The sequence below is a fragment of the Anser anser genome, assembly GCF_964211835.1.
Source record: "Anser anser genome assembly, chromosome: 1".
Lineage (NCBI taxonomy): Eukaryota > Metazoa > Chordata > Aves > Anseriformes > Anatidae > Anser > Anser anser.
The window spans coordinates 38,487,494-38,775,851 of record NC_139720.1 but is presented as its reverse complement, the minus strand read 5'-3'; the positions used below and the strand labels follow the sequence as shown (position 1 = coordinate 38,775,851).

Below are 288,358 nucleotides of genomic sequence, written 5' to 3'. Positions count from 1 at the left end.
TGCAAGTTGTGAGCAATCTCTATCATGCCTCCGCAAGGCTCATCAGCCTGGACTCTGTGCTGCAATACATTTTGGGGGTTGGCTTCTATCTGGCTTGCCCATTTCCTCCTGAAAAGCACCATGTAGATGAACTCATGCTCACATGGCATTGACTTACTCTGCAGCATCAGGCAGCGGATGCAGCCAAGTTAATGAGTCAAATTCAGGTTACTAATGGACACAGGTTACTAATGGACACAGCCGAATGACAGCACATCAGTCTCAGGGTGCCTACTGCAGAGCTCCAGGAACCACATCACCTAGTGCAATGGTTGATGTGGTTCCTGGAGCTCTGCAGTAGGCACTGCATATTTCTTGTCCATGAAAGACCGCAGGTTTCAGTTTGTATAGCTTATTTAGGGCCAGTGAAACAATTACAGAAGAAAGAAGAAAAGCAAGACCTCTAGGGTGAAGCACAGATTACGTTTCTTTTGCAACACGTTGCACCAGCTCTGTTGCACAAACGGACATCTCCCTGCTCAGACATGCAGAACAATCCCTGGAAATGCAAGCATTGAAACTGGGGAATGTTTGCCCCAGAGACATAGAAAGTTGAGTGTCACAGCCAGTAGCCACATCTGGACCAGAGCGGCTTAGCCTGATGCAGCATTCATTAAAGCAAATTCACACTGCTCCTGCTCCACAGTGGGTATCGTCCTGCATTTGCTACAAAAAGCATGGGCTTATCTTTTGAAGAGAAAGGATTAACATTGCTGAATACATTGAATGAGGAGTTTTAAAAAACAAAATCTGACACTGTTATGCTGAGGAAGAGTAATGCACTGACCCTGTGTTCTGGGAGTCTCCAGAGGCTGGGGAGGGAGCTCTGTTAGCACTCTTAGAGTAAATTTGGGAAATGTTCTTTTCAGCATATTTTGCAATGTAAAAATCTTCCCAGCAGTAAGGCAGTAAATGAAGACAGAACACAGAAGTCTCTGGAGGCACTATCAAAATCCAGCTGGGCATATACCTGGGGAAGAAAACTGACACAACTCCGAATGACTTGTAGGAAGGGGAAACAAAGACAAGTGACATGGGAATTTTAGAACTCCATAATCCACACAAATGCTATAATCCAAGCTGACCTGCAAGGGAAGCAACCTTGGCTCTCTCTTCCTATTCACCCCCATCCGGTGTAGATCATGTGCTTTCAGATACACCACACAACAGTGGCCACCTTTCTTCCCTTCCCAGAAGACAAGCCAATGATTCCACCTGGCCGAGACAGAACTTCTGCTGAGATAAGCACATTTTTTGCACCAGCCTTTCTGGAGAAACATAAACTCCATTCCACAGTCAGGGAGATTTCATCCAACATGCAACTGTCTGTCACATCATCAGCATGACCATGCCTGCCTTTTTGAGAAACTTCATCAGAATCCAAAACTTCTTGGGAGCCTACACAATTGACTCTTTGACACCTACTTAAAGACAGGCCAGCAGCAGAGCTCATGAAGAAGGATTAGGAGATGTCTGCAAAAGAAGAAAGGTGAGCTGTTGGTTTGGGGGATGTTCTGCAGTTTGGAAGATGCAGTTCCTCTTCCTTGCTCTGCTAGGGCCCTCCTAGGAAACCTCAGTTACATCAGTCTGTTTCTGCAGTCCCTAGATCCGCTTGGCAATGTATTGCCTTGTTCACACTTCATGGACATCTGAGCTGCTTGCCGGTCAAACTGCCATTAATGCCTTGGTATTTTAAGGTATACCACCATCAGTATGGTTTGCCCTAAGACATTATGCTGTTCTGGCCTGAGCCATCTTCACTTTCTAAGTATTTACCTCTTACAAACACCATGAGTGAAAGCTTGTAATTGCCTCAAGAGCTAGAAATGGCTGCAACTTCGGTTGGTCAGCATAATGTCTTTCCATTATGCAAACATCTTGTTTTTCTGTTTGATATCATGCATAGGTGATGCAGCTCATTTGTTTCAGATTTGATGTTTGGTTCAGCTGAGGCAAGAGCCTGGATACAAATACTCAATTCTTGCTCTAACGCTTCAGTTTAAAAGCTCCCTGTAAGGTTTCACAAACTATCCTTGGCCTTCACAAAGCAATCAAGCCCAGCGAATGACTTCTGCAAATTGCCTACGCTGGAAAATGTGCAAGTCAGTCTAGACAGAGTTGAGCTCATAAGCAGCAGTGACTGAGGAAAGCACCACTGTTCTCTAAGGATTTTGCTGAAACCCTAAATATTGTGTTAATTATTGATGGTGAGAATACATCTCAGATGTTGCTTGAACTACGTTTGTAACCAAGCTCTTCACTAAAACTCATCAGGTCAGCACTGAGGCAATGACAACTCCAGAGCTTTAGGACATCAGAGCCAGGGCATTTGAGCTTTAGGTTTTCTTTGCCTCCTCTGCTGTTGCAGTGGGAACAGCACTAGCCCTCAAGGCAGAGGATGAGGCGTTCAGCTCTGTGAAATGGCTCTGGGGTAGGTCACGTTGAACTGGTGCTCGTGTTATTTCCCTCCAGAACGTGAGCAGACAGGCCCTAAGGCCACAGGGCCTGCAGTGCTGGCTCCAGCAGCCCTGAGGAGCTGTCTCAGCTCCCCCACCATAAAGGACTTGTTTTGGCAAAAAGCACCTGGGGCAGACCTTGGTCTGGGGATTGTTCCCATTTTGGCTGTGCTGCAGATTTGGGAAGGAACGTGACGGGTTTGTCTTCCTGTCAGCAGCTTCGGTGTTAAACTAGCTGTTGAGCTACAAAGTGGTGATGCAAAAAGCACAGCAGCACAGGGAGCCTGGTCAAAAGCAGGTGTTTCTAGACACCGAGCAAAGCCCATCCCCTGCCCTACATTTCTGTCTAAGCTGCAATATAGCTTTACTTGTTTATGGGAAAAGCCCTGTCAGCCAGGAGCTTTAAATATAATTTTGCAATCATGGTAAGTCTCCAAGACGAGCGTCTTTTTCATACAATGTGATGAAAAATACAGCAACCAGGCTCCACGGGGACAGTGCCCTTCACTGCAATTTAGACACCCCCCGGTTTAGCACCGCTCCGGGACAAATCATTTTCAAAACTTCCTTTTATGCCCACAGGTTGGGAGACACTCGCAGCGGCAGAGAGCTCGATACTGGGCCTGATCTAAAGCCAGTCCCTCGTGCTCCGTGCCCGCACAACATGCCCACCCCGGGCTGTTTCTGCGTGCCCAGCCGTCGTGAGGGCTCCAGGCCCGCAGAGCGCTGCCAGCGAGAGCACGTGCACGATGACAGACAGCTCGTCTACCGGCAGCGCTTGGCAGCGCTGAACGATTTCACAGAGGACGCTCCCATCTGTCACCGTATTCCGCAGCAGAACCTGACCTCGCTAACACTAAGGAAGCCCCAGCAGATTAACATTTAATGATGCTTTCACTTTCAGCCCTTGTAATTTTTCATCTTTCAGAAGGCAGACAGAGAAGAAGAAGAAAGTCATATATTACGCACAGCATGTGGGTCTTCTTGCAACCGCCTCCTTTAATATGCTTGACTTAGACAGGTTAGGATTTTTTTCTTCTTTTTGCATTGAAAAGAAGTTTCTCTACATGTATTTTACTCCAGAAACAGAACCTGTCATAATCAGCTGCTTCTTGTGAACACAGACAGTTTTTGTTTTGATTTGTGTAACTATGATATCTAATTCAATTTAAATAAGTCAAACAAGGGGTATGATTCTTGGTAGCTCTCTGAACAGAAGCAAAGAAACTAAATACTCCTTCATCTCCAGGACTCACTCCAAACTGAGTGAGATCCTTTGGGTCAGCCTTTTGCTGTCTTGGAAAATACCCTTAACCACATAACCTAATGCAAAAAGACGCACTGAAGGGAGAGTAAAGTGACCCAGAAACACAAAAATTTTTCAACCTTTTGGCAAAGCAGTTCTATTGATTTTTGTGTCTTCTGCTTGCGAAGTGTTCAGCTTGTGCCCTGTGCTGAGGAGCGTGCGTGGCCAGGCCCAAAGGCCTGCTCTCCCCAAGGCCTTGGTCCTTCAGCCATGCGTGAGGAAAGACCAGTGAGCACCACATGGAGCACCAGCTGAAGGTAGTAAGACCCTCCACAAGCACAGAAGCCCACTGAAGAAACAATACTATGGTATGAATGTTCAAGAACATGCAGTTAGAGGTTGAACCTCTGAGGATCTGGACTGGAATTTGTGGGAAAGAGTGAACTCAAACAAGGGTTTACATGAGGAAGCATAGGGACAAAAGCAGCCTCCTGAAGGAGGGAGAAATGCAAAAGCAAGCAGATTTCAAGTTGCTGAAAAGGCCTGGAAAATACGGGCAAGGATTTTGAATTTGGCATATTTACTAAGAGACAAGGCAAAAGATTGATCCTCAAAGCAAGCAGATCAAAAAGGAAAGTGATAACTGTGAAAGGGATAATTAGGCTGCTTTGGACATGATTCTGCAGGGAGAAGAAAGCTGGGAATTCAGGAAACTAAAGGGTAAGATACAGAATGAATAATACCGTGAGTAAGTACTGAAACCACAGCCTACCCACCATGTGCTCTATATTAAAGAAAATACCTGAAACAGCAAAAGTCTGATTAAAGACCTGCATAGTCATGGGAAAAGCAAGTCAATTCAGTAACTTTTTTTTTTTTTTTAAAGTAATGCCCATTAACCTTCAGCATCCAGACAACCAGTGCTCACCAGCATCCTAACAGGAAGGAGAAGGTTACCACAGCAGACTGCTAGTATAACTGTCTATGCCTAAAAAAATTAGAGCTTCAAAAACTGTTATAAATGCATGGAAAACAGACAAGGGTAAATGGGAAAGAGGGAAAGCCAGAACTGACTTTTTTGCACCCACGACCCTCCAAAGTATGAGAAAGGGAACACTGAGGATTAAAATCACAAATTTGTAAGGCTGCAGCAGACTCCAAACCAACATAGAAAATAAGAAACATGACTTCAAGGCAAGGCACCCTACACAGGCTCATGAAACCTGCAAAAGATGAAGGAAGAACAGTTCCCTTCACAAAAGTCTAATTCCCAAGTTTCACTCACGGAAGACCTATTGCCAGTCAGAGCTTGTGTTTGACTGTTCACATCACAGCAGAGAAGTCTCACAAGAAGCCTCCTTTTTCTTGGTGTAATGGAAGGCCATGACTTTAATGCTGCTCCACGGCCCATCTCCATCCTACCGCTCTGCAGGCTGGATACCCCCGCAATGGTGAGAGACATGCTGAGCGCAGGGGTATCATCCTCTAGAGTGACAGAAAAACTTTTAAAAAACTTTGGGGCCCAGACTCTTCAGCAAATTTTATAGCCCTTGCTAAAGCAGAGTTTGAAAGGCTATATATTTTGAATAGTAAAAATGTGTGGTTTTAGTTAAGTGCAAAAATGGAAATAAAAGAGGAAAGCCTAAGATCAAACTTGACTCCCTGTAGCAAAATTCTGAGGTATTAGTATGCATTATTCTTTATACTGTGGCAGCAGTCACAGGCGTCCATCATCATTTTATGCTCACTCTGCCCCTATTCTCCCTCAAAAATGAGTGCATTGGCACAGCCCCCATCAGCAATATACCATAGCGAAGGGGAAAGTGCAGCGAAGACCTGTAGGTAGATCCCTCTACCTGTGGAACACTTTTACTGCCTACTATCCTTAATAGTAGGGTCTTGGCCAAAGTATAGGTGTCATAACTATGGAATATAATGGGTTAACCACCCCTAGGTCCAAAGGTATCTAAATGCCTTAGCAAGAATATTTGTGCTCTACTTTATCCTCATGAGAAATCAGGAAAAGATGGATTATGCTTAGTTACTGCCTCATTTTGTTAAAGAGAGATAATTGAAAAAACACATGCAAAAGTGATTGCCTAATCATCACATCAAATTAGTTAAAAAATAATCAATTCATTGTGATCAAATAGTTGTTTACCAAAAAAAAAGCAACAACACACAGAGCGCATTCATAACAAGGTATACTCAGGAACATCACTTTTTTGGAGTGAACCTCATTGAGTCTGAATAAACAGCCTTTGTGCAAGGAACTTCACAGAGCAAGGAGGGCTGAGGCTGTGCCCAAGAAGCCTTTGGATGATTTTTTTCAGTTAGAGCATCTTTTCTGCTGCTCCATCACCTTCCATTTGAGGAGATTTGTCGTCCCTTTGCTGTGCATCCTGAGGAATGTCTGACGCCCAGATCCATGCTCCCCTTCCCAGCAGCAGCCTGACCCCTTCCATTCTCCCTCTGTCCTTAAGGTAAAGGCAGCAAGGGTCCACATGAGGAGCTCGCATGGCTCTACCCCTCTGAAAAGCAGGATTAGGCCTATTGACAAGGAAAGTCCTCAGTCAGCCCTATCCCCTAATAACATTTTCTTAATCAAGGTTTTCACTGAGGACATGTGTCAGCCAAACATGTGATGCATTATTTGTAAGTAATTTAATCTGAAGAGCTCTGTTCCAAACTTGTCTAAGGTTCTGTCCATAGAACAAAGCATTCAGGACACGACTTATTTTAGGCATCAGCAATATGCTTTAGGCAGAAATCTCGATTTGTAAATATTGCATTCTGCTCCAGCAGATTTCCTTTCTGATAGACCATGACCACTTCATAACTCTAGGACAGAACCATGAAGATTAATAAAAAGCAGAAAGAGGATTTTAATCAACACAGCCAGCTGGTCTGTGGTTTAGATTATGTTGTGGAAGGGAAAGTGTAACATTAAGATTGAATGAAAAATGCAAAACACTGATTACCCCGCAGAGTATCTCTGCAAGCTAAATTAACATTAAGCTCAAATTTGCAAATCCTGTGTTTATATTACTGTGTGTAGGCAATTGCAATATATTTAACATCAACTAGAAATTAAAACATCCGCCTTGAAAATAATGAGTTTTGTTTTAAATCCTATTCATAAAAGTCAGTTTCCCTTCCACCCCTTGCTAAGAAGATGACCTAGTTTAAATCCCATCCTTTAGAAGTATTGCCACAAGTCCCCTTTTCGGAAGGAGTAAAGCGGCTCGCGGGATGGCTGGAAAGCAGCTAGTGAGGGAGGAGGAGAGCGAGCTGCGAGGAAGAGCAGGAAGATGAAGGCTTTCCCAGCGTAGGGGCATGCAGCCAAGGGACGGGAGCTGTGGCCTGCAGGGCACCAGCCCCAAGTGACCAGGAGAAGCCCGGTGAAGACGGCTCCTCAGAGAGGAGATGACCTGGGAAGCCAGCTGGGGCTCCTCGCCTGCAGATGTGTGCTGCTGCCAGCTGTGGAGGGGTGGCGGGAGAAGGCCGGGGGGAAACACGCTCGCTGGGCCCGAGCCAAGGAGTAACAAAAGGCGAGTGTACGCGCCATCGCCACGTCGCCCCGCCGCGCCGACAGCCCGGCCTGCGCCAGCGCCATAGCAACCGGGGTTAAAATTGGGTCAGGATTGCCAGTGTGAAAACGAGTATTTTGAACGTGGGGCTTGTGCATGTGCTGAAAATGTTCGCTTGAGTGCGATTTTGACAGAAAACATGCTATTTGGGGAGCTGCAGCAGGCAGAAGAGGCTGTATTTATGAGGAAGGCAGGCTGCCTGAAGTGCTGTGAGGGCGGTAATTTTTTCTCTTTCTTTAACCTACACAAGACATGCTGGGGCTGACCAAAGTGCCTGAACACCTCTTGAACCTTACTGCCGCTCTGTCTGTGCCCAAGCACGCCCCGTGCCCAGCGCTGCTCCAGGAACAGCTCAGGCCAGGCTATGCAGCTGCCCAGGACCACTGCCCTGAGCACGAGGGGCTGCAGGCCCGAGGACAAAATGGAGATAACCTAGGACTGGGACATGCTTGTGCCTTGGCCCTTCCTTAGAAAGCACTCTCCTTTCAGCCAAATGATTTTGAGAGTGTGGGACATAGCCAGCAGCTGTCGTGGCAGGTATTACTCGGCGGCTTGCAAATGTTAATCAGAATTATTCGTTCCATAGTGAGCAAACTTGCCCCTATCAGATCAGGAAAAAAAAAAAATACCATGCATGCACAAGGCTGGGGGATGTTGAAACTTAACAGCAAAAACTGTTTCTTCCAATCGCCACTGTCCAAAATCTATATATATATGTTCACACTTTTGCAGAAGAAACATCTCTGTAGGAGACACTTATGTGCAAGCTGAACAAGAATTTTGAGTTAATGTACCAAGACCAAAGCGTTCAAATTGAAAAGCTAAAGTTAGACATAACACAGCCCTCTCCAGGGCACCATGAAGGTGGGAGGAAGCAAACATTATGTGGCTGAAAGATCCATGGAAGACGGCAGAATGGCTGGGATTTTTGCAGTGGTACGCTGTCAGGACACAGGACACAAATCTGTAAGAAATTTAGTTTCTTTGTAGCACAGTTTAGCTCAGACATTAAGTGAAATGAACTCATTTTTATGGTACTCTAACACAGTTCAATGGAGAGAGCAAGAGTAAATGTGATATAAAGCCATTTTTAATTTTAGGTTGGATTGCCTCAGGTTCCATCGATGCAATGGATTTGTAAGCTAAGAAGTGAATGATTCCTGAGTGAGCAACTTCTTAATCTGTGGGTAGAATTTAACCTGCTAACAGTTCTTAATGCAAATATTTTTCTGATTCTAGAAAGCAAGTTATGATCCTAGAAAAATATAGATAGGGAGGACTTTGTGAAAAACTCATCTCCAGATCTCCCTTCAGACCTGTGCTGTGCAGGCCTCCAAACTCAGCTTGTAGATTGCTAGCTTCTCACAACAGGCTCGCATCATCTGACCAGGGCAACAGGAGTGCTCCTCTCCGCTTACCAGGCCTCTCTCAAATGAAAGAGAGAGTTGTTTTATGGGAACTGAGCTGCAGGCAGAAAGCAAAATGCTCCTTCACTCACAGCTGCACACAGCTTCAGCTTTGGTTGTGCTTGTACACAACGCGGACTTATCCGCCTTCCCAGCTGTGGACTTACACCCTGGAGTCACTCACTCTTGCTCCTCTGCCTTGTACTTGGTTTCCACAGGGTGACCATACAGATTTTTCCCTTTAGAGCCTCTTCTCTTAGTGCTTTCAATAGATTTCAGGTGTTTGCTCAGCTCTTGCTTAAAGTGCCACTGCCACTGCTAGATAAACTGACCAAAAGCCAGGCTACGTGGTTTGTGTTAAAATCAAGTAAAAATGTGAATTGTTACATTATGTTCTTGGCATGAACAGCATGGTTTGAAATCCAGCTCAGATGGTACCAGATCACCCTATTTTAGGTCCAACTTCGCCTCCTGCATTTACAGCTGTGTGCGTCACCCAGACTGGAAGTTTGCTTTGCCTCAGCTCCCTTTCAAGTTAGGGGAAAACATTCTGGTGATGTCTGGGGTCTCTACAACTCAGCCACACATTGTGCTAAAAGAGGTAAGGGAAGGGGGGTTTCTTGTTCCAGGGAGAACATACATAAAACTTTAATAACTTGTTATTCACAAAATCTGCTTCAAATTGCATTGTAATTACCACTATTAACATTTGTTGCAACTTTATCACTGAGAAAACAGAAATGGCAGAAAAACAACTGAGATTCCCCAGGCTCAGGGAAGTGAGGACTCAGCAGATACAGGAGTGAGAGTCATTCCTAGGCCTTCCATTTACCTACGGAAGTGGACTTAATCTGGACATGCACATCCGTGTTTTGGGGGGGGGGGGGGCTGGCACTCCTTGGGCTTGCCAAATCTGCCGTACGCACATTGTGCAGCCAGCCAGAGCTTGCCTGGGCAGCTCAAAGTATTCTGAAAACGTTATCGAAAGGGGAAGGAGAATTAAAACAGTTTCTGGGATTTCCCAGGTGACCAACGGCCTGGGCGACTCTCACACCAAGGAGCCATGATGTGAGCATAGGCCAAATCACACATTGGGTGTCTCCTCTGGCGCTTTGGGCCCGGAGTACGTACTAAACTGTACATGCACAGAGACCATCGGCAGCTGCCGGTCATACAGAAATCCCCAGCAAATAACAAAGCTTTTCTAACTAGACTAAACTTCTCAATGGAAAAAATAGGACATATTCAGGGGTGCTCAAGGTTCTGTTACACTATTATTTCCTCCTGCCCCCCTCCAATCCATAAACTTATTCAGAGGTAACCCCACTATGATATAATTAATGTCACAAAGGGACAGAAGCCATCTGATCCCCATTCAAAATGATCAAAACACTACTGTTAATATGTCACGCCATTTAAAAAGTCTGTCAGCTCATTGTCACTCACAGATTTTCTCAGGAGCCTGAATACTATTAATCACAGTTTTTCAATGCCAAGTATTTCATTTCTGCCAGTTCCTCCCTAGCTCTTGCCAAGGTGGATTTTTGTTACCTCGGATGTGTTGGAACATAGCCTTTGTGCAACAACTTGTCATCTGAAATCTGAATAAAATCTTCAAGAGTACCTTACCAAAAACATGTGACAGGAATAAAGAAGGAGTTGAAAATTTTTGAACTGGCAAAGTAATTTGTAATAAAATCACTGCTTGTTTTCTCACAAAGAAAATATTTGCTGCCCCACATGCATCTCACCCCAGACTGTAATCGCAGGAAGTGTTTTGATGACAGGAAACTTACATGGGAGCTTATATTCTCCTACTTCAGTGCTCTGTGCCACTGAGAAGAGTATTTCAACCCAAAACAGTGTGATGAAGAACAAGTGAGTCTAGAAATGTACTATTTTTGGTTCAAAATGCACATGCATGATCATCTGGGACCCAGCAACACTTCTTAGGAATTACTCTCAAGTACGGACTATAAAAAACTAGAGGCACGAATTTGTGATACTTTTGGATGTGGAGTTAAAAGTACAGTTAGTCTCTGGGATCTTGCAGAACATGTCATCTACATTACAAATACTTCCCAGGCTAAAAAAAAAAAAAAAAAAAAAAAAAAAAAAGAAGGAAACCCTATAAGGTTTAAGGTCAATGCAGTGAGTCATATAAGGAAAAAAAAAAAAAGCCACAACCCAAAGCCAAGGACATTGCAGTTAACCTCAACAGAAATACATAAGTCTAAAAAAATCAGTAAGAAGGTTAAAGGAAATCAGTTAAAGGAAATCCAGAAACGGTGACAAAAGAAATGCCAAATGAAGCCACAGAAACAAATTATACTCTACCATTTCGTTGTCAGGCAAGAAATACACAATTAAGACACATGGGTGTATACAAAGACTGCGGTCAGTTCATATTTAGAGATTAATTTTCCTTCCTAATGCTTTCCTTCCACTGCTAAATAAAGAATTTCATTCAGAGTAAGGTTGTTCACATGTTAACTTTTACATTATAAATCTTTGAAAGCCTACAGTCTCTCCATTTTATTTACTTTCTCTTCTCTACACAAAATGAATGATTGTTCTAGAAATGCCTCACGATGCCATTTATACTGCACTTGGTTATTACATCTGTGCTGCTTTTGTCTGAGTAACTAATTTGAAATTTCATTCAAATAGCTTTGCCTTAAAAATATATTTCCTAAATATAAACAGAAAGATTTCTGCCATGCAAGTGTGTATCCACACTCATCTTAGAAAGCTGTGCAGGCAAGACATTCTTCTTCTCAAATATTTCTCTTCTTTCATCACACTAGCACAAATCGCAACCACCAAGAAAAGAAAGAACCTGAAATTAGGAGTAAATACTTCATTCCTTCTGTACAGTTTAAAAAAAATAAAAATAGCTGAAACACATCTCATGCAAACAGCAGCAGCATCATTAAGTTGCACAAGTGTAATAGTAATGATGGTACTACTTTCTGAAATGGAAATACAAACACTGGAACTGAACTGCAGTTCCCCAATTTACAGCACATATTTTAGAGGGCACTTGCACAGTGCTTCACTTCCCTCTGGAAGTTTTGTTTGGTCTTAGTTTTGTTTGGAAAAAAAAGTGGATTTATATACAAAGGGCAGCAGATACTAAGAGAAAGTAAAGGTCTGCAGGTCTCCTGACTGCAAATAATATTTTATTATCTTACCGTCTTATGAAGACTAGAGTATATCCCAGCTCAGCAGAGCTCCTACCCCCTTCTTTTTTTTCTTTTTTTTCCTGTCTGTTGTATGTACAATATCATGCCACTTCACTAAGATCAATGAGATTACTTGTTTACACATCATGTACTCGATTGTCTCATGTCCTTTTAGAAACAGTTCCTGGAAATGCAGAGCTATGGTTGTGGTTGAACAACGTTTTATTTTTCTCCTTTTTTTTTTAATTTGAAAGCAAAACAAACAAGAAAGTGCCATACTTCTTGATAAAAGCTTTACAAAATACAGGGCCATACACAAGTCTCTTTTTCATATCAAGAGCTTCATTGTTGCTTTTTTTTTCCCAAGAACGGAACAATTGGCAACATTTTAGTTACACTGCCGATAAAAATAGAAGTAGTAATCAGTAAAAAACATTCCAGCAAAATAAGGATCTGTTGAGCAGCTTGCAAAACCCTGCAGAAGAAAAAAAAAAAAAAAAAGGAGATTCATATAAGATCTTCTGTCAGCTCCAATGATACTTGTCTTTTGCTGTGTTCCCATCCGAAAAGGGCTTACCGGTGCGGCTACACGGAAGTAGTATGCGCTGTCATACAACCTAGCTACAGGCAGAGTCCAAATATGCTGACGTCCCTAGATGATAAATGAGAGAGAGAGATTAGATAACCTTATTTCACATTCAGCCGGAGAGAGGGATAGGCTGTGGAAACATTTCATTGATAAATGCAGTGCAAAGTAATTGCGATAACAAGACTTGAAAGCTACAGTCGGAGCATATAAAGACAAAGCGCTGACTTTAAACCTTGCAACTGGGGGTTTGCTCTGATCAGCTCTGTGGAGGAACTGACAGACATCTGGCTCCCAGCAGCTCGCAGCTGGCTCTGAATAACTCTCTAACTCTAGTTTTCTAAGCAAACTCCACTGCAAGTAGAGATTGTCCCTGATGTGCCAGGTGGCCCAAAGGCTTTGAGGTGTAACAGCAGCAAATTGCGATGCTGCTGTTTTTGAAACAGTGACATTAGCAGTCCTCAGTAGGCAGTGAAAGTTCCTCTGTATATTCTGAAGATACCAGCAGCATTTTTGCTCAGTGTTTCAAAAACAGCTGCAGGAAAGATTTCACTGTACTTTTGACTGCAGTGACCTGTCATGTACAAATGAAATAATATGTTTTGTATCCGAAATTTTTATGCTACATTGAATGAAATTCAGTCCTCACCTCTTGTTGACCTAATGATCCATTTTGGTCTGCCCATAATAACTTTTATTTCATCAGTTTCTAGTGCCTCCTTCATCTTTCCTTCCTCCCTCCACCTTCTGACACATTCTCTCTGTTGGAGATGGTATGTTCACATGATAAGACTTATATGAGAATTGCTCAGAGTCTAAATGATTGCCGTCCTGCCCTTTGGTAAGGAATAAGCCTTCCAGTCCTTAGGAAAATCTTCTTGAAAAGAATTATCCAACCAGGCAGCATTTCTGTTCCGAGTCATGTCAAACTTGAATGCTGACTGCTGCTGGAGGCTAGTGAGCTTTAGTCTTTTGATGTAGATTTCAGGTTGACACAGGAAATCTCTTTGACAACTTTTGGCGGTAAGCTTGAAGAATATTTCTGCATGGGAAAACTCTCTAGGTCTGACTTAATATTAAGGACTGTTAGAATTACGGCAGACAGGTCAAAACTTGGACAACTTATTTACTTCAGTCTGACAGCTTTGCAGCAGCTGCAGAGAAGCCTGTAACTTTTTGCAAAGACATTTGAAGAGTTTATCAGAAAGTCAGCTTAAGGACAAAGGTACCCCAACCGCTCTAATTTGTCAAAGCAGCAAAAAAGTAATTTAAAAGAATTAAGAACTTATCATGTGTGGTACCATAGATCAGAAATCTAAAGAAGACAGTGAAATGACTTCATCTTCACAGAGGTTTCTCCTACAATGTGTAGGAGAAATGCTACTGTCCTTGCTTCTGCCTTTCCCACTGTTTTAGCCAGAATAAACATTTCCAAGCAATGTAGATAAATCCGAGGACCTGGTCACATGAAAATGTCTTATATTTCCAGAGAATTGGAAGGGAATTTAAAGTCTTCAACAATTTACTGGGAAAAGTTTGCAAGCTCAGCTTGCCTGGGAAAAGCCAACATGTTTTTACAGCTATTATTCCCATCTAGACAATCAAGAGAATGAAATGAAAATATCTCTTGCTTTTACACTGAAGAACTTTCCCTAGAGAGATTTATTGGTAAAATCCTGTTTGCACAGAAATAAAGGGGAACACTACTATTGTTTTCAGGGAATTCAAGGCCTAAAAATTGGAATTTACTACCCAAAAGACAATAATGGAAAAGTACAGTAGATGACAGATTGGAGAAATCCTAAGGCCCTGGGTGAAAAATACTCCTATTTCTTAACTATCTCTGGAGTTATAATGTGTTATAGTGGTGAGTTAGGCTGGCATAGGCTCAAAACTGTCATTGTAGAGAGTCACTAGACAGATTTTTATAAATTTCAGCAGAAAATTGACTCCTTCAGAAAGAGTGCATCCTAGTTATCTCATTATGGCCATGCCAAAACTAGCCAAGACTGGCAGACTCAAGGCACCATTTCGATTTCTACTGCTTTAACCAAGATCAGAATTTTGCAGCCATTAATTTTATGAGTCAGGTTCTCATGGTGGACAGCTTCCTTTCTCCAAGTGACCCTAAATGAATTATTGTTAAAACAAATTTGACTAGTTGACATCACCTACCCTCCTTTCCAGACTTTGGACTTTAAGATCTTCATAGTGTCTCTTTATCGTCTCATTCATTCCTTACAATCAGTGGTGTGTAGGACTATCCAGTACAACTAGATATTATGGCAAGTCTTTTCCACCTTCCACATCTCCCTCTACTCCAGAACGCATCCACACAATGTTGCTTGAATCAAGGGATCATGACATTTTTAGCTAGGAGATCCTGAAGCTTTTATGAAAAACAAACAAGTCTAATAGAAGGGACATTCTGGAGGGCAAGGAGAAAGGTGAAAGCTAATCCCAAATTATTTCAGCACTGTATGGCTTCGACAGCCAAACCTGTCAGAAAACTGAACACTTTTTCGTACATGGCGTTTTCAAACAGCACAGTACCTTTCATGTCAGAGATGAAAAAACAGCCATGTGGTGGGCAGTATATAAGAATGATCCCCCCAAGCCAGAGTATTGCTGAAAATATATTACCTGTGTGGTTTCTAAGAAATCTTTCCCATTGCTTTGTCTTGCAGAATAATAGGAGCAATAATTTCCAAATGTAACTTTGCAGAGAAATACAATTAATGGTTCTGTGGTGCTTCAAGAAAAAAGAAAAACAAGGATCTACCCCATTGCTCTTAAATAGAAGAACCATACATATAATACAATATAGACACAAAGAAAAATTCCAAAGACTTGAACTGTGGAGAAAGAAAGCAGAGGAACTTACTTCATTGGTTAACATGAAGAAACCTGAGACACCAGCCTCTAAACTTGTCCCACTCCCTCCCCCAGAAGGAGGAAGCTTTTGTATTTGGAAACCTGGGTGGTCTTTGCAGCTGTTAAGATAAATCTAGAAAAGTACAGTAAACTTCCTCAAACTTTAAGCATGGTCATACCAGAAACTATCATATTTGGCTTTTTTGTACAAATTAATGGTCATGACATGCTTGAATTGCACGGCTTACATCATACGTAGGCATATCGTGCCTATGCCAGAGGGTACTTGGGCATCTAAACACAACAGCAGGCAATCTTATGAAAGATGAACCCACAATAAGCCTTCAGACAGGTATCTATATAAATAGCTCCCATTTGTCACTGTACACATGCAAATATGTCATTAAAAGGAAGTAGAAAAATCCCATTGTCTGGGAATACAGTGATAAATCGAATTTCATTCAGAATTCTTCAATAGCAAAGACCCTGTGGCCATACCTTCTCCAAACTATCCCTAGAGAGCATCAAGCATTTCCTATCTTCCCAGATGGCTTTTCTGAGAAGAGTATAATATAGATTGAAAATGTCCCTCCCCCCAAACCACAAACCAATATTCAGCATAAATTCAGCAACTGCTTCAGTGAAACTCTGAGTATGATGTATTAATCCCTGCATGGGTGGGTTGCGTGATTAGTTTATAATGGCATACACTCAAAAGGCAAATTTTCAGTTGTAGAAAACAAGCAGGCACTTCAGGAGTACTTTATATTTCCTCTTATACAAACAAGGAGGATGTTTACAAGGGTAATACCCAAAATCAAAAGACTGGACCTAAAGACCATACATAACTTCACAGATCACTGTATTGAAGAGACAGGATTCATGAAGTGTCATCAAGCAGAGTCCTTGGCAGCTATTCCGGTTATCACTTTCTTTTATCAGAGATGAACCCCAAATGAAATCAGCAAATAACTACTATCAAAAAAAATGAGCCACTATCATGGAAAATGTATATTATATTTAATTGTACTTACTTGATTTCCAGTGAGATTTCTACATCCATGGGTGTGTACTTGCTGACAGGAATAAGATAACTGTAATTTCCAGACCTGAAAAAGGTGATATTAATGCACATAGGATTTAAAGATAGGTAGTTTATTTGTGAAAACATGGAAATTGCATTTAAATTTAAAAAGAAAAAATATTTAAAGATAGGAAAAATGCATGCACATGAGAGGAAACAACTGTGGGAAGAGACAGCCAGTTAGCCATGCCACATTAATGGTATTCTATTCCAGTATAATAAAGCATAATAAAACAATTTACCTACCTGCACTGTGGGTTTTTACAATAGTGACTGTCAATGCGTTGCTGTGTTTCCAAAATCTGTATGGAACTGACTGTTGTATCAATCCCTAAAAATATAAAGAATAATGTTTTCTTCTTGTTTATTTCAGAAATCTTAAATAAGAGTATAATAAAATTGCAGTGGCAGCTACTCCCTTGCCTGCCACTACAGGAGTTGCTACAGGTTTAAATCAGCTCTCAGTAAAAAGCCTTTGTTTGATTGCCTTCATTCTGCAATTACAGGGGAGATAAAATGTTTGTTGGATTCACAAAGACAAATATGTGGGCACCTAATACTGTAATATTTTCTTTTGAGCAGACATCGAAGGCTGTTTTGATGGCAGTCCAAGTAGCATACAAACATGGCAATGTTCATTTTAATGTACTAGAAGCCACACTCATGCAAGCAACTGTTAATCTCAAAATCAGTATCTTTGCTGAGAGAAATAATCTGGAATGGAATGAAACTTGTTTCTTCTTTTGTGTGCAGAAAAAACACCGAAGTCTAATGAATATTACAGTTTTTTCATAAAAGTCTGCCATTGACTTCTAAGAACTTCTCAGAGTTCTGTAATAGTCTACGTATAAGAATAACATGAAATATGAATCAAAATAGGCTCATCTAACCAAAATATGTATGCACTTTGATCCTAAGTAAACTGTGGCAATAGGAAGGACTACAAACAGTGCTAACAAGCTACTACTGTATTGATAGCTTCCTAAAGCTTACATCCTGAACCTGGAAGAACTTTTCTTCCTGTGATACTTCGGGCCAGCATCTCTGTGCCATGCAGGTATTCTCTAAGGTGCCTAGTTATGGTGAGCAGAAGAGCACAGCCACAACGACATGGCTCTTCCCTGAGGCAGATGAGCTCTGTGGAGAGCTAGGTGGCAAGAACCAGTGTGCTAGCAGAGCTGCACAGCTTCTGCTTTCACAGCTGGCCTAGGAGTCACTGCAGGGCAGCACATCCTGCAGAGCTTATTTCCTCTGGATACACCTACGGCATCTGATCAGCGTAGGCGCATAATTAGGCAACATCTCAGAACCCTTTGCTGGCCCTCTTCAGTCTGAATTTTGAAGGTCCAAAACCAGAGTGAGGTGAACTGGTTTAATCCCCTGAGTTGGCCTAGGCTTTATCCAGACTCCAGCTTTTCCCTCAAGTATCCAAGTGCTGATACTTCAAATCTGGCAATGTGGTGAAGAAAGCACGTGGAGGACATGGTTCAGCAGGCCTAAGCCTGCTGTCCGCATTGGACTGGGAACGCTGTTTTTGCGGTTTTGTTCCTCTGTTCTGCAAAAACAGTTCCCTTTTCTGCAGAGGAACTTGATTATTGGCTAACCTGAGCTCTGATTATAAAACACCTGTGTGATAATATATACTCAACTTTCACCATGCATATCTCCACACGTACAAACGTACAATTGACAGATGGAAATTGAGCATGTTCGTCTCAAAGAACTAGCACAGAAGAACATTTCCCTGTGACGCAGCATCTAATTAAAACATGTATCATAGTAATGCTGCAGAGGCCCCACTCTGAGGTGTACATCCACTGTAAAATAATCAGAAGAGGAATGATTGTTCCAAGATCATCCCACTGCGGGCATAACCAGGCAACAAGCAGAACCTGTGTTCTGTTCCTCACATGGCCCTAGGTAACAACCTGCTTTAAGTGCATGTCAGTTTATAGATGTTTTACCATGTAAGTATTGCCTAATCTTTAATCAAACCTTTTTAAACAAACAAAAAAGATCAGGGTGACTTGCGGAAAATGGACTCCGCAATCAGTAAGATTGTAAAGTAGGTATGTTTATTCAGCGCTGGGCAGCACGGGGGGTAGTCCCGCCAAAGTCGTGCGCGCCTGACGCGGCAACTTGCCTTGGTTATATGCAGTAAAGAGTTACATATGCATGAAGTTTCACAATATGCCTATACATATTCATAACCTGTCCCCGCTTCGTATTAAAATTAGTTCCAAGGAGTCATTTCCATAAACTCCTCCCATCTGCGCTTGCGCAGTGTATTCTGGTGGTGGTCATCGGGGGTCGTGGGGATGAAGATTGACGACTCTTCCTCATCACCGCTAGTTGACCTCGTCTCTGCGCAGACTCAGTTGCTTCTTGGATCTTGTCCATCCACAGGACCAGTTTCTACCAGTTTCTTAAGATAGGCTCACACTCTTATTAAGAGACTGACCTTGGTAAAGGGGCCCAAGGCTTCTTGCTTTAATTAATTTGCACAAGCACCATAGTTAGTAAAGACACTAAGTAGGATCCTAGTTTCATGCCGTCAGCACTCTATCTCTACTTGATAAGATTCCCCTAACTCCCTCTCTCAGTCCGCCTTTTTCTAAAAAGTTAGTAAATTATTATATTCTCCTAACTCCCTCTCTCAAGGGCATCCACAAAAATATTAAAGATTAGGTATAGTTCTCCTCATACAGAATGAATGCCAGAACATGGCCTGAGAAGATATGTAATCAGCAGCGACACATCTTCACAAGAAAAAAAAAAAAAAAAGTTTTTTCAGTTCATAATGGCAATGCACGGTCAACAAAAGGGGAGCCTGAAGTCAAGCCATATCTCAAAGAACCTCCTTTCACCTCCACTAACACAGGTAGTATCGGGATCCTAAGGCAGAGATGGCCCCCTTCAGCAGCTGATGTTGACCTAGTATCCGCTAGGTCAACTAGGCCAAACCCCGAACGTTTCCTTTACGCTCTTACCATGCATCTCCTGCACACAAATGCCATGCTCGTATGCTTAAGCATTTTACTGTATAAGAGCAGTATTGAACACGTTACATGGTTTTAGCTCATGAAGAAAAATGACACTTGTTGTTTTATTGCATTTGAAGCCATGTTTAAAAACTCAAGAGAGAGGGCAGCCAGAATGTCTACAAAAATCTAATGAAAATATAAGAATAAATTGGAATGACAAGAAAATTACAGTGAACCTCAGGTATTTAGTAGAGTCCTAAACTCTAGTTTCCTGTAATGACCAGTTATAATTTAAACTTCTCTAAATTCCAGTAACAGAATTCCAAGTCTAAAGGCAGCCTTTCAAAGTTATACGGTTATACATTTCAACAGTTAAAAAAATAATATGGACTTACAGTCATTTCCAGGATCAAGTCTTCCATCAGGTATTCTGTCTGACTTTCTTTCAGGTAACATGTTACTTTTGTTTCCTGCGAAAGAAGGTATATACAAAAGTACCCGAGTTAGCGTTGCACAGTTGTAACAGCAAAATATGAATACAATTCCATAAGATACGTTGTTAATTATCTCTTAGATAAAGGTATGCAAAATCAACAAGAGAAACCTTCAAAATGCAAACGACCTCTACTCAAAAGACAACTACAGACAAATGACATCTGTAGATAACAAGAAACAAGATTCTGAAATTCTACAGGATATCTAAAACAATTCAGAAAATAGCCTACTAGAAAAGATTTCCTCCCACACACAGAATATCACATATTGTTATAAAGGCAGGGCGAAAGTCAACATCTAGCCAGGCGCTTCAGCACAACTCTGATCATAAAGCCACTCTTTCTTATTAGTGAGAAAATGAGTAAGTAGGCATCTGCCATTCAAACATAGGCCAGAGGAACAGCTTAGCTTTTTGAATTTGAGATGTAAGACACTGAGAACTGACCCAAGACATTGTGCTTCAGGCACAGAGGGATGAGTCACCAAACTAAAGAAACTAATGCAGAACTCAAACAACATAATCACCACATTCACTATGTCACCTCTGCAATTTCTAACACTGAACTAGGCTGTCAAATATAAGTTGATGGATTTTTTACTCTGTTAATTTTCTCAGCACTTGTCTAGAAAAATGAACGTTAAAGTATCTTTTGAATAATCATCATGTAGTACAACCTGGGGAAAGCAAAATGCCCTTCAAGCCCACAGGAGATGGTTTAAGGCTGGTCTTGTGCTTTTACGTTAATTGCCAGCCAAGAATCTGCCTAGAGGAATGTTACCAGTAAACTGGCACCAAGAAATGTTTATTTTGCCTAAACTAACTTGCTTCATCAAATACCATTTTATTTGGGGAAAAAATGGGATTGTGTATTTACAGAATACTGAAGTACTCCATTCCCGTGTTTTCCAAAGAAAACATTCTGATTTCAGAATGACTGTTTAGAACAGAAGTCACTATTTCAATATAATGAAATTTACTTTACAAAAGTAAGGATCAAAATGCATCATTCCACTGATACTGAAATAAGACAGCTAGACTGACATTACTGTTTATTTATTTATTTATTCCAGATTTTGGCTTTACTTTTATTTCGGTATTGGGAAATAAGAAAACTCAGACTTTTCTCATGCTAGTAGGTAACTTAGAGCGTGGAATGACATTAATTAACAACTGGAATCTGAGGACCCAGAAGTGAAGTAATACAAAATTCAAAAAATTAATAAATAAATTGAGATCTCCATCAATTTTGAGTTTTGTTACGAATTAGTGATACTGCTGCTAGTTACTCCTTGCATCCATTTTACTTACTCATCATACAGACCTGCCAGTTCTACCAACTTAGATAGTAACTGTTGCATTTAGCAGCCAGTTATTGTCCCATTCCTTTACACTGTGATCTGCAGTCACACACCTAGAAAAATGGCTTCTGAATGCATGGCAATCAGTTATACACCCACAGCAGATCTTGAGACAGATCTCAGAAAGGTTTATTCACTCCCTTGTTCTCCCTTTTAATTTACACAGTAGTTGTCACATCTTCCTTTCCCTCTCTTCCTTTTTTTTTTTCTTTTAATAGTTTGGATGTGATAGCAGTGCACTGACTGTTCCCTGACATTTTGCATTTTCATTAACAGAGAACCATTCTGTAGGAAAACCTATATCCACTGGTAAAGGCAGAAGATTTTTCACTAAAAGAATGATGTTCTCCCTGTAGATAAAATACCTCAGCTATGCAAGTGTTGGCAGGTATACTTATTACATACTCTGATTTACTAAACATTTAATACTATGATTCTTGGTCTAGCAGATGATGGAAGAACAGTGTTAAGTGGGTATCAGAAATTTGTATAAAAATTAGGACAAAGACAGATTTACTTCATTAATATTTCATCTGTTTAAACTGAATCAGTAACCAGCATAGAAATTTATTTTTCCTTGTTTCTGTACTGTTCACAGTATTACTATTTCACTGTCCCATAAGCTGATGCAATCCAAATAACACCTAGAAAACTGGTCCCTGGAAGCAATTTTTTAGAGTTCTAGTTGCCAATCCAGAACATCAGGAACTAACAAAAAAGCAATGTAGTAGTCTTCACCTCTGTCACCTACAGTAACTCCAAGGCCTCTCTCAAAGGCCCTTGTGGATCTCAAAGACCCACTTTTATTTATTCAGTAACAAATACAAAAGTACAGGCACAACTAGAATGAAAAGATAACAACAAAACTCTTCAGATAAGATTCAGATTAACTTATCCAATAAATCTGATATCCTTTTTTTTTTTCTCAAGTGCTATCTGGTTTTAACTCAGGTGAGTTGGAATATTCTATAAGCAATATGGAAAAAAAAAACTGCTGATGATTTCTTGTAATAGCATCTTGCTAGGAATCCGCAACTACCTTCTGAAGGTGATAAATGTAAATACAAGAAGTTGGCTGAAATCCACCAGGAGTCCTCACCAGGCTTTTATTGTGAGAAAAGAGACACCAAGAAGGAGCAACACTCCAAGAGAAAGTAGGAACAGCCTCTGGTTACCAGGGACACTTAGCAGAAATGGGCGAGCAATGAGCATTAATGAGATGGAAGCAGAGAGAAGAAAAGGCCCAGATGCTGAAGGGTATTCACACTCTTCATTTCCACTGAAGTCAATAAGAGTTAGAAACTCTAAATCCTTCAGAAATTCCAGCTCTTACGACAAATAGAGCATGAAGAAAAGCAGCTATATTAAGGTAGACTACATAAAAATGTGCTGAATTTTTGCTTAATAAAATTTGTCTTGCTTATGAATGCTTTTGTTTCTTCTTGAACACTCCTAGTAGAGTGATGGTTAGACCAGATTATCTTGAAGGTTTTTTCCAACCTTAATGATTCTACAATAACAGTCTTCTCCTCAACAAATTTGAGATGCAAAGAATTAGGATCTACAACAGGTGCACTCAGTAGCGGTCTGCACCTGCACCAGTATGGCAGAACAATAAGAGGTCTGTTGAAAATGCACTCATAAATTAGCATGTAATTCAAACAGTTTTAGCTTTCCATGAATCAGACTAATCAGCTGATCCTAAAATGCCCACTTTTTATCTTGATTATTCCCCATACTTAATGTTCAGCTTTTTCTTTCAAAAACATTTTCCTTTTCATTTACCTTGGCTACAGCTACATTAAACAGCTTGTTGGCTTTCCTTCTGTTTGGATTTTGTATTGACATTGTTACCTTCTGTCTGGGGACACATTCAGCTTCATTAAACTTGTGCAGATCTGAAATCTTTCAGTAGCTTGTGTACTGTGTTGATTTTTCACTCCTGGATCCACACTTAATGCTATTTGGAGCATAAGACCTTGGGAATGTAATGCTTTGTGTATTGTTCTTATCTTCTCTTTCCACCTAATATCAAAAGCAGCCAGCTGGGGATAGAATGTTTTCATATTTCATTTTCTGCTGTCTACAATTCCCTCATTTGTAAATGAGATTAACGTCTTTTTAATTAATCAACACTCTTTCAGGTTTCAGACCAATACAAATCACTTAGATATATGACCTCTTGAAAGCACTGTACTGAGCTCTATCTGCCACAGGGCTTACTGCAGCATTAATCACAATAATCACAAGGACCACTAACATGCAGCCTGTCTGCAGACAACAGCACTTTGCAGTATAAAAAACGGCCAGTGAGTGAACCCCACTGAACCAGTTCATGTGGCAAGAGTTTCACAGCAATTGGCAACGCCTGCCCTTGTAGAAATTCGTACTTCAGAGGCCGAACTGTGTCCATCCCCAGTTTCACCTTAACTTGTCAACTATGGTTGATGCAAGAATTGTTCTCAAGGACAAGAAAGGAAGAGTATGGATGCTGGGTTTAGTAACACTAACGCTTCTAGACATCAACAGTATCAAGGTCTAGGATTGAGGAATACTGATTACAAAAACTTGTACGTACCCTCGTGTATAAACTCTTTCTTATAAATGTTATAAAATTTGTAAACAATACACCTACTCATATATTACACACATAACGTATTGCAGACAATATCTGAAAGGGAATTCATTAGAGTAAAAGTAATTTATTTCATAGAGCTCTGCCTTCAAATAACGTTTCTCTACTCAAAAGCCCTGCCTGAATGAGAAGTTATAACTAAGCTTTATGTCTTCCTGTAGTTGAATTTCTGTCTCTGCCCACAGAAAAGATACAGTATCACCACAGTGTGACACTATTAAGTGTTTTGGTTTTTGTTTTAAATATGTTCATCCACCCTCTGCTATGCCCAATCAATTCCTGGCCAATTGTACCCAAAGGTTAATTAAAGGGATTAGTGACTTTCTGGTTCACATCATATCGTTTACCACGAATAGCTAGCAAGAACAGTGACACCTAACAAAACATTTTAGGACCCAGAACTCTTGAAAGTAACCAGGCCAGATTTTTCAAAAACATACTGACAGAAGTGATGAGTAGTTATATCAGCAGTTCTGAAACGCTGTGGACTAGGCATTATCTTACAAAGCTAACGACATTTAAAGATCCCTGCTTCTTTCTCCACACTCTTCATATAGTCTTTATTCAAATAGCAAATAATAGAAATTCACATTTCAACTTACGTTTCTCTTCTGCATCAGTTTTCTCATAGATTTGGTACTTGACTTTTGGTTGATGAATTGGACAACAATAGACCTTGTCACAAGGCAAAATGTCACAGAAATTCACTTCAGGAATCCTGCTGATGGGGTGCGTGCTCTGAGAAATCGTGCTTTCCTGCAATGCTAAAGAAAAAAAAAGACATAATTCTCACTAGTGCTGTGTATCTATTAGCATTTTATAGTAGCATGGAAATTGAAAGCTTGCTACATGTATGCAGACCAGCGGAGATACAGTACCTGCTTTAGTGGTAGAGGGAAAGATTACAACAGAACTTGTGGAAGTGCTGATGAAGAAAAGCAAAAACAACTCATTAAGAAACAGACTTCATAGCTGTGGACCAAAACAGGTTGGTCCACAGTCTAATACTAATACTAATTCAAATACTTGCCTGGAAATATGATGTTTTTCAAAATGTCTGTCATGAAGACTAAGCACATAAAGGGTCGATATTGTCAAAGCACTGTAGAAAGAGAATTATTCTGTAGATTTACATCTATCTCTTAAGTAACATAGTACTAATAACACCCTGACAACACTTTATCCAAATGCAGTAATGTAAAAGTTAACTATCTGATCACTTCCCCTTTAGTGGGAAAAATTCTGACTGAATTTAATATTTTTTAGATGAGGTACTTTTATACAGCTAAATTCAATGCAAAATATGGTCAATTCTTTCATTGCAAATAGAATCACAATGCCAGTTCAAAGTATTCAGTTCACGGAGAGACTGTGAGCCACAGGTTTTGGGACTAGAAACAGAAAATGGCAATCTCAAAGTCCCAGGCGTAGTTTCCTTCCTATGAGTCCAATGCCACAAGTTAAACTTTTAGAGTGATAGTACTGCCCACCACACTGGGGAAAAGTTCAGTTTCTTTTCACAGAACAGAATCACTCTGCACTTCTGAAGCTGAACTTAGGCACAGAACAATTGTATAAAAAATCATGAGTCCAGCTTTACATCTGTAGTATCAGCCGCTGAGTGCACTTGAGGTGCACCATATATTTTGACATAGACATGGGTTGGTTGTACATGTGCCACGTGCACATCTCACTTTTCTAAAACTATTTCAAATTTGCAATATTACCAGGCATATTCACTATTCATTTTAATATATTTTGTCCCTTGAATAGGAAGTGTGAGAGAAAAAAAATAATCTCACTCATCTTTCTGATAATTTAAAAAGGGAAAGGAGAAACAAGGCAACTTTTGATAATTAGTTGTTACCATAGTGCCATAACAGCAACCAAAGCTATTATAGTCACCCGGAAAATCTTCCTGGAACAAGACTTTTTCCTCTTTGATAAACAAACCTAGAAAAAAAAATGTTTGGTCAAATTAAGTGGCATATACCTAAGGTACTACTACTAGATTAAGAAGTACTACACTAGTCTGACTTAATCTTTTTTCTTTCAGAGGAACCATACACATCATTCTTATACAGAGGTCAACTTCTAAAGAGAAAAACTTAAGTAATGGCAGGCTCCCTAAAAGTGTAAGAGTGCTGCACACTGTTGACAGTCTGGGGATACAAACATTACACAGGAAGAAAGGATGGATAAAAATAACAGCTCCTTCTCTTTCCTTATGCCATTTTTCATACTCTTCAAGTATTTTAAAATCAAATGAAGAACTCTGTAAGGAATGGCCACATCCAAAAGATGAGCAACTTTCAGTATATGTTTAGACTATATTAAACCAAGCGTTGGTGTTCATACAGAAGAAAGGCACTTTTCAGACAAGCAGAATGATCTTAGATCATGGAGCATTTGATTGTCCTTATAGAACAAAGAACATTTAACCTGTTATTTTCTCTTGCTCTTTGCACTGGCAAAAGAAAGATAGGCAAACGTGCATTGAATCACCTTAAAGAACCCGGGAAGATTATCCTGAAAAGGGTCAGCAGATATTCCTAACTAATTCAGTCCCTGTTAAAAGGGCTCTTCCCTTTTATACAATAATATGGGCAAGAGGTAGTCATCCAGCAATAGCAAGGACATCCTATTTAGGTCTAAACCACCTAAAAAACAGTATTAAACAATACAAAACAGAAGATGCAAACAGCAAACCACAGAGAAAGACTCATCCAAGAAACTAAGCTGAGGAAGAATTACCGCTGTGTGTACTTCCAAACTGAACTTTCAAACTTACATTTCCATGTAAGGCTGCACTGCACCACGTGAGCAAAGTAACTGGCTCAACAATTCCCTCCTGATCGTCTCCTCCTGCACACCATTACACAGTATGTATCTGCCCCACACACACAATGTATAGACAAAAAGTAGAAGTGTCTCATAAATATTTTCTATTTCAGTACAGGGAGCTTTTAAGCTTCTAGCATGATACTAAATAATTCTACCTAAGGGATTTTATTACATTTTTAGAAGCATGAAAACTTTCACCTATATTTCAGCACTTCCAAAAACTCTCTTATAGGCATATTTCGCATATTTAGTTTCACTCACCTTGCTGGATTTTAGCTGGGCTGATTTTCTTGATGGCAAAAGACTAGTGGCTCGACTACACCTGCTGTAAGAGAGGAGATCTCCCTGACATTCAAATGCTTCAGTAAGTAACAAATGAAAAAGAGATTTTTCAATAGAGTGTTAATGTAATTTGCTTTTGCAACTGCACCGTTTAAAAAGAGAAAGTCAAAAGAGTCATCAGATTCGTTTTCAAGAACAAAGGCCTCCAGTTAACACATTCAGGTGAATGCTATTACATGCTACATTTCATTTCAAAGAAAGCTTGGGAAATGGTTTAGAAATTGGAAATGCCCATCACTTCCACTGAAGTACTAATGAAGATTCTTTACTGCCAAAGAAGCTCTGCAGATTTCTCTTAGCATTGATTTCAAGGCTGCAGGGCTGTAACTGGACACAATCTATACTTGATTTGCAAAACTGAAGTAACTACAGAAATGACTGCAATTTAACAGCCATTTCACATATTAATGTTGTCAGTGATTTAAAAAACAATAAGCATTTTGCATTTTTTCACAATTTTAATGCTGGAAATGAACTGAACTCAACTGTCAAGCAAAATCAGTTTTCATTTCTACCACAGACACCACTTCATTAATTTCTGTGACAACTATTGGAGAACATTCCAGGCAGACATACCTGACTGTGCTCCCTCCGCTGATTGTGGACTTCACACTGCTTAACCGTTTCAGCCTGGCCAGTTTTCTATTCCACTGTTCCAGTTCTTCTATTCTGACTTCAAGGTTGTTGGTTAGTTTGCAAAGCTGTTTTACCGCACCTACATTCTCCATAAAGATCTGATCCTGAGAAGGAAAAAAAAGACAAAAGCAGATACAGTCCATTTATCAATCTGATGCAACAACCAGTAATGCATACAGAATTCACCTATGGAAGGACATGCTGAATATTTAAAATGCTAACACAAGTTAACTCACTGTAATTGGGAGGTCACTTTGGCTATAAAATCCCTTGGCTAGATTGTAAAAGTGCTTGTGTTCAATTTGCAGTAAATTGAAAATGAGGATTTGCAGAAAAAAAAAAAAAAAAGAAAAGAAAAAAAAAAAGAAAAAAAAAAGCTAAAGGGCTTTGTAGACCAAGAATTTAAACTGAATTTTGAACTTATACTGTGCTGAATTTTGAACATTGAAGATGTCACAGCAAGCATCTACTATTTGATTTGTAGTGTTGCAGTTGTTACATTGATTTCAAAACCCCCTAGCAAAATATAGGTCCAACTGTTTACCTACGGGAGAGACTAACCTGGCTGAAACAAGCCAGAATTGCTATCCATGTCCCACACATAACTTGAGCTATACAGGAATCAGTGAGACAGGGAAAGATCCAAACCAGAAAGTCAAGCTGTGATGGCCAGATGCTTCAGCCTCTTTAGCACCTTATAGGACTCCTTTAAGTCCTAATACTGGGTGATCAGCTCTGCAACGAACACAGTTCAGACACAGTCCATTTACTCTATGCGAATGTTTTGCTCAGCACAAGGAAAAACCTTCTGTTCTACCCTCTGATTATCATATAGGTATCAACCTGATGCTGGAGAATTCCTCAGTACATACATCCAGGTAATAAGGATTTTACCCATTTCTGAGCCAAAAATAGTTACTGACCCACTACAGGAACATAGTAAGAGCATGCTCTCATTGCTGTGCTTGGAAGAACAGCTTTCTCATCATACTAACAAACAACCAGACTGTTGCTGTTGGATGCTACCTTGGATGAAGCTATTACTGGCATTTAATGTTGCTGAGTACCCCAGCCTATTCAAGCCATGGAGAATTACAGTAAAAGCAGTTTTGCCATTTGCCTTGTAAATACCACACACGCCTTTCTTTTAAAGGTGACTACCTTCCACAAAAATGGACAGTACTTTGTATAAACAGAACCACAGCACAGGTGCTGGTGGTAAGTTGCAAACTTCTCTACCACCAGAAGACCAACGTCCCGCTTACTAAGGAGTGACTTCAAAATAACCATGTGTGCCTAGAACTGGGAGATCAATTATAAAGTCACTCATCCTCATATCAATGGTATGTAGCAGCCACCATTTCCATTCTCTTCAAATCAGGTATGAATCTCTTCTAGGTGACTTCAGGTAAATGAGAAAATGGCTCACCTGGAAAAATGAAGGAATACTTTCTTTGGGGGGGGGAAAAAAAAGGACTGATTAGAGTTGTACTGCCTCATTGATGACAAAATACTCAGCACTGTGTGGTTGAGAAGAAAGATTCTTGTCCCAAAATAGCAAATTTTCACACAGATAATATATTTTCCGAGAATATAGCAGAGCCTGGTTCGAACTTTTAATGAAATCAACTAGTTTTACAGAGATTAACAGCTCCACACAGGTAACAGACAGAGACACAACCACACCAGTCAATATCATGCTTATCTTGAACTAAAGTTGGAATGCAAGGTAAAATAGTTCAAGACCTTATCGCCTGCCTGACTGAAAGCAAAGATATAAAGCACTGTCATCCACATATCCTTTTATTACTTAAGGGACTGAGATACTCTGATGATGGGAGCTCCAGGTATTTAGAGCAGATATTCCACCTAAGATATCAGTTGTCCCACAGCTCTGAATTCAATATACACCCTGATGTGTTAGACACAGATCTCTCTCCTGCTCCTGTCTCCCTCACCAATGTCACAGAATTGACATTCACATGCTCTGTAACAGGTGCTAGGAGAAAGAGCAGAACGCAAGATAGCACTGCAGTAGTTTACCTAACCTTATTAAAACAGGAGGAAAATTGTTTGTGAAGTGATCCCACCTAGCCAAGTAGTCAAGAAAAAGCTACCTAGTAAATACGCCACCACTGTTACAATTCATTCCTGCTTGGGCGACATTCATAGCAGAATGACACCCTGCAGGGTGCAGGAGGCTTTCTCCATCTCCATCACATCACTGGATCAAATTCTGGTAGGCACTGCCCAGTAGTGCCAAGCTACTGAGGAGAAAGGCAACATGACAGGCCCAAAGGGCAGAGCTATGAGGCACTGTTACAAACAGTATGTTGTGTGACACTTCAGAAAAAAAAAAAAAAAAAAAAAAAAAAGAGATATTTCTATCAGATACATTTTGCAGCTTTTTTTTCCCCATTAAATCAAAAGCTCAATCGTCCCACCAAAAGTTTGGTCAGAAAAAAGCTGACTACCCCAAAGCAATTTTCTGAGGACTCAAAAAATGCAAACAATGTTGCAGCTCTTACACAATGTAAAATGAAGGGCTAAAAGGCAAAATAAACCTAGTGTCAGTATCTTAACACCAGTGCTCTCCTATAACAATCTAGAGATCAGCTAGAACTCTGACCAAATAGAGCAAATTTTCTAAGTCTCTTTTTCAAAACTGTCTCCAGAAAGCCCCTCTCCCCTGTTCAAGCAGACAAAGCCCATTTGTTCATCTTGCAGGAGGTAAACCTTGTCAGACTTAGCATAAAAGTAGAGTGTTCTTTAAGTAGCAGATGGAACTGAAGGATTAAAAACAGTCTGGACTCCTAAAGAGAGGAGAAAGAGGGGGCTAGGGAATGGTCTGACTTTTCTTGGCTGTTCTCCACGCCTCCCCTGACCTGTATTCACACACTGACTGACAACAAAAAGACCCTACTACCACTTCCATCATGCCCACAGGGAAGCCCTGAGAGCTATAAGCTACAACAAGCAGGATATGGAGCAAGTTTTCTGTCACTGTCATTAAACTACTCTTTTCCTGTAAGCCATCTGAAAACTTATTATTCACATGGGTAACATGAATGCTGAGACGTTCAAGAGAATGCTCTTTCCACAGTTTCATTGAAGGTGTTTAATTCATGAGACCTTTATATGGAATACTGCCTAGCAGATTTAACCTATGAAATTAATTTTCTCGTAACCTATCAAAAGAAGACAACAGAAAATGTTGATAAATATGTTCTCCAAGCTTGTTGGTGTAAACTTGTGTTTTCTACAGAATAGTGAGAGAATGCTTGATTATAACGAATAAAGAATCTTGTTCATGACATCATCCAAGCAAGACAGGTCACCCATCTGGAAAACCTCCCTCTTTCCATTATCAGCTGTCAGCGGTATAAGGCTGGGAAGTGGTCCCTGACCTGCAGTGAACCAGCGCAAAACAGAGGGGCCACTCTGAGCAATGTTCTGGGCAAGAGATGTCAGCAGTCAAGTGTGACTGGACTCTGACTGACAGCACCTTGCAGTCCTCTTTCTACAGGAAAAGTAGGGGAAGAGAGCACAGGACAATGGACTAAGGCACTGATTCCAACCTATTAGCATGGCAATTACTCTGTGCACCATAAGCATGTTATAGTAGTGTAACTTTGAAGTTATAATAAATATTTCAGATAGACAAAAAAAAATTCCCACAGAGCACACACAATTAGCAGTTGCATTTGGTGTGATTACACAAAGGTTTCAAATAAGGACATTTTTATTTAACAAATGGAATGCTATCATTGCTTAACTCATTTCTGGAGCATTGAATTAACTTCAACACTTACACTCAAAAGAATGTTTTGGAGTCCCACTTGTTGGCCCAATGCTATAAAATCACTATCCAACTTTATTAAGCAAATTTGAAGTTTTTTGCCTTTTGTCTGCTGTTGTATGGTCATTTGACCAGATGATCTTGAAGGTCATTTCCAACCTTAATGACTCTAAGATTTCAATGTAAATACTTTCTGGCTTTGAAAGATCCAGCCATTTACTAACACCTGATGGTTCAGTTTTCCTCAATGATTTGCCAAAGATTACTTTTGTAAGTACATGTGCAGGTCTACATCTTTGTATAAAGCACAAGTGGCATGTGTGTATAGCTCCACACATGAAAGGAAACATCTAAATGCGCACCTCCACTTTCCCTCTCAAGGCCATACCTTGTCAACCATGAGGAAGTTTTCTATTTTTTCTCCATCATTACAAGCAACATCTCCAACTTCTCTAACAGCTTCAGGTAAAAGCTCCTTCACTTCCTGGGCTATTATTCCTGTTCACAAGATAACAGAAACAGAAGTCAGGAAATGTAGCGATGTACCATTGACCATCGTTGTGTGTTTAAGTTGAGTTGTCAATCGTAAAAGGTGCAGGTAGGGCCAAATATATTCTAGAATTTCTCTGTGGTAGGAAAATCCAGAATTTCACTTTTTTTTTTTCTATTCTACAGAAAACAAACAGAAACATTGAAAGTTCCATTCCCATTTCTCTGCCATAAGAACAAAATTGTTTCTGATCATGTACTTCATTGTCATTAAACCTTGAAAAATCATCTTCTACCTTTGATAATTGAAATAGAATTTGGAAATATACCAAGAATACTTAATTTTGGCACCTTCAACTCACAAGAGAAACACAGCAAAGTAAGCAATTGAAGTATACTAGAAATGAAGATGAAATAGCAGGGTGTTAAAAGGCACTAGGGCACAATGAACAACAGCAGAACTAAACAAAAAATGGGAACAGAACTGACTGAATACCTGTTTCATGGGTATTTTTTATTCCCATAACAGATGCAAATTCAGGCTTGTAGTCATACTCCACCAGCCTCATTTGTGTTATTCTTCTCAACTGCTCATTTGTATCAACCTAGTTGGGCAAATACCAAGATTCATGTGTTGAGACATTAAGAATGGTTGTGGCATCTAGGGCTTCACTGATAGAAACAAGCCTGATATGGCCATTTGGCTAATCTTTGCATCAAATAATACAAACAATCTTCCCACTCCCCATGAGCAGAGTGCTGTTTGTATTTGTATTGCCAGTTACCCTTCAGCCCAACAACTCCCATTTACATATACCCTCAGATTCTGTGGTCAGCCTCTTCCGAAGACCACAGGCCATGGCTGTACAGAGCACACTGGTATGCCACATTTCCTTAGGCTAGCATTTTAGCACGCCCAAGATAAAGACGCGGCTTCACATGTCAGAACAATGATCCATACACATGCCGTGTTGCAAATGTAAATGCCCTAAATACTCCATAGCCCTCACCTCCCGGATATTCTCTTTCGCTCGGCTGTCAGATGGATGCATGACTCTGCCCATAACTTTTGCATTTCCGCAGACAACCAGTGCTTCGTCTGGTGCATCTGTGTTAATTCCTACTCGACCATGACAGACTACTGTCTCTGGAACATGTCCTCGCTGCCACAGTACATCACTCTCATTCTCAAACTGCCCTGGGTTAGATGCCTGGGAGAAAAAAATATATATTTAAAGATATAGCATAGATGTACTATTGCTTTATTCCATTAGCAATTCAGGGAAAATAAGACAACAAATCTTTAATATTTAAATTGTATTTGTGAGCTTTTTTTAAAACACTAACATAAAAAACAGAGTGGAGTCGATCCTAAGTAATTGTTTCTGCTCATAAAACTCTGGCCTCTTTGCTCTTTCCCCTGGATTCTATTTTATTATCACAGTAAGATATATTATCAATGTTCAAAGCTTTTCAAAGTTTAACTTTGACTTTATGCCATATAGCCTTCCTCAATTTTTCAGCAACTTTTAGCTGAGGCTGGAAATCAGAAAAGAGAAAACAGTCCAGAGATTAAACACATGTGGTTCAAAAATACATATTTACATATTTATGTAATTTTACATGCTTTGGCCATACTTGTTTCATTCTTTTACATGTAGTTTCATGAACTTTTCCAGCATGTACCAAAAGCCTGTACTGAACAGATGAGAGGATCAGAGATGATCTTGTTTGAATTCACAGGTCCTGTTCTCATAAATAGATGCTCCAAACCATAAACGTCATGTATAGAAGGTTTCTAGAAATAACCCTTAAAAATGAGTAAGTGGAAAAAAAGAAGCCTAACTACATTACCTAAATGGTAAATTACCAATGTAATTGTGAACCACTTGTGGAAAGGGATCATTTTTTCCCTGTTTATACTGCACCTAGCACAGAGGAGCCTTGCTCCACAACAAATATATTAAAACTAGGAGCAGGAAGGGAGATAGGAAGAGGTAGTGAGACCACTGCCCCTACCCGTTCCCTTTTCACAAGCATCAAAACATTTTCTGGGGAGCCACAACCATGTAAGAAGAATAGGGCTTTGTATTTCTTTTCAGGCCTATTCTATTTCCTGCAGTAATTCTGCAGCAACGTCACACAGACAATCACCTCAGCACAATTGAAGGAATGGAGAACTGTGGCGCAGGGGCAGAAAGGAATCCAAAATCTGCCCAGGGCTACAGCTTGACGTACATTTCTTTTGGCAGCAGGACCAGCACAGGCAGCCCACTCCCCATCATTCATCTCCACCTGCCAGCCCTCAGTTGATACCCTGACATAGACCAGGATGGAGGAACCAGCCTGAATTAAAATCAACCAAGCAAAAAAATTAGACTTGTTTTTAACACAGATTCATCCCCTTTTCAGTTAAGTGCAGGACCCCAGAAAAGCAGTTGTACCAAAACGACTGAGGAGGAGTGTGGTAACAAGAGCAAGAATTCTGATAGGAACAAAAATGAGTCAAGCATGGTTTATCCAGTGCTGCCCTGAAATGAAATGTACCTCAAACCATAGCCCAGGAAATGCTTACCTTGTTGTGAGCATTTTCACAATAAAACACACACACAAAAATTAAGTCACTGATCAAAAGTCATTTGACATTCTAAACAGCTTAAGTCTTACTAATATGCCTCAGAAAGAAAATGGAATAATGAGGGTTTTTTTTCAGTTATTTGTGGTTTTGAACTGGTAGAAAACAACGCTTAATGAAAAAGGCAGGAACAAATTTACTTTCTAACAGCAATTTCTGCAAGTTACAGTTACCAAATGAGTTTTGCTTTTGGCAACTGAGATACTGCAGTATAAGATACATTCAAAACCTGTTTGCTAGGTTCCAGAGACCTGCAAAGTCTATAAATAGCAGTTCCTGGAGAGGTCACCATCTGGACAAACGAATAATGATGACTATCTGTTTTACCAAATGTCGTTTTCATTGAGGGATCCCAGAATAAATGCATTCACAAAGTCTCTAAAATCCTCTGTAATGTTTAAAAATAATTCACATTAGAAATTCCATGTCAGAGAAACAGTCTTTCAAAGAACACCAAAAAACAAAGGAGTGTGTATAATTAGAAAAGGTATTTGTTTTCAATAATTAATTTAGTCAATTTATTTACCTTTTTTTTTTTTACTTTGAATTCAGGCCTCCAAATTTGAGTCTGAGCAGAGTACGATTGTGACAAGAAGTTCACAGTCATCTGAGGGAGTCTCAGGTTTTCACAAGGCTTTGACATCTATAGTGCATGGTGTTGTGCACTTACCACTGTTTGCCACAATTAGAGCATGATCTGATATGCCTGATAACCACTATTCAGCTGGTAGTTTTGTTACGTTATATTTCAGTATATAAAGGGCCAGAACAGGAACTTCTTTCTCTTGCACAGCTTTGCCACTTTAAAGGAACCAGTGGCTGGCTCAGGTTACCCTGCCATCCACTAAAACCCTTTCAGACATCTGGAAAACTGCCTTTTTTTTTTTTTCCTCCAGCTTTCCTGTTGACATTTTCACCACTTCAAATCATAGCCAGTGTTGTTCCTTCTGCTTTTCTGCCTTATTTTTCTTTGGCTGGAATAGTGGACAGGTTTGCAAAATCCCTGTTCAAAAACCCTGCTCTCACATGCATTGAAAAAAAACATTATTCATTGAAATTTTAAAAGACTCTAACATTAAAAATGGAAGAAAAATATAAATTTCTAAAATCTTTCTAACTCTTCTGCAGTTACACAGACTCCCATGTATGATTCGCATGAAAAAGAGGCCAGAATAAAAATGTTTTGGCAGCCCTAACCTTTGCTTTGCAGGGCCTTCTCCAACCAACTTACACTGGAGCTCTGCACTTTCTCACTTTTCATACCCTAACCCTTTCTCTAGGTAGTGCCCAGGTACAACACAGACCCCTTGTCTTTGGCTCACACAAAAAAAGCCCACCTGAAAGCTCTGGGCAGCTCTCATGTTCAGCTGGAATCCCTTTCTAGCCCCACTGATATTTCATCTTTCCACTTTACCTCTCCCTTTAAAACCCAACTGGAACCCTAACCCAAACTGTAGGGAGGAGATATGTTCCTGCACGGCATTCAGCTTAGGCCCAAACAAAACTTTGCTGGGACAGAAGACCTTTTGCAGCGCTCTCCTTCCTTGTACGGCCCCTCCATAACTCCCGTTACATTACAACACTGGGTTTTTTGTCTCTTCCAAGTCTAACTCTAACTGTAGGTTAAGGCTGAATATTAAAAGGAGAGCTTTATTTTTCAAACCTCTGATCCACATAAAGGTTGTAAGGATGAGAGACAAATTCTTCCTTTTATTGTTTTGAAACATATATTGCAACCACAAAGTTAAGAGCTCAGACACACTGGAAAGTGCTAGACATAGGTCTTCATCTTCCCAGAGCTGCTTCTTTGCTTGCATTTTTTTTTTAATTCTCATTGCCCCTTGAAAATGAAGCATTCAGCCAATGAAAGCATTTACCAAATTCCTGACAAGTCCAGGCAATTGTTTCACCTCAAAGGAAAAACAATCTGGAAAAATCAACATATTCTGTATTCACAACAAACTTTCTTTTTAAAGTCTTCTATAGCCCACTTTTAGTGTTTTAAAATTTGGTAATTATGAGATAGAAATGTATTCATAATATATGCAACAGGTTTTTTTGTTTTTTGTTTTCTCCATATTTTTTATTCAGTGGTAATTTTTTACACTGGAGAATCACTCCCCATAGTCTCCTGTGAGTATTAAAACAGTAAATGTGAAAGTAATATAAATTTCTACCTACCCTTACAATGATCTTTTCAGAGACATTTGCAGACAGCAAGTAGAATTGATCCTGAGAGACAGCATACAGTCCAACCACCAGCATGAAGTATCTAATTTGAAATTTATTTCATGAAGAAAAAAAATGAAATAATGCCTTGTTGCAGAAGAAAATGAGATGTTTTAAATACAACTGCTACTGTTGATACATAAAAAGATAGACAGAACATTTTAAAAATATGTTTGTTACAATATGAAAGAGAAAATATTTGTTCCACTCTCAAGTAATATGCTCTTTCAATCACACAAATCACTGAAAATGAACCAAAAAAAAAAATCACAAATTTAAGTAATGAAGACTTAGGGATGAAGAATCCTCTTTCTCCAGAAGAAAATGACTGTAATTTGGGATGGGATCTTTTGGCTTCCTCAGTATCTCAGCCAACAACACTGTGGCTATGATTTCCTGAAACGATCTTTAATCATGAAGATATTTTATTTTTTCATTTGTTTGTTCTCGTGTCATTCTGTGACTCTAGAAGAGAAGCCTTTAAGCAGATCTGAAGTATCACAGAATTTTAAACAAATAGATCACAGGATTTGGCAACACTGAGATTTAGATTTTTAACACACTTCAGCTCCACTCTAAAGTAGATGTTCTTTTTTCCACTTCCCACACACAGGCTAACAATACCTTTGGTCAGGATTAGGTTTCCCCTTTTTTCTCATGTTATTTGCTGTTGTTTCACTGAAATGCAACCTTCCCAACGTTACTTTAGTTATCTGGTCCCCTGGCAGATCAACTCTAAAACACGAAAGGAAACAAGATTAGGGAAATAACTATTCAGAGATCTCCCTGGATCTACCCAGATTTCCTCAAGCTCATTCAAACAGTTTTAAGAAAAGCTGATAAATGGAAAAATAACAGAGGTACCCCAGTAAAAATGCAGCAACCCTGGTTATAAAAGTGCATAAAAATCACACTGATCTTGTCAAGGAGATAAACATACACGATAAAGAACCAGGAATGAGAAACTGCTCTTATTAGTAGGAGTCTTTGCTTCTCGGTCTGTTTGTACACAGTTGTGAATATAATAAAACCATATGTGCACCATATGATGAGAATCTGTTGCTTGCCAAGGGCAACATTGCTTATTATTGGATTTGAACTTACATATTAAAATTATAAAAAAAATTACTGTTTGACTTTTTTTTTCATCTGCATTTAATTTGTGTGTCTGAAAACATAAAATGTATATATATATGTCTCAAATACATAGTGGTACCACTCTTGTAAGTAATAAATAATAAGATTAAAGAGTTTGCATGGAGAAAACAACAGGCCACCTGCCACCTTCTAGTCTACTATAAGTGAAAATTCCACCATTGTCACACATGAAACAATTGACATGCACCCAGAATCTACTTTTCAGTATGTAAAAGGAATAATAATGCTATGATGGAGTTAATTAAGTGAAAATACAGCTCTTTGTCCAAGTTCAAAATTCATACTTCTGTAGATTGTATATTGCAGGCTTTATCCAAACACTGTCCTGTCAAACTTGACAATGTCTTATCTTTTTCTGCTGTAAGACTTATTCAATTATTTTTAGAGAACAGACCAGCTGCAACAGGAAACACTTAGAAAAAAAACAAATACTGATTCTGCTGCTGACTAAGATGCAGAAGAATGGCAGACAGTTCCCAGGAGAAGTTGCATGTATGTTTCTATTCGGGCCACTTCCCATTAGAAGCACTGCAAATATGTCTCATGTCCACGTAGTCTCATGCCCCCACAGAGCAGGAACATTACTTACATTTCTTAGGATGGGAAATGCATCCACCATCCAGCTCCAGTACCATACAATAATGCTGCTAGCTGAATGCAAATATTTAGGATGGGCATTTGTAAAGCTGCTTAATTATTTCCTTAATGAAGGGAGACCAGGTATATATTACTACTGCAATTTTATGTACTCACCGGGAACAGAATTTGAATAAAGATCAGAAGATGGATTAGAGATACTATGAGTTTCCAAGAAAGAACTACATCAAAGTTCAGCCCACTCTATTATTGAAATAAAATTGAATAATTTTCTCAAAACTCTTACCTAACAGGATGGAAAGTTTTTTTGCTTCGATCTGTCTGAGACTGTTCGATAGCAATAGTTTGATTTGGAGTCTCCACCTATCAAAAAAAAATCAAAAATGACAAGAATACTAAATTTTTAAAGATATAAAACTTGCAATAGAAATGAACAGGCAAACTGTGCAATCTCTCTCATTCCTCATATAACTTAGTAGAAAGTAACATGGGAATATACACCTACTCAACTGACACTTGATCAATGTTCTGTTCTAGCTAGTCTAAAGTCCCAAATCATTCTTGCATATAATTTGAAAGAAAACAGAAAATAGAAAAAGTGATACATTAATTTGCAAAAGAACATTTAATTTCTGAGTCTTGACTGTTACTGGCTGGTTCTATTTCAAGTCATAAATGTCATTTTTTTAACATGAGAACCAAGCCTACATAAAGCAGTCCAGTAAGTTATTTTAATGTAAATTTCGGTACCTTTCTGAAATGGTACCAAGCAGCTCTTTGGTGCACAGAGGAATATATGACAATAATACTCACTAGTTTATTCTGCATTCGTGTTTCAGAGAGTGCTAAGCAAAAAAACTACAGGGATTTTTTAAATAACTAAATGTTGGTAGCAAGTAAAAAATGGTAAAATCTTTCAGAAAGAAGAAAATCTCATATTACTTCTCTATATGCAAGATTGTGGACCCATATTAGCCAGGAAGAATTTGGTTCTTTAAATGAAAATTGAAAACCTGACAAGAAGAAACTGGGCTATTGTGTTGGTTTTCTACACGTGAACTGTTCAGGAAAAATAGATTTGATTATTTTTCTTTGCTTTGTGATTTTTCTCAACACATCTTCTTGGTCAATGGATAGACTGGCCACCTACACACCAGCTGGTGTCACTGCACTGCCCACAGATGGAAGAAAACTTCAGCCAGTAAGAGAGAAACCATCAAAACCACATGCCAGACAAGCATTACACCTTTCAGCATGTACCAAGCACAAGCAACCATAAAACATCACTCCACCAGAGTACCACACAGAAGTCATTAGTAATTTTAAGAGTTGTCTTTTGCCAGTACTTGGACAAAAATGATTATGAAAAGTGTTCGCTTCAATTATTTACCTCATTATGTGGATAATCACGTACTAACATTAAAAGTAATATACGCAAAGAAGATAAATACTTGCCCTTATTCCAAAAACTTTCAAGTAAAACTTTTCTATTGGTTTCATCCCTAGCTGAGTTTTGACATATTTTGGATGTCCAGTGATTCTAATATGGACTGTGATTTGGAAATGATTCTTCTTCTGGCACACAAAGGCATCATCCACTGTTGAAAAATTAAATCCTTTGTCTGTGACAATGTGATATTCTACAGCAGGTCTATGAAGACAAGAAGAAAGAATAGCAACCATAAGTACACATATATTTGTATCTCAAGTTCATACTTTTTATGTGGACTGAAAATCCTTCTGATTTTTACTGACAAAATGTGTGGAAATGAGTGGAAATATACCTTTACAATCACTGGTTCAACAGATATTTTCTTCTTAGCCTCTTAGAGGTGTAAAAATGAAAATGCATGTAAAACATACGGTAATTCTCATCTGACACATTAAATGTTTGGAAACCAGAGGTGGGAAGGCTTACATAATCCTCACTTACAAATCTGGTATAAAGGAACTCTGTGCACCAAACCTTTTAGCACATTCAAGAATTCATTACAACATTGCTATAAACAACTGAGTTGAACTACTGCTGCAGACAGCAATGTGCTAACAAAACAGCAAGATTCCCTATTTTTTTCCTCATTTCCCACACCAAGATCTTCTGCAGAATCTGCTAGGGTTAAATAAGCCTTTACTCAAACTAAAAACAAAGCTGTAGATAACTATGGCCAGACCATTATAAAACTCTTCAATAATATTTTCCATCCTACCCCAACTAACAAAACTCAATTCCATTTATTTCAAAGGACCAATCTGTCACCCAAAGAGTATTCTGTCCTTATAATTCACAACAGACAAGGAAAGATATCAAAAGATCTTTCTAAAAAGCCAGTGAACTCACCATCCCAGCAATGTTCTCTGATTTAAGTGATGGATAATTCTGAAATAATAGGACTACATGACAAAGCTCTCATATGGACATTGGCCTGTCTTGCTAATGAAAGTTGGATAATGATGATCTCTCGTCTGATGCTACTGTGAACCTCTCATTAACACAACTACCAAAGATAGCTTTTCAGAACTTATTTGCACATCATTGGTTGGAAGAATCAAAACGTATTTACAATTTACGAAAAATGTACAGACTGTTATGTTTTTATAAATGATGAGTAAGAAGTCCCTTTCAAATAATCACAAATTATCTGGTGCAGGGAATAGAAAGAAAACTACTTTAAAACTACTTCTAAACTATGAAGTCATATTGCTATTAACTCCTATTCCCACTTAGAACAAATCTGTGGCCTGTGCCATAAACTACAGTGCATCTTGGAACAACAGCTCTGCCATTGACCTCACTTAAATGTAATACTGACTTTCTCTGCAAGTAGTATCTTTGCACAGTAATGGTAACAACACACGTATTTGGATGTTTCAGTACTCAGCAACTCATTGTCTTATCTCTGTTGATACAAGCCACCAAGAAATGTGAGTCTGGAACTTCAATTTTAAGTGTATGGGAATCAACAAGTAATTGGGTTAGCAGCAGGAAAGGAGTCTCCCACCATTAACTCACAGCTCAAATGAAATGAAGGCGCAAGAGAAGTTGGAGACCACCTCCATTTAGACGCACACTTCATATCCCAAACATATTTGAAGCACTGTGAGGTTTCTTGGCCCGTCCAGCTCCCAAGGAGTAGAAAGGTGCAAACACTGAGCTGTCTGCTCTCTCATCATGTCAGTCCCTCAGGAAAAGGGTTGTGATGTATGTTACCCCTATCAGACAGTGCAATAACAGGGAATGTGAGTGTCCAGCAATGACACGGATAAACTCCAATCTGCCATGAGCGCTTTTAGCAGCTTGGGCTAGAGGAAACTTAAAATTTACTATTTACTAAGTCCTGTGGAGACATTAACAAATTGTTTGCACCAATCCTGGGGCACAGACCAGACACTGTAGAAGGGCCTTTGTTAAAAGGGATCATGCACTAAATACTAGAATGGAGAAAATCTGGGATGTAAAGTGAACTTGGAACGGCCTTTCCCAGATCATGAGGCAAAAGAAATGGTTTACAGTTTTGATTTATACAGAAAAACTCTAAGTCTTTGACTAACGATTTGCACATTATACATATATAACTATAGTTATAACACTTTGGTCATGTGAATCTAGAAGTAATAGTATCTTCTATTTCCATTTCTTTAATGTTTTAGGCCATTATATGCAATATGCTCAGTAAGTATTTCCACTAATGTGCTTGACAAAAGAAAAAAAAACTATAGGTATTTATGTTAAACTATTTTTTCTTTTGCTCCTAAATCCCTGAAATGAAATCAGAAAACCTAGCACGAATTTCAAGCAGTGTTTAAAGTTCTGCTTATCGGATACAACCGCAGATTCATAACCCACCACTGCTATACCTCCTTCTTCAGTCTTATATTCAGAAAGAACAAGGAATGTCAATTGTAGCATTTATTGCTGTAAAACCACAGGACCAGGGAAAAAAAGTAAAAAAAAGAAACACTTTTTCCAAGTGCAATCTTCAGTGCTTACAGTTTTTCATAATTAGAGTTAAATAAGCTGTTCCACTGAGAAGTTTGGTACAGTTGCCATGTTAGAGCTTGATAGCATTTTTCCAAAGCAGCATTCTGTCCATCACTGTCATATTCTTGCACCTCAACTGCACAGTCCTTAAGAGTTGCTGTAGAGAGAGAGAGACGATTCACTGATTGTAACTAGCAAAAATCCTGCATTAAAATTTTGATATATTTACATACATATAAAGCACAAAAAAAGCACTAACACACAAATGTATTGCAAATATATTTAAATTTTATTTTCCTTTGCAGCTATTCCAAAAGATCCTGTTATATTACCTTGCCACACAAAATAAAATTTTTACCTTTCCTAATTGGCAAAATATTGTACAAGTAGCACTTCCTATTATCTCCCAAAGGATACATAGTTTCCCTTAGGAAATAATAATAATAATAATTAAAAAATAAATAAACAGCCCGCAATGGAAAGCTGAACATTTTATTCTAAACCGCAAGTTATCTGCAACATTGCAAGAAGCTGTGCAAGAAGCAAAGTGGGACAAAGACAGATAAGTGCAGTGAAAGAAGCAAAAGAATTACAGATGTTTCCCATTCTCTCTAGTACAGGTTTAAACTGAATATACCCCAGCTCATTGCAGCAGGTACTTAGTTTGAAAGATGAAGGCACAATTTTCCAATAGCAAGCACATTCACCACTGCATCTGGTTAACTGGTTAAGCTTACTGACTATATATAATAGCATTCTGAGATAAACAGGGTGAACCATAATTCATTATACATTTCATGATGACAGAGGAGAGTGTGGTAAGAGTGACCACATTCTCCAATGGAGTGCCGTAAGGATGGGAGAAAATATGTCAGTGAGCATATAAACTAAGATCCATGGTCTGTGGCAGCACATTGACAGAGACTACTGCTACAGCAATAATTTCAGGCCCAAGCTTCATTTGCAAATCCCCATTTCAATCAAGGGCAAAAATGCTATTAAAAAATAACAAAGAAATTCACACCTCATTCCTAAAAGATCCTCACCATGACATTTTTATCAATTATTGTGTTCTTCTTCCAACTACAAATGGGTTGGCAAGATTTTATCATCACAGACTCCCAAAGAAAACATAGTTCAAAGTTGTGTCTTTGAGTGTTAAAAACAGCACTAACGATTTTAGCTAGAGAAGTGTCTGTTCTGGAACTACTTATCTTCTTTTTTACAGGAGTGATAGACTCACAGAACTAGTCACAATCAAATAACAAGTACCAAAGGAAAACTAACCTAGTAAATCCACTTGTCACTCATTAAAAAAAAAAAAAAATCTAAAAGATTGATTTAATGCTTAAATATAACTTACACTGAAGAAATAACACGAAACTTTCAGATTTTCCACTAACAGACATGGCTGAAAATTCCTCAGATAAATTGTTTATCACAAACTGTTGATTCACAGACAGCCTCACACTTCACAGAAGCTGATGCACTTCTGTACATGGCTGATAAGGTTTTTTATATCAATTGGTATAAGTTTAGCATATTTATCTTGATAAAAAACACAGATTAAGTTAATTTGGAAAAGGGGTGGAGAACACAGTTTTTACCAACTTGCAGAATTTTCTACACTTTGTGGAAAAAAATATACAGTTGATAAATTATATCATAAAGGGAAAAATGCAATCTGTTCTCTCACCCACTACATTAATACCCTGCTAAGCTAACCCAAGTTTCTATGCCCAGTCAACTTTTGCCCACCAAGCAAGTCAGCAGAGTATGGTACCATCTGCAGGCTCATGCATGGAGAAGGGCAGAATATTTTGTTTGGGGGGTAGTCAGTAAGCAAAGACCTCTAACACTTCGTCTCTCTCAAATATACATAGGTCCTAATTTAAAAAAAAAAAATGAAAATGTAAATTGTTTCAAACCTGGTAGTGGAGTACAGATGGTTAATACCACTACCTTTTCAGAGCCACTAGGACATGTGCTCTTAAAACATTTACTTGTCTATGGTATGAAACATTAAATTCCATCTTCATGCATCTGCTTACCTTGACTGCAACTGTTAGACCAGACTGGAGGATCAGTGTTATCTCCCAGTAATTGTGATAACTTCCTTTTTTTGCCTGATGCTGTAGAAATACTTTTTTAAAAATACATTACATTACTAATTTCAGATGGAATACAGATATTAGAGTTATTACAAGAGAATACCCAGGTATCTCATTCTAACTCTATTGTCACCCAAATTTTGATTTACCAGGAGCAGGAGATTGATTTTAGCTTTTTTAATCTGAATTATGCAAATTTTCCTTCCAAAACATAAATTAGAATATTTTTAATTTCATATGAATAGAGAACCTGATCTCTTCAAGTCTACAGAGTGCATACAAGATAGGGTTTTATTGTTTCCTGATATCTGCATTAAAATCATACCTTTTTCTTAAATAATTTTACTTCACTGAGTGTGAACTCGCTTTTCTTATACAGAAAACAAAAGACCAATAGCTATTAAACTAATGCGTTAATGATGACATCTCTAGGCAAAACTGGTGGGAAACAGTTTTCCCCTTTCCTAGAAACTGAAATTTTAAAATCTGCTCCTTTCTGCAAAGGGAAAAATCTTATTCCAAAGTTTTGATATGATAAAATATAATATGGAATGTCCCGGCAGATGGTCACTCCTTCTGGAAGTGTTTAAAAAAAAAAAAAAAAAGCAAAGCTCAGGTCGCAGACAGTCCTGGCAGATACTGAAGAAAAAACATAAACAGTTTCACCAAGAAAACTAGCCCCAGCTTCCTTTACTCACATCACCAAAGTAGCACGTAATTGAGCTCCCAGGAAAGCAGGAGACAGAGAATTTGCAAGCCCAGGACTAACACTGATGAATTTGGATTATCTCCCAACATCCGGGGAGGTCCCCCTCTGGTATGCATTGGTCAATTCATTCTTACTAGGTATCATGGTTGGATGCCTGCGCTACCCAATGTATTTGAATTAAGCATCTGGAACATGTTGGTGGATAAATATGGCAGATGGTATATGACTGCCATTTCACTTGCTTACATTTATATGACTTTTTTTTTCTCATGTCGGAACACTTTCAAGACCCTTATGGACAAATCCCTGTGGAAAGCATTGCAAAACACCTAAATATTTTTATAATCCAGTTACTAACTTCCTGTTGATCCCTCTTTAGCCTTGTAAATTTCTTAGAATTGAAGTTCATTCCCACACATTGTAATCCTAATTTTAATCAAGATGTTTAAAGAAGCCTCAAACATAAGTGTATCTAACATGTCTAAACACTGCCATCCTGTGGAAAATCCTGCACCCACAGGGATTTTACACCAGTCTTTAACCACGTCTTCTATCAGCTCCATTTTTTTCTGCATCTGTCTCATCCCTTGCATAAAGGTTTTATCATTTACCTGGAAATCTGAGGTACATTTGGTTGGAAGTATGAATAATTGAAACCCAAACAGCTGGAGGATGTAGAACTATTCCATGGGGGCACGGTATTATCTTTCTTCAGACAGGAGCCTTGGGGAATGCTGCAGGGATGCCCACTGGTGTTAGGGTCAGGAAAAGTCTCCAGGAACCTGCAGGGGAGCTTGCTGGGTGCCACAGCCGATGGACATGGGAGTGGAGGCTGCTGCCCACTTGGCCACGAAGCATCATTCCAGATGGCTGCAGGAAGCAGACAGATAAAAAAGGAGGTAGAAAGAAAAGGAGCTGGAGACCTTCCTGCTAGCTTAGGAGAGGCAGAATTCACGTCACCTACTCTTGAGCTGCGGTGGAGAGCATGCTTCCGACCCAGAGTCTGGCGGGGAGTCTGGCAACTGGCTCTGCCTGGGGATGAAAAATAAGTGTTAATTTTTACTGGGAGAAAACAAAGAGAATGCTAAAAGCAGTTGGAGGGGGACCACCAAGCTACTTAAAATGGTCTTTGGGGAGTCATTCATCACCATGGCTGCTGCCCTTTCTCACAGGACCAATGTCACTTGCGCTTTGTCAGACATCCCCTCTGGCCCTCCGCCTCTCCCGCTTGCAGGGACGCCCCACAGCTGCCAGCTCTTGCCCAAACACCCCTCCCTCCGGGGCAGGGGACTCAAGTCCTGAGTGACCCATGGCAGAGCTGAGGAAAACCAGAAAGGGGTGAAGAGTGGCAAGGAGGAGCCATTACACACCACCATCCCACCACAGGCCTCCCGTCACCTCACAGGAGGCAGTGGGAGGGACGGAGGCAAGGAGGGACTGGAGAGCAGGAAAGAGGCAGAAGTGCTCGGCTGAAACTGAGCCTTGGAAAGTCTGTGTGGAGGAAGTACGTTTAATTGTTTATGTTCTCTTTATCTCAGTAGCCGAGTCACTGATCAAAAGTTTGTGCTAATTGGCAATGAATTTAAGAAATGAGGCTCTTCTGCCCACAACAAAGAGTGCTCACAAAACGCAGACCCGTGCAGCAGCACACGCAGCACTGCCACAAAGCAGCTTCCACGTCACCCGCCGTGAAAACGCCTGCTGAGTAACACTGTGCTGTGCCAAAGTCAGGCAGAGCCGGGCTGCTTTCCGCTGCGTACAGCTACGCAAGCAAGAAGCTCATCTCCCAGTTCACGTTACATGAAGCGGGAAGCTGGGCCATCTCTGCAGCAGCTCCGGTTTTTATGCTGACAGCCAGCACCATTGCACAGGAGTAACGCACTCAGCGCCCTGGTGTGAGGCAAGGTCTCTACGTGGCACAGCACCTTCAGACCCAGTGGGAGCATGGCAGGGAGCAGGTGCACAGACAAAACGAGGTGGAAAGGCAGTTATGTTCCGAAAATCAGTAGCAGAGCCAGGGCGCTGGAGGCATGACAGAAGAATCCTGGCTGGGAACCCAGAAATTCCATGTGATCCACAGCCACCTCCTTGCCAAACCCCATAGCCAAGCATGAAAGATTTCTCTTTTAACAGCCCTGCTGGGAGAGGTCATTATGAAAGCACAACAACATAAGTATGCTTTTGCCTATCTCTGATTTTTAAAGTATCACAGTATCACAGTATCACAGATTTCTAGGTTGAAAGAGACCTCAAGATCATCGAGTCCAACCTCCGACCTAACACTAAGTACTCCACTAAACCATATCGCTAAGCTCTACATCTAAACGTCTTTTAAAGACCTCCAGGGATGGTGACTCCACCACCTCCCTGGGCAGCCCGTTCCAATGCTTAATAACCCTTTCGGTAAAGAAGTACTTCCTAACATCCAACCTAAAACTCCCCTGTCGCAACTTTCGCCCATTCCCCCTCGTCCTGTCACCAGGCACGTAGGAGAACAGACCAACCCCCCCCTCTCTACAGCCTCCTTTAAGGTAACTGTAGAGAGCGATAAGGTCGCCCCTGAGCCTCCTCTTCTCCAGGCTGAACAAGCCCAGCTCCCTCAGCCGCTCCTCGTAAGACTTGTTCTCCAGACCCCTCACCAGCTTGGTCGCCCTTCTCTGGACTCGCTCGAGCACGTCCATGTCCTTTCTGTAGCGAGGGGCCCAAAACTGAACACAGTACTCGAGGTGCGGCCTCACCAGAGCCGAGTACAGGGGGACAATCACTTCCCTAGCCCTGCTGGCCACACTGCTTCTTATACAGGCCAGGATGCCGTTGGCCTTCTTGGCCACCTGAGCACACGGCTGGCTCATATTCAGCCGACTATCAACCAATACTCCCAGGTCCCTCTCGGCCAGGCAGCTTTCCAGCCACTCATCTCCCAGCCTGTAGCTCTGCTTGGGGTTGTTGCGCCCCAGGTGCAGGACCTGGCACTTGGCCTTGTTGAACTTCATACAGTTGACCTCAGCCCATCGCTCCAGCCTATCCAGATCCTCCTGCAGAGCCTTCCTGCCCTCGAGCAGATCGACACACGCACTTAGCTTGGTGTCATCTGCAAACTTACTGAGGGTGCACGGGACGCCCTCATCCAGATCATCGATAAAGATATTAAAGAGGACCGGCCCCAGTACCGAGCCCTGGGGGACACCACTAGTGACCGGCCTCCAACCAGATTTGACTCCATTCACCACAACTCTCTGGGCCCGGCTATCCAGCCAGTTTCTAACCCAGCGAAGCGTACGCCAGTCCAAGCCACGAGCAGCCAGTTTCTTGAGGAGAATGTTGTGTTCCTTTTTTTTCTTTTTTTTCTTTTTTGTTACTAAAAGAGATAAATCTCTGAAAACAAGAACTGTTTCCTTTCTGAAAAACTTCAGTAACGCTGTTCTGTACAAGAATATGTTTGTCTGTGCTATTTTACTGTGCACCTTCCTCCTGATTTTCACAGGGAAACTGAATGCTTCCTTCTGCAGCTGACACTTGGAGCTTTGCTCTCAGTTTACAACTCAACTCATGTCCAACAGCTCAGCGTGTTCACGTGTTTGAGATTTGAAAAAAGTTTCTTGATTATTTAATCTTTGGCCCATATGCTAGATTATGTTATAGTATATACCCTGTTTTGCTTTTACACTTTTAGAATTTCTCCTATCAGACAATGTAAAAGATTACTGCCTTAGAGAGAGATGTGGAACTAGAGCATAATTTAAACTAAGCCAAGTCTTTCATGAGTAGTTCACAGCAACAAGTGGGTGTTCTCACGCTACATAGCAAAACCAATTCATTGCTTCTGCATTGAAAATGGGAAGAGCATAAGTCATCAGCAGGCTGCTACAGCGAGGCTATGCTCCTGGCTTCAGTCAGTTGAGGGCACAGGGCTGTCACATCTCCTATTTTATTTCAAGTTTTTCAGCTCTTTCTGATTACATTCTCAAAGCAGTTTAAAGGAGAGAAAATCCTATGCCAACACGCAGCCACTCAAAGGACATATAAGGGTTCCTCAATTGCATTAGGGATGATGGAGGTTCAGAAATTGGCTCTTAATCCTTTCAGGCATTCCTATAAATTGTAGGCTCAAACACTGCTTCGAAGCTCTTTTAAACAGATGATGTTATTGTGTATGCTCATGCTTAGCACTACAGCTATAATATCCACGTAATGTACCTAAGCTACATGATACCAGATATGTACATATATATTACTGCTATATGTTTTTGTGTATGAAGGCAACAGTTGCACTTTAAAGTTGTCATAAAGGAGTTTGATAATCTGTTTAATCTGATACTTGTTTAGCCATACTAAGAACAAAGGTTTTTCATTCTTCTGTTATGAGTGTGGCCAGTGAGAAAATCAAGTAATTATTCATGATTTAGAGCAGGTAGAAGCCTATTTAGCCCACTGTAATTAAATATGTGCAATGCCAAGTATGTACAGAGTGAAAGGTCCTGTGGGCCATTTAATTACTGTAAAAACATCCACTTTTGCTTTGCTCTTGGCAAGTGTCAGCCGATTAATCATATTTTACATTTAACAACAATCATATGACAGTTGTCTAGATGAAAGGTTTGGGTTTGAAGTCTTGATAGACCTGCATTGCATAACTTTCCACCCTTAACCATGACCCTTTGCATTACGTAGCCTTTGTAACTCTGAAAACAAGTCTCAGAAAAGATTAATGGACAGCTTCTTTTTTCTGAGTGAAGCATTAGGATAAAAAGAGCAGACCTGTTCCCCTCAGACATGGAGGTTTACATTAGTCTCTCAATTTATTATACATTAATCTCATTTATATCGTTTATTCTGAATGTTAACGCTAAAGCAGTACTTAGTTATATTAAAAAATAACAGCTTTGCATTTAAGGCCATAATTAGTATAACAGTTGTAAATTATCCCAGACATCATTGTCATCCATTCTGCTGAACTACAAGACCACCGTATTTCTGTTAATATCTGCAATTTATATTTCCAGCGCTTACGCAGTTTCAAGTAATTAAAAAAGTATACCACAATCCTATTGAAATTAAGAGATTTCAGGTCTGACTGTTGCATTCAGATTTTATGAATGTGCTACTGAAAACAAAATTTAATTTGCTGCTCTAATACTTACAAAGTTCCAAACTCTAAGTCACTACTGATGAATTCTTCCAGCATACTTGTATCCACCATGGGGTTCTCCAAGGCTCTGTGGACATCTTGCCCTATAATTAAAGATGTCAAAAAGACAAATTCTGAGAGTGAAATTTGTACAGTCAACAGTACTTTAGACTGAGTAATGCTGCCCACTGTCCCACACAAGGAAAACAAAGTCAGCCCTGTCCTAGCAGAGGTGCGCACCTCATGTGTGACATATGGGTTAGCCTTTTGTTTAGAAATATAGTCACTCTGGGGAGAAAGGATGACAGGAAACGCAGAGCAAAAGAGAGCATACAGGTGAGGGTGGAGATGTTGGAGCTGCACCAGGAAAATACCAGTTTGTATTTGTCATTAAGGCTTCACTGAATTATCACAGCAAGAGGATGAGGGGCTCCCATCTGCAACTGGAAAAAAAAAATGGGTTCTGAAGATAACTTCATACCCTTTATGTTGGGATCAAAACAGGTGATTGGGCCAGATGTTGTCTCACAGAGATCCACTTTCTGCATTGGTATTGCCAGTGAGTTTCTAATAGTTTTAAGCTATTCTAAAATAATTTAAAAATCCATTGTCCTAAACTTAGATTAAGGAAACAGAAATAAAGCTTTAGAAATGTTAAAGGAATTGATAGCTTCATAGTCTTTGCCTAGAAAAACAAACAAACAAACAAAACAAACAAAACAAACCAGCCCAATAACATGTTAAATGTATTAATGAGCGGAAAGTTTCAGTACTTTGTCCTTTGCTGCTTAGTTACTGAAGGCTATAAACAGATTTTATGATTATAAAGTCTGTGGAATTCCTGAGTTCTTTCCTAGCAAGTCAAGCAAGTCAGACGGAACTCTCCTTAAAGAAAAGAAAAGAAAAACAAACAAAACTACTGCGCAGGCTCACCAGCTTTCCAGCAAGCCTTCTATAAACACAGGTGTGTTCAGTCAGAAAGCAAGCAAGATAAGGAAGTTTAAGTTACTGCTTTCTCCAGCCAGCCACTGGAGCTGGATGGCCCTATCCCACTCCTACACAGGGTAAAGTGGAGTAGCCTGTAAATCGTGGCTCAGCCCCAAGTGGCTGACACCATTTCCCCTTAACTCTGCAGCTGTCTGGGAAAACATGAGGTTAATCACTCTCATTAAGCACAGGAGCAGTAACTGCCTTTGGTGCTTTAACAGTCTTCTCGCTGTACTAGCAGCAGACACATGCGTAACAGAAGCCATAAGGTTTCTTCTCTTTTTTCTGTTGTCTCTGTTTCATGTGGTTCTTTCTTGATCCAGTGTTTAACTGCAAGCAGCATCTAATACCTGCTTTGACCACTTTGCACAGGAACTCCTTTGTGTGTGTGTGTCTGACTACATAAATTCAAGTTGCTCACAAGTGTTTCCAAAATAGCTTTGTGATCATGGGTGAATCTAGAAATTGTTTGCTTATTGCTGCTACAGGCTGAATTCTAGCTGCCGTTCGCCGTGAGATTGCAGCTTGCAGGTGTGCTGGTAGGTCTTTGCATCCAAACATACCAGCATTGTATACAAAGCTGTTCTCCACACATCAGAGAAGAGCAGATTCAATAGGTGTAGCAGACTTACTTGCCTCAGCAACATTGTGATATGGAAAGTCTTGAAGGAGTAGCAAACAAAGCACTTTTCAAAAACAGCTTGAAAGTACACAGGGGCCTGGCTTTCTTCAACAACCTCCCTAAAACTTGAACTCCTGTTCAAGTAGCCTGGCCCTCATGCATAATGAAACAATCCTGTTACTAATGTGTTTTTCCTGTTCCACAAAACCAAGAATTGCTTTATTTTGATCAAGATCAGAAACAAACTCTTTTGAGGTGCAGCTCTGAAACAAAAATGGACAGGGTCTTTGATACGGGCATCCCACAGTCCAGGGATTATCCCTCTTGCTTAGCGATGACAACAGCAATACGCACCATTCCCTCTTAATCTCTACATTTTGCACTAACAGTTAAATGGGTAGGAGGAGAAGGAAGGAATAAGTAATTCTGTGCTGGGGGAGGAAGGAAGCACACCAGGAAGACAGCCCACCGCTAATGAACGTTTCGTGATGCTGATGTACAGAAGAGCCACAGTGCATTTGGCTGCGCTGTAGAACTTCTCTCTAATAACCATCCTTTTTTCTTTCTTTCTGCATGTACATTCCTTTTCTGTGCCAGCCTGTGCTTGCATTGGCATGTTTCGTCAGAGGAGGATCTGCTGGATCATATGCAAATGTATTTAAAACACTGGCATCCGTTTCACAGGCTTTGAAACATGGTAAGCACTTGAAAGGTACGGGCCTGGGGATGATAAAGCGCACTGGCATTTTGATTGGGAGTTTATTTACTGTTCTTGTTGCTCCCTGGTAGTGTGCAAGCCAGTTACCCAAAGCCACTACGAGGGCAGAGAGCTATGTGTGTGTACACGGATAAGCTCTGCTGAGAGGCCCCTGTGCATGTACAGCTTCCTGCACCAAACCGCGTGCTTGGCTCGGTGCTGCCAGGGGACGTGCAGCATCAGCAGCCCTTATCAGCATGCACACAAGGATCTCTGCTCCCAGGCCACACTCCACCGCACAGTCTGCCCAGCCATCCTCTGGGAAGCGTCCGCACTGGGTGACTCGTGTCACTGTGCAGAGGACTGCCAGCTACTCAAGGAACCAGCAGAAATAAGCTGGCGCCTGTGAGGGGCAAGGGGAAACGCAAAGGCAAGGCGATATGGTGACTGGGGTTTCACACAGGGCTGCTCACAGAACAGACTGCAGTCATAGGCAGCATAGGACTATATTTTGACCATTTCTCCATCAAAAATCCAACAGATGTTCTGTTGCTCTGTCCCATTTGATCTGAAGTCCCAAACCTCTCTTCTACCACTGCCTTGTTTCCCTGTCCATTCCCCTATTTCCAGCCACTTGCACCGCAGAGTAGGCTGATCTCTGTCCTCCCTGTCTGACGGTGACTTGGTTCATACATCCCTTTTTGGCAGACACCTCCTTTCCTCCAGCCAGGAGGCTCCAGTCACATTTTCCCCTATACGCTCCTGAAGCCAACAGCTGCAGTCTCAATCCCTCAATATCCTGCCTCGGTAAATTCTCTCAGCACTTCCTCGCAGAGCCTTACTGCATTTAAATCAGTTACCTCCTTTTCACTAGTATCTAATGCAAAGTGAAGGATGGGGGGCACAGAACCAGAAACTCCTTGCAGTTCTTTTTATGTCTTTCCTGGAGTCGCTGTTTCAGAGGAAGTCACACACAGGTCTGAATTTGGCACGAAGCATAGCCACTGCTTTCCAGATGAACACTAAACTGATCATTACTTGACATTAGAAGAGGTATGCCAGGAAGTTCCCAGCCAACTCTAGCTATTTGTAGTAAGATTTGTGTCAAAACCTCAGCTATTCCATACAGGGAACAATCCTTAAATACAGCTGAAGATGTATAAGTGGCTCATAAAACACATTCAATGCTAAGTATTACTTGCCTACTGAAGGACAAATTCATAAAGCTTGCTACAAAGCCTTGCACCTTGAAGGAAATGTTTTCTTGGAATTAATAACTAATTTTCATGTGGAGATATTGTACCACTAAAACACTTTATGGGCCACTATAAAAGCTCAGTGAAAAGTCCAGTTGAACTTCATTAAGGTAAGTCTTGCAGTAAGGTAAGTCTTACTCAGGGGTCTGATAATTCCTTAACTTCCTTCACGCTAAAAGGATTCCAAGTATTGCTCACTGTTTAAATTATTAAGATAGTCCTGATCATTTTGACTGGAACAGACTGGAGTCATTGATAGAAGCTGCTCAGCCATCAGGGCAAATGACACGGACCTCAGGCACATGGCAGCAATGAGCAGAAAACGGTTAAGGACAAAACAGCTTCTATCTGGAGGAACTGCAACTCGTGAGGACATACCACAGACCACAGTTATTCAGTGGCAGGAAGATCTACAACACTCCAGCAGGTAAGGAGTGAGCTTGTGTCAAGATAGATGGCTTTTCCCCCCAAATACCAACATTTTCCAGAGAAACAGAAATCTCAGTGAGTACTTTTAAGTTCTCAAGTCATCTTTTTTTCCTGTTTCAATCTCTCATCCTTAAAATGGTAGGAGAGGCCTTTGGCTTTTTAAGTGTTTCATTTTTAATGGCACGTTTGTTCTGTGGTTTAATTCATTTACCAAACCCCCAGAGATATTCAGTGTTATCCGCGCAGGAGCATGAGTACAAAGAGGTGGTGATTCCACTATGAGGAGACTCCTTTAGAGATCACAGAGGGCACTGAGCCCAAACGCACATCTCAGACACCTGAACATAGCTTCTAACAACAGCAAAACAGGAGAAGGCTGAATTTAACAGCATAACTACTTTGGCCTACATTCTGTCTCACCTTATGGGTAGCATCAGCAGGAATAGATTGCTCTGCTACAGATGGTCAGGCAGAAAAGCTAACGAGCAGCTCTGCCCTCCCCTTCACAAATAGGAAGTTACTGATTCAAAAGTCTAAATGTTTTAATAATAAAAGTATTTATTTCAAGAGAAATCATGGAAAAGTCTTAGATCAAAGATTAAGTGTCTAGTGTGAGAGGAATGAAATGAGACAGAAAACTTTCAGAACAGCCACACCACAAGAGAAAAGCCATTTTCTTGAATGAGAAAAAGCCAGGGTCAAGTCCCAGCTAGAGTCACATCTAACCTAAGGCCTATTGATTATTGAAAGTAGTGATTTACAGGAAAACAATCATTACATTATCTCATTTTCCTTGAAAACTTCTTCAGACTGTCCTTCTCAATACTGCAAATGCAAGTTGATCTTATAATGAGTGTCAGAACAAATATGCACTGTTAGGAACTAAAGCAACAGGGAAAGTGGGATTCTTTTTTGCTCATGAATTTCAAATAATCCAGCAAAACATTATAAATGTGCTTAGTTGCCAGCTGATCCATTTGGAAGCCAAAGCTGAAGCACTGATGAATCAGAGACTTCCTCAGCGGCAGCATTTGAAACTTGATATTGCAAGACTCAGCTGTTTTGTAGCCTTGAAAGACAATGTTCCAGCTGCTATGACTAATCTCAGAGGCCACTAAATCAGACTTAGCAGTTTATTGCTCCTGTCTCATTTGGAAGCATTCTAAAGCCAAACCACCAGCCGCACTGCTAAGCTGCAGAGAAGCAGTCAAAGTTGGCCTTACATTCAGCGGAGTAAGAAAGAAAAGAATGCGAGCCGTCCTTTAAATCAGCCCACTCCCTTTTGAAATTTACCTGTGGTTTAACAGCAAGAGGGCTCTAGCCACTTACATGTTGAATGCAAGAGTGACTAGCTTCTGTAGCCTTGCCATACGTCTACTGTCAGTGTCCAGACAATGAAATAAATGTCATCCCCACATGTTGCATCACCTTTGCAGACCTTTGTCATATTCTAGTTCTACACAGCAGAACCACACAAAAGGAACATGACTTTCCAAAATGTTTCGTTTTTTTCTGTGATTAAATGGAATTGACAGGGTTTCTCCCCCCACCCCCACCCAGACGTTCTACCTAACTACCTTCTAAAGAGAGTTAAATTAGTCATTCTAGAATTACAATTAGTACAATTACAATTAGTATTTCTAGCTAAAGAGCTCACACAGCTAAAATCCCTGAAATACTTTCTACCATCGTAGTATCACCACAGAAGACAACCAAACCCAGCCCACACTTCCCAGAAAGCTGTTTCCCAAGGAAATTCCTAAAAGGTTTTCTGGTAATCAGCTTTTTATGTACTTCATATCCAACACTATTTTGAGTATTTAACGGCTATGCAGTACAGTACTTGAACAAATAGCTTGATAAAAACAAATATCTTGCTGAAAGCAAATCCAAGTTTATTAGCTTTTGATCTTTGTGACTTAAAGTGAACTTATGAAACATGGTATGAATTTTGTAATATCCATAAAAAACACATTTGCCTGCTAGCAGCCCTAGATTGTGTTTCACTGATTTAAATTTCTTGGCTTAAAAACTATTCCTTGAGGAATGCAGGCAGACCTTCATTTCCTAGACTGAAATCAAAGTCAAAAGTTAGAACTGCCACCTTTCACCTAGTGCAAGCCTAAATAAATACATAAATACATTTTAATTTTCTTTTAAATTTAAATTTATTTTTTTATTTTAAAATTAAAAATAAAATTTAGAAATTATTTATATTTTACTTTTTTAAAAAATATTTAGTGGAAATTAAATGCTGGCAAACAAATGTTGACCATTTTAGCCAACAGAAAGGGTAGTTCTAGTTAAGACTGGTAACAGATGAAGAATACCTGCAGAGGTAGGAGAAGGAAATGAAAATATAGAAATAAAAGCTTGGATTTGAAAGGTTAATATTAAAAAAAAAAAAAAGAAAAGCAAAGTGAAAATTAAAGCAAGAAAAAAATAAGATTTAGATAGTGAAAAATATGTAAGCCTTTTAACAGCTATTTTGAGTAACATCATGGCAGGGCCTGTGATGCAGTTTGATTAATGGATCTGGTAGAAAGCAAATTTTGTGGTAAGAGAAAGGCAAGGGACTGACGGGTCCTGCCTGAATGTCAAATGTCTTTGGGAAAAAGGCGTAAGGACAGATCCCAGCCAAAACAAACAAACAAACAAAAATATTGGCTTTTAATTTCTCAGATCCAATTACAATCAAATAGCTTCAGAGGAATTTTGAGTGGAAAGAAAACGCTCTGTAACCTGACATGATGAGGTAGAGTAGGGAGGGAGCTCCCCAACCTCATGAAAATCACTATGGCTGCAGAAGGGATAAGTTGCGAGGAGACCTCAGCCACTTCCTGGTTTTCTTCCTGACAGTTACCAGCACTGCACCACAGGATCCACCTTTCCTTTGTTACTCTCCCCATAATACCAAGAAAAACACATTGCAGTGCATCTACACCACTTGTACTGTTTCTTTTTGGTATTGCATTACATGCTACTTTTGGATAAATAGAGCTTCTGTTTCGGGGCGTTTTTTCTTCTTCTTCAATCAATCCCAAACAGTTGCTGTATTTTTGCTGCCACAACAAATTGTTAAGACTGTGCCTTAAAACTAGACTCTTACCTTCAAAGAACTGCTGCAGGGCCTCATTTTCTCCCACCACGTCCATGACAAGCCAGGAGAAGCGTTTTGCTTTCCTGCTGCCTGAAGAGTCCTGCTGAGCAAAACGCCCTGTTTCTCTTCCAGGTGATCACAAATGCATAAAGGAGCACATCACGCTTTTGTCAGAGGTTTCAACTGACTTCGTCCCAGCTACTCTCATTCCTTCCTAACTAGCATCAGGATATGCTGAAACCCTGCTACACGTAAAGAAAAATTTGGTAGGACTTTTGAGGCAAGGTGAAGGCGATGTCCTTTCCTCGGTTTAATATGCTTAATGTTCTCGTATTAGGGACCTTTGGTCCCAATACTAATCACAATTACACATGCGCAAAAATTGCAGCAATAAAAATCACTTGTCTTGTCTCTGTACTTTCACACAGGTGATGCAATTGCAAGTATTGGTGAAAGACCAAGTGCTCCAACAGTTGTAAGTGCAGGGCCATCGGTGGATTCACCATACGCACCGTCCCATCTAAGCAGCTGAGCACCAGGCTATCCAACTGCTCTAAGAAAAGTTCTGTCTCGCAGCACGGTCTCCTTATAGAGAAGCAGACCTTTTACATTACTAAACTACAGATGAAGCTGTTTGTCCCAGGTAGCTTTGAAAAGCCCAAGGGAAGGCTAGGTATTCAACTAATGTATTTAAAGCCAGCAGCAAAACGTGTTTCACTTTGTCTCACTTGGTCTTCGTAAATCGGAGATTGCCCCTGTTGTGTCATCCATAAGCAAACAGGGGAAAAACATTCAGGTATTTTGAGTAGGTATCTGTAAGATACCTAATTTTTTTTTTTTTTTTTGCATTTGGTTATAAACAAAAGCTTCAATGAAGTCAAGAAATATGGAATAAGGCCATTTTCTAAAGTAGTTGCATTCACCAGACAAGTACCTGTCGTGCAGTTGTTACAAGCCCAGACACTCATAGTGGCATGGGTTTCTCATGATAGACAGCTTATATTAAAGATTTAGAAAATAATTTAGGGAAAGAAATGTGAAAACAGAAGCCAACTAATTCAGTATTTACCATACATCAATGCAATCAAGCCAAACAACCATTATCACCTAAGTTGTACATCTCTGTAGTCTCTAGTACAAGAAAATAGTCTCTTGTATAATAAACTTTAGATACATTTTGTCTTGAGACTATCATGTATAGAAAAAAAAAATCTTTAACTTCTTTGGTTAAATGAGCAACATTTGTAAAGGATTATTAAGTCAGAATAGCAGCAGCTACAAACTATCATTTAATTACTATTATATAATCCTGGAAACAGTTTGGTATCTTTATGTAAACTAAGTATTAACGACCATTTAGGAAGCATTTCTGAGTCAACAAATACAATTTGTTTTCTAAGACTGAATAAAACCAGGTTCCTTAGCTTAACTGACCTAAGAAACAACCTTTTTCTAACAGCTGAAGCTAGAATTCTTCCACGTTTCTACAGCAGGAACCAGTAGTAGCATCTACCCAGTGATAGGAGATTGGCAAAAAAATATTTAAGACTGAAATTGCCTGAGCTGGACATAGTCGATTACTAGTAAAAGATTTGGGCTCGGTTGTTTGTTTTAGTCTTAATATGGAAATGCCTGGTTGATGCTAACACTAACAAAAAGCATTTTCAGGCACTTATCCGTGCACACAACACAAATATGGTATTAAATTTTGCTCTTCATTCTATCTATTTTTTAAAAAGGGTGAGGGGACGACAGACTCCAGTAAGAAAGTGATGAAAAATGTTATTTTTGTTTGGCATCAAACAGAAGAAATCTGTAACCTTTAAGATGAGACGCTTCTTTTTAGAGAACTTCCATAAGCTTCCATTTTGTGTGTTTGCCCCTTTACCTGCCACTGCTTTAACTGCAGAAATGGCAATCGTGATCAAGACTAGTGTTTTTCTAAAAGGGCTTTTATATAACAAGTCAACTTGTGTTGGGTTTACGTGGCAAGGTTTTTTGGCAAGCTGCAGGGGTGACCTCAGTGAGAAAAGTCCAGCAGCTGCCCCATGTTAGATAAGGGCCAGCTCCAGACATCTCCAAAGGGACCTGCCTCTGCCCAGAGCCAAGCCAGTCAGTGACACTGGTTGAGCCTCTGTAAGGAAGGAAAAACTTTTTCCTCAAGAAAAGTGTACAACAGCAGCTGGGAGAGAGGAATGAGAAAATGAGAGATGCATCCCTGCAGCCCCCCAGGTCAGTGCAGCAGGAGGTGCTCCAGGCAGGCAGCAGCAGTTCCCCTGCGGCCTGTGGAGAGGCCCCTGGTGGAGCAGGCTGTCCCCCTGCAGCCCACGGGTCCCACACGGAGCAGATCTCCACGCCGCAGCCCGTGGAGGAGCCCCCGGTGGAGCAGGTGGATGTGGCCTGGAGGAGGCTGCGGCCCATGGAGAGCCCCCGCAGGAGCAGGCCCCGGGCCGGAGCTGCAGCCCGTGGAGAGGAGCCCACGCAGGAGCAGGGGTCTGGGGGGAGCTGCCGCCCGTGGGGGACCCGTGCTGGAGCAGTTTGCTCCTGGGGGATGGACCCCGTGGTACGGAGCCGTGTGGGAGCAGTTCTTGAAGAGCTGCTGCCTGTGGGCAGCCCCCGCATGAGCTTGACAACTAAGGAGCAGCTGACAAAGTGCTATGGACTGGCCACAACTAATGTCACATGTGAATTACTATCAACATGTTAAAGAAACTTGTGGAATAGATGTTTTGCAGATGTAGACAGCTATGGAAAACTGATGAATAAAACAGGGAAATTGGAAATTTCAAAAAAGTAGAAAAATCATTCAAAGAAATAAAAAAAAAAACTAATGAATGCAAATCAGAGGGAAAGAAAAGTTTTTAGTGGTCAGATTTCTAACTTGCCTAAGTAAGAGCCAAAGAAGGACCAAGGAAACTTCATTGTTCCTTGATGTCTGAAAAGCATCGTACTTTAGTGGGAGAGGACAGCCCAGTTTATTATGCTGCTGACTCTTCACAGTATACAATTCTCTTCTATTGCTTTAAAAATGAAAAATATAGGAAAGCAGCACTTACAAGAATACCAAGTTCTCCTAATTGTCTGTTAACTGTATTGGCATACATACATACAGAAGATACATACATGCATCTAAACACTACATTGAGGAAAATACCAGACATTCATTCCTTCATCATGAAATCATCTCAGTGTCACAGCTTGGAATTACTTAGCTTTCCAGGGAGGTTCGCAACATTCTGCATCGCAAAGAACAGACAACAGGTACTGCTTCAGACTAACATTTATTTAATCAGAAGTTTTGTTTTTTAATGTAAATTACAATCACTAATACACCTGCAAGTGCTTACCACATTTGTTCAACTAGATATTATTATTATGTACGCATATACAGCATAGGTCAGTTTAAAACAATCACAGTACTTCTTAGTGCAATCTGCAAAAGGAGAAAGATCTTGGACCCACTTTGTGGAAATAAATATCAAGTGACAAAAAAGATTCCGAAATTTTAGAGTTATGTATATTAAATGAAGTTCATGCATGCGCAAGAGTAAAAAGATTTAGAGTTCTTCCTTGTAGTAGCCAAGTTTTGCTAGTGACATCTCTCTTCTCAGCTGCATAACTTCCCAGAACATCTGATCCACTGAAACAGATAAAAATATCATTAAACGCGAGTTAATATTTTAACTGAAGTATACACATTGCCTCAGTTTAAGGAAACTTTAGAAGTAACAAACATCTAGTGAAACCAGAATTAAAATGTGAGTGCTATTTATGATTGTTTTTGAAAAAAATATTTTATTTTGAAAATTCTAAGAGATAGTCCAATTAAAAGACTAAATTTCAGGTTATTTTTTTTTTTTTAATTGGGGAACAAAACTACATCAGTACTTCTTTTCAGCTTTAATTAATTGCAGTGTCTCAATATAATTGTCCTTTCCATTGATTCATTTTTCTGTATAATTAAAAGACTGCAAAACGAAAGAACTTGTTGACTAAGTAAAAATTTTCATCACAAAACCTATAATTTTGTTGTAATTTTTCCATTCGATCCTTCTTCCTCCCTCTTTTGTTTTTCCTACCAGAAATCTGACAGCAGCAATGAATTAGGGAGGAAAGACTTTTTTTAATTTCATCTGTATTTTGCCAAACACGATGAGCCTGATGCATGCCTTATACAGCTAAACATCACTGCAACACAAATCAAAATAATTGAGCATATAATTATTCCAGACAAAAATTATTTCCATGCAGTCAAGATTATGATGTAGACTGAATACAAAGGTTATTAACCCGAGGTTAAGGTCTCCTGTACCATATTTCAAAAAGCATTTTTGCAGAAGTGAACTCCATCTCAAAAATGATACGGTTTAGCAGAAGAAATATGAACAATGAGGACAATTAGGGGTGCCCACATTCTTCTACAGATGTTGTTAGAATATTTATATAAAGCTACAAATCCAAAATTTTTTAATGGTAAAGATGACAATCTGAAAAAACCCAAGCCCAATTTTTTGTTACTTGTGAAGAATAAATAATTCTGATGATGCTGAAACCATTTTGATGGATAAAACACTAAGTCAATTTCTTTATCTCATTAGTAGTGAGGTAAACAATTTTTAGTCAAAACTATATATGCCTTTGTACCGGGTCTGGCTGGGAAGGAGCTAACTCTCCCCCAGCAGCCCATACAGTGCTGTGCTCTGTGCCTGCAGCTGGAACAGCGTTGACATCGCCCGGATGCTCTGCCTATTGCCGAGCAGCGCTGGCACAGCATCTCCCCAGCACAGCCCCAAGGCCAGCAGGCTGAGTGAGGGACATCAGCAGGGCAGCTCACCTAAACCGACCCAAGGGATGTCCCATACCGTACGGTGTCACGCTCAGCAATACAAGCTGGGGAAGAGCGAGGAGAAGAGGGGGGTGGAGACAAGACACTTCTGTTACGGAAGCATTTGTCTGCCCACACAACCGCTGTGTGTATTGAGGCCCTGCTTCTGGTGGCTGAACATCACTTCCTGATGGGAAGTGCAGAGTAACAGTTTTCTCCTTTTCCTTATCCCCAGTCTTTGCTTTTTTTTTTTTTTTCCTCCTCCTCCTCCCTTTTCCTTTAATTAAACTGCTCAACCTGCAATCTTTTGCTTTTTTCCCGATTGTATTTCCTCTCCCTGTTCATCTGTGAAGGAGGAGGGAGAGAACAGCATGGTGGAGCTGAGCCACCCATTGACAGTTAAACAGCCACAGTCCTTTTGTAGGAAGTAAAAGCCTTTACATATAAACCAGATTACAGCTTAAAATAATGCGTTTTCAAGGCCTTCTCCAATGACAGTAATTCAGTAATAATTACCACTGTCTGAAACTTTTATTAAAAGTAATTTAGTATACGTTTAGTATAATATATATATATATTTAGTATATGTAGCTTTTTTGGTCAATTCCATGAAAATAAATCCCTTTAGAAAGGAAAGTAAATAGCACTGTTTGGGTAATGAACAGTCTGTCACCTCAGGAATACTTCAGGTTAGATGTGGGACTTTGGTTTATCTGAAGTCCTGAGCTCTTCAAAGTGGGGAACATCGGAAGAGATTACTATAGATCGAAATACACAGTGTATTTCTAAAATCCAGCCACACAGCATATACACTTTCATAGCCATCTACTTTTATATGGACATACTGAAACCAAATAGCACAGTTAAAGCAAATTTCCGATTCACTGCCCAGATAAGAGTTGAATAGGCAGCTGTTGGATATGCTGTCCTGACAGGAACAAAGCAGCCAGGTAACTCTGGTGGGAAAAAATAAACAGCCTGAAGCAACAGCAGTAAAAATGAATTTCCCTTTTGAGTTGTGGATGGAAGAGAGGTGCAGTGAGAAATGAAGCCTTACATTAGCAGCTACATTCATGAACAGAGTCTTAATCAAGAGACCTTGCAAAGCCACATCAAAGACCAAATGCTTAGTTTTCAACTGCATTCAGATAAACGATTACAGTCTGATTTCCTGCTTTTTGTTGTTGTTTCTTTAAACAATGTATCCCAAAAACACTGTCATCCTTGTCAGTTCTCCCTGAAGGACAGATTGACACGAAGGGCTGCCTGAGTTCTCAAGGCACAAAATGAGAAGAGATGTGCCAATTCACAAGGTGAACAAAGAATCCAGATCAAGCCAACTGAAGATTTTCTGGTCCCTCTTTCCAATGCAACATTTTTCTTTTTTTTTTTTTGGAGTGAAATTGCACATTATTCCATGTGTTGGAACAAGAAAACAGACCTTGTTTTCAAGCTTGAACAAGAACAAAACAATGTAACTGGAAGAATAAAACAACGTACAGCGATAAAAGGCCATCTTTCCACAAATTGTGAAAGAGCCTTCATTTTTGAATACCGTATAGAAAAACTGTCACTTAACTCGCCTTGTCACAGAATTTTTCATGAAATTTCTTACTGAATAATGTAATTTTTAAATGGACTAAAAAGCAGTTTTTTCTTTATAATTTCATGGGAGGGTAGGTATCACCAAGTTCTCATAATTAAAATCAATAGCAAGTTTTAGACACGTGCACTATGTAAATTTCATGTTTATTCAAGCAAAATACAATTTACTACTCACCATCTTGCTGTTTCAACAGTCCTTGCTGTATATATCGGATATATGTAAAGAAGTTGCACACAGAAGTGATCTGAGACGATATAAAAATAATGGTGGTCAATATTTCGTATAATGTTACGGAAAAAATACTACTCAAAATTAAATCATGCTAAATTACTTACCCTGTAACGACAAAAAGGAGAAATGTAGTAGTAGCTGCTTGAATCTCCTAATTTGATTCTATGCTTGCATGACTTGCTTTGTCCACTGAGAGCACATTTCCTACAAAATATAACATTTGCATAATTTAATAAACAAATCTGACATTAATGTCTAACACCCACATGTATTTAAAGCATTAATATAATTACTTTGTATTAGCTCAGATACTCAAGTTTCTGCCTTAATGTAATAATTGTAACTTTAAAATTATGTTGTCAACTATTTTAGCTTGACAAGGACTAATTTTGTTTCAACACCAGTGCATCGTGATATATTTCTGATTTTTAAATCTTTTGTCAGCTTTGGTCAGGTACTTCCACATTCACTAGTTCATGTTTGACAGTCTGGAACAATGGCAACTCCTCAACTCCTTATGTGTGAAATAAACTTGGTTTAAATTATCTATTCCAACTATTAAACAGATTTTTTTTTATTTTTTTATTTTTTTATTTATTTATTTTTTTTTTTTTTACAAATTTCTGCTTGATGTTGCATGTCAGAAAAGATCCAGGCCTATAGAATAATTCTGAAGCTTCTGAAGTCTCTGTCAGATGCATTCCAAGATAAGCTTCGCATTTATGCCCAAGCTGAAATCACATTTTTTACTTTCAGTGTATAAAAGTTTGAGGCAAAGGAAAACAGGTTGCTTGAGAATAATTCTTTCCATTACCATTTTTCCATTTTTACCATATAAAAAGTGACAATAAAATAAATGTACTTTTTCTGGTCCTGTTCCTGTATATTATACAGGATCAAGGAAAGGTCATTAGTCACCAGGAGTTTTCCAAACAGAATTCATGAAAAGGCACAGAATTCAAAATAATTCTTCCAGCATTCTTTTTTCTAAAGTTTGACGTCTCTTGAAGAAACTACTAGTAATACAATGTAAATACACCAGGAATGTGATTTACTTGGAATTTCTATATTGCAGTATCTCGGATGAACTGGGTTGTCATGGTATCCACTGTTTCATTGATTTTGAAAGCTGCTGGCTCTTCTCCCTTCCATTTCTATCTCATGAAAGAAGGGAGCATAAGAAGAAGCAGCCTTTCAAAAGTGAAACAAAAATTATTAAGCTTCTACAGTTCTAAACAGTCGCCCAGAGGCCCTTTTAAATAGTCTGCAGCTGGCCCACAAAATCATGCAAGGCAGGAGAAAATTGAAGAGTGTATATGATTTTCCACAGTAATTTATGAGAACTGACAGAAGTCCATTGATCCAAGAAATACTACAGTGGCTGAAGCAAGCTGATCACAATTACAGCCAAGCCTTTGTGAGCAGGCAAACAGATTTTTAATGCTAAGAAAATAAAGCCCTTTTTTCCCTTCTGGCAACAGAACTACCTTCTATATGTTATCTTCCATCACACCAGGTTAAACGCTGGCATGAGTTACTACTAATGGCTGAGTTCTGCACCGTACAGCTTACCGCTTCGTTCCCCGTGGGGACAATTACTCGAATCCTGTGGGGAAACCCAGCTGTCTTTTGTTAAGGCAATACTTCCTACACACCATCACAGGCACTATTCAATAACTTTTGTATGTCGAGAACCTTTCTTCGCTATTATCACAGCTCCCTGCCCTCCACTCTTTGTTTTGCTGTTGAGCAATTTATTACCTGCTATTTTATGCATCTGTTCCCTCTATCCTCCAGGCAATTGTACAATAAAAAGAATTCCTTTAGGAGCATTATTCTAATTGCCATTAGTATTTATTTACACTGCTTGTCTACATTACGCTACCTATTAAAGAACATGGTTTCAATAAAAATAGTGATTTTCACCATTTAAAATAGAAAACATGAAACTGCAAAACTGCTACTCTGATTAAGTAAAAACCAAAACAGCTGTTTCCCATTCGGTGCCAGCAATATTTAAGACAAAGCACATTTGCTGTCAAATTAAGCTTAAATACTGCACATTCCTCACCTCTTACTTAACTACAAACAATAATATAGAAGTGTTTGTCACTACGTGACAGTGGGAAAAGCAAGAAAAAATATATACTTTTTTTTTATACATCTAAAGTAACTAAAGTACAGTTTGCACATGGATCTTTCAAAATATTAATCTATGCCCAGCCAACTAGTTTGGATTACGTTGGAGAAAAAAAGGTTAAAAATCTCATTAAACTTTTGACTGATGCAAACGAGTGCCCTCTTGGAGTACTTTATCAAGATGCAGGAAAGTTGCTTGAACCACAACAATTTTAGAGGAGTTTGCCAATTGCTCTTTAATGACACACTTGTTTCAGTAGCTTCTTGCTGTCCCCATTCTCTGTGGCAGCTCATAGTGGTGCCTCTTGGACTTGAAATCACCACCCCTTGAGTAGCTCCATCACTTGTGGTTAGGCCTTCTGACTGAGGACTGTTACAGCTCAAAGAACACATTTTCTGGTGACAGTAGTAAGCTGAAGAATATCTGAATGCCTGAATTTTGTTGTCTTTGATCCTTACTAGCTTAAGTCGTAAAACATAATATTCATTTTATACAGATTCTTTAGAAGGAGAAGTAAAAACTTTCTTTTAAGTGTTAAGTGTATTTTTTCTTCAACCCAGAAATAATGAGGAAAAGTGAGAATTAAAAAACAGTAGTAATGACAAAGAAAAAAAACTAGATGAAAACATTTTGATGCAAGTCTTCTACCAGAAATCTGAGTCTATCAAAATAAGTATTACAGAGAAATGTTAACTTGTCCAAAAGATCTCCAGCAGAGAAGCGAAGACTTTCTCAAAATGTGGAAGGTTCTGTATTAACAGTGGCTTTGTTGCTTAACCCTGACATACACTAAAGCACACTAGAAATCTCTTCCTCTCCACGTTCATCAAAGCCCCAGTGCCTCAGGCAAGTCTCTCCCACCTAACCTTGTTGTCTGCATCAGTACCTGACATCAAGTCTTGCCTCAGATTCCTCTAGGACCATTCCAAACTTTCTAAATCAGCCATCTGGTCATTCATCCACACTTCTTACTTTAGGTTTAAACTCATCCTCACTTTCAATCCCTCTTCATGACATTCCTCCTGCTCACATTCAGACAGTTTATTTTACAAATCTCCTCTCATATCCCTCAGCTGACTTTGCCACTCTGCTACATATGCCCTCCATTTCTTATACCATAAATATTTCAAGATGTCTGACATTCAGCCTGTAATACTTCTATACCTATTTTTTCATGATGTTTTCCAGGTGATAGCCTTAGTTGAAAAGACTTCATTTTTAAGTATCAGGCTGGTCTTCACAGAAGTGAATGTTACTTTTACTTCACCTAGGATGCACTGACTACAAGCAGCTCTCCCAAACAGAAAATTTATCTTAAAATGCTAATATAGAACAAACCTTTACCATTTAAGTTTAGTTGCTTACTTTCACCATAAAATTTTGAAACAGCAATCTTGAAATCTGAGATTTTAAGAAATATTTACAAGTTTAAGATATACAAATTTCAATGAGGTGATCAGTTGATAGCAGTTTTCTCAATCCAAGTTATCTCAAATGAGTGCAGATTCCCCCTCTGTCTGTTAGCTTAACATACTTTGGTCCCCCACATTCAACTGCAGAAGCTTTCACAAATCGAACAGGTTGCAAGCCAACAGGTTCAATGCTCAGAGTATTGTTTTCCACAGCTTCCAGAACAGCTGAGGCCAACTGCAAGAGAAATTTAGAAAGCAGTTAAAAACAGCTCAGTGTTATCCGTTGCCTCAAAGCAGTGACACATTTCTGCCTTTGTAAAGTTAGGAAAACTGAAAAAGTCAACTCAAACAGAAATTCAATTACAAATGAGATTTTGCCTGTGCCATACACAAGAGGTCCCATTCCCAGGCTCCAGTTTGAATTCTGCCCTCTAAATAACCCTGCCCTCCCTGAGGCAAGATAACTGCTTTTACAGCATGGAATGTTATGCTTGACTACTATGCTAACTGTATATTCAGTCATTCCTCATAAGCCCAAATAGCACGTACAATTGCACAAGCAGTGTTTCTTTCAGATAGTGGATATGGCACAAACTTTGCTTACTTTAAAAATTGCTCTAATTTTATTAAGTTCTATGGAAAAACAAAATGATGCAGTATGACTTCTATACTTTGCCAAAAAAAAAGTAAATATTAGTCCACTTTTTCAGCCAAAGATAGCTTTAGAATGGTGTTCAAACAAGACTGAACAATATATGGAAGAGCCAACAGGCTACTGTGACTTTGGAACACTGGCATAGTTAAAACATCCCCTTCATTAACGTAAAGAACTGAACTTTGTTTATTATTTATAATCACACAACCATTACACACTAGAAATATGCTCTTTTTGCTTGACTGGACTCAACACTTGCCCAAGACTACTGTTTAAGTATGCACAAGTAATACCCATTACCTTGATTTAGAAGACTGTACTATTTATGTTAGCAGTTAAACATAATTTTGTGCCCACATTCCTTGCTACTAATAGAAATATTTTTCAATTGTACTTTAAATGTTTTAAAACTAGAACGTTATGAAAGAAATTCATACAAAATACTCTTCCAATACCATTTACCAAATACAAAACAAGATTACACTTACACACAAGAGTCTACAAAGAGATAATGTGATACTTCAACTATTCAGAAAACTGCATTCCCAATTATCCAAAAACATAATACATGTGTAATTTATTAACTGCACAGTAGTTTGCTGTTATTCAAAGGAAAACAGAAGTTTGTCACTATGCACAGCATCTGGAAACAATAACTGGTATAGCTGACCAGTGCTAGAAGACTCATTCTCTCCTTAAGAGGAAACACGATTCTACAGTAACTGTATCACTACTGAGGTGGGAAAAAAAAAAAAAGTTGCTGGGAAAGACAGCGGGGTGGCCTACTTACACATACTGCAGAAGTAATTTAATTCCCATAGTAAGAAAGCAAACTTTTTAGTGGGTGAGTTTCATATGATGCTCAAGACCAACCATAATGAACTGGTATACAATTCACTAAAAGATCATGCACACTTCTGGCCAGAAAGTAACAGCAGATGAAAAGCACGGGAAAAGTGCACACACCATAGAAAAACAGATAACTATCCTGAAAAAAATACAGCCTTTTCCAACTGAGACTTTTAATCTTATTAAAAAAAGTCTTATTAAAAAAAAATCAAGTTGGAGGGCTTTAAAATTTGTTATTACTTTATTAAAGATCTACAAATAAAGTTCCTTTCCTCTGGAGAGTGATACTACAACTACAGCCCATAAATGCTGCTTAACAACAAAGAGTAAGTACAGCAGTTGCAGCTGGAACCAGTTCCACAGTAATCCCAGGATGAGTAAAACACCATTCCTTCCTCTGTGTTGGGGAAAGCAGGGAATGGGAAAAATCACACAGTCACATCATTCGTTTAATCTGAAACCATATTCCCAAAGTGTCCCTGCTGAATCACTTCAAATCCCAAAGTCTAATTCCTGAAATTCAAACCTCTCTTCAAGAAGATACCCAGACTTGGCCTTCCACCTGCTCTGATTGATGGGAGAGAAAATAGGGCCACAAAATTAACTGTGTTGGGCTCTATAAACAAGGGGCAGCAACAGGACACTGTGTCTACTAAACAGTACCTTGGACATACTGAGGGAAAACCTACCATCCATTCCTACAAACACTGATTCTGCTAGACAGCATTAACATCTAAAGGTGTAGATAATCTCCACCTATGCGGCCGTATCTAGAAAAGCAAATGGTGAAGAAAAAGTGATTTATTTCAATACTCCAGAATAATCTTAGGTACTTCACTATAAACTGTCATACCGTAATGGAACACAAATGGTAAAGCTTCATATGAATAGATTTTAATAGTCAGTTAGCTTTTTAGGAAAAAGCTTTTTAAAGGAAAAGTATCTGTGACAACATTTAAACTGTTTACCTCACTTTTTGAGAAGGTTAAACATGGAAAAATATCTTCCCGATAAATTTTGTCCAAGAAAGGACATGTTCTGTCCATAGTAGGCTCATCCTTCCAAGATCTGAATTCGTTGTACAAAGATAGGTCAGCCTAAAACACAAAGATTCACATATTTAGTACTGTAATTATCACACCGGATTTGATCATCTACAAATATCCACAGGTAAATAATGAGCCTGAAGACTGTGTCTCCTACCACACTGAAAGAATATTACTATGCCCCAGCTACAAACACCTCCTTAAATTCACTTTCCTAAGTTATGTGACACCAACCTGACGTGCTCAGACTGGCTTTGAGATTCTGTTGACACAGACTTCAGCGCCTTTTCCCTCCAACTGGTTGTCAGATCCCTTTTCTGTATTACAACAGGCTTACATTCCCAAAACCAAAACCTAAAGGTATATGGAGAGATATAAACTGCAGGCCAAAGATAGGTCAGGAAGGTGAGGAGAATAAAACCCAAAGATGAGATGCAACAAATGGAAGAAACAGTCTTGTAGAAAAAGTGCCTCTAGAAATGGCAGGAAGTCATGCAGAACAAGGAAAAAAAAAACAAACTGTAGTCAAAGCACAGAAGACAAACAAAAAGATTACTAAAATGGAAAAATTAGACGCAGATCTCAATGCTGTTCCCACTGTGAGCTTCTTTGCCACTCCACTCCAGAGTAAGAGGAACAGGTGAAAGTGCAAAAAGGAGGAGTGAGGATGAAAAGCAGTATTTTAAGAGAATGTATTTTAAAGAAAACCCTAGACACCAACAACAAAAATTAATACTGCTTTTACAATATGCATCTTAAAAAGCAAATGTGATTTTGAAGTCTTATATTAAAAACAAATAATGTAGATGAGATAGTGAAAAAGGGAAAACAATGTAAGCTAAAAATCAATTTTGATTTTTAATTCATTTTAAAAGATCAGAACCAACCTCTTTTAGTCTTTTATTCTTTACCATATTCTTTATTCTTTCTCTGAACTCCCAGCACTTTACCATTCTTTTACACGTTTCAGGGAGTACTTTTGTTTCTTTTTTTTCTTTGAAAAAATTCTACAAAAATTAGACTGCAGGTTTGTTTTCCAGTAGAGCTACTTGCCTTGCACTCAGGTACAATCAGGACCGACCATCTTAATTAAGCTTGTCCACAAACGTTCTGGTTGCTAGGCCACCAGCCTCATTCCATGAACAAAACTCAATAGGTGTAACTTGCTCCCTAAAGGAGCATTTCCCATACCTTACAAACCACTTTAGGTTTGGTTTTAAAATGAGTACAATCAGGGGATATCAGCAGAAAAATGCTATTTTAGAATCGTACAGTATAAATCAAAAAGTTATAATGCATTTCTTAGCAACTACTGGCTATTTTCTATATCTACCTCAATTTACCCAAACCTATAATTTATAAATAAGCTGCCTTGAAAAAATTGCTCAGTGAATATAGCTTCCTGCTCTTCCTTTCCAATCTACAGTTACGTGTATATCTGCTCCCTACCTTTACTTGCACTTTCACTAAATCAAAATTTTGATTACCTGCAATCAAATACACAGCCAATTGTAACTACAATTTTTAAAATTTTCATGTTTTAATTTTACAATAAAAAAAATTAGAGAAACATTTCAGTTCTTTGAAAAATAAAAAAACACTGATGCATTTAGCATTTACACTGAGTAGATGTTACCTGCCTGCCTAAGATCCAAGCAGCTATTCAGCTTGCCTAAAACATGTTCAATAGCAAAAGCAGTAGACACATCTACGTATCCTTGAGGTTATTCCCACATACTAGGGAGTAGTTATCCGGGATGCTGGCACCCAGAGGTTAGTTTCCAAAGGTTTCTCATTAGAGGGAATCATTAATCGTTGTCCACCATTCATCTTCCCCCTGTCACCTGCGATTGTATAGATTGTTGCTCTACCTTCAGAGTGTCTCAATGTAAAGAGCCCTAGTCTCCCTACACAGAAAGGCTTCTATTGCTTAGATCACGTCATACTTCTTTGTATTTTCATTATGTCCTTTCTGAGATGGAGGTATCATAGCTGTGTGCAGAAATGGATGCATACATTTACCTCCCTGTTTATACATCAGTGTAACACTTTTTGTTTGCCATTTGTTCCTTTCCTAACAAATCCTAAGCCTCTGTAGGTCTTTGATCATCACTGAACACTGATACGGTACCTTTAGAGAATTATCTACAAGTACACTGAATTTTTTTTCCTGCATCATGTAGCTAATTCCAAGCCCACAACTGCACGTCTGCTATAGTTGCCTTTTTTTTTTCTAGGTATATTACTTCTCATTTATTGATTTTGAAGTTCATCTGCTGTTCCACTACCCATTCACTGTCATGAGATAGACCCTTCTCACAGCTCTTTGGGCACTTTCAGATACTACATTCTGAGGACCTGAGAACCAAGCTATTCCCTCAGTACTTCCCCATTCTCAACAGCATGAGCAGATAAAAACAGAGGCCTTCTGGGACTCCAGTGGTAACTCTTCTCTTCTTCAATAAATTATCATTGATTCTGTTCCCTCCCCCCAACTCCCTTTCACCAATTATTGATCTACAAAACAATGACTCCTCTTGTGACAGTTTTCTATGAAACGTTTATGAAAGCTTATGAACTTCCAGTGGTGGACTTTGTTTAAAAAAAAAATAAGCAACTAGAGCCTGCCGTCCAGTTACACTGTTCTTATACAGTACCTACTGATGTGTGTAAAACAGTCTTTCATTAACAAAAATATCTCTTCAATAAACAGTATTGCAAGATTTAGTATATACTAGAGAAAAAAACACTGAGAAAAAACAATAAAACTTGCTTATTAGCAAAAAGAGGACAATCCTCACCTCTTTGCAGTCTTTTACAATTGGCTGCATCATAGTAAGGTCCTGATGACTGCCACCCATAGCACTACTTGTACTCTTGTTTCTTGCATGCCCTTTCTTAAAAGGAGTTTTGACACCAGACTGAAGCTCCTTAGTTGGAGATGTCGGTGAAGTAGACAGCACTAGCGTTTTCAATGCTGCTACTTCAGCCTGAAGGACATCAATCTTGAAAATAAAAATGGAAAGTCAAACAAAAATATCATATTAGCCTACAAACGTGTTAAATCATTTAACAATTTCCAGTTACCTCTGTTCAAATCAAAATTCCATTTTCCAGCAGTACTAACACAGATCCCTATGCAACTGCGTATTTTAATAACACTAGCTTCTTGCACACCTTGCTAGCTATCTGATAAGATTCCGAAAAAGACTCTACATCTGTCAGTGTTAGCTAAGAACAGGTCAAGGCAACACAGAACAACTCAGTATATATTTTAATACTGTATGCACATCTTTTTATTGTTCACACTATAGTTTTAGAACTATGTGGAAAGACAAAGCAAGCAAGTTGGAAAAAACTCACTTTTCCCTGTGCTTCTTTTAACTGTTTTTCTGCTGCAGCTTGTTTGACATTAGCTTCTTTAACCATTTTATGTGCTTCCTGTAAAAAAACGTTTAGCTGGTGTAAATGCTTCAATAAATTTACAAGATCAAGTTTTAAAAAATCCTACCGTTATATCATACTTTTGCTTCACAAAGATTACTTGTAAAACTTGTAAGCTGTGCAACAATCTGCTGAAGTTAAATAGTTACATAGCAAAAATCTATTATTTGGATTCATCACTGCACCAGCAAGTTCCTTCTCTTTGATCTCGAGCCCAGATAGAGATATTCAGTAATTCCTCCCAGCCACAGCCGCCACCACCACCCCCCTCCAGCAGAAACAATACCTGTCATGAATACCAGGCTCTGGTCACATTTCAGGAGCTGACAACTGAAGTTCCTTGACCCCCAATAGAAAAATTTAACTGGTAGCAACAAAAGCAACACGGGCACATTCAAAAGAACTTCTCCCTTCTAGCCAGAATAACCAGTTTTATTTTAATCAGCTGTAAACTTCTGCATGAAAAAACTCGTCAAACAACTGCAGTGTGAATTCTTACCATTAATTAAAAAAAAGTAAAGTAAAAGCTTAAAAGTACTTAATAACCATTAATTAAAAAAAGTAAAGTAAAAGCTTAAAAGTACTTAATAAAGGGTTAATAAACATTTTTTAAGTAGAATAGAAAAAGCACTAAAACTCAATCCAAGTAAGCAAGCAAGGCTAAGCTAATAATGAACAAAGCATAAAAGGACTGGGATTTTTTTTAAACATCTTTTTACCTAAGACTTCTAAGCCTTTTGTCTGCATAATGTATTTGTTTAGGCTCTGATCCAGCAATTTATGCCTGTGATCAAATTTCTGTTCTTATTTGGTACTTACTGAAGGCAACAAGAACTGAAAGATCAGGGCCACTGACTAAATTACTTGGGATAGGATTCTTCTCATATCTGTAAAGCGCCTAGCACATATCTGGACGCTATATAAATAAAACAAAAATGTCATACATCATCACACCAGAACATCTGGCTCCCATTGTCATTCAACATAGCTGTATAATATGGGTTCATAAAATTCTCTTAGTGACAGACACATGCAGGAACGGGCACATACACATCTATACAATGTGTACAAATACATTTAACATCGACCATGCAGTTTCTGCTTAGGGATGCACCTTTAAAAGCAAAGCATGTTACCATGCTATCACAGTGTGATAATGGAATATATACATCCAGCTGTGCAAAACAAGTCTCGATCCTCCAGTGGGCTACATGAATATAAACTCCGGCATATCCACCCATACACTCATGAAATTAATGGGATTCAGAACAGAACATGAATCCAAGGGCTGTAGATCCAAGTGCAAAAATCAAGAAACCTTAATACTGGTTTATTAGAGACTCTTAGTGAAATCACAACACAAAAGAAAATTCAAGTGACGTGCCCACAACAGCTGGGAGTTCTGAATAATTAAAACTCATTAAATAATCATTAATAATGTGTTATATTTCAACACAGCTTTAACAAACTGACACATTGTTTTAATTTATCGACTGTCATTAACATAAAATTACATGGGTAATTACGTCTATTCCTCTACAGTTAAAATGCCTGTCCATCACCTTCCTCCACCCAATCTACACAAATATTTATGCTAAAAAGTAGCTTTCCGGCTTTTCATGTTTACTCTACACGCAGAAGCTTCTTAAAATATTAAGTAACTTTGCCCTACTGGGATGATGAAATAAATTGCATTGCCAATTCACAGAGAAATCTGTTATTTCATTTTTGAACATGAATATTTTCCAGTTTTTATAGCACTTGTATACCATTACAACATCAAAAATATTGTTTCTAAAAACACATCTAACGTTTTTATCTCTACGTGTATGCTGAAAAACAATACTTACAATTTGGTAAACACAAAGTATTACTAGTTTATGAAACTTATTCCAACAAGTTTGCATATCATAATATAGCTTCTAGGTATTCCATGGCAAAATGACAACCAATTCTGTTTCAAGTGTGGATTTAAGATTTTTTTTTTTTCTGTTTAATGCAAGCTCACTTTGTTGGCACCACTGCTCTTTTCTCAGCTGAAAAGGTCCCACTTAAGAGTTCAGGGTTTCTCACTTTGCAACCAGGTTCCACCCTGGTGCATCACTCAGTTTTCTCTTCAAGTTTGTGGGAGTAACATGCTGCCAGACCCAAAATTCAAAAGCTGAAAGCATGGTTAAGTTATATACTGTTGTACCTCCATTGATCTGGAACTGTTACTTTGCATGTAATCACCATGACAACCCCAAATTTAGCTCTTATCTAGATAGCCTTGTTGTCAGACAGAGAAGCTGTCTCAAAATAGTTATGCCAAAAAATAAGCCTAAATAGTTTTAAGCTTTCTGACACATTTGCCTTATTTTCTTCATTTTGTGTCTAGGCAAATTGACAAGCTCAACATCTCTCATCTAAGTGAAAAGTCTACTGCTTACTCTTAAGCCTCTACCAACACACCCAGGTCTTCAGCACACAAATCCCTTTATAAGCTTATTGCAGAAAAAGTCAGCATTAGATACACTGATTCTACATAAAACATCTGGCTCAGCTTCCTTTAAGTATATCACATCGAAGACTCCAACAAACCTCAAACAGACTAGCTGTAAGTTCTTCCAATTCCTGTCCAAGTTGATCTCGCACTTTAGAAAGCCTTTCACATTCTTCATCTTTTAACTTCAGCTCCTATGGAAAATTGAAAGTTATTTATTCTGACTTAGAGTAGTAATTTGGCCTTTTAAAGCTAATACTATAGAGAGGGGGGAAAAGAAAAAAATATCAGAGGAACACAAAACCTTCACTAAACAAAGCCTTTCAAAATATTAGTCTTAAAACTAGAAGCAATTAAATTAACGCCGTGCATACATAGCTATTTCTTCCTCTATACAGCAATCTACCAGGCCAATCTACAGTATCTCTAACCTAAACATCAGCATTTCCAAAATTCGGAGGTAAAAAAAACTTGTCTTCTCTTAAAAGTATAGAAGACTACAGTCCATTAAAACATAGATAAAATTAATCACTGGGACAGACAGAATACCAGTTCTGTTTACCCATTCCTTAACAGACACTTAAAAGTAATCCACAAGTATTTGGTTTTGTTGTTTAAAGAAAAAAGTTTTCAAAAATAGCTTTGCCTCAAGACAATCCCCAATTCTCTTACAATCTTAAAACATATCTTATTATAAATAGCGTCTCGCCTGTAGGTCTCCTTATGACTAACATAATTACAAAATCATACTGTGATTTTATCTGTAACTCTTGTTTATGCAGAGATACATAAATCAAATGAAAATAGCTTATGAAATTTAAAATGTTATTTGTCTATGATAGCACTAAAATATCACCTAAGCGAAGAAGGCACTTTTACAGTAAGACCTTAGTACAGATTTGGCAGTATATGGGATACACATGCCCAATCCTGTCTGTGTTTTCCCAAGTCTGGGGAAAAAGTGCAGTATTTTGGCAGAGGAGTACAAAAAGTTTGACTGGGAATTTGAAAGAAGAGTTCCTCTCCCCTTTCCCACCTATTAAATGCTGGAAGCTCTAGCAAGAAAGAAAAGGATGGAGAGAAAAAACAAGGGAAAGAAAAGCAGAAAGCAGACCATTCTGACCTTTCAAGTGTTTCTTTTATCCATAACTCCCCTCCCATCCACAATCCCCACCTAGCTCTTCTCCATCGTCTTTTCTCCCTGCCAGTCTAGCTCCTACAGTAGTATCACACCTGGGAGGCAGGACCCAAGTCTGTCACTGACATGTTAAAGACTCCAAATACAACCTAACAACAGTTAATGCTTCCAAAACCTCCAGAAACCAGCACAGAATGGACCCGCCTTCAGAAAACTCCAAGAGGCCAGTCCCTACAGAGTCATAAGGAGGCCAAAATGTCAGCTTCTGTACGTTTCTAGGAGGTAATTAGTATTTCTCCCGAAGTCTTCATGGTTGAGTAATGCTGTACACAACAGTATGGGAAACTACACCTCGCCTTGCAGCAGGCTCCCAATTTCTGCGGTGAACTGGCAGCAGGTTTTCCTCTAAGATGAAGGTCTTCTTGTCTGACTCCAGCCCCTAAATTTGATGCCTTTTCAAGACCCATGTACTGGAAAATGCATTATTTCTTTCTTCTTTTATTTGATTTTAACTTTGGACATTTTCATCAATTTTTAGTTTAGTTTATTTGCTATTTTACTTTCCATACATAGCCCTTTAATTACTTTGAAAGGTACCACTTAAATGTGGTGTTTTTTCTCCACAAACATGGTATTTTCTGATAGTACTCAACTCCTACTTACTATGTACTATACTGTACACAATGACCTATTTCTAAGGAAAAAAAATAAGAAAATAAAAAGAAGGAAAATAGATACAGACGGAAGGAAAAAGGAATACAGAAAACTAAAAAGAGAAAAGATACTGAAAAAAGAAACAGTCTGATTTTTTGTTGCTTTAACATATTTCCCATGTAAGGTATGGTTGCATCAAATCTTTCATTTCCCTATTAACAAAATGCTTAAAGCTTAAGTTTTATATGTTCCTATAAATACAGCGCATACATCAGTACTTTTTAATTCTTTGGTTTATTTCACTGATTTATAAGGAAAATGCTACACACATCTTTAGTACAAAAGTGCTATGACACATCGTAAGAGGAGGTTGTATTAAGATTCAGGTCAAGAGCTATCAAACTCACAACAAAGGCAGAACCAACTCGGCTCACTTCTGGCCTATCACCACCAATACACTATTCCAGGCAAGACTGTTGCAGCTTTGCCTGTAACTAGGAAGATTAGGGGGAGGCTTAGATTAAAACGTAGGCAGGCGAGTAAAGCTACGTAATGAAAGCAAAAGGGAGCTGACAGCGTGCAGTCTGTTGCACACAGCTGCTTAGCTGCATTTGTCAAATATTGGGCAAATTTCCGTGACACGACTCCGAAGGAGCACAATATACCACGTTATTTTGTCACGTAAGTTTAATAGCTCCAGCTGATGGTTTTTATGCAGGGAAGAAATAAAGAATGCCCAAAGCAAAAGCTTATCAGTTATTAGAGCCATTACCACCACTTGTGCCTTAAAGCCATTACTGAACACTTTCCAGCCATACATAACACAGAGGCAGAGAAGACAACCACGTGCACTAGATGAACCATCCCTGCCGCAGCCCTCCCCACATCACCGCTCTGATACAGCACATGACGATCAGCTATTGTAAAGCAGAATGCACAGTTTCTGAAGTAGGTGATAAAAATTTGAAACTTGCATGAAAAAGCTTTTTTAAAATATATATTCCTGTATCAAGCGGTCATATTACTGCTTATTTCACCTTGACCTTCACGAATAGAGTACAGGGTGGGTCTTTAGAGAAAAACAGTGCAATAAGTAATGCAAATTACTGCTTCAAAATAATGTTTTAAATTCCAGAAAGAAAGTCATCCTGGATCTGGTTCAGGAATTTAAGCAAGTCATCACTAAATGCAAAAGACCAGAAAAGAACAAAAATCTTCTAGAGATATCACCTAAAGTCAGAACTGCGGAATACGGCTGAATTCTGAAGTTGAAAAAAAAAAAAAAAGTTGGCACCTTAATAGAATACATTTAAATTTGTCAGATTTTCATTCAGCACCCACATGAAACAAGCTACACAGAAATTTGTCTTTTGGATCCACGTTTACAAGGGTTTTCAATGCAATTGAACTGTTGATGGATCTGAATTGAATAGACTATTGAATTATGTCCTACGCTGTGGCTGAAGATGCTTCTGTTTTGCATGCATGTAGTCTTCTACTTGCCTGAAAAAAAATTTGATGCCTGCAACATACTACAACAGCATCAGGCAGCAGTGTGGAAACAAGTCCTTCGTCACTCAACGACAGCAACAAACTCCTACAACACCCTCAGAGAAACCATCTTTAACACTGACAAGCCAGTGGCCTTACAATTCAACTGCTATTTGCTTTAGAGAAGTTTGGAAGCATACTCTTTGGTGGAGTTTGGGATCGTATGTTTTTCCGGAGCCTTCTCATTTTTATTCTTGATGAATTTATAAGCAAGCGACAGCAGAAATATACGAATTCCAAATGTTGTCATATACTGCTCTGGGAATTCCTGGGCAGTTATTGTGAATATATTTTTTCATTAATCCACACAGTTTCTAAAAATACCATATTTTTCTCTGAAAAAATACAGATTTAACCTACAGCAGTGTTAGCCTACTCAGAAACACTATGGTGATAACATCTGTTACACTGGATTCTTTGACAATACAGGAAGAACAACGGAAAAATCCACTTCAAACCCTGTATCAAAATGCAAGATCTGAAGACATAAATAAAACTCACTAGTCCAGTTTGATCTTATGACATGAAGAATGCATACAGAAACTGAAGCCTCTGAAACAAAATCCAAGTCTGAGTATCATGCTTCAAAAAAAGCTGATATTTACAATATCATGTTTTATACTGCTACTCCTTCACAAGAAATCACTGTATCGGTGTAAGAAAACCTCTCAGTTTCACTCTACTAGGGAAAAAATCAATCATGCAAATTTCTATTACAAAAATCAAACTGGTTTAGTCACTGCCAATAAGCCTACAGAGATCTTACTCTAAAGATAGTAGGAAGCATGGAATTAATTCTCAAACCGAGTATGGTATTTACTGTCATCATTTCTGGTGGACTGCTCTTTCCTCACCGGGAAAAGGGGCTACCCATCAGTGTGAGCTGAAAATACAACGCGCCCCAAGAAAACATATCAACACAGAAAATTAAGTTTCCCTCTGCAGTTAAAGATGACATCATTATATTGACAGTCCAATTCATGACTGAGTAACTTCATGGTCAAGTCACACGAAAATTCAAGGAAAACTTGACCATGAACTGCCACAGCTCAGAAACTGCACACAAGCTATCCAAATATACATGCAGTACGGCAGTTACTCAGTATGAAAAACAAACAGAAAGTATCCCATTGCTAAGGCTCCACTAAACTTGCACGTCAAGAAGTACCATATATCAAAATGGCATCGTTCTCTCCATGTTACCTAAATGTGGTTTATTACAGCCACAGTGTCACAGCTCAATCCAAAGATGGCTGAAAAAAATGCAAATGTACGGAGACATGAGGAGATAAGATCCTGGGCACTGAATTACTCAGGCTTTTAACTCCTCCTCTATTTCCTTGATGCTGTTTTAAAAACAGGAATAAAACACGTGGAAAGGTTCAGATCATTTAAAGAAAGGGCTCTTCAGCTCCACTTTATGAAGTACAGCCAGAAAGTCTTCACTGAAAAAAAATGGCCTGAATGGACTCATAGAGTAAAAAATATCAAGTTTTAATTTTAAGGCAGCATTTTGAGGCAAAAGTATGTCCAACCTTACACACTTACTATAGAGCGTTGCCCTACAGTTTTTTCCAGCCCAACCTCTCTCACAATCTTATATGATTTGTGACTGCAACTTACCTAGATTGAAGCAGAAAATACATTTCCTCTCATCATGAAACAAATTTTTGAAAGATTTATTCTTCCAACAGTTTTGCCAGCAATGCTGTTCATTTTGAGAAGTAAATTCCTTAGACTGAATAAATACAAGGCATATATAGAAGCAGAGAAAACACCTTTATCCTATTCCTGAATAATTTCAAGAACCATATTTAGATGTCCAAAAACTACATGTTGTATATATCACAGAATCATCTAGGTTGGAAGAGACCTCCAAGATCATCTAGTCCAACCTCTGACCTAACACTAACAAGTCCTCCACTAAACCATATCACTAAGCTCTACATCTAAACGTCTTTTAAAGACCTCCAGGGATGGTGACTCAGCCACTTCCCTGGGCAGCCCATTCCAATGCCTAACAACCCTTTCAGTAAAGAAGTTCTTCCTAATATCCAACCTAAACCTCCCCTGGCGCAACTTTAGCCCAGCATTCCCTAATATAAAAAAACTGAGAGCATATGAAGAAAAAAGTTGTATTCGAAGCATGAAAAGAATTTAAGTAATGGATCCCTAAGCCTCAAAATTCCTGTTTGCATTCTCGTTACAGTTCCAATCACAACTGCAACAAATTCAAATCAACCTGTCTTTAACACATATCACAATTGCATACACAGTTCAGGTAAGAAATTTGGAACAAATGAAAAAGGCAAGACAGCAAATTTGTATCTACTCTGTTCACTCCTGGGGAGTCCGTAAGTTTTCCAGGCTGAAGGAGTTCATAAAATTCAAGTGCAAACTGCAATTCTCTTTTCTCACTGTTCCTGACAAAGCTCATAAACTGAGGGAACAATAGAGACTTAAAGAGAATTTTAAATCATCATGTAAAAAACAACAAGCTGCACATAAGCACCACCTATTAATTATATCCCTGCAGATTTTTAAACAGCACTCAATGACAAAAGTGAATGTAGCTGGATATATATTCAAAGACTGCACGACCCTAAATACTGCAGAGTGGGCACAACCCTGTATGAACAGTCATAACTTTTGGGAAAAAGCAGTTGGAGATTAATTAGGGATACAAAAAAATTAGTCCCTATACAGGAAGTAGAAGAAATACTGTGAAAGGAACAGGGTTTATCACTGTGCACTTTGTAAAGACTCCTGCATTACTGAGTAATTCTGAACCAGAGCAAGCTTAGGAAGACAAGCAGACAGAAGTTATTCACCTGGTGTAACACTGATAAGAATCAACCTAATGTGCTGAGAATTATTAACAAGGACTTTGACATCAACATTCTCAAGTTAGAGCTGAATCAAGTTTTTAAGAATATCAGAAATGTCTGAAAATACTTAACATGCATTTTGTATGCCTTAACAGCTTTAATGCTATTTCTTTTAAAACTACCTTAAGATATAGCTGAGCTAGACATAAAACCCACGCAACTTTACACTGGATTAACATTTTCAGATAATTCAAAGGTTACAGTAACAGATCCAAGTTACAGATTTTAAGCATGTTAGCTATATTTCTGTAAGTTGCCAGGAGCTGGAAAAGCTCTTCTGAAGTTTAAACTTTAGTTTGATCTTACTTTCTAAGGTTCCAAGTTTAACTGCTAGGTTTACATATGCACATCCAAGGTCCTCAACGTTAGCTCAGGTTAATGTTTCCTTTCTGTGGTCAAATGCTAAGCACGCAAACACCTCAGCAAAGGAAGCAACTACTCAGTGACAAAACAGCCAACAGAAGAAGTGATATCAAAATCCATATTTAAGATTCACAATGACAAGGGCAAATGCAGCTATGACAGAAACGATTACTACATTCAACAGAAAGGCAACGAGCACAGAGGAAAACAAGTTCAAACACAAGATCAGATGGGCTTAAATCTAAATAAGAGTGGAATCATGTAGAGGAGAGGAAAGGGCACAAGTACAAACAGCACAAAATCTACTGGAAAGTTTAAGCACAGAAAGATGTTAGAATGATAAACAATGGCTTTGCATTTATATAGCACCATCCATCCAAACAAGACAAAGCGCTTTACAAATATTAACGAATTGAGCCAGTGTCCTCAAAGGCATCCATATTCAATTTGAAGTGTGGTGTAACAGTACTCTAAAGAACTTCAGTGACATCTTTATTGCTTCTTTCCTATACGGGCATTTGTCTATGATACATGGCAAGTACCCATGTTCTAAAATGTTTCTAAATTGACACAAGCTACACTTTTATACCATAGGAGAAAAAAAGACTCAAGAAGTATATAATCAGCATTATAAAAACTTAGAATGTAACAAAGGGATGACAGAAAATTACTCTTATTCTCAAATGCCAGAATGAAGGAATGGCCTACATTTCAAAGAAAAAGAATGTTTAACCAGAAGCTGCAGCATTAGAAACAATTATTCTTTGATAGTGTTTTAAGATATTAGCACTGCAGCCATTCAGAATAACTTTACTTAAAATAAATACATTGTAATAATTCTATTGTAAATGAGTAGGCTCGAACTGCCACCTATCATTCTGTCACATCAGAATCATAGTGAAGAGAGAAAAAGCAGTAGACAAGACAACAAGCCTTACCCTCTGAGCTTTTGCAAGTTCTTCTTTCAATCTTTCATAGCCCTTTTCTCTTACTTCCAGTACAGATGGGCTCCGTAAGTGAGATAAACTGTCTGTACTCAACCCAAAAATATCTTCATTTCCTTCAGCAACATCTGCTACTGTAGCACCCTGCAAAAACTCTCTCTCTGCATTATTGCTCTCCTTTCTGGAATTATTGTGATTGAATGACCCACCCTGGGGTCCAGAGGTAGAACAAAGTACTGCGTCGGTAACATTGATGCTGTAAAGAGAGTGAGAGGGTTTTTTTATTCATATTATATATTAAGAATAAATATTTCAGAAATAGCAGTAGTAGTGCTGAATGTACTGTTATGGACACTATTTAATATTACATGCTATATTAAAATTCTATCGTTAGTAAAGCAAATAGTTTGTAAGCAAAAAAAAATGCCAGTAAACAAATGCACAAAACTTACCTGACACCTGATATTTCTCCACAATTCAGCTGTCTGGGAGACGAATAAACAGGTTGTGTGGGAAGGTCAGAAACATTTAATGCATTGGGTTGGATTGGCGCGGAGGACACAACAGAAGGATGTGGTCGGTAAATAACACTGGGTGAGGTAGTTTGTTCCTGAGTGCCTGGCTCATTTACTCCAAGAAGATCTGGTGTAGTAGGCGAAGCGAGGTTCACTTCATGAAAGCCTTCCAAGGAGTCACTGGCCATAATAAAAGCCTCATCATATGAAACCCTGAACAAAATAATCACATCATCAGAATGCAGACAGGAAACGTTTGGTTATATCTTTATATAACTGCATATAGAGTTACAAGCATTTGAAATTTAAAAAAAATAGACAAATATGGTCAGAACACTTCATGATTTAACAGAAGCTGCGGACAAATTTTGCACAAGTATCAACTTCAACCACCAAAGATTTTTTTCCCCTGCATATTGGACTGTTGAGTTCAGAAGCTCTAACAGCAGTCTCGACATCTAAACCAAATGATGAAATCAATAACACGCACTATCATAAAACAAAGTCATCATTAATATAGTCCAGAACTGTTTTGTATCAAAACACAAATGTTTTATATTCAAGAGTAGGAGACCTGTGAGGCAGAAAAAAAAAATTAAACCTGAAGCTTCCACTTTTAATCTCATTGAAACAATCTGGAGACAGAAATCAGTGTACCTTTAAATAAATGAGAGTCCATAACAGTTTTGGTTAATTTATGTCTAACCTTGTAACAGTTCATTGAAGTGACAGAACTGGTCGATAAGACTTCTCATGAAGCATGATGATGTGTATTTAATACATCACATAATTAAGTGAAGATTGTGTATTTAATAAGTATCATACCAGAAATGAATTAATTCCATATAATATATGTGAAAGCGTACGACGAATTGGTAACATGGGCAATTTAACTCATTATCTTTTCATTTTAATTCACGCTTTTTACAAGATCAACACGGTAGAACAAGAATTATACAAACAATAGAGAAGCTCTGATTTTCTCCACGACTTATCAGATCATAAAATCTTTGCATGATTCAAAACTATAAACTGGTAGTAGTATGAAGAAATTTGTGAAGGAATCACTTAGCAATGATTACTCACTGCAAAAGAACATTTTCCATAGTTTATAAATGAAGACAAGATTAAGGTTTCACAGAGGCACCTTACATGGAAAAGAACTGCAGCATCTGACAGAATCCGTGGCATCTTGTAGAGAAAATTTGCTTTGCTCTTTCTGTTGAAAAGAGCAGGTAAAGAGAAGATCTAGAAAGATGATAGATCCTAACCACAAAAGATGCCATCTACTTACTGTCATATGAACGTCCAGCTCATTATTTCATAAAACACACAGGAAAATGTCAGGAATGGAATGCGTGTACACACACAAATGTTTTAGTTACATCAATGCTTTTTGGTCACCTTAAACCTCAAAGAACACCGTTCAAAACTGTTTTGTGCCTCAGGTATTGTACTGAGCACTTACACATCCATGTTAAACAAGTTGCTTTACTACGTTACGTAGTATATTTGGAGCAAAAGGTAGAAAATTTGTTCAGACAGCAAGTTACCTACAGTGTTGCTGCTCTTTGTTAATTGCTCCCCAAAAAAACCAACAACCACTAAGAAACTGCCCAGACTTAAAGCACAAAGAGGACCTTACATAAACACAAAGGGACACCTACACGCTTTAAAATTCTATGCAGAAGTCTGTTTTGATCAACAGCTGTGTGTCATTTACAAAGAAAACTGTCAAAAATTTGTACTTTGGAGTTTTTCTACCATAATACAAAGAGCTAAGTTTTGAGTTTCATTTAAGTAAGTTTGACAAATATTCTTGTTTGCTTTCCCTATAGCTCTTCTTAGCTATTACAAACATTTTAATTATATGCTCTATGTGATGAGAAAACCTGTTGAGTCAACAAATTAAAACCAAGGGACTGCCAAAGCTACAGGACATTTCTTCAAGGTTAAACGTCCAAAAATGTGTTCATGTCTACAGTAGAACTACCGCATGTCAGTATTTAGCATTTAATAACCTAAAAAAGTTAAATAAGCCGTTTGAAGCAAACGCTGTGCAGCAAGCACACCAAGTAAACAGCAGGCCTGAAGGCGTGCCGTTCCTTATCCTTGTGATAACTTACACAAACCCAGCTACATTATAAAGTGCACGAAGTCATGCTGGCTCACACAGAAACAAATATATATATATATATATATAAGCCTGCTTATTACCTTCCAGACGTTGAAATCCATTTCCAGCTCTCCTCCCAGACTATCACATCATCTACAAGTAGTGCGTTTATCCAAAATATCTATCCTACCTACATGCCCCTGCTGCTATGAATCCTAGGTCTTTTCCTCCTAAACTGCCTACATCCTGCAGTGATCTTAATGGGCAACACCAAAAAAAAAAAAAAAGGAATTTTATTTACAAGACTATCACCCTGCTTGTCCATTATTTATCAATCTCAGCTTAAACAGACCAGACAGATTTATGAGTAAGTAAACCCACTCGTACCTTCTCAGTTATTAAAAAGCAAGTTCTTTCTCATACAGCAAGTGAAAAAGTTCCACAAGTAACAGGCAGAGCTGAAAATAAAGCCCTTCAGCTAAACTCTTTCCATAGCCTGTCAAATGGGCACTCACAGGCGTACCATCTGTGTAAAACACTTCCCATTCACAACTTTTTTCCTCCCTTGCGTTACTTCTCACTTTGCAGTGCGCAGGCAGAAGCCTGGTTCGGGTGGTTTGCCCAGTGAAGAAGCCTACACTGAATATCTCCGTTTTGAGATCGGCCAACGCCAGAACGTTGTTACCAAACACCTGCTGAACACGCGTTATGCTTTAATGAAATCAGACGTACGTGCAAAAAGCTAGGCAGTCCTAAAAAAAAAAAAAAAAAAAAGTTGTATTTTGGGAAAGAGCTCTTAAAAGTAATGGTTAAAAAAAAACATACTAAATTTCAGTGTTATTGTATCTTATAGGTTTAAGGCTTGGTGGAGTGTTCAGATCATCGACTAGCAACAGCCTTGCTGTGGAAGAACGTGAAGCTTTTTTTTGTGTTGGTTTTTTTTTTTTTTTTTTTTTTTGCAATTTGGATGCCATGCAAAATTCAACTACTGTAATAAACTAGTGTGAAACAACAGCGTAAGCTAATTTCCTTATACCTTTATCTGGAAATAAAGCCAATTAGGTGTAAGTTGTCATTTCATTACATCTCCGCCGCCCAACTTGCACTGCTGATTATCCACATAACTTCCTGAGGAAACTATGCACAAACCTGACATTTATCTAAGATTAATTTAAAGTGTACTACAGCAGAAATGAGTTGCGCAACAGTTTAATATGCCTCTATAGTTTCTAACAAGAAACAAGAACTGTGAACGTTTTATACAGTCAAATTAAAACACTTCATCTAGTTTTCATGTTGTTACTTTGGAAAGGGTTCAGCTACTGCCTGAATGGGAGCAGCCAATAACCAAACGTTCACGACCTCCCTGGAAAGCAGCAACGTATCATGGATTGTTTTCTGTTGAAAAAGCAAAAATACTGCTTGAGACTGCCTACTACAAACCGAGTTTGTCGTTCACAAGCTGTTCGAAGTTGTCATCTTCAGCCTGTTGTTATTTAAAAGCAATTTCCTAACTGCTACAGCCCATTTAACAGCAACATTTCACACATGGAAAGCATCATTTTTAGCTTTGATGACGAGCACCATCACAACACAACTGTTACCTGCTCAAGGAGGAGGACACAAGGAAAGAGAAGTTACTACTTCTGAACGTTTTGATGACACACAAATTCTAGTCTTTACAAAAAAATAGGTATACTACCTAGAGTGTTTTAATCTTCACACAGAAGGCTTTTCAAAATAGAATGAAGTCTCAGAGGCTTCATTTATGGGACTCTAAAGCTCACTTCTATTAATACAGGAGGGGGCAGTAGCAGCAGGGGGAGCGGGCCAGGAGAGGGGATTTTTTGGACCAGTTCCTCAGAAGGACTGAGGCACCATAAGGCCTGCATTCTTCTCAGTGGGTTTAAAAAAAAATCAAGTTTGAAATAGTTGGCATTTATAGTCTGGAACATAATATGTTTCAAGTCCCAAAGAACTCAGCAGGGAATTACGGTGGCGGACTAATAAATACCTTTTCAAGAAGCAGTCCAGTCAAGTACTGCAACTCCATACCAACACCTACCAGACGCAAGCAGGCAGTTTAAATACTAAAATTGTTTGTAAGACTTATGTGGACATTAATTTAAGGTTCAAAACACCAATTAAACTACAGCTATGCCATGTGAGACATACATTAGACGTTAGCCCTGGATATAGAGTTTTGGTGGATTTTTTTTTTTACAGGACTAAATGGTGTTTCATATATGAGCTTAGCCACAAAATTCATACAAGCTCAAACACTGTTGCTGCTGCGAGCTCACTGCACATACACAATTCAAGATTTGGCACAGGAATTCCCTTAAAGGGAAAAAAATTCCCACCTTTATAAGTTGCAAAAAATTCCCACCTTTAAAAGTATGACAGAACTTTCCAAATGTGCAACAAGTTATTTTGAGGGCAGCAAAACACAAGAGAAAATAGAGTGTTCAACTGCTCCAGTGCTTAAATGCAACTTTTATTTGTGAGTGACCCTACACAACATATTTACCAATCGATAGCAAAAGAAACAGGTAGGCAAATCTATGGAATTTAAGAATTAGCAAAAAGAAACACTTGGTTCATATACGCATGATTTTTTTTTTTTTTTTTTTAAGTATTATCTAATTGTGATAATATTTTTCTATTGCATCCCCCCTAGTTTTGTCATATAATGCTATGTGGGTGTTTTTCCTTTCTTTACCCCGTTAACCATCCAAGCGCTATTTCACACTGTTTTAAAGAAACATGTAAGACTGTTTGATAGCAAGGCTTCATAAAGTTAAAAAAATTTGTGTTTTGCTGAAGCGATGATTAAAAAAAGCTTATTTGAAAACTGTTATGGGGATATCTTCAATTAGAAAAAAAAAACCAGGTGCAGACAGCAAGCTGCACCTCATACAGGAAGAAACGAGCAGCACACAATTCAAAGATCTATATTTACAAAGTGCTTGTGAAACCTATAAATAAACACGGCTTAGAGTCTGCTAGACAGCACACCTCTTATTCGAGGGAAAAATTGGTGCTTTGAGAGGTGGAATACCTCAAGATTTATTGTGAGCAAACGTTCAAGGAATGCTGTCCAGCTCACAAAGTATCCAAACCAAGGAATTCAGCTGCAGATACTGTCCTCTTTGCAGGCACTGTCCTTAAGGCAGGGAGCACTGTTCTGCCTTACCTTGGGAAGAACTTCACGGTGCCTCCTCGGGCTGGCGCCTGCTCACTCCGAGCGCGGCGGCAGCGTAATTCCTGCTGAGACTTGGCCTGAAGACCCTCTCATTTTCAGCTAACACTGAAAATATTTCATTAGCGAGCTTAAGTAAAAGCGACCGCAGTTTTCACGGTGCGCGAAGCTTCCTAAACGCGCGTGCAGGTAAGTTTAAAGGAATGTTACGTCTGAAGAAATGGCTAGGATACTATTAAAGAGCCTGATACAACTTCTGGTCGATTTATAGTAGTATTTTAAATGCCATGTTAGAACAGGGATTTAAAAAAAAACAATCAGAATACATGGAAATTTTCCGGGAAAAGCTGTAAGCTGATGGGGGACAGCGAGGGAGCGGTTGACCTGGCATCCGGGCGAGGGTTCACCCCGTGCCGGTGGCGGATCTGGGGGCTGCCTCCCCCCCGGCTGCAACGGGACCCGCCAGCTGCCGGCGCTTGTTATTTATTCAAAAGGGGCCCGCGGAGGGTGAATTATTTATCCTCCTTCCCCACCAGGTAACATTAACCAGGCGAGGCAGAACCGCGGCAGGCCCGGCTTTAACCCGCCCCGCGCCGAGCCGAGCCGTAACACAAACGCCGCCGAAAAACCGCTGCAGCCGCGGGTCTCGCCCCGCGTTTCGCCCCGAGCGGCCGGCACACGCTCCCGGGCCGCCACACGCTCCCGGGCCGCCTCACCTCCCACCTGCCTCGCAAGGGGACCGGGGCAGCACGGCGGCGCTCGGCGCCCCACGCCGCGGTTCCCCCCCCCCCTCCCACCGCCCCAAGGGCGCCGACGGTTCAACGAAGCCCCCGAGACCCGCAGGCGGCACCGGGACCGGCACCGGAGCCGCCGCCGCCGCCGCGTACCTGCGCCGAGCCAGCCCCAGCGGCCGCCGCCGCCCCGCGTCCCCGCAGCCGGCCGGGGGGCGGTTCGCTGGGCCGCCGCCGCGCATGCGAACCGCCGCCGCCCCGCCCGCATGGCGGCCGGGGCGGGAGTGTGGGGAGAGAGGGGAGAGGGTGGGGGGCACCGCCGCCATGGGGGGGTGGTGGTGTGGGGGAGGCTGTGGCGGGCTGAGCGGGCTCCTGTCGGCGGCAGCCCGCTGGGAAGCGCTCGGAGGTGACCTCCGTAGAATCATAAAGGTTGGAAAAGCCCTCCAAGATCATCTGGTCCAACCATCGTCCTACCACCAATGTCACCCACTAACCCATGTTCCTAAGCTCCACGTCCAACCTTTCCTTGAGCACCCCCAGGGAAGGTGACTCCACCACTTCCCTGGGCAACCCGTTCCAATGCCTGACTGCTCTTTCTGAGAAGAAATGTCTCCTCATTTATAACCTAAACTCCCCCATCTTCTCACCCCTCGTAGCCAAGCTACAAGGCAAGGCCAGGCCCATGGCTGAGGGAAGGAGGTGGTGTGGCATGGTAGGACAAGTTGGGTTGGTCAGTGGCAGCGCCAGAGCCATGGGCCAGTCACCCATGGGAAACGCACAGGCCACAAAGTGACGTTGGCTGGTCGTTTTAGGCCAGCCATGGCGGGTGGCGGAGGCTGGCGTTTGAACAACTGGTTTCAGGTGGTGTGCTTCTTGAGAAGACAGAGTGTGGACAGACAGACTGCAGACAGACTCATAACTTCAGGAGAGATCCATCGACACTTTGTGCCTCTGCGCATGGTCTGGAAGAGAGGGTTGCAGCACCACTTTTGTTCGAGGGCACACAAGGACAGGGCTTTTAAAGTCTGTTACCATGAAAAACACAAGGAAATTGATAATCCTGGGGTTAGTTATATACAGTAACAAAGACACTTCGTTACGCAATTAAAAACGAGAAAATGAAATGAGTACCACATCATTATGCAGTGGTTTTTCATTCATGGGGCATGCACTGCCCCAAATTGGGTCCAGAGCCCGTCTAATGCATGTAATGAAGATTGAACTGTACCTTGTATGCACAAGACTTGTGAAATAAGGTCACGTATACAGCTAAAACAGAGCTCACATGCTAAAAAGATTTGTTTTTCCAACTCTAGTAGTTTGTCCGATAAAGAGAGATTACTACTTCTAATCTTGGTTTACCTATGTCCTTAGCCTTCGTTAGGGCCACCTTGATACAACCACAATAGATCAAGCAATTTTCCATCTTTTCAGAGGTTAACATGCACTCTTCACTTTTTTTTTTTTAACCTTTGAAGTCCTGGTCTGCATTGTTTTGTGTTTTATATGTCTTTAGAAGCAGTAGGCAAAATGTTGGAAGGCTGCCATAACCAGGGCTCCATTTTACCACCGGTCCAGTGCGATCGCCAAGAAGCGTGCTTCCAATGACAGCCGCATTGGCTGCACCCTGCAGTTTGGTGAGGAACTTTAGCAAAAAAAAAAATAATGATGTAAATAAGATCTTGTCCCATTCATCAGTTAAGGAATCTAGGACACGTTCCAGTCAATAATTGAAATGTTAATTATCTTGACAGCTTTCCACTGAATGTGAAAGAATCCCATTTGACCAGTCCTGCAGGACATTGCCACAGACAAATAATGTCCTCCGTGACACATTAACCATAGCATCTGCCAAGCAAGAGCTTCATCAAGGGCAAAATAATATGACAAAGAGGACATCAAAAGACAAACATCAATGCCATTCATCATAAAGTAAATATATTACCTATAAATGGTAATATATTCTCAACTTTTTTCAGCCTGTGAATCTACATAGACTACAGTTGGGATCAGACAGCAAAAATGGCTGCAGAGAATTGTCATCCATAGCTTTTCTGGAAGTAATTGGAACTAAGTGGTGCAAAAAGTAGAGTATTCAAATAGCAGTGTAACTTGAAGTTTGTTGCAAGAAGCCTCATAGAACGGAAGTGTTCAGTTTGAAGAGCTTTGACCTTTAAAATTATTTAATTCCCTAGTATTGCTATGCAATAGAACCCGTGCAGTGCTATCAGAATATGGGTTTGCCAAATTAGAAGATGTGTCAGGAAGCTCATTAAAAACATGATTGCAAAGAAGACATGACAAGTGGAATCAGAGGTTGAAAACAATGTATTAAGGCATAGTAAACTGACAAGAGTCTATAATTAGGATCTGTAATCCTATAGTTCTTAATCCTGTACATGACTGTACTTGGCATGACAATCTGCTGTCTTAACCAGATTAGACATCTTGCATTTCAAGAAATAAAAGGAATACAGTTTCAAAGACATTTGACTGTGCTAAAATTAATCACCAACAGATTTATTTTGTCTGAATATTCCTGTATTTTGCTGTATATAATACTCTAAGAAGTCAGACAGCAATGATCTACAGAAAATATAATTTACATGGTTAAAATCCAAAAGTCAAAATAATTTGGATTAAATTCAGAGACATAAAAAGGGCGAGTAAATATTTATTTTAAAGAGTGCTTTTATTCAACCCTTGGCTGTTTCCCGAGGTGTACTTCAGTGTCAGAGTGGGGTTATTCCTCCAGGCATCACGAGCTGGGAGCCACAGGCAACCCCACCAGTGAGGGCACAGTCCAGAGCTGGTGACAGCAACAGGCTTTGTGACCATGAAAGGTGAGATATCAAATCAGGTCCAGGATTCATCTAAGAAATCTTGTCAATAAGAGCAAGAGACAGGACTAGAGACAAAGGCACCTATAGCACAGGTATGAAGTTCATCCAAGGAGGTAACAACCAAGAGAAGCTCACCCAAGACAAGGCACAAACAAGTCCTGGTGGCCTGGGAATTTAAATGGAGCCCTGGAGCCCCTTCCCACTATGGGAAGAACTTGCCTGGCTGGGGGCCCCAGCTGAGGCTGACAAGGGCAATTAAGCCCCATTAGTGCCCTTAGGGCACTGGCAATCAGAAAAACTGGAAGTCATATTAGAAACACAAGCACACATCTCTCTTGTTCTAAACGAGCAGAGTCACTCCTGCCAGCAGAAAGCGATGGGTATGTAGTTCGCAGTTTTGGTGGGATAGCATATGCCATGGATGGTGTCTCTGATTAAATAGATGCAGTCTGACAGGACCATTGAACAAAACCACACAATATGTATTATCTGGAGGATGGACTTTGCTGAAACTCTGTTTTTTATAAAGGCCACTAGTATTTGCTGCTTCCATCGTATCTATTCATTCGGCTTGTTAAATCAATTCATGTGTCCCTTATGGACTCCTCAGTGTGGTTAAATGCCCCAAATCAGAAATCCCCATTCTCCAGCTAGGTAGAAAGCCAGATAGATATCTTGGCAGTGTGAGACTTGGCCACAACAATCTACATACTAATGAGTGATGGTCTCATCAGTGTAGTTTCTGTCCAGTCACCCTTGAGCAAAATGTGGCAAACATCATTGCAAATAGTTCCCTCACTGCTCGGAGTCCCCCTAACTATGGCACCTTTGTCTGTCCAAGTCTTCTACTGCATTTAAACCATCAGTTTGACAGTGTCTTCATATGTATTTGTGTATTTCACTAGTGGTTACAACCCACTGGACCTTAAGAAATCGATTTCAGGGAAGAAAAAGCAGAAGAGACAAAGGTGTTTCACAGAAGCCAGGCCCAGGACATCACAGTCTTCTCTGCTGAAAGCAAGAATTCCTGCAGGACTTTAAAGAAACCAAGAACAGCAGGTTTTTTTTGGTCTGATTTGAATAGATTTAAAATTTGTTGCATATATGCACAAACACAAATGCCAGCTAATCAAATCTTTTCTCCTAAAGGTTGGGAGGCAAAAAGAAGGGAGATGGTTCTTCTCTTAACAGATGTTTGAGTGTCTGGTATGGAAGGATGTCTCAGAAATTTCACAGGTAATTAAAACAGATGAACTTTGAAATCTTGTTTTTACTTGCCTATGGTATTTTTTGCTGGTTTCTTTTATTGGTTTTTAATATTGAATAGCCTGTAATTATTTCTTCCATCTCAAAGAAGATGTTATAAAACAATAAACTCAAGCAAACCAAAGGATGAATATACTCATAGAAGTCCCACATATGTTGCAACCCCATAGCATGGTATAAAGAAACAACAAATGTTTGGCTATGCACCAAAAAGGTTCAGATGTTGTAACTTTTCTCTATTCTAAAGACTCTTTTTTTTAACTTCTACTAGTTCAATTGTACCAGTTATAGAGCTTGAGGAACCACGGCACAGACAAGAATTTCCCAGTCAAGTATATTTCTTCATTTTATTTATGCATTTGGAAAGCAAGTCCACTGGCATAAGTAACCACCCAACTTATGTGAGTCTTATTGGTATAACATAAAACCAGTGAGGGCTGTATTTTTATTCAAATTTATACATGAAAAAAAAAAGAAAGAAAGAAAGAAAGAAAGAAAGAAAGAAAGAAAGAAAGAAAGAAAGAAAGAAAAAGAAAAAGACAAATAGACAAGACTAATGTTTACTCTTTCTCCAAACTTCCAGTGTGGAGATTGCAGCACAGCCTCCCTGTGCAGTGCATTCCAGTGCCAACTATCCTCAAGCCAGAAATACTTCCTAAAGTCCAACATAATCTCCTTTGCTGCAGTGTAGGATGAGAGGTAATGAGCTTATCTCAGTGGTTACAGGAAACAACGTTTACTGTATTTGACAGCATCATCTATCCCCTCCATTTTCTCAAAGACTAAAGAGTTACTTTAATCTTTCCTCATGGGTCATGTTTTTTAGATCTCCAGTTGTTTTTATTATTCTTTCTGGAATTCTTCCCATTGGTCCTTGACTTTGTAAAAGAGCTGTGCTGAAGTCTGAGGACAGCACTCCAGCTGAGGTCTTTTCAGTACTGGCTTCCACATATTACATGCCTGCTCATATATCCCAGCAAAAGGCTTTCTTTCTTTCTTTTGACAGCAGAATGTTGCTTAACCAGTCTTCCTCCCAACTTGTGTATGACTTGTGAACTTATTTCTATGTATGTTGATTCTTACTGAATTCTAATCCCATTCTAAAAAAAAAAAAAAAAGATTCTGGCCCTTCATACCTTCATATCTTGCAAATTTAGTAAGTGCACTCGTTGTTCCATCAGCCAAGTCATTGGTTGAAGTATTGCCTATTGTCAGAACCAGTGTGATCCTCTGAGATGACGTGCTTTAACAACTGGCCATTCAAAACTGTGTTTTGAGCATGGTTTTTATATCAGTCGTGTACTGTCTTGCAGTAGTTCATGCAAGCCAGTGTTTCCCTCACTTTTTAATGACATCATAGGAGGGAATTTCAAAAGCCTCACCAAAGGCTGTCTATATCACATATATTGCTTCTTTTGCATTTGTCTTGGAATGACTCAAATGTTTTGCTCAAATCACATAACCAATCTGTTGCAGAATCAAAACCTCAAACCACTTCATAGTCCTCTCCTCTGTTAGACTTGTCAACATAATAAATCAGCGTGAGAAATAAGAGCTTCAAATGGTGTCTAAAAAGTGAATGTTCATTAAAGACTTTTATTCCTTAATTATAAGTACACGGCATGTATCTGTACGCAACCTGCAGAACTCACTCACTGACACAGTATAACAAGAATGGCAAATACATAGCTGTGTTCAAAAAAAGATACCACTATATGACTACACAGAACCCACCCTAATTAGGGAAAATACAAATGAATAAAGAATATCAGTTCTTATTTTCAAGGCTACAAAGCAACTATTAAGTAACAAGGATTAACTTCCCCTTTGAGCACGCTAGTTCAAAATTGTCCACTTTGGCCATAGGACTGATTCTGCAAACAAGTTGCTGAACTAGTCGGATTCTGCTGCTGCCTATAAAATAAGTAATTCTTCTAGTTTTTTTGAAGGTGCTTATAAATGCAATTCAATACTAAACGGAAGAAACAAAAGACTGAAATGGCCCTACCAACTTATGTAAGGACTGACATGTGGTCTCGGTTATCTTTAGAAGCAAGCCAGGGACAGATCCTGAGTGCAATTAAAAATAGTACACCATGTTCATCCCTAGCTGGAAAATGGCAGAGATGCCAAAACTGAACTCAGAAATCAGAAAATAAATATATGAAATGCATTTTCACCTGAAACTTAACACCCTGAAAGCCAAACTTTGTAATCCTTATAAATCTATTTGTAAAACCCAAGAATCCTTTTACCTGAGGAGATTCCAAAAATATGTCCACCAAATATTCCAGCTAGTAACAGTGAAAAACATAGGGTAAGGATTCAGGAATTGTGTGTTTTATTCACAGTTCTGTTTTGGATCAGGACACCCTCACTGTGCTTTGATTTATCCATCTCTAAACTGAAATTCCTGAGACTTCTTCCTCCTTCCCCATAACATGTGGCCCTATTATAACATTTAGAAAACAAATGTTTCAGAAGTCTTTATTTTTTCCAGACCAAAATTTCTATAAAAAATCAAAATGTAGCTTTACTGGACAGATTTTTTCATTATTTTTGCTCAGTGACACAGAGATTCAGAAACTGACTTGAACAAAGGCTGCCAGTTATTGCCATGTTCTAAGGAGTAAAACCGGTCTTATAGGAAAGTTTTTGCATTTACCAATCATTTCCCTACATGACAGAAATGCTGTTTTATTCTTCTTCTGTCCAGCATTTTCTAGTTTGTATGGGCACCACTCCAGTAGGCATAGGAATGACTCCCAGTGGCCTTTTCTCCCTGTCTCCCGAGGTGACTTGCCCATGGTAGCAATGCTTTGTGAGCTTGGTGCAGCAGATCAGAGAGGCTTTTCTGAAATCCTTTCTTCAGTCCCATAGATGGTAAAAAAGCTGATGTGGTATGGAAACAAGAACAGTTTCAGTACTAAAAAAGAGAAGGATTACTCTGCTATGCCTCTAAAAGACCGAAGCAAAGTGGCCTCCGAAGTGCCAGCCGTTCCCAAGACTCTTGTCTCCATGAATATTTACGTACGTTGAGTTGGGATGTACCCACACTCACCATGGCAGGAAAAGCTTTCCCCCACCTCACTAAAATAGTCAAAGCAAGGATTTACCCAGAGGAGTGTGAAGAATAAATCCCCCAACTAGCAGCGTGCCATACCCATGTGTCATCTGGCTGGGCAGCAACCCAACAAGCTTCCCCCCCTTTCCAGCCAGCCTGGGGCTTAGTCCATCCGCTCCTGGCTCACGGACTGAACCTCATGTCCGGGGGAGCAATGAGACTTTCGATTCTGAACCAAGGTAAACAAACAGCATAGTGGGTGTTTTGCAAAAGCTTCTAAGGGTATTTAGGCATTTTTAAACGAAAAGTTGCAGAAAGCAGAGAAGAGGATTGGTTGCAGCTCAGGTGGAAATAGAAAAGGGAAGGCTGGTTGTGTTTGTCTATGTCGGCTTATTAACTCACTATTCAATTCCCTATTCTTTTTTCCCGGGTGCTACTTTCTCTTCTTATACTCTTTTTTTTTTTTTTTTTTCCCCTTAATCAACATCTGCAAAACAATCAAAGCTCTGATAGAAATGGTTAGCATTGAAGTGTGCTAGGGAGGAAAACCAGAACTGGCTTTAATGCAGGACTGTCTGGGTCACTAAGTCCTCGGTTTTATCCTTTTCATGTGTTTATCAAGTGACTTCTTTTAACAGCAGTAAGTTTTGTTAGTTTTTTTGTGTGTTTTTTGTTTGTTTCTTTTCTTTATTTTTTTTTTGAACTAGAATCAGGTAAATAAGAAAAAGAACTCTTGTCAGTTTTTCCCTTTACAAAGAGAAATGGGTGGTAGTCAGCCATCCTAATGCAATCCTTTTTTATACACAAATACCAATAACGCTCTTCTCCCAAGTGCAGCAGCAATGAATAGTTTGTGGTTCCAAATCCTTTTCAGAAAACATCTAAAGCAAAATAACTTGCTTTTTCTAAACACTGTTTGCTGCAGACACTTTTCTCTCTGTCCTTAGTCTCCAGATCATTCTTTGAATGTCTTCTGCCTCATTTTTCCCTTTTTCACTCATACAATCAGACACTTTCACAAACCTCTCTGCCCATGATGCAGCTTAAGAAATTCCCTTGCCCTTACGGTCCCGGATGTATTCAGTAGTAACATGTCTCTACATTTGCAGGTAATGAAGGGTATAGTTTCTTCCATCAGTTGCAGCAGAGTTGTTTAATCACACCTCTAACAAAGGCAATGTATTGCACCTCAGCTTCACATCAGTCATGAATGCACAGTGCGTTTCTCTTCAGGTCGTGCACTAATCCAGATCCCTATTCTCTATTCTCACAAATAATTTTTCATATACCACAATCGAAATACATCCACAGAGAGAATTTCTTCAAAGAATAAGCGAAGTTGCCCTCGTAACCATTAAATGGGAGGAATAGCAGTTCAGTTATACTCTTAAGCATATTATCCAGTGTTATGTATTATTAGTATGTTTCTGTGCAGGGAACAAGGAGAGATGGAGACATTAATTTACATTATAAAGCACAGACAAACAACAATCAATACTCTTCAATATCTACTATGATACTAAATTCTGTTAATGTATTTTTTTTAATTAAAAAGAAAAAAAAGATGATAGAGTTCTGCAGGATCCCCCAGGTAAAAAAGACTGGTTATGCCCAGCTATGCAGTTACCTATTTTAAGTCAAGAGAAAGTTGTCCCAGGTATTGGCCTTTGAGTCCAGCTCCTGGACACCTTACTCGTGGTGCTTCGTCCATCCCCTCTCCGTCTGACAGCTCCCCTGCCGTGCCATCGGTTTGCTTTGGTGTGTGTGCACCTTTCGGCAATAAAAGGATTGTTGAAGCCAATAGCAATCACCGTAATAACAATATTCCTAATAACAAACCCAGCACCACCATGCAAAAAATGTTGTTTATTTATTTCATTACAAGGAAGTTGCAATGCAAAGTGTTCCTGAATACGGTCTTACAGGACTCTGAGAATGAAGCTGTCGAGGCAGCCAGCTTTATGCTGCAGACAAATTCATTTGTAATCCTCTGAAGTATCCTACCATGTGACTTCCAGAGATAAAACAGCCTGCTTTAAAGTGTATTTCCACAACCCACAGTGAGTGATGCTAAGGATGGTGGTATCTCTCACAGTAGATTAACTTTCAATTATTGACGTTTCTCTCACAAAAGAGACTGTAAGATATCACAGCAGCTCTCCACATGTTCCTCCTAAGGTCAGAGGACATTTTAGGTTAATTTGTTCATTTGTTTAAGACAGGAATTCTAGCAGCTAGTGACAGTAAGTAGAAAAATAAAGCAAAACCCAATCCATTCTTGTCTGAGAAAATCTGACAGCAGCTTCTTTAATATCGCCCTCTTCCCAACATTTTAATTATTCACTTCTTTTCAACGAGAAGATTCTTTCATGTTGTTCATACCATGTTTTAGCCTTGTTATTATGGCATTTCGTTGAGTATTGGCATAATGTATTTTTGTTACAGATACTGATGTGTTTGCTTGAATCTTCACTAACACGCAATATGAATTACTTTCTTACAGAAATCTTCCAATGTAGAAGACTGGAAAACCAAAAGAAAATCAGGAGAAAATAAGAGGAGCAGGAAGGACCAAGAAATGATATAACTTGTATTTGATAGATTCCTACCATCTGCTGCACTGCATTGTCTTGTTAAACACCCATTGATGGTAACAGCAAAAACCTTTCTAGTTACACAGCATGACATTATTTTTGTCCCTTTGCAATTTATATGTGTCCAAAACACATCAAGAGAACATGAATGCAAAATACACCATTAGTAGTGATCACCAGTGGAGCTGCACATCTAGAGGAATTTCTGAAAATTATTTTTGCAGATGAGACCTCCCAAATTCTTGTCTTCCATATATGTTTGTAAAACCAAAGGACCTCCTTTGTCCTTGTTTGTCAATGATGATAAGGACGTCCATCTTGAAGGATCTAAAAAAGCACAAGAAGTGATAAAATTAAACCATTCATTGCAAATGTGCAATACCGTTTTACACACTTCAAACATCTATCCTTTTTTGATGACCTTTTAGAAACATACTGTATACAAACAGAATTTCTACATGTTATCAGGCATATGACACCTGTTAAAAATAGTTGCTTGTGATAGCGAAGGTGTGAATATCTCAAAGTATTACTTATCATGTCTTCAAAATATCTTATTTGGATTAATGATCTGTGATAAGACTCCATATAGGTTTTAGAGGGTCTGCAGAATCATTTCTCAAATACAAAGGTGAAATAATTAGTGGTTTATAGTATAGAGATCACTGGAGCTCCAGCAATACTTTGCAGGCCCTTACTCATTATTATGAGATTTTAAGAGTTTGCTATAAAACTTCATTTGCTGTAGTGGACTTCATTACATTTAAAAACCTAATAAATGGTGATGACCACCCATGCATCTTATGGTGGAAAGAGTTACATAGCAGAGGAGAGACAATACAAATACAAATCCTTACAGAAAAAATCCTTTTTAATTCCACAAAATATACATATTTATTTGTTCCCTCTGTTATGTTGTACACATCAGCTGCCTATTAACCAGTTAATCAGTTGGCACCCTATTTGAACTTACTTGTTTGCTAAATAGTACATTAAAGGGCCAGAAGATCACTCAGATAGCCCAGGAGGTTCCTTGTAGGTTTGATTTGCTCATTCAATGGATTTGGCAGAAACACAGGATTGTAAGAAAGTACGAGATATCAGTTCTAGTTTTAAAAAACAGGTCACAGGTGGCAGGCATTTTGTATGCAGCAGGACTGTCATGACTGTGTCAGCATCCCCCAAGAGCAAAGCAGAGCTGACCAATGTTTTCTCAGTCCTTAGCCCTAGCTGCTGCTTTCTTCCTCCCAAGTCCCCCTTCTTTCTTGTCTGCCCTTAAAGCAGAAGGCAGCTTCTAATGTCTTGAAAAAATGGATTTTGCAGAGCTCTGTAGCCAGTCCTTAGTGAAATGAGGGACAAAGAAATGATTGTGGTGGCTTTCATGGCCCTTCTCTAATAACTGAGCTTTTGCAGCCCCCCACCGATGTGCTGTTCACGTTGTGCATTCAAGATACCAACATAAACACAAACAGAAGAGCTGAACTACAATGTAAGACTACCTTAAAACTTACAGCAAAGGTCTCCACTCATGCTAACACAGATATTGGCATCAGCTAGAAAATGTAACAAGCTCCTTAAGCAGGGACTCCCAGCAGCAGTTACAAGCTAGAACTCTTCCCTCCCTGCCTTCCTCCGCGTTCAGGTGGATGGAGGCAGCCTGTGGGGTCTGAGTTTCAGGGCTGAGTAATTATTTTAACAACGACCTTAGAAGATCCCTGTCATGAGGAGTCTTCTCGGGGCGGGCAGTCGCTGTAATAGGATCGGGCAGCGCGTTTCTTCACGCCAAGTCACCGAATGTTAAAATGATTTGTCATCTTTCACTGCAGGCCGCTGCCTGACACACACATGCCACAGTCTCGTGTCTCGCCTGCTTTGACATCAAAGTGTCTTCCTTCTGTGATTGCCAATGGGAAGAAAGGCAAACAATGACAGCGGCTGATTTGCTTTCAGAGAGAGTCCTAATTAAATAAGTGCTCTCAGATAGCTTTGTACGTTATAATGGGGTGAAGGCAGGGGAAAAAACCTTTCATCATAAAACGTATTAAATCCATAAATCTTGCTTACTCTCTCCCCCTGGAATTTTTATTTATTTATTTATTTATTTCACAGTTACACTGTTTCATTCTCCATAGAGATTTATGGCAACATTATATGGCCTCTCCTGGGCTTTCACAGTCTGTCACCTTTTACAACTCCCTCTTAATGCCATGAGTCATAAAAAAGGGAGTCCATCTCATTTTACAAAGGGGAAGAGGGGAAGAAGTTCCCTCCAGTCACACAAAGCCTCAAATGTGCCGTCGTGAACAGGTTCACTGAGCCTGATGGGACTTCTAAGAGCCACTGCACTTATTGTGAGGGATGGGAGGCTTCTGCAGCCTGCCCTGCTGTCCTCATTTCCCAGTTCAAGGCAGCGGGAGAGCAGCGATGTGCTGCAGGGTGCGAACCAGGTGCAGCTGGGGCACATCCCCAAATTTGTCCCAAATCTGTCCGGGTTGTCCAGCCTTCCTGGTTAGATGCAGTCAGTGCCATTCACAAGGCTAGGTCTGAGGAGGTGACTCTTTCAAGGTCCCAGATGAAAACGCTCCTCGCCTTTCCCAGTTTGGGGACAGGAAGGAAAATGGAGAAAACTGGAGGTGCCAGCCAAACCGTGGCAAGGCTCTGCATCCAAATGAAAGGGGTCCTTCCGACGGCAAGCGGCGTTATAATTATAGACTAGAAAAGAGCAAGATCAGCAGCTGCTGCTGCTGCTGCTGCTTGCGTTTGTTCCCTGTGTAACTGACAGGACAGAGGACTTGGCAAAAACAGCCTTCCAGAAGTGGAAAGACATTTTAACCCCTGTGCTTGTCAGTCCTCTCCTCCCGGGGCTCGGTGGAAGCAATCCCCTGCTTCAGGTTAGGGGAAGAGCCCAGGGATTACACCAGCCCCGAGGGGTGCCCTATTTGGGACGTCTGAGCAAGAGGAAGGGTCCGGGATTTGCCTTCGTGCTTGGATTGCCAGATCCAAAGAGCAGGTCAGTGGGCATGGAGCGTGCTCGATGTACTTTTGTGTCTGACTTAACGCCGATCTCTCTCTCTCTCTCGCTTGCTTTCTCTAATATACCATAAACAAATAAATCAGATAACACAATGACAAAGGGTAGGTCTGCGCAGAGGCACTATTTATTTATACGTTCTGTAATGTCTCTTTCATGGTCAGTTAGGGAACACTGATTGCTGTTATTTTTTTACTGTGGTTTCTCTCTGAACTCTAATGCATCCTGAAATTCTCAGCCAGGCAAAAATCCTATTTACAACTGGGCTCAATATTAGCAGGGAAAAAGATCTTTTATTTTTAGGCATTTATGTCTAAGGACATCTGATGATCTTAGCAAAAGTGGAGTGATATATACCTCACATTTCAGTCCAGGCTGGAGAAAGTTTCAGAGAGGGAGCAAACACTGAGCCAAAGGAAAAGCAATGTCACGGATGTGAGCCAAAGTTTCTGCAGGCACAAAACGGGTATAACTTGTGTCACGTCGTCAGAACTCACAAATCCAAACCAGCAGAAAGCCTAGCCCCGTATCTGCTAATGAAGCCCAGGGCAATGCGATTAATAGGAAAGTCTTGCATGGCAGCAGTTACTGCGGTGTCCGATCCGGTGCTCTGTCCTTCTATGGCCCCAGCCAAGACAGGCAGGAATGTGCTGGGGGCATCGTGATCCTTCGCTCTTCCTGTCAGCCTCAGCTTTAGCTTTTTAATTTCCTGTGACCATGAGTAATGCTGGAAGGACTCTCAGGCAAAGGCCACCCGTGCCCCAAAGGCTTGGGACCACCGCGGAGGAATCAGCCACAGCACCAGGATTTATGCAAAAACTTGCTGCCTAAATGTGTGTGTGCTGTACCCCGGTGGTGGTAGCTGTTCACAGAGGAAAAACACAAGTGCAGACTTAAATCTATATTTGCTAAGATCTAACCAGACAGACACATTGCTGTCTGTCATAGCTCCTATAGACTAAAGTGATCTTAGGTCACCTAACCTGACCTAATGTGTATTTTGGGACATTACATTTCACCCTGAAACCCCTGTATGAACCCAGTGATCAACGTTCAATAACGCATCTGCTTAGCAGGAAACTAAAATACAGAGCATCTCAGGCAAGGCAAGGAAAGCAAACCAAGGCACCACAGCCTGAAATTGCTGTGAGAGTCCCACTTTTATTTGCCCCATTTCCGAGGCAGAAAGAAAAAGCCACTGGTGCCCAGTGCCTCCCACGTTCACGTGAAGGTTTTCTACTCACAGCCAAGGACTTCAAGCAAAGTGCTAAGAGAGATGGCAGAAATCTGATTAAGTGAAATGTAGCTCTTCAACTTGAGCAGGCAAATTGCACTTCATGGAGAAAACTCCCCTCTCCCAGCTTAATGTCAGGGGAAATATTCATAATCCGCAATCCTATTATCACTACAGCTCTGCAGTTGTAGCCAAAATCCACCCACTAGCATTTCCAGGCAGGATTTGCTGCAGGTCCTTAGAGGAGGTGAACCCATTTTGTCCTGCTGAGCTAGTGTCGATTTCTGGCACCATGCAGGCACCGATGCTGTAGAGGAAAGCCAGGGGGAACACACTGAACACACAGATCTCAGAAACTGAGGAGGGAGCTGGGGGAAGAAACACAGCCCTGCAGCTAACAGGGTGCTGATGACAGGTGATCCTGGTGGACACTTCTTCACTGTATTGTTTGAACACACACTACCTGGCATTAATGGGCAAGGTTAAAGCCTCCTGCAGCCATCCCAGGAGACTCAGTGTGCCTCTGACCACATCTTTCTACTCCATTCCTACCCTGTGGCCTGGCCACTGACCTCTCCTTGCCTTTAAAGCCCTATTTCTGCTTGGAATGGAAATCTCTGCCTCCATTTTCGTAATGTTGCATCCTGACCACAGGCTTTCCAGCAGGCAGGGCTGCACTGCTGCACGCCAGCCAGTCAGTTTGGCTCCTGAATTTAACTTTTGGAAGTTCAATGACAACAACAACAACAATATTTAAAGGGATGTGTCCAGTCTCAGATGCAGAAAAACTATCATTTAGATTTGGATGCTAAGGAATAAAAACCATGCATCTCAAAAAAAAAAAAAATACAATACCAAAACAAAAGTCTCAGAGCTCAAGCTGGCAAACCTCAAGCAGACATTCGGCACATGGGAAGAGACAGTCTGTCAGTAATAGGAGGCTTATGGTGTCTTTTCCCTGCTGATTCCCATGGTGACTAAAAGAAAAAGTGGCACTTTTACAGCTGAATTTTAATGGCTTGTTTTTATGCTCTGCATAGGAGATGTAGCCAAGTTACATAAAACACTATCAAGCCATCTATTAACTGTGGGTTCATATTTCTTTCTGAGAGTAAATGACCTACACTGGCACCAAGAAAATGCGTACAAGAACAATATTTAGGCTAGTGTCTTACACAATAACTACCCTGAGGCTTTGTGCTTGTCTTGTTTGTTCCTTTTCCTGAATGCTGTACAAAAGTGCTTTCATCTGTATTTGGAGTTAAGTTCTCTGCAAGCACATAAAAGTTGCTGTAGCATCCCTGCACCAAGCAAGCAAGCAAGAAAAGCAGTGTAAAATATTTGCCAGTATGCTTTTAGCACTGCTTTAATTACGTGGTGTTTCATGCTGTCCACCTGAGCAACCCCGTGGCTTTTTTTTGCATGGCCATGCAGTGCTGAAGCACCAGCGTAGTGATGAGTGTGTCTAGCTGCCAAGGAGAAAAATAACAGGGTTCCCCAGCCGATCTCAGCTGCTGTCGTAACTGTTAATGAAAGAGGCCGTCTCCAGATCTCATTTGCTTCTCGATGAGTGTAATTACCAAAGCCAGCTAAAAATACCGGCTGGGGAGGAAGGTACATTGGTGAATTCAGCTTTGCTTCTGTTGCTGGAGCTCTGACAGACTTTGGAAAAATTTCAAGCAAATTCGCTTCCTTTTCTTTGCTTGCACCAGACTGGGGCAAACTGGGAATAAGCAGAGGCTTCAGAGGTGTAACGTGTCCCTGCTGACACTGCCACTGCCACCCAGGCGGGCAGCCACATCTGGCGCTGGCTGCTGCTTTTGGGTGGTGGCTGGGGCCAACCTCAAGTGCAGCATTGCATCCCTCAACCTGCGGGTCAGCAGGGCTTGCAACCACAAGATCTTCACATTTTTCTCTCTTTTCACATATAGAAACACACAGCATGTGTTTATGTATACTATTATATGTGTATTTGTGTGTGTATATCTGTATATATCTATACATGGGTGCGTTCAGGTTAGGATACACTGTCTAAAATGTTATTGGTTTCCTGCTTCTCTTCTACTGTTTCTAGGCACAGCCTGCCAAGACGATGACAGTCACTTATTCCAGCAAAGTAGCAAATGCCACTTTCTTTGGATTTCACAGATTACTCCTAAAGTGGAAAGGCAGCATCTACAAATTGCTGTACAGAGAATTTATTGTTTTTGCCACTCTTTACACAGCGATAAGTGTATTATACAGGTACACGCTTTCCAATTCACATCTCATTAAATGTTATACTGAAGTTTCACACTTGGTAGCATTAGGCTGATGAGTGACTGGTTGGGGCGGGGGGTGCCACATAATTGTTGTCCTTTCCTTGAACCTTTTCTAATCTCCTTTAATTTCCACATTTACTTTATAGATCCAGAGGAAGCATGTAGAGTGTAAATAAAATATGGTCTATCATACTCGACTGATTCTACTCTCAGCCTCCTGCCAATGTTGAGCAACCCTTCTGATGAAGTTAGGCTAAATAAGTTAGCCTAAATTAGTTAGTTAAGCTAAATAAACACCCACAAGTAGCCCATGATATCTAGTCTTTATCGTTCTGGCATTGAGTGTGCCTCTCTGCTTTGAATGATGAGTATAGGCATTTCTTGCTTGCAGAATTGGGTCTTCAGCTGCTCAGAGGTAATTTCACTGACGACACTGAAGTGAATAAACTGAGGGGCAGGTTATATAGTCTTTTCTCAGGAAAGGTGAAGTTATCCTTAAAGGTAGGAGAGCATGACTAGCTTTATTTTTAAGGACCTAATTTTACAAAGGGACAGGCAAGACTAGCTGGAAAATAGCTGTGGTTATTAGCTGGGTGCAACACAGCACCTGGGAGGGCCAGGCCAGAAGGAGAGCTACTGCTTGCACCAAGGTGTGAATTAAATAGAAGCAATGCATCAATTAATGTAGTGAGCCTTTTAATTGATGAAGTGCACTACACATGAATATCAAAACCATGATTCAGATCTTGCCTTGATCTGTAATTAGCCCCCGGTGTTTTCTTTTTATGTGTAACAAAGAAAAATAGCTTCAGTTTGTTTGTGATTAATGACCAGTTTCACACAATGTTCAGTGGTCTATACCTGTACCTTCAGAAAGAAAATTACAGTATTAATATGTAAGAAAAACTGAAGGCTAACATTCACTTAAATTAATCCAGCTTCACTTAAAAGTTAGGCAACTAAAGACTGTAATAAATATGACCTGGAAAGCACTTCATATATACCACAGTTTTTCCTACAAGATTGTAAGCAAAATCCACCAAATATTTGTCATGTGTTCCTTTTATATGAAATCAAAGAATAACTGTAATACCTATATATCCGAATAAAATAATTGTTTGTATTTAAGCCTGTTGTATTTCATTAGATATATTTCTCCATGGGAATAAGTTGCTGTGCTCCACTAATTTTCTATCATCTGATGAATATTTTCCCCACTACAAGATGGATACAGTTGTGTTTTTCATTTTGTGGATAAGCAAAATTTTGTAGGAGTAAGAGCAAAAACTGCTGCAATGTGGAATTTTCAAATAACACTGAGTAGAAATCGGTAACTTTTTGCACTTCAGACAGACCTAAGCATTTTGGTTAAGTGGCCCTCTGGAAAATGAGAGCAAGCTCTGCTTGCTCACTTACCTCTTATTATCATCATTGGTCTGGATGAGATAGCATGCTAATTCTAAAGGTGTATTGACTCTAATTAGCAGTGCCAGTCGAATTAGTCATGAGAAAACAGCAAATACATGAGAATAAATAGTCTTCTCTAGCTTCTTTATTACACGGTACAAGTGTTCTTTTAGAATCTTTAAGAAGCACTTTAAGAATCTTCTTGAAGGCGTTAGCCAAGCTTGCTCCCAAATACAACTATGTGATCATTTGTATGTATTTGCACTTTTTAGTGCCAGAGTATTACAAAAGGACATATACATTTTATTTTTGCTGCAGATTTTTTCTTACAGGAAGCCAAAAACGGTTCTTTGAAAAATTATCAATTTACTGTGACAAATATGCTGAACAAATCCCAGTAACTTTTGTGCTTGGTAAGTACTGGTTACACATGAAATTATTCTCCAACACTGTCTCTGTCCAAGCATCTTGTAAGTGTATGTGCAAGGAAGCATTGCAGAGCTGAGGGGCATGTGGGAGATTAGAGGCTCACAATAAAGTCATCAGCTTCCAGCAGGTTTCCTTAAAGTCAGGTTGCTTTTGTCACATCAACATTTATGCTCATGTTCTTAATAGTCCAACAAAAGAGCATTCTAATATATATACAGATATATATAGTGCCCACTAACCCTGGTACATTGTGCCTGACCTTTCAAAGCACTAAATTCACTCAAAGTCTACTACAGAAAAGCAAATTTGGAAGTTTGTGTTAACGTTGTATGAGATACTCAGATGTAATAGGTCGTTAAGTTGCAGTGTCTATTAAATAAGTATTGATTTCATACCAATTTTGACATGACTTACCGCATTTATTCTGGGAAATGTAGCAGCATAGTGATATGAATAATACCCTATAATGTAAATCAAGGTAAACTAAACAGAAGCCCTGATAGGCACTGGACTTTTTTTTTCTTCCAACCCACAGGTTTCTATGTCACCTTGGTGGTGAACCGGTGGTGGAACCAGTTTGTGAATTTGCCATGGCCAGACCGACTGATGTTCTTGATCTCCAGCTGTGTCCAGGGAAGAGATGAATACGGCCGCTTGCTCAGGAGGACTCTAATGCGCTACGTGAACTTAACTTCTCTGCTGATCTTTCGCTCCGTGAGCACAGCCGTCTACAAAAGGTTTCCCACCATGGACCATGTGGTGGGTGCAGGTACTGCTGCATCCTTCTCCCAGAATTTCTTTTCCTTTCCCTCATGGGTAGGGGCACGGGGATGGAAGGAGCCACCTTCATGTTTTCTTTCCTCTTTGGCCCCATGTTTCTGTCACACTAACCCTTGTCAAAGATGCCACCTTTTTGTCACTGGCTTAATTGAAGTGCCTTTAAATGGCCATCTTTAGTGTTCTTCAAGACTTCATCTAGTGGCACTACAGAAAGCAGAATGAGTTGGAGACTCTTTCATGGACCTTTTTGCAGGCATTGTGGGGGCAATAGGTCTGCCCCCAACAAACAAGCACGTGGAGCAGGTATAAAGTTTTCCAAGGCATGAAAACTGAAGTCGTTGTGATGTCGTATAACACAGTAGGAGTGCTGACTTGTTATCCAACCATGTCTCAATGTCTAGGGTCTAGTGCATCCGGGCTGGTTTCCACAGACACATCACAAATATTGTTTCATCTCAATTATTTCTGAGTAGATTGAATAGGTCACAGATTGGTTGGGATACACTCTGAATATCCCAAACTCCAGGGCTTTTTTCTTTTAATTTACGACCCCACCTTAAACTTAGTTTTTCAAGGATAGATAAGTATTAAACACGTCTTTATTCTCTCAACATAAAGATTTGGTGATTTCCCCCAAATAGGAGATATGTTGTTACTGAACATTTTACATTTCTTAAAATTATTCCTTTGGCATGGATTAGTAAACAAAGTTGTAGCAAGTTAAAATATGCAGTGTGTATATACATATACACATTCAAATATGTGTAAGAAGCTTTGGATGTTGAAAAAAAAAATCCATGCAGAATGCACTGATCTTTCCAAAAAAAATCATTTGCGTTGTCACGCTTTTTTCCAAAATTCAGTTGAATTTTGTAGTTCTCTTTCATGTGCTTTTCAAAAATATTGTTTACCTGAGCCTGTGAGAGGTCAAGGAAGCTTCTGTCACTCTCTCCAAGCAATCTGCTTCTAGCATGTACTGGAAAATTACCACATTTCCAGCAGGCTAATCCAGCTCTGCCTCCCTATTGCTAAAGACAATCTGTTCCGAAAGAGACAAAATGTCGCAGCATTGTACAAAAATTGTAGACTGGAAAACAAGATTTCTTTTTTTTTTTTTCTGCACAGTGGAAAACATTCTACTACACACTACATAACTAAGTATTGGCAGGCAGCTCCGTGGATTTCAGTACAGATTGTGTAAGTCCTTATACACATTGTGCCACAGAATTTTTGTTGATACGGTATTGAGCACTTGAGGGTATATTTTGCTACTACTAGCATCCAGTGATTAAGACAGCACTCTGCAATTATCCCCTCCCTAATTCCCTACGGCATTATATAACAGGCTGCATGGGAGGGCAACATTTAATATGAACGTGAGTGGCAGAATCTGATACTTACCGAGCAGTCATCACTGAAACAACTTATGCTGATTTTGCATTTTGCTCTCAAACTGAAAACTGCCATAGTGTAACTACTGCTACACGTTTCCCTTTTCAGCAAATGAACTGCTTAAATTCATAGATTTTAAATCTGAGAGCAGGACAATGATAATCTAGTCTGACTCATCCACAACACACGGCATAAAAGCTTACTCACAACCTCCTTTATCAAGTTGCAATTTCTGACTGAACTGTAATACCTTCTAGGAATCTAAGCAGACCTGATTTAAAATTCAGCTGATTACAATGGAGAATACACCGCAGAGCTGGCATTCACAACAGTGAACTCACTGTTGAAAAGTGGAATTTCATTCGGAGTCTGAACTTGCATAGTCATTTTCTATTCACTGGATTTTTAAATGGTTTTGGTTGTTCTTTTTTTTTTTTTTTTTTTTTTTTTAGTTAGGTGAAAACACCATTTTCTCTCAATAACTACCTATTAGAAGAGTGCATAGAGGCTTGAAAAAAAAAATAGGAGCTTCATCTTCTTTAGACTCTTCCTGCAAGGTATGGTTTTCAGTTCTGGATCTTCCTCATAACTATTTTCTAAGCTTTTCATTTCATTTTTACCATTCTTTATGGAACTATAGGCAGTCATTTCACATAGATTCATGACATCATGATGCTGAGTACTGCAGCATGTACGCCATAAGCATCAAATGCCTGGCAGTCCTTAAATTTCAAAACCTGTTTGTTGCAAGGTGTGAGAGGAAAGGTGGATGCTCAAGAACATGAATCTTGAAAAACATGAGTCAACTGCTTGGCAGAGAGCCACCCAAACCAAACAACAGGAGGTGCTGAAGCAAAACGTGAGGTTTGAACCCAGTGACATGGCTACCTACTGTTGACTGAAGTGCACCCACCACTAATTAATCCTTTCTCAGATGAGAATAGAGAAGCATAAAATGAAATTTATATATATTTGATTGTTGTTAGCACACTCCGTGGGAGATGCCCACCGATCAGTTCCTTCTTCTAACCCCTAGCCATTACATCATTTGACATGGGTACCCTGAACCAGTCTTGCCTCAATCCATCCCATTTTGACAGGAATCCTGAATACCCCGTGAATCATTTCAGGGACAGCACTACTGACTTTTTCCAGCCAGACTTGTGTTCTCATTAATACTTTTTCCATAAGATCACTTCGGCTAACACTGTTCACATTATTATCTTTTCATTCTTTATTGATATCTCCCGTGTCAAGCTTTTCATATTTTTGCAAGGATTCAGTGCCCTATCGTTCCTTAGATCACCCTTTTCAAGATCTTGGCAGAGTATTTGCCAAATATTTTCAATTTTCTGGAACTGCTCCAGTCTTCCAGTTCCAATGTTCTTGTTCAGAGAGTTTGTCAGTTAATTCTTTAAATACTCTTAAATAAAAATAAGGTGAGCATATTTAGAAGCCACTTAAGTTTAATAAATATCCTCTCCTGTAATTCATGGAATATAAGGTGTTTTCTTACCCCTGCAATTACAATAAGCAATTCTGTACTGCATATTGCTCGTGTTGCTGTAACATTTACCAACAGGAAATATTAAATATTTTCTGTGATAAGTATTCTAGGTATTATTAATGTCCATCAAAGACAATATTTAATTAATATAAACATGAATGCCTTAACTTTAGAAATAATGGCAACTTGAATATTACTTTGAAAAGAGCAGTGATGTTTATTTTTTTCTGAACAAAAAGGTACCTGGTTTAAGCGGAGAGCTGCACTGATTCTTGGAGCTTTGCTTTTCTTCATGAACCCCTCAGGCTGTGCCCTTCTCGATAATGACTTCCCAGAACCTCTCCAGGGAATTGCATACTCCAGACTGTCGTTTGTTTTTATATTCCTTCTGTTTCAGGATGAGAGAAACACCTTTTCCTGCCCTATAATAAGAAATCTGGCCAGCCAAAAATCGAAGGCAGCCTTAAAGACTGACTTTCAGGAGTCAGGAGGATTTGTGGCTAGCAGGTCAATAATCAGTTACCCGATTATTTCTGTGCAACTGGTTATGAGAGCTGGATGCACACCACACAGGGACCTTTTAAAAGTTGTATATTTCTCTCTTCTTAAGTTCCAGGATTCTGCAGGAATACCATATCTTTCTGCTGAACTGCTTTTCTTCTAGCCCAACAGCAGTGTGTCCTGTCCATGTGCTCCTTCTAAGTACTTGCAACGTTCATACCTCCTGTGTTGTACTATTGCAACTGTACAGCAGTGTCAACAACAGAGTGTTTATGAAGGCCGCTTTGTTTAACAAATGTGCTCTTACCTTATTCACATTTAAAAAAAAAAAAAACAGCTGTGGAAGTTTGTATATATTTCTTTTTCACAGCTTCATGTACCATCACCAATGTTAGCAAGAGCAGATCAACTCTTACTAGCTAAAGGACTAGAAAAAGGACTAGACTTACTAGCTAAAGGACTAAGAAAAAATCACTTCCATTCTCAGTTCCCCAAAATTGAATTTACAGCACTCCATCTATTGTTAAACTTGTAGTTAATGGATGAGCCACTTATTTTGGAGCTTTGTTACTATCTTTGTCCTGTTTCAATTCTAATATCAAGACAATAAAAGAAGCCTTATACCCACCTGAGCAAAAACTAAGGTCCTCAAACCTAAAGATTGCTCTAATACTAGAAAATCTAGGATTCAGCCAAAAGAAAATGTGAGGTTCCCCTTCATTAAATTTCTGAGGTTGTTTATCTCAAAGGCACGGGTGGAAGGAGGACAGCAGAGCAGAGCTGAACTGTCCTAACCACAAAGCCCAAGGAGGTTGAGGTGTTGCTCCAAAAAGCAGGCTGTCCCCATGCCAGTCCCAGGCAGCGCAGATTTTGTCAGACACAGCCCTGGCTGCCCTTGGAGCTTCTCGCCATGGAGGGAAGCAGGACTTCACAAGGCCAGGCTGTCTCTGCAGGAAACATAATGCCTTCCCAGCGCCAGGGCCAGGCAGGCAGCCAGGCAGAGTGCAGCACGCCTCAGCATGCAGCCCCGGAGCAGGCGGCATGGCCCGGTGCACCGTGAGCAGCAGGATTTCTCTGCGTGGCTCCTCTTCCTTCTCCTTACTCACCTGCATAACCCCAAAGATGAAACACAAGCTGGCAGAGAAGTGTTTCACTGGCAGAAGGCGCGCTCTCTGCTGTGCTATGTTTCATGCACATGTCTGCGTCCTTCCTGGCTTGCTCACTTCATTACAGATTTACCAAAAAATTATCAGGATCAGAAGGTCGCCGGGCTGCCTTGCAACATATAATGACATCTTGCTAAAAGCCATCATTGTTGAAAAGTGATAGTTTATTGACTGATGTTATCCAGTTCCTTATTTTTCTAAAAGTAGAATATAAAACTGGAGGGTGATCTGTACAATACTTAGTATTATTTGTATCTACAGTATTTCAGCAGTCACATAGGAAAACAGAGCTATAGCAAATTGCTGCATATATTGATCAAGGCAGATTATTTTTCAGATACTTAGTGCAGAAAGAAGTTGGTTTAAGCAAAAGCCATCCTGGAAAAATATTATAAAAAAAAAAAAGGAGGCTACTGTTTAGAATTATAATTAGTGTTTTGCATAGTTCTATGGAAATACATATGAACATAATCATATTCAAAATCTGTAACATAAATTGCACTGTCTGCACAGAATAAATCAACTCTTTTGTTGTTGTTGTTGCTGTTGTTTGCCAACAGGTTTTATGACAAGATATGAAAGGAAAATATTTGATGACCTTAAGTCTCCCCACCTAAAATACTGGGTTCCCTTTGTCTGGTTTGGAAATCTGGCATCCAAGGCACGGAAGGAGGGTAGAATTCGAGACAGTGTGGATCTGCAGACTCTAATGAATGTAAGTAGAAAAAGTAAATCTACAGAAAACTAGTATTAAATTGCTATGCGGTAGCTTTTCACTTACACAACTCGATTTAGTGCACACAACTCTCCAGAGTCATCTAAATGATCTTACTCAAAGTCTATACCACTTTTCTCTGTGCACCACTGTACACTCAGGCACACACGGCAGCAGTGCACTGGGATTGTATTTATATGACTGAGGAGGTATTACCTGAAACAACAATTTGATGAGTAAAGATTTCTTCTAGCTTCACCGTAAATTTATACTTGGTTCATTGCTGCAGAAAAAAAAAAAAATAATAAATCTAAGAATTATTTGGCATTTTGAAAATGTTAATATCAGTTTCAGGAAAAATAATCTTCCTGAATATTTTATTACGTGGTCAAACATCCTTTATATGATAGAACACATTCTCTTTCATATATAACTAAATTGTAGATAAGATAAAAACAAAATATAATTTGTGAAGAAATAGATATCATACTAAAGCATTTAAACTCCATAAATTAAGTGAATATTCAAACATGGCAATGGGCTGCTGGATATAATCATTTAATAGATTTATACTACCTTTTCTCCCAGTCCTTTTGAATGTATAAAAATGAACTGCAACAAAATGTTTGTCATTCAGAATTCCTGTCATTTAAGTTCATTGGGGTTTGTTTCTATTTTTTTTCCTTTTTTTTTTTTCCCTTCCCATTCAGGAGATGAATAAGTACCGGTCTTGGTGTAGCCTTTTGTTTGGCTATGACTGGGTTGGAATTCCACTGGTCTATACACAGGTACTGAGATGTTATCTTTCACAAAATTTGAAACACGGTTTCCATAAAAGGGGAGATTTGTGCCAAATGTCCATAGACTTGACTGGCAGCTCCAAGCTTCTGGGCACTCCCTGAGTCCCACTGGATTATGGACGCCTGGCTAAATATTTAAGTCATGTTTAATGTGGAGATGTTTTGAAGTCCTTGCATAATTTGGAGAGTGGGGAAGCACCAAAATGCTCATTTCCTGGGTCTAATTCCTAGCCATAATTACTCACGTGGCCTCTTTATTTGTAACATTTTTCTACAGATCTGTAAATATTACGAAAGGCAGTCAGAGGCCTTTGGATATGTGATGCCTTATGCATAAGACTGTATAATTACATGTTTCCAATTAAATTTTGTTCTTTGCAGGTTGTTACTCTTGCAGTCTATACTTTTTTCTTTGCCTGCCTGATAGGGCGACAATTTTTGGATACTGACCAAGGGTATCAGGGACATGACTTAGATCTTTACATTCCAATCTTCACACTGTTACAGTTCTTCTTCTACGCAGGATGGCTCAAGGTAAACTAGTTTTCTGGGAAGGTGATGGGGGAACCCTCCCTGGGTGAGCTGGTGAAGGTGTCAGAGCTGAAGTCAAGGTGTCAGATTCATGGCACACTATAAAATCACCAAGGATTAATGGAGTTATACCAAAGCAGGATTCAGCCCAGAGTGTCCTGTGGTCATAAAGAAAAAATCATCCGATACATTTTTAATTCTACTCAACAGATTTTACTGTAAGAAATTGTCAGGATCCTGAACGAGCCCATTTTATTAATAGTGCAGTGACAGCTCCCCAAGGAAGCATTACTCCAACAAAATCCAGTCCCAGGACTTGGACGTTAGAATAACAGAAGAAAGATTAAAAAAAAAAAAAAAAAAAGGTTTCTCCCCCTAAGCTGTGCAGTGGGGAAATACTGTTGTTGCTTCTTAGGATCAAAGCCTGCCTTTAATGTCTACTGTTAACTAATCAGATGCAGGCGATTAAAGGTCTCCAGTTTCAGACGACTATCAAACATGGCAGCTAATATTGGCTACAATCCCACTGCATAAAAACATTAATTAAAAAAAGAGTTATGGAAGGACTTGGATGCTACCCATCGTCCCATTGATGCCTGGTCAGTTAACATACCATCATCAATCCGATAGATGAGTAATTAAGGCACACACCTCACATTGATTCTCTTCCTCTGCAGTGAGTATCAAGGTAGACTAACTGAAAAAAAGTTTTGAATAAAAAGCAAATTTGTACATTAGGTTTCCTTTTGGGATTAATAATCAGCTGGAAACTTTGAGCTCACATTTATTAGGAAATAAATGGCACAAAATTGGCCATTTAGAGCCCTCTTCCCATTAAAGTCCCCATTTTCAGAGCCCTCATCCCACAGCCACCTCACAATGGCAGGGCAAAAGAAGGCAGCATACCACGCTGGTGTATTGCAAGGGTTTTGCAAGGATTGCAAACATTTAATAGCAGGGTAGATGCCTACAGACCTTAAATTCCTATCTTTTTAAAGTGTATTCATCACGGACTTTCTTTGAAGTTGCAGATGAGAGGCTTTATCTCTAGGCACTGCCTTTCAGGGGTTTAATAGTGAGTTACAAAACTGGATGCTGTTCTTCCTGACTCCCCTGCCCAATGCCTTCCCCTCCATCAACACCCAAGGCTGTCAGTAGCATCTTTTCCAGTTAGGCTTGAGGCTCCCAGCCAACTCCAGGCAACAGCAGGTGTGGGATGTCATTATAACTGAGAAATTTTCTGCATAAGACAATGAAAGGGAGGAGAAGCAGCTTTTAAAAAGCAAATGTAAAATCTGCAGTGCTCCCTCAGACCTGCAGTGCCACAGAGTCAGGGTGTTTCTGTTCTGAAGGTTAAAGCCCGTTTCCTGCTGAGTGCGTTGGGCCTCGGCTGCCAGATTGTGTAAAGGGCTCAGCACTATTGACTTCCAGTAACTTGGCAGTTCCTCAGAAATGATGGCGAAACTGAGCTCATTCCTTGGCCTCAGGCCTGATCTGTTATACCTGCAATACAGGGACAAAGTTTCCCATCACGTGAGACATTGCTAAATCCCCATTTTCATTACTGTAATAGACAGGCCATCCAAATACAGGCCTTAGCTGTCTAGCATTTCATTCCTTTCCAGACAACAAAGGCCAGTGGCCAGGAAAAGGCCATTGCTGCTGTTCCCTCGGTCCTGACCATGCTCACTGTGGTTTTTTAGCTCATGCGATAGGTTTTGCAGTGGATTTTGGGGCAGTGATTCCTGAGTTAACACCAAGTGTCTTCCCTGGAGAGCCACAGCACCATCTGTGCTCTGGCACACTCCGATTCCAGCAGCTACATCGCTGTACCTGAAATCCGGTGCCCCGGGGCACACCAATGGGTGCGAGCAGAGGTGTCCCCTGTCTGCCTTTCATTCCTCCTGCCTTCAGTGGGGTTTTCATAGTGTTGGTCTTCTCAGCAGTTCATTCCTCACCTTCCACTGCTGGCCTAGGAGAGTCAGCAAGCGATTAGCTAATGTTGCAGCTGAGAGGTCTTTAATCATGAGGCACATGCGAATAAATAACCACAGAGTGACTGCCTTGCTATTATAAGTTATTTAGATCGCAGCAGCCCGTAGCAAGTTTCACAAGGGAGGCTGTTTAACCCTGCAGTCTCTTTGCTCAACGCCGTGTTGAAGCTGGGACCTCACCACTGCTCCCTGTGTGGCCCTGGCCATCTCCAGGATCTTGGCTTTGGCTAGCAGGACACACAGCTTTCACTAGATTTGAGGATTTTTGCAGGCTGCTTTTCCTCAAAATCACTCAGAGAGATGCAGTTAGCATGACCTTAGGGAAATAGGGAGCAGCTAGGGGCTGGCATCCAGGCCTGGGCTCAAAAGACAGCTGTATGCCTTCCAGAAGGCTTCAGCTGCATTGCTGGGAAATATTAACTGAATGGGCCGGTGGAGTATCGTAGACCATAATGCAATAACAGAGCCTTCAGCAGCTAAATCATTAATTTAAATCAGCCCAAGACAGCAGTGAGGGAAGGTAAGGAATATCTTATGTGACAATCACCGTGGCCCGGACATTTCTCAGTTCCTGTAGGCCAGTGCCGACAATCATGACTGACAGCACGAACGAGACACCAGGGGCTGCATCCGTGGGGAAAGCAAGCTGTTCCTTCACTCGACTGGCAAAAACATCACACTGGAGCCTGTGTTATGATTGCAAGTGACAGGCAGGGAGGGAGAGGAAAAATCAGATCAAATTTTCTCTGAAGCAGCAGTCCTGACATTGCATGCCAACCTCTATTCACGCTGTCTCGTTTCCCTTTCAGGTCGCAGAACAACTTATTAATCCATTTGGAGAAGATGATGATGATTTTGAAACTAATTGGTGCATCGATCGAAACTTACAGGTTGCTGTTGTTATTTCTACTTCCAGCTTTAGCGTATTATAGATCATCATCACATTTAATCCCATTTCTTACATCGAGGTACAAATTAAGGGCAACAAGCGTCATCCAAACAAACTCTTTCCCTGAAGGTGTACCTATAGCTATAATCCCCAGGTTTTATTTTCATAATCTAATGCACCCTAATTTTGGTATTTGGCATTGCTTGCTGCCTGACTAAACACACAAATAGACTACCTTCAACTTTAAGCTCACTTCACGCCAGGAAAAAAAAATAATGTTGTTTAATCCTGCAAAATACAAAAGCCACCTATTCCCATCTAGACAAAAACATGTTCTGCTGATGATCTGAATGTCTAATGATTACAACAATATATATTAATCTTCCTTAAAAAAAAAAATGTATATATAATCTCAGCGCTGGGGACTTCAGAGACTTTTTAGGGGCAGCAAGGGCAGGAAAAGCAAACCTGAATATGAAGCAAACCAAGCAACTCAAGTGTGCACAGAAGTGGGAAAGGCCTTCACACCTGCCAGAGATGGTCTCTGGCTTAACAGTACCTCAGGCTTCTTGTGCAAGGGTGAAAGAGAGCCCTGAAATATATTGCAAGGCCCTAAATCAGGACGGTCACACTCTTGATTCTGCAGGTGTTAAAATGCGGACAAGGCCTATCAAAAAGCTCCTCAACTTGTGGAACATTTTAAGGAGCACAATTTACGCCCTGCACAGACTGCCCATAGCACGTAGAGGACTACAAGTCCATTTAACCACATTGTTTGTGAGGAAAGGACCTCAATCCCAAAGAAATATCTTCACAGCACAGGAGACTCAATTTACATAAAATTTAGAATTTCGTGGGTGTAGGAGGGTATTTGGGATGTATTTTAATAACGCTGAGTCTCTTCACAATGCCCAGGGCACCATACACGGCTTACTTTAAAGGGTTTTGAAAGAAATATTGAGTCAGAGAGTTCAAAGCAGATTATTTTGTATGCTGTAATATATTGAACGTGACATAATTTATACAAAAAAAATATCTAAGGTCTCGCTTCTGGCGGTGGATGAGATGCACATGAACTTACCGAGGATGGAGAAAGATATTTACTGGAACGACTCTTCTGCCCGGCCGCCCTACACAAAAGCAGCTGCTGATTACTGCATTCCGTCATTCCTTGGATCGACTATTGAAATGGGGTGAGTGGCACTAAAGTCCTTAATGCCATAAGAAAGGTTACCCCCGGGGCAGCCCAGCACCTCTGTTGACTGATGGACACTCAGCGCAGGGCTGCAGCTTGGCACCGGTGGCTTGTACTCTTTGGGGACCTTCACCAGTCCCCAAAGGCTGGTCCTCCCTGCTAACGCTCATTTGGAGCAGCTGCCTTGGGAGTTCCAGTTTGTGACACCTGATTAAGACCATTTCCTTTGTGGGAATGTGATAAAGAGGCATGGGACTTAAGGATGTGATGATATTGTGAATGAGGAAGACTGAGATGGGAAATTAAGTTACTGGGAGGGGGTGGACAGGCTGGTGTTGACAGGATGATGTCCTCAGCAAGCCATGTGCTCATACAATTGTGCGGCCGTAGCACACGTTGTCTAATTAATGAACAGGTTACATTTGGGGGGGCTTGCTGATAGACTCTGAGAACTGGATGGCACCTGAAGACAGTGACAAACTATATTAATATTTTTTTATTTACTACAGCTTATTACACCCACAAATAGCTGTTCCTTTGCCTGTTCAATTAGCAGATGATGCCTTTTACCTTGTTGGATGAAATTAGTCCAACTTTTTGTGAAGATAAAAAAGAAGTCATCTTAAATGTTGTATGGCTTTTCATTGACTAATAATCTAGGCAAGTAAGCTGGAATGGTCAGATTTCGTGAAGGGATAAAGAAGAGGAGTTATTTGCCAAGACCAACACAATAGCCCTTGCTATAAAGAAGTGTTGGGAGTCTATAGGATTGCCGGGTGTTGTCAGGATCTATATTAGACAGCAGTGATAGGCCAGTCAGCTTAGAAGGTGTTAAGTTTAAACACTTGTGATATGCTCTAATATAAAACAAGGCAGTAGGTGTAAATACCATCCTGCCTAAGCAAATACCAGGACAAGTAGACATTTTTATCTGAAAATCTTTTTTAAAACTTCAGTCTTTTTTTTGTAGGTTTAAAGTATATCTCAAAAAGTTTTCAACTTTTTCAAAAATTTCCAGCTTTCTTCAAAACAAAACAAAACAAAAAAGTGGATTTGTTTTGCTTTAGTTTGTTTTGCTTCATTTGGTCTTGGAAAGGAAATTGATGTTTTCTCATTTTTATTCCTCTTATTTTTCCATTTTTGCTTGCCTTGTAATACAAAGAACAAAGTTTTATATCAGTTCCTTTTATCACACACAGCCTTTTCAGAAGTTCTTTCATTCTGGAAAAACTATTAGATAGCCAAAAGAGAAGAAGAAAAATCCATAGAATATAATTTATTTTACTGTAATTACCACAAGAAAAAAAAATGAAGAATATAAGAAGAAACATTATTAAGTCTGAGAACAATTTTTTTAATAAGAAGCACTCCACAAAAATGAGGGGTAGTAGATGAATAATTTCATGTTAGTCCCAATGAAATGCAAACAGCTTCTGTTATTAACTGTTTTCCCCTCTGAAATATTTCTGCATTCAACTCTCTAAAGAAGAGCTAGTTAGTTTTTGCAGACTCCAAAAACAGGGTCTGATGGGTCATCCAACTCCAAAGCAAATATATATATAAACCTTGAGGCCAAATCCAAGTTCTTCTCCAGTCCCCTCAACTAACATCTTCACAAATGCAGAATGAAACTTCCTCTGTCCTTCTGGCTTAGTGTTCCCTCCCCGAGCTCCTTGCCTCAGGTTTGGCCCGAGTCCTTTTGCAATCCTTGCCCTTAGGACAGATAACCAGGCTAATTTGACTTGTCTTCTGGGATGCACTGGGTCTCTACTGTGTAGTGAATGGCCTGGCAGATGAAACAATAGCTGTACTCATTAACCAGAAGTTATTCTCATTAACCTGAAGTTGTTCTCATTTGCCTGAAGGCCTCTCCTGATCTACAGCACTGTGCAGGGTTTCTTTCCCCCCTCACTCTCATCCTAAGCGCAAGCCAGCCGTGTGGAGCTGCTGCAGAGGGCTGCCGCCAGGTATTGAGTGGAGCAGCGTCACTGGGCTGCCCTGGCTCCTGACCCCAAATTTCCCTTCCATGCCATTCCTGAGGGACGCATGAGGGATTTGGCTCCTAACCCCTCCCTCATTGCTTTCTTCCTGCCAAGACAGTGGGATATATGCAGAAGTGTTGCGGTGCATGCAGACTGCAACGCTTCCTCCGGGTAAGTAACACCTACCACCTGGTTTATTTGGCAGGCTGGCTGATACCGAATTCCTCTATGGGGAAGAGTGGCCCTGGGAAGAGGAGAAACATCGAAGACAACACTCAGTGCTGAGAAGAGTCAAGAGATTTCTCAGCGTCCATGAGAGCCCTTCATCCCCTGCTCACCGGCGCTACAATCGGCAGACAAGTGAGAATTCGGTGTTTTTCCCAGCAGATGAAAAGGGGCACATCAGAAGGCTGCAAGAAATGCACACAAGGGGGAGACATTCTACCTCAAGCTTCAAGAAGAAACATGAAGGAGTTGAAAGAAGTAACAGACTTCACAGTAGCAGAGATCTAGGACCGATAACTGAAACCTCAAGGAATGAGACACAGTTCAATGACAGTGACACCTCATCTGAGACAAGCAAGCCAGTTCCCGAGGTCATCGTCTCTGAAGTCAAGGAGAAAGCACCTGATGTGCTGGGCAAACCCGCTCCGCAAGCAGAGAGCACCACAGGTATGCCAGAAGAGAAGCTCCAAAGGAGCCTAACTGCGGCAGACGTGACTCTTCTGGACCTTCCTTTCTTCCCCCCAGAAGTGACTACATACCTCCCAGACTCCGACATGCATCAGTCACTTCCTAGCATGATAAGGGAGCCCAAACACGAACCCCATAGTAGTAACATAGCCGGTTTTGTAACAGATCATGACGGAAACCTCCAGCGATGGAGTTTACCAAGCTTCCATAGTCCCAGCACAATGTCAAATGCTGACTCTGCACCTCCCGTAACAGATCCTGGGACAACTTCACAACAAAGGACCTTAAGTGATGGAAAAAATGTTACTTCTGCTGCTGCTCCAGAGACATTTGAAATGCACCACTTACTGGGTAACCTGGATACAAAAGAAACAGCCATAGTAGAATTTTCTAATGAGAAAAGTGAAAGAAAACTTTGACAGTGCTTCTTCTGGGTCTGGCTGAACTTCCTGTCTTTTCTTGAAAATGGTTCTCACACAGATTTGTTGCAAAGTCCAGAAAGGCAGGCATGCTGCTCAGACAAGTCCTGAGCAAGATCCAGTAGAGGATTTGGGCACCTAAACAGGAGGCACTGTGGTGACTTGCTTTAAGCCATTTGGTCCCTTGCTTCAAATCTGTGACCCTGTGGGGAAAACACTTATGGAGAGAACTGAGAGCCTCAGAAGTGGATGCAAACCAGGCAGCACACACAGCAGTGAGATGTATAGGCTCACCTAGAGGAAACACTAAGGTAAAGAAGAGCAGAGGTGGCTTTGTACACTTTCGATCCACCCTGAACACTGCCATCTAATCTGATGGCCATTCTCTCAGATTTAAGCCTGTAACATCCTCGCAAGATCACCAACAGTTTTGGTTTCTAGTCAAGCAGCTGGAAAAGGAGGTGTGGGCTCAATTCCCTCAGCCTGGAGAGATTCAGTCTAATATCTCCCACTGCCTGGAGGGATGCTTGAAAAATCAGGCTCCTTGCTTGTGGTTTGTGGGGGCAAGAGTCCGCTCTGCTCCTGATGGAGGGGGAAAAAGAAGAAAAAAGAAAAAAAAAAAAACAAGGAAAGAAAAAAAATAGAGGATTAAATATTTAACTTAATTAAGAAAAAGAGAAGATGTAGAAGATGTAAATCTTCTGATGGCTGGGCATTGGAGCTTTGAGCCTTGGTTTCTGCTCCTAGGAGAATGTACATAGCTTGCTCAGGGGCTGTGGCACTCTCTCAAGAGGTAGAGTGCTGCAGAGGCAACTGATCTCATTCCCCCACTCTTGTAGGGGTTTTCAGCTGGCATATATGAGGATTTTCAGCAGCTATGGAGAAAATCTGGCTTCTTATATAACTCTGTCCTCACAGACCATGAGCTTGAGGTACTGTGTTTCCCTCTGAAAGGGGATTTAAGCCAGAAATGACTTCCCTACAAATCCTCACTGAGGGTCTGGTCCCACCACACCTACTCAATCCCCTCCTTCACACAGCTTCCACCAGAGTTAAAGGTGTGGGAGCAGAGTGCTCATCCTTCCCAACCCAGACATCAACGTGTTTTATCTCAGCGTATGTAGGCCTCCAAAAGCCTTCCCAGCTTCTCATTGTCCAGCTCTGCTCAGCTTCCATCATTTTCCTCTTGGTGTGGCTGCTACCTAGGGCACACACTCATGCTTTCTGCCAGGCCATTAAGCATGACATGAGCAATGATTTTTCTACTTCTCCCACTCACTCTGCCAGCACTCCCTGGCCCAGCAACAGTGTCCATTCTTCAATGGAGGCCAAAGGAAGCCATCCAGTAACCACTGAGTGGATAAGCTTCAGTTAAGTCCCACAGAGGTGTCTATTACACGCAGATGTATGTTAAATTAGGAATGACAGATCTGAAGTCCCACAGTATATTCTGCAATAAGCAAATAACATTTCACACACAGCAGGCCAGCTCCAGGTTAGCTATAATATAAATATAATAAAAAAGAACTACTGCTGGGCTGAGTTACCAGAAAAAATTCCTCTCATTTAGTCTGTTATCTCACTTTTGCAAACATCTGCAGGTTCTGACTTGTATTAAATTATCTTTTGGAATTACATGCTCTTTTAGGCACTTCTTTTGGTGAGCTATTTGCATGGTAAATGGACTATTTTAGCTACCCCAACAATTTACAATTCACGTTCACTGGCAATGTGAACAATGTAGAATTATTGCATGAATAAAGTTATTTTGAGAAACGCAGTTGTCTTGACTGTACTGAACTGTCAAGAAACACTTCTGGCAAAGGTTTGACCCACCATGCAAAGTCAGCTTGATGTCTACTAGGACCAGAGAGGAAACCCTACAGAAGTGGGCAAAGCTGGAAAAGACTGAGGAGATAATAGGGCCAGGAAAGATAAATATGTCAGAACAACAGCTTGCGCCCAGCAAGTGGTGTTAATCTTAAAAGAGATAAGATACATCAGAGTAAAGAGAGGGATGGTCCCAGCACACTCAGCCTGACTTTCCATGTATTTCTAGGATGTGTTTGTGCTCTATGCCAGGATTCACAGAGCCAAGCTGTCAGTGTTCACACTGCAGGGACACATCCTACCACCCTTAAAATCCTCAGCCGTAAATAACAGATCTCTAACTCTTCCTGCAATTTCCTGTTTGAGGAATACATATGTATTTTGCAAATAATGGAAATGTACCAGAATGGTAAGTCAGCTGCGTAACAGGAAAACAGAAATACCCAGCTGCTGTTAAATGAGTGATACATGTTCATAGATGTTTGGTATATCACACACACACACATACACATGAAAAAGAAGTTTTCTAGACAAAGGAATTTGCTTACGATCACTCTGTTCTTTAAGAATGACCTGGATAAAGAGAGGTTAAGACAAGATAATCCTGAAATAAATGATAACCATACAGTTTAATCTTTTCTGTAAAAAGAAACAAATGGCAGATGAGTTATTGTTGCCGCAGGTTGATAGCTGCGATACCAGATGTCTAACATGATGTAGTTGCAAATACAGAGCTGTGAAAACGCACCAGAGAGAGAAAGCATTCACACCTGAAGGCAGGATCAATATTTCAGAGATACCTACACACAAACCACCTGTCTTTATTTATACTTACTGAGTCTTACAACTGAAGCCTTAAAACCTAAGACCCCGTGACGGTAACCCTGCCAAGGCCTGCAATGGGCATAGCACTGGCTCTGTGTTGAGCACATCCACACACGTGGCAGCTGAGGCCATCAGCTCCTGCCCCGGGGATGCTGAAGCAGGGCCTGTCCCCAGTGCCCCACAGCCCTGCCCAGCCACGGCCTCCACCCCGCTGGTCCCAAACCATGGGCCCATGTCCACCAGGGAGGTGCCCGATGCTCGGGGATGGGTTTGCCCAAGTGCCACCGCAGATGTGACCCAGGGACACCGGCCATGTCTGCCACCACTGCTGCCTCCCGGCAGCCCTCATCTCGCATCAGGCCTGGCCATCCTGTGAGGGGAGGTGGGAGATAACCTGCCATTTGGGCCTGACAGAGAGGACTTGATTCTTCATGTCCATGGCCTCTTCCACCAGCCCAGTAAACCTGCTCAGAGCTTTTCACACACAGACGTTGTTCAGCTTTAGGGACAGAAGAGCAGCACCAACACATCCCATCTCCCCACCACAGGCCACCAAGCAAGCTGGAAATGCAATTGCTGTTGACCCTCTCGTCCCCCTCAGCACAGGCAGCCCTGGCAGTGTGGAAACCACTGCAAGAAAATGCAAAACAAGGCAGTGTTGAGCAGAAAGCAGATTTTGCTTGGTCAAATTTTATTCACATGAGCAGGGGCAGCATCAGTTTTAGCAACCAAAACAAATATTTCAGTGGGTATCATTCAGGTGGATCTTCTTTGGCTCAATCATCTGTAGAAAGCTCAACAGCTCCCCTTGCACGGACTGTGATCTGTTTTTTGCAATGCAGATAGATGGTGCTCCCAGCTGTCTGAACTGCCAAAGGGCAGAGCTGTCAGGCAGCATTGAACTCCAAGACCCCAAAGAGAAGAAGAGTTAAGAGAGAACAAACACAGGGGAAAAGCAGGTTTGAGAGGAAGTTGTCTGCAAGGATAGGGGAGAACATGGTGATCACACAGGGATCAGTCCAACTCTTCATATAAATTGGTTGGAGTAAGACCATATAAAGGGAATTTATGTGGCACCAAGGAAATAAGGTTGCCAAAACATGGAACATAATGAGGAAAAGAAAGTCAGTGGGAAATGAGGTGGAAACAGCACACAAGAAGAAGCAGCAGTACCCAGAACAGATCAGACCAGGATTAGTCTCACCCATTCTTAACTGCCATCTCATCGGTCTTGCACTGTTAAGCATTTTTATCCTTCATGCCCTCTTGCAGATCTGTGCAATGAGCTGTGATGAGCTCTCTTCGTTCAGAGAGCTGTGGTGTTCATCAGTTATTCAGGAAGAAAATATGTCTTGGTTGTATATATATAGAGATTGAACCGAACTATGTAATCTGGGACGAGGATCATCCCAAACCCTTAAATCTCGGGGAGGGGTGACTACATTCTGGTTCAGAGTTTCAGTTATAGTCCTTTTTCACAGGTCTGCTGAAGATCTTTACAACAGCATTCGGGTTGAGGCAGAATAAATGCTATTGCAACTCAGTAATAATCCTTCCTATGAGCAGCTTTTGCAAATCCCACTCTGTCATTCCCGCGGTCAAAAATGCAGTAAAAGGCAGACATAAAGACATCTCCTAAAATCCAGAGCGGGCCAGAGCGAGTGGTGATGTCAAGAGACTGAAAGCCGCTCATGCAGAAGGTTTGGTCATCGATAGACTCCTGGAAGGGAAAGCACATTTCCTTGCAGTGTCTCTTCCAGCCCTGGCTCGGGAGCTGGGAGCCAGGAGCCGGGAGGATACGCACCTTCACGACATATTGCTCCGCTGTCAGCTTGTATTCATGGTGCCCGATGGTGAAGCTGATGTGGGGCAAGCTGGACAGTCTTCTGCAGTCTACAAGAAACTGTGAGCAATGCGCTGGTTGAGATGTGATTGGTTCGGCTTTTATGAAACACTGTCCTTTGCTTTCGAGCTTTTTGCTGCAGCTGACAGTGAATTTACCACAGAGAAACAACATCAGGCTGACTTACAGCCCAACACTGCCCTCCAGCTTTGCAGGTCCCACACTGGGTCAAACCAGTCTAGCAGCCTAGATCACCTGCACCAATGCCCCCGGGGACTTAGGGAAGATGAAAATCACTGCAAGCTCCAAAGGGGTAAAGGGGTACTCTGATGTTCTCCCTTACAATTTGGAAGCAAAGCCAAGCTGGTGAGCCCCAGTGAAGAAGAAATAAGCAAGGTCTGCTGAGCAAAACTCCTCCAATGCCCTGGCTGGGACTGGGTCCCATGTACTCTCTCCAGTAACATCGTAGTTTTAGGGGAAAAAAAAAAAGACCTATCCAAAAAGCCTATGAGGAACACAGCACTTTATACTTTACTGTGCCCTGGAGTGGGATTTAAAGAACAGAATAAGAAGAATTAAACTCTGACATGTCCATTAATTTCTATAAATAATACATTCACTTACAGTAACACAGCAGATTGTTTCCTGGCCTCTCTAGCTATTTTATGAAACAACTGGCACTGCAGAATGCTCCAAGCCCCAGAGGGATCTTTGCTGCAAACTATATAGTTTAAAGTCATTGTTTTAGGAGCTTCCTATAAGGAAGAATCTACTTTTATTTTTGTTTTTAAGTCTGCTTAATGAAAACTAAGTCCTAAATCTTTTGTATACCTAGCAGGTGTCAGACCATTAGAACAAAATAAACCATGGGATACAGAGGATAAGGGTAACAGAGCCAATATAATGGTTTGTAAGATATGAGAAGCAAGACATAATTCATTTACATAGCTAGTACATGCAGAGCAAATTAATCCTTGCTGGAAAGAGATAAAAGTTCTGGTAAAATCATTGACAGATGCACCCGCTTACACCAGGATACATTTGAGCCAGTATACTTAGTATGTCTGTCGTTGCCACAAAACCAGTCACATAAAGTATTGCTTTCGGGTTCCTTTTTGCAGAATCTGAGATGCCAGCTGAGTGCTATTACTTCAGCATTGGAGTAGATAACTGTATACCGAAAGGACCTGTTTCTTTTTTATATTATATTAATATAACTACTTTGGAAATACATATTTTATCTGTATCCATGAGTATGTACCCTTATAACTTGTTATCAAACCAAACTGTTCAACATGTATTTGAAAATTTGAATGGAAATAAAATTTAACATTTAATTGAAGAAAGCAGTCAGAAGCCTCATAAGATACACAGAAGTAACTCCAGGTCTTCCTCTTTCAAAGGGAGGCAGATTAAAAGCTGACTTTCCCTCTGATCTTTGCCCGGTGCACTGGGCAAAAGTAACACTCTTAATTTTCTCCAAAGTGCAATTTTGAGTCAGCGAAGTTAACAAGAACTGTACATCCTGGAGCCACAGTAATGTAGTATTAACTGTGGGAGTCAGCAAAAGACCAGCAATAATGCACTGCAAAAATAAGCTGTCCCCTCCCTGGAGATGGGTCAGTTTAGTCATCTCAGGCTCATTACCTCGGTGCTTCAGATATTGCCAGGGCTCAGAAAATTAACACCAAGAGGATACGAAGGGCAGCACAGAGACATCCCTGATGACCAGCCCCACCTTGAGCACCTCAGCTCATGTAACACCCCCAGAAAGGGTTGTGGGGAGTAAAGGACTGCAGGTGTGGGCCTTTTCTGACTTTTCTGATCCATTACTTCAGTTATTTTCCACCCTTTAAGCTCTTTGCACCAAATACCAGTTTCTCTTCTCCTCTGTCTGTTTTCTGGCTGCACGGTGCTTACCTCTCCAGTATGTGATGGACTTGCCCCAATATACTCCTGGAGTTTCCTGATTTGTGAAGAGGGGCCGGTGATGAGGGAAGTGCCTGAATCAACGATGGCTTCACAACCGTGGGAGCAAAATGCCACCCGGCCCTGGATTTTTATACTGCAAGCAAAAAACAAAGCATCTTTAAACAAATTGTGACTGTCACACTGTGACTGGAGCAACACATCATTGCCAGCTGAAGTACAGCCTGCAGTTAAAACCAGATACCAAGCCTTCCCAATCTTAAAAGTCAAGAATGTCTTTAAAAGCAAAGTAATGAAAGGAAGCAGCACTAGGAAGACTTCTCATTTGTGGGCCTGCTTCTCTCTCTCTGGATTCCTACAGCCCCAACCATTTGCTGCCTGCTGACAAACTTGTCCCCACCCAAGATGAGGTGTGTATCCTCCTGTTTTTTATGAAGCACAAGCAAAGGGACACCAACTACTTTGACCAAGGAAAGATTAGAACAGGACCTAGAGCTGGACTCAGTTTCCTGGTTTCACATCCACTTCACTGAATAGTCCACCAAGAGTCAATTTGGCCATCGGTGAATCACATCAAAACATTTAAAAATGCTCTCCCAGAAACCAGCTACCCATGTCACAGCAGATTTGGAGAGCCGGTAATCCTCAGACCCATCTTGGCAAGCCCCCTCTTTGAGGGCCTCAAAGATGAAACACTGCAGCCAAGTCCTCCTGCATCTGTATTGCTAGGTGGTTTTGCCCCTGCGTGCTTTACCTGAGGAGGTGAATTTCACCACATATTTCACACACACATACGTACTTGTTCAGATGTATTTGCCAGTAGCTTTTCTCGGTGACTGGGACCCAGTGAATTGAGCCTTTGTAGAGGGAATGGTCTATCCCCCCCAGGATCAGCTCACCACCGTTCTCAGTGTCATCTCCTCTGGAAGCAGAACACGTTAGCAGAGACATGGGAGTATGTCAGCGTACACCTACAAGGTTACACTTAAAAAGCAAAGGACAAACCACGGACCTTTCTAAATTCAGGTATGGATGTCTGAAGCTGATTATTTCTGAATTATAACCAAATAGATCCTGGTTCGGAGCCTCCAAGCAATCTCAGAAAACTTCCTGCAGGCCGCCGAGGGCTGAAGGCAGGCACTAGGAGCAGGTTGAGCCAGCTACTGCTCTCACCTCAGAATAAACTCCAGATAAATTGGTGGAGTTACAGCTAGGTTCAGATTAGGGAAAATTTCTCTTCTGAAATGTGGCCACTTGGGTGTAGCACTGCATTTCTGTTCATCTCCACTGGCAATAAGGAAGCTTCCAGCAGCTTCGTCTGAGCTGGGAACTTTTGTCTATGGCCAGCTCCAGCAAGAAGAACTGTCTGTCCAAAAATTGATGATCCCCTCCCAACACAGTTCTCCCTTTCATTACATTTTTTTTTCCCCAGAGGGAAATTGGAAAAAAAAAAAAAAAAAAAGAAAAAAAAAGAGGAAAATAGGGGAAATTACTTTCTGGAATGGAAGATTTATACAGTTGCACTGTTGTCTCCATCAACAACCAAAGTACAGTTGCTTCTCGTTTGGCACTGTCACTTGTAAGACTGACCTTTTCAGATAGAAGGAGAAGACTGGCTCCTCCACCAGCTTCTGGTTCATGATGCTGTCAAACACGGGCAGAGCATTGCCCACTGCTAAGGAGGGGTATCCCAAGCCCAGCACGCCATCAAAGTGGGCAAGGGCGAAGGTTGTTCCTGGCTCAAACACGGACTCGCCAAAGTCCTGTCCCTTGATGGAGATGTTACTGATCTGTCCAGTATGAAAAAAAGAACAAGCGGAAGTAAGGGCACCACTGGTTCCAAGAAATTAGACATGTTTCAGATCCATTTTGATGAATTCACTACGTTTGTTATAGGTAGTGCAGAGAACCTGAGTAGCCTGGTGTTGCCCTGCTGGCTGACACCCCTCCCGGCTGGATGCCCACCTGCAGCGTGTCCTTGGCGGCGATGCCCAGCAGCTCTCCGGTGCCGTACTGCAAGGAGAAGGCTTCCCCGCCGTGCTCATACGAGTCCGACAGAAAGGACTTGAATTTCTGGTGCACCCCTGCACAGAACAGACGATACCTGGGCCCCGAGGGAAGGTCCTGGCCACTCACCCACTCCCCTGTACAGAGCTGGCCGAGATGCAGGCGAGGCAGATTCGGCTTTTCTTATAAGGAAGCCATCAACAGCCTGTCCCCCTGCAAACACCCAGAATACCTTGTTTGGGGGGTTATCTTTTTTTTTATTTTGGCTTTTAAATGGAAGCAGGGAATCCAAACAAAACTCAACATTCCCGCAGCTATCTCTTGCTCCCCCCCAGGTTTATTTTCACACCTTTCACACATGGTGCAGAGGGAGGCCAGGCGGCAGCAGCGGGGGAGCAAGCTGGCGGCACAAGGGAGGCCTTCGGAGCTGTCCCAGACCCTCCCCTCCCAAACTCCCGACAACTTCAGAGAGCAACGTTTTGGACTTCTTCCAAATTTTGCTCACAGGTGGCATAAATAGACAAATAAACAAGCAAATTGCCAGTTATGTCTGTGCTCGGCTGCGGCCAATCTACCCAGGACATCAGGAGCACGAGGGATGGTAAAAGGTTTTCTTACTGCACGCTTCACTGATGCAATAGGCGGAAGGGACCCAAAAATTGGACGAGCCGGTGTCAAACACCACGGTGAACCTCTGAGGCGGCGTGCCCACGCTCACGACTCCATAGTACTGCGCCTGGGGGGGACAAAGCGGTCGGCCCTGCGCTGCCCCCCTGGCAGCTGCTGCGGAGGAGCAGGCGGGCCCTGGCGCACGATGCGGCACCTCCTCAAGCTCGGCAGTGCAACTTCGGCTAAACGTGAGCACACACCACCTCTGCCAGGTGGGGAATCATTGCTGGCTCTGGCTTTCACTTTTCAAGTGAAAAATGAACTCTATTCCACAGATTGGATCTGATGTAGTGAACAAAGTTCATCCAGAGGATAAAGGAACCACTGACCGCCCTTGGACATCAGCTGAAGATAATCTGCGGACACGTGAATGCTGAAGTGAAGAGCTTATCAACATCCAGCCTGCAAGTGTCTAAGTGCCCATATCTGGCCATGAAAGAGCACTTCAGCGTTAAGAGACCTATTTTTAGGAAGAAGCATTTCTGGAATTCAAAGGGAGATAGAAAAGCACTACCCAGTGCCAAGTCGTTTGTAGCGATACAAATATTTGAATATGTATCTTCAAGTGCATGCTTGTTAATTAATACTCTGAATATAGTTTCTGACCCCAGAGTTTACATGAATGAGATAACCGTAATGCAAGCCTGTGTGCCACGTAACAGCAATAGAGCAGGATGCTATTCCTCACTATATCAAACATTTATTGATTAATCTGTTAAGTAAAACAGCACTATGTCACTTTGGTCAAAAAAAAAAAAAATCCCACACAAAACTGTTTCTGATGCTAGCTCAATATGCTGGGGAAGTGGATTTTGTTTTGTTACTTTGATGTTTATCCCTCTTTGATAAGTCTAAGAACAGGCTGAAATTTTTTAGTCTCCCTCATTCTTCTTCACTTGTATCTCTAGCTCATCCTGACTTATTTATTAATGAGCCTCAAGTGTCAGAAAGTTCTTTCTAAATATTTTGCCTTCCTGCCACTGTCCACAGGATAGACAAATGGACAAAATGTTAAAGCCAAGAAAGACAGCTTACAAAATGGTTGACCTGTTGACTTGCCTGTGTGAGATCCAAAGAAACTCATGTCTTTCTTTTCTCAGTTTAGAGACCTAGGTCAGTCTCAAATCCTTAACACATATTAAGCTAAGATAAAGCAGAAAAATAAAAAATCTACTTGGGTCTTTGTTATCACTGATTTATGACTCCATGTGATCAGATAAATGAGATTTGGGAGATATTTTATAAAATGCAAAGATCCAAGTTTCTGATAAATAGAATATAGCTAAATGAACTAATCAGATTCTCCTACTAAAAAACCAATCCTGAACAAAGATTGATAGAGGGAAACCTTCCACATTTGTTTGGAGACCCACTGAAGACCAATAGAGATCTATCCAAAAATTAAACTCATCAGAGGACTTCCACTGCTAGATTACATCAGCTTTCTGCCCAGGTCCCATGTTAACCTAGATCTATCTATTTTGTATTTTGTAAAGTAGCACACTATTTTTTGATGATCTAGTATTTAAAATGAGCCTCCCTTCTCAAGTTTTATAATTTCTTTGAGAGACTTGATTTCAAATGTGCTGGGGGAAAAAATCTGCTTTCAACAGAACAGAGTTCATATGATTGCATTACCGTAACCGTACTTACATTCATGTAATCATACAGCCTTTCTGAAGCGGTTCCTACCGATAGAGTAATATCTGCAGGGAAGCAATGCAGGTACCTCCGAGCAAAAATATCGGGGTGGTGATTCCTCCAGAATTCTTCTAATTCTCCCTTTTCTTTAAGTTGTTTCTTGATAGATTTAAATCGAATGAGCGGGACGCTATGCAAATAAAAGAAATACACAAAGTCTAGCTGGACCTCCTTTCTAGAGTTCTCCTACACTATTTTTCTTCGGTATCTTTTCAGAGACCTTGGGTAACACTAAGCATGGGTCACCCCAGGCAGCCAGCTGAGACACGAGGTGCAAGCTCTTACCGTTCCACGGCCACGGCGAAGGGGATGTAAACCACAGCCAGCAGTATCACCCTCATGTCTTCAGCCGGCTCCGAGTCCAATGACACTCATTTACTTGGAATTCTCTTTTTTATACCTCGTCGCTAGCAGAGGGCCGTTCGCCAGGTCAATCAATTACAGGAGGTCAGAGCTTTGGCAGCAAGTTGATGAATTTGTTCTCAGAGCGACTGCTGGATTGTGTAAATATTGGTGCTCAGCGAAGCTGGGCACTGATAACCAGGGCACAGTCTAGACCAAAAATACATTTTACTAACAATCATTAGTTTCTTTCACATAAATATAATAAACAGGGGAAGTTTGGCTCCTGTTAGCATGGGAAAGAGTGTAAGCTGCTTTTCAAGCTCGCTTTAGTGATGCTTTAGTAGCCCAGGAGTGTCCAAGGCAGAGAAAGTGGACAAAATATATATGCATGTTTCACTTTTACTTGGAGACATTTCAACAGGACTGAGCACATGGACATTTGGTCTGGTTGTAACAAGCCATCCCCTAACAACTGAAGATTAATTCTCCGTTTATGTGTGAGTTCTGGTCTGAACTAAGTGTGATTGCCACTCCAAAAAAAATAACAAAAAACGTCTTCTAAGTCAAAAAGATGAGAGCCTGCAACACACAGTAATAAACAGCCAGTGTTTTTCTCCCGTCACGCAGCTGCTAAGGCTGTTTCTAGCTGAGGCTCTGCTGTGCACGTTTCAGCAGGATGTTTGGAAGCACTCGCTCAGGTCGATTTACCCAAGAGTTTCCTGAGGTTCACCGTTCCCACCCCTGCCTGGCATTTGGGTTCACGTCAGGCTAGCAGAAAAGTAATGGTGTCAAAAAGAGACTCTGATCTGACAGGTGGCAAAGCAAAGCCCGTTAGCCCTCTAGGAGGAGGCTCAGCACTGAGCCTACAACTTGCTTATGAGACTTTTTGAATCTTTTGAAAGCGTGCTACAAAGAATGAATGGCGGCAACAAGCAAAAATAAGGAGTCATCACCCACTCTAATACTGATGTTCCAGTAAAGAAAAAAACAAACAAAAAAGAACAAACGTAAGCACAGAAGGGGTCTAAATGCCAGTCACAGAATTTAAAGAAATATGTATTAAGTAATTCCCAGCATGTAGTAAAGTCATTTTTAAAAAATTGTTCCTTCAAGCCCCCTGACTTACTATGTCAAGTTGACTAAAGAGAGGCATGAGAGCCTTAAAGTTAACAAATGTAGATCTCACTTTTTTAGTTCCTATGGATTTTGAAATACGTTTTGCTTTTTCAAACTTACCTCCAAAACTGTAAGGGCTAAAAAAGCCATTCTCAGCAGAGGCTGAGCTGGGAGTAGTCCCACAGCTGTGTGGAGGGTTTTGGCTCTGAGAAAGGATTTCTATTCTAATTTTTGGTTTAAAAGAAAAAAAAAATCTCAAAAATGCAATAGTAACACACAGCTTTTATATCGATTTACATTTTATTGTGATGTTTCTGCCTGGCTTTGATCAGGGTTCCCTGTTCTTTCTCGACTCAGCCATTTTTACAAAAGTTTTCAACAAGCAGCTGTGCTTTCCGTCCAGCAGCCATCCCAGCCACTGAGCTACAGGACCTTTGTGCTTCAAACGAGAAGAGTGAGTGAAGCTCCGCACAGAGCAAGAGATGTGGCCATAAGCGAGCTTTCAGAAAGCAGCAGCATTTCTGAAGAAACCCACAGAAACCCCTCTGTGAAGCAGAGCTGATGTCGTGCCCTCTGGTACGGCACTGTCACTTTGACAAGAGCAAGGCAACGCCTGTGCTGAGCGCCTTTATCGCTTGAACTTTTCCTCAAATGCCACAAATGCTTCTGGGAAGTCATTAATACTCGTGTTGTAGGGCATCGGGAGTGACTCTGAAGACATTAAGTGACTTTCAAAATACTGCTCTGGGTCTGCAGAGGGAACTGTCTCTGCCTCATGTCCTCCACAAAGTCACTAATTCTCAGAAGGATCAAGATTGTTCATTTTATTGCAAATGTAGGCCTTTATTATCCCACAACATGAAGGTTATTTTCTCCCAAGTACACTGATCTCACAGCGTGTTCCAAACAGGCTTTCATTTAGCCAACAGAGGTACAAAATGCAGCAACAAAAGGTCATCGTGACTTTTTTTGATAAACTGGAATAATGATTAAACAACAATGCAGAGGATACCTAAGAAATAATTTCCCGGAGCTTAAAAGGTTCATTAAGTAGAAATAATTCAAGCAGGAAAAAAAAAAAAATATATATATATATATATGTGTGTGTGTGTGTGTTTATAGACATAAGGTATATTGCAAAGTTGTTTCTCTATACATGGGTTATTAAGAAAAATATATCTAAACTACATTATTAACATCCTCTTACGTAGAGTTTTATGCTGTTGTGATCAGCAGGATAGCTGAAGGGATTTGCCGAAGGACCACGTCTTTGTTAGGGGTATAGATTTTACTACTCAGCCCTTTTTATTTCTGCCAAGTGCATTTGCTCCTCCACACCTGCAGCAGAGCAGGAGGCCTTCAGAAGGCACCGCGGCCTCTTAGAAATGGCAGAAAGCCCCGCTGAGGGCCATAAGGCTGTTCTGAAGTCAGAACACACCCCGGGGTAACTGCTTGAGGAAGGAGGCCCTGCGAAAAGCAGACGGGGCACGTGCCCCACGGCAGGCCTCCGCAGGGCGCGCAGCGCTGGAGCAGCGAGGCAGCGGCGGCCCAGCGAGGCCTGTTCGGTGCAGACTGGCGCTCAGAGCTGGCAGCCTGCGCGGGCAGCGCCTCCCACCCCCATGGTGAGAGGATTTTCAACACCACTCTTCCACAGCAAGGCCACGGGCAACTGCAGTGTATCCTTGTTCTCCAGGCTTGACATGCTGCCCAGCTTCCGTGCTGTTTTACAGCCCTCAGGTTGCAGCGCTCACTGTTCTCCATCCCACTGCTACACTGGTCCCCACCTGCCCTCTCTGTTGCTCTCCTCCCCCTGTAAATCCTCCATACACTTCATGCCATCACGTCTGCACAGCACACATACTAGAAAACATCCTATAGTCTATACCCAATTCATATTTAAGAGCTGGTTTGCATTTAAAAGCAAGTGATTGGAGAGCTCTGCATCATCAGATTTGACCAGAGATCATGAGGCCACCTTGACTGTTTAATACTGCCTTTTTCTCAATCTTCTGTTTGTTCTGCATTTTGTTGTTCCAAGAATACCATGTATTTTGACTGTGTAGCACTCCTGGAAAGTGACTGCAGATTGATTGAAGAAAATATCCTCCCTAAGTTATGGTAAGTGTGGAAAATGGCAGCAATAAGCTGCAGATAACAAAGACAACAGCCAGCTGCCAGAAAGGCTGCTTCAACATTAAATACTGCCAGCTTTCAAATCCAAAGACCATGACACAGCCATGGCTGACACACTTGTGGGACAATCCACAAGAAAGCTTAAATCAGCAGCAGCACAAGAGGTCAAAGCACAAGAGACAGGAAGGTTGCTCTGAAAAAACGAGTGTTCCTGACCTGAATGGCACGTGTCTTGCTGAGAGCAAGGAGAACAGCTCACACAGCACAGTCACGTCTAAATAGTCACCACTTTTAACATCGTATTTCACAGAATCATAGAACCACAGAATGTTTTGGGTTGGAAGGGACCTTAAGGATCATGTAATTCCAACCCCTCTGCCATGGGCAGGGACACCTCCCACCAGACCAGGTTGCCCAAAGCCCCATCCAGCCTGGCCTTGAGCACCTCCAGGGATGGGGCACCCACAGCTGCTCTGGGCAACCTGTGCCAGGGCCTCACCGCCCCCTGAGTGAAGAATTTTCTCCTAATCTCTAATCGTTTAGAGGGGAGATTTATCTCCCCTCTTTTAGTTTAAAACCATTCTCCCTTGTTCTATTATTGTCTGACTGAGCAACAAAAGTTGCTCTCCAACTTTTTCAGAAGCCCCCTGGAGCCTTCTCTTCTCCAGGCTGAACAGCCCCAGCTCTCTCAGCCTTTCTTCATAGGAGAGGTGCTCCAGCCCTCTGAGCATCTTTGTGGCCCTCCTCTGGACCCACTCTAACAGGTCCACAACCTTCTTGTGCTGGGGGTCCCAGACCTGGACACAACACTCCATGTGCAGATGGGCACAATCCCCTCCCTTGCCCTGCTGCCCACCCCTCTGTGGATGCAGCCCAGGATGGAGTCGGCCTTCTGGGCCGCAAACGCGCACTGCTGGCTCATGTTGAACTTTTCATCCCCCAGAACTCCCAAGTCCTTCTCTACAGGGCTGCTCTCAATGAGCTCCTCTCCCGGCCTTTACTCATGTCTGGGATTGCCCCGACCCAGGTGCAGCACCTTGCACTTGGACTTGTTGAACCTCATTAGGTTCACACGGGCCCACTTCTCCAGCCTGCCCAGGTCCCTTTGGATGGCATCCCTTCCTTCTGGTGTATTGACTGCACCACTCAGCCTGGTGTTATCTGCAAACTTGCTGAGCGTGGGGTGCACTCAATCTCACTGTTTATGTCATTGACAATGATATTAAACAGCACTGGTCCCAAGACAGACCCCTGAGGGACAACATTCATCACTGGCCTCCCCCCAGACATAGAGCCTTGACCCCTTCTCTCTGGCTGCAGCCATCCAGCCAATTCCTTATCTACCAAACGGTCCACCCTTCAAATCCATCTCTCTCCAATTTAGATACAAGAATGTTGCGTGGGACTGTGTCTAAGGCCTTACAGATGTCCAGGTAGATGACACTGGTTGGTCTGCCCTTGTTGACTGATACAGTCTCTTCATCACAGAAGGCCACCAGCTAGGTCAGGCAGGATTTGACCTTGGTGAAGCCATGCTGGCTGTCTTGGATCACCTCTATGTCTTGAATGTGCCTTAAGACTGCTTCCAGGAGGATCTGTTCCTTGATCTTCCCAGGCACAGAGGTGAGGCTCACCGGTCTGTAGTTCCCCAGGTCCTCCTTCCTACCCTTTATAAAAATGGGAGTGATGGTTCCCTTTGTCCAGTCACTGAGGACAATTCTGGCTATAATTAATCCATGGCAGTTTCTCGTCAGGTTTTAGTCTGCGGATTGCAGTAACACAGTTGGAAGGTGTCTGGAGAGCAGCCTTGGACAGTTGTGACAGCGAGTGTATTAAGCTGGGATTCAGACAAGAAGCAAAACACGATCTAATGAAGAAGGCCCTACACAGTTAAGGGTGCCAGAGGCTATAGTAAACACGGTTAAATTAGGAACATAAATACTGGAGCAGCTAAAGGTAGCAGACTGCCAAGTATTTCTGTTAAAGGTTTGAGATAAGTACTGGGTGGCAAGTAACACTGTTAAATTATGTATTTGGCACCTTGCAAAGCAAATCCATAAAAGTGCCACTCGTCTGGAAAGTCAGTCAAGTCTTAACAGGTATTTTAAACAACAATTAGATTATAGCTGACATTTCCACTGAAAGTTTAATTAAAGCTAATCCTTTTAGTTTAAAAATTTGGTCTTCTGGGGTGTTTGCTTTCTCCAGTCAATCCCCACCACCAGCACCAGCTGCACAGACAGAACAACCACAGCAAACCAGGAGGAGCAGGGTTTCCATCAAAGCAATAGTTTGAGGAAAAATTGGAGAATGTCGAGAGCATGCAGGAAGAGGGGAGATGGGATGTTTTCTGGGAGAGCCAAGTGGGCCTGAGCATGTGTGTGAGGCAGGGAGGGAGACCTGCACTCTCAGCCATCGTGTCCGTAATCCCCGTCACTGAACACTCATTCAGTTATCAGAAACATTTCAGAGCCCTTGAGATTAATGCCTGGTGCCATGTAAACAGAGCCTTATATTGGGAAGACAGAGTTACCAGCAGGCCAGTGCACAGCAGCAGGAAACCAAGGCTGGCCTCGTCCCTCACAGCTGTGTCAGTCTCTGCACAAAGAAGGTCCCAGGATGGGCAACAGCCTGAAAGCCATAGTTGCTTTTGTGCCCTCTGACGACTGCCAGAAGTACCTCCTGGAAGACCTGGAAGAGATGCCAGTGGACAAGATGGTGGATCTGAGCGGCAGACAGCTAAGGAGGCTGCCTCTGCACATCTGCTCTTTCAGGGAGCTGGTCAAGCTGTACCTGAGCGACAACAACCTGAACCACCTCCCTCCTGAGCTGGAGCAGTTGCAGAACCTCCAGATCCTGGCGCTGGACTTCAACAACTTCAAGGCGCTGCCCCTGGTGGTGTGCACGCTGAAGCAGCTGTGCATCCTCTACCTGGGCAACAACAAGCTCTGCAGCCTGCCCCTCGAGCTCCGGCTCCTGCAGAACCTCAAGACCCTCTGGATCGAGTCCAACTGCCTGCAGCACCTGCCCGAGGTGGTGTGCGAGCTCAGCCTGCTCAAGACCCTGCACGCCGGCTCCAACGCGCTGCGCACGCTCCCCGCCCAGCTGCGGGGCCTGCAGGAGCTGCGCACCATCTGGCTCTCGGGCAACCTGCTGTCCGAGTTTCCCCCCGTGCTCCTGCACATGCCTTTCCTGGAGGTGATCGACGTGGATCGCAACGCCATCCGCTTCTTCCCCAGCCTGGCTCACCTCCCCGGCCTGAAGCTGGTCATCTACGACCACAACCCCTGCAGGAACGCACCCAAAGTGGCCAAAGGGGTGCGCAGGGTGGGGAGGTGGTCGGAGGAGAGCCCTGAACCCCGCAAGCGGTCGGGGGCAGTGATAGAAATCACGCTTGATGAGAGACCGTCGACACCTCCTATTGACAAGCCCGAGCCAGAAGCCGAGTCGTGATGCTGCTCAGCTACCTCCACCAGCAGAGGTGGCAGCACACCCACGGTGCTGCCCAGACTCTGCCCATCCCTCGCTTGCTGGTTTGGAGAAGGCATCGTGCCGCCTGGAAGACCTCAGGGTAGGTGCACCAGTTCAGAGCAAAACGCTCTTCTACAGCCACCCTCTTCTGCACGCTCTCCAGAGCGAAGACTTCTCCCTCTCCCCCTCTGTGGGGACCACTCGGAGCTCACAGCAGGGTTTATGTTTCCTGTGGTGGATTGTGCAGAGCACATACGGGCTCCCTGATCTCCCCCCACAGGAACCCCGTGGGCTCGCCTTCCCTCCTTTCCCCTTGCTGAGGTGTCCAAGCCCAGCTGGAAGCCACCATGCACGGTGAAGATCACTGCTGGGAGCTACAGCTTTAAAGCAACCCACAGCACTTGTCTCAGTGACTTGTTTGAAGGGCAGCAGCAGAAGTAACAGCTCGGAGGTTTCCCTGCCCACCGCGTGGTACGTGGCAGCGGAGCCCTGGCTGCACTATCAAGGAAGCAACGCGTACCGGAGAACTCTCCTCTTACAGCTGCTGTCTTCTTCCTGGAAAATTTGTGACCACTCTGGTTTTGTTATTGCTAATTAGCATTTCAAATGACAGTGAGGAAAGCTACATGCTTTTTTTTTTTTTATGATTGGTCTTACGTAGCTGACCACACCGCCTGTGAGGGCAGCTGTACGTGCTGAGTTTTGATGCGGTAGCAGAAAGCCCTGACTAAAACGGGAGAACCACAATCGTTGCAGAGGTAACATGCGTGAAGGAAACGTAAGGCTGGGAGCCTGCGCCTTCAGACTCACACAGAAACTGAAGCTGAGGCAAGCTTTACCCAATGAACTCCAGCAGGGTGCTGCTGGACTTGGGTGCTTGCAAACCTCAGATCTGTTCAGATTTCCTTAGAAATGCACTGAACTTTCCAGTACGTTTTGGTTTAATGGTGTAGCACAGAATAGAAACCTGGCTCAAAGTGACTTTACATTTTTAGCTTTTGATTCCACAGCATTGAGCGCTGGGTTTGGTGGAAGACAGCTTTTTAGAGAAGGGTGGGGAGCCCTTGGTGGTACAGAGCAGCCACTTCCCCCTCTCCCTCGCTTGTCAAGTGGAACTGTCTTTCCAGCACGGCACGCAGAAGTGACAGTTTGGCTTCCCATAAAAGGTTTGAGTCAATGCCAGTTTGTGACTGCTTAACGTCATTTACATTCTTTAAAAATTCTCTGGAAATATATAATCTCCGTTAGCACTGGCTGCCTTGTTAAATGAAGTGCGCGCTTGGATCTGGCTGGTACCCACATAGCGTACTCGCTATATTCATTAAATTAAATAAAGTGTACTAGATTCTCACTGAGCTAGATTGTCTTTCTTTGGAACTAACTTTCCAAGCTCTCTGTCTAAGCTTTTTCCAACAATTTCTTTCTACAAAGGAAATCATTCAATGGGATGAAAATCTGGGGCTTTCATCAACAGTCAGTGTTTCATTTCCTGGGGAACTAACTTGGTACTCTAGTTATCTGAGAGGGTGGAGGAAGATACACTTTCACCTGCTTTTTAAAGGTTTGTTTTTAACACTACTCTTAACAGTATTTTCAATTTGGGTGATTAGAAGAGAGTCTAGGTCGAGGCTGGAGGAGCTTTCCATAAGCAGATTCGCTTCATTTCAGGAAGAAAAACGTTTGCACACTTTCTTGATTTCAGATTAACCTTCCTGCTTTGGCAGACTGCCCCTGCTGTTCACCAAGGTGCTGCGGTGCACCGGGAAGGGTCAGTGGCGTCACAGCACCCAGCGAGCACCTCTCTACAGCCCACCGCTCAGATGGGGGCACCTGCACTCCTCTCTGCTCAGAATCAAAAATCTACCTGAAGACTGCTGCAGGAATCAGACTTCGTCACAGTCCGAGTTCCTAATAAAGGACATAGTGCAATAGAGACACACATTAGCACCGCGGGAGCTACTGGAATAGGAAGGAATATAAAGAGATGGGTCACAACAGGCACGTGGGGAAAGGAGTGGAGAAGAGGAAAAGGAATGTGATGCAGCGTGGCGCATCTCTCACCAGCTGCCCTCCTGTTGTAACAACCCGTGTTTGTAAAGACAGCCAGCCCGAGTCTGGTACCTGACAGACACACACACGGACTATTTGGCCCAGCACGTTGCTCTCTCCCCCAAACTGCATCTCCCTCTCTAATGAAACTGCACTTCTTGGTTCTACACAAAGACAAGTGCAACTGTGATGAATATGATTTTATTTATTTCAGTGTATTTTAGGTGGAAGCTGGAAAGGAACAGGGGTTGTACAAGTAAATCTTCCCCCCAACACATGTAAACTGAAATAAGTTAAAATCAACTGAAGGCAGTTACTTCTTGCCGTTGATGGAGCTCTCATCTCAAGCTTCCGTTCCATAACCTCACAATAATCATTTAAAAAACTGCTCGGTGAGATCTGGTCCACACATCCTCAGGTACTGGAGAAAATTTAACATGGGCGATGGTCTGGGACACGTTTTCTGTTGAGGAAAAAAAAAAATCATAACACTCAGAAAACACTGAGGTTGACCAGCTTCCCCCCACCTGCCTTTATTTTTAATTTTTAGTTGATATTTTGCTTTCAATACTAGTTTTATCTCACAGTTTTGAGATGGTGCTACCTATTGTGATAATACACCAGCTTTGCGTGGTAAGAAAGTGATTCACAAAACAGTGCAAACTACCTCGTAGTGGGCACACGCAGGATAATCTGCCAACAAGTGGGATTTCTTCCCATACTTAATAACAAAAGCACTTTTGTTCTAGCTGCAGATTCCACTTCAGAAGCAGCTGCAGTTAACTACAAATTTCCCCAAAAGAAAAATCCCTTACATTTTGGTCAGCCACTTTTGCAGATGGCTTAGTACTGCAATGGCACTTGAATAGCTGGTGACTTAAGATTCACTAGGCAGCTACTGTAAGCGCGCTGATTGCTGTAAAGGCCTGGTCATACTAATGCAAAAAAAATCATACGGAATGAATATTAGCATGTCAGATGTCTGTCTTCATTTCAGATATTTTTATCGCGAGGCTTTTCTGCAGTTACTCTTCCATTGATGGAGATTACCCTACGCCATTGTAACTGACCAACACAGGTAGCCGTACCTTGGTGCTGCTTTAATAATGTCATCTACACGAAGAATCATTTCTGCTGCTTCAGCTGCACTCAGCAAAACTTGTCTCTTGACTTGGAAACTTTCCGTCACTCCCAAGACTGCCATGTCTCCAATGGTACCCTCTTTCATATCTTTAAGAAGAGATACATTAGGAAGTCTTTTTTCTCCTCGCTTATTTTAAAGGAAATTACAAGAAGCTGACAATAGGGCAGTTTACCTCCTCAAATGAACCACACTGACAGTAGAGGAAATATTTTTAAAATTATTTCACTTCAAGGCCTAGCATCTTGCAATTACATACAAAAAATAATGATGAAAACTCCACTGGGAAAAGGAGATGATACCCAATGGGACTCTCAGCACCATTTCCTTATGTATATCAACTTCAACACTCTTCTCTGAAATTTTTGTTTGTTTGTTTTTTAAATACGTGCCTTTCTTTTTGAGCTTCATATGACTAGGCCCAATGCAATTAAGGCACATGGTTTTATGGGTGGAAACTAACCCCTTCACGAACACATTCACCCTACCATGAAAAGCCTGATAGAATGATAAAGCAGTGTTACATTGTATGGTTATATTTCTGTTTGCTTTGCACGTGAAAAGTCATCATATCCATCACCCTGTTCTGCAACACAAGCAAGTAGAAATGTAAGTACCTCTTAATTAACTTCAATGCACAGGGGCTTCTGTCACCAAGAAAACAATTCATCCAAAAAGATTCAGAGAGCCACAGGAGTGCAACTATGTAATATAGACTTTAAAATAATACAGATGGTAGGCACACACTGTGGCATCACCACAGTTCTTTCAGCTGAATGTATTAGTGAGAAACAGATGTGACCAAGCTTTGTAAATCTAATCCCCCCCCCAAACAGCAACCCAGTAACAGAAGCATTATCAAACTCCTCACCAAGTCCGTAGGTAGTCTTCCCTTCGCTATGTGCAGCCCTGAGCTGAGCAACCAGATCTGCGCTGTCATAGCCAGCGTTATCGGCTATTATCGTTGGGATCTAAGGGGTAAACACAGGTTGGTGTTCATTAAGGCAGAGACCGATCCCTATTACGCATCACACATACACTTTGATATTGCTATCGTACTACTCCATTTCAAGAAGAGCAAGTATCAACAACATGACATATGATCTGTTACATTGAACAGAAGTCAGAAAAAACAAACTACCCTTCTAAGGATGTTATTCCCTTTTGTTTAAGGCCCTGTAAGACAGCAGAGGAGAGCAGATTTGTCACCTTGTTTTACACGGACAGAAAGAAATTGTTTCTGTTGATCACTTCGGACTACAACTGGAGGATTTACTTTCAGACCATAGCTTGCTGGTTAGCATTAGCCACCAGATTGTTCTGTTAACAAAAACTGCACATGCTGCCTGAAGAGGCAATGCCAAGTCTTACGACACTCTTTAATTTTCTTAAGAGAAATGTTTTCTTACAGTCTTTAATTTCCTAAGGACGGTTTTCCCTAATTTAAAATAGAGAAGCTGGAAGGCAGTTTTCCTCAAATTGACAGTCTGTTGTTAGCACAGTAATATTCTATAAACTTCTTTTCTTGTGGTATTCTATTTTCTGCTAAGACAAAACCTCCAATACAAGTCTAGAAAATTCTAGATAGTACTAGAGAATGAATACAACTAAATAGAATCAAGGGCTTTTATAGAAAGGCTATTATTAAAATACCAATACTTTTTTCTCAAATAGAAAACAGTAACTTTTTTTCCCCATCATTCATCCAAGGCACATTGCTAAATTTCACTTCTTTAGTTTTAGAAAACCTAAAGTTGGAAAGAGAGAAGCAACCATCTGATATCAGAAGTTAGTAAAGCAACTGGCTCTTGAAATTTTACATGTATTAGTCCAGCAATCTGACTAAATAAACTTACCATTCGCAAAGCCTTAGCAAAGGACTCCATTGCAACAGATTCTTTGCCAGGTGTTCTGATGGCAAGTTCTGCAACAGCGTTAGCCATCAGCATCTCTGAACAACCTATTCATTGAAGACAAACAGGTGTTTTATGAGTTGAATAGTAACACAACGTCTCTTATGGCCATATTATAAAGAATCTAACACTCACCTCCACCATAAACAGTTCTAGTGTCCTTCACGGTCTGAGCAAGAACACAGAGAGCATCATGCAAAGACCTCTCTGCTTCATCTAGAATCTGCTGTGTTGCTCCACGCAGAACTATGGTGCAAGCTTCACCTGAAAAAGTTTAAACACAAGAAGATTTTAAACAAACAAACAAAAACAAGAGCCAGACCAAGATTGTTAACATGACACAACAAGAGGCGGTCACAAGGCATTTGTAACAGGTTTGCTATCACTGCAGTCAAGTTTTACATAAAGAGATCAGTTTGTGGAGGAGGAAGCAGGAAGCGTGACGACATTTCACAGGTAGAATGAAACAACGTACACTACGCCATTGCTTTTATCAGTGAACTGCTGTAAGATACCTTATTTAATTGAGTAGAAAATGATTTTTTTTTCCAAGCTGTAGTTTTGAGACATTTACACTATCTGCACTTATTAGAACAAGCTATCAAGTTCTCAAAGCATGACAGGTTGCTACTTTTCTCATCAATCACACAAAGCAGAAATTTTGGGTCCCATCCTTGCAAGTGTTTATGCAAATGTTTAACATTATGTAAATGAACAATTTCAACAATGAACACGTATCTTTGAAGGATTAGTGTTTCACTGAAGAGCAAGGCTTTCCGAAAAATGGCTACCTGAATCATTACACATTACCTATGCCATCCTGGTAACTGAACAGCGTTAGCAAAGCATTAACACGAATGTTACAACGTGCCATTCCTGGTAAAACACTCACCCATTGCCACACCAGAGAAATGAATGAGTTTATCTTCTCCAATCATGACTTCTTCAATAAGCTTGCAACTTCCTAGTTTTACCAGCTCAGGGTGATCAAAGGTTGATGCAATTTCACCACCTACAAGTGTGAGATTATTGAAGTGTCAAAATGAAAACACCTTTTGAAGCAAGGGCTAAATTAAGAAAAAAAAAGTCATTGTAATTGCACAAAAATAAAGGGAACAATAGTGATAAATCAAATTTTTCCAACACCAAAGCATGTCAACTTCCTACTGATGTTGACAAGTTCTTAAACCACCAATGTTTTGTTTTATGTCACAAGAACTGCAGTAGCTGTAATGCTTTTGAGTTCTGCCCAGATAAGAGAATACATGTTGTTGTGACAGTATTACAATGTAAATCTGTTTAAACTTTTAAAACTATTTAACTCATTAAATGTTCATAAACTACTTAATCAAAATTTGTTGTTTTGAAACTTGTGCTAGCATTAATCCTGCCTTCCTGATTACGCAGCTGAAAATGACTGGCCATCACTCTCCCAAATCATGAGTCTAGCAGCATGTCACGGCAGCCATGCTGTGCACCATTCATAAACTCCCATATCATAAACGAAACAGACATTACGAAGAGCAGAATGTCCTGGAACGAAACACTGTTCTAGTACTTTGCTATTCCCATTAGAAAACCATTTACATGTATTCATTCCCCATGGATGCTCTATTAATCCATATTAGCTTAATAGCATTGCTTTAGCTGTAGCTCTACAAGAAAAGATCAGATTTGCAGTTGAGTTTGTCCTTACGAAAAGCTTGTCACATTTTTTCAGCTATTCTGTTTGATCCACTGTGGTCCAATACAATCCACTTGCTCTACCTATAAAATTTGTTTTGAATTTGTTCCAGAACATAAGCAGTGTTTCTCTCACTGAAGTGTCTGCTGGTGTCAATGTACCTACAGACGGCTGCAGAAAACTGCAACTTTAGTTTTGCTAGCCTGAACTAGTCAGTATCTTTTCCATTCTCCCTGCAAAGCAAACTCCATTCTACTGATCACTACCATAATTAGTTATTTTTAATATGTTCCTGCTAACTACCTCTAACTGGAATTTAGGCAATGAGGATCATCTGTAGCATTCCAGAAGCTGTTTCATTTTGATTAGTTCCTAAAGTCACATTTACACTGACCACTACTAAAAATGTCCAAGATGCTTATGTTATTTGAGGTCCGCCTCAAGTTGATGACTCAGGCCCGCAATTCTAACAGAGGATAACTCTTTAGTCTTCTCTGTTACTACAATCAAACAACAGCCCTTTATAAGAAGATAGTAGAAATGAATTTGTTGGTTTATCATCCTACACTTTCTATGGCTAACTTTTATCTTTTCCCCAGAAAACAAACATTTCAAAAGTTTATCAAGCAGGGGCTTAATCATAAAGTACTGTTAAAACATGAAAGAAAAATATTAACTGGCTAACCTATACTTTCCAGTTAGTAAGATGTTACTTTATTCACAGTTGCTGGATAAAACATGTTTAAATCATTGCACAGGGAGGATTCAGAATCAAAACGAACATTTTACAAGTATAATACACTGATGATAGAAACCAAGTTATACCTGCTCCTGAAAGAATACTAACAGTTATATAGCAGTTAAATCAGCAACTTAATTTCCAAGTTAGTTACGGTAAATTTCATAGAATCCTCCATATATGTTTGTACTAAGTTCTGTAAAATAAAGCTTATGCTAAGTACTTCTCCCATTCACAGATCAGCTTAATAGTAAAAAGGAAGTAAAACCTAGGTGATCAACCATTAATATTTACCGAAGGCCAAATAAATAACGTGACCCTCCGAGCTGCACCCAGTAAGGTACTCCACAAACCTGTAACAAGAGCCAGGCGCTCCACACCAGCGAAGTCCGCATGCTCAATTGCCATGACGCCAGCGGCCCCAAAGAGCTGCTCGGGGTAGTTGTAGATCAACTGCCTGCAATTAAAACAAAGTCACATCCTCACATTGCCGAAAGAACAAACCTTTAAAAAGACTTTAAAACCTCTGTTACCAGAATAACAAAGGACACCTGATTCTCAGTAGTATGGACATAGTTTTCTGCAAGCTGCCCAAACACTCTGTTTGTGAGGCACCAGCCACGTGAAGAAAGTTACACCCACACAGAAGCAAACCAACAGCAGTGACAGGAAAACATAAGCTACAAAAAATTTCAATGTCCTGTAGCTTCGAAATACACTGCCCCGAAGACACACTATCAATGCTTTAAATTCTGAGTTCTTTGATCCTAAGTGCCCGCCAGCCACTTAGTTGCCTATCCTAGCAGGGCGCACTACAAGGTGTAAAGTAACTTCTTTAATTCCTTACCAACATAAAATCCAAACAGGATACAACTTTGTGGGAACAATGAATGGCCATAGAGAGCAGGCCACAGACAAGAGCATGTGCCTCTTTGTTTGCATGTATTCCACTCCCCTCAAAGCAGGGTCAATGACCAAACTATTTTTCCCCTCCAAATTAGAGACTGGGTGTTGCAGAAATTTAGCAGAAGCTGGGACACACCATGTCTGTCAAAAAAAGACGCTCCTAATCTACCTTCAAAAGGGACAGCTGGCATTGCTGACTACGTACAGAGAAGATTCTTCCTACTTTAGATCCATATAGCATCCTGTCAAGCATCTCCTTGCTCACTGTCTACACTACAACATCATGTACATGAATGAAACACGACAGATGAAGAGACTGAGATTTATAAATCCATACTAGTTCTTAAAATTAACGCCGATTTTGGAGTTTTAAGATGTGCAGTACCCCTTAAGTGTAAATTTTTGCTACTGATGTAACCAGTGCAACTCTTATATTCCTATCCTTTGATGCGGTGCTGGTTAACCAGCTTCCTAGCAGACTACAGAACCACTCAAATGAGAATTACTGAAAGGCAGAAGCACTTCTCACATTATTAAACATATCAATGCTTTGCATCATGACAGTTTAAAAGAGAAGTGCACTGCTATCAAAAACATGTAATTTAGATTGTGATGCTCACTGGATTTAAACATGGATCCCTTATGAAATAACACTTCCGCCTTAAAAAAAAAATAAAAAAGCAGCAGAGGGGAGGGATGACACTGCACCACACTTGAGGGAACGTGAAAATTCTGGTGTCACTGAAGTGACTCAATTAATTAAGTATTGGGTAAGATCACCTAATTTTAGGGATAACCTTCTTCACACATATACGGTATTAAAATCTTGCTACTCTGTGACTGCATTCTAAATTCTAGCCCTCTTCCAACAAAACATACCTGTTAATAAAGCAGTTTATTCCATGCTTAAGAATACGCTCTACTTTCTCCTTCATTTTTTCTTTCTCTGCCTGTTCTATTTCTGCTACCTTTGCTGTAGAGTCCACTCTGACGCGAGAGCCAAAAATCTAAACCAAAGAAAACAAATTCAGTTAAAAAAATGAATTCTATGTATGGAAAATATTGTTTCAGAACAGCAGTTCTGTCACATACTTTAATCTTATCTGTATCCATGCCAGTATTTGCAATAAGAATCTTTGCATTTTCAATTCTTTTTGGCTGGTTTACACCGATCTTCTTATCAAGCAAAAACCCTGTATAGTAAGAAAAAGATTTTTAAGACTTCATATTAAAAAAGGAGAACAGTTCATTTAAATTATTGCAAAATAATTAGTAATATTATTATTCAATTTAGTTACAACAAAGTTTTCTAGAACAAATTTGTATAGAGATGTATGACTTTTAACAATTTCATTTCTTAAGCACACTTCCAGCCAATATACAAAGACTTACCTTCATCTAAGTAAGAATCAGCCAAACTTCCACCAAGTTTCTTAATGACGTGGATAGCCTCCAGATTACCAGAACCTTTCAACCTAAGAACAGCTTCTACAGCCAGCTTGACAAAGTGATCTTTATGATGAGTAAGTAACTTTGATGAGAGAGTCGTTCCCGCAATGTTCATCAAGTCTTCACGGAACTTCGCTTCATCATCGCTGCAATAAAGCCGGTACAGTTATATGGGCAGGTCTGTGTCTGACAGCCTTCATTATCACTCACCTAACACTGAGAGTCTCTCCCTGCTCCTCCTAACCCACGTGTATCTGTACCAGATCTGTACTATGTTCCGTTCTGAGGAATGACAGAATTCCTCCAGTGTCCCAAGAAAAAACTTTCTATTGAAACCCCAGTTAGATTAGGAGTTCCTTGTGAGAAGAGGTTTATTTCCTGGGTGCGAGACACCATACATATTTATGTGCTAAAGGGATGACATTCTGACACCCGCATTTTTCCTAAATGACACAAAGGCACACAAATATGCCTATCTCAAAACACTAAGCAGAAGTAAGATCCATACTCATACAGAAGTTGAAGAAGCCACAGGTAAAGTATGAAGCTGATTTTAACCTCATTTTTGTTGAGATAGTATTTTGTGAAATTAAGGACAACCAACAACGAACAAAATCAACTCACTCTTACAATGACATACCCACTTTTTGCCATTCTGGTCAAATACCACGATAGCAGGCATTCTATCACCAACTTGGTATGTCAAGATGGTATCTCTAAGATTTTTGGCTATGAAATATAGCAAAACATTTAATCTACACTTTTGCCTGGCAGAATGAGAAATTGCACAACTCGTTCAGATACCAGGGAACTGCTTCTTGAGACTAGGTTATGTAACTAGATATTGATGCTGCTTCTCTGCCACACTAAGGCTTTAAAAAAAATACCGTTTCATAGTACCTTCTACCATTTGCACTACATTACTGAACTAGTACTCTGTGATGTGCAATTTTACTACAAAGTAGTTTAGATCAACTGTTTTAAGAACAAAACCTTTCCATTCAGCTTTGAAAAAGTCTATGCTGTCACACACAGAAAATAGACATATTTAAAATCAGAGTATGAAATCAGAAATAACAGCTCTGATTTTTGTCCTAAGAAGAAAATTACTGCTTATTTTCTGATTCTGCATGTTGCAAGCAATTTTAAATAATTTTATACAGCTTCTGTACTTCATCCAACTCAAAAGTAGTCTTCTTTTCAGTAACTGTTAAATTCACATATTCAGCTTAAAAGACCGCAAAGAATTTTCCAATGCTACATAATTCTCTCCAGTGAGCTTTAACCTCGTATGGTTTATAAAGAGTTACTGCCAATGTACGTTACTAACCCATGATCCACAGCTGCTTTCAAAAGTGCCTCTCTTGAAGCTTTTGTGGCTGCTCTCCAACCTGCAATGATGGTCTGAGGATGAATCTTCCTAGAAATCAGCAATTCTGCCTCCTATTTAAAATAAAACAAATAATTAGCTTTCTTCCACAGCACATTCACATTAACTAGGAAAGGCACTTACAAGCAATCAGAAAATTCTGAACGCCACCAAAAGCACAAGAGTTGTAACAATCAAATTAAAGTGAAGACCTAAGAAAGGGAGATTATTCTAGCCACCATACTGGCACTTTTTTTTCCCCTCCAGTCTAGGCGAACATGATCTGCCTTTGGAATACCTTCTAGAAATATTGATTAATAAAAAAATCTTAGCTCCAGTATGAACAGTAGCCAGACACATACTTAAAGTGAATTCTCACTTCACGTTTGAGATCAGTTTCCCATTCACCTACAACTGCAAGTTAAGGTGTAGTTGTGGGGAAAAAAACGAACAAACAAAAGATCTTCAAATTTTTTTTTTCTCCAAAAGTTTTGTGAGGAACTTGGTAAGCTGATGGGATAATTTCTCAGATTTCTTGATCTCAAATCCAGGAACTCTGATCATTAGATTCACTGGCACAGCTTTGCTGAGTTCCTCACTTCTGACATCTCTCTTTCATAGTAATTTCCAATTTAGAGTTTGGCAGTCTTCGGTACGCGGTGTTTAAAGGAACATTATGAATTCAAGTCTTGTGCACACAACAGCAGAATTTAACATGCCTTTTTTTCCCTTAATGTTGTGAAAAAGGCCTGAACCTCACAATTAAGCAGTGCTATATCCTGCTTAGTGCAAAATCCAGAAAATGACCTGGGACAGAACAACACTTCGACGTTTCAGGATAGTGTAGTCACAGGACTACACTGTCAAATATAAAAACATTTGAAAAAATTTAATACATCACCCTCAGTAATTCAGCTGCCAACACTGTGACAGACGTAGTTCCATCACCAACTTCATCATCTTGAACCTTTGACATATCTGAAAGAGGAAGCCATTGTATTAATGTTTTGATTCAAAATACCATGCTCTAACTGCTATAAAGTGCAAGTGTTTTTATCTCACATTAGTTTACGGAACAAAAAAAAAAAAAAAAAAAGAACCTTGCTCCTTGACAAAGAAGTTGTCAAACTATAAGTCACAGAAAAACCTGAGATGAAATCAGATTCAGCATCCATGGAATTCCTTATCTTCATTTACAACAGACACCAGTACCAGCCTGTCAATGGACAAGAGCTATCCCCCTCTCTCCCCATGCCTGAGGACTGGAAAAGGGAAGGCTCCAGGGAGACCTTACAGAGGCCTTCCAGTACCTAAAGAGAGCCGGTAAGAAAGCTGGGAAGGGACTCTTTGTCAGGGGGTGTAGTGATAGGACAAGAGGGAAGGGCTTTGAACTAAAAGAGGGTAGGTTTATATTAGATATAAGGAAGAAATTCTTCACTCAGAGGGTGGTGAGGCCCTGGCACAGGCTGCCCAGAGCAGCTGTGTGTGCCCCATCCCTGGAGGTGCTCAAGGCCAGGCTGGATGGGGCTTTGGGCAACCTGGTCTGGTGGGAGGTGTCCCTGCCCATGGCAGGGGGTTGGAGCTGGGTGGGCTTTAGGGTCCCTTCCCACCCAAACCGTTCTGTGATTCTCAAGACAGACAGCCACAGCTGTCTTTCATCCCTTTTGACACCAGGGACAAGCAAGGGTTGAGGGTAGTTAAGGAGACATCAGAATAGCTTTGTGAGAGCAGCACATACCTCAAATTTATTTTTCACAGAGTTCCACAACTCTTTCAACACCTTGGTCTCCTTATTTCAGGACTTTTTCTAACCTCCCCCTCAATTTTGCACACTATGTGAAGAATACTTTTCTACAAATAAGTAAGAACTATACAATAAAGCTGCAAATGAAAAAACTCCGAGTGCAACAATGACAAGCTGTTAAAAACTCACCAACCAAGACCTTGGCAGCTGGGTTGTCAACTCCAATAGCTTTCAGGATGGTTGCACCATCATTGGTCACTGTCACCGTGCTATCTCTCCCAGTACTTAGCAGAATCTTGTCCTACATGATGCAAGACAGTGTTTGAAAACGTACTATAACCATTAAAATTAAATTAACAAGTATGACCACTGAGAACTTGCAGCTATCTTACCATGCCTTTAGGCCCCAGAGTGCTCTTGACTAGGTCACCAATAGCAATTGCACCAACAAAGGATGACTGAAATGAAAGCAAATACCCATTAGAAAATGATTTGTTTCTACTTTAAGATAAGTAGTAAATGCTAGGCCGTATCTTCCAAAGGGGAATCACAGAATCCCAGAGTGGCTGAGGCTGGCAGGGCCTCTAGAGCCCACTTGTCCAACCCCTGCCCAAGCAGGGCCACCCAGAGCAGGCTGCCCAGGGCCACGTCCAGGCGGCTTTTGAAGGTCTCCAAGGAGGAGACTCCACAGCCTCTCTGGGCAGCCTGTGCCATGCTCAGGCACCCACACAGTGAAGATGTGAGATCTTAACCCAGCCCTTCCACAGCCACACTCCAAGAGTCTGATTCCAAGTTTCTAGAGTGCTGTATTTTGGTAATCAGCTCAAATACACTTAATTTTCACAGTAACCATAAAACCGTGTCTCGTGGCTAAATGAAAAGCCTTCCAACAAATATGAACCTTCTGAGCTAAGATACGGCTACTCCGTCTGTATAGACAGAACAGTTTTCCTATCTTCTGTTCAGAGACATGGAACAAGACAAAACACTAAGAGACAAAGGAAGCTCTACATCAATATGAACTGAAAGTACACTTAACAGAAAAACATTTAACAAAAGAACACACAAAATTTAATTGCCCAGGGCATCACCGATTTATTAAACTCACCAGCCGAGCTGTTTCTGCTTTTTCTTCATCGGCACCTGCCTTGAAAATGTTCACGGGTGCAAGGGAAATGGATGCCTAAAACAGCATCAGAATACTTCTTATAAATCACTTCATTTTAAAAGCAAATAGCTGGCACTAACAACCTAAACAATGTCTGTATTACTGAAATGATTTATTTTCATACCCCATTTGGTTTTGATAAAAAGTGTATTCAAGGTGAACAATGCTGGAAAAATCTACCTGAGGCAAACAAAGCTTGACTTTTTCTTAAAAAACTGTTCACGTAACGGAGAGATTGTAAGGTAGACTGTAATCTACCGCATGACTGTGCACCGTGTAGTCTGGTAGTTACATCTCCAGGCCTGACAGACCGTGGTGAGCACCTTGCTTTGTGGCGGTGTCTGTGCTGATGGCCAGCGGAACCCGATAAATCTGGTTACTGAGCACAACAAGGATGTAGGATTTCAGTACTTGAACATTTGTGTTAGGCCTTTTTTTTTTCAGGCGTTTCCTTACAAATCACATTATCGGAGGCACAAACACGTGGTTTCAGAGCACAGACTGGCATTCGCACGGAATCCAAGGCCCTGAACGAGCCGGGACCAGCCCCCCGTGGTTCCTCACAGAGCCGCAGGATGGCTGAGGCTGGCGGGGCCCTCTGCAGGCCATCCAGGCTCCCCCGATCGCCCTGCGCAGGACGGCACCCGGCGGGCTGCGAACACCCCCACAGCCCCCCCCTGCCAGGAGCCGCCCCCCCAACGGCCGCGCTCTGGAACCTTCCATGCCCGAGGCGGCGGCGGCGCCGCCCCCGCTCCCCCCGCGGCGCGGGCAGGGCACGAGGCCGCCCCCGCCGTTCCCTCCCTCCCCGCCCGGCCGCCCCCGGGCCCCGGGCCCCGTCCCCTTGGCCGCCGCTCACCATGGCGCCGCCGGTCCCCGCCGCAGAGCGATCGCACCACGCCGCACAGCCCCGCCGCGCCCGGGCCGCCCGCAGGAAATGGCGTCCCGGGCAGGCGCCGTGTGGCACGCCGGGAGATGTAGTCCGCGCCTCAGCGGGGCAGGGGCGCTCATTAACCGTTTGTAATTAGCGCCGGGTCTCTCTCGCTGCGCCTTGCAAACCTGCCTGCCAAGAGCCGCGGCTTCCGTTCGCATTTCAGTTGTATTTCTATAAAAGCGTTTTTCTAGGCAAACTTGACCCTGCCCCAAAGCAGTTTGTGGTCGCCCCAGTTTAAAAAATGTCGTCGAGTTCCTGGAGGTCAGCTCTTGAACAGGGTAAAAACTTTAAATTCAAATTAAATTAAGTACCAAAAACTTTAAATTCAGCTTCTGGTGTCCTTTGAGCGTCACAGCCCCTCCCCGACTTGTGCCATGGCACCACCCACATCACCCCTCAAAAGGGAGCAGAGTTAGACCTGGGAGACGGCCCTGCACTCTTCCACCTAATAAAATTTTGTTTTCACATTAAAAGACATAAAAAATCCGCTGCTAAGGCTCTGGGTACGACGTCCGTGTCTGGTACAGCAGATGTGCGCGATCACAGCCAAGCCTGGTCCTCTTGGTTTCTCCACACACAAATAAATCTGTTACCTGGCCACACCAACAAAATATAAAAAGGTTTGTATGACAAGTTCCTCAGGAATTAATTCCAACTGGTATTCCTCTGCTGGCTCCCAGATACTTAAAAATATCCTGTGCAAGTATTTGTGCCAGTGACCGGAGTTGTAGTATCTATAATTTCTTCTTGGGTTAAGAGAACAAAGCCTTTTACAAAGGCATGGCTAAAGAAACATTTCTTAAGAGGTTCTGTAAACAAAACATCTCCTGAAATTTCTGGGGGTTTATTAATTTGTTGGCTAGAAACATCCCTATTGAAATTATGCCTCAAAAACACTGATTTAGGAGAGACAAATACCGAATTTTGATAAATCACCATATTTTATAGTCTCCAGAGGAAAGTGAAAATGCCATCTGGACAAGACTTCAACCTTGCATTTTTCTTATGAACTCATCAGTACTATGCTGACAAACTACAGTTAGGCCTTGTGAAATCTTAGTCACTTAATAGCTGAGGAAGGAGTACATTCAACTTGCTGGCATGCGATTCACAAGGTAGTAGTTAATAGCAGCACTACTACTACTACTACAAATCCAGTCCTACGGACATGAGAATGATAAAATATAAATCGAGTAGAAATGAAACAAAAGCTTGGAGAAAAAAATTACAAACTCCAGGTCATCATGTTCTGTTTTTTCTTCCCACTACTAAAATTCATATGCAATAAATGTGCAAAAAATTAGGTAACTACCTGGAGCAATGACTTAAAGCAAAGCAAAAAAGCTCTTATTAATGCAATACAACACAGGAACACTAACACTGGTAAGCATTAAAGTAATCCACACATATTGTCAATGTAAAATCAATAGTTTATTGCCATGCTACAATTTTTTTTCTTTCCAAATGAAGTTGGCACTGGTAAAGGGGGAAACGTTGTCATAGTACATAACACACCTTTAAAAATGCACATTTGGTAAGCTCTCTCAATCATGACAGCTTAAAACAAGTTATTTTTTAAGATTAACGTGGAATGGCATAAAAATACACTCTTTCTGCATAGTATAATATAACTTTTTCATAAAAGAAATACGGAATGTTTGTAAAAACAAATCCATTGAACAGGGCAAATTAATTGAAATTTTATAAACAATTTGGCAATGATACTCCCACTGTTTAGACTTTTTTATATAAAAGAAATAAAAATCTAGAAAGCTACCTTTATACAAAGTTGCTATATTTATGCCTTTAAAGTAGGAAAAAACATTTTATAATGCAAATTAGGACATACAATAATCTTACAATATCATACAATGTAATGACAAGAAAGGAACATACAACATAAGATTTTGGCCTTTGTAGAAATGTGTATTTCTGCATTTAAAAAAATGCATTTGTGGCACACTGGTGACTATTGTATTCTTACTCCTACCAGCCAGCTTTCCTGCTAGAAGTGTAGTCAGCTGTACTGTAAGGGCAGGTCTGCAGTTTCGTTAAAACACAGACAATTTTTCAGGAGACGTAAAGTGATGCTGCAGTGGAATGAGATGTAACTCGCGAAAAAGGCAACATGCCTGCTGGTTGAGACATTTGTATGGTTGTGGGATACCGTACAACACTACTTTCTTTCATACCAGAGCATTTCGTATACATTCAGTTATTAAGTACCGAAGTCTTACAAGTGAGAACATTTGTGTTCGGGATTTGGCAAATTTCAGGGAAAATACAAAGTTAGTACCAAATATATAATATATTATATATAAAATGTGGGTGTATGATATACACACATATTCTAATGCAAAAAAACTGCATTAATATGGAGTTAAATTTGCTGACATCCATTCCTAAATAACACAAACATTAAAAATACAGGTGTAATCCTGATCTTTCACACACTTTAGAATCACTTCCTCTTTCATACATAATAGTTAAAGCAATATATATGCAAGTATGACTAAGAAATCAAAATTCACATAGTAATCTGAACTCTGACCACAACAAATAGGATTTTTTTTTCAGTACACGTAATTAAATATATTTATATTTTTACAGTATTTTTAGACCATTCCTGAAGAACTTGACCAACCAGGTCCTCAGGTGTAACAGAGCTGTTATGTCAGCAGAACTTGATCTTGTAGGAACACATCCAGGGGCCCTCGAAGCCAATACGAACCACTCGTGTGGCTTCAAAGGGTGCTGCATGAGGCCCAAACGCTCGCAAGGAAGATTCCCTGATGACATCAAAGCTCCTACCTCAGACTTCCTTTTCTACTGCCAAAGGGAAGGACTGGAGCACAGGACACGCCGACTCCGGGGTCTGGGTTGTTGGCAGGTGGTTGGGAATAACCACATATGGCACAGCCCCAGCGTCAGCGAGCGGCAAGGTGAGCTTCATGGCACCTTCGTGCTAAGGCTTCTCATGGATAGCAGAGGAGCTGCTCCTCCACGTTCATCTCTTGACGGTTCAGTCACCACGGGTCTCAGGCATGAGCTGTGGCTGGGACCCCAAGGCATTAAGTAAGTATTTTGCAGACGCAGAGGAAGACGGTCCCTGTTCCAAAGGGCTCGAGCCTATTTCTGAATCATATTTTTACATAATCTCCTTTGTATATACACATATTTGCTACATAAAATAGAATTACACCAAAGTAATGGATATATCAGAAAACATTGCCACAATATATGTATATTACCACACTAAATAATTACTAAAACTGCAAGAAATTTTTCAAAATGCCCTTTGTGATATATAAAAATATAGAAATGTCCAACACTTGTTTCATCAACTTTAAAGGTAACTTTGTATCTCATATTCAATCTGTACACCTACACATTTCCAAACAAAATACTGCGTTAATCTGGAGTAAACACCACATTAGGATAATATCCTCAATAAGACACCTGACAGATTTAGTCACATACCTTACAGCACAATATTACAAGATATAATGTACACATGGTCAGAGTTACAGCTGCTAAGATTTTTTTCTTATTCACTTATCTTGTCCAAAAGAGGAAGCAATTTCTAAAGATTGCGAAAGAACATTAGCTCATGACTTCCCATCTTTTCAATATATGCTATGCAAGAAGGACATCAGCAACCCTGACTCCATCTTAACGCAGTCTTTTGTGGTGGAATTTCCTCCGGATTTTGTTGGTGTCTGTTTTGTTGGTGTTTTTTTTCTTTTCTTTTCTGGAGTGTTTATGAATTTAAAATAAAGATATTGTAAATGAACTTAGATTTATATTAAGTAAATACTGTCAAATATAAATGCCTGAATTACTACCTCAAAGAAAAGATGGGAAAAGATCTTATGATTAAATTCTAAAAACACCTAATTCTATCTGTCAAACTGCAGGACCAAATTTCTTTTGGCTTCTTGGGGGTTACTGGAACATTTCAGATCTGAGTCCACTATTAGATCCTACTAAACCAGCTTTATCTTATTTGTAGCCAATAAATAAATTAGTACAGTGCAAAAATTGGATTTTCACCATTGATCCCACCTTACACAAAGAGAATACTGCTTAGAAATAGAGGTCCAAATCAGACACAGCTCATATGATATGCTCAAAGTAGTAACTGAAGTTAATCAGAACTTGCATCTTAAATTCCCCAACAGTGGAGACAGTCTGCAATATTGTGATTCTGTCTCAGCATGAAGTGGCTATACATAAAACATATTCTGAGCCAATACACTGTCATAAATCCAGCAAAACCAACTGCTGGTCCGTCACCTGCAAAAGAGCAGCCCTGTTTTGACATTGTTTTGGACTTTCTACAGCTTAGACCTTTCTGTGGCCCTTTTTAGAGTAAAGCCCTCATCAGAGGTTTAAACACACACGAATGTTTAAGTATCTGGGGGCAAGGAAGGGGGGTAGGAATTAAGGAGTTTATGATATATCCTTAAAACATTTCAGATTTCTACAAAAATTTTGTAGACTATAATAGGAGTAGCGCTTCAATGCACACCATTACACTTAACACTTACCATATGCAAAACTTACTTATCAGGGGAAAAATGTTACAATTAGAGCTAAAGGTTTCAGAATGATCGTTTTTATATTGTTTTCTGGAGTCACTGACAAAGACCACAAAACTAAAATCAGTCTGCCACTTCAGATCAATTTGAGAAAAAATATTTTTGTGATATAACCAATGGATTAGATTCTCGCCAACTGTATTTCCAGTACAATATTTATTGCCTACTTTTAGTCACTGCTACGTCTTTTTTATCAATTCAATTTCCTTCTTAAAAAGATACAGTCCAACGTCTTTCATAAATCATTGCACTGAAGGAATATCTATAATTAAAGGCTTTTCTTCATCAAATGTGCTTGTAGCAGCCAGTTGCATGCTGTGGATGAATAGCAGACCTGAAGGCGATGTTGCCATTTTTGCAGGAGCTAGTGTATGGAAACTTAACAGATCCCAGTTACTAAAGAAATTTGTTACATATTTGTTTCCCAGTCTATATACCTGTGGGTCCAAAATATAAATATGATCAAATACTGTAGTGAGATTTCAGCTGAAAACTGAACCCTAGATTACAGACACTAAATCTAAAATCACAACCTTTAAAGAGACTGAACTGAAAAAATATTTACCAAGTCTCAAAGGGTAAAGTGCATTGCAACTACATCTACTTCAAGGGGCATAAAATAAAGAAATAAAAAAGAATGCTAAAGATGAGCAGTGCAGATAACAGGGACTAACCAGTGTGTTTGCAACAAGAAAGCATTATCCCATCTGTAGAATAAAAGAGGGTTAAAAAAAAAAAGTCCTAGAAAATATGGTACCAGATTGGTTAATATAATTAAGGCTAGAGAAGGTTTTTGCTTAACTCTGCTTGGTGCATATTTCATTTAGAATATTAAAAAAAATGCCAAGACTATGCATTCAGAAATCACAAGAACCTCAAGATGTTTTGAATTCCGGGGGCCACAGCTAAGAAAACATCCGTAATGAAGTATTGTGAAACTTGCAACATAAAAAAAATAAAAAATAAAAATACTCAGACCATCTCTTGTATCTGATACTATTCAGGATAAATGTATGGGACAGTGCACCAGAACTAAAAGGGGTATGTTTCCTTTAATTCTGGCTAGTCACTTAGGATCTACTGTAAACCTCCGTTTCCCTATTTGTCAATTAAGACTATTATCTCCCTGCCTCACAGGAATGTTTTAAAGGTTCAGTTAATCAGTATTTATGAGACACCTGTACTATACAGATGAGGACCAAATATTTCTAGGCAGCTAGCTAGATCAAACACATTTGCCTCAAAACACATGTTGAAGCATTAGGCTGGCTCACATATTTAAGTGAACTTAAATTCATGTTCTTAAACTAAGAACAAGAATCACACCAGTATCATCAACCGGTGAATATTTTGCAACACCTGGTAATTTCTCTTCAGTACAAGACTGTTCCTTGGCATAAGGCGAAGCAATGGCAAAGATGTGAAGGAGCATTAACACTGCAGACCTGTAAGAACCTCTACCTATACGGTAGCCTTTACCTTCTTGAGTACCAAGTTCTCCCCACAAGTCAACAAGTCTATCACATGAGTATGCATAGGTTGACAGTGAGATTACTAATGAATTATTATTATTTATCTCATTTAAGTTCCTCGTAATGGTCTCAACAACTCCCATCCCTTACTTCTGTAAATTCTGTTCTTTGTGCATCTGGTATTTCAGTACCGTACAGTCTGTAAAGTTTTTCAGAATTAAAAGGCTGCCTGATATCCCTTAATGATGTGGCAAGAAACACGTACTTCAGGTGCTACCACTGCTGCCACTACTAAATTGAGAGAAGCACAGAGAAAACGTTAACAAAGGAACAGGGATACACTCCAATTTAAAAACCTGAAAATATATATATATTTTTAATAAAACTTAAATTTAAATATTGCATGAAGACCCTTATTTCTTTTCCAGATCTTCAGATGGCTTTTCTTGCATGTTTTTCCTCACACAGTTCAAGGGTTATATTACATCGCACCAGTTCACAAGTGTTAGTTCCTTTGCAATCACAGGCTCAAGAGTAATCTCTTCTGCTGCCAGTACCAAGGTGCACCTGCAATACTGCCAGAATTCTAAAATTATTCAGAGTATTAAAAAAAAAAAAAAAGAAAAACAGAAAAAAGTTCTGCTAAGGGTGCAGGGGAGGGGAGTATCTGGCATACTCAAACGACATTCCACCTGGATGTACCTGTAACACTGAGCAGCTATTATTGTAACCAAGTTCACCAACTGCAAAAGAAGTATGTTCATAGATAATACTACCTTCAGATAATTTACTACATCTCTTTCTAAATTAAAGTACACTATCAACTATGGATGCACATTGCTAGAATGTGCAATTTTCTATGAAGAACTATCAAGTCCAGTACCCTGCCTCCCGTGTAACCTGTGTCTGATGCTTTAGAGGAAGACAATGACTGCATAATAAACCTTTCCAGTTGTGCAATAATGCATGCTGCTGGAGAGCTGGGATATTTCCGTCAGGCATAAAAAAAGTAGAACACTGGACAAAGACAAACATTTGACCTTCAAGAGTCTTTCTTTGACAAATGCAGAGAGTAAGACAAACACATACACAACCCTGAACAATAATTAAAGCTATGTACAAAATTTAGACTCTTAAAACGTTACGGAACAGATAAAAAGAAGCACAAATGCAACGAAAGGAAGGCACACTGAACTAAGAAATGACAAAAGAGCCTTAATTCATATAGCCAACCTGTGAATTCCTTCACAAAAAAACTCTACTGAGATTAAAATTCTGTCTGATTTCACAGGGAACTTGATATGCCACTTGGAATTCTCTTCTAGCTGAAGTAGCTTAAGGCTGGGATTAGATGTGTTCATAATGTTGATCAACAAACTTCGATGTGACCTCTCAAACATCACACAACTTAAAACTATTGGGAATTAGATGCCTTCTTACCCATGTGGTCTTTGAAGGAAAAAAAAAAAGAAAAACAACAAAAACGTGTGGTGCTTATATCCCTTGAGATGAACCAATATATCTGGTGTACATCAAACTGAGTGAATTAATGAATTACATACACTTCATTCTGAAGGAGCCACGTCAATGAGGAATGAATGTAGATATGTGTCTTGAAAGATTAGGTTTACCTGCTAATAAACACACATATCAAGAGGCTTTAAAAACTGTTATAAATGCCATTAATGACTATAGGCACCAGACCAGAATATTTATAAATTCAAAACTGGCATGTCACTCAGACTCTAATCAATTTAAAGAGGCACTGTGAAAGGTGGTGATGCTGCTATGCAGTAATTACTACTACTGTAGAATGAAATAGTGTTACCTAAATGAATACTTGCTCTACATTAATTCCCTTTAGTTAGACAAGTACATGAAATATGCAGAAAAAGTTCTATTAGTCTATAAAAGGCGTTAGTGTTAAGAAATGCAAAGTACTTGCATCTTCAATTTTATAAACTTCACAAAAGGTGCAAATGATCTAATGCTTCCCAGGCTCACATAGGCAGGTCAGTACTGTTATGTCTAGTTTTCCTAGAAGTACCATCATCTCGGGGCAGTGCTTTTTGCAAGCTTGACATAGCAGCAGTTCGTTCAATGTCTATCACAGCATACAGCTCTGTGCGCCTGGTTGGAGTTTGTGGAAGTGGAGTGGTGGGGGTTTTTGGAGTCTGAGGGTTGTCGGAGTCACTACCACCTTCCAAGTCAACCTGTATATAGTTGAGCTGCCTGTGTTCTAAACTTGGACGCCTAATGTCAAAGTTAAAGACTGTTGGGGTACAGTCCCGACGTCGTGTAAATTCTATTTTGTGAGCACTTGCTGGTACTGTTACATTCTCCGTATTGACATAATTATGCATTGGATCTAGGTTATTGTGGTAGCCATTCAAAGATGGGGTCTTTGGTCCTAAACTGTCATCTTCATCTCTACTCAGCTTGCGGGCTTCCCAAACAGGAGGCAAGGATGGTAAGTTCTCATAGTTCAACAGCGCAGTTCTCCTCTGAGCAGAGTTGTTAATGTTCTGGGTATCTGAGGTACTGGTTGATGTCAAACGACCTCTTCTGACCCCTGAGGCACTAGGGATTGATAACCTATTTATATTTTCATACACCAATTTGTTACCAGATGGTGTTTCTCTACGTTCATCACTGTCGTATCCAGTGTCCCATTCAGTGTTGTTTGTGCTGCTGCCACTAACTTGGTCTCTCCCAAGTTGCTCCAGTTTCTCTCTTTCCATTAACTGCCTTTGAACAGGTGTTGGTCCTAAAACAAACTTGACTCCTTCAGGCTCCAGGAGAACCTGAGCATCTCTGTCATCAGTACAAATCTGATCTTCTTTCACTTTAGTTGTTTCAGTGTTTGAAAGCTTTGATTCCAGTGGCGCATGCACACTTGATCGATTTTTCCTCTCCTCTTGTACCCCAGTAGTGTTGACGTAAGTGTGCACCTGAAAGGAAGAAAAAAGGAAATTCAAATTCTAGTTGCACATTTTTATTTTTTTAATTTCATTCCTTCTCAACTCCCCCCTTTTCTGATCAAAATACCTGAGAACCAAATATCACGATGGCAACTGTTTAAGATTCTCTTTCTCACATTTCACTGAGCTGTGCTCAACTTTATTTTTTTGGTTTTGTTGTTGGTTTTGTCAATGTTACTTTAAATAAAATTAGAGGTATTTGAGACAGACAAAATAATGTTTACATCTCAAATTAATGATTATTTTGATTTGATCTTTCATTTCAGTTGTGCTCTAGTTGCAGCCTTCCAGGTTCCATTCGAATTCTGCTCTGGACAGGGCAACCTTGGTTTCTTAAACTCAGTTCATTAGCTCACTTGGAGAAATCAGCGAAGCAGAGTTCTGCTTTGATCTCCCTTACCATGAAAACGACCAACAGTTCCAGATTTGCTTTGGCTAAATTTGTCTTTGTAAGTTCCATGCTGCAAAGGAAATTTATTGCCCATTTAAAAAACAGGACCATGCCTCGTGTACCACTCAACCATTGACAAGAGAGGTTGGCTCTACTGCAAGAACAGTTCATTCTTTCTTCAAGAACCAACAGCTTTCTAACACCAGAAGCTAAACAGAAAAACATACACTTCCACACGACCTGTGGCACTCAGGATTAAAAATAAGCAGGAGTTAACACCAGATGCCACTACGGCAGGCAGGGGTACACCACTAGTTTATCCCTCCAAGTTCCCACAGAGGATCAACATGAGGCTGAAAGGGAAAGACTGCAGTCAGTAAAGAACACCACCTCCACATTTAAACTGTCTGCGCACCCAAATGGCAGAGCAGTATTTAACAGCGGAACTCATCCAGTCTTCACAACTTTAAGCTCTACAAACTGCAGTGTTATTTACAGCTCACTTGACTCCTACACTGGTTCTTTAAAGTGATTTAGTCTGCAGTAACTCCAGCAACAGCACCTGGACTCTTCTGTGATGGCTTCTACCAAATGCCTTCCCAAAAGATGGTTCACTGATCTCTGCTCTGGCTACCTTCTCTGGTTTTCAACACTGTTTCTTGTCACACATGACAATCTTCTGAAGCCAGATTACATTTTATTACGTTTGACTAACATTTTCATCAGCAACAGGAAGGGTGAGATAGAACACACCTTCAGAAAGTTTTCGGGTTTTCCCGGATTGGTAGGGCTTCCGCTGAGAAGGATCCCAGCAGCCTGGAGAAATAACCTCACATAAACTTCACGGAGCTCAGCAAGGCAACCTTAAAGCCCAGAGCCAGGCACAGAATAGCACTGACAGTACAGGGCGGGCACCAACTGACTTGGGAACAGCCTTGCAGAAAAGCACCAGGGATCCAAGTTGAATGTGAGTCAGCAGTGGGCCCTTGCAGCAATGAATACCAAATGCCTATTGGTTGGTGTTAGTAAAAGCACAGCCAGTAGGTTAAGGAAAGTAGTCGTTATCCTCATTTCAGTACTGCTGATACCAAATCTGGAGTAATGGGCTCCGAGTACAAGAAAAACATCATCATACTGGAGTGAGTCCAGAGGAGGGCCATGATTAGAGGGGCCGGAACAAGTGATATACAAGGAGAAGCTGAGAGAGACAGCTCTCTTCAGTCGTAAGAGAAGACTAAGAAGCAATTTAATAGTCACTTTCAACTACTTTTAGACAGTTAAAGAGAAGACAGAGCCAGACCCTTTCTGGAAATGTTCACCAAAAGGCTAAGGGGCAATAGACACCAGCTGTAACAGGAAAAAAAAATGATTGCATATTAGGGAAAAATGCTTTCAGAATAAAGGTGGTCAAAGGCAGGAACACAGCTCAGACACTGTAGGATCACCTTGCTTGTACTATTTATTAAAAGCATGACAAACAAGGCTCTGTGCAATCTCTCCTCTAACTTCACAAGCAGACCTAGAGAACTGCAGAGGTTGCTTTTAACCTCATTTTTCCATGATTTGCCAAACAGAAGACTTACATGTAAATAAGTTTTTGACCAAGATCTCTCATTGTGAAGTCCAACTTAGGCGTTTAAAATTAGCTTCTGAAATTTTTGAGAAGAGTATAGGGAAATACATTTATATACAAATAAAGACATCGAAAGTATAAAAATTTCAAGTAGTTACACTTCCTCAGTGATCTGTCCTACCAAGCATCATAAAGAGGAAAAACAAATCTAAGTAGTAGCTCAGGTGTGGTAGAAATACATTATACCTGACTCTGAAAAACACAAAAATGAAAACATAATGCTACAGAATTAACAGTGAAAAACCCTCAACTAATGTTGAGCCTGAATTGGGGGGTGGAGGGGGAAGAATATACCCACTTGTTCCTCTGCTACAAGTAGAGGATGTGTTGATTCTTCACCGACAGAGGGGAGGCGTGCACTTCCGACAGAAGGATGCCTGCTGGAAGGATGTGATGAAGCATCTCCAAAAGATGGGTATCTGGGATAGCCGTTAGGTAAACTTTGTGCATTGAACCCAGGAGCTGATTCAATTAGAAAATATGAAAAAACATATTAAAATAGAACATTTTACTATATATGAGTAATATGTTTTATATATTTATCTTCAATTTTCACAAGACGTCAAAATATGTAAAACAGTTTAAATATTCACAAGGCAATTTTGCTGGGGGGGGAGGAAAGGGGAAGCAAATTGCTGAGTAGAGCATCCCAGTATTTACTGGGAAACATGTCTGAAGCAACCACTGAAGTCTAGGTGTATAACTACAGCTTTCTCAATAAACTCCCCGTCCAGCTCCTTTTGCTACCATGAACACATTAACAACACATATCCCTTTAAAGGGGGGGGGGGGGCAGTAACAGGATGGACGACGACTTCTTTATTTAAGCTTCTATTTCTCTGAACTCATCAATAACATGCTATTTCTAGTTTCAGATGTCTTGGTATCTGCCTGGGATTACCTAAAATCTTCCAGCAGTTTTGGTAAGACTTCACTCTATCCATCCATCTACCCACAGCAAAAGATTTCAAATCCCCTGTAGATGTGATATTACCATTACGTTTTTCCTAACAAAAAGGTTGGAGCACTGCCTAATATTAAGATTTCTCAGAAATGATGAAAGTAAAATATGGTGATGTATAATAAAGCAACTGAATTAAGTATATGGTTAAACAGTGCTCTTGTGCAAGAACTAAGTTCCCAAAGCTTACTTCTTAAAGCTGAAGAACTTGTCTACAAACATTTTGCTCCCAGGACTTGAGATTCTGGAAAGCAAATCCTCAGCAAGTACCTCAAAATAATTCATTGCTGGTAATTAACCTCCTAGCTGAAAATAGCATTTAATTTGCATTAAATCTTTAAGTAATTAAAAAAAAAAAAAAGAAAAAGCCTATTTTAAAGCTAAGTACCACATTAAATTCAGGTTTGTCATTTGACAGTATAACCATACTTACTGGTAGGCGTTCGAGGGGTTCTTGGAGCTTCCAGCTCAGTCTGATGGTTATTCCTTTCTACTACTGGTTCTTCTACCACATTTATGCTATTATTCTGCATTATCTCTTGCAACATATTAAATAGCTCTTCTGCACGGGCACATTTAAAGGCAAAGATTCCTATAAATACACAAGAAAAAAAATCAAAATCCTTTAACATAAGAAACATGCCTTACAATATATATAGCTTTCAGGTAATAAAACTGGAATCCACATAACGAATACCTGTTAAAGAAGCAAAAAAGTTAAGAAATCTTTACTGTACAGAAGACATACAAATACCATGAGACCCTTTCAAGTGTTTATCTGATAGAATAATTTTCCCATGCACCAGAAGTTAAATAGGAACAGAAAATTGGTTCAGTTAACACCAAAAGTACGTTCTGAGGGCTAAATGAGGAATAAAAAAAAAAAAAAGCCACAAACAGCAAGTTGCGTTTTTGTCTAAGTGGATAAAAAGGGTACCTGTTAAATTAAAAAAAAAAAAATACACTAAATGAAATTACTGTGGTGCTACAAGGTTACGTTTCTTAAACCAGATTTCTATTAAACTACCATAAGAATAAGATACCAGCACAACAGGAAAGAAGGATTTAAACATTGCGCAAATGTTTTTTGCTTTTTTTTTTAAGAAGATTAAAATGAAAAGCTAGTAAGACAAACTGTGTGAAACAGACAGTAACAAACCAATTGTTTTAGGCTAAAGGATAGACACAGAGCACAAAGTGAGCAGCAATACCGTGTATTTTGAGTGTGTATTGTGCCACTTTGCTTTTAAACAGCAGGGAGCGCCCCAACTTACCCTCACAAGCAAAGTCGCAGCTTTGGATTATTCTTCCATTGAAAGCATGAAGTTAAAGTTGACATGCTTGTTAAACGTGGGTGCAGGTGCTCATTTTTTTAAATGAGTATTACAGTCTTAAAATTACACTCTTTACTAAAAACTATCTACCTATATTGCTATTTCTGTAAGTGCAATTATGTTAATATGCTGGCAACTACCTACCATCATAACTTTATTTACGGACACAGAACTGAGATAGATCAGAATTATCAGAAACACTCCACACGGCAGAAGCTCACAAAACCTAGCTGGGAGCATACCAAATGAGGAATGATGCTAAGAGGAATGATGATCAACAACTAATATTCGGCTGGTGCAGTGAATAAGCTTCATGCTTGCAACACAGCAGCTGTAGAGCTGCTTCTACCACTTTTACCTAACCAACAATCCAGCTCGAGTACAACAGCCTATATTTAATTTTTCCTGTATTTCCAGAAATTCACACTGGATCCTTAAACCTTTATGGGGGAAAAAAAAAACTGCTAGCTGCCTTTGTCCCCTCTCTTTAAAAAAAGTGCTTCCAAATTGCTAATTCTTTCAAATATGAGGCAAACTGAATTGGCACTAAAAGTGCAAGCAAAAGTAACTTTGTGGAACCTTGATTTTTTATTAAATACATTTGCAATAAATACAATATGATCTGTGGTGTATATAGCATGGAAACACAGTAATTCTTCTAATTTCCCTATCCCGAATTATCTTTTAGCTGTGCTCCCAAATCATATCTTTAAGGACTTCAATACCTCGCACAAACTTGGTGTTTTACCACCAGTGCATTCTGACAATATACCAATATAAAATATCTGAGATTAAGTGGAAAACAACAAACAAGAATATTGACTAATTCCATCAGTTGTAAGGCAATATTCAGGATATTCTCAAATGAAAAACTTCTTGGTCATCTCACCAGCTGAAGATGAAGTTTTGCAACTTGCCCACAAATACTAGTATAGGTCTCAGAAACAATGCTCCATTGCAAAACGGCAGCAGAGAGAACATTTTTTGCCAGATTTCTTTTTTCTCAATATTCACAGTATTTAATATTACGTAAGGAAGGCAAGAAACAAAAGAGGGAAGAAAGCGTTGCTGCTCACACAGTCTGCTTAATCTTCTCTATTTAAAAAAAAAAAAAAAAAAACGGAAATTAGGAGGGAAGCAGAGAAGTCAATTAGAGTCAGTGGAAAATCTTGGCTGTGGAGAAGAACCTTCAAAATTGTCTTTTCAATTGAATTTTATTAGTATTTATTTTACACATTTAAAAGAAACAGTAAATTAAACCTGCAAAAATCAAAGTGGTGGTTTTTTTTCAAAACAAAAAGATCATGATTTTCTCCTCAGAAGTCTGAAAATTTACTTTGATATGCAGTATACTGTAACATTTTAAAACATCTTTATTTCTTATTAGGAGCTGAATCAAGAATGCTTTCTTAATTCTTCTTGTAAAATAACCATCTGCCCTTACCTCTGCTTGGACAATGAAGCTTGACCAAATTTGTTTATGATCAAGTTCTTTCATGTTCCTGATTTTTTACAGTGAAGTTAAAAATATTTTGTAATTGCAAATATTGTTATTTCTAAAAACACTAGTAAATGCTAAAAATCGGTAAGAAAATAAAAATGCAACTTAATTTCACAACGTATCAATACCTAAGAATTTCAAGTACATAGAGCTGCATCATGATAGGAAGATGCAAAATGAGGTGCAGACCTCAGCCAATACAGTTATTGCACCACTGGGGACTGCTGCAGTGAATAGAGATTGAAAAGCCTATCTTAGCCAAGGTAAGGGATGATCTGGCAACTGGAAAGGTAGCTATCTTTCTGGTTAAAGCCACATAGAAACTAGCTAAGCATAGCTGGAGTCTGCAGTCTGAATACAAAAATTTATAAAAATTTGAGAATGATGTCATTGAAATAAATCAGCAGTATTTGTTTCAGGAAGAGGATGAAACAAGTGTGTTAGTGAAGACCATAAGAGAGTAGAGATATCCAGTTCATTCCAGCGCTCTAGTCTCTTAAAAATGTAAAAATAGTGAAAACTCAGAATTCTGAGAAGATTCCCCCATGGTTCCAGGTTTCACCACCCTTCCTTGAAAGTCAAGTCAACCGCTGAGACAGAAGAATTTCCCTGTCAAAACCACCTTCTGAGTTGACCAGAACTATCAACACATACAGCCATGGAATACTCCAGACCAAAATCTATAAGCAACTCGAATCCTCATTTTACTGTAAGACCATCCAACTTACTTTTTTCCAGAAACTGCATTCACATAGTAAGTACACCTTAAATAAATTAATAAATAAATCCCCCAACATCAAATTACTTTCTAAACATCTTTGTATACAAAAATTCTACATACCTTGTCCAGTTTGACACCTTCGACCACTTTCAAAAGAGAAAAGATTTGAGTCATAGCCATAGCGACGCAGACAGAGGTAGTGCCATTTTACAGAGTCCCTTTTACGGGTGTACAAAATTAGTTCTGTATCTGTAAGTTCCATTATGCCAGAACCCAGCTCATTACCATCATCATCCACGTTAATAACCTACAAAAAGGAAGTTCAACAGCATCAGGTAAGTATTCTTTTGAGCACCAGTACTACTACTGTGATCTTAATGTTCCACTAATGCGCTCCATCTGCTCCATCATTTGAGTTATGATCCTTGAGGTAAAAGTTTAAAAAAAACTCAACAAACCAGTTCCTTTGCTCCTCCAACCCAGAATTAAAATAATACATATTTAAAAGCAATGAGTGAGACTAAGTAACATCATTGCAAAATCCGTGGTGATATTTAAAATAAAAGAGATTTGTAAGTTTAATGATTTTTTTAAACTGACTGTATGTACATATTCTAGTATTTCCACATAGATAAGGCATACCTCAGATAATGAAATTTTTCAGAGCACTGTTTCAAAAAAAAAAATTATTTGCTTTGTCATATAACCCCACTTAAAGTTGGGAAAAGGAATGAAAAAGGAGAAGGGTCTCTAAGATAAAGCTACCTTCACATATCCGTAGGGCGTTGTACTGTGCAGAATCGCCAGACTGTTTTGGATTTTTTTTCCTGCCTTTTTAATGTCAACAAATAATTCAAATACCCTATGGTTATCTTGTGTGAAAACATGATGCATATAAAGCTTATATTCTTATTCTTTTTGCCTTTACACCAGTTGGAGGTCTTCTGCACCCCTTAAGGAATCCTGACATGTATTTTCCCCCAGATGCGTTTTATCTCACAACACTGCTTTTAGGGGGATTCTTTCTTACTCAATAAAAAGGCTACAAAAAGAGCTTCCCTATGGTATCAATTAATTTTACTCCTTAAAGAGACGTTTTCAACTTGAAAACTAGTCATTTAAAAAGAATTAAGAATAGTTTCATCTGCCACTGAAGCCTATGCCAAATGTCTTCATTTTGCAAACTACATTCTTTCATCTTCTCCCCCCTGCTGCTCAATCAGAGACCCACACAAACAATGGAGAGATGCTACAAGGAGAAAAGTAGGAACTAGTTACACAAAGCTAAGTCAAATGCATAAAAAGCAAGAACACAAAAATATTTTATCCTTCAGCTTTTCGTACTGATAATATTAAATATTTCCAGAATTTCCCATGGTTTTAAAGCTCATTTCAGTGGTGCCCTCAGGCAGTGCATGAATCATTTTTCACTATGGAAGCACTACATTCCTTTGCCAGCTCACGGAGACAGTTTGGAGCACAGAGGCAGAGCCGAGTTGTGTGACTACGCAAAGGTATGTTTACTTAAAGGCACTGACTTCAGCAGCTTCACGTTAAGCACATGAACAAGTGTTCACAAGCTTATAAATTCCAGGGGTATAAGGGACAGAAGCACGTATATAAATGAAGTTCATTCAAGTAAAGGAAAAAAGGTTGTCCAAATGATAAAATCAACCGTGATCTTCAACTAAAATCAGCGGTCCTAAAGTCTTCCATTGCTGACCCCACCTCCAGGTTCATAACCACAGCTCTCCAATAGCTCTTGCATTATGCCTGTGACCCCCCTCATATGGTCCCAAACCTCCCAGAGGTAACAGCGTTTAATTGGGCCCCCAGCTCAAACTGGGACAGACCAAAAACATGGGGCTGCTTCTCCCACCTGAAGATCAAAACTGTCATGACAAAACCTGTCTAAAGAATTCCCGTCACTGCTAGTAAGAAAGGAGTCTCAAAGGGAAAAAAAGGGAAACCTGCAGCCAGACACCTGCAGGTCTGTAATGGTTTAACCGTTAGGTAATTCTCTCCCTGTTTTCGTTTAAGTGTTTTCCATCACAGACCTATCCTGCAAGAAAGCAACAAAATAATTCACAGCATACCACACCAAGTGCTTACCTTAAACTTGTTTCGATGGTTATCTGGGACAGTTTCTTTATCTGGACAGCTACAACAGCTACCCATGACTTCTTTAGAAGACCATGTGATCTCTAAATTAAAAAGAAAAAAAGCAAACCACAACCAAACACGGTGATCATTTAGTTGAAGTAAAAATTGAGCATCATCAACAGAACAACACAATACAAATTTCTGCCTGAATTACAATTTTTCATGATGAATTTTGCAGGCAGAAATGATAAAAAATAATATTTAAGAGCTATGTGAGATTTGGCATTGAGAAGTGACTGCGCTAAGCCCTGAAAGTCCTACCAACAGTTCAGCTCGATGTTACTACCAAACAGACCCACTGAACTTGATTGAACTTCTCACCTTAGTTCCCATAGTAGCATTTGAGGGGGAAAAAAAAAAAGAAAGAAAAAGAACAAATATTGGTTGCAATTCTTCTCTCTCCTAAACCAAGGTCTTTATGTAAGGCACTACCTGGATCCCAGTTCCACCTAAACGAGCACTCTCCAGCTTGCTGCTGAGCACAGCCCTGGCTGACTCCCGTCCCAGCCCAGGGTTGCAGGTTACCAGGCAGAGGCAACACAAAGAGCCCGCAGGGCAATCCTGAAAAGCTGCCCTGCTTTGGGCAGCTCCAGTACGTTCAATAGAGGGTGGAGGCACTCGGGGCCTGGAGGCAGCCCTCTGCTCAACTTCTGTGCTTCCAGTTTAAAATACTTCCCACGTAGCAAAGTACATACAGCTACCTAATCAAAGGCAAGGGAAACAAAGCTCCATGTTCAACACAAATATTTTAAAACTACCTTTTTTTTTATTCCTATTACATTACCTTTGGATTAAATTGTGTTATACAGTCTACTTACTATAAAACAAGAAAATACTCAACTAACTCCATGGCTAAATTAAGAAAAAAGATATTTCATATTCTTGGTATTGTAACTGAAAAGATTTTTGTATGTATGGTAAAGCTTTCATAGAGCAGTAAGATAAAACTGTTACAGAACCAAGCCTCACAACTTTCTTCTCCTTTTACTACCCCACTACAGATCAATATTAAATTCTTAAGAAGGTCAGATAAAAGGAAACATACCCATTTACATGAGCTGTATATTGGATAAGAATTAAAATTTCCACTACACAAATGAAAAGTGGATCAAAATCTTGGAAGAGAGCTAGTAAGCAACAACAGGTATGACACTTGGAGTCAAGAAGAAGCAAGGCGGAACTTCTGACAGAATGGGAAAAATCAGATTTCATCTTAGGAAAACTGGGACTCACTTTCTAGCCAGGCATTTGTATTAGTGTGCAACAGTAGTATCCAATTAGCACTTTAGCCTGCTGAAAAATAAGGTGCAAGGCAGATGGTGAAGTTCAGCTAACTATTCTTGACCAGACAGGCCACGCAAAAGCGATACTGCTACCCTAGAGACTGCAGACATCTGTCAGTGGCCACCAAAGCCCTGCAGAGGTGAAATGAAGAACTTAACAGAAAGGCTAACAACATGGCTTAGATTAATCCAGTAACAAAGAGGCAGACAGCCCGACATTGCCAAAAATCAATGGATTCTCTGATGTCATTCCTGGCCATAGTGTAAAAAGATGCATTAATTTGTCAGAGCTTTTTTCGCAACCCAACAGGGAACTAGGTTGTTGTCTGCTTCTACTACAACAGAAGGAAGCTATGCTACACACAACTGGTTGGTTGTTCTTGCACAGTGAAGAGAAGCCTTCAATTTTCTTAATCAGTCCAATCAACCTCTCAATTACAGACTGCTTTCAACAGTCTCCATACATGTATCTTGTTATTAGACTAATTACTCATTTTTTTTGCTGAAGAATTCTGCCTGTTCTGTTAGGAAAGGGAGATACAGAACATCTTCTGTTACTGGTTTCCTACCCTGGCACCCCACCATGCCTCACTACATAGATGTTCAGATGTTGGTCTTATCACCCGACTGACGATACCCAATTTATTCTGTGATAACACTGTTAAAAAGAGCAATTTATTCTGTGATAACACTGTTAAAAAGAGCAATGTGTGAGAACAGCTGTAATGCAGATTAACAACGAATGCAATATAAATTTGCAGCAAAGGTTTTCAAGCTCTGGTCCCTACGGCACTAAATTGAAAAACAGAAGCATCTACTAGCCTTCAAGCACAGATGCTCACACTTAATAACGCCCAGTCTTAGATTTCTCAAAACCTTTTGACAAAGGCGTAACACAACTAAAGAGCAGCACACTGTGACAGTAATGTGACATCCTTTGCATTCACCATAAAGATAAATCAACAGTAAACTGAATAGGCAATAAAAAAATAACTGCAAAGTAGTTTGGGAGAAGTATATAGAGTTGCAAATAAAAAGATGTAGTATAGGAAGAAGTCTGAAATATAGCTACCATGTCTCAAGAAAGACAAAGAAAATGAATGTAATCAAAATCAATCATACACACTTGTTATTTCATCTCCAATATATTCTAATATTAATACCTCAGAATACCGAGAACCATCATGCTGCTTCAAAGCTGCGATGGGAACTAAGGCAATGAGGAAGAAACAAAACAACCAGGGAACCGTCAAAGCTAAAATCACTCACCTAGATTTGGCCATTAATATTCCCAGCCTCTGTTGCGGCATCAGGGGTTCTGTCATACTTCAAAGTGTCATGCTGTCTTGTCACAGAACTAATCATTTGACCTAGAACTAGAAAAGTACATAAAAAATGTTTTTTTGTTTTTGTTTTCAAGACACCAGTTAGTAAACTAACAGAAATACATATGGCCTTTTTATTTTGGCATCATTACGTCAAGTGAGGTCTCCACAGTTAGGCTGCCTCTTACGGGGAACCTTAGGCCCAGCCTCATCTCTTCGAGCTCCCCGAGCATTTCCATTGCCTATCTCCCGTTATCCTTAGCACATACTGAAACAAACCAGGGCAGGCAAACAGAGGAAGCCACACAACTTACTCTGCTCAAGGCCCTCTTGCTCATCCTACTGACCACATACAAACGTCACCTTGTATGGATGGCTAACACATGCCCTTTCTTTGCATCCCTCGTGGCTCTTGCTCCATGGCATTAACCATAAATTGCTTGCTTTCACTTTTATTTTATTTTTTGCCTGGACTACTCTCATACAAGCTGCCCTCTTGCATTTACCACTGAAAGCTCCACTCCTGCTGCCACCAGGCCAGCAGTTGGCAGCCTCCATCCGCTGTCTGGAGAACTGCCAAGCAAGCTCTTCACGTTTTCTTTGACACTGCTTCTTGAACTGGCGAGAAGGGCTAAATTCTCACAAAACCATGTTATTCAGCCACTTTCTTACCAGCTTCAGGGTGTCTGTGCAAACCATTGCAACTCTGCCCACCAAGAGTACTGCCACGATTCTGTATCCATCTGCTGACCTCTGCCTTATGGTTCAATTAAAAGCATTTTCAGAAGCTAAAGCACCTTTCTGTTTTGCACAGCATCAAACGTAACGTAGTCCCAAGCTCACCCCTGGTCCTGGCATCGCAGTAACACCTGCAGAATGCTCTTATTATAGAGGGACTGTGCAGCAGGACAGCAGAAATACAATACTGGAAAATGCAAAATAACACACCTAGCAAAAGTGCTTTACTTCTTACAGAAGATCTGTCATGGAGTCATGAAAACACTCGACAACTCAATAAACTAGCTCGATAGCTACCAACATAAAGCAAATGAAACAGAATTGGTCAGAAAGAACTAGAAGAGCAAAAACTAAAATACAACTGCATTGTATGAATCCACAGAGCACCTACATACTCAGTCGTGTGCAACTGTGACCCCCCTTCCCAGTTAAAAAAAAAAAGACGTAGTAAAGCCAGAAAATATACTAAAAGTGGCATGGATAATCAAAGGCAGAAAATAGGAGTACAGAATGATGTGGAGAAGATAACAAAAGCACAACTACTCCAGATGCAAGCATTAGGGAACAGCAGATTACGTTATGGAGCAGGTTCAAAAACCACACAAAAATACATTTTGCATGCCATGTGTAGTTAAACTTTGCCATCTACGATAACTTATGGGAATGAGTATCAAAAATGTATAGGTTCCGAAAGTAACTGGACAGATGCAAGGAAGAAAAATAAATCAATATCTCTGTAATGAGCTTTTAAACTCAAGGTTTTCCCATTGGGCTCAAGAAGTCTCTGAGCTGCAGATTCTTGGATGGGCATTAAGGAATGGTCATAAAATATTGGTTATTGTTATTCCCTTCCCTATATATTTCCTATTGACTACTGTAAGAAGCAGGATACTAGACTGATTACTTCAGTCTGACACAAAAGAGCTATTCCCAGCTGGCGGAAAAGGATGACAAGGACTGAGCATAATATTTTGAGTACATTGGTCATACAACATTAAAAAAGAAATAGTTTACTACTTGTATTTAAATTGAAGCTAAGACGCAGATTCCACAAAGGCACAGAAGGACAACCTTTCTGAAGTGCTCTACGGACACGGCTATTTGCATATACAACACACGGGTTCTCTCTCTCCTGTGCCCAAACGGTATTTAGGATCAGGAACTTGCAGCCAGTCACGTACCCTTAATATAATTTATTTGCCCTTTAGCCACAAGCCTTCTTGATCTTAGACAAAACTGTATGCAATTGTATTCAAGATCAATCCCTTTGCAACACACACAGGCTCTGTTTCGGTGATGGCCCTACCCAATCTGTTTGAGTACACATAGATTTTTGGGTGAGGTCAGATTTTTGTTGACTTAGCACATCAAAACCAGATCAGCAGAGACCAGCGAGTACCTGAGCCAGCTGGGGACAGGATGACAACAGGATGACCTCTGACAGTGTTCAGAAAACCCAGCCCTTTCACTAATACTAAGCTTTACTTAGTTTAACAAATTACCTGAGAAAACTTTCAGGAAGGGAGAGAAAACAGAAAGAAAAAAAAAATTACCCACTTTTTTTGGTGGACTGTGTTTTATCTGTCAAATCTTACAGGTAGTCATAAGAATTATATAGTAAACAAACAAAAAATCACATGGAAATCACACTAATGCAGGTGTCTGCGGTGATATTTACCCTGATATTTTACTAGGAAAGTTTTAAAGCCTTCCCATGGTTTGACTACGTACGGTAGACTACCCTGCTTTGGTTACACATGAATTCTTAAATGGTCTAAATGCAGTTTTTAATGGATAAATGAAAGCACACAGATTTACAGCATCTATCTTCTTTTAAACGTAAAGCTGTAACAGAATTCTCCAACAAGTTGTTTTCAATTACAAGCTGGGTTTTGCTTAAGAGTTATTTACTCTATTTGGGATTTTCTTAAATCTTCCCAGATTGCAAAATATTTACACAAACTTACACACACGAGGAGAAGTAGGCAATTTCAGTCACAACCGTAAAAGTTAATCTTCTCAGTTATGTCTACAATGTCAAACTTGGGAGCTGTAATTTCCCCTTCACGAAGCATCAGTGGCCACGGGGTGCAGTCATGCAAGGACGGAGAAGGGGCAGGAGAGGATTTTGTGCTTCTTCCCAACACATCCGTCGGTGCATTGCGAGGCAAAAATGGCAGGAAAGACAAAGCAAGACCTGCACTTGTTTATACCTGATGAACAGGAGTGAAAATTAGGAACTGCCATAAATCCAGTAAGACTTATTAGTTGGATTGGTAAGGTAAAGCATGTCTCTTCCTTCATAGACTAAGCAGAGCCTTAGACGTTTAGAAATAAGATACCTTATTTTGGGGAGGGAGGTGGGGTAAGGATGCTACAGCCCCTCAGCGGGCACCACCAGCACTACTGCAGAGGCTACAAGTGATTCTCTCTCAGAAGTCAAAGAGGGGAGAGGCTCCGCTGTAAAACACTGTCAACACTTTAAAAATAATAACATAAAAAGTAAAATTAAAATCCCACAGTCAAACCCTTGAAATTTCTAACAACATTGTCATTTCTGCCATCGGCCCTGGGCCGGGAATGGTCTGAACAACGTGTGCGTTCCTCTTGTGACCCGAAAGGCACACGGATGAGCAGCAACCTCCCTCCTTGTGCTCAGGCTGACTGGTAGCCCCGCCAAAATCAGCTCAGAGTTGCACAGCTGACTTAAAAACTGGCACGAGCCAAGCTCCGCACACTCCGGCTGCAGAAGCCAACGTTAAGTTACCTGTGGGGGGCTACTTTCTGCTTCCAGTTATTCCTAGCACATCTCCTTTGAAAGTCAGGGAAGTAAAAACCCCGAAGCGCAGCACACTTGAGAAGAGGCAGGGAGAAGCAAAGGCTGGAAACCCATCTCTCGGGCATGCTCTCTTCCAAGGACAAAGCGGCCTTTCAAAGCCCCGAGCTGCCACGCTGCCAGATCCTCTGCATCTTGCTCTCAGCCCCATCGAGTTCTCCGTCACCCAATTTGGAAGCCTGCGTCTACTTTTTAAATCGTAAAGTGTCAGCATCCATTGTTTTCAAAGACTGTTTCTTGTTTGGTCTATACAATTAAAAATTTTTTTATTTATTTTTAATCCCAGCAACTACAACACAGAACACCCCTGTGCTTTTATTTCTTACTCAGATTTAAAATGCTTAATTAAAAAGGTAGAGTAAAAATAAGATATGTATTATCAAACTCTCTACATTTAACATCAATTTTGGTGGAAATGTTGTGTGTTATGACAAAAGCAAGCCAACAAAAGTACTGCAGCTTTTGGAGGCATATGAAAACTGCAAACTCATTCAGAGATGGATGGATCTCCATCAGGGGTATTTCACCTTTTTCATTAATTTCTGTCAAGAATTCTATTTAGCATACTAAGTAGAATAATATTTTTCAATTCCTTAATAATTTTTAAAACATGAAATAGCACATGAATTGATGATGCTGGCACGCCTAGCATCTCACATTTGTTTTTTCTTCAGTAACAATGCAGGGATGAAAACCTCATCGTTCAAACTCTGCTGATTCCTAAAACATTTCCCCAAATGTGTCCCACAACCATTGCCAAGTGTTAGCCATGGTTTATCTATGCTTGAAACAAGTTAGCCAACACCACCGCTAAAATCATGACAATTCAGACAGCTCAAAAATTAAGTCTATTTAAGATTTTTTCCAGCCGCACCAGCATCATGACACTTGAACATTTCAGAGCTGCAGAACTCCAGGCTTCTCACAGCTGTTTGCTGTCAAGAACAAACAGAAAGGCTATATTCAATCTGAAGTTTCATTACCATACTCTTAAAAATACAATTTATATGAATGGTTTTCAACACCTGCTTCTTTCTTAACTCTGTAATTAATGCTCAGATCAATCAAGAAAACAAAAAGGAAAAAAAATAGGATATTAGTTGTACTTGACAGCCTTAGGATAAACCCTTACGTTTTTGAAAGGCAAAAGCTCAGCGGTGGGAGGGGAGCAGAGGGAGCACTGAACATAAGGGCTGTCTTCTGCACCAAGCCGAGGAAGGTTTCAATTTCATAGCTGACTTCTGTGAAATAAATTCAAGTTATTGCTTGGGGGACAGTTAGAATGACAAACATTTATTATATTAAAAAGAAAAAATCTCAGATATTTTCACAATTTTTCTTTTTTTTTCTTCTTTTTTTCTTTTTTTTTTTCTTTTAGCTGCAGCATTTTGTTCACAAGCTTTTCTCTATTTAAAGTTACCTGCCAGTGAATCATAACAGTAACAAAACAGGAGATGAACCTCCTGCCATCTGAGGTTCTTTTCGGTTTTTAAAAGTTGAAGTTATCTAGGATTATCAGACACATCTTAAGAAGAGAACACGGTAACTTATAAGTAAGTATTCTGCTGATACCAGTGTTTATGGGAGCAAGAAAAGTTTAGAAGAGTGGCTAGTGTTTTCTCCTGAAGTTTTTAAGACTTCTGAAGGAACAGACCCCACAAGCTATTTCTAACTCAGATTCTTCCATCCTTTGACTTACATTTGCCATGTAGAAGACAAGAAAGGAATTATTTAACTTACACGTCCTTTTCTGTCCTAGGGTCATCAATGCCAGGCGTTTTTCATCACAAAGTGCTCTCATTGTGAGAATGACCGGCACCAGACCACACAACAGAAATACAGAAGTTCACCTGAAGGCCTCCCAAAATAGTGCCCTTCACAGAAACCGTGACCTTGCCAAGAAAATAACCTGTGTAAAGCAGAACAAGCGGTAGCGAAGAGCCGAAGGTCCTCCTTCCACCTGACGGCGCCCCCCTTTGCTTTCCCCCAGGCGGAAGGAAGCAGCCTGAAACTAAAGCAGCAAGTGGGATGAAACTAAATGGTTTTCTTTCTGAAACCCCATCAAGTCTCCACTAAGACTGAAACGAAGCCTGTTGAATTTGCAGCCTAAAGGTAGAATTTGCTCTCCGCAGACAGCTGGCCCAAGCCCAGAAGGGCTCTCGCTGCTGCTGCCTTCGAGTTCAGGAATTGTCAGGACTGATGGCAACAAATTATTTATATCTATGCAAAAATATGTACAAATTGCTCAGGATTAAGGAAAGCTCCCCCTTCTCCACTCCTCCAGGCATGTTAATATTGTCCCCTCTAATAAAACTCCTTAAAAACGAAACATTGTTCTTCCCAAGCTATTAAGATACGTAACACTTAAAACCACATTGTGCAGGAACAGACCCATTACACTTCTAGCATCTGCCTCGTCTAGACTTTTTAATTTTTATTTTTAAAAGTATCTACCTCAACTGGGAGAAAAAATAAAAAAAAGGAAATTCTGTACTGCAAATAGAAAAGTGTGAAGAAAAACCTAGGGAGTATGGAGAAAAAAATTTCTATTACTTGTTTTTAAATACAACACCAGATTCATCCTCTGCTTTAGGTTGCTGGCCTGAATGCTGTTAAACCAATGCCTCCACCTGAGGCTGACCTCTTTCCCCAGTACCTGGGGACAGCGGTGACATTCAAAACAAGCAACCCCATTTTGGTACAGCTCCACAACTGGCTTCATGCAGGAACCACACCGCCTTAAAGCTGATTTCTCTTGAAAAATGTTAGAAGATTTTTAATCTTTTCCATGACCTCGCGTATCTGGAAACAAAATCAGTGTCAAACGTTTAAGGACACAGACCACTCTCTGCAACTCCCTTTCCATCTTTCCCCCCGACCCTCATGTTTCCTGTCCTATTTGTCCTTTCAAAGCTTTTTACAGAGTGATACTAAATATGAATTCATTTAATTTCAGATTTGACATCCTTTGTGCTTCGCAGTTTCCACCCTTGCGTACCATGTCCAATATTGCTTGGTGTCTAATTACATCTGGCATTTAGCCTGTGAACAGTGAATTTTTGCCACGCAAAAACAAGCAGCGAGCACAGAATGAAATTTGAAGCAGCCTATTTCACTATTTCCTTCATGAAGAATACTGGGGACTGGGTTATGTCGAAGAGGAAAAACATGCTTTAAAAGATACTGCACAAGCTGTGGATTAAGTCCCATTTAAAACACCCCCAAATAATGGCAGAAGTAGCACTACCTTTACTTGCCCAAACGTTTTCTGGCAGAACCTGAAGCTTACATGCTCAGCTCCTTTGAAAGCCAGCAACACCACCGAACTTCTGTTTTCTGTTTTTCTGTTTGCCCCGGGATGAGCCGTACAGCATGCAACCTGCCCCTCCCTGAAGCTCATTCCAGCGCATCTCTCTCTTCTTTTCAACTCTCACAACTGGAAATACCTGAGGAAAACACAGCCAAGTCCCTACAGACACATTATGATAGGCAGTTTTCCCAGCTCTGAGTTTTTGAGCAACGTTGATGCTGACGGTTATCCTGGCGCATCGACCAGTTGCACCAGGATACCGTCACCCCGGAGATTAAGCACAAACTGAAAGTACAAAGTCAAGCGTTTCAGGTTATACACAGACAATTTCTAAGTAACTCAGGACATCCTGCGCTCGCTAAACACAGACATCACTGCAACAAAGCTGCTTTAATTTTTCAGCACAGAACAAATTTTTCATCGAAGTGGAAGGCACTGGAGACAGCAGGCAGACTAACAAACAGAGAAACCAACTCACCATGTAGGCAAACTGCTGCTGAGCAAGATAACAACTGCTTTATCACCATTTTACTCCTTGCAGAATATCGGTGAAGGTGGCTGAAGTGATCCTGCAATCTGCAGTTCTGCTGATAGCTGAATCCTGCCCATCTCCTAACTGGGTAGTACAACAGATTAAATGGGTAACCGATTCATCTGATGTGGCAAGCCCCGCGTCTTCACAGTTGTGATGTAATCCACGGTGGCAAATTCTATATGATTTCAGAATCCTGGTATCCTACTTAAGACTTAAAATAGCCCATACTATGACCTTCTATTTATTTTGGCTAGCCTACATTCACTACCACGAAGCCAAGTTCTTTCAATTGGAAAACAAAACTTAGGTTTCTGGAACACGGGACTCCCACGTACCAGACCTCACATGCACAGAAGAGATGCAGCATCAAAATAAAGCGCTTGCCCTGAACTAGTAATTACTGACTGTGGTCAGCTCCAAGAGACTTGTTCCCCCAACGGTCGCAGAATGGTCCTATTCACTTTGTAATTATTTGGAGAAAAAATAGACGATTTCTGTACATCAGCAAAGACTGACTAATTCGCTTTGATGTCTGAAGACAGAACAGATGTAAGAGGTGCCAGAGCTGGAATATTCTCCCATGGAAACAGAGCACTTTAAAGGGATACGTGTGCTCAGCAGAACTGGAAGAAACCTTGCCTCCCCACACACGCTGCCATCCTTCGAATCAACTCTTCTTTCAGATGTCCTGGCCTCGCGCAGCCTGACGTAACGACGACTCGGCCCCACGCTGTGAATGTATTTTGGAGAGATGGTGCTAAGGTCAGACATAATCCTCGCCCTTCTTCCATTTGGCAATGAGAGTTGAGAAAATTAAGACTGAAGCTGCATCAGTACCGTAAGGCAGAAAAGGCAGCAGTGCTCACTAGCAGAAGTACTGGCAGGAAGAACAAAACACCGGTGCTAACAGACCATCACAGAGCTAAGAACTACAACAAAGGAGATCCAAGAAGAAACTAAACGTGCTGAGAAATAGTTTGGTGCCACTGGCTGCAATTATGGAAAACAGACAACGAACGGCAGAGGTGAGGTTGCCGAATCTAGTTTACAACTTCATTTATGCTAGCAGGTGGAGCTTTACCCCAAGATTTTTATTAAATGAGCATGCTGTCAGGCTTATGATTGAAATCCAGTATTAAACGTACGCTCCTTTTCTCTCGCTAGCCCTTTCCAAGATTAAAAAAAAAAAAAAAGAAACTTGGCAAAACCCAAGCTAAACTGCCAGCCTCCTGGCTCCTGTGAAAACAAATTTATTGCAACCACACGCAAGCTTCGGCACACCAGCCCGTAGCTTCTGCGTGCCGCCCTCCGAGCCCTCTTTGAAGGCGTGATTGGGAGGGCTGATGCACCAGCACAGCCGATTCCTCCTCTCTGCGCACATCAGGAGCTGCCCCGGCAGCAGCATCCCTCTCCAGGCAGCTCCGGCAGAAGGGATTCTCCTTCTCTTCTCTTATTTTCCCCCCCTCCTTCCTTTCCAACGCCCAGATTTGCACAGGTGGGTTTCAGACCTTCACAACTCAAGTGATGCTTCTGTTTTGCTGCATAGGTTTGGGGGATTTTTTTGGTGTATCTGGATTCAATCTGATTATCGTAAAACAATGACCCAAACCCACTTAAAATAAAAAGAAACAAGAAAAAAATAGAAAAGAAAAGCATTTTTTTTTAAACTAAATGTTCTCAAACAGTCTGCCTTGACAATGACCTGCCAACTATCTTGAAGAGCTGTTATATAAAATTTGGAAATTACATGTTAGTATTTAAACAAAATAAGCTCTACAGTTCTTCTTAAAAGCGATCATTTTAGCAAAATGCTCAACTTCAGATAAGTTAGTTAAACATTTCTTGGAACACCATTTCTCAGTAATCCCTTCAAAATACATGCTTTTTCCAACAGAAAAGCCCTTGTGTTCACCACTGTCACTATGTCAAAGTGAAGATGGAAGAGCAACCTCAAGGGCCGGGTCAGAAAAGCAAAGAGATAACTACAGCAGGTAGCAGTGTCCTGCTAACAACGGGACATTTCAGGCTCACTTCCATGACACTGATCCTATACCTCTCTCCACTTACTTCTAGCATAGCGCTTTGAGACCCACGTTCCCTTGAAGGAAGCTTCCACCCCATCTTTTGGCGATATAAAAGACACTCACACATTTCATCTAGGCACTACATCAATACAACTACTCTTTTCTACAGGTACACAGATAAAAATGACATTAAATGGAGTTTAACATCTTCAGGTTAGCGTATTTCAAAAAAAAAAACAAAAAAAACTAGGTCTTTAATGAAAAGGTATCTTGAAAAAAAAATACGAGCCATTTATGCCACCATCCCCATTAATCCTTCTGAGGATTAGACAATGTTCCTTGTTTCTTATTTAAATTTTCTCTAAAAAATTATCCCCTTATTCTAAACTTCCAGAGAAACAAGACTTAAATTTTACTTGGTATCATTTTTAAAACAACTTACACGCATGCAAATATATTTTTTTAACTTTCTTAATAAAACAATTTCTCCAGATCCGCAACACCATGCTGTTTTCTGTGAATGTCTGCCAAAATAACTACATCCTTTTAAAAGAAACAACCAAAACATCAAACTCCAAACCACTGCATTAGGTTAAACAAGCAAGCTGCACTGAATTGTTTTAGTCTTGGAAACTCCAAATATCTTTAAAAATGCCCTCTGAGAAACAACATATGCGAAAGTATCATTTTTATGCAACAACAAAACAGCAGAAATGGGACTGAAGTTTTAAGCATCGTTGCTACAGGAAAGCTTTTTGGATACAGGATCAAGGAGAAAGGCAAGGAGATGGGAAAATAAAGCAAAAGGGTACAACAATTAAGTCAAGTAATGGGCCCTAGGAAGAAGGGAGACTTGAGCTTAATTCTTGAAAAGGATGCCTGGCTTCAAACTGTTGAAATAGTGAGTCAGCTCTCTAATATTTAACCACAAATGCCTCCTAAAACTTGAGGCCCACAGCTCTTGCCAATTCTTCAAAGCCAGCAAAGTGCCAAATCTGCTAACTAAGTGGCACTGAATTTATATTTTGCATTATTCTGACCTCTGAAATAGTGTTCATTCCAACATTTCAGGAAAGGTTACGTTTTGCTTTTATGTTTTTGACATGTTTTGCACATAGTCTTCTAATACATTAATTAAAATAACATTAAAAAGCCTGCAAGGTTTGCCTTACCCAAATTAAAAGCAGACGCAGTAACATATTAGCAAAGCTAAGACCATGCTACTGTGTTTTATAAAAAATAAATAAAAAAAAAAATACTGTTTTGGTATGTATTCTCAACTTGTGTCCTTCCTTATCCATACATTGGTTTCTGTTTATCAAAAAATTGCTAGCATGTGGATAAAAGTAACCTGGCATTACCCAAACATCTTGCTTTTATAGCTGTGTTTTTGTTGTTGTTGTTTCTTGGAAAACTGAAAGTCCCATCCTTACAAGGTGTCACTAAATCTGGGTTCTTTTAAAAATCGTTTGTCACCTCTATTTATCGCTGCTCCCTTTTCTGCAGAAAATCCCTTTCATCACACTTGAAAGACTGCTGAATTTCTTAGTTCAGTTCACATGCCTCCTCATGTGCTTCTCATACGTTTCTTCTTCCCACTTGAAGGAAGAATTCCAACTGCCATTTAACCCCACCTCCCCTACGACCCCAGCTTAGGGTGTACGAGGGGAAGATTAACAATAGCTATTTGCATTCTCCGCAAAAGCCGGACTACGTAGACTTCACCGGTAGCTGATGAGAAGCGAGATCCATGATCTTAGTTAGATCCATAATCTCGTTACCACTGAATTACATCTGTCAAAAAGCAAGTGGGTTATTTTTTTTTCTTTGCATTTGCAATGAAAACGAGCATACGTACATCTAGCGTGGCTGATTTCTTCAACCATCCTAACCCGTCCACGAGCTGAGCTCTACCAAGTGATTCACATCCTGATCTTCCCAGCAGATTTAAGTAAAACCCAAACCTAATCATATTTGGGCATCAAAGCAACCCTTTTCTTCTGTTTGCTGCTGAATCTCTTACTGTCAATTTACACACAATTAAATAGCACTTCACCCTTTACAACATCTTCATCTGTTTTGAGTACTCCTTGGTTAGTGATTTAACAGACTCCCAATTAGCCTAACTGATGCAGGCCCTAAAAAAGTTTTATTTTTCCTATCTGAGGTGGAAGTTACCAAAAAACTGGACTGTGATCTGCCAGTACACTGGATAGAAAACTTCCACTAAACTAAAAATCTTTATTTTCTTAGTGTGCTACAAGTAACACAGGTTAGAAGTCCCATTTACTTGTATTATATTTTTGATTTTCAAAAAAAAGCTCCTCTTTCGGTTTTAGAAAATGTTTGTTTCTTGAACACTGCTGAAACATTGAACAGAAATTTCTGTAGCAATCCAGATCTCTCTATACAGAGCCCTACCAACCTTTATTCTGTTAGATGAATATTTCACCACTGGAGACAACTGCTGCCCAATTTTAACATCACAGAGCATCTTCTTTTATTAAAGAATTAACATACCTGCCTACAGACTCCATACTGAATTGTCCACTTTTCACAAATACCTCATAAAGATTGTAAAGAACTGTAAAAGTAATATGAGAACGACAGGTAACAGGAATGGAAATGGGCGTGTACGAGTGTGCATGTACGTGTGTCAGTGCCTTGGCACCAGAACGTGGATTAAAAGCTTAGCTTGGGCTGAGAAGGAAGAACACAGGTCCCCGACCTCTGCCAGTGGCAGAGCCTGGAGGACGGCAGCATCACATCACATAGATCAGTCCCCTTCCCGTTAGCCAGCCCGCAACACAGCCTACTGGCATATATTTAAAAACATTTATTACAGAAAAACAAAGGAGAAACAGACGATGAACAGCTGCCTGTCCTAAGATTTATGGAAGCTGAAAACTAAAATGACCATGCCACAATGCTGGATGATCACTAAAGGATATAAAAGGTCATCCAAAAATTAGTTTGTCACCAGCAATCAAGAGGAACCCCCGAGGTGTCACGAGAATTTGACAGCTTTCTTCCTGTCCTGTGCTGCTCACAGGGGATCCTGGCCAACACACTTGGGCTCAAGTCTTGGTCCTTGTTGAGTGAGTGGACATGAGGCTGCAAGCAAATGACATCTGTCAGAGAACGAGTGACGACTGATTTAGAGATTGGAGAAACAAGGGCATCACCTTGCCCTTCTATAGGATCTTGCACCAAATTTTGTTACACCGTTATTCCTAAAAATATATCTTTAATCAATGCTGTAAAATAATTCCACTGAATTGCTAGTTTCATTTTAAAGTTAACTTGAATAACTATTTGCTCGCTTTTACTTCTCAAAATAATGGATTATAATGTAAGAATGTACGTGTTTCTTGCAAACTCAGCCATGTTTTAAAATCCCCCAATACCATCAGTTGTGGACTTCACACTTTGCTACTACTTAGATAATTATTTTAGAAAGCCGTGATGGGAAAAAAAATAATCTGTTTTTTCAACTATATCTGTATCATGTGGAAAAGTGTTCTGGGGTGAGATGGTGGGAAATGGAAAAAATATCTGATTTTATTCTTCTTTGTGTTAAGAATGAACTCAAGACATTACTGAAGGTTCTTTCTCAGGCATTTTATAGTCCCAAGTTAGTAATTTGAAAGTCTGTTTGTACAGTGAAGGTGCCAATTTTGAAGAGCAGGATTTTACACTAAAATGAAGACTCCCTCACCATAGAAGTCACATTTAATTTTATTTAAACATGACCTTCCTTAAGATTCCTTCCACTAACCAAGTGGAAGATGTCTTTTAGAGAACCACTTCCATGGAAGGTTTTTGGGGTTAAACTCTCTACTTTGTGTCAATTCTGTGCAAGGTTTTCAGGGTTAAACTCTCTACTTTGTGTGTCACGCAACATTTATAAGCACTGGTACCTTCAATTACACAGAAAAGCCATAATTCTTTAAATCAAGAGTATAAATCATATTCATCACGTTATACTGAAATCATCACCTTCGATCTTAAGTGGCAGATAATTTTTAAGGAGAATAAATGATCTTTATGGATTCTTGTCTTGATAGCAGATGCATGTTTTGTGATCAGCAACTGCGGCGCCTGAGTGTGTGCAGCACACGCTGCCATGCAGTGGTCACATCCTTTTTCTTCATTGCAACATCAAGATGTATATAGCAAGCAGCCCCCACCTGCTTGTAGCTCCTCATTTTCAGCGCAGTGTTTGTAGCAGGACTGGGTTTCAGAAGCGCATATGAAGGCTCAGCTGCAACCCTCTCTGAATGAGCAGAACTGCATTCAATGGCATCCTCTATGTACAAGTACACGCTGATTTTATGATTCTCTATTATTTCATGAGGGAACCTTACATGCTGCAAACATCTGCAACTTCTAGATATGAAGAACAAGGCCGATGTACTTGAAAATACCACACCAGGACTTCAGACACAGTGCATGATGAGCTGATTTGGTTTACAGTTAGCATGGACAAGCATGTCCTTGCCTAGCCATTTTGCCAGCATCCGATGGCTATACTGAATGCCTATTTTCTCTTGTAACAGATTCATTCTACAGACAGCGGAAGATCCCAGTACTTTATTATTATTATTATTAGCAGATGGAGCTAATTATTATTACCATTAACGCGGATGGAGCGTGCTGCGGAGGCACGGGGAGCAGCAGCAGCCGAACCCTGGCAGGGCTCACGGGCAGGCACCGGGGGCAGCAGGATGAAGAGGACGGCAGGGCTGCTCAGAGACACGCCGGCACCTTCCGGGAGGTCGGTCTCGCGGCAGCAGGAGGCTGCCCGGTACCACAGGCGTGAGGCGCCGCCATGTGCCCTCCTGCCCGCTCCCAGCCACAGGTGAGCGCAAACTCTCACCCATCTCCACGGTGAGCTGCGTCGTGGAGCAAGGCCAGCTGGAAACGTATTTTTGGAAGGTTGTGTTGCAGCCAGCTTAGCTTCCTGAGCTGCCTCCCTGCTGGCCTGGTGACAGGGCTGGCGAAACAGAGAGGAGGCAGGAATGTGCGGGGAGAGCGAGACTACAGCTGGCCGCTCTCGGAGCTCAGCTGGAGCGTCATGCCGAATCCCAGCTTCGTTAGCACAATCTGACCACAGATGAAGTGCCTCTCGTCCCTCCTCCTGCTAAAGCGTACCTCATCTCTGATAAATGTAAGTGAAATACATTTACTGCTATACAAGCAAAAAAATAGTAAAAAAAAAAACACGTGCCTACATTTCCACTGTCTTAGGCTGCGCTTCTTAGAAATGCTCCTCTAGTTAGCCATCGCTCCCATACATCGCTATTTCACTGATAGCTGGCCTGGGTTAAAAATGATCGTCTTCCTTGCTGGGCTATTCTTAATCTGCACCAGCTTCCGATCAGGTTGGCCACGTGAGCACACAAGCACAAGACGGGGGTGGCACTGCTTATCCCAACAGCACCCCAAGGCTTTGAAACACTCCTGAAACTACACCCACAGATACACCTTTGTAGTTACCCTACTCTGTGTTGCAATTAAATAAGCGATCATACCTTGCTGTCAGTGTGAAGTCAGGGGAACACAGATGAACAGGCAGTCTGTTAACGGGGAACATGAATAAAGACACGGTTCTGACCCATCTGTGGGACTCCGCTGAATTTTAAAGCAACCACAGCAAGGAAAACGCATACCCTCCTGATACGACAATATTCTGTAAGATGACAGGTAACTTTATTTACTGAATTTAAACAGCCAATTTGCTGCTTCAGGGGATTACAAGTCCATCCAAAGCGTGATATAAAAACCAATTATTCATAGATTTTTACATCTACGGCACCATGACTGTGTGGGTGAAACCTTGGGTCTCTAAAAAAGTAGCACAGTTGTTTTAAAAAAAAACAACACAGCATGTAAAATACTTTGGCATGAAAACATTTAAATAAAAAGCCCACAAAGCCTGCTGGCACTTACTTTGACAAGAATGGAAATAAAAATAACTCACTCAATTCTAGTTCAAGTTCAATTCTAATTCAAGTTTGTATTTTAACTTTAATTTCTAAGATTCAATATCATAAACTAGACTCCCACTACAGATGAATGGAAGCAAAAACCGATTCAAACAGATATTTAATTGACTTCTAGACTCCCTTCCAGAATTGCTAACTCCCTTCTAGAGTTACTCTCTACGTGAAAACTCAAAGCAGTAAAACATCTATACAAAGATTTGCCTTGTTATATTTCTCTGCTCCAGCATCTTAACAAATATTTCTTTTAACTAAGGGAAATCACTTGTTACTCTTGTTGATATTCAAACTCCTGTAAAGTACGTAAAGAATCTTCTCGCTCCTTACAACACATTGCAACTGCTCAGGAAAGCCCTGGGAACAATATGCAAACAAACCAGCAAAACCCCAAGCCAGTTTTTTTGGTGCATTTTGTTGGCTTTCCGTAGGCAAGGTCTGGGGGCAGAGTTTCCAACATGCTATTGAGAGCAGAGAAATATATTTGCTTATCTTTTTGAAATAAAAACAATTTCTCTCAAGAAAAGTTCACAGGGTAACAGTTCTGGAGGTAAATCCAGATCTGTCACATACCCAGAAGACGACTACACGTCCTCAAAAATCAGCTTTCAAAGGTAGCGGGCTAAAACAATATAAAAAATTAGTAATTTAACTACATAGAAAAGAACTAGCCAGTTTGGGTAAAAATGTAAAACTCAGCTAGAGAGACCGACAGCTGACAGCCTCTCACCAGCAGCCTGGTGCAAGCTCAGGAGTGATGCTTTACTCACCATCTCCAGCTGACAGGTACAGAAATCCAATGCTTGACGTGCTAGGAAAAAAAGTTTTTTATGTAATACTTTCTCAGCACACCAGAATTCCAAAACCAGCTCAGCTGAAACAGCGTTTTCCAAGGAGAGGATTTGTTTTTACTAGTTTTAACAAAATGCAGCAGATTAAAAGGTATTTCTGAGGAACTACTGCATACATATTGTACTAGCTGAACACTGCCACCTGAGACCCCTGCACATTGTTATATTTTGTGCAGAAACACGTTAACGACTGCTGAGGTGCTCTCTGGTGTTCAGAAGAGATGCGGGACGCTGCCAGATCCCTGAGCTGTCCTATCCTAAGCAGGTGAGTTCATTACAAATGGATTAAGATGGGATTTCTGGATTTAGAAGTTATAGCTTAGTAAATATTTGCACCCAGAAATCACTGGTCAAATGGAAAAAAAAAAAAAGATTGTTTACACTTCAAGAGGAGATAACTTGATAGAACCTCTGAGAATAAGAAATCTGTTTTTAAAAGCCATTAAGTATGAAAAACACCAAATAATTAAACATGCAATAAATACATGGTAATTAATGTCTGTAATCAACTGACAAGAAAACTAGTGGAGCTTTGATCTCTTGAGTAGCTCCAAAACCAACGTCAGATACCTTTCTGAGTATATTATTTAGGTAGAAAGTTAACTGGTTTCACTTCAAGAGTAAATGGGTGAGATGTAATAGTTTGTCTGAACAAAAAGGAATCAGACCAGGTTCCTCCTGCCCTTAAGCAACGAGCAGCTAACAACAAATGCTGGCATTACCAAGCAAAAACAGAACAAAAGAGCAAACCTCTCTTCAATATTCAAAGGCATTTAGAAGCCATTTTAGAGTAAAAACTACAGACAAACTTGGTGATAATAAAACGTAATGTATCCCTTCCAAGGCGTACGCGTTATCATATCACCCTGTCGCATGTAAGACCGATGTAAGTTACAGAGCACCCATCATCCCAGTGCCGATCCCTCTGCTGGGTGGAGAAGGGCAGCCGGGTGACCGCACCACCACCGCCCATAGCAGCAACCGCGGCCAGGACCTCTGGAGTCCAGGAGGCCTGGAAAACCCCCCGCAGATCTCACTGCCCATCCTTCCTGCGCTGATTTGACCTTCTCCCTCCCTCACAGCCTCCATTAACTTCACCCTTAATTTCAGTACAGGCAGTTATGAAATCTTACGTGTAGCTCTGTACTTAAACACAGGTTTATCTAACACCCTGCTCCATGTAACCATTCGAAGCCACAACTGTAAGGACATCAAACATACAGCTTGATGTGTACGGGCTCAGAAAAAGCAAAACATACAACCTCTCAGGAAACTAGACAAAGACAAAACTTGACCCAGACGAAGCCTCCCGGGGAGCTGCAGCTATACCTTGTGCGCCGTCAGCACGCAGCACCAACAAACCCACTCCTTTTCGTAAGCCTGTAGTGTAAACAGTCCACAATACTAAAAGGGTCAAGGGAATAAAAAGTAACGGCCACTGACCTTGAAATAAAAGCATTTTCAAGACACGCTGTGCCAGAAGTACTTTACTTGCCCTATAGGAACTGTATGCTAAGAGAGAACATTAAAAAGCGAGTCCAAAGGTCCTTACATATGGATCTCAATCACGTGAGACTCAAATCCTTCCCGCTGCCATTTTCAGGGCTTTGCTTGTAAACCAGGGCAAAAAGGGCAACTTGTCAAAAACTCTCCCACAATTCCTTACGAACCGAAGCCTATACAGGGACAAGGCTGTGTGGCAAGGAGAGAAGGTAGGTCAGAAGAGCACGTGCCCAACAAACGTTTCAAAAAACAGTGCCTGTGTGGCAAATGAAAAGGAGCGTGCATCACTGTAAACAGCCAGCGAGAACTTCAAGAAACAAAGAGTCATTAGGATGGTGCAACTCCTACCAACCAAACGCACAAGCTGCCCTAGCAGCCCAGCGAGCTTGTAATTTTGGGTATCGGCATGTTTTGGAGATGCATCAGGAAGCATGCTGAGCTGGTGCAGAGAGCTCTGGCCGTCAGCTGGATTGAAGCATCCATTAGTTACCTAGTCACAGAACACCAGAATTATCCAATTTGCTGCTCTCTGACGCAAAAAGATCAGTCCCTACTGAAGTCACCCAACAAACAGGCAGAAGCTGATCACCTGCACCCAGCAGGACGGTAATGTGGGCGCCGCCAGCTCCCGAGCACTCCTGCTTCCCCTTCCGATGCACTGCCTACTGGGGAGGAACGCGGGTTCCCAGAGCAACTGGTTTCAAGCAGGGTGGATTTTACACCTGGATCTTGCAACACACAAATATAGCATTGGATCCACCAATATCATCTCTTCTTCTTTGCTGTGGTGGAGGGGGCTGAAAACAGGGTTGAAGTATGATTGGTATCAGATCTGTGACAACTGCCACAAAGATTATCATTCAGTAACGGTGAGGGGAAGGAAAAAAACACCACCCAAAACAGTCAAACAAATTAACAATAGCACAAGTATCCATATTATACTCTGAGAACATTTTCCCATATAAGTGTACCTATCTATATATGTTGAATAATATCTAAAGAATTATAAGCCATTAAAGGGTGCAATTACTATTTATATCTATTTGCAATCTTAAGCTGCATCTTCAATTATCAGGAACTGATGCGTTCAAATTCCAAGTATTTATCTTTAATTGTTCTGGCTTCTCTAATTGATTCAGGAAAAAAGAGCAATATGAATGGCAGAACAGATGTTGTAACATGTGATTAACATCACAAGCTTGTCCAGTGATCCTGTGCAAACCATGGGGTTTCTGTTGTCTTCAAGCAACGGGGTCAGACGGGACATTTCTGGGGAGAACAGAGGAACAAAATTCCTGTGAAATTCTGCATCCAAGACCACCCCTTAGCAAACCTACAAGTCAGCATCAAGAATTTAAGTTTTGCATAATAATCACTCCATCATTCTGAACTTAACAGTGAGAAGAAATTGCACAGGTAATTTTGCGTCTGATACTACTCTGCACTTCAAGGCAACAGTACCAATCCGGGCAGACAGAACAGGAGCAGGCTGAAAATTACCAAAAGCACACCTGTTTTACCAGTAGCAACAAATATCTATACTGAAAAGGAGCAAAAAGGTTAAAGGAGGTGTTTCTTCTTCTACTACAAGCAAATACTCATGTTGATAAGGGTCACGTTTTATATCAAAGATTTTAATGTTACAGGCAGACATTTTTCAAAATAAATGGAATTTGAAAGCTCTTTTAACTATATACTCAAAATTAATGAAAACCTTTTAAAACCTTTGAGTTTTTCTTAAATATCCTATTTTACAATTTAAAAAGCCACATCACCTTAACCATGTCCCAGTAGCCACACCTACGTACACATGGTATAGGAGTGACTGGAGGGTGAGGAGACGGATGTAAAAAACTCCAGTTTGCAGAAGAAATTCAGCTGTACTCTACTCACATCTCATTTCCATTAGTAGTAGTACCTATGCACCTTAACCAGAGCATTTGCTATTAGTTACATAAAGGGAACAACTAAGACCACTGCACACCTTTAAAAATAGCCAGAACAGAGTGAATATTTCTAATCAAAACAATTGCCTAGCACTGCACAAAACAAGTGCCTAGCACTTTTACACTGCCAATCCCTGCTTCCTTCCCTAGGAAAAAAAAAAAAAAAATCTTACTACTCTAGTGAAATCAGTGTCCAAATGACTCAGTACTAATATTTACATATCTATCCCACTTAATTTACTGCTCATACTTATGGTGACACTGAAGCCCCCCCAAAAAAATGCCAAAATAAATCATTATTTTTAAAAACTGTAATTCTCTACTTGACCATTTTAAAGTGGTCATGAAAACAGCTTCATTATAACGTAAAGGGATATTACAGGGATCTGCTAAAATACCACAATTTCACTTTTATAGAAACCTATAGAACACCTAAGGGAAAAGAAAACAGGCTGTAGCCTCTGAAACCGCTTCCTTTCAACTTATATATTTATATATATTTAAGTACATATAAAGCTACAGTTATCTATGCAAAGTGCAATTTCAAGCAACTACTAAATTCTGTTTAAATGTTGGGGAAAATAAGGTATATTTGAGTTTCAGGATCAAGAATAGTAATTGGTACGACTCCCTAATCTAGATCTATACAAGCAGCAATCTTACATTCTGCAACGTCTGGCAGTGCAATTTTGAACTTCCATTCCCACAGCAGTAGAGGCATCAAACAAACTGCAGAAATACAGCTTCAAAAGTTTCTACATATTTAGGAACAGGAATGGCAACCATTTAGCCAGCACAGATTCTGTTTAAAAAATAAAATAAAATACTCTTACTCCTACAAAATAAGGCCATAAAACTTCACTTGAATGTACAAATTAAGAATAAACTTCTGAGATTTAAGCCATTTCATTTGGCAGACAGAAGTCACTCCCAACATTTTGCAAGTAAAAAGTCAACTAGTGATGTCAAGCATCCTCCCAAACTCCAGCCCGAGCCTTATCCAACTCATCGGTAAGTTACATTTTACATAAATACACAGCATGAAACCTTTGAAAGTTTGGGATTTGCTAAACCTGAGGACTCATTACCAACAGTTGCAGATGGCAAGATTTCTGTCCCCCTTCCCAAATGATCTGCAGCACAAAGATTAATTTAGAGTAAGAACATAAGCTTTAAGCCTTCATATTAATTATCCCATTTCACCCCGGTAATCAAGTCTATCTGATTTCTTATGGCAGCAGAAGATAAATGGCCTCCTTTCACCTTAAAATTAATATTCAGTAAACTAGAGGGACAGTAGTATGTTTTAAGAGCTTATTATACTACTTAGTATTTCAAGTTAAAAGGATATCTTTGAAATGATAACTAAGTATTGTTTGAAAATATTTTGGCACTGACACAATCTGCAAAGAATAGCCCAAGTTTTAACGTAATTATCCTTTTACAAGAATTGTGGTTTGAGAAAATACAACAACTTCATAAACATAATAATCGCTAAGCGTAATAGCCTTTGGCAGTACTGTTCCAAAGCAAGCTTGGGTATTCCAAGATAAACCATGACTCCTATTCTTTCTCTCTGTACTTTTGCAGTTAATATAGAAAATTCAAAAGCAAATGAGAATGTGTGTGTCAGACTGCACAAGCAAACAAAACGCTTCTGTCAAAGCAACACATTACATCTAGCAATAACTGAATTAGTCAACAGCAACATGTTACGGAAACTGCAAGCCAACAATATACTCTGCAAAAGCTACATTATTTTACAAAAGAGAACTAGGAAGGAACTAAAGAAATGTTAGAGCCACAGAAGAAGTGTGAAATAATCATTATGTAAATACAATGCACTTGAATCCAGGTATTATATCCATTTATTGCAATTCCTTTGTTTACTCTAGAAGACACTCTCCCCAAAACAAATCACAGAAGCTACCTATCCCCACATAATATTGCAGAAACACTGGAAGTAATTTAGAACTAAGAAACACCATCATTAGCTACTGCTAAGACAGTAAAACACCGTAATTCAAACTTTATACGTAATAGGTGATATTACACAGGTTAACCTAAGTCAAGCACCCCCCAAATGTAGAATATTCCAAAAATTCAAGTTTATTCCTACTGATTCCCAGTCCCTTTTCTTTATAAGGTAGCATTCGATCCCCTGGGCTCTTCCACTACCTCATCTTGCCCAGCTCCTACAACTTTTGTTCAACCCCACCAACCTTTACACTGCTCACGTATATGGAACACCCCAGATTTCCGCAGGTCCGGTTCTGCATCTGAATCAGATGAATTTTCTGTAACATCTGATCACCATAACACACTCCTAATTGGCTTGTTCTACAGATAATATACGCTTTTATACTGTTGCATGACTTCACAGAAATTATTTAATCCTTAGTGTTTCTAAGATTGTGAACCTGACATCTCCAGGCTCCTTCAAATAACCAACTCATTTACGTTGACTAGCTGAAAAGTGCAGATCAATTTCTGTACATTACCCCATAAACTACAGTAAGAGAATATTATCTTTTTTAATTTAGAAATAAATATTGCTTAACAAGTATCTGGAAAATAACTAGAGAAGCAAGAACATTATACAAAGCGTGTACACTGATGTTTCTTTGCAAGGAAAGAGGACTTTTAATTTAGGTTACTTAAGTTACCATATATATACATATATGTATGTATGTATGTTATGTATGTATGCATAACATCATAAGTGAGAGGGCAGCAAAACGTACTGCAGAAGGGAAAACAAACAGTTGGAAAACTTTTAAATAATATAGCACGGAACCACAGCCAGAGTACATTCATCCCCCGCTTCTGCTGTGCCAGCGGCTGGAAGCCTGTGGTATGCTGCAAGCAGGGCTCGTGTCAAACTCTGAAACCTGCCCAGTGCTGCACACTGATGCAAATCGGCTACTACAGCAGAAACGGCGACTAACTCCCCATCGACAGGAGGGTCACCAAGATTTTAGCTTATTGGCAAGAAGGGACGGAAGGAGCAGAATCTGAGAATTTCAGTTCACAAGAAATGAGGAGCGAAAGATTAATCCTAGCGTGCAGCTGCTCTAAAGCAACTAAGTCCTTTCTGTACCATGGAATAAAGTTACATTTTGTGTTTTAAAGCCTCGGTTAACTCAAGCAATTTGCTTTCCTGTAGGTAGCAAAAAGCTAAAGTTTATAAATAGCTGCTAAATGTTATTCTCAACCCAAAACTTGCAAATGGAGGAAGCTTGTTCTTCAGCATCTAACTCCTCACGGCACGCCAGATTATGTTTTCTGATGTACCTCCTTCTGTGATCAAAAGTCTCCCTTATTTCAAATTGCACTCCCAGATATAAGGGCGGAAGCTGATCAAGCACCTTTGTTATCACCCAAAATACATTAACTCCTGTAGGTCATAACCAGCTTCTAGACACGTTTTTCAGGACAGATGGATCATTTGGAACTGTGCAGAAGGAAAACTCATTATGTTATCTGCAATCAGGAAGATGCCGGTGAAATACAAAATGTTCACTTCAGAAGCTTCGCGTTTTATGGAACAGGAGGCAGAAGTAAACTAGCAACCTTTACAAATTGTATTTTAATTTAAATCACAATCTGCCTTTGTACCCTCTGCTCCATCACACTAGCTCTGATTTTCCTTTCAAGTGATTCCTCCTCTTCTCTTAAGTTTCTTCCCCTGACTTCATGGAGTTCCCTGGTTTCTTCTTCATTTCCCCCCAGGCTAAGCTCCAGAGCATCCCTGTCTGTGCTGCAGTCACAAGAGCAGCCTCACCACCGTACTGCGGCAGCAGCAAGAGGAACGATGCTTCCAAAGGGAAGTCTTGGGCTTCTCCCAGGGTACACGTCTGCCCTCGCAAGGAAATCCACCCTTCCCTTTCAAATCGCCTGTTCCAATACCTCTTCACACCAATCACCGCCAAAGTACATTCAACTTCTTTGTCCATAATGCACACACGTAATGTTATCTGCTTTTATTGCCTCCAGGATTCTGTTCAGTAGCATGATGGTCCACTGTCCACTTGATTGAAAGTCTGTAATGATGGAAGGAACTGCAAGGAAGCACATTAATGATTTAACAACTCAACATACCCAGTAAGCTTGACTAGCACACTATTAGAGTGTGAATTTGCACCAATACACTGATCAGCCTGTGCTAATTCTTGCTGCGCAGGCTCTCAGAGGTAGGCTGTAATTCATACGCCAGCTTCCTGCCCACTCACTCTGCCCTGCAGACAAGCCCCGGGTGTGCTTTAGGTACGGCACTGAAACTCCGACCAGAAGCAACTCAGCTATACGCCTGTCCCCACAAGGGTTGTTACTGAACGGCTCTTAGCACATCCCACAAACTCTTCTGTAACAATTAATTACTTCGCCATGATCTTGATCGAATGCAGTGAAGTCACCCTGAAGAGCATCAGCTGAACAACTGGTTCCATACAGCCACACAACTCTTGCAGAAGCTTGCAAACACCAAACAGGGATCACGAGCACATCAACTTCATTAACTTTCCACATTCTAACAGTCCTACCCCCATGGTATGTTGTGTTTTTTTTTTTATTCAACCTAAAAAACATTAGTTCTTGGCTGCTGAGGTGCTACAGTGTTTTTTTATTATTATTATATCCACTAAACTAGGGTCAAACTGGGTAGAACAAATTTGTATGGGTGTGTCAATTCTACTAATTTTTGCAACGGATGTACTGAAGTGATAGCTGATTTCTTTAATCTCTGGCACATCTGGACTTTCCTACCGGCCACCAGATAGCCCAGGGAACAAGAAGTAATCACAAGATCCTCAGAACTCATTTGAGAGTTTCTCCGAGAATCACCAGCGATGACACTTTTGGCAAGTTTAATTCCACGTGCAATGTCACGTCACTACTACAGATTTATACCATTAATAGTGACATACCACCTTAGATGAAACACATCTTTTGGGCCAACAGTAGCTTAGTTAGTAAAAGACCAAAAAAAAGCACTAAGATATATGTATAAATAACACACAAAATCTGCACGAAAAATTCCGGAACACCACAAAACCCCCCAGTGTAATTCGTAACATAAGGTGCAGGCTGACCGATACATCATCGCACACTTTTATAGGGAAGCATTTACACTTTTCCTGGAACTAAAAAGAAGTTCTGGGAAGCAGCAAACAACATTTCCAAGGAAGGAGCTGATGTATAAATTCCCTAACCTCAGGAGGTGCCAGCCCTACCCTACTCAGGAGACAAGCACTGAACCACTGACACTCAAACCAGCTGCTAATTGCTGCAGTTCACAGCAAGATTTTTGCCATTTAAAGCAAGCGAACAAAAATCTGTAAGGCATACTGTAAAATGATTTACAAACAGTTTGATCATCTGTGTACATGATGGTTGTGTAAGGCAAACAGAAGAAAAAAAGGGCACCGGCTGCTTCAAGCTATGCTGTCACTACTTTTGAGTTAAAATAAAAAAGAAGCGCTGACATCCAGTTTAACTATTAACACTTCACCCAGCTGTGGAGCAGCTGGACAAAATTGTGCCATTCAAACTTAAAAACATACTTAGAGGAGAGTGGGAATGATCTACTTACTCACTTTGTATCTGCACCACCACAAAAGTTTAAACCTCTGTAAAAAATTGAATTTCTATAAAAGTAACTTTAAAAGTAGAACTCCACAGTCCCAAATTACACACCCTAAAGATTCCTCTTCTTACGGAGTTTTCTTCTCCACATCTCAGCTTGAAAAGAAAATGTGATGGGATTTTAGCATAGAGCAAAACCATCTTGGCGTCTCAGTCTCCAGGATTTTTACCAAATCTCTATTCAACATTTTTAGTCCCGCCAGTAGCTTAAAAGTGATATATTCACAAATGCAGATTTGAAACCCAAAGAAAATTTAAATACAGTTTGTTTTTAGGGTTAGCCTGTGAGGAACTTGGCAAGAGTTTAGCTTTTAACATACAAAATTCAACATCAAACATTTTGGTGACAGTTTTAGTTACATTCTATTTACAAATACAGGCTCACATGCTAAAGAAGACACCCCCTTATTCTTTCTCACCTTATTTTGAAATGCTTCGTTGTATAATATCCCTGAAGTTATAAAAAAAATCATAAAATCACCCACCTCAAAATAGCCCATTCATAATGATAGGTAACCAACGATCTGGCCTCACAAAAATTCTGTTTGGTATTGGAATTTATACATGTAAAGTATGTATATATTTGTTATTATTATTATAGAGCATGTATATATTTGTATACATATAAAGCAAATTCTCTCTCAAATCACTAACAGCTGACTCACAACGTTTACTATTTGAAGTAATATACAAAAATACTTCTACTGTTCATCATAAACCATTTGACTTTATTATTCCGTCCTTTCAAGCATTCTTTTTATTTATTTATTTTGTTTTCTGTTCTGAAGTGAAGAACAGAAACACATTTCTGAAGCTACACTTCCTTGGTACAGCGCACTTGAGAAATAACGTATCATATGCAACAAATCTAAAATCTAACTACTTTAAAACCTCATTAGTACGGTATTTCACTTACTCCTCCTTAGCTGACAGGGAAGTTTCATATAATTCATTATACAAAAGTTTACATTCTTTTCAGCTCCTGGGCTGTGTCCAATTTTTGACAATCTGGAAGTTAGCATTTCTACACACTAATGATGGAGGAGAACCTAAAGCTGAATACACCCAAATGACAGAAGAGAGCTGAAGATTTTCTTTCCATGAAAGAATGAACAGTGGCTGTCCCTTCCCCATCCCCCCCAATAATTTTAGCTAATTATCAACAACAAAAGCCATGTTAACTTGCGTAACTCGACTAGAAGAAAAAACCCAACACATCTAGGTCACAAACTCTTATGTAGGGCATTGGAAAGCAACACGAAAAAACGCAGTCTGCCTCTTTCAGACATTTTGACATCTGACAGCAGGATTAGAAAATAGATCTTACTTCAAATACGCTTATTTTCATGAAATATTTCGAGAACTCTATGCAATCAAGCACTACAGCAGTTCATAAAAATGTTTAGTTAATTTCAGAATAACTACCAACTCAATACGTAGACTGGGGAAACAAATGCTCTTTCTCTAGCACAGAAGTTGCAAACTGCATATTCCATGTACAATATTGCATTCGGTCTGGTGCTAAAAACTTACGCTTATGGCAGAAAGTTTCATGAAAAGGCAACGCACAACCCGTAACGCTCTGCCCGCTCTGTCAGGCAGCGCCAGAGCCAACCCACCCGTCGCTCCTCCGTGACCAGGCATCCCGCAAGCAGTGCGGCAGCAGTCGGACGCACCGCCCAACACCTGGGTAATATCCCACTATTTATTAGCGTAAGCCTTGTCGACATTTAATTATTTTATTTAGAACTTTCCCCAGAATGCAGTACTTATCATGAAGTGCTTCGTTCCTGAAAGTCTCAGCTGCACAGGTTTACTCCTCCTCTGACATCTTCCTACTCCACGCTACGAGGAATTCACCTGTAACCTGGCTCGCCTTCATTCCCAAGGGAGAGTTTACGAGCAGTGAATTACAGAATGATTGGCATATGCTTAAGTTGCACCTTATTTTTCCTACATCCCTTGCTAAGTTTTGTCGCCTGGGGTTCAGCGAGAAGTCAAAACATCCAGCAAAATCTTACATGAATCAGAATCTAAATAAATAAAGCGTAACTCAAAACCGTGCTCCAATTTACACATCAATAGGTAAGAGTACTGGAGGCTCTCAGAGGTGACGTGAACATGAAACTTGATTTATCAACTACTTGTCAATTAGCTTTTTACATGCCTGTATTTGTGAGCCCTAAAACTTACAAATATTTAAACTGGGACACAAACAACGAAAACCTGCCTTAGGCTGAGCCCCAGGGTAAGACAGAGACATTTATGTCCTTGGAGGGGGAGGTACAATAGGGGACAGGCTGCAGCATAAATGCGATCGATTTATTTTAACGTCAACAATGAAGAGCTCTCAGAAAATGTGAAATGGATATGGTACTGGCACAAATCAAACTCTCAGAAAGGGTTGGTTCCTTTTTAAGTTCCATGCAACTAACAATATTAAGCTACTTTTTACTTTTATATTAAACTATTTTAAAAACACACCATTTAAAGTTAGTGAATTACATCCATTTAACAAACAGAACTATAGATTACAGGTGACTTCACAAATACAAACTCTTCAAGAGAAATAAATTTAAATTTAGCAGACACATGAAGCTGTGCTGTACGGGACCAATTTTGAGGGACTCTGCAGAACAAGGAACTCTAAAGCAGGAAGAAATAAATATTTAGTAAGCAAACATACTGACATTTATGGACAAAAGTCACAGTAAAAGAAAACACATTTCTGAAGGTCAGATGATCCACATTCACTGTAGGCACAGAAAATCCTAGACAAATAACTTAAACTTTAGATTTTGAAGGGCAGCTCGTCGCCCTTTGCTAGCAGAAATATTTCAAGACCCTAAGTGGCTATAAGTATCTGAAAATAACAGTCATAATATACACTTAAACCTGAAGAGTCTTACAGAAACTAGAAGCTTATCTGAGTTTCTGGCATACGCTGTGCCTCTAAGACAAAACAAACATTGCTCCAGAACTGAAGACCTAGAAGACAACCTGAAAACGCTTTCCCCACCTCTGTTTTCAAAACAGGTTCTGGAACTTGGTGAAGGGGGAATGTAAGCACTGGGTAAGAAAGGTTTACCTATCTAGCTGTCTACCTAAAAAAGGATGAGGAGAAAAAGAAGAAAAATGATAATAATAATTTGATTGAAGCCGATGTAGTATATTCCCTTTTACCCTTCCCGCATACATTCTTTTCTAGCCCAGCAATTAAGAACGAGGCATTCTCTAGAGGTACAGGACTGCCTGACTAGCATGTATTACTAAAGACGTCTCCATGGGCCTAAAAATGTTATTATAAGAACACTAAATAAAGAGCATAAATTTCAAGTTTAGAGAGTAATTTATTAGACAACGTTGTATAGAATATTAGCTTGTTCATTGCTTTTTAAGATCTAAACTTAGTCAAATGCCTTTTAGTAACAAAGATAAATGTAATGGCATCCTTCCCAGCCAAACTGCAAGTAGAGAATGCTCCCTCAGAAACTGAACACTGTAGGCTACAACACACGCAGTAAATGAAGAGACTATCAGAAAGATAAGAAAATAGGCATTCACATTCAAACAGAGCATCCAAACATTTGCCGATTAAATGCTTTTAAGAGCCTTAAAGTAGGGGCCAGTCAGCTAAGACTAAGGCTATCTCCAGCCTAGCCGCACAAACACCACATCGAATGATGCGAACCATTCAGCTTGCTTTGGCATTACTGCTGGTACACCTAATAAAAGAGGGGTCAGGCACTCGAACGGGTTGCCCAGGGAGGTGGTGGAGTCACCGTCCCTCGCAGCGTTCACGAAGCGCCTGGACGAGGTGCTACGAGATACGATTTAGTAGACTAGAGGGTAATATTGGTGATAGGAGGACAGTTGGACTAGATGATCTTGTAGGTCCTTTCCAACCTTGTGTTTCTATGATTCTAAAATTAACACTAAAACTAGAACTACTCAAGTCCTTTCACATTCACTGCTGTACAGATTGATGAGCAATACGTACCCTGCGCTCTCAATCTCAAGGCACTGAAGCCTATGTAGTAGGTTTCAGGAGAATGAAACACAAGGCAGCTGCTATGACTCAGAAGAGGTCATGACAATTTCATTCCGCTATCCTCAAACATTCCTAAAACAGGTACAGCAAGCTAAATATTACAACTACTGTAATCATTATAATTGAAAACAAAGTTTAAACATTCAATAAATAAATCACAAGTCACTGATGCAAAAACGTTGTGGCCCAATACTTCATGAGACATGAAAAATACTTAAGAGTCAACTGGTTTCGCATAGTCAAAAAGAAAAAGAAGTATTACCTCTGTTAGTATTAGCTTTAGTTCTGCAATAAGACATAGCATTTAATGCTATTTTTATTGCTAGTTTAATTCAATTAGTGTATCATTTACAGACTACTAGTCAGATTTGTCTCACCCAATAAACTTAACAAGTACAACAAAACGTCTTTACTAACTGCAATCACATAGAGTAATAAAAGTTCACAACACCTGACATTGTACTCACACAACAAAGCTTAAGGCGCGTCACCAGTGCTCCTCTCTTATTCCAGAATAAGGAAGTACAGTCATCAGACAAGTGAACCAAATTGGGAAGACACAGCAAAATAATTTTCACAGGTCTCTATTAAAAAAAAAAAAAAAGATTGCATGCATCCTCGTCCGCTTCGTTAGATAAAAATGCAGTTCATCTGTATAAGCAGAGCACAACACCTAACGACATGAAGAAAAGTCAGATGTGCAATGATTTTCTCATGTAGTAGGGTCACCATATATCATATGGTAACACTCGGAAGTTTCCTAAATCAAAAAGAAGCATCTGACCTGAAACACAAGTGCAGTGGCAGAGGAAAAAAGGACAGACTGAAGCACCACGAGTAGCAGGGCGAAAGAAGAGCACATTGTGGAAATTCAAGATGCGGATTTTTCGGACTCAAAGACAATGAACGTGAAGTTGATGAGGGAAGCCAGCAGTCAAGCAGACTACTGAAAAATCTTCCCAGCCGTATTTTAAGCAGATCGCAGAGATATGAATATCAGGAGGGGAGGGAGGAGGTACTTGAAGTACTCCAGATGACAGACACAGGCCTAAACTTTATTTGTAAAGACTGAAAAAGAAAATGTGATCTTGGAAATGTTGTTTGGACAAGGAAGAAGGAGGATATGAATAAAACATGACTGTGGATTCAAGGAGAAGAGAAAAAAAGAGGGCTACTCCCAAATTACTGCCCCGGGCGACAGAGGATTATAGTGCTGTCAGCAGCATTGCAAATGGAGAGCAAACGAGTTAAATCTGAGAGAGATGATAATGAGCTCCAAGACATTCAAAATGTTTATGATAATAAGAGACACTGCAAGGAAACGTAGGGCTGAATGAAGGCACGCAGAGCGGCGAAACTCCAAAAAGAAACGTGGCAACCTAAATAAAGGAGGTAGCACAGCAGTTCTCTACAAGCACGGCACACCTCGGGATTACTGGGAACAGGCTACGAGCAGCGAGCAGCCCCACAGATGCCTACGTTTCCCTACGGTGCAAATGGGCTTATTCCCACCGAAGGAAAGCAACGCTTAGCTGTGCGCTTTGTAAAAAGCTCGGCAACACTTTGAAAATGTAAATAAACGTCCCGGCTGCACATTGTACTACCTGACAGATGTATGATAACTATTTCAGTTACACTTATTGTGGTCACTTGGAAGGAAAAGCATGTTTGAGTTAGCATAAAACCTGTAGTCCAATTACATGCTTCAATCACTGTTTCAATTACTGAAAAATACAGTCAGATACAAAGAAAAACCTAAAAGGAGTATTCTACGCTCTGCTTCTAATGGTTGGCTGAGGAGGCTAAACCTCTTCAACGGTGTCAAGGAAAAAAAAAAACAACCTCCGCTTGAGTTTCAGTATTATCTTTTTCTAATTATTAAACAAAACAACAACATCAACTACGCTCCACAGGAGTAATTCAAAGATACACATATATCTTTTAAACATAAATACAGCAAACAGTCTCCAAGATGTCGGAAGAATCTTAACATGCTTCCCTGAAGTAGTAGCCCTCCCTGGGTTTGCCTGGTATCTTAATTTGCCTTTGGTTTCAAAACTCGAGGCTTGCCAAGAGCTATTCCTTTCAAAACCTCAGGAATTCCATTACTAGTTTTAAGCTAAATTAAAGGAAAATAGAAGCATTCAACGCACGGCAAAAGTATGCACAAAGTGTTTGTTGATACTCATAAATAGACTGAAAAATTTAGCCGTCTGGAGGATAACTGCTGCACAGCCAGCTCTGTTCTGCTCGGCCGTGCAAGCGAGCAAAAAGCTGCTGCTGTCATTTCAGAAGAGCTCAGCACAAGACACGTTGCTACCAAAATGGACTACAGTTAGCGGCGGATCATTCGTTTGTCACTCGAAGCTAGTATGTAGGGCAGAGTTTGCATTTCGGCAGAAAACAGCCGGAGTTTCCCTTTTAAAGCTGCTGCTGCAACAGCTCCATTCGGGGAGAGGATGTCACCGTGTGCTCAGGCACAGCAAAACCCGTCAACTCTCCGCCCTGTCATGAAATCAAGACATCCCCTCTCAGAAATAAGTGACTACATACTGCTACAAAAAAGTATCATGTATGAGGACGAAAGTCTACGAAAGCTTTCTAGCTTAATTAAATATTCTGCCGTTGAATACCCTTCCCCTGCCCACATACTCAGTGCGGCGTTGCTACAATTATTTTTACTGACTGACTTTGGGTAACGATGAAATGTCCCCGTCTGCACACTGTGCGAGGTGTCACACATAATATCCCATCCAAAGAAAATCTGCCTGACAAACAATTGCTCGATGGGTGTGGAGGTAAGAAACGCCATCGGGCAAGATGTCCCATGCAGCTGAACTTGTTGGTGGCAGCCACGGGAGATCGGTGGGCCCGGCAACCCAACGGCTCCAAGTCACTGTTCCGCACCTCCCACCAGGAACACAGGAGTCCAGGTACCTCACGCTGGACAGAGGGTCTGTTTTATACTTGAGAAGGCAGGAAATCAAAGCAGCTTTTCACCACTGAGTCAGCACACAGTGACAGATCGGTGGTTTACAGCAACCATCACCACCATAGGAATGACAGCAATAGCAACTGAGCCCTGCCAGGGCCAAAATCCCAACGAAGAGAAGCCCGGAGAAGGAAACCTGTTCTTCTGGCTAGAGACACGGTGCCTGGCTTTGTTGACCGAGGTCCCGGCAAAAGGTCTGGGGATTATCCTTGGCCACCTGCGAGTCAGCCTCAGGTTGAGCACGGATCACGAGACAAGAACTTCACTACCCCACATATGGATGTGGGAGCGTTTTAGGAGAACAAAGCCATGAAATTAAAGTATTCAAAAAGAAGAGAAGGGAACAGTCAGTAATCATAACGCCATTTCCACTAATTAGAAAAGAACGCATATAGCCGATCCCAAACATGCAATAATCATGAAATTTTATTGTATAAACATCAGGAAAAAAGTGATTAGTTCTTTTATTAAAGCCAAGGGATAATTATTTTTGTTGTCATTTCAAGCTTGAGGGAAAGACTGAAATCCTGGAGAATCACATGGCTCCAGGAAGATCGGCCGTAATAATGACTGAACTAAACCAGGTATCACGATTGCTGCCGGCCAAGCAGCAGAAAGGAGGAAGCTGAAGAGCGCGCTGTGTTGGGGAATATGTGAGGTACACACACACATACAGGCACATACACACGTGTACGTGAGAAGAGATCACCACCCGTTTGTGACCAGTTCAAGTCTGAAATGAAAGCTTACCTGTGGCAGAAGGGACGACCAAAGGGGGAAAAAAAAAAAAAAAAAGAAAAAAAAAGATGCTTAAGAGCGAGAGATGCAAAGTCTGCTATATTATGCATGCTCTTGGGCAACTTCTGCACGACTGAAATATCATCTGTGTAAGCTGCATGAAACGACACATCTCTGGACAGCAGTTTTCAGCCAACAGCCCCTCAATCAGAAAGAACAACGTTACACAGCAGCAGCCAAAGCAAAAGCCAGTAAATTTGTTTGGGAAAACGTGGCTGACCAGCAGTAGACAGATGAGCTCTTCCAGCAGAAGCTACTGCCCGTGGTTACTCATCGCCAGCCGGCAGAGAGGCCACCACCCCTACAGACCTGCAGGGGCGGGGATCACGTAAGGGCTCATTCATCCACGTCAGGAGGAATTCCCCGTGGCACCCGGGTGCTGAAGGCAGAGCTGACGCTGGCCATTACGTGCCGGCTGTGCCGAGGGCAGGCAGCACCACCAACTAGCGGCTCCTTCGCTGCGAAGGATCGTTCGGTGCCATCATCAGTGGCCTAGCAGAAGAGACAAATGGCTGCGGGATGCAGTATCTAAAATTTTCATAGATGTTTGCAAAAAGCAATGCCTATCCACATCCTGAAACATTAAGTAAAGCCTGAAAGCCTTAAGCCAGGCTTTGAAAACCACACTGTTATTTAAGCAGAGGAGTCATGCGCTGCCTCCTAGGACGCTGTCTGAAGTTAACAGCATTAAGTCTCAGGTCAGCATCGTAACTTTCAGTTTTTTTTGTTGGTGGTGCTGTTAAACCTACTTACTCTTGCAGTTTTCTTAGCACATGCTCTGATAACTGTCTGTTCTGAAGTTACTCTTTAAGAACTCAACATACACACTGAACAAATCCATTGTTCCAAGAATTTGACGGATGAACTGCAGTTATAAGCAGGAGCGTATTTTTCCCATTAAGCACCGCTAAACAAAACAATAGGTACCAAATGCAAACACCAAAAAAAAAAAGAGGTATTAGTAAACAAATGGCCAGATTCTTCCCTCAAAATCCCTTTGGAGTGCGTAACGAAATCAGTGACACGCTGCCATGGATTAAGGGGTCTTAGCTGTGAATTATGCCCGTGAGCTGTAACCGAGAGATGCACTCAAACCCTCCAGGCGACCTGGCTGAGCCAGGCCAGGACCAAGTGCCCCTCAAACCGGCACGACGCGCCCCTGTCATCGAAAGCAAGGGCCGCACCCCGCTCCCACCGCCAGCCCAGGTGTTTGTGCAGCGAACCCGGCCTCCCCCTCACCCTGCCCCTCCCCGGCTCCCTGCGCACCTCGGCCCGGCCCCGCGCCGAGGAGGAAGCGGCAGGCAGGGCGCAAACAAACAGCAGCACCCCGCTTTGCCATACGCTCTCGCCGAGCCCGCGGTGCTGGTTCCCGGCTCACGTCCCACGGTGTCCGTGGCGAGACGGGGCCCGAGCAGCCCCAAGGGCTCGCAGGCAGCTCAGCCCCCCACATCGGCATCCCCAAGGGATGGGCAGCGGGCAGGAGGCCAGAAGGCAGAAAGCCCGACTTTGACCCGCTTGCAATGCCGGGAAACACGCCTGTGCACCACCACAGCTCACATTTAAACTCGCCAAAGCAGCTCAACGGGATTATTTTTCACGCCAGATTTAAGACCGAGCGTTGTCACCACGTTTTCAGAAGCCTAAGCAGCCGCAGCCTACTCGGGCAGAAGCGGTAACGGCGTTCCCGGCTCCACTCTTCATGGTTAGCGAAATGAAGACAGAGCGGGAGCGACGCTAACCTAATAACGGTGCCTTCGCCAGACGTTCCTCTAAACAGCACTGATTAAATCGGCCTGGGCTTTTTGCTTAATAAGAACATATATGCCATAAACCCAATACAGCCACGTCAAGTATTATCTTAACTGGAATTTAATGTTTACCAGAAATTTAAATAACAGTTCAGGTGATTAAAGTGGTCCTAAAGTGGCTCAGGAGTGGATTTCACCACTATTCAGAGAGCTGCATCGCTTACACCGCAAGAGCCAACGGTCACAGAAGGCAGTAAGCCTGATTTGGGTTCTGGATTAGACCCCTAATAAACATGGATACAGCTACTTTCAAGCTAATTTTTGAAGAGTAAAGTATCGTAAGCAGTAGTACAGATCGGTGGTTAGAAATAACGTTGCTAACTTTCAACCGACGCAATTTATTATTGCAACATCAGATTTTAAAGGGAGTAATTTCTATGGCACGTAAATATCTTTGTTTACGCTCACCCAGTTTAACGGAGGACAGAAACACACTAATTTAGCAGACAGGACATATCGCACATCAACCTCAGAGATCAAGAACCAGGCAGCTGAAGCGCAGAATTGTATTGACAGATCCTCAAACCAGTCTTCACAAGTGCCGTATATTGTATTCTTCGACAGTTTACGAAAACTCCTTTTCTTACAAAGCTGGATTCTTCCACAGACTGCCTCAGACAACGTTTTGTACAAGGGCTGCACTACTTCTCTTTAACAGAAGTTTCTCACACGAGGAAGGAGCAGACAGAGTTACTGTGCGAGAATTACACAGAAATGAGACCAATTTATTTGACTGCAACTAAGCACCAACATTCAAGACAAGACATTGAACTGGAAAGCGAGCAAAGCCCTGGGAAGCCATTTAACCTGGTATAAATACAACTGCTGGAATGTTGTTTCACCGAGCGTTTTCAAAGCATTCTTTACCTGCAAGCAAATAAACCCAGAGGTTCTCGGTCAAGAAATGACGTCCTTAATCACTTTGCTTTTGTAACGCGGTTCATATTTTTGGACTTGAACTGGCAGTTCGTGCTGATACCAACACACATTTCTTTTTAAGCAGGCGTGGACCGGTGTGCATTTCAGATGCACTTGCTGGGAAAAACAGGTAATGAAACAACGTCCCTGGCAGTTCTGCTGACCCCAGCAGGAAAGCAGGATGCTTATGGGGTCTGAACCCAGGTGTCTTCGTAACAAATCACTTTTCACCCAGCAGTGAACCTTAGAAAAAATGGTCCTTCGTTCCCCTAAACGCAATCATATTGCGGAGCAAGGAGTGCAGGGTTAATGACAGAGTCATAATACGGAGGTACTGCGAACACCGGTGAGGCAAAACATTTTTTCTCGTGACACTACATACCGCTCCGTCACTAGCGCCTTAACCCGCAAGCCTCAAAAACGACTCAGAAGCCATTCAGCGACCAAAAACCTTTCCCTAACGCTTTTAGCACCCAACCACCACCGGCAACTTTCGGACTCCAACCCCGACCTCCGCTGCACGCCTTCCCCGCGCGTATTACACACAGCATTTCCAGCCCGGCGCCCGTCAGCGCTCCTCAGGGCTTCTCCCCGCGATTACCCCGATTATCCCGACCATCACGAGGAACGAGCCGCGGGGCCAGCGAGCGGCGGCAGCACCCCCGCTCCCCAGGCACCCCCGGGTCGCCCCGGTCCCCCCCCCCCCACCAGCCCCGCGGGCGGAGCGGGGCGAGCGCGGCCCGGGCTCCGCTCCCCGCGGCCGAGCCCCGCCGCCGGGGCCGGCCCCTGGCTGGCGGCCGGGGGCTGACAGCTCGCCCCGGCCGGACCCGCCGCCGCCGCCGGGCTCGCCCCGCGCCCCGCAGGCGGCCCCCGAGGAGGAGCCGGGGCAAGGGGAGGGCCCGCACCCACCTCCGCCGGCCGCCGCCGCGCCGCGCCGAGCCGAGCCGGGCCGGGCCGGGCCCCGCCGGCGCTGAGGGGCGAGCGGGCGGCCCCGCGTCCCGCGGCGGTAACGGCTGCGCCTCCCGGCAGCCGCAGGGCCTCGCGCTGGGCCGGACTCTGCCCGCCACCGCTTCCGGGGCACGGCGCGGACGCCTTCCGGGGGTGGCGGAGGGGGCGGCGGGGCCTGCGCGGCGGCGCCCAGCGGCGGGAGGGACGGGACGGGACGGGACGGGGCGCAGGCCGTGAGGCCGCCCCGGCCGGGGTGGCTGCGGAGTTAACGTCTAAGCACGCGCACACACAGATGAAGCGGTTGCGTCGCAGGTTGAGCAGCCAGCGAGCGGTGCTTAACGCGCCCCCATCGCATGTCACGGAGTCATCAGGGTTGGAAAAGTCCTCCAGGATCATGTGCTCCAACCATCACCCTAATACCACTGTCACCACTGAGCCGTGTCCCTAGGCACCACGTCCAGCCTTCCCTTGAGCACCCCCAGGGACGGTGACTCCACCACCTCCCTGGGCAACCCGTCCCAGTGGCAGACTGCTCTTTCTGAGGAGAAATGTCTCCTCATTTCCAACCTGAACCTCCTCTGGTACAACCTGAGGCCATCCCCTCTAGCCCTGTCACTGGTTACCTGTGAGAAGAGGCCGACCCCCAGCTCCCCACACCTTCCTTTCAGGTAGTTGCAGAGAGCAATGAGGTCTCCCCTGAGCCTCCTCCAGACTAAACAACCCCAGTTCCCTCAGCCACTCCTCACAGGACTTGTGCTCCATGACAGAAGCATTTCCCCCTTGTTGTGTCCAACTTCTCTGCTCTTACTCTGACTTCTGACTTCACCAAACAATGCCTGGCTTCTGGTCACTGCACAGAACTGCTCAGCCCATACATCCAACCATCTTAGCAGTCATGCACCTTGTGTTTTGACTGCTTCAGTCATCTGAGGGCTTTCACAGGGAGAATGGAAAATGTTGCTGTGTTAGCTGCTCACCTTTTGTCCCTGCTATTGACAGCAGATGAAGCAGAAGCAAATGAATGGCAGCGGTCCCCAGTGTCCATGTAACCGGTGGGCTGTGTGAGAGCTGGAGAAGCTGAACTTCATGCAGAGGTTTTCTTCAACTGCATGTCCTAGAAACACAATGATAGCTGAAAGGGTGGATGTGGATGAGATCAGAGGAGACAAGATCTTCCTATAGTTGGGTCATGTAACATGAAGTCTCTAGCAAACATGGTCATCTAACATACTGTGTATGCTTGTATATCTCATAAATGTAGCCTATCTAATGGGCTACGAAACAACGAGCTGGTCTAAAGACAGACATCTGCAGCACAGCTTGTGTCCTGTAGGTCCTCTTTTACACAGAATTGCCTTTAAGTCTCTTCAGCCGTAGTTGTTGATCTCAATCTGTGAGTCCACATCCAGCTAAGTATTTCTACATTGCAATTTTTCCATAGCCCTCAGCTGCATCTGGATAAGCAATAAACAAAGTTTCCACAGGACTCTTGAGTCTTTTTTTTTTTTTCCCTATTCTGTCAAGGGGGGTAGGAAAAGTGCAAAGAGAGGTGAATGGAGTTAGAGTCAGCTGGAGGCCAGTCACAAGTGGTGCCCCCCAGGGCTCAGCACTGGGGCCACTTCTCTTCAATGTCCTTATCAATGATCTGGATGAGGGGACTGAGTGTACCCTCAGTAAGTTTGGGGACGACAACAAGTTGGGTGCAAGTGTTGATCTGCTCGAGGGTAGGAAGGCTCTGCAGAGGGATCTGGATAGGCTGGACTGATGGGCCAAGGCCAATCTACGAGGTTCAACAAGGCCAAGTGCTGGGTCCTGCACTTGGGGCACAACAACCCCATGCAGCACTACAGGCTGGGGGAAGAGTGGCTGGAAAGCTGCCTGGCAGAAAGGGAACTGGGTTATTGGTCAACAGCCGTCTGAATATGAGCCAGCAGTGTGCCCAGGTGGCCAAGAAGGCCAACGGCAACCTGGCTTGTATCTGAGGCCAGCAGGACCAGGGAGATGGTTGTCTCCTTGTACTCGGCTCTGGTGAGGCTGCACCTCGAGTACTATGTTCAGTTTTGGGCCCCTCACTACAAGAAGGACATTGAGGTGCTGGAGAGTGTCCCAAGGAGGGCAACGAAGCTCCTGAAGAGTCTAGAGAACAAATCTTATGAGGAAGGGCTGAGGGAGCTGGGTTGTTTAGCCTGGAGAAAAGGAGGCTCAGGGGAGACCTTATTGCATTCTACAGTTACCTGAAAGGAGGCTACAGCGAAGTGGGGATTGAGCTCTTCTCCCAAGCACCAACAGGTATGACAAGAGGAAATGGCCTCAAGTTGCGCCAGGGGAAGTTTAGATTGAATATTAGGAAAAAAATCTTCACTAAAAGGATTGTGAAGTATTCAAACAGGCTGCCCAGGGAAGTAGTAGATGTAGACCATCCCTGGAGGTCTTCAGAAAACATGTAGAAGTAGAGCTTAGTGACATAGTTTAATGGTGGGCTCGGCAGTGCTAGGTTAAAGGTTGGACTAGATGATTTTAGAGGTCTTTTCCAAGCAACGTGATCCTGTGATTCTATGGTTCTAGCTCTTACCATGCATTCGCCAGCTCATGTGAATGGCTGTATTTAAACTACATGCCAGTGTTTGTTTTGGGTACGGATAGCACGGCATCTCTTTGAGGATCTAGTTCTACAGCTTAATCAGAGGTGAAGCAATGAAATTTTTCACCTGTTTACTGGCCATCTCCACTATTTACTGAAATGTTATCTTAGCTAGCTCACTCAGATTTTCTGGCAGACCAATTCTGTATTTAGACACTGCTACTTTGCTGTATTCTGCAGCTGTTGGGTATCATTCTCCAGTTGAGTTTTTCTAGCTCCTTAAGATCATGCTGTGTCTCACTGCTGTTGGGAATTTCTAACTGGCCACGTCGTTCCTTCTTTTTCTCACTTCATAGATCTTTCTGATCCATGTCATATTGGTTGCTGGTCATATATATAATCATTTTTGTCATCCCAAACTGAGATATCTGTCAAGATTGCTATTCTTTCAAAGATTGCACAGCTGCTTGCAGATGCCTGCAAATTATGAACCTACATTGCTTTAAATCCTTTGATGACATCTTCAATTCTGTTTTGGATCTTCCTAAATTTCCTTTTGAATAATTCCTTCAACTTTGGAATCAGAGACCTCCTCTGTCATTTCAGTGTAGCTCATATTCTCTCCCTTTAAAAATGAGATGCTGCTGCCAATGCCACCTGTAAGGCTTCTCCATAAGCAGCTAGCTCAGAGCTAAAACTTGTAAAGTAACTATTTTAGTAGCTAAACATTTCAAATTGTTTGCTTGGGCATTTTTTATATGGTCTTATACAGTGGTTATGGGATGTGCTAACTGGCTTTTCTGGGGCAACAAAAGTAATCGTACATTTAATCGTTCTCTGATACATAACTGGTTTACCCAATTAAACGTTGTGTTTAAAGGTGTTTATTTTAAATACTACTTAGAATAACTCCTTTCTTAATAATGACACTTTCAGCCCAAATTAAAACTTTCAGGTTAACACCTCTTTTTTATTTAAAATTCTGAAGGTTATAGAGGTATTTTGGAACAATTCGTAGTCTTTGAAGAGGAAATGAGCTTGAACTGCTTCAAATATACTTACCACAGCTTGTGTTTCCATAAGTTTTCATTTCACTGTCCTAATGTATTTCAGGATTGGTTCATAGATCTGTCTTGTTCCAGTTCCTGGATTCTTACAAGAAGGGACCAACATCGTGGGGTTCGTCATGAAACTTGTACTCAGCAGATCAATTGCTGTTGCCTGTTACCTACGTCGATTTAACGGTATTCAATTCTGTAAGCAAGAGAGCAGTCCCATCACATTAAAAATGTTAACAGTAGATTTATGCGTTAAGAAAGTTCTCCCTTATTCAGATTGTGTTCTTAATGCCTGGGTCTGACAAAGAAGGGACTGTGGGGGAATGGAATGCCACATTCTGCACCATGTTTTTGCAGTTTCCTTTCATATGTTGTTTAGAGATTCATGGCAACAAACTTCTTCAGGGTATGAAGAGAAGAGTTATATTTCTTCCCCCAAAAAACTTTGGAACCTATCCCATTTCATGTATAGTTTGTCTTCTCACCTGGGAAGCCTTTTCTGATCAGCCTGAGATTCCCCAGCAGGAATACTTCTCTTTAAAGCTTATCTTAAAATGGAAGTATTTTCGTAGATGGATACTGATACACATCCTTAATGTTTCAACTATAAATTCTGCTCTTGAAGTAAACAGAGGCGAGTAAACAGTTTCTCCTAAAAATAAAACCATAGCAACAGCCTCATGACAAATCGTGGAACTTTGCAGTCGCTTTGTTTTGTAATGAAGAAGGCCTTTGATGTTGCTATAGGCACCACCTAACCCAGCTATAGGTGAGGGCTCTATTATATAATAAACAGTGTCTTTCAGGGTTTATGACTCAGCAGCAAAAGCATGTTCCTGGCTGAAATGTGGTGCAGAAACTCACTCTGTTGTAAGAGGCTATCTGGAGTGTAATTTTATTCTGCCTAGAGTGTAATTTTATTCTGCCCTCTCCCCTGGCTCCAAAATCCATGAGACACTAACAAAAAATTCTTCAAAAAACAAACAAACAAACCAAGGAAAAAAAAAACAGTCTATAGCAAACATTTCTGGAGCTGGAAAACAGATTTACAAAGAGAGAGAGCTGGACTTAGTGTGCTAGCTTCACAGAATAACACCAGTCACATTCTGCCTCTCCTCATGTGTGGCATGCTAAGTAGAATGACCCTTTGTGTGTCAAATCAAGAAGTTTTTGTTTTCATGATCAAACAAAGCCCGTGCATACAGTAAGGGCCATATAGCAGCCACTTACAGCCTGGTCTGCACTTCTTAAGAAAGAACCCCTATCCCCACAAAGTTAGTAGGTTTTTTTTCATTTTTCAGAAGTAAGTACAAGTTTGAGCCCATAAATTTACACCAGTAATTCACTACTGGTCATCATTAGTTGAGCTGTCAAAATTTCAGTTTAAAATGAAAAAATAAAAATAAAATAAAAAAAGAAATCCAGTGGCAAATGCAGGCATCGTACGGTTTAATTCACATAATGAAACTTCTCCTGAAATGCCTGCCAGAATATGACAAACCCGCTCTTAGTCCTGCGACATCCACGGAAAAGTGGAGCAGAACTGGTTACGCAGGTCACTGGTGGTATCGCAATTCGTTTTTCCTCAGGTGTATAAATTGCCTTGTTCTTGTACACGGATGCCACCGGCGTGGTTGAAAGATCCAAGAGCTCTAAGTAACGTGCTGTGAAGGGGAGGATACTTGTTGCTGTGACAGCTAGACTTTTATAGATATTACAATGAGCTGCAAAAACATGAATTTAAACTCAGGTATTTTCTCTGACCTCATTTTAGACTAAGCTTGCTGGCTGAGATTCTAGGTGTTCTACTCCTTGAGATACTAGATACTTGGTCCCTTACCCTTTTGGACATCCGAAGTCTGAGAAACATTATTACTGCCAGTGAAGCTGCCTTCTGGGCCTCACAAGTACATATACAAATGCAGTTTGCCTCACAAGTGAATGCTCTGCTTAACCCAACTGAACTGTTTTCATTCCCCTAACAAAGGCTGCCACATGCAGCTCCTGTAACTTCTGGCTGGCTCTTTCCCAGGAGCAGCATCGATGTGCTGACTGCACAATGTGCGCACGCCTGTTTCCAACTAGCCTGTGATAACCAAGTGGGCCGTAAATCTAATTAAATGCAAAAAAAAAAAAAAAAAAAAAAAGCTACAGTATGTTGCAATATCTTTCAAGATTTGACTTCATCTGACAAAAGCAAGGAAATTCTGAGTGAAGATTGCCGATATGTCCTCAGTTCCCCCCCGGTATTGCGGAGTTTCAGGGCCCCGGAGCTGCGCACATTTAACTCTGTACTATATGTATTAAGCAGCGTTCGAAGAGCATTGACACAATGTCAGACTCTTCAAAAATTAGGCAACTTCTGTAATTTTGACTCCCCTGTGAGTGCAAAGGGTGGGGAATGAAGTACGTTGTCATGTGCCATTTTTCTAGTTTGCAAACCCTTCCTCGCTCAGGACGCAGAGTAGTCGCCTCTCCCAGGAGAAGACAGCTGGTTAGTTTAAATCTCTGCGTGCAGAAAGTGCCCTTTGCCTTATTTATTTATTCATTCAGTGAGTAACTACTTAGGTATTCGTAGGGCATTTGTCATTGTATTAGTTGATACCTCATTAGCATTAGTGGGATTGTTTCTGCGTTCCCGTTTCCAGAGGAAGAATTACAGCTGCATGTTGCTTACAAGGGTGTGTGGGTTTGGGGTATGGGGGGTCTCGGTGCTGCAGTGCTCAGCATCGTGGCCGTTAACATTACACAATCCTGAAGCTTGGTGATATCCCTGACGCCCAGTTCTCTCTCCAGGTTTCCTATATGGTACGTGGCGGAGGCAAGGGGAGGAATGGGATCGCGCGGGATCCACCCCGAGCAAGAAGCTGGCTGAACTTCGTGCTGTGAAAGGCTGATGGCATTTATGTGACTGCGGGCACAGCGGCCAGGGTTTAGTGCCAAGGAATCTCGAAAGATGCTGCTCTGCGGCGGCCCATGAGCAGGTATCGAGGCTGCAGCTGGAAAATTGGCAGATGGACTACGCACGTTTGTCTCAGCCTCTACAGCGGGCGCTCAGGAATGCTAGGGTGGGACCACACTGCAAATTCTTAACGAGAACACTGACAAATGGTCCATTTTGCTACACGGGAGGTGTTTCAGTGCAGAGCAGGCTGGGAAGTACAGTCCCAACATTTACCATTTGTCTCTCAACATCCTCAAAACTAAAACTGGGTTACAAGGAGCTGCTTGCTTCACTTGGAGCTCACTTCAGCTTGTGAGATGCCTGTGGGGGCCCCTATATACAAGACTTGAATGTTTAAGGGGTAGGACAAACTGTGCTTTTCCCTTAATTTGGTGATTAAAAAGTCCCAAACTCAGTTTTTAGGGGAACCTGGGTTTGGTTTCATCCTCTACCTGCGAAAATATGAATTTGTATTTTCCTTCACTTGGTGGTTGCCGTAACCATCACATGGTTATTACAGCTTCCTTAGTCCTACCCGCTGAAATCATTCAGTTGTGACTGCCTGGACTGGATCCGTAGGAGCAGGATTAGGTTGCTGGGAGTACATACTGGAGCAATCACAGAGGTGTTTTGGGAACCTCACTGAAATAAGAATTCATGGAATGTGAGCATCTCCATAGCTGGGAAGCAACTGGGTGAGGATTTCAAAAGTAGTTATTTTGGATCTAAGGATCCTAGGTGTTCACTTCAAGCATCTGAGTCCTCCTATTGAGAACTAACCAAGACATGTCTCAGGTCACACAGGCAAATCAGTGGCAGGGAGCTGGGGTGAGGCTTCGGTATACAAACAAGTACGTCAGACCGTGGAAAAATCAACATAGTTTTTGTAGATAGAAAAGCTTTGTCACAATTATGACGTTCTCTGACGAAATGAACAAACTGATAAACCAGGCTGATACAGTCAAGGCAGTGATTTCAAAAGTTTTTGGCACAATCCCACGGCAACGCTGCTAACGAAAGTTAGCTGTCATAGGTCTGGAAGGAAGGCTGTCTTGTGAATTAGTAACGGGTTGAAAGAGAAGGGTTAACGGGGAAGCAATAAGTAGTCATTTTTTACACTGCGGGAAAGTTACGATCAGACTCCCACGAGGATTCATGCTGGGACCTGCCCAGGTTAGCAAACTCAGAAATGGTCTTGGAAAGAGAGTGAGTAAGGAAGCAGCACGGTTTGCTGCTGATGCAAAATCCTTTATAGGCATGGAATATAACACTGACAGCAAGGAGTTGCGGAGGGATCCCACCCTGCTGAGCATGGGTGTTAAGCTAGAAGCTGAAATTCAGTCTCAATACCTGTAAGCTGATGCATATGGGCAAAACCAATCTTAATTAGATGCGCATGGTTTTACATGGGCTATTATTACACCGAAAAGACATCTTGAGAGTCGCTATAGGTGGTTCTTCAGAAACTTCATTTCCAGCTCCAAGTGAAAAATGTCAGGAATTATTTGGAAAGGAAGACAGCAGAGCAAAGAGTGTTGCGACATCTTTATGGAGATAGGTGGTACGGCCACATCTTGAGAACAGCATGAAGCTCTGGTTTCCCACATCAGAAAGAATATGAATGTAGAAAAAGAATAATAAAGCATTGATAATGATTTCTGTTTAAAACATGACTGCCAACGCTTGGACTTCTCAGTTAGGCAAAGACAAAATGGACCATGCCTGGATGACTGAGGGAAGGGGACTGAATTACATAAAGTGGTGGGCTGTGCAGAGAAAGTAGGGAGCTATCATCCATTCCTTGTAGTAAAGTGGTAACACGGGAAGTAATGAACAGGTTTAAAGCAGCCAAAAGGTAGTGTGTTGGTTTTTTTTCAGATGCTACAGAACTAGAGTAAGGAGCTCACTGTTTCCAGAAATGTATTGGCTAAAACTATCATTGCTTTAGAAAAAGAATTCAAATCAAGTGGGAGCAGTGCCATTGGTAGCAGGTAAATGGAGTGCAAAGGATACACTGCAAAGATACAGAGATCATTTTTATATATTTTTTTCCTATGAAGGTAGTCAAATATTGGAAGAAGTTGCCCAGAGAGGCTGTGCAGCCTCATTCCTGGAAGATACTCCAGGAATATTCCAGGGTCAGTGCTTCTTGGTATTTGGGTTAAGATTTTTGGAAGATAAGATGCCCGTGTGCTCTCTGTGACTGACTGTGTTCAGCAACTGGGATGCATGGCACGAACAAACAATTTGCGCTACAAAAATACCCCAAACTGCCCGTCACTGCTTTCTCCTGTAATAAGAGGAGATCTGTCTTTTATTTGAAAGACACAGCCCGTGCTGCAGCTCGGCAGCTGTGCGACAGGGTATTCACAAACAATACTTATGGAATAAGCTGAGTCCTATAGTTTTAAAGAACAAATGCACTTCAACTTAATTGCAGTCAGGCCAGAATAAAAATTAAAGGGTTTGCATGTCTGCTAGTCTATATGTGGGTAGAAAGGCAGTGAGGTTAAGATAATAGGCTCAAAATGTATTCTCAGAAAACATTTAAAACCACAGTAGGGTGTGATTGTATGCAAATAAGTATTTTTGCAATAGCAGATTAAACACCTTATGGAATTTGTATGGAAAACTGCATGCTTGTACATGATGCAAAGGATGATTAAGCACCAGTGCGTGGAGTTTTTGCCTTTGGTGAAAAATTAAGTCAGATTTAAATCAATCAATGGTTTTCTCAGCCTTTTCACAGTCTAAGTTGTAAGTTATGAATGGTGACTACCAGATAGAAGATGTTACAAATAGCACCACTTTTTCCTTGGGCCTGCATCCTTAAAGCGTATGTCCTGCTGTAGTTTCCAGTTTGCAAAAGCATCGCACTGTCAGAAAGCCTGAGGCCATAGGATGGCAACTGGTAGGCTTTGAGACAGTGAGAAGAGAAGACTGGTGAATCGATGTAAACTTTTACTGAACAGCTGTTCTGGTGTGTGTTTTGCCATCAGCTTACAGAATTACAGAATGACTTAGTGTTTCTTATAGAACTGCCCAAGCATCTTTTTGATGCTTTTCATAAATGGCTGGATTAATTATTCCAGGTTCTGGGGCTACTACTTATACAGACTTTTTTTTTCATGCTCAGAGATTGTTAACATGACTCTGAGGGCACCCAGGGCCTACAGGGGCAGCAGGTACCGTCACAATAATACATAGCTAGCAGCATTGCCATTTGAGCATTTGCACACCTAAGGGACGCTGCAGTTGGCAGAATAACTGAAATGTCTTTGGGAGATGGTCTTTAAGGTCAGATTATAATCCGTATCACGTACCAGAGTTTCATACCCCTGCCCTTCTGAAACTCCTTTCTCTAACATAGAAATTCCCGTGTCCTTTCTCAGAGAGAGAGGCCCTGGCTTTTTCAAAAAAAAACCCTTAAAATTATTATGATTAATATTTTTTTTGTGCCAAGGAAGAACATTTACAGGAACATTTAAAGTTGCAACTTGGATTTTTTTTTTCCCCTAGCAGAGGTAGATCTGACTCAGCAAAATCAGACATAATCGTGTTTGTTTTCATCCAGCGTTTTTCCTATCTGGATAGAAAAGATAAAATGCATTAATTTGAATTACCCTTAATGTAAATATTGAAGTAAATTGCCCCCACACTGCCTTTGTGCAGTTTCCCTGGGGTGGATATATTACTTTATGCAAGAAATAAAAGCTGCTCTGAAGAAGTCAAATTGTCAAGTTGAGAAACAGTGAAACGCGCTCTCTTTCTGCCTTCCAAAACAACTCTGCCTGCTCAGCAATAAATCTGCAGAGGGAACCCAAGCTCACACTGGCAGGATTACTCTTCTTTCCTGCCTCTTAATCATAATTTGTTAGTGAAAGCAGTGGTCAGAGAAAGTGCAAGATCAACAGTTCTGAGCACTGGTGCAGCAGGCTTCGCTCTCCTTCGTTCCCCATCCTCCGAAATCAGAAGAGGCGTAACACAGGAACAGATGAAGTATGGCAAAGCAGAAATATTGGTAATGGAATATACGTGTGCTTTTACGGTGCCTCAGTTTACAGCCAGCGTATTATTTCTCAACTTCAGGACTGCCGAAATTCACACGCGAAGCTGGTATAAGCAAACGACATAATTGCTTGAAACATGGGAAATAAAAGTAGACTTGTTAATTTAAGGGTATTTTAAGCAATAATTATTTTAAGCAGAAATAATTGTATTTCCCTTCAATTACTTTTAATAGCTTAGATTTTGAGCCAAATCAAGGACAGGATCAAAACACATACCAACGTTATTCTCTCACACAGAAACAAGTGTGGGGGAGAGTCTGAAGGATGGAGACCAAGGAGGTCTGTCTGGCTCACGGAAGCTTTCCCAGCACAGTTTGGCTCAGGTGGGACTAGCTCTATCTGCTGTAAGGGAGATACTTGGCCCATCAGGTTTGTAATCCATACTTGCCTCTTAGCAGGAACAGAAAAGGATGACAGAGTTGTTTTTGCTTTAACAAGGTGTTTAAAAATAAAAATAAAATAAAAATATTTGTTCCATGTTAAAGAACCCCAGAGAAATAAATCTTCCAGCTGAAGCGAAAACGTTTAAGTTTATGAGCCTTTGACTCTTGTGGAAATTCATTCCACTGTTAAGCAAGCTTGAGCTCCCTCAGGGAAGAAAGCTCCCTTGTGACGGAAAACCTGAGCTGGTAACTGCGGGCCACAGATGATCTGTGATAGTTTTTTTCCCTTCTCTGTCATACCCTTGGCCTTTCCAGAGCTGGTTCAAGTCGTTCCTCGTCTTGTTAGCGCTCAGGGCACGTTGCATATCATCTTATTTAAGATCCACTTGGCAGTGCAAACCTCTGTAAAACAGCCTGAAGTGCTTTTTTTTGTTGTTGTTGTTCTACATTCACAATTGGTTGATACAGGATTATTTTGTCAAAGGCTTAGAGTTTTTGTTCTTACATTTTCATTCCAAGGGCCCTCACTTCTGTACCAGACAACCGCATGTCTTCTCCAACTCCCCAGTTCAAAGCCTTTTGGATACAAATGGGAGATTTCCAGAGAATTTTTCTCTTATTTCCTTTTTTAAAACCATAAGAACAATTTTTATTCAAGTGACTTCCAAGAATACTATTTTTTTAAAAAAAGAAGCCTTTTTTTTTTTTAATTTTTAAAAGGTAGTGAAACTTACAGAACAGCAGTCACCTCAGTTACCCACTCTGGTTGGATTGAGTTGTGGTGCTACAGAAGGATGAGAACTGCAAAAAATGCTTTTCGGTTCAAAGTGGTTGAAGGCTATAATCGTAGAGCTGAAAGACACCACTTACAGTTCAAGCAGAGCTCTGCAATTTATTATACCGCCCGTTCGATATTGTCTGTTTAGACTGAAGGTCTTCAGGCCTGGAACTGTGCCTGCACAGTTTGCATGTGCACCATGCAGTACTCTCAGGATACTATATAAATAATAATATGGCAACAGAGGAGGGAATAGCCCAGTGCAGCAATCCACAACTGAGTGAACCTCTCAGATATTATGGAGCAAAGCCAGCATTACTTCAAAAACTTTTTTTTTAAGACAAGGTCAGTCAAATGCCTAAATTAAAATCCCACTCAATTGCTTTGATCTTATCAGATGCAATATCTGTACGTTCATTTAATAAGGCTCTCATGCATTTTATCTTTATGCTTAATTTAAATATGAGAAGCAAACACATTTTATATAGTTGTTATTCTCCAATTACTACAAAAGCTTCTTAGAATCTTTGATCATGAGAATGTTATTTCAAATCCAGTTCTGCTTCTCAATTACTAAATGTCTTCGCTGAAGTTACTTTGGATGCAATTCCAGCCCAACCGGAGTAAGCTAGTGTCAGTCCTTGGAAAAACGATAAAACTGTGGAGCAGTGAAGAGACCACAATGCACTCAAAGAACTGCGTTGATTTATTTGTCGGTGGTATTTTTTAAGGCAGAAATTCCAACCGAAGTTGTAACGATAACAAGTGAGTGTCTAACACAGTGATATGCTAACGATTTACCATTAGACACAGTTTACAAAATGCCGCTATTATTAAAAAAAACATACATCAGTGAATTTTATTTTTGTATCAGAGACACTACAGTAGAGGTTCGGCATCAGGGTTTTGGTTTGTTTGGATATTTTTGCAATAGGCCACTCAGAGGTGACAGATAAAACAGCTGCTAGCCAAGCTCTGTGTTTGGGGACAACTGCTAGGTGATTACAAAATGCATTCAGAGGTGTTGCACAAACTATCTCTGGATTCAGGTAAAACTGAAGCTCGCAGTTTACACTATCTGATAAAACTCTGGGATTCTTCGCTTTGTGTCTTACCGATGATTTCCCTTTACTATTTGTCAAGAGTGGTGAAAGAGCTGTAGCACGGATCTGAGGAGGGAGAATGAACTTATCAAGGGCAAGGCTTTGGGCAAATATATAAAATACACTACAAGAAAATAATTTTACTGCAAAGTCCACAAGAGGGCATACAGCAGCAATGGCTAGGTGACAAATTGATTATTTTTTTTTAATTTATACATATACATAAATTTATACATATCAGGTTTCCAGAAGTTTTAGCTTAATACTTCCATAGGAATGCTGTAAAGTGTAGCCATTATGAAACTACTGAAGTGGCTGCCCTTTTTTCAAGTGACCTTTCCACTATGAAAAGGTGGCTTCTTCTTTTACTGATCTATTACCTTCATCCACCCGAGTCCTGACTGAAACCCACCAACTTCACAAGGATTGAAGGTCAGGTTTATTTAGTGAAGTACTAAGCATTTGCAGCTCTAAATACATAGGCAGGACACTTGTGAGCATTCAGTACCATATGGGATCAGATTAGACTATGAATGAACTTTTATTAAATTTCACTTTTTAGACAATGAAGGTTTTACTGCTTCTCCTTTTTAAAATACCTATACTGTGTCAACCTGTTCCAAGAAAGCAACACAAATTCATATAAATTAACCTTTACAGTAAAGGCATTGCCTTTCATCCTTGAGGAAAAAGAACAAACCACCACTAGAAAAAATTCCCAGCCTTAGGAAACTATCTTCTCTGTCCTCAGCAAATGCACAAGGACTAGGACTCATTGCTTGTTTGTTAATAAAAAAAGTAAGCAAAACTCAAAACACAGTTTACTTTCAATACAGCTAGATCACGTTAGCTATTTGAAATCACAAGCAGATTCTTGGCTGCTAAATACTGTAGAGTATTTATTGTATGTATGGTGAATCTGGCAGGATACAGACCTGGGACGAGATGCTCAGAGAGCACAAAGCGCTGTCCCAGGGGCAGACATGCTGACTCGAGGCCTGGCAGTCGGCCGGGCACCGAATCTGTTTTGCACTCTACTGACGTTGCCCACAGCATCCTGTCAGCCACCCAGGGCAACGGCAGCGTTCCTCCAACACCTCAGCCCCCGGTCGGTGCTGATAGGGACGAAGGTGGAAGGTTGAGAGCAAACGCAAAGCTCTGCAAAGTGGCAGGTGCTCTGATCATTCCCAAATGCTATCTAGGAGGGTGGTGGAGTCCAGTATGGAGAAGTGCCTCTGCCCTCCTTACTCTCCTTTCAGGAGGTTTTTGCTCTGAAAGTTGAGATGTAAATTTTAACTTTGGACAGGTATTAGCTATTTGCATAGGCAAGACAGTGTTTCGCTAGAAACTCACCATTTCATGTTCTGGTTTAGACCATTTTAAAACAGAAATAGTATAAATGTAGCATACATGAATGTTAAAATAAATCCTAACTATTATATTAAGATGCATATTCTCATTCTTTCTGTTTTTCTTTTTTATCATCCTAATACCTTCTTCTTCCCATACTTAAACTAAGCTGTTCTTCCCTACTGCATTCAGGAATATCCCAAGTTCCGACAAACATACAAGCTAAAGATTAATTTACAGTATTCATTAAGCAATAACTCATGATGGATGCCTATTAACATTGAAATATGTCTATTGAAATTAAGTTTAAAAAATAGTTACTCGTGGAAAGTCCTGACATTTTGTACCTGCAATTGAGTGCAAGCAAAGTATGCAATCCAGCAGAGTACCCAAATCACATTTTGGGCATTTATATTGTCACACAATCTCGGCCTGAAAAAACAACAAAAAACAACCAAACAAAGAAAAACCAGGCATTGAATTGTAAAGGTAATTCCCTTGCCAAATGAATAAAAATTGCAAACCAACATTCACACTTGTTTTTGCTTCCTGTCACAGTACGTTTGATTTGCTCATAAGGCTGTTGAACAGTTTCATAATACACAAGAGATAATTTGGTCATCTCTGCATAAATATAAGTTGTTTAATCAGACGATCTCAAAGTCTCAAAGCAAACGAGACCAACCAAGGACTCTACAGATCTGCCAAAACCCCAGTAATTAAAATGCTATTGAGACTGAAGAACGTTTTGCACATACCTGCCACCTGGTGTTTGGAGAACAACCCGACATGCTTTTACATCTGTATTCCCACTAAGAAACAAACAATGATGTATTTCATATGGTTTGTCTTTAATACATCATCAACAAAAGCGTCTTTAGGCTGGTGTTACTACCAGCAGCTGTCTGGAAAGAGGAGGGACAGGGTGGCAATATTCCTTCCAGTCTCATCTCTACTAACCACGTAAGGTCTCAAGTAAATCTTTGAGCTGAGTGCATGCACAGGTCTTCCATCGGGTAGTAGTATCGCTTTGAAGAGAAACATGCCAGGCACAGCCCTGTATGGCTCAACAGTCTGACCGTAAACTGCAGCATGCCAAACCCAAAGGTGAAGGAAAGAGGTAAGTTATATAAGAGACCGAGCTAGGTTAAAAAAGAAAAAAAACATGATAAAAAATTCCGGCTAGCAAACGGGTAAGCAGTAGGTGTTTGAAATTCCTGTGACGACTATTCATATGCCTTAGCTAAAAAAACCAAGTTTTTGTAGTAGAAGTGACAGTAACTATGAGTCCTGGGTGTTTGATGCCTGGAGTAGAAAATTCCTCGTTAGTAAAACTGGTAACAGCAAGGACACAAACTGAGATAAGCCTGCTTTAATTTTATCCACCATAGGGTTAGCTCAATCAGAGCCTAAAGCTTTGGTGTATTTAATTAGACAAATTACTGTGCAATTCAGTAATATCAAACCGTACCTATAGTATTATGAAGGATTTTCTCCTTCCTTTGCAAAGCAATTTTAAATAAATCTGTTTCACCATTATAACTCAGGATGGAAACAGTCTGAAGTCATTCGCAACAATAAAAATAGCTAGCATTTAAGTTAAAACCCCCTGGTAAGCACAAACTGTAACGATCTGCCTCGAATTGCATCTTTCAAGGGCTGCCAAAAATACAGCTTCGCGTAGCTGTGGGTTTGTTGTTCTTTTTTTAAATCAAGGCAATGGAGGTCAAATGCAACTGAGTCCCTAGGTGCCCCACTCTATTTCCGTTCCAGTAAGTTTTAAAATGATACTCACTACATCAACACTGTACTACGCTGTATGTGCGTACAACACTAGCATATATACGTAGTAGGTGTCCATAGGTATATCTCAGGTGCTCGCACGAACAACTCTTCTAATGGCAGATACATAAACCCAAACATAACCCAAGCCAATTGTGAACCACACAGCTGCATGTAAAGCAGGTTGAAGAACTCTACAGGTTTCCTTGTCAAATAGAGGGGGGTGCTTTTCTCACGTTTTATTATCAAGCCAAGATCCTAGAACTCTTAATTCAGTTTTCTCCATAATTTTATTATTTCCTAATACAGGGTTCAATCGCGTTGTCAGCATCTGAAGGAAGTATTTTCTAACAAAAACAAAGAACGCAGACAGATAAGGAACCTTCTAAAGCACAGTATATTTTTGCTGTTTTTTGTCAACTGACCATGCTGAGAAATTACTGTTATTAGGACTATTTTCTTGCCTTAGTATGAGCTGGAGAATGCCTATTGTATAATCTTTAGAGAGCACAAAAGAGTGAAAAAAAATACAAAGAGAGTAGAAAACCTGAGGAAAAAACCCACTAACCACAAACAAAAATTACATCACTGGTCTAGTATGTTGATGTTAGCTCCACTAACAGTGGAGCCAGGATTTTTGCTTCTGTAAAGCTGACTACTCAGCTGGTTATAGGATGTCATTAAAAACGGCCTCAAAAGGTACCACTCCGTTCTTTTTCAGTCTGTTCAAGACTGTTGCAGCACTATGGATATTAAAATCCGTTTTGTTGGTCAAAGATCTTACAGAACCTATTCAATATTCCATTTGAATTACTTTGCATTAATATTATTTAAACTCACAAATATAAAGATAGTAACATTGAATACAACCTGGTATTGGTTTATTATACACCAAAACCTTGCTTTCCGCTCCCATTTTGATTTCAATGTGCCCTTTCAATGGACCCTAAAAGCAGGTCCGCTCAGGAAATGGAATAAATCCTCAAGAAGCCAAGAGGACATATTTGGAAGGACTCACTTCATGCCAGCCCTACTGTGTGTTTCCTTAGGAACATCTGCTACTGGTGACTGTTAGAGAAAAGGAAGTAGCCAAAGGTTTTGATCAGCTCTGTTATGGTACTACTGACACTGTACGCTTAAGGAATTGCCTCAGACTTGCTTAATACCTATAAATTATAAGAATCTTTACAATTCTAACAATGCCCCATGAGACCAAACTAATGAAGAATTCCACAGCTATTTAACTGTCCTAAAATTGTTATGTAATCAGTTCAGTGAAAATTTCCCAGTTCAGCTTCTTAGGATTTCCAATAAGCATCTGACTACTTAAAATTAACAATTAAAGTTGTTCAGTCTTCAGAAGCAATAAACATCTTGAATAACATAAGGCATGATAAAATTATTTGAATATTTTAATTTTTCATTGAAAAGTATTCTTAAGATGTGTAATATACTGTGGCTCTCACAAGTCTTACCTTCAATCCCTATTTCAAAACCTGACACATTTTTGTCTACCGAAGCTGTCAAGCACATTCTTTTTCAGCTACTACTAACCAGGAAATTGGTTACTGAATGAATAACCCAAACCTTAAAATTCATTTAGCTTTGTTAACAAGGATCCCTCAATAGCAGTATCTCAGCTGCCAGTTCCTCTACTGGTCAAAGCAAATTCCATCCACAGAAGATAGCCTGTAACAAAGAGTAGGTGGGAATGAAAAAATGTCTCCAGTATCCAAACAAAACAAACCTGCCTTTCGTTTATGTTTTAACGGAATATACTGACTTCAGAGTGCTCTGGAGCCCTCGTATTTATACTTACCTACAATGCTTGGAAAACGGTACAAGAAAATTGCTAGCGGCTGGTAAAAATAGTTGTTCAGTGTGATCATCAGCAATGGCAGTTACCTCATCAGAGAAAATTGGGTGGTCTGCAGCGCTGTGGGGGATTTGTGTGAACGCTGCTGGTACAAAGTGCCTCATCTTCCTCAACGAAGTACACCGAATTTTAAAGTTATCTTCCTTAATGACATCTCCATACTGAGTCCAGACTGGTAGAACTGTTTCAGTCATGAATCTTTCCCACGCCATACTAAATGCAAAATTACCAATTATTTCAAGTATGACTAAATCAGTGCTTTGGTCTGAAAGCATTCACACTGATCTGTATGGAAGTGGAGGGTGTATTTTTTTTTTCTTCTCTATGACAGAGGTTACTGCTTCAAAGGATTTTGAAGCAGCAGAGATTTCCAAGCCTTTCAAAGCCTCAAGTCCTGCCATCTCTGTGAGGCTCGTTTACCTCTACAAATGAAGAGAAGAATTCACAAGCAAAAGATCCCGTACTGATTTTTCAGGGCGAACACTTCCTACTTAACAGTAAGCACAGCAGAATATAGATGTTAAACAGAATGTCAACAAAACAGAACACACAGAGTTTCCTGCATCCAAACATAACTTGTCTGGTTGATGCCTTTCTGTTAAAGCAGATGTGGGACTAGAAACTCTTATCTGTAGATAAAGAAGTTATTAAAAACAATATTTTCCTGATTTTATGAAGTGTTTTTTTCATGCTGCTGGTAATAAACAGACTTACAGAAATTACTGTTAACAAGACTTAAGCATCTTGCATACTATTATATTACAGCCCCTGACTTAAACTGTTATTTATAATGGTACTTGAAGCCCAAACTGGACAGAGACTTTTTTTTTTAAAAAAAGAGCATGTTTTATTTTCAACTTAAAGATGCATCTCTAAACAGTAGAAAAAAATACAAAAGTAAACAGTGGCATTTTGTAAAGTCCCATTGAACTAATACAAGACTTAATGCAAACTTTTCATATACCACTCAAATGCAGTTAAAGTCATCTGGTCTTCAAGTCCTGGTTTCCTTGAAATAAATCAATACACACCCACAGATTTCAACTATAAAAAGAGGATAAGTTCATTCTTGTTCTCTTCATGAAGTCAGTCGCCACGCATTCCAATGACTTGCAAGTACAATTCATACAGTCTCCGTTAGGGAATTCAGGAGAACACATACAATTCCATGACCGGAGTCCTTTCATTTTCAGCACAGGCTCCCTATCAAGTCACCACTCATCACATGTCTTTAGACTGATCATCTTCTTCAAGTTTTCTGATTTCATTCTTTAAACAGTTGATGGTTTCACGACTTGCTTTTAATCGTTCTTTAAGCTCAGCAATTTCAAAACTAGTTTTCTTTTTAGCAGCTTCTAGCTTTTCCCTGGTTTTTACTTCAAGGTCTGCAACTGCAATGGTGATAAAGAAAAATAAGTAGTAAGTATAAAAAGAAGTTATAATTATTAAAAATACATTTATTTTTTAAACAGTGATAGCCATTTAGAAGGTATGTGTCCTAAAAAAAAAAAAAAGACGACTCGTCTTAGATTCAACGATTGTGGTAAAAATGATACATGAAAAAAAGCTGGAATTAGAAAAGTGTTTATGACCTCATTCAGTCTATCGTTTTTGTGGTTGGAACAGTATAATTCACTATAGCATTTGCCAGATTAAAAAAAAAAAGACACCTGAAAATAGGTGAAAAAAATGACATGGTTGACAGCAAAAGAAATAGGAGATTATAGACTATTGCAAATAATTTATACAGCACATGGGAAAAGAAGAGTGAAGAGTGTATCATATTTTCTGCTCTTCATTGTATTTTGATTCTGCACATCTACAAAATTCAATGGTGGTACCTTTGCTTTAATAAGCATCTGACTGGTGATGGAACATCTGACAGAGGTATTTATTTATTTTTTGTCAAGCACAAGTTTTAAGACAATGCAAAGCCAACAAGTCTTCTTAGGCCATGGATATCCCTCCAGATCCTATGTTACATCATTTTGGATCTAAAATTTTATCTGCTTCTATAGCACTTTTTAAGGAAATGCATTCAAAAAATCTATTTTTTTTAATTGATGTTCAGGAGAAACATGTAGAACTTCTAATTAAGAAAACTTCTGGACTTTTAAAAAAAGTTTCAAATTATTAAATGCTTTCTATCCACAAACCATAACAACATGCAATACTACAAAGATCCACCTTAAGACTGACAAAACTGAGGTAGAAAATGGAATTACCTCACATGTTCAAACACCTGAACAGATACGAAGCAAATCAGAACCCTAAATCTGTAGAGCTCAAGCATTCATTGATCGAGGTATTCAGTGTCAGGGGAAAAAGCCAAAGAGCAAGTGACCAGAAGTACAATGGCATTGCAACTACCAAGGTAGAATTTGTACTTAATAAATACAACTGCTTTCTGAGAGCGTAAAATCAGAAATCAAGTTCAGAAGATCAGAGCAGAAATCATTGCTAAATGCATTACTTTATGAATAAATGCATTTCATTTTATTTTGTATAACCGTAGAATAGTCCAAGTTGGAAGGCACCCACAAGGATCATGAAGTCCAACTCCTGGGTCCCCAAAGGACCACCCAAAAAATCAGACCCTGTGTCTGAGAGCATTGTCTAAATGCTTCTTGAACTCCAGCAGGCTCCATGCTGTGACCACAGCCCTGGGCAGCCTGTCCCAGTGCCCGACCACCCTCTGGGTGCAGAACCTTTCCCTAACCCCCAGCCTGACCCTCCCCTGTCCCAGCTCCGTGCCGTTCCCTCGGGTCCTGTCGCTGTCCCCAGAGAGCAGAGCTCAGCGCCTGCCCCTCCGCTCCCCTCGTGAGGGAGCTGCAGGCCGCCATGAGGCCTCCCCTCAGCCTGCTCTGCTCTGGGCTGAACAAACCAAGGGGCCTCAGCCTCATACATCTTCCCCTCTAGACCCTGCACTATCTTCATAGCCCTATTTCCTTAATTCCATTAATATTCGGTTTTATATTTAAAGACAGATTAGGCAGGAGGGACAGAAGTTACATTAAACTACACTGAAAAAGCGCATTACGAAGTGACCTACAGTTAAAGTATTAGACAGAAGGGAAAAGAACAGCAAGAGCTTCCAGATGCTCCTGTCTATCCCAAGGGGGTTGCTGCTTTGTCTTAAGCAGCACTAACAGCTACGTACTTCAGTGGTGAAGCGCAATCTTTTCTTCCAGTTAACATCCTCATGACACAAGCCTAATTACCTCTAAGGCAGTGATCTGAATTTATCCTCTTTTAATTCATTTCAAATATGATAAACTAGGCATAGATCATGCCATCAACCTAATACCAAGTTATTTGTAATTCCTTTCTTTTCAGCAAGCATACAGATCTGAAAATCTTAAGTTTTCAAATAAGTATTAATATCTTTGTAAAGTTGAAGTTAATTGAAGGCAAAAATACCACTTTCTAGCGGCAGCCAAATCCATTGTATGATTACATCCCACAAAAAAAACAATAAACCCAAAACCAACTATAGTTTATACTTCTAAAATGAACGTATTTTGTACTTACACTCTGTTTCATGCTTATAAGCACCTAGTGTTAGCTGACGAGACGTTGTTAACAGCTGCTGCATCATTGCAGTAGGATCTTGAAATATCTAATGGGGGAGAGAAACAAGTGATATCACTAATACTTTTCAAAATAAGGTGAGGATTACATTAAAAATTTTCATACCATTTCATCATAGAATTCAGAAACTACAGTTTTCTTTCCCAGGATAGCATTGGTGTCAGACTGAAAAAGCTTCAGCAAGTGATACAGGGTTACCTGTGCAGAGACAGAGATTTATTAGCTTGACAATTGTAGGGAAATACAAATCACCTTCTAGATATGAAGAAGTAGTATTTGTTCTTACTAAACAATTGCATAGGATTTAAAGTGCTTTTAGGAATACAAAAATAAATGTCATATAACATCAGCAGAGTTAAAGTTTAATGTTCATTATTAAACATTCCAGCCACAAAGGCTGCTTAGTATTTTTAAAGCGTCTAAACAACTGCTGTAGGATTGATGCATAAAAACTACTAAAAATACCTTCTCTAAAGATTTCCAAATAGAACAGACGATTTATTTCAAACCAACTTTGCCAATAAATCCATTTGAAAGTGGTTTGCACAACCTTATCATCCCCATAGTTTGCGTGACAGAATAAACTTGCTCCTTCCAGGAGCTAATATCTTACCCTAAAATATGGTAATTAAGTTTCCTACCTAAACTTGGATACACAAAACTGCAAGATGCCTGAAACAAATGATAGGAAGAAAATAATTCATTCCACTGCTTTACAGAAGTGTGCTAGCCTGTTTTTCTTTGGAAACTAATGCTAGTATAGCAACTTTGCCACTTTTTGACTGATTTTGACCAAATCTGATAGACAGTATATACATACACACACATGCACACACATACACTACGTTATGATAATTAAAATATTCAAATATCCTATGATTAGGAAGCCACTGAGGAGAAACCCTCCCTGTGTGCTCAATCCAGGTCAGGTGCAACGTGCGTTCACATATAAGTAAATGCCAGAAACAGCAAAAGCCCTCACAAATGCCCTAGCCTGTAATAAAGCACAGAAATCGGAAAACATGGCCAACCGTTGAATACATTTCCTACAAAAGCAAGCTTTATTATCCCCGTGGCTGACAGCACTTACTTTGACCAGCAATATAACGCACTACAACCTTAGGCCTCCGTAATTCCTTAAGTACTGTTGAAAGTTTGATGTACTCACAGGTCTTTCATTGGGGTCGATGAAAAATATCTTAATGATTATTTCAAATTCACCCCAGCCTGTCTCAGTGATCTCATACGGCGGCTTGGTAACAACTGCAGTAAGAAGCAGAAGGGAAGGTGATGAAGCCCCCATGCAACTAACCAAAACCCTAGCTCCAGAAACAAAGGCCAAAACACAAACCCTACCTCTTAGAGGATTCCCGTAGCTCTCGTGCAACTTGAACTGAATTTTTTTCACGTAGGCAGACATGTCCTGAAAGGGAAGGTCCGGTAATTCTCGTTATTTGCACAGCACGACAAACGGCTGCTTCCTCCCCCGTGCCAGGCGCCTAGCCCTTCTTCTGACACCCCTACCTTCAACAACAGCACGAAAATAAGAGCATGGACCCAAAAGTTAGCAGCACCACGCGTTGGTAGCACCACACGTACCTCGTTAAACCCCTCGTTCACTTGTACGACAAACTGCCCCGCTCCACGTGAAGCGGCTGCGTCCCCCCGCAGCGTTTTCCCCCTTGAGGGCCGCGCACCTCGGTGGCCGTTTCCCCCCGCGGCCCCCTTTCGGGCCGGCACCCCGGCCCCCTTCCGCTCCTCACCTCGTTCCTGTACGGCTTCACGTAAACCGTCCACTGGTGCGTGTGCCCGTCCTCCTCTCTCTTCTTTCCGAAGTACCTCGCGACGTTCCCGTACACGATCGGCTTCACGATGGTAACGCCCTTAAAGCGAGAAACCCACAACCCCACGGTCCCGCAGCCGCTCCCGAGCCGCCGGGGGGGCAGCCCCCGACCCCCCCGGGCTCCCTCCCTCCGCGCCCGGCCCGCCGCACCTTCACCCTGCCGCCGGAGTCAGGCCCGAACTCGGCCATTCTCTTGAACATATTGCACCGAGGGGGCGCCGCCCGCCGCCAGCCGCCCGCCGCCAGCCGCCGCCCGCGCTCAGCTCCCGCCCCGCGGCCGCTCGGCTCGGCCCGGCCCAGCCCGGCCCGGCCCGGCCCCGCCGCAGCCGGCACCGCGAGATGGCGGCCCCGCCGTCACGTGCCCGCGCCGGGAGGGGCGCGCGCCCCCATGGCGGCCGGGGGCGGCCGGGGGATGGCGGCCGCCGCGCGCGGCCCCGCTGAGGCGGCCGCCGCCATTTCCTGGCTTAGCCGAGGAGGCTGTCCCGCGGCCGTTAGCGGGGGGTCGGCCTCTTCTCGCGGATAACTAGCCATAGGGCGAGAGGGGATGGCCTCAGGTTGTGCCGGGGGAGGCTCAGGGTGGAAATGAGGAGACATTTCTCCTCAGAAAGAGCAGTCAGGCACTGGGACGGGTTGCCCGGGGAGGTGGTGGAGTCACCGTCCCTGGGGGTGCTCAAGGGAAGGCTGGACGTGGTGCTTAGGGACACGGCTCAGTGGGTGACAGTGGTATTCGGGTGATGGTTGGAGCACATGATCTCAGAGCCCTTTTCCAACCTTAATGATTCTACAATTCATTAGCCATAACCACTTTGAGCAGTCACAGATTAAAATCCGTGCCAGCACTAGCAATTAAAAAGCACGCTCACCAATACACAGCCATTTGCAGATATTTTTTAATGATGAATGGACTTAAAACTGCCAAGCAAGTAACATCATGCTAGTATGCAGCAGCAAAACCTAGCGGTGAGATTTCGGTTAGATTGGGTTCCTGCTCGTGCCTACATACAGCAAAACCAGCGGCTGGTTGTTTTAGCTGCATCGGGCGCAAACGGGGCGGGTGGGTGGAAACGAACCCCTTTTATCAGCAAGGAGTAAAGCATCGGCTTCACAAACGAGCTGCCTTGCAGTAAGGCTGAATTTTGTTTGGATCACGTAACAAGCGCCTTGAAGAACCAGTTTGCTCGGTGTGCCGGCTGTTGAGAACGGGCTCCGCTGAGCACCTGCGCCTCATAGCTTGCAGCCTCTGATCCACTGGGAGACATCTGTCCCTTTGCACCGGTTGCGCCACGCGACCCTGGACAGAGGAAGATCAGGGCAATTAATGACAGCAAGCTCGAATGTCGGCACTGGTGGGACTTTTCTTAGTAACCCTGGCTTAGATACACAGCTAAATTCTGCAAAAGGCCAGGTTATATATCAAGTACTTTGCTACTTCCCCAAAGAGAGAGGCACAATTAAGCATTCCTGATGTAGAAATTAGAGCACACCTAAGACTATAGGTTGGACTGGTCTATGCACTCTATTCTTTGAGAGCGTCAATTCTTATAAGAACACATGGGCATTGTAAAAGCAGGTCAAGATGACTCTACCCTTTGCCCTGCAGCCAGCAAAATCAAAACCAGTTACATGTATGTTGTAGGTCATTTATTTTACACTTCAATACTAAAAGTTTGGGGAATGGAAAACTGAGACAATATTTATGCCCTGCTAGTTATGAAGAATTTGGTGCATATCAGGGTTTGAAGAACATCAAGGATGCCACGGCTGTAATTTGCACTGATGCTCATTTTAGCTACTGTTCTTATATGCTTTGAGTTGAAATATATGTGAAAGGGACTGCTACGATTTGCTTGTTCTTTCTAAGCTGGATTAATTTAAAATGATTTTCCTTCTCTTAATTGTCTGTGTTCTACAAGTGCAGCTTGTTTTTTTAACCCACCAAAACCTACCATGCGTTCATGCCATTTCCATCACTGACAATCTTCTTTGCACACTTCACAGTTTCTGTTATGTCTGATCTCAGTAGTGCTTAAAAAAGGAGACAGGAAACAACGTCAGTTTTTTCTTTCTTTTCATATTTTTTTTTAAATAGTCTTCAAATGTCCTTAGGGAGTATGTGTTGGTGTTCACCATTTTTTTGCTTCCCTCTCCCAAGGGCCCAAATGGTGTCTGGTTAAATTAAACATCCTGTACAAACAAGTTCCGAAGAATAAATAGTACATGGGCAAACATGATGTGAGGAAAAGCCTATATAACACCCAAGAAAATGAGAAAATGATAGTGGCAAGCATGATAATAGTTGTACCGCCGCTTTGAACTTCAAAATATTCAGGCTATGGGCTGACTACTCCAGAAATCTTGTTCAGCTCTTGAATATATATATATAGTGTATCACCTTCTTTGGTAAGACGTTGTACCAAGCAACAAGAACCAAAGGCTTGAGATGTGTGGCAATTTTTCTGTTCTCTATTTTCTAAGCAAAAGCAAAGAACTTCCCTCTGGCAACTTGCAATTATCAGAATGCAAGAGTAAAACCAATGAAGCAAATCCAGAAATTATACAAAATAAACCAGGCTGCAAGAGGTCATTTGGGCCAGCCTTTTGCAAGAAGTCAAGCTCTCACTACCTTCAAAGAAAATTTTCCAGGGGTTAGTGTCACTACTGATTAATAAATGTGTTCTGCAGAAACCTCTTTACTCTAGAAACAGTAAGATGGGTAACCGGGAATACAGTTCCTGCAGTAAAGAAATGTTTTCCTCTCACATGTGCATGACCATGGTGCAGATCTCCCTTTTGAAAGGGGGCAGGGTGAGTTTGAACTCTGTACGGCAATGTTTCTGAAGCCAAGGCTGCCACCAACCTTTGCTCATTTGCAATGGGAATATGAAAGGGCAGCCCGTCACGGTATTGCCTGTGGAAGCTGAGCTCACCTGAGCATGGGATACCGCACAGGTTCTTGGCCCTCGGGGTCTTGCCGTCATTGCACCACCAGCGGCTGTTGATCTGTAAAACTCCGTAGTCAGTGCTTCCATCAGTGTTACGGTTTGTAGCCTGCGTGTTAAAGTTGCTCTCATATTTTGCTGCACACACCCCTGTCAAAATTTCATTCAAAAGAAAAAAAAGAGATGTTTGCTTTAAAACCGGACCCGATTCACTCGTGTACATACACACTCCATCTCCTCCCCTGGCTGAAATGTGATTGTATACAGAGTGCATGTGACAGGTGGGGCTCCTTTTATTCCAATCCAACCCAGTATGAAAAACAAATACAGCATGTCTTAACTTCAAAATGACCTTAGAAAACCCAGAACAGGATTTCTACTCTTCAAAATAAATGCCCGCTCCTGCCCATGTGGCTGCGGGTGGCCCGGCTGCGCCCAGGTCTCAAGGGATGCTGACTGGAGTGGACAGCAGCAGGCAGGGCATGCTCTGTCTCTCATCCTGTCTCTCTTTGAAGCTTTTGGGAGCCGATGACCGCAGCAGATGGCAGCAGCACAAATAGCCGCTCGCTTTGACAAGGTTTATTTCAGCCGCTTGTACTTCATGTGACTCGTAATGGCCTTACTTTGTCCCATCCACATCTGCTGCATCTGTGTCAGGGCAGCGGGAAGGAAGAGGGACGGGGACAGTGATTGGGTCTGACCCTCACATGGATCGCTCTCCAGATCCGGGATCAGACCCCACACTTTCTTCTCTTCGAAGGAAATCGGTTTAACAACAGCCTGTTGTCCGGAGGAAAGAAGTCTTCACCTGACCTTCACCTGAGGGAGGGAGGCTCCTTGTCTGGAGGAACCCCTCTCCCTCAGCCCCCTTTCCACAGCAGCACGCCCACTGTCTCCTCTCCCCCGCTACTATTTCCAGTGATTCCCACCAAGCAAGCCTGGCACCAGCGCCTCTGCCCAGCTCAGCTCCATGCTCCCGTCCTGCTTGCTCCACAGCCTCAGGGTGGAGGTCACCAGTGGCAGCCACCCGCAGAGGAAGGAATCAAAGCAAATAAAAGCCGAGCAATTAGCTCCTGGGGAGGTATGACGAGACAGGCTGCTTCTGCAAAACGCTTCCTGATAACGGCTTTATTTGGCTGTGGAAGAGTGGCAGGGAAAGAAGTGGTAAAGGGAAAAGCTGTAGAAAATGCTGCAGTCTGTGCCAGCAGAGGTGGACTAACCCAGCTGAGTCTTAACACCTACATTGCAGCATCGTGCCTACCCGCTCACTGTAACAAAGCTTGTTAAATGGAAATTCCCACCCCACATGCTCACTGGAAATCAGGGGAGAACAGACTTACAGTTTCCCAGGCTGTATCCCCGGTATTTGTCCAGTCCAAGTCGCTTCATAGCTGCTGCCAGCTCACACCTTCCATAGACTTTCCCCTGAGCAGCCAGGGGTAGGAGGCAAAACACGAGGGTCAGCAGAGCCTTCATGTTGTCAGCGTAGCACACACCGTTTCTCAAGAGCGAGACTGCAGGCTCTCCTGCACTTGCCTCTTATATATTTTTCTCCTGCCCCCTTTTGGTTTCTCTGCTCTGCCGTCATCAGAAACAGCCCTTCAAGTATATGGCAATTTCCCAGTAATTAAAACCTCACTCCAAACTTGTCAAATTTCTTACAACAGGTGGAAAGTACTTTAGCCATAGATGAATTTTGTTTACAGTCTGTTGCAATACCTATTGAAGAGGGAGTTGGGTATTTAGGCTCTGCTACTCAAGGTTTATTAGGAGTTTATCATCAAAGTCCCGGTTTTACTGCACAGCTCTTGTTCACCAATCTATCGCTACTAACAAAAATAGCGTAAGTAAATACACAGATTTTAATTGGCATAATTACTAGACCATTCTCTGATAATAGAAAGGTGGCTCTTCTAGTCCAAGTGCTGAAGAGTGTCGATGCATCGTTCGTGTACCAACAGGAGCAACCTCACCGTGCTGCGTGTTCTTGCCCGGAGTCTGAAGCAATGCTGGGTTTGTCAGGGCTCTGAGTGCAGGGGGGCTGTGGGGACATTTGCTGGCAAGTGAGGTGGGACATCAAGCAGGAGTATTTGGGGAGGAAGAAGCACAGCCTTAATACCCCTGATGTATCAACCCTCATATAAGATCTACGCGAATGACAAAGCATGAAAAACCCTCTGCACTAGTCACCAGCACCTATATCTTGTTCTTGTTTTGATAGTGGAACTAATAAGGAGAATAAGGAGAAGTGGATTTTACCCACTGAGTCTTGAGGTTGTTTGTACAACTTATTTATTTATTTATTTATTTATTTTCCAGTGGGCATACATGAGCTGAACTACTGAAGGCAGCTCTACTTGTTCATGACGTTCAGAGCTGGTTGCTTTTTACTAGCCTTTGAAATTCTTATCCACTGAATTATTTCAGAAGAAAGTGCTGGCAAGAAACAGTATGCCTGCCTGCACACAATTGTATTTGATTGGAAGTGCTTTGTTTGAGCAGCTTTGCATGGGGAACTACAGAAGCTTCAAAAGGTGGGATGGAAAACTGACTCTGTAATGTTCAGCAATCTCTTTAAGAGATCAGCTTTTCACAGTGTCCCACTTCAAAATGCAACTCTGGTAGAGGGGAGCAGTTTCTAACACAGCCCCTAGACTCCGTCTGCCATGCTAAGCCACCTGATGATACTGATTGCATTATGGCATCAGCTAGTTCACTTTAACAACTGCAAACTGCATTTTTTTTTTTTTAAGGATTGATGTTGCCTCATAGTCAATCAAGTAGCCTGGCAGATTTGGGTTCTTATCTGACCTCTGCTGAGGCCAATACATAACAAAGCAAAGAGACACATAAATACCATAGCTACGCAGTAAAGGTCTCAATCTCTTCAAGATAAATGCAGCTAAAACCTTCTTAGTCTTCAAACTTAGATTTATTATCCTCATTATTTTATTGTCTTATTTGTAAGTTGAGTTTAATAACCAGAATGGTGCTGTCACCAACAAGGAAGAAAAAAAATCTTAAGAAATTCCCATCTTGCAACACACAATTGGTATTTCTAAATACCTATAAAGAAATGTGAGACTTCCTGCTAGTCAAACAGAAATATTCACCGTTATTTACTCATCCGCCTGCAAGCAGTCAGCTGCCAACTGCAGATGTACCACACTTAAGAGCTTAACAAGAAGTTCCTTCATGGACATCTTCTAAAAATGCACCACTGTTTCTACAGACTTCATAGGAATGCACGGCGTTGGTTCAAAGAGGAGTCAAATGCCTGCAGGGGCTGTGGTTATTCACTTTCATAACGGGCAAGGTATTTCCTCCTGTCCTGCTGCAGACTGCAGTTTAAAGGCATTTGCTTCTGTATGTGGCCATAGCCAGTGAGGAGTGAAGCAATCTCTGATTACATAGGTTCGCAGGAATTCACTTTGAGGGAAAATTCCCATACAGTACTTCTCAGTGGGCCAAACTAAGCGCCCACGTTTCATATTTAAATTATTTCCTTACCGTTGTTACCTGTGTGGCTGTGGCAATGACATTTTTCGTACAGCTTTATGCTGCCTAGAAGGGAGGAGATCGCATGAGCAAATTTAGCTGTCTGTCAAGTCTTTTAGGGTATGACCTGCCCAGTACTTTAGATAAAATACTTCAAGTTTAGGTTGATTCCATGGAAATGTCATTCAGAATACGCTTCTGTCAAGGTTAAGTGAGTGCATTCACTATTCACAAACACATGGAGGTACTCCCGTGGCTAGAGCTGAATCTTATTTTCCAGCCTAGCTTTATATTAATAACGGATGGAAGACACCACTTTCTCCTTCATTTCCTTAGGCCGTATGAAAGAAAGCAAAAGAGGAGAAATTACATTTCATGTATTGTCACTCACCCAGCTGGTGTAATAGTCTCCTATCATGAGAATACTAACTAGCAGTACCTTGGCCAGGAACACCTTTCTTGTTCAAAAACTGCGTGCAAAGAAGCCTAATACTGTACACACAGTTTCCAATCCTCTTTCAGACCCTGAGGCTATAAACATTTGGGACTGCATCCTGTATTTAGTAGGTGTGATAACTTCCTCTTTGCTGAGAAGAGTGCTCTTCTTTTTCTCTGGTATTGAAAATGTTCCCAAGAGCATGAAAAAGAAAAAATAGCAAAGGCAATTCTACAGTCACACACACAGAAACCCTCATAAGAAGCATGATCGTTAGAGGAAGATTTGGCCTTGGACCTAAGGGGTAAACTCCCTGCTACATGTTCCCTCCTAATATGGCAGTTCTGACTCCAAACCATAGAGAAATAAAGATGAAATTGACTATAAAGCATCTGGGAGGCATCAGTCAGGCCATAAGCAAAGGCTTGGCAATGTACAGAAAATAAGCTGACCTCCTTCAGCTTGGAAAGATCCCTTTGACGGGCTGATGAACTCCTAGGTGAAATTAATAAAAGGCAGAATAGCACCTGAACATCACTGCCACTGCTATATATCAGCTGATATCATCCCTCATTTTGAGTGTTCAAGTGCAATCACTGTTTGGATGGCAGAACACCTAGACGAGCAAGTGCTACTCTGCTGTCTCCTATTTTATCAGTTTATTGCAGTAAAGCAGCAAGAAATGCCATCATGATTCTCCACACAATTCACCAGAAGGGGTAACCGCGACTTATTTCATAAGCCAAATACCGTGGGGTGGCTTTGGCAAATTAAATCTCCAGCTTGGGGTGTTCCTATATAAATTAGTCAATGCTGTTTGCTACAGCTTAAATATTTCTTAATTTTATTGAGCTAGATAACCACTTCATCTATCTCTCAGTTGATGTCAGCCAGCCTCAAAAGTTCCTAACCCCTAAACCTTAACACTAACCCCTAACACCTACCCCCATACCTACTCCTACCCCTACCCCTACGCCAGCCCTAACCCTAACCCTGACCCTGACCCTAACCCTAATCCTAGCCCTAGCCCTAGCCCTAACCCTAACGGCAGCGCTAACCCTAATAGATAACCCTAACCCAAAAATTCTCCACTATGACTCTGCTGGCCCATGAAGTCAAACACTGTGAGTTATTTCAAAGTAATTACACAGTGGATGCAGTAAAATGAACAAATTTCATAGAATCATAGAATATCCCGAGTTGGAAGGGACCCACAAGGATCATCGAGTCCAACTCCTGGCACCACACAGGTCTACCCAAAAATTCAGACCATATGACTAAAAGCACAGTCCAAACGCTTCTTAAACTCCATCAGGTTCAGTGCTGTGACTACGTCCCTGGGAAGCCTGTTCCAGCGCACGACCACCCTCTCAGTGAAGAACCCCTTCCTGATGTCCAGCCTGAACCTCCCCTGCCACGGCTTGACACCATTCCCTCAGGTCCTGTCACTGGTCACTAAGGAGAACAGATCAGCGCCTGCCCCTCCACTCCCCCTCGTGAGGAAGCTGTAGGCCGCCATGAGGCCTCCCCTCAGCCTCCACTTCTCCAGGCCGAACAGGCCCAGTGACCTCAGCTGCTCCTCGTATGTCTTCCCCTCTGGGCCCTTCACCATCTTTGTAGCCCTTCTCTGGGCACTCTCCAACAGTTTTATGTCCTTCTCATGTTGTGGCACCCAAACCGCGCACAGTGCTGGAGGTGAGGCCGCCCAGCGCAGAGCAGAGCGGGACAATCCCTTCCCTCGCCCCGCTGGCAGTGCTGGGCCTGATGCACCCCAGGGTGCGGGTGGCCCTCCTGGCTGCCAGGGCACGCTGCTGGCTCGTGTTCAGCTTGCTGTTGACCAGAACCCCCAGACCCCTCTCTGTGGGGCTGCCCTCCAGCCCCTCACCCCCCAGTCTGTACGTAAAGCCAGGGCTGCCCCTTCCCAGCTTCAGAATCTGGCACTTATTCGTGTTAAACTTCATATAGTTGGTGATTGCCCAGCTCTCTTTGTCAAGGTCTCTCTGCAAGGCCTTTCCACCCTCAACAGAGTCAAACTTGTTGACAAGGAAGTTGCTCTAGTATTTTAGGGATCGCTCCAAACAATAAGAACTGGTAAGAACACTGAATGGCAGAAGGCATTCAGCTAGACATTTTTCTTTGCAAGACTGTGGCAAATCCAATTCCAGTGGTATCAACAGAACAGAAAGAAGACATTGAAGAATTAAACGGCCACTGAAGAGAACACCAAAATAGGCTAATATTTGTCAAAGACACTGACTTAGAAGGGACAACAGATAACAAGGAAATTATACAGAAACAGCTGGATGATGGAGAAAATGGTGTAGTCGGAACAGAACAAAGCTTAAGAACATCAAAGCACCCAGTGTCTCTGCTGATAAAAAAGTTTATCTATTGGAAGTATCTGATCCCATATACTGGATTTACGGGAGGCTGCAGCAGGGAAGGTACTTTCAGTAAACAGACTAAGTACTAATGCCACCCTGCAGACCCTGTTAAGACCCCACCTGGAATAGTGCATGTATTTCTGTTAGAGGAATGTGTATTCTTTCCTGTTACAGGAAAAAGGAACTGAAACATGCATATGCAAGAATGGGGCAAGTGGGTGTAACACAGTCTGTCCTAAAGAGTGGAAGAGTCTCTTACAGCAGGCTTACCAAAGTAAAGGCAGAACAAGTATTAATTAGCTGTTTTGAATGCCTTAAGGAGTTAAACACAATGGAAAAGGGAAATAACTATATAAAGTAGAGAACAATATCAGCACCAGATCAAATGAATATAATCTGATCAAGAAGAAATTAAGGCAGCAACTTAGGCTGATACCCACGGGAGCAGTGGAATAGTGGGATAGCCTTCCAGTGGGAACAGCAGGAGCAAAAACCACAAACAGACCCTACTTGGATTTAAGATGAGTCTTAGAAGGGGTTATAAGTTGTGGTTAGCTGCCACAGCAGGGGCCTGAACTGCACGTCCCAGGCTATATTCTCCAGCCCTGCATTGCTACTTAGAGAATTCAGTTTCTCCTGCAGCCTTGTAGTGAATTATGTAAGGCTAAAAGACCCTCCTCCATCCTTGGCCCTTTTTACCTTTAATTTGCTGTGTTTGTCATAGAGAAGACTGATATGGGAGAATTAAAAATAAATAGAAAGCCCTTCTTTAAAAAAAAAAAAAAAACTCACACAGAGAATTGAAGAATTGATCACCAAGAGAATACTACATTAATGGATTTATTGTTTGAACATTCACAGGCATGAATGTTATTACCAGCATGGAAGCACATTTTTGGAAAAAAAAAGAAAAAAGGGGAAAAAATGGCATAACTATAGAAACTGACACTGAACACATGCTCTACACATTCTGAAATAAAGGAAATCGCACGCGATGTGGTAGCCTCCAAAGCAGTTGTTTCTGAGTCACAAGTAGGTTGTGGCATAGGGCCAGCCGCGGGGGGAAAAATGGTGTGAGAACAAAAAGCAGAACAAAAATCTGCATAAAGCAGATGACAGGAAAAGGACTGGAAATAGATGGGATTGTCTGAACCACACTGCGTTACTCAGGTTCCTGTCTATAGCAGGGGACAGGGCTGAGCGGCACCGCACACTGTGGCAGGCAGAGCTGGAACAACCCTGAAGAAAAGCAGGTTGCCACCAGCCTGGCTGGGGACTACTGCACATCATCTGCCACCCAGCCCTAGCTGCTGAACACAGCTTCCACCCAAGCACCCAGTTTAGGCGAAGCATTATCTTATACACAATATCCTTCTCTCTAAATTGGAGAGACGTGGATCTGAGGGATAGACCACTTGGTGGGTAAGGAGTTGGCTGGGTGGTCACCCTCAAAGAGCTGCGGTCATTGGCTCAATGTCCAGGTGGAGGCTGGTGACAAGTGAAGTTCCTCAGGGGCCAGTATGGGGATTGGCAATGTTAAACATCTTTGTTGGTGCCATGGACAGTGGGATCGAGTGCACCCTAAGCAAGTTTGCCCATGCCACCAAGCTGTGTGGTGCAGTTGACATGCAGGAGGGAAAGGATGCCATCCAGAGGGACCTGGGCAGGCCTGAGAGGTGGGCCTGTGCGAACCTCATGAGGTTCAGCAACACCAAGTTGCAAGGTGCTGCATCTGGGCTGGGGCAATCCCGAGCACAAATACAGGCTGGGTGGAGAATGGATTCAGAGCAGCCCTGAGGAGAAGGACCTGGGGGTGCTGGTTGACGAGAAGCTCAACATGAGCCAGCAATGTGCGCTTGCCGCCCAGAAAGCCAACCATGTCCTGGGCTGCATCAAAAACAGCGTGGCCAGCATGGCAAGGGAGGGGATTGTCCCCCTCTGCTTTGCTCTCGTGAGACCACACCTGGAGCCTGCGTTCAGCTCTGGGACCTCCAGCACAAGAAGGATGTGGATCTATTATGAAGAGTCCAGAGGAAGACCATGAGGATGCTCAGCGGGCTGGAGCAGCTCTCCTATGGGGACAGGCTGAGGGAGTTGGGGTTGTTCAGCCTGGAGAAGAAAAGGCTCCAAGGAGACCTTACAGCGGCCTTCCAGTGCCTGAAGGGGGCCTGCAGGAAAGTCAGGGGGTGTAGTGATAGGACAAGGAGTAATGGTTTTAAGTTTAAAAAGGGTAGATTTAGATTAGATATAAGGAGGAAATTCTTCCCTCAGAGGGTGGTGAGGCCCTGGCACAGGCTGCCCAGAGCAGCTGTGGATGCCCCATCCCTGGAGGTGCTCAAGACCAGGCTGGATGGGGCTTTGGGCAACCTGGTCTGGCGGGAGGTGTCCCTGCTCATGAGAGGACATGACCTGACAACTAGGTGGTCTTTAAGGTCCCTTCCAATCCAAATCATTCTATAATTATGCAGATGCTAGGAAAGAAATGACCCTATAAGGATGGGAAGTTGGCCACTCCCATCATAGATGAGTTTAATCCTAAACAAACAAACAAACAAAACAAACAAACAAACAAAAAAAACACAAACACTAGTGATTGCAGTACTCTCAAACTGCATGCATGAATCAGGAACTAGTTCTTCAGCTACCAGACTTTCCTTCTTGTTCACTGCAACCAAGGATAACCTGGAGATGGGCAGATCTTACCCCAAGACAGAAGAGATCCGAGATGTAATTGCTGAAATAGGGTGGGGATATACAAGAAACCGAGACCTGTTGCACATTGACTGTTTGTACTACAGCATGTCACAGAACTGAGAAACTCTTCCTTCATTTACCAGCCTTCCTTACATTTTTCAGCTCCCTTGGATGGAGCACTGATACCAGGATTTTGGTAAGTGAGGATCGACCTCCAATTCCAGACTCTTTAATGAAATTTCCAGGTGACAAGGCATTCTTAAACAGATTAGATCAAAGATTTAATTCCAGAGCTGTGGATTTAAATTTGCCAACATTTTCAAGTTTTTTAAAAAAAGAGGTAGGAACATTTTTGTTCCTCATGAGATTACATATAACCTCACAGGAGCTGATTTCGCAGGAGCTTTGTACGAGTTTCCTCAAGCTTCATCCAGTCCTGGAAAGGACCAAATGGAGTGGGGAAGAGGCCACAGACTCCATGAATTAGGCACAGCTGGAGGCAGCACGAACCTGGCTCCAGACATGAACACTGTGCCGCCATCTTTCTTACTTCCCCTGATGGTTTTAACAGACTATTCATTTAATGGTAAAGTTTTTTTTTTCCTGTTGTTGTTGTTTTTGGCACCCTGCCAGTTTTCTAAATAAAAGACCTGAATTTATATAAACCTTCCCTTGTTCCCCAGTAACACACCCAAGCCTCCCTCAGTTAAAAATGCAAGCTAGTTATTGCTGTAATTAAAAACCAGAATGCTGAAAGAGGCGGTAATGTAGAGGTAAGGGTTTTATTTCTAAATTCATTTTTAGTAAAAGGCATAAAATTACTTTTTTTTTTTCAAGTAATTGAATGGAACAGTCAGGGGACAACTTGAAACTAGGAGGGCACAGTCGGGATCTCACATGACAAGAAAAAATACAATTTTTCTGAAGTATCATACTGTTAACACTGTGAAAGAAACTCCAAGAAAATGTTAATGGACTCCAGCTGAGATGGAAGCCAGCCAGCAGATAGTTTTAATCGTTATGGAGAATTTATACTTACACAAAAAAGCTCAAAATAGTTTTTCTTGTGGAGAAAAATAGTAATCACTCATCTGTTTTTTATAGCTGCTAATAAAACACTGACCTCCTCTGACCCTTTTCATTCAAAGCAGTTTATGTATTAAAAACGAACCCACCACACAATTTAGACATTATTTCCAACAGTTTCTTCTACAACACTGCTGGCTGTTCTAAATCGTTCACCGGCTTCACTACTCTTACACTACAGGTCCTTGAGAAAAGGGGAGCTGTGGACCTACATGTTGCAAAGATTCCAGGCTCAATGATTTAGGAATGTGAGAATGCAGTTTTAATTATGTACATACTCCAATTAACATTTTGAGGTTGCAGCTCAAGTGATCCATGAATAAGGATTCTGTTCGGGATGAATGGTCTCTGTTTTAATCCCCCTTCACCAGGGCAGAGCTGTAACACATCCAGGCAGAGCCATGTATTTTTTAAGCAAAGCACAGCCTGCAGATTGTAAAAGGTGAGGGCAGCTACTAGAAATAAGCGGATTGCTGAAGAGGGAAAGGGGATGCAAAGGGGATGCTGTGAAGCCTAAGGAGTCAGTTTTAAGAATTAGTTTCACCATCAGTTCTGAAATAATAGTAACTCTTTAGAGCTCTTTCAGAGGCAAACGCCGCCCGTTCCTCGTGGAAACCCACCCATCTTTGTCCATTTCTCAGAGATGCGCTCATCAGAGCAACTGCAGCCAACGTTCTCTTCCTGTGTGGATCTCCCAGTGCTTTCTGTGTCAAAGAAAGTCTTCTGAGCACTGAAATATTTCACTTTAAGTGTATTATGTAGGAAATCACGCAAAAGAATTTAACAGCAGTGCACTCAAAAGGCGTTCAAATATGCAGAAGATAAGGCAAGAAACTAGAACTTTTTCATGAGTCAAAGCCAGGAAAAAGCACACAGCTTGCTTATTTAGTGGGAAAAGGGGAAGAAGTGACTGCTATCTTCTTATGCTTGGGACAGCTGGGGATTATCAAGTCTAGTTCTGACAAAACTGTAACTCATAAAGAGGTAAATATATGGGATAAGTGACAAAGGTATCAACATGGCATTAATTAGACAAGCAAGCATCTCAGGTGTAATAATAGCGCTCATTTATCCAAAGCTTCATTAGTCAAACAAGTGTTTAGAAGCAGCAGTTTTAGAAGATCTCATTAAACGTGTTTTCCTCTTAACTAGTCAGCTTTCGGTCTCTTACAACTCTGTTTAAATCGACCAGTTCTCCACAGTCTCTCACAAAATACATAGTTGAAATACAGGCTTAAAAAAAAAAAAAAAAAAGTGTTTTCACCTATTACTTCTAGCACCAAAAAAAATAAAGCCCCTCCTGTTTCAGGTCACCTTCCTACCCAAATTTCAAAACCCAAACAAAAGCCACCACTGAAGAAGTGTCACGCAACAACACGCCACTTCCTCGCAGCCAAACAGGAGGTGCAAAAATCTCTCCATTCATGAGATTAAGCAAGAAGCAGAGAAATTTTACATGCCACTAGATGGCAGGAGGGGACCTTTTACACCACCGGTGAACATCTGCACCATTTTGACTCTAGGGTGTGTGTGACAGAACACCTAGGGGCCTCGCTTCAGCATAAAACGTTAAAAAGATGAAATCTAGTCAATGGGTAGCAGTGCCAAGTGGATTCAATTCCCATTTATACAGCTGGGACACGGTTTACAAGACTTACAGCTAATGAAGTCTGATAGGAAGCTGTGGTGGTTCTAGTGGGAGTTTCTTCTCCAGCTCGCTTCCAGGTCAAATTTAACCAGCAAAAAATACACGCGCTCCTTTTAGCACCAGCCCTTCTCTCTCCCGTTGCCACACCTCTCTGCTTTGAAACAAACCCTTGAAAACAAACTCACTGCCCTCCCCTATCAGCTGAGAAAGGAAATATATTCCCACCTTGGCCTCCTGATGTTTTTATCTTGTGCATTTCCCAAAAAGGTTTTTTTTTTTTTTCATGGATGTGGAGCAGGCTTATTTATTGTCTCCCCATCTCCAGCCATTTACTTACGTTTTTCAAAATCAATCACTTGCTTTTGGATCTTCCACGAAGAAAAATAGCTGACAATCCAATGCAACTGATAAGCCTGCTTCCTCTTGCATGCCTTGGTTAACCGTCTTGCCTCTTACACAGCCAGCTCTCCTAACAGCAGCTGCTGCTCTCACACAGCATGAACAATCGTCTTTAAACTCTTCACTGGGGTTGGAGCAACGTGCTGTTAGCCAAGATGCATTCAGAAAGTCACGTACAGTCGTCATACTTTAACTACGTTAATATGTTAAACTATGTTTAATATGTTAATGTTTAAATTTAAGTATGTTTAATATGTTAAATAAACCCTATCAGAGGTGTTAAGTGTGCAGACAGCACTGCTATAAAAACATGCCATGCTACCAGGTGGTTATCTTTGGAGAAATGCAGAGGTCAACTTGGCAAACATCGTTCTCAGTTGACTATCTTACTTCTACAACTGTGATGCCATAGGCCTTCAAAAGGACTCTTACCCAATGCAGCAGAGGTTCTGGCCCCAAAGTGTTTAAAGCAGTGCATCCTTTCCTGGCATTTCAGGATAGATTGGGTGTAAAGACACTCATGTGTCAGCATCTGAATTTCCTGTAATAATGTTTGTTTAAAATATATATATATATATATATACACACACACATCTTTGTGATGGTAAGCTACACATCTGCTACAACCTGTATCTTCCTTTTACTCTGCCTGCGCCGAACAAGCTTTATTACCCACAGCTTCATACAGACCTCACTCTGCTGACTTTGGAATTTGATTTGCATTCTGCTCCTCTTCTCTTTTGCAACTTCGCTTTTCCCCTGGACTAGCTGCAGTATTCTGAGGTGTGAAGGACAAACCAGGGGAGAATACAAATGTATGAAACATCACTAATACTTTCAACCTGTACATTTCTCCCCTCCCTAAATACAGCAGGGGGCAAAAAGCTCACCTCTGACTACTTCCTGAAGTTCTACTTTCCCAGCAAACGCTTACATCTCTTTCACTTCCACACAGAGTCAAATTTGTAAAAATAAAGCCTCTCCCCAGTCACTAATGCTCGCTCTTCTGTTGGCAGAAGTAAAACAAGATGCTAGCTCTGTGAGAGGGGAAACTTCAGCAGCGCACTCACTGAAGCTGGGTCAGAACTAGTTCAGTAGCAGAAGGATTTTCTTTTTTTGCATGAAGATACCCTGCGGGCTTTGCTGCTCCACTGCCTGTGCTGCAAAACCTGTAGCAGAACATCTTCACAGGAACTCAAGAGCAACCTCATGGAAATAATTCCTGCAGTCCAGAAGTGCTCCTTCAATTGCAACTCAGTCAAAAGCCTACAGTTCACATAAGCAACTATTTCAGGCTCCCTTGCTAAACCATACAAATAGTTCCACCTTTCCACTCCCCGAAGAAATCCTACCAGTCAGTACTTTTACTCAGCCAATACACCTGTGCTCAGAAACACAGTTTTATCCTCATAAGTTAGGTGGTTGGTTTTTTTTTGATGTTCTTTTTTGTTTTTGTTTAAGCTCATTTTCCCTTGGTTATTTGGGAAGAGTTAGCTCTTTCTGAGAGCAAGGAAAATAATCTGCCAGAGCCTGGATTCTAGCAGTTTTCCCTCTGGCTCACCATAGCCCATAGGCTCCAGGGCCTTTCAATCTGCAGCAAGTGCAGAGGATTCACTGAAAAAGCCTGGCAGCAAGGCTCTCACAAGCAGAATTGAGCAAGGAGATTTTCCCCTAGGAAGCTGCTGAAATACTTCCTTGTCTCTGCTCAAGCGGTGTTGTTTTTCCAGAAAGCTTACATGGAAGGAAAAAATATTTTCAGAGTGCTTACCTTCCTTGTTCTTCGGGTACCGCTTCCAATCAGACCTTGGTGATCTGGCATCCTGGTTCGTTAACCTATGCTCGAAGACTTCCACAGTGAATTCATCCACGCACTACTGAATCCTCACTGTGTTTATCTTAGGGTACACATCCTATGTTTTTGGGGACAGGATGCTTTACAATTCTCTCCCATTTAGCAATGAGAACTGCTGAACACCCTAACCTAGAGGAAAATTGCAACAAGGTACTTTAAAATAAAAAGTTAACAACAGTTTTCTCCTATGCTCTCCACACAGAACAAAGCTTGGAGCCCTCCAAAGCCCACAATCCACACCCCTTGTGGCTCCTTCCGCCTGTCCTGACATTCACCTGGTCTCTAAAGCCAGGCTACAACCTACACTCCCCTAGCACAGAACCCACATTAACCACAAATCTGAGACATAATGCAATAATCATTGGCCAAGTTAGTTTTCCTATCTTGCTGCCTGCAATTAAAGTTGGAGCCCTATAGAGTAAGCCAATGTTATTTTCATTACTATAGATTTAGGGCACTAGCTTGAAGAAATCCAGGTTCATTTTCACTGAGCATGTTGTTTCTTTTTCACAGATGTGTACCCAGACTCACCCACCTTCATTCATTTGTTCAAACATCAGGTTTAAATAAAATCACAAGAGCTGTGATTTTTCAGGCCAATCAGACCACATTTCAGGCTTTGAAGCTATGAATACTAGAAACAATATTTTTCCCAAATGAAAAAAATATATATATATCAGTCTCTGCACATAATCTTACCACTGCTGAATACCGGAAGCTTGTCACAGATAAAAGTTGGAGATGACAACACCACAAACTGCTATCGGTCATCTAAGATGGTGCAATGGACATAGTGCACATTGCGCTACAGTAAATGAACTCCAACAAATATTAGGAATTAGAAGTTGACCATTATTATGGTACAGCATTGCAGTGCGGATGACTTTTTGTATGTAACTGTATACATGTGTTTTTTATATACTATTGTTGTGCAGTAGAGTAATATATTTACCTGTTAAACCACTGGGGCAAAAGTAGGTTTAAACCATCACAGGATACCATTACCATTGGGTCTAGGCCAGCTGCCTGTAGGAGATGAGCTGACAACAGCTCAACCTGGTGTACAGATGATTTTTTGACCAAAATAAGCCTAGCTTACCACTGCTGTGTTTGACGTGTGTTTTGTAATGATTAACGTTTGCCACATTCAGTCAGCTAAGGAAGACAGATTAAAATGAAGTTTTATCATTGCTGGTTTATTGTATCCTGTATAGCAAACCCAGGTCCTCTGAGGTACTTCAGGGAGCATTTACACTAATGTTCTTTTCTAGAAATGTAATTTAGAAAGACTGAAGTTGTTTTACACAGCCTGCTTTTATCTATTATTTTTTTCCCCACAACTGACACTTTCACTTGGGTGACCGCATTTTACACAAAAGACAAAATGTTGGCTTAAAAAAGTATGCACTTCTCACTAACCTTTAACTCTGCAGAAAGAGTCTGAAGACCAGATAAGATGGACAACAGCTAGTGTGAACAAAATTATTTCTAGATTCAGAATTACAGCACAGAATCTAGCCTTAACTACATTAGTGTCCACACTAAGTTTTAATGTCTGAATATTTGACAAAACTGACATAATGAACACTGCAAGGAAATCAGACAAGATGAAATGAAGACAGACAAAAGTTATTTTTTAATATAAAAATGGTCTTTATTTCTTCAATACAAGGTAAACTACTATTGCAGTTTAAGACCAACACAAAAGTTGGACAGCAAATTGCTTAACAGTCTCCTAAAGGCTGAAAAAAAGAAACCCATGAAAGCTAGAAGTTATGCAGTATTTCAAGTATAACATCTAAAAACGATGAAATGATCCCTAAACTTGTAGATTAACTAAGTACCCCTGCTGAAGATGTATTAAAATCCGTATTTGCTAGGATACCATCTTACCTTGTTGAGAAATACAGGTCTCCAGAAACGCAAGTGTTCAACAGACTCTTTGGCCTGCTGGTATCAGGAAACTGTTTACTATACACATATAAAATCCTTTGGAGTTGGGCATTCTGACAGACATCCATTTCCTTACATTTTGCATTGCAACTCTGCATTCCAACTCTTATACGCTCCCATGCCGTATTTCAAAGCCATTTCTTGAATAGTTTTTTCATACATCCTTGTGCAAAATGGGAATCAGGAAATGGAATGATACAGGAAGACAATACAGCCTTATGGTTAGAAAGTCAGCAGTGCTGGTAATCTTCATAAAAATGTTAAGGTTTACCAAATAGGAATGTATTTCACCTGTAAAACACCTGGCTTTTTTTTATATATATATAAAAAGGACAGCTGCACTAATAAGGAAACTGAATTTGCAATCGCTTGTATTTATAAAAGCATACACATTCCTCATTTTCTTACATTTGAAGATCAAGGGAATGTTTCTTTCATAATGTAATAATAATATGCACAGTTTAAAATATTTTCTATTACAAAATACAGTACACAAGAGGGTGAGGCCAAAGTCTATTACTTGAATATATTCCAAAGTGTTAGCATTGAATCATGTAAAATGACATTACATGGTATGAATAGAAGGAAAATTTTACAACTGAAATGCTTAATTTCATTTGGGATTAAAGGTATACTGTTTTCTATTTTCAAGATACTTAAATAAAACTTGTGTATTTCCAAAGAAACTTTCAAAAATTTAAGCTCAGACAGATCATGCCAGAACCTAAACCCACTGCAATAACTGGGGCTAAAGACAGGATTCAAGAGCTAACAAGTGCGTAATATACAAATAGAATGAGATGCTTTATCATACTTTGTCCAACATGGGAAAAAAAACAACTTGAGAACATCAAATTGAGGAACTTCCACGTTTCTTAGTAATTCATCCTCTAAAACTGAAATGATTTGAAAAGTACATAGCATGTCAGATCTTAATTTCAGGAGCTGGTTGTGGGGGCGGCGTGCTGGGGACACAACACAAAACCACCCCAATGCCCTCACCCACCCCAAACCTGTCTGCAACATTACTGCAAGGCAGTGTAATAAACAGTTGCAAGAGACATTTCTGCATAAACACCATGGCTAATTAGCATGCTGCAACCCCTGCTGGAACCATTATGTTTAAGACCTATGCAATCAATTACCAAAACAATTTAAATCCCAAACAAATCCATGTTGCTTACTTCCTAAGACAGAATACTTGTTTTGGAAAGAATTCCTTCTTTAAGAATATGCACATGGATCTGCACTTTGCTCCTCTAGAATCTTGAAGGGTTTATATTTGAATGCAAAGAAATTTATTTAGTGTCTTGGGATCTCTGAAGAGTAGCAGTCAAACATGCATGTTTTACATTTGAGTCTACAGACAAAACTACCTTAATGAGCTTTATGCTAGTAAATTTAAGGCTGTATCTCAGTTTACACATGAACCAACAATAAGACTACGTATAAAATTCTATAAATAAAAAAAGGACTTAGAGGTCTGTTTAACCTGTACAGAGAGAGCAAATGGGTAAGACAAGGAAATCAGGAACTAAGTATTTCTATAAAGAATGTCATGTATTTTTTTTACTAGAAACACAGATGACAAGTATATACAACATTTAAATCTGAAATTATCCACATACAACTAGGAAAACATTTACAAGGGTCTGGGTATGCAACTAAACAATCAGGTAAAAAAGTACAGTTAGAAAAACTAAGCCTCACCAGTTTCAAAGCAAAATCACTCTCTACTTAGAGGGAAAAAAACTCATCAAGCTAGCCTAAACTTAGTAAGGTATCTTGTTTGTTTTACACAGAAAAACAACAGCTATCCAAGCTTTTAAGCCACGCTGTAAATAAAAATGTGAAGTTCTGATACATGTTTTTCCATGATGCAATCAGAACTCAAGTTATTGGCACAGAAAGCAAAAAGTGAGTGAGAGACAAAGGCTGTAGTTTCCAAAATTTTGTTCTTCTTTCGAAGAACTATTTTTGACCTGTCAAAACATATAACCCAGTAGAAACTTTACTAAGAAAAAAAGCCTCACCCTATTTAAAAAACAACACAACAAAAAAACATCCCAAGCCTACCGCAAAAACAACTTGCTGCTAAAGAGCCACCACCCCTACCTGTTGGTTTTGTTGTTCAAGATAAAGGACATGGCCTTAGATTATTTTCAACATTACTTATAAAAACAGTATTTAAAAGAAATATCAAGTATTTCCTCAGAGACTGTTTTATCCTTTCATCAGCAAAAGGAGATGAAATACAACTGAGTGAATATCAAAGAACACAGCAGTAGCCATCGTGGCATCACCACCAGCCAGTAAATTACCGAACTGCCATTTCCTGAGCATGCACAGGAAATTGCCAGTAACATTTAATAAACCAAAACCTGGTACAAACTGTGTTACAGATCCAGTTATACATGATGTGCATTAGACATATTCCTTTTTGGTGTCTATCAGGGTCTTTGGATTTTTTTTTCTGTACATATTTATTGTTTCATTTAAAAAAAATCTAACAAATGGAACCCACAATAACGAGAATATTATCTAAATTGTGACACAGTATGTCTATCAGTTAAAACTAGGTATTCAGAGCACAGGCAGAAATAAGGGGCTTCATATGGGGACCTCATCTTTCAAGCCACAACAAACACTCAGTTTCACCTGTGTTGTTTTCTCCCTGCTATTTCCATTGCCAGCAATGGAAATCTGTATGCATGAGAAATTACACTCTGTAAAAGAGCAACAGTCTCCTTAAATCTATTTTAATGTGGAGTAAAGTATCAGTTCCTGCATAAAATGCTTTTCAATTTTTTTATTTTAAGATTTAATATAGCTATGCAGTGGAACATTACTTACCTGCTGCCTCTCCAGTATTAGCTACTCCTCATGTAACAGCTATAGGCAGGTTTTTCCTCCCTTAAACTTATTACACACAGCAGTAAACAATGGTTTTAAGTAAAAAATAAAATAAAAAAATTACAACAGTATTGTTTGTAACCAACACCTATTCACAAGAAGCAGGAAATGAGTCATGACTTGATACAACTTTCAGTTTACAAAATTTTAAAAGGCAGTTTTCATTTTTCAACAGGATTAAACAAACATTGCAAGTATCTTCTCAGTAGCAAATAGTTCAATAAACACCAGTGATCCCATGCATGAGGATTCGAGGTACACAATTTAAGGAAAAAAAAAAGGGGTAGTCTGAAGCTTGTGGCCAAATCCAACGCTATCAACCTGGCTGCAGAAAATCTGGCCGAGTAGCAAGTGACAAAAAATGTTAAGAGCGTTTCAGACTTAAGCAAAAGCTTCTGCAGTTGCAAAGGCTACTGGTCCCAACTCAGTAAAGCATAAAAATCACACAAAAAAAGAAACCTAAAGCATATGTTTACATTCCTTGAAATCTATGGAATGCAAGCATGTGCTCTGAATGCTCTGGAAAACCAAATGGATTTAAGTGCTTTCCTGAACAAGGTAACAAATTTTAGGTCTGCTGTAAAACCTTCAAGAAAAATCAGTAAAAAAAAGGAAAAGAAATCAAGAGCTGTCTAAGAGTTGCCTCTTAAAGCCATTTGAGGTCTTGAAATTTAACTGAAAACATTAAGTGCTGCCATTTGAATAAATGAAAATGCTAATAATAAATCCATTACATAATGACTTACAATAGACGAAGAGTGAGCCTTTGTGCAAGGCTGCCAGAAACTGAATTCTTACAAATTACATGAATTTTTCTGTTCACTTATACTTCATGCAATGAAATTTAGAAGAAAATCCTGTTTGTTTTAAAGTTGTTTTAAACATCCACTTGACTGGAAGTCAACTTCCACTGCAAGCTCCAGTGAATTGTTTTTAGGTAAATTTACAAAACCTCATTTGACAGACTTAATTATCGCCACTTTTTGCTAAGGTATTTCAATATTGCCCATCACTGAACAAGGACATACAAGTGTACCTTCTCTTTCATATGCATGTGTGAATAAACCCCAAAGTATTAAGAAAATATCAAACCCATAAAGTCTGAAAAATGGAAACATCTGGTTTCTTCTGTCACATTTCTAATATACAACTATGTACAGACTGCTACGGCCTTGGGGGTGGAGGGGAAGGGGGAAAACACACACAAGCACTATTACTATAAAACTGTAAACAACTGCAGAATTTTTTTTTTAAACTTTTATTTTTTAAAGCTAACCTTTCCACCCCTCAATATGAACAGTTTAAGTTCATATAACCAGTTTAAGTTAATATAAACTGTAGTGTCAGCCAGAATCGAAACTGTTTGAAAGCGAGCATTTTCAGCGTGCTAAAATCAGAGACCTGGGACCACCTCTCCTCCTATCAGACCATGAGGAACTGCAGTTTTTACAGTTTTATATGTCAATTAGCAAATTCACAAGCCACCTAGGCAAACACTGCTAGAAAGCAAAATAGCATTAAAGGTTTTTGTAACCATCTGTCTTCGTATCAAAATTGAGTGTGTGAGAGCAACATTAGTATGTTCAACTCACTGAATGCAAGATTAGGTTGAGGCATATGCAAGAACTATTGCGATGTTTTTAAAGACAGCATCAATGTTTTCATTGTAACATTATCTTTAAATATTGCTGAACACAAGACTTTCCCTGAGGTGTAAACATCAAATAACTTGAACAGCTTTACACATCAGCCCCATTAAACAGTTTATTACAACACTACATCTACTGTAATCAAAGTGGTGCTGTGTACAGACATTATCATATGAACATTTTAACATGAACAAACTACTATAAAAACAAGCATTTACTTGACTTTTTCCAATTGCTTGCACATTATAATTGCCAAATGTATATAACCAGTAATAAAGTTGCAAAAGCTATAAGGTTTAAATCACACAGGTTTCCCTCAAATAAAACAGTTAAGCAACATAAAAAAAGTAAAAGAGCTACTGGTTACCATGTATGCAGATTTGCTTTATTCAGATCTATTCCTGTTCATTTTATCCATGAATCCTTACAGGCTCAGTTCAATCACATGAAGCAAACTGCTGGACAAGCATCTTTCCTTGAAGAACGTATCTTGTCTTGCACGCTGTTCCTCTTCCTTCAGCTGTAATGTGTCAAAATTTGTGATGTAGATTTTGCTAGTCCCCATAATACACAGAAAATTGTTGGCTTATCTATACATACACAAGTCGTGCATCTACTTCACCATAATGTAAACTAACACAAGATACCCGGAATCAGTAGCTACTTGTTTGTGCAAGAAATTGTTTTCTAATACAGCAGTTAAAATTGATGTTGTTGTACAACAAAATTGAAAGAACAAGAATTCCACAGTTAGAAGTACTGAATGGTAAAGGAATAAATAGCTACTGTTCCTGTGACTGATGGAAACATTTATATAGAATATTTCCTAAAGTACGCACTCTGCAAGAATAAACGAACAAGCATGTAAGGTAATTTGCCACAACTAGGTTTTACATTTTTACCTGCCCACTTAACAGAGGATTTAAACTGATTTGACATTTAAATAATGCACTGATTGTATAACGAAGTGGATGGCTCACAGCTCAGTAACATTTAAAAGTGCACAGAATCTGATACCAATACTTCAGATTTTTCAACCTAGTAGCAAGCAGGACAGGCTTCACATCTAAAAATACACTCTTGAAGTTTAACCACACAAACCCGCTCTTCAGATAATAATACAACACAGATCTGCAGGTTTCCTCACCTAGTTGCCCTAGGAAAAAAACCCAAACCCTAATCCCTACTCTCAACTATTTTGGCAAATAAGGAACCACACCATTCAAAGTTAATTATGGAAAGAGTTCACAAAATACTTGGGATGGTATAATTCCATACACTGGATTTCAGTTGAATTCCATTACAAAACAATTAGCTAGCTTCATTTCATCAATAATTCACAATTTCAACATTCGATAGTTTCAAAAGAATTTAAATCAAATTGTTTAAAACCCAACACATTAGATTGTTCATTTGAAAAACAGACATTTAGAGGAGCAATTTCATGAACATACATCAGTACACAGCTGTCAAACATCCTTCGGCTTTTATAATATTCGCAAAACAGTTGGGAAAACAAAGTATTTAATTTTTGTATAATCGACAAATTTTTTCCTCCCTTCCTCAAGACGACCATTAATGATAACTTTAAAAAACGCATATAACCAAGAGCTTAAGCTGTATACATTACAGTATGCAAGTAAATTAGTTCAAGGCTGAAGCAGCAAGTGGAATTTTTTATTTGCAGACTTTGTTCTCAAGTTATCCATGTATCAACAAGTAACTACTCTGGGTGAACTTTCTTCATCAGAGACCAAAGTTTCCACAGCTGTTAGGTACTTCTATTTTTTCAGTAGCTAAGTGACAAAGCGCTGCCTCCTCCCACAAGCAGACTTATGCAGAGCTGCGGGCTAAGGTAGCGCACGCAGCAGAGAATTTCAGGTTTTTAGTGGAGAAACTCAGTGTATGACAGCTGTGAGTCTGCATGTCAGAATTTGCTGCTCTCATAATACAATTGCTGTGGCAAGAATTATGGATCTTTATCACTTCTATGGCGACAGTTAACAGATCCAAAGCACCGTATATATAATTTAAAATACTAGCATAAGAAAGCTTCAGTTCCTGGGAATAATTTGCTAGATTTGTAAGGGCACTTCAGGAACTACAGGAACTTTAAGGAATGCATGATAAACTGTACTTAGGATTAGTACGTGTCAATATAGAGCTCTTAAGATGGTCTGCACCACAATAAACCTTCATTTTTATTTATTTATTTTTTTAAAAAACATGACCAACTAAAATCCACAGTGGGGTAAATTTTGTTTCCAAATATTCTGCCACTATACGTGGGCAAAATCAGAACCTTTGCAGTTCCAAAGGGAAGAAATTAATCTGTATGGATTATACCTTCATCAACGGCCCTTTTCAGTATTCTACAAGCAAGTAGAATATTGAAGTAAGAAACAACTTGAAAAAAACGAATCTGTAGTCAAGCCTTCTTTGCAATGCTGTTTGCCAACTGCCTCAAGTTCATATGAGCTATCTGTCCCAAGCACGTATTAGGTTTGTACAATTTAACATCATACAGCAATCAGTTTCTCAGCATTTCTACTAATAAAACCCAAATTGCAGACTTCTCTGTTAAATTAATGTTAAGTTGTGGTTTAAAAGCTATGTTTTTATGCCAGAACATTTCAGAAATGAAATCCCAGAACTTAAGGGATCAAACATTTTTATACTTATGCAAGATGCAACTTGAGCATTTTCACACCCCCAACCAGACTCTTACACCAAAACCCAATAGATATCATATAAATATAAAGCATCTTGCAGTAACAACTCTGATTTTTTCCTTTAATTCCAATCATCCAAATAAGCATATGAAAGCTTTAAACAGCTTTCAGAAGTGTGAAAATTCTACAGTAATTTAAAGCTGTATGTGCATACATCTGTCAAGTTTATAAGTGTAGTTATTTATCTGATATTTTCAGACTGAATTCCAATCTCACAAAATGTTCACATTTCAGTAAAATGCATGACATATTTATAATCATATCCTAACAGCTCCTAAGAATGAATATAATTGTCCTTTATTGTATTCTATACATAAAGCAAAAATACACAAAAGCAAAAACCCCACAAAAAAAACAGCTTGAAGGCCAAAATTTGTTTTAACTTTATCTAGATCCCAGACTGTCAGACACCTTCAAGTATTGTGATGTTTTAGCTATAATACAGTGAGCAGGAATGAATTTTAAGCATGACCCTGTATTTGTCATTCTGCACGTAAATTATGTATCAAGTCTCTGTCCACCATACATGTACAAATTACCTATTCTACCACCGCTAGCAACTTCTTCCACTTATTTCATTTTTCCCCTCTGTTATTAGTGTACTTACCTGTTACCTTCGCTTTGGCATTGATTTTAAGTTCTACACTAAGACTGAACAATTTCTTGTTTCTATAAATAATTTTATATGGATAGAAAGAGAACGATCCCAAGCTACAGTTTGTTTCTTTATGCGGCTTTTCCTACTGTCCCAGCCTATCTACTCACCAGAGATAACTGATGAACAGAGGGGTGTGTTCAAAAACCAGATCTTGACTTTACAAATTAAAATGCTATGAGGTTGACACGTATTTTTCACATTAATATATGAGGAAGACATAAAAGGTAGATCTGTCTGCCACAGGAAAATATAAAATGAAGATCTTTCCCTCTTGCTTTTTTGCATGAAGATATGTTAGTTCTCAAACCACAATGAGCAAAAGGAAAAAAAAAACGTTCATTCTTTGGAGAAAGCTGTATGAAACCAATGTTTTTACTTGCAAGTAAAAATTATTTGTTTCAAATATTATAATGTCTTATAGACAAGTTTCTTGAGGAACTTCCATACAGCTCAAATTTGTCAATACTACTGATTTCAGAAAAAGAAAAAAGCAGGCTGTGGGGAATAGAAAAACGTGTGTCTTAAGATACCTCAGAAGACAACAAAATTACAGCAATGTTCATTGAGGAAAAAGTCATAAGAACATAAGATTTTCAGTTCACTTGCTTTTTCAAACCATCTTATCACCCTTAAGGAAATGAGAGAAGATATTGAACATTAACAAAAAATGTATATGCTTCTGTAAAGCCCCAGAACAGCCATAAAACAGACTTTAAGAAGCATATAGAACAGAGGCACTGCTTGTCTCCTTCACTCTAAGGTGGATTTCAAGTATTGAATCAGATGCACAAAGCATGAGTTCTCTGATGAGTGCTAAGAAACACACGAAAAATGCCAGCCCCGCATATACGCTTCCTCGAAAAATACACATTAAAAAAAGAGATTAGGTAAATAATGTTCATAATAGCTCAATACTAATCGGATCTAGAATAATCCTGAACATGTACGTACATAACTAGGGTCTTGAACAATGCTACCATGATTCACTTGAAGTTCAGTTATTAACTAGAAGCTTATTATAAAAACAACCTACAAAAATAGGCATTTTTCTATTATCTACAAGGTTTCTTAAAAGGCTAATTTCATACTTTGATGTTTGCTAACACAGTTACAGGACAGTTCCTACTTACACAGGCAAAATATAATGTACCTTTTTAAAACTATCAAGTACCATTTCCCCTTTTAACAACACAAAAAAAATTACAACCATGTTAGTTCTTAAACCACTCCAAAGCTGAAACTATTTCAGAGACCTGAGAGCAGTTTCTGAAGAAGCATATGAGCCTCAAAGTACATTAGACTAAATGATTTTGCTTACAGTGGTTTGAGAATAGAAAAATCAGAGAAAAGCCACAAAATATGGAATACAAAGTCTACATACATTATCAACTGTTACATTGTTAGTGTATTTTTTCTTTGCAATTCAGTCCAAATCCAGTTTAAATAGGAAATAATCAAACGACCCAATAACAAAAACATAAAATGAAAAACTTAACATTCAGTAGTTATAGAAATTCAGACAGATTAAGATTGGGACAATGTATCAGCTAGAAGTACATCATTGAGTATCAGATAAACTAAAAAAATCTGTCTTAAAAAAAGAATCAGGACTCATGCTGATGAAGTTACATTACTATTCTGTTTGTACACATGCATTTTACTGTTAATCCTTCTGAATACCATTCTATTGGATTCTTAGCTTTCTGGACTATTACAAGTCAGACATTTGTCTTGTAAATCTATTGTTCTCTTTTATACCTTCTATGTGCAAAGACGTTTCAAGAAAACATTCAGGTTACAGTAATTCTGTAGAATGTATTATCAATGCATGTGAAGCCTTACTCTAGTGAAGGCACACAAGAATCTTGCGAGAATTTAATTTTAAATCATAAAGTGTACAAACAGAAGTGTAAATACCTGCTATGGTACATCTGAACTTTTTAATAGGGTTTTATAATGAATACATTTAGTAAGTTATTCCAATTTAATCCATCTCTAAGTGTAAGTAAATACAATAATACAAAGTGAATTTCACTGTATACAAAAATATTCACAATGGACCTTTAAAATCCTTCTAACCTAGGTGTAACACTTTTTTTCACTTTTTTTTTTTTTAATATGCCAGTACAGTATCACATTTATGACTGTAGGTACACACAGAAATAAGAAGTATAGGTGCCATTCATAGGGTGCCGGCACACAGGCAACTTCATGTTACCTGATAAAACACAGTAATATGGGGAGTAACTCTTCCCAGTACTGCTGATATATATATAGTGATTGAGAGTGTTAAATCTATTTATGAGTATTAATTAATGTAAAGAGCAAAACAAAAAAAAAATGTATGGCAACATACATCTTGGTGAAAATGAAACATACAAACCAAAAGATCACTGTACGTTTTTATGTATGTATTTATATATATATATATAAACAAAACTACAGTAAAGCCTTTCTTCATTAAGACAGAAACAAGACAAAATGTTTACAACTTAACTTTTTAAAAAAATACCAAATGTTTTCATTTACATGAGGAATACTAAATTTGTCCTTTAAACCAAATTATTAGGACCTATTTTCTTTGTGCAAGGGTATCTTACCTATGCAACTCCTCTGAAAGAATAGAAGACCCAGCACACAACAAAGTTGAAAGAAGTTGTATATATAAATCCCACCTGAACTAAGACTGAAATCTCAGTTTCATTTTTTTTTGAAATTGTGCTTTGGAAGTTATAAAATGCAACAACCTAACAGTATTGGACATGCTTTCTTGGGGTGACAGGGTAGGGAATCTGTACTGGCACAGAAATTCCACATCTACATGCACCATAGTCTAAATACACAAAAATGAAAGCTATATTAATAAAGCATGTCAAGGGTAAAACAGTTGCCCTAAATTCCAGATTAACAATTTTTAGTATAGCTTGCTCAACTCCAACAGAAGTAAAAAACTCTGGAAATGCATCCATCATTCAGCTCAATGGTTACCTTCCATTAGTAACTATTGGCAAATTTCACAAGTATTAATTTATGATAAAAGGGAAAAATCCAGCTCAACAAGAGCAACTTCAGTTACTTTCGTTAAATCTGTACTTTTATGTTCTGACGTTTTTTCAATTAAGAACAACAGTTGCTATTTTTATGCCATTCCAGAATTATTTCTATCATTCCATTTCTGACGGCAGAAAGTGGCATTAACTATTGCCAACTTTATTTCAGCTGTCATGTTTCACCGTCCTATTTAAGCCTTTGACTCCCCTTCTCAACATCCATTACTGCTTTTTTAGAATATGAACCCAAGACAATATCCCACTTAACACTCAGTAGACAAGTGCATTTTATATCAGATTTTGTTTTCTCCGGAAGGGATCAGTGACACAGAAGCCTAGCATGGAAAAACTGACATTCAAATAATGCAAAATTATAGAAATATTTTTACTTAGGAGCAAGTTACAGTTTATGTGATTTCTAATATACTTTGCTCTGTTTAACTTCTGCAAATGAACTTCCATGAATAAATGCCATAAGCAAATCTGGAAACTACATTTGAGGGTAGACATAAGAAATGGAAGTTAGGCAGACAGACAAATCTGCTGGGTTTCTGTTTGAATGTGGATGTGGTGGGAAATTCTAAAACCGGAAAAGACTACTGCGGCAAAAATAGGTAGTTTTGTTTTGATCTCCCCTTATTGTCAAATATAAGGAATCGTGAGCAGCTCAAATTACCAATCCTCAAAATTGTACATCATATAATGTGATATACATTATATACATCATATATGTATTTTAAAGCTCTCAGCAGTACACCAAAGAAAACGTTATTTATCGTGCTACTCTGTAGCTACCTAGACATTTGATGCACGCAAGACTCCAGAAACATGACATAAAAAAACATTTTAGCATGTCAACAACCAGAAAAGAACCAACCCTTGTGTTGTACATTTGTTTACTAGTCTTCAGAAAATGACTTTACTGTCAGAGAGGGGAGGGAATGAAAAAGCAGGGTGGTGGGGAAAAAAACAACCATAAATCTTATTGAAGATAACACCTAAATTTAGCTAGAAGACAGAAAAGTGACTGGCCACATTTTAGAAAATAACAAGCAAAGTCTATCTACATTTCCTGAATTTGAGTAAAACTCACTGAAACAAAAAGAATCTACTAGTGCAAGGATGGCAGCTGTATGTACACATTCCCTACACAGACATAATCCCCACATGACATATGAAGGACTAAATGCTGCAGTCCTCACACAACTAGATTTTTTTTATTTTAGAATACAAATGATAAATACAAACAAATTTCGTATGATCTTTTAAGATTACAAGAGAGCAGACATCAGTCTGACTTACTGCTTACTAAGAAATGTCTTGATTGCACTTCATAAAAATTACAAACATTAATACCATCTAAAATTAAAAAGAAGGCATGCCAACTGCAGAAAAGAATGACACGAATACTCCCTCCCAAGCCCAGAGTTACCTGTCATTACTTACCTGACTTCATTTCAGATGCTAAAAGAAGAAAGTAATTCAGTACGTTCTGCAGGACCATTTGAACGCAGACATTAATGGTGTAAATAATCCCAGATCTAGAGCACTTTTAGTAATTCAGTAACAGTAAACTTAAAGAACACAAAACAAATGCTCACCTTCTTTAACGATGGCGATACTCTCTCTCTCTGTCTCGTTCTCTGTCGCGATCTCTGTCGCGATCACGATGCCTCTCTCTTTCCCGACTTCTTTCCCGATAATAGTCATCATGGCGATCTCTACTACGTGATTTGTGGCGTCTACTTTTTTCTCGTGACCTACTGTGGTCCCTCTCCCTGGATCGTTCACGTCTTCTAAAAGAAATTACTTCATTAATTTTTTTCTTCAAAGCACAAGCCACTCACATGCCAATTCTGTATTCTGTTGACTAGTTAGAATTGGATCAAAAAAGTATATGAGAGAAATATCTCCTCAGATGTGAGAGAAATAACTCTTCGCTGCGATGCAGAGATGTTTTTGCGTATAACATGGAAGATATGGAAGGTGGTGATGACTAAGACCAGTTACAAATAGGTGTAATCTGCTTCATAATCAAGGAAAAGTCAGAAAGTACATTTTCAAAATGGAGGACAGCTGAGATCAGCTGGGGGAACGTACTGTGCCTCAAATGATTAAATGATTCCTACAACATGGCTGCTAATTGGGGTACTGAAAGTATGATCCAAAACCAGCTGTCTCTGTTTTTATCATTCAAAGTGAACTACGCTACTGCTACAGCATCCAAATGAAATAGAGGCTTGGTGTTTGTCTTAACTCGGAAAAGGCTGTTAAGCTGTACTAAGTACAAGTCCATACATTTCAAATCTACTTGCTCTAAAATTTTTAGATTGCATGATAAAGAATAACAGAAAAAATCATTCTGGCCAACCTTTTTCTCCCAACTCAAGCACACTTCTTCTGTGATAAGTGTGGAGAAAGTTTGCTCTAAGCAAAATGAAAACTGGCAACAAGTACCCTCTACATCAACTTTCAATAGCAAATTATTATCAAAATTATATACTGGACAACTTAACTGATAAAGCAAAAATCAATTTTGAAGTTTACACGCTGCAATACTACCATGTAGAAAAGGATACTAATTAAAAACTAAGAGTTAAAAAACTAGTCAGAACAATTTTAAAAACAGGATTAATTAAAAGGCAGATTATTTAAGTTCAGAATCCATACTTGGTTCTTTAACACATTTCTTGTGCAGATGAGCAAATCACTAAGCTTCCCACATGACTTAGTTTCCTTCTCCTCTGTGAACTAGTCTTGCCCTACACCTTCCCCTTCACAAAGGCAGATGGAAGAGGAAAGTTTTACCTGGATCCAGAACCATAAGACTTGGACTCAATCCCATGAAGGCAGTCTTGAAGAGAGCTAATAAGAACTTTACAACGATCATCAGCAGATACTTTGGACTGTTTAATTAAGGAAATTGCAGTTACCAGGGTCTCTATAGCACTTCCATAGTCCCCTGAAAACAATATAAAATCACTATGAGAAAATTATACCAACTACAACAAAAAATTGTAGCTGTAGTAACATTACCATTCAGGATGTCTTCTCTTCAATAACCATCCAGATCATTTACTGTAGGACTAAGCATTAAAATACTGTCCAGATCAGTACTCAGAAAGCATTCTCAGACATCAGCTGGAGTACAGTACAAAACCAGCCTAAGATTGTTGCACAGAACTTCAGCCTCCTGAAAGCCACATCAGAAAGATGCGGCTTCAAGGCTGCAGGCTTCCTAAAAGAAAAACTATAAACTCTTTTTAGCTAGGTAGAATAGAAAGCATATTAATAAAGCTTTACTAACCAGCACTGGCATCTGATACAGCTCTTGAAATGGCACTGCTTGAGATCGCCCTATTTCTATTCATGATTTCTTCAAATTCTGCTTCACTTAGAGGTGTCCTTGCAGCATCCATTTCTCTGAAAGTAATAAAACTACTATTTAAAAGATTAAGAAAACGTTAAGGAGTTATCATTGCAGTTTTAACAATCCAAGTTCACAACTTTAAGCAGTGACAAACAGAAAAGAAAGCAGGATCTGGGTTTGGTTTGTGTTAAGGACCATGTTACAGTACAAAATCCTGAAAGCTTAAAAAAGGGAAAAAAAAATTATTCTTGTTCATCCCATCTATTTTGAAGATTCAGCAGCACTTGAAACTGTGCTTTACAAATATTTATCATTTTCATAAAATCCTTCAAGGTATGTGAGCAGATATTACCCCAATTGAATGGATGTAGAAATACATGTATATGGACAACGCAACTTTGAGCAAAACTAGGAATCTTCTTATGAAAATGACAGAACTGTATGATACCATTTTCCAGATTCTTAAGTAAGGCCAGAGTACTATAACTTATGAAAAGCAACTATAGGCTGTCATTTTTAAAACAATATATTATCCAAATGACACTTCAACATTTTACAGCTAATTCTAGTATTTATTTCTGGTCAAGTTCAAGGTACTTCAAATATATCTACAAATTGGTCACTGTAATGAAAAAGCAATAAACAAGAATCCTTGTACTCATTACACTTTAATTATTAGCTATCTATAAATGGATTACAAAGTAAGAGAAGTTAACCTACACAAAATTGTTCTCAGAAGTTTTGCAGCATCCTATTAGCCAGTCTCTGAACGATACAGAAAATCTGAAGAAACGTGTTAAGAGATAAAAGTTGAGACTGTTAAACTGCCCCCACTGCTTGATATTTCTAAAATAGTGTTAGTTCTTCCGGTAGAAAGAAAATGCAGAATAATAAGCAATGCTATCCTCTTAAGTGCAAGAAGTGGAACAAGATCCTATAGCCAGTTTAGCATAAGAGGAAATGTCTAAAAATTCATACCTCCCTGAGTTTTGAGTATTATTTTTCGTGTGCCTCCCATAGAATGGAATATGTAATTTTTCTCTTATGGGCATGTTATTTCCAGTGAAACGCCTATGATATATAATTAATGACAATTTAAATAGTTATGGATGATAGTTTTAACATTACTAATGAAAATACTGGACAGTAAGTTATTCTGTCCTATCCCCACTCCTTCCCTCCCCAGCCATGCTATCAACTGCAGACAACTTAGATATTGTCCATCAAAAAAAAAAAAAAACAACCACCTTATCTTTATTATATTTCAGGCAATTAAGCCAAATGCTTGAATTTCTACAGTTTCTGTAATAACATAATATGTACGAATGCTTGTGTTTTTTTTTTAAACTTTGTGCTCATATGTAAAACAAAGAATCAAAGCAAAGTGCCTGTGCAGAGAACATTTTAGGTAAGGGAAGTCTCTCTCAATAGCAGTAAAATCACAAGTGAAAAATCCACATGTAACTACGCAGAAGGTATCTTTCTTACAATTTATCCCAAGATGATCTAAGCAATACAAATATGGTGAAAATTAAGAAACAGCAGTCAGACATAGATGCTTGAAAGCACAGATGAAAAAGACGTTTCAAATGATGTGAAACACTTGACAAGTCAAGTCAGAGAGACTCAGAAACCCTGTCCAAGATAGGATTAACCACAGAAAAGGCCACTGCTACAAACACAGCAAGATTGTACCAAATTACCAGAAGGGGCTTAACAGGAAAGGAAGATAAAAGTCTTGCAGTAAATTCCCACCTGTTTTTTGAGACAAAGACTAACTTTGAATTGAATCCTTAAGGAAAGAGACAAGCAGAGCTACTAAAAGATGAAAATGGTATAGCACCATACTCAACAAATGCACATATTCAAGGAGGAGAACTCCAAAGTATTCTAAGATGACAGCTTGCAAAGCAAGATGGCAAAGGAACAAGTGAGAATTTTGAGTTAAGACAGAAGCACAACCACAAGCTACTGATACGAAGTGATATAATAAGTTAACACGTAGTACACATGGAATAATGACACTGCCAAATACAAACAGTGAAGACAAAGAGTTCAAAGCTGAAAATGGAAAGTAAGATTACTAGTGTTGCATTTTAGGATTTTCTTACTGCTACAAACATATTTCTTAGAGTTATTTCACTGAGAAGTGAACAGGGCAAATCTGAAGACTGATTAGATCCCTTCCGTTTTTTTTTTCTTACTTTTAACTAACATTTGCTTTAAAAAGAAAGATCAAACGTGTCCTACAAGGCATAAAATCTGCTACAAAGCACATTAAAACAAAAGCACTCACCTTCCAGGTGGCCCATAGTCACCTCTGTCATACGGTGGAGGTCGGCCATACGGATCTGTTGGAGGTGGGCCACGGCTGTCTGAAGTAGGTATGCCACTATTGGCAGGTGGGGGGAAGAAAGCTGGATTCACGTGTGGTGCAGGCGGTGGAGCACCTGGAGGTGGCCCAGGGAGATGTGGAGGAGGAGCGAGAGTCAGGGGCGGCCCAAGAGGCCCAGGTGGACGAGGGGGAAATGGACCCGGAGGTGGAGGTGGACCCTGCTGAGGTGGTGGCGGACCTGGTGGTGGCCCGTAGCCTGGAACTGGTGGTGGAGGGCCTGGAGGAAGGGGCCCGAGCGGGGGCTGACCAAAAGGCTGTCCTGGAAACAGAACTGGTGGTGGTGGACGGTCACCACGATTAGGAGGTCCAGCTAAAGGAGGTGGGAGGACCTGACCAGGAGGTGGAGGGCCTGGTGGGCCTGGTGGACCAGGAGGACCTAACGGTGGACGTGGGGGAGTTTGTCCAGCTAAAAAAAAGAAAAAAAAGAAAAAAGTTAATATAAAGAAATAAGAGTTAGTGAAATAACTTTTTGTTCTCAAACAGAAAACCCTCACTGAACAATTTGCAACTTGTGCAAGACATGCATACCTTGCACTTTGGGGTCCAGTAGCTTAGTAAATTTATAATAATTACTTCATTATGAACATCTAAAGAGAATGTTAATAACATGAAAACAGACCAAAAAAATCATGTAACCAGTTGCTATTGCTACCAAAAAAAAAATCTTACAAAAAATACAAAAAATATTGCACCCTACTTACACCTACAGCTTGCCTTTCATATGGGGCATAAGATATAATGTTTATTAAAAATATGTGAAAAGCTATATTGGAGAACATTTACTACATTCCTACATTTACCGTACCTACTTTCAGGTCCTCATTAGTGTTTTTTCAACCTATGTCCCTTCGACTGCTAGTAGGAAATCCACTACAGAATGATGTCTATTAAAAAACAGTGAAGGTGAAATGAGAACTTCACTGTAATGCAAGCCTGATGTTTGGCATTCTAAGTGCCTGCTAACTGACCTGTCACTGGGCACAAATCAAAGCTAAATTCTTGTCTTGTGCGAATTTATAATGTAATGAAGAACACTGTTACTATCCAGTCTGCAACACACGTATTCTCACCCCATATAGCAAACCAGAAAATCCGAACTACACCAGAGTAAACAGAAGCCTACTCTGTAACATGATTTACCTTGATCTTTTTCATACTTGTAAAAGATATGTACATTGACACACTATAAAGAATGTCTCTAAAAACACTTGCTAGCTAATTTAGGAAGCACAACTCCGTGCTTCAACAAAGGAGTAGGGTAGACACCTACAATCCAGCAGTGAACAATCATTATAGCATATTAAGTGAATTGCCTTGATTTTTGTAATTCCCAAATAACTACACTGCTTTAATAGAAGGAAACAGAAATGAAACCAAAACCCCACATATTAATTATTTTACCTGGGAAAGGTGGTGGTGGCCCTCCTGGCCCTGCTGGTCCAGGGAATCTGTCTCCACCTGGAATGGCACCAGGAAAACGGCCTCGCCCTCTGTTACTAGGTGGGAATGCTGCTCGCGAGCTTCCTCCTGGAGGCCCAGCTTTACCTTCCCCTGACATCTGGCCAGACTGTGTGGCTGCAATGGAAAAGCAAAAGTGTAATTATGTAAGTCAAAATAGGTTAAAGCTTTCCAATTCTCAGCCCAAAGTTTTATGTAGCACTGAAGCAAAACTTCATGAGCACCACCTTGTTCCTCTGTACCCAAGAAAATAAGGGGCCAGGGTGGAGAGGGAAAAAGTGCTTTGCTAAAATATGGCAGTGTTCCAGTATCCCCATACGAATGGAACAGCAACTGGGGAGACTGGCAGTCCTTGCTTTAATGCAGCCCAAGGCCACACACTGGACTAGAAACCACAAGACAAGGTGCTGTAGGAAAGCACAACACAGAATCTCTTCTCCACCCGATCACAGCGCAACTTATCCAGACACGAGAACTTAGTCTCATCTGCCTACGAATGTCAAATTTCTAAATACTCTCATTTTTTTTTTTTTTTGTTTGCTTTCAGTTAAATTCACAAGAAGGAATTCAGAAACCTTCTCCAATGGTAAGACAAAAGTTTTACAAAGCTGCAATCTTCTTCCAGTAAGTGCCATCTCCTGCTACAACCACAGACCTTCAATATATTGATTTTTTTAGAGGATCTTTTTTTAACAAAGCTGGAAATTCATTTACATAAGTATTTTATAGCTATTTTAAGCTGCGCAGAAATTACCAAATGCTGAAAAAAATGCAGTACAGCTTTTGGAATAAAATTCTATTTTTCCAAGACAGCACACAAGAAAGACTTACTTTTCCTTGACTGCATTTCAAACTGACTCAAAAATTGTTTATTACATGGAGTTACAACTGGATTCTGCCCATGCAATTCTCTTTTAGGCAGCAAGTCCATCAGCTTTTTGGAGGATGCTTCTGATCCCACACCCACAAGGGCAAACCTGAAAGGAAGAAAAAAGGTTACACTGCATTTTTTCCATTCCTTGGATATCCTAAAGCCTCATGAAAAAAAAGTTTAACAGAGTAAGCAAAAGGACACCTGAAAACCAAATACAGAAACTCTTTCACAGATCTTAGCCCAGTTTTAAAGACAGATAAAGTAACTCATTCTAAGACATATATGAAGAACCACAGTGCAAGTACAACACGTGGCAAAATATATAACAAAGGCAGTTTTCTGGTAGAGTATCAACACACTATATATGAATGAATATGATCAAGTTATTATCACGAATTCACTGCGTTCTCATTACTACTGCCATTAGTACTAAGGAGAGACAAAGGCAGTCATGCATGGAAGATCAGACTGCCAGTGAAAAATCAGCTCAAGCACTCACTTTTAACAGTTAATAGAAAATCAAGTATTTCAAAATGACTCAGTAATGGGGATAAGGGGAAACTGTATTTACATTATGAAGAACAACATTATCACTACCACACTAACTGAAACTTAGGAAAAGAGTCTTCATGAACATCACCAATAAAATGTAACTTACTAAACAGTAAGACACATAATACTGCCATAAAATGTACATCTGGAATTTAAATCATTAGTATTAAATTATAAACCCAACCATCACTGGATATCAATAAACAAAGGTAATCAGTTTACATACTGACAGTTATGAAAAATCAGAACTCTTCCCGATGCCCATCCTCCCCCAACATCAGTTCATTTAAAGAAAAAGGAAGTGACAAGTTCTTACCCTTTAGACTGGCCATTAGCACGATTTTCAAAAAATTTTATCTCCAAAATATCATTTACCCCCAATGAATGAACTGCTTCAGTTAAGTCTTCATCTGTTGTCCACTGAAAAATATATTTTAAACATTCAGTTACGAAAACTTATCTATAACACCGTGTAAAGGACAACCAAGTTTTACATGTTTTTATTTTTTTTTGTGCAAGCTGTCAAGAGGAATACCTTATTCAGGTTGCCAATATTTTCTGACTCTTACAGAGCAGTCATTGACATTTTAAAATTCTCATAGTTTTAGAAGTGCACACTTCCTCATATGCTACGTTGCCCCAGTCCCACCACACAGCGTACCAGCTACAGTACGCCAAAAAACATTTATATCTGACTAACTTTGCTGAAAGCACTTTTTCAAGAGTATCAGGCTTAAACTGAACTATTTTCAACCCAAACGATCCTATGATTGATTCTATTTTAATAACTGTTACATTTTTGGACATCCGGTCCATTTTTTTCCCCCATCAATTCCATCTCCAAACATAAAGTCCATTTTTAACACCCTATTATTAAACTGGTGCTCTTTAAGACAGCTTTGATTAGTGAGAGCCTAGATACTACTTGCACAGAAGTAGCAAGATTTACAAATAAAAGATGGAAAAACCAGCACAAAACCTATGGTTAGTAACAACTGTTTTCACTTCAACCTACTTGCTCTAATTTCCTGTTAGTTACTACGTAATATTCAACAATTTCACGGGTATTCAAGGATGTATAACAAATTAAAACACATTAATACTCATAGTTTTCTTCCTACTTCTGTAACTCCATCACCTCTTTAAATTCGGTATGGAAACTGCAAAGCAGGCTTTCAAGATTCTCAACTACTTATCTGACCTCCCTCAAATCAAGGCTTCTTTTAAAACTTTAATAAATTACTTTGCTGAGATCTAAACACAAACGAAACAAATACACTATATGCTCAAATGCGCTTGTGGTAACTCCATTTGTGAAGGCAAACAATGAGTAATAGGTACAAATAACAGTACATTGGCCTATCTACTTCAGAAATCATGACATTTGACTTGGATGAGTTCGGCTGATTCTGTTCATGTGCTTTAGAGCAGTACAACTGTTAAGACAATTACTCCCTTACTTAACTATTAGCTTCTGAAATTAGGATGCTGTAAAATTAATGAAGAACACCGAAGTATCCACAAAGCATTCTTTTTCAAGCTTATCACTAGTAAAAATTTCATCGGAAGGGAAAAAAAAAACAAATGAAAATTTTGCATGTGTGGACTTTGGCAGAACCGGATTTCAGGTAAAGAGAGACAATCTCCAGTTAATTTAGCTACTGACCAGCTACTTGCACTCTGATTAAGTGCAATTGATTTTAAAATACTTTAATGCTGACAAAAGTAATTGTCTTAAGGGCAACTGCAGTTCAGTGAGTTACTGTTACTCCCGAGACTGCAGAAATAAGCCTCAAGGCAAACGTGAAAACAGCTTTGTTGCAAGAGTCACTGATCTGGAAAAAGTAAGTGGAAAAAGGCAAAAAGTATTTTCAAGACAATCCCAGAGAATCTTAGTTTCTTTTAAAACTAAAAACTTTAGAAAGGGATTACTTAAAAACAGGTTTGTTTGGTAGCCGTAAAGCATCTCCAAGCATAAGATATTTGATGGTTTAAGCTTGTTCTCTTTCATTCAGTTCTCTGAAAAGATGGTGGTACCACAAATATCCCTTCAGAGCACTTAGAACAGCAGAGAAAACTTTAAAGGTGATATTTACTGAAAATTTAACCCATTTTTAGACATCAAGACAGCTCCAGGCAGACTCACTAAATTGCAGGTAAAAAAAGAAAAAAACACTTTCTTCGCTGCACTTTTAATATTTCATACAACAATTCTTAAATGAAAAAAATATTTACAAAGAATTACGTTCACAATTTTCAAATTGCTGGCTTCACCCGAATAGTAATAAGGTACTTACCCAAGTCAGATTTCCAATGTACAAGGCAATTCTCTTTCCAGTATACGTATAGACAACATTTGGTGCAGCTCCTTTACCTACGTCATCTCCAACTGATGGTGGGAGAGAATCCATATAATCACGATCTTCTGGGGCATCTCCATTATTTGCAGACGGAGAAATTACATCATCGTACAAATCAATCTGATCATGTCCACCATATTCAGCTTCCTAAAACACAAAAAGCACCTAATTATCTTTAACATTCTTAAAACTTAATCTAAACAAAATACTCTGACAACATTCCACAGACAGTTAGTTTGACCCAACACCTTTACATTATCATCCACATCCATTTTCATCCCCATGAAAATATACCAAATTCTTATGACTTCTAATGGATTCTAAACCACCAACAACCAAAAAAAAACCAACAAATACCACCTCCAACTAGTATTTGGCACCACAATGCTTTCAAACCTGTAATATAAACAGAAAACCCAAAAGACACAAGCCCTGCTCCCAGAATTACAGACATCAGCAAGTAAAAGCAATATGCAAAGTTCCACCAATATTTTTTTTATCACAACATTTGGTAGAATGAACAGACCAAGCTTCAAGAGGACCAAACTGATAAACCCTGTATTTCAGATTTCTACTTCACTCCTAACTTCATTTTTATCTCCTCATTCACAGAGAGGCCAGAAAGGGCCAGAATTCTATTTTATTTCATTAAATTTAATAAACCCTCGGGTTTGCGCGTATTAAACATTTATTTATTCACAGGCTACAGAGGGACTATTCTACAGCATCAAGGCTGCCTCCGGAACATTTTGGTTGAGAAAATTATCATGGGGTTTTGGAGTGAATCGCTCCCTTCTCCCTTGAGTCGGTACAGTTTACAGCATGGTTCTGTCCAAGTGAACTAGACTCCTTCCAGAGGGAATGGAAATGTGAGTTTCTTTCCAAAAGCTCCACGTCCTGTGCTCGGCAACTGCATACTACCTGCTAAATGCAAACATACGGGTCAAAATCAACCAGCGGTCCCCTCAGATATATTGAACTGTAAGCATGGAAGGAATATTTGGTCCAAAAGACCAGACTAAATTTAGCCTGAGACAGACCATGAAAACAGCGCATTAGGAAGGTGGAGGGCCCTGAGCACCAAGTACCTCAGTCTGCTGATGCACTACTAGCAAGGCATACTGCTTTTTACTATAGAGGCAGCTGTACTCTCATCACAGAAGATGGACAAGTAAGAGAAGAGTAAAAGAGAATCTTCTTAACAAAAATATGCAAAACAATTTTAAAACAATCAGCGTAAACTTTATCAGTGGGACTGCTTAATTCCAAACAGGAATGAATAGGTGTTGTAGATTTGCATTAAGGAATTATTTTTCAAAGACTTCTCGTGATACTTTCCATTTGTCATCTTATACAATGTCATTCACCATGCTCATCATATACTGCAGCAAGTCCAGAGGAGGGCCACGAGGATGCTCAGCGGGCTGGAGCACCTCTCCTATGGAGACAGGCTGAGGGAGCTGGGGTTGTTCAGCCTGGAGAAGAGAAGGCTCCAGGGAGACCTTACAGCGGCCTTCCAGTACCCAAAGAGGGCCTGCAGGAAAGCTGGGGAGGGACTCTTTTTCAGGGGGTGTAGTGATAGGACAAGGGGAATGGCTTTAAACTAAAAAAGGGTAGGTTTAGATTAGATAAAAGGAAGAAATTCTTTACTATGAGGGTGGTGAGGCACTGGCACAGGTTTAGCAGTGTTTAATGTTAGCCTTCAAAGCTTATACAGTGACTTTTGAAAGTTGTTTTGCCATACGCAAAGGTTGTGCTTCAAACGGCTGCAGAGAGCTCCTGGACTCTTCCAGGCTGATCCAGAACAGAAACTGCTTCACCGAGTTTTGGTATTGGAGATATTTCAGGGGCTGCTATCTTGTGAATGTGCATCTGGAAACCCACATAACCATCTTAGATAGAATAGCTCCAGATACGGTGATTGGAGAGAATCAACTCGGATTTCACAGAAAACAGGCTGCAAAGCCAGCAATCTTGGTTGAAAACCTCCTATATTCACGATCATCATCACATGATCAGCTCTCTTGAAGGCATACAAACATTCATTATCAACTGCTACTCTTGCCAAGAGGATATCACTACAATAAACAAAACCAGATATGCAAAGTTTTGGTATCATCAGTCAAGTAGTTTTGATCCTCAGTAAACTGCACGGGCCCGACATACCCTGAACTTCAACAGAAAATTCATGTCTTTTAAGGTAAGTTTATTATGGCCACATTAAGTAAGAGTTTCGTATTTTCACTGAGTCTGCCCCAGCCCTCTGTCAGTTTGATTCCTCCTATCATCACAATTAATGAAAGGAGGTTCAAAGAACCGCCTGGGACAGGCTGGAACACGGTATCTGACGGGGAGATTACGGCTGATGTCACAAGGCAATTAAGGAAATCCTCTCCTGAACGTGGAGTAATTCTAGCCATTTGTGTGGGGGTGATGACTTCAGGGAAGTAGAATTTAGTCCTGGTAGACAGATCCAAACAAGCAGCCACCGGTCTTACGGCAGACGTACACCAACCTCTCTCTCTGAGGAGGCTGAGCTCAGCATTGCCGAAGTACCTACCAGAGCAGTCAGCAGTCCACAGCTCTGCTGCACCTCCTCAGCAGCAAGAAACTCCTCTGAAATGGATCAAGTTTCTATTACATAGGCTTTCGGGTCACCATCAAAGGAGAGAGAATTACCTGGGCACTGCGAGTTGAATGCAATCTTTTTTGTCAGGTTGTCTGACAGCATCAGTGCCCTGATTTAACTCAACAAAGACCCAGCAGCAAACCTGATGCTGCTCACTACAATCTCTCCTCGCATCACACTGGTTTTGCAGCCAGCCAGCATGGAATCCTCTCAGTTAGCAGCCAGTCAACAAGGCATGCGGTTAGATGATTAAGAGTGATCTGAGTCAGCAACTGCAGGTGTAGATAGAAGAGACACGAGATGGCTCAACGGCTGTTACACAAGATCCAAAAACCCCTTCCTCCTTCACAGGCAGACCATGGAAACTCACCCCTCACCCCAACAAACTCTTCTCTCCTAGATGCAGATGAGTAAGAAAGAATACAGGAAGCCTTGCCCAAATAGCTGAGGCTGGAGAAGTAAACGTGCCACCCATATCATGGGCTGGCTTTGACATCACCTGACTTCCGCAGTTGAGAGAAGAGCAAGCACGAGAAGAAATGATTTCTGCTCAGTTACAGCCATTCACAATCCTGCAGATAAACACGCTAAGAAACAGGCTGCTGTCTGAAACATCAGATCATTTGCTCTGCAAAACCAGGACTGAAATTCCCCGTTCAGTGCTACTCGAGTGGGACTGGGTGAACAAAAAGGTCACTGGAAAGATACACCATCAAAAACTCAGACTAGCTGTCACACTACCAGTTACTCAGCCCCTCCCCGGTATTTTACATTTTAATTACGCTTGCAGTGTTTTGCAATATTCAGAAATGAAAGACAAACACATGGAATGTCACGCTCATCCGCAGAAGGGACAAATTAAGCGTTAATTCTTTTTGAAACTTAGCAGCCATGCTCTGAGTTGCAGCAGAGAACTGGTCTCTCTCTCCCTTTACCCAAGGCTGTTTTGGAAAATGCTGCTTTATTTTTTGGGGGTATCATTCCTCTGAACAGTACATGCATCTCTGAGATTTGCTTCTTCCCTCTGTTCAATTTGAGTCAAACGCTAAATTACATCCCCAAGGCGACAGAAGTGACAAGGTTTCATGAAAATAATCACCATTATTTTCTGAAAAAAGCACTCAGTTAATAAAAAGCAAGTTATCCACCTTCTCCATTACTACTTTTTCCAATTCAAAATTATAATGCACGTAGTCAAAAACTCTAAATACACGTTAGCAACCTCATTTTAAAAAACCGTGGTAGTCCTAAAAAAAAAAATCACAAGGAATAGGCAGAAATGCTTCTGGTTCTGATTAGCGCCTGAACGCAGAAACTGGAAGTCTAACAGAACAGCAGGCCCTTGGTGTTTCGGAAAGAAGACACTGTCTGTGGCAGGAACATCTACGATGGGGACAAGTTTGTTGGGCCATACGATTCCCATTTAGTCTACGGACCCAACCACTCTCAGCTTTTATTATGTATTAGACAAAATAGTCTTTTCTTTTGCTGTTCTAGACAACGAGGCAAGAGAGTAACATGTTCCTAGGGCTCTGCAGCCACAGAGGCTTTCAGCCTCTCAGCTGCTTACTCCATCTAAACAGCTTTTATTAGCCAGCTACAAAATACAAAGTCAAAACTCTTTCGTTTCTAATTTGTTAGTATTTAATTATCAAACTAGAACTCTTCAAGGCATGTTTAGATAAATCCACAATGCGACTGTACTTCTCAGAGTATAAACAAAGCAAGCCTTTTTCTTCCACAGCAAGAGATCTTTCTGATCAAGCAGATGATGTAACAGTAAAACAGAGATATATGCTGCTTAAGCTGGCAGTAAATAACGTGTGTTTTTAAAATAGTTTAATTATGTGTGTATCCACATGTATTCCTGGGAAAAAGCCTGGGAAAAGCAAAGCTGATCAGAGCATCAGGGATGCTCACTATCTCAGTATTGTGCTCCAAAACTCCGCACTTTTGAGCACAAAAACACACCCTAACGTTTGCCAAAGCACCCCTAATCTTTCTGAGGTCTTCTGCCATCAAGAAGGTGCCAGCTTCGGCCATTTGTGCGCCAGTAACGCAGCTCTCATGTGCAGCACGGATGTGTACCGTGTCTGGTGAGATGGTCAAAGTGAAAGGTGCCGTGCAATTCCTGTTCCTCATGGGTCACCAGCTACGCGTGCAGGGAGTCCTGCATTTCTGAAGCTTGCCTCAGCACAAGATCCTACACTGAATATGAAGGACTGCCGGATGGAGAAGCCAGCTTAAAGAAGAAAATAAAAAATGAGTCCACTAAATTATCCAAAAAAGGAAATACAATTTGAAAAAAAGTGAAACGCAATTGGTGGGAGCCAAACAGAGTAAAGCTGTAAGCACAAGGACAAGATGATGATGAACAATAAGTTAATGAAAGGGTAAGAGGCACCCAGACACACAGTTCTGATGAGCTCCAGATGGGACGGAAAGAAGAGCCCTCACTGAACAGCTCTGACTTCAAGTCATGTCAGCCAGCTCTTTGCAACCTACGGTTGGTTGCAAGCCAGTCCTCAGCTTTCATTCAGTTCAGCCAGCTTGTAACCTCGTGGCCTGTGGTCTTTATTTCACCCTTCTAACCTGTGGTTCATTTAGTGCTAATCGAGTGGAACATCTTCCCGCCTCCCGGACAAAGGCATTAAAAATATCCCTGAGGAGCCCCAAGGACGAGCACCTCGAGGCCCAGAACGGGACAGAGCAACGAAGGGAAGCTCATCAAGCCACAAACCCTAAAAGATCTCCTTACTACAGACCCCACCAAAAGTTTTGTCCTGGCTTTGTTATACATACAGTTCTACTGTCCACAGAAGACCAAAGAACTGACGAATTATATTTTCAGTCCCTGTTACAGACAAAACTTGTGGAAAGGGTCGCTGCAGCCCAACTCAAATGACTACTAAGTGAACCACAGAATTCAAGAACAACAGTTGATTGTTTTACATATCAAGCAAACTTTCCTGACAAACACGGCATCCCATACGATGCCTGCTACCCAAGTTACCATCAAGTCGCCATCGTTTTCTCCCTACAGCATTTGTCAACTGCCATCTTCACCCCTGCACAGCTATGCTGAACCACGTCTTCCGTGTCATCAATTTAAGCTGTCAGCTTCAAATCAGAAGCCATGAACAGAAGTTTCAAGAGGGCCTATCACGACGACTTCAGAATTAAAGGTAGTAACACCGTAGGCGGTAACAACCGGCTTTTGTTCGTACTTTTCAGAAGGAAATGGGGAAGTGCAGAGGTGTCAATCTCCCCCGGTACAACTTTCTATTTTAATGTAATACAGTTCAACCGAGCGGGTCGTGAGACAACACCGTCTCAAAAATCAAACTCGGAAAAGAATAAGCAGCAAGTTTTCACAAAAATGAAATAAAAGAGCCAAGCTGAGAAAAAATGGGCACTAGTCCCTTCTCACTTCTCACCCCTACGTTCTACTCTGCACGACTCACGAACCAAGGAAGCATCTGCTTGCAGAAATGCAGCCCCAGCAGGGTAGCAACTGGGGTGAACACGGTGAAAAGAGCAAAAGGAACCCCTCACAGCAGGAAGAAGCTAAACTACCACAAGACTGTCCTCATTTATGCCATCAGCCTTCAGGTGATATCAAAACCAACCAGCACCGAGTAGACCAGGACCGAGGTACACAGAGAATCCCCACCAGTTTTGCTCTGCAGTATGCGTGTGCACTACGCTTACAGCCATAAACTGTTCTACTTCGAGGGCTTCCGTATACATGAACAAAACACTACTGGATTCAAATTAGTTTTTCAGGAAAACCTGATTCGTTATCAGTATTTCACCTGGAACTGACCAAAACAAAGCCAAAATTAATACAGAAGCTGATGGGACTTACTCTTATGCTAAATGGCATTTGTGCTAAGGTTCACCCCCACTTAAATTCCTATAACGGGTCTTCAGCTACAAGGGAGAAACTTTCACATGTAGACAAGGAGCACATCGGTCCTCTCTTATCCTCTGCTCACCTGGCATGGCATTCCTTTACGGTATGCCTTTAGGAGATTACTCATCTTCTGAATTAATTTATCGATAAATACTGAAAGAAATAAAGTTTCCTAAGATAGTTTTAAGTTGTTAGCACGACTAACTTTGAATTCCATAACCTATTATCTGTCTCCCAGTTCTCTGCAGGGCGGGCAGGCATTGTGCACCACTCGGTAAGCCCGGTAAACCCGTGAAAGCGGACTTGTGCGCGGTTGCTGGCGTTCTAGGTCAGGAACAATGCAATCTGGGGCGACACAACCTCGGGAAGGGCAAGATTCACAAGCAGGCCAGATGGCACGCCAAACCAACGTGAACAGCGGATTTCGGTGGGAAAGAGGAGGGGTCAAAAAAGAACTGGAAAAGTCGGCGACTTGTAACCCACGGAAGTTCTGCGCGGGTTCCTCATCAAAACAAATCTCCTCTTACGGAGAGCTGCGTCTTTTTTTTTTTTTAAGTAAAGAATAATGAGAGTGAAAAAAAATATAAATAAATAAAGCAGAGGGCAGTTTCTTTCCCCTGCGCCGCTGAATAAAGCTGCAACTCGCTGGGCCTCCCCCGCAGCGAGCGGCCGGGAAGCTGCTGCTTTCGCTCCGTCTGCGAACAATGGCAGCAGCAGCGCTGCCCCGCCGCCACCGCCGGGCGGGAGCCGCGCTGCCCGCCGCCACCGGGGGGCCCGGGGAACGGCACCGGGGAGGGGACGGGAGCGGAGAGGGAATGGGGGGGGGAGGGGAGGGGAGGGAAGGGAGGGAAAGGGGAGGGAGGGGAAGGGAAGGCGGGAGGGAAGGCGCTCGGGAAGGCGCTCGCTGGCGGCACCGCGGCCTCTCCCGCTCCGTGCCCACCGGGGAAGCTGCCGCCGGCGGCCGGGCCCGCTCCGCCGCCCCCTTCCCTTCCCTTCCCTTCCCTTCCCCACCGGGCCCCGCTCCCCCAGTCCCGTCCCGTCCCGTCCGGTGCCGCCCCCGCCCCCCTCCCGGTGCGGGCCCGCCGGAACAATGGCGGCGGGGAGGCCCGGCCGGGCCCTAGCGCCGCGCTGGGGGCCCTGCAGGCGGCGAAGGCTGGGCCGTGAGGGGCCGCGCGGGGCCGTTCCGTGCGGCGCGGCGCGGCCCGTACCTGGTTGAACTCCTCGCCCACATCGGCGTAGATGTCGATGTGGTCCACGCCGTCCGCCATGATCCCGCCCGGCCGCGCCTCGGGGCCGCCGCCAGCCGCGCCCGGCTCCGCCGCCGCCGCCGCCGGGAGGGGGAGGGGCCGCGGCGTCACTTCCGCGCCACGGCCGCCCGCTTCCGCCCCCCGCCCTCTCCGTGGCGGGGGTCGCTGCCTCCCCCCCCCCCCTCCCCCCCCGCCCGCCACCCGGCGCCATGTTGGGCCGCGGGCTGAGGCGCGAGGCCCGCCCCGTGTCCGCCGTGAGGCGGCGGTTGGGGTGTGGGGGGCTGCGTTAAGCCCCAGGTGATACCAAAGCCAGGGAGCAGCCCCTCACGTGTAATCCACAACGCACTTAATGTGCTACGCAGTAGATAACGTTCTGTGTTGTACGTTACGTTGCATATCCAAAAAAGAACAACAACAAAAAAAAACCACACACCCGCCTTCTCTACCTTCTGACCTGACAAAATAGCTTGGTTTTTTTTTCAAACTGAATGAAAATAATGTGAAGAGATCACTGGAAGGAATAAAAACGTTGAGTGGTGTTTACAAGTTGATTCATAGAATCATAGAACCATGGAATCATAGAATGGCTCCAGTTGGAAGGGCCCTTAAAGCCCACCCAGTTCCACCCCACTGCCCTGGGCAGGGACACCTCCCACCAGACCCAGTTGCCCAAAGCCCCATCCAGCCTGGCCTTGAGCACCTCCAGGGATGGGGCATCCACAACCTCTCTGGGCAGCCTATGCCAGGGCCTCACCAAATTCAAATTTAAAATTTCCTTTTCAATGGCTGGGAGTGGTTCCCAGTTCCTGGATCAGCATCTATGTCCCATACTGTCCTGGTTTCACACTGGGTCCAGGAGCCATGTGCATACTGCCTCTGTCTACCTCACTGCCCTCACAGTGTAGTTTTCATTGAAAGGAAAGATGAATGGACCAAAAAAGAGATGAAAACTCAGAAAACCACAACAAGGGATATGCTGTGGAGCACACTGGCCAACAGTCCAAGTCCTTGGGCATGGGGGTTCTTAGGTTTTTCCAGGAGTTCCTATCCATTTTGTGGCATATTAAAATTTACCAGGTGGTAAATATCTGGTGTTAATAGTTCTGGAAGCCAGAAACCCAGCAGCTGGAGTTTGTTCTCAGCTACACTGGGCTTTCCAGGTTGGAGGAACTAACAGCTGCCTTACTCTTTGGCAAAGATCAGAATATCACCTGAAGATTTGCTAAGGTGCTTTCAGACACCGTTAAAGTATTGAGATTTAAATGAGTTCACATTTGCTTAATGATGAACTGGTTTAGTGACTAGTATTTTACCAGAACAACACGAAGCACCTTGACACAACACTGCTATCCATCTGGCCATGCTGAACAAAATCACTAAAGTCAGGAAAAATGAACCCTTCCTATCCAACAATCTGACAAATTCATGGGAGATGGTAGGTTGTGGATGTTTTATATGCATCTGGATGCCTTAAGAAAGTTGCGTGTAAATCCTAATGATGTTTAAAGGGGCAAGGAAATTAAATACAAATGAGAAAGTCATTATACTCACCTCATAAACCACCTCAGGGATCACCACTAGCATTTGAAGAACCCCTCCAGGGGGCTTTGAAGAGGTGGGAAAGGACACTGCCTCTTTGCTCTGTGAGATAATGAAGGGTGATCAGCGAAGCCCTTGGACCTCTGCCTGTGTTTTGTTTCTCTGCTCACGAGACTTTTCCACTTTGGAGCCTTTCTAAATAAATTCAGCTATTTATTGCACACGGGCATTAACAGAATATAGTATGATCATTTTTGTTCTTGTATACATACCATTAAGCAAATTCTGTAAACAGTGTAAGAGACTAAATATTATGCAAGCTGTTCTATTTACTTTCTGCTGTGTTTTAATTCTTTTCATGAGTAGACTCAATAAATATGTCTTCAACTTTCTTGTGGTCACCAATAACTTCTTTATGAATTACTCTTTTAATGGAGCGACTTAAGAGTTGATCCACTCTAGTGAAAATGTTCGTACTTTGTATTTTGTACACAGCAAAATCATTTAGACCATATGTTGCCTTCTCCCCGTAACATTCAGAGGCTGAGGCAGAGCATGGGCTGAAACAGAAGTGTGGTCGTGAGAGAGTTGTCGGTGGTACGGGAGGAGTTTCATAGGGGACAGCAAGTTACAAAGTGATTGCACGCCTTCCAAACCCATTGCCCAGCATGAGAGCGTGTGATGGCAGATGAGCTGGTGTCTTCCATCAGTTCTTCTTTCATACCACACTGTCTTTCATCTGACAGCAACAGCTGGAGCTTTCTTCGTAACAAAAGAAGGAGGAAAAAGGGGCACTGGCAGCTCTACATAAGAAAGTGGCCTACGCTTTAAGTCTGTGTTTCTCATGGATCCCCAGGAGCCTATTTATTTGTCTACTGCTCCTTTGGTCTCTTGTGCTGTAATGATGTAAATTCAAGCATAATCCTGATTTTAAACATAAAAGCAGCAGCTGGTGCTTCTGAGAACTTCACTACGCATGCCTTGCTAGCCCACAGACCTCTCTGTGCTTTCCTCTCCACAGCCCTTCAGAGCCTTTCTAGTAGGATGTAAACTGCCACAAGACAATGGAGAGGAGGAGGTTTTCCCCACCTACTTTTATTGTATGCAATTATTTCAAAATACATTTAAATACACTACTTTAGGTAAGAGTGGCAGAACTAGTTAGAATAGAATAGCAATTTTTAAAAGTAATCTGCTTTTGCTAACATCAACACAGCAAAAATCTATTTTTATATTTAAAAAAAAAAAAAGTTAGAAATTTCCCTGAGGAATCAAGACTGAGAGTGGTATGGGAATTTTCAAGCAGACTGTTCCTGCAGTAACGTTACAGACAACAAAGTGAAAAGTTAGATAATTCAATAAAATG

At 40.8% G+C, this 288,358-nt stretch overlaps 10 protein-coding genes and 1 long non-coding RNA gene across 26 annotated transcripts; 2 read left to right on the top strand and 9 right to left on the bottom strand.

Annotated features, from left to right (window-relative positions):
• Window positions 1-12,126: 12,126 nt before the first annotated feature.
• Window positions 12,127-57,890, bottom strand: MYRFL (myelin regulatory factor like). 3 transcript variants are annotated; one of them, XM_083824757.1, is made up of 25 exons: window positions 57,696-57,890; window positions 50,609-50,699; window positions 46,432-46,499; window positions 46,079-46,337; window positions 44,699-44,790; window positions 42,657-42,804; window positions 40,124-40,319; window positions 38,955-39,031; window positions 37,538-37,648; window positions 36,866-36,956; window positions 33,060-33,260; window positions 32,546-32,654; window positions 31,949-32,058; window positions 27,702-27,865; window positions 27,045-27,108; window positions 25,807-25,892; window positions 24,970-25,041; window positions 24,818-24,864; window positions 24,542-24,703; window positions 19,846-19,920; window positions 16,713-16,797; window positions 16,417-16,491; window positions 15,152-15,260; window positions 12,500-12,574; window positions 12,127-12,397 (listed from the first exon to the last, which is right to left on the bottom strand). In XM_083824757.1, the coding sequence occupies exons 1-25, from the start codon at window positions 57,739-57,741 to the stop codon at window positions 12,311-12,313; spliced, it is 2,700 nt and encodes an 899-aa protein (XP_083680883.1). In that variant the 5' UTR covers window positions 57,742-57,890; the 3' UTR covers window positions 12,127-12,310. The 3 variants fall into 3 exon arrangements, with proteins under 3 accessions (XP_083680883.1, XP_083680882.1, XP_083680881.1); XM_083824756.1 differs by lacking the exon at window positions 57,696-57,890 and adding an exon at window positions 51,077-51,490 and having other exon boundaries at window positions 27,045-27,105; XM_083824755.1 differs by lacking the exon at window positions 57,696-57,890 and adding an exon at window positions 51,077-51,489.
• Window positions 57,891-60,947: 3,057 nt separating this feature from the next.
• Window positions 60,948-90,785, bottom strand: RAB3IP (RAB3A interacting protein). Of its 4 annotated transcripts, none has more exons than XM_083824789.1 (11): window positions 90,635-90,785; window positions 84,367-84,642; window positions 83,909-84,170; window positions 76,475-76,570; window positions 73,814-73,891; window positions 73,252-73,455; window positions 70,373-70,501; window positions 68,023-68,135; window positions 64,453-64,552; window positions 64,292-64,361; window positions 60,948-61,326 (listed from the first exon to the last, which is right to left on the bottom strand). In XM_083824789.1, the coding sequence occupies exons 1-11, from the start codon at window positions 90,718-90,720 to the stop codon at window positions 61,244-61,246; spliced, it is 1,497 nt and encodes a 498-aa protein (XP_083680915.1). In that variant the 5' UTR covers window positions 90,721-90,785; the 3' UTR covers window positions 60,948-61,243. The 4 variants fall into 4 exon arrangements, with proteins under 4 accessions (XP_083680915.1, XP_083680917.1, XP_083680916.1 ...); XM_083824791.1 differs by lacking the exon at window positions 90,635-90,785 and adding an exon at window positions 89,742-90,390; XM_083824790.1 differs by lacking the exon at window positions 76,475-76,570.
• Window positions 90,786-103,125: 12,340 nt separating this feature from the next.
• On the top strand, window positions 103,126-126,370 carry BEST3 (bestrophin 3). 4 transcript variants are annotated; one of them, XM_083824713.1, is made up of 10 exons: window positions 103,126-103,255; window positions 106,585-106,754; window positions 108,497-108,591; window positions 109,143-109,376; window positions 114,514-114,668; window positions 115,379-115,456; window positions 115,850-116,002; window positions 118,803-118,883; window positions 119,924-120,075; window positions 122,265-126,370. In XM_083824713.1, the coding sequence occupies exons 2-10, from the start codon at window positions 106,603-106,605 to the stop codon at window positions 123,169-123,171; spliced, it is 2,007 nt and encodes a 668-aa protein (XP_083680839.1). In that variant the 5' UTR covers window positions 103,126-103,255; window positions 106,585-106,602; the 3' UTR covers window positions 123,172-126,370. The 4 variants fall into 4 exon arrangements, with proteins under 4 accessions (XP_083680839.1, XP_083680841.1, XP_083680842.1 ...); XM_083824714.1 differs by lacking the exon at window positions 103,126-103,255 and having other exon boundaries at window positions 105,905-106,754; XM_083824715.1 differs by lacking the exons at window positions 115,379-115,456; window positions 115,850-116,002.
• Window positions 126,371-126,501: 131 nt separating this feature from the next.
• LOC310894532 (cathepsin E-like) lies at window positions 126,502-135,603 on the bottom strand. Its single transcript, XM_083824742.1, has 10 exons — window positions 135,557-135,603; window positions 134,261-134,469; window positions 133,928-134,105; window positions 132,224-132,341; window positions 131,564-131,682; window positions 131,189-131,388; window positions 130,398-130,520; window positions 129,590-129,734; window positions 127,631-127,729; window positions 126,502-127,546 (listed from the first exon to the last, which is right to left on the bottom strand). Exons 2-10 carry the CDS (start codon window positions 134,314-134,316, stop codon window positions 127,367-127,369), a joined length of 1,218 nt encoding a protein of 405 aa, XP_083680868.1. The 5' UTR covers window positions 134,317-134,469; window positions 135,557-135,603; the 3' UTR covers window positions 126,502-127,366.
• Window positions 135,604-139,455: 3,852 nt separating this feature from the next.
• LRRC10 (leucine rich repeat containing 10) lies at window positions 139,456-142,395 on the top strand. The gene has a single exon (XM_083824701.1). The coding sequence runs from the start codon at window positions 140,189-140,191 to the stop codon at window positions 141,020-141,022; it is 834 nt and encodes a 277-aa protein (XP_083680827.1). The 5' UTR covers window positions 139,456-140,188; the 3' UTR covers window positions 141,023-142,395.
• An 879-nt stretch (window positions 142,396-143,274) lies between these two features.
• On the bottom strand, window positions 143,275-156,217 carry CCT2 (chaperonin containing TCP1 subunit 2). Of its 2 annotated transcripts, none has more exons than XM_083824682.1 (16): window positions 156,059-156,217; window positions 155,143-155,217; window positions 154,427-154,492; window positions 154,224-154,335; window positions 153,192-153,268; window positions 152,252-152,364; window positions 150,865-151,067; window positions 150,565-150,665; window positions 150,352-150,479; window positions 148,920-149,023; window positions 147,036-147,155; window positions 146,279-146,407; window positions 146,087-146,190; window positions 145,102-145,201; window positions 144,178-144,319; window positions 143,275-143,552 (listed from the first exon to the last, which is right to left on the bottom strand). In XM_083824682.1, the coding sequence occupies exons 1-16, from the start codon at window positions 156,059-156,061 to the stop codon at window positions 143,522-143,524; spliced, it is 1,608 nt and encodes a 535-aa protein (XP_083680808.1). In that variant the 5' UTR covers window positions 156,062-156,217; the 3' UTR covers window positions 143,275-143,521. The 2 variants fall into 2 exon arrangements, with proteins under 2 accessions (XP_083680808.1, XP_083680807.1); XM_083824681.1 differs by lacking the exon at window positions 156,059-156,217 and adding an exon at window positions 155,383-155,638.
• Window positions 156,218-157,542: 1,325 nt separating this feature from the next.
• On the bottom strand, window positions 157,543-213,523 carry FRS2 (fibroblast growth factor receptor substrate 2). Of its 4 annotated transcripts, none has more exons than XM_083824646.1 (7): window positions 213,364-213,523; window positions 176,444-176,550; window positions 173,841-173,932; window positions 171,849-172,035; window positions 168,606-168,764; window positions 167,510-167,673; window positions 157,543-165,157 (listed from the first exon to the last, which is right to left on the bottom strand). In XM_083824646.1, exons 3-7 carry the CDS (start codon window positions 173,904-173,906, stop codon window positions 164,207-164,209), a joined length of 1,527 nt encoding a protein of 508 aa, XP_083680772.1. In that variant the 5' UTR covers window positions 173,907-173,932; window positions 176,444-176,550; window positions 213,364-213,523; the 3' UTR covers window positions 157,543-164,206. The 4 variants fall into 4 exon arrangements, with proteins under 4 accessions (XP_083680772.1, XP_083680771.1, XP_083680770.1 ...); XM_083824645.1 differs by lacking the exon at window positions 213,364-213,523 and adding an exon at window positions 200,154-210,483; XM_083824644.1 differs by lacking the exon at window positions 213,364-213,523 and adding an exon at window positions 181,206-181,316.
• An 18,625-nt stretch (window positions 213,524-232,148) lies between these two features.
• On the bottom strand, window positions 232,149-237,071 carry YEATS4 (YEATS domain containing 4). Its single transcript, XM_083820068.1, has 7 exons — window positions 236,912-237,071; window positions 236,682-236,801; window positions 236,275-236,341; window positions 236,087-236,181; window positions 235,024-235,116; window positions 234,859-234,946; window positions 232,149-232,718 (listed from the first exon to the last, which is right to left on the bottom strand). The coding sequence occupies exons 1-7, from the start codon at window positions 236,960-236,962 to the stop codon at window positions 232,549-232,551; spliced, it is 684 nt and encodes a 227-aa protein (XP_083676194.1). The 5' UTR covers window positions 236,963-237,071; the 3' UTR covers window positions 232,149-232,548.
• Window positions 237,072-237,633: 562 nt separating this feature from the next.
• On the bottom strand, window positions 237,634-241,241 carry LYZ (lysozyme). The gene is made up of 4 exons (XM_083820069.1): window positions 241,041-241,241; window positions 239,689-239,850; window positions 238,708-238,786; window positions 237,634-238,052 (listed from the first exon to the last, which is right to left on the bottom strand). Exons 1-4 carry the CDS (start codon window positions 241,174-241,176, stop codon window positions 237,986-237,988), a joined length of 444 nt encoding a protein of 147 aa, XP_083676195.1. The 5' UTR covers window positions 241,177-241,241; the 3' UTR covers window positions 237,634-237,985.
• A 10,614-nt stretch (window positions 241,242-251,855) lies between these two features.
• LOC310892381 lies at window positions 251,856-253,739 on the bottom strand. Its single transcript, XR_014578072.1, has 3 exons — window positions 253,614-253,739; window positions 252,278-252,386; window positions 251,856-251,988 (listed from the first exon to the last, which is right to left on the bottom strand). It is a non-coding gene; the product is annotated as an uncharacterized lncRNA (long non-coding RNA).
• Window positions 253,740-257,191: 3,452 nt separating this feature from the next.
• CPSF6 (cleavage and polyadenylation specific factor 6) lies at window positions 257,192-285,572 on the bottom strand. Of its 4 annotated transcripts, none has more exons than XM_083820064.1 (11): window positions 285,415-285,572; window positions 277,599-277,808; window positions 275,618-275,721; window positions 274,707-274,852; window positions 273,819-273,992; window positions 272,319-272,823; window positions 271,001-271,093; window positions 269,960-270,075; window positions 269,461-269,614; window positions 268,254-268,448; window positions 257,192-260,732 (listed from the first exon to the last, which is right to left on the bottom strand). In XM_083820064.1, the coding sequence occupies exons 1-10, from the start codon at window positions 285,472-285,474 to the stop codon at window positions 268,259-268,261; spliced, it is 1,752 nt and encodes a 583-aa protein (XP_083676190.1). In that variant the 5' UTR covers window positions 285,475-285,572; the 3' UTR covers window positions 257,192-260,732; window positions 268,254-268,258. The 4 variants fall into 4 exon arrangements, with proteins under 4 accessions (XP_083676190.1, XP_083676191.1, XP_083676192.1 ...); XM_083820065.1 differs by having other exon boundaries at window positions 268,254-268,445; XM_083820066.1 differs by lacking the exon at window positions 271,001-271,093.
• Window positions 285,573-288,358: the final 2,786 nt, after the last annotated feature.

Excerpts from the sequence above, each read along its gene's own strand:
- LOC310894532 (XM_083824742.1), bottom strand. The coding sequence starts at position 134,316 with ATGAGGGTGATACTGCTGGCTGTGGTTTACATCCCCTTCGCCGTGGCC. Across the intron at positions 134,106-134,260 it reads TTCGCCGTGGCCGTGGAACG|CGTCCCGCTCATTCGATTTA; the intron begins GTAAGAGCTTGC and ends TTATTTGCATAG. Across the intron at positions 127,730-129,589 it reads GTCCATCACATACTGGAGAG|TTTCTTGTAGACTGCAGAAG; the intron begins GTAAGCACCGTG and ends CATTGCTCACAG.
- FRS2 (XM_083824646.1), bottom strand. The coding sequence starts at position 173,906 with ATGGGTAGCTGTTGTAGCTGTCCAGATAAAGAAACTGTCCCAGATAAC. Across the intron at positions 172,036-173,840 it reads ACCATCGAAACAAGTTTAAG|GTTATTAACGTGGATGATGA; the intron begins GTAAGCACTTGG and ends TCCTTTTTGTAG. Across the intron at positions 168,765-171,848 it reads AAGGTGTCAAACTGGACAAG|GAATCTTTGCCTTTAAATGT; the intron begins GTATGTAGAATT and ends GTGTATTTATAG.
- YEATS4 (XM_083820068.1), bottom strand. The coding sequence starts at position 236,962 with ATGTTCAAGAGAATGGCCGAGTTCGGGCCTGACTCCGGCGGCAGGGTG. Across the intron at positions 235,117-236,086 it reads TCGACCCCAATGAAAGACCT|GTAACCCTGTATCACTTGCT; the intron begins GTGAGTACATCA and ends GTCTCTGCACAG. Across the intron at positions 232,719-234,858 it reads TTATAAGCATGAAACAGAGT|TTGCAGACCTTGAAGTAAAA; the intron begins GTAAGTACAAAA and ends TCACCATTGCAG.
- RAB3IP (XM_083824789.1), bottom strand. The coding sequence starts at position 90,720 with ATGCGCGGCGGCGGCCCAGCGAACCGCCCCCCGGCCGGCTGCGGGGAC. Across the intron at positions 84,171-84,366 it reads GGAGAAATATCAGGTGTCAG|CATCAATGTTACCGACGCAG; the intron begins GTAAGTTTTGTG and ends CTCTCTTTACAG. Across the intron at positions 73,456-73,813 it reads TAAAAGAAGCACAGGGAAAA|ATTGATGTCCTTCAGGCTGA; the intron begins GTGAGTTTTTTC and ends TTTATTTTCAAG.
- CPSF6 (XM_083820064.1), bottom strand. The coding sequence starts at position 285,474 with ATGGCGGACGGCGTGGACCACATCGACATCTACGCCGATGTGGGCGAG. Across the intron at positions 277,809-285,414 it reads TGGGCGAGGAGTTCAACCAG|GAAGCTGAATATGGTGGACA; the intron begins GTACGGGCCGCG and ends TTTGTGTTTTAG. Across the intron at positions 272,824-273,818 it reads GCCACCACCACCTTTCCCAG|CTGGACAAACTCCCCCACGT; the intron begins GTAAAATAATTA and ends TCTTTTTTTTAG.
- LYZ (XM_083820069.1), bottom strand. The coding sequence starts at position 241,176 with ATGAAGGCTCTGCTGACCCTCGTGTTTTGCCTCCTACCCCTGGCTGCT. Across the intron at positions 239,851-241,040 it reads GGGATACAGCCTGGGAAACT|GGGTGTGTGCAGCAAAATAT; the intron begins GTAAGTCTGTTC and ends AAATTTTGACAG. Across the intron at positions 238,053-238,707 it reads GGAAATGGCATGAACGCATG|GGTCGCGTGGCGCAACCGGT; the intron begins GTAGGTTTTGGT and ends TCCTCTGTCCAG.
- LRRC10 (XM_083824701.1), top strand. The coding sequence starts at position 140,189 with ATGGGCAACAGCCTGAAAGCCATAGTTGCTTTTGTGCCCTCTGACGAC.
- BEST3 (XM_083824713.1), top strand. The coding sequence starts at position 106,603 with ATGACAGTCACTTATTCCAGCAAAGTAGCAAATGCCACTTTCTTTGGA. Across the intron at positions 116,003-118,802 it reads TCTACGCAGGATGGCTCAAG|GTCGCAGAACAACTTATTAA; the intron begins GTAAACTAGTTT and ends TTTCCCTTTCAG. Across the intron at positions 120,076-122,264 it reads GGATCGACTATTGAAATGGG|GCTGGCTGATACCGAATTCC; the intron begins GTGAGTGGCACT and ends TTTATTTGGCAG.
- CCT2 (XM_083824682.1), bottom strand. Across the intron at positions 146,191-146,278 it reads TAGAACTGTTTATGGTGGAG|GTTGTTCAGAGATGCTGATG; the intron begins GTGAGTGTTAGA and ends TTCAATGAATAG. Across the intron at positions 144,320-145,101 it reads GAAGACTACCTACGGACTTG|ATATGAAAGAGGGTACCATT; the intron begins GTGAGGAGTTTG and ends CTCTTCTTAAAG.
- MYRFL (XM_083824755.1), bottom strand. The coding sequence starts at position 51,143 with ATGCAGAAAGTGGATCTCTGTGAGACAACATCTGGCCCAATCACCTGT. Across the intron at positions 25,893-27,044 it reads CCCAGCTAAAATCCAGCAAG|GTTTGTTTATCAAAGAGGAA; the intron begins GTGAGTGAAACT and ends TTTTTTTTCTAG. Across the intron at positions 24,704-24,817 it reads TCCCTCTACCACTAAAGCAG|CATTGCAGGAAAGCACGATT; the intron begins GTACTGTATCTC and ends TTTTTTCTTTAG.